At 47.3% G+C, this 258,563-nt stretch overlaps 4 protein-coding genes, 1 long non-coding RNA gene and 1 pseudogene across 6 annotated transcripts; 2 read left to right on the forward strand and 4 right to left on the reverse strand.

Annotated features, from left to right (window-relative positions):
- The first annotated feature begins 25,528 nt into the window (after positions 1-25,528).
- Positions 25,529-190,452, forward strand: SCN8A (sodium voltage-gated channel alpha subunit 8). Of its 2 annotated transcripts, XM_054696632.1 has the most exons (27): positions 25,529-25,550; positions 80,372-80,701; positions 102,415-102,532; positions 104,324-104,414; positions 105,004-105,132; positions 106,746-106,837; positions 115,788-116,009; positions 117,301-117,364; positions 119,089-119,230; positions 120,995-121,201; positions 122,297-122,590; positions 129,945-130,307; positions 139,863-139,995; positions 145,670-145,908; positions 153,127-153,300; positions 155,132-155,488; positions 159,891-160,361; positions 160,839-160,956; positions 161,628-161,782; positions 164,711-164,884; positions 170,494-170,616; positions 176,631-176,915; positions 178,508-178,561; positions 179,039-179,176; positions 180,080-180,184; positions 182,455-182,725; positions 186,140-190,452. In XM_054696632.1, the coding sequence occupies exons 2-27, from the start codon at positions 80,426-80,428 to the stop codon at positions 187,285-187,287; spliced, it is 5,943 nt and encodes a 1,980-aa protein (XP_054552607.1). In that variant the 5' UTR covers positions 25,529-25,550; positions 80,372-80,425; the 3' UTR covers positions 187,288-190,452. The 2 variants fall into 2 exon arrangements, with proteins under 2 accessions (XP_054552607.1, XP_054552606.1); XM_054696631.1 differs by lacking the exons at positions 25,529-25,550; positions 80,372-80,701; positions 102,415-102,532; ... (2 more) ...; positions 106,746-106,837; positions 170,494-170,616 and adding an exon at positions 106,844-107,759.
- Positions 37,719-37,873, reverse strand: LOC119247936 (60S ribosomal protein L39-like; annotated as a pseudogene).
- A 3,274-nt stretch (positions 190,453-193,726) lies between the features above and the next one.
- Positions 193,727-194,533, reverse strand: TMDD1 (transmembrane and death domain 1; the record flags this gene model as incomplete). Its single annotated transcript, XM_037513284.2, has 1 exon — positions 193,727-194,533. A coding segment is annotated over exon 1 (807 nt), but the record flags the coding sequence as incomplete, so codon positions are not given.
- A 5,261-nt stretch (positions 194,534-199,794) lies between these two features.
- On the reverse strand, positions 199,795-211,348 carry FIGNL2 (fidgetin like 2). The gene is given in 4 exon segments (XM_037514771.2): positions 199,795-201,082; positions 201,085-201,357; positions 201,360-201,776; positions 209,765-211,348. Coding segments are annotated over 4 exon segments (2,268 nt in total). The 5' UTR covers positions 210,066-211,348; the 3' UTR covers positions 199,795-199,805.
- A 19,492-nt stretch (positions 211,349-230,840) lies between these two features.
- Positions 230,841-237,879, reverse strand: LOC119248407 (uncharacterized). Its single transcript, XR_005125922.2, has 3 exons — positions 237,809-237,879; positions 232,288-232,423; positions 230,841-231,608 (listed from the first exon to the last, which is right to left on the reverse strand). It is a non-coding gene; the product is annotated as an uncharacterized LOC119248407 (long non-coding RNA).
- Positions 237,880-251,215: 13,336 nt separating this feature from the next.
- On the forward strand, positions 251,216-256,075 carry ANKRD33 (ankyrin repeat domain 33). Its single transcript, XM_037513285.1, is given in 11 exon segments — positions 251,216-251,262; positions 253,922-254,064; positions 254,067-254,149; positions 254,343-254,454; positions 254,603-254,656; positions 254,659-254,712; positions 255,334-255,363; positions 255,366-255,473; positions 255,476-255,748; positions 255,751-255,839; positions 255,842-256,075. Coding segments are annotated over 11 exon segments (1,227 nt in total).
- The last annotated feature ends 2,488 nt before the right edge of the window (positions 256,076-258,563 follow it).

The raw sequence follows: 258,563 nt of genomic DNA on the forward strand, positions 1-258,563 counted from the left end.
GCTGTTAACTTTGTAGAATGACTGGAAAGACATCAACTGAAAGCATCCCGAACACAGAATAATGGGGATATTTATTAAGAGTCAGTACAAGGTGGGTCTGTGTTATGTAGACAGAACACTAACTCTGAGGGCTTTTGCTGCCTTTTGGCCATTTTATGAACAATCTGTTGTGCCAGCAAGCACAGGCAGGTTCACATGGATTCGGGGAGGCAAATGGAGAGTTCTGAGCCCTCTGTGGATTTTTCAGGCTCTTATGCTCTCTCAGGGAACCGGGTACACAGGCACAACAGGCATGGAAGCTGGCATGGACCAGTAGAGGGGGGCTGGGAGAAAGGCAAGCAGGCAACCCAGCCTCCCAGCCCCCCCATAAATCTTACACTCTTTCTCTGGGCTCTCTCTGGCATTGTCTCCTGGTCTCCCCTCTTCTGTAGTCGCACTGCTCGTCCTCTCAGCGCCATCATCCATCTCTGAGTGATGCCACATTTACGTGTGCCCACAGTCATGTTCCAGGTGTCCACAGTCAGGCATACGTGCCCCCAGACCCACGCTCCCAAGCACCTTCTGCATCAACATGATCAAGGCACACGGGATGGCCCCAGAGGCTGGTGGCGTACAAAGCCTGACTAATTCATTTACCCTACAACATCCCAGTAGTATAGTATTATCTCAGGGAGAGATGCCTAAATTGCATTGAGGAGCAGGTAGTACATGAAATGTCTGCTAGTTCAGGCTAAGTAACCCATGGGAGGTGCTTAGACCGACAACGTGGCACTTAGTAAGCACGTAGTTCAGTAGTGAGAAAGCTAGGTGGTTCGGGGTTGACAATTCAGCAGCAGTCTCATCTTGGGCTATGGTCAGATTCTCTGCTGTTCTCTGGGTTTTCCCCTCAAAGTCACAAGATGGTTCCAGAAGCTTCCAGGCATCACATATGCCAACATAGCTTCCAAATGCAGACGAAGGCGAGGGGTATTTCTCTGGTTTCTCTCTTTCAAAGGTGAAAAGCTTTCACAGAACCCCTTCCCTCCACCCCATCTCCACCCAGCCCTGGTCAGAACTGGGGTACATCCCCACCCATCTCTAAGACGGGCAAGGGGAGGTGGAATTACCTTGTTTGGCTTTAGCCCAATGAGGCTTCTTCCTCTGGAGCTGGGACCATCTTCCTTGATCACATTGCTGCTCCAATACGTGTACAAAGTTAGGATTCTCTTAGCAAGGAATAAGGCGGAAACTAGAAACTATAAATGATTAAATAGCCGAAAGCGTCTGCCAGAGAACTTGAACCATGGGCCTCCCGCAGAGCAGGAGTCAGGCTGCAGCCGCCACAGGCACCGCAGGAGGCGGGTGGCCACTGAAGCTCAGTGGTTCTCCACCTGGCCTTCCCCGAGATTCACCTGAGGAGATTTTTGCCTGTTAATGCCTGGCTCCCACTTCACACCAATTAACCAATAGCCAAATACACCAATAGCCCGGACTCCCTGGAGTAAGAGCGGCACTAGTATTTGTTAAATTCTCTTCAGGTAATTCTCAGGTGCAGGCAGGCTTGAACGTCAATCGCTGTGATGCTTCGCTTCCCCTGACTCAGCACTTCTGTGTCTGCTTCGCTTCCAGACAGCGCTTCTCCCCGCCACTGTGCAAAAGTTCTTCCACATTGTAGCGCTTCTGCTACGTCAGGGTCTTTTTTTTTTATTTACTTATTTAGTTTATTTTTAAACGAAGTACCTTTTGCTTACATCATTGTTGATTTTGGGGCTGTATGTAATTTTTCCCCTCGGGTGTGGTTCCACATTCTCCCACTCACCATGCCCCCAGCGCCTCACCTAGTCCCTTGTGCTGTTCCCCCAGCCCCACTGTTTTCTCCTCTCTTCCCCTCCCGGATACCTCAGATCTAGGGTCAGTGTAGGGAAAGTGAAGTTATGTCCTCCCGTTGGCCTCTGTGGCTACCACCTGCCGTCTTGCGAGCTTCCTAGGTTGTGTGGGCGCCTGTGATTGTGGACACCAGGGAAGGACAGAAGGTGGCTTTGCTCTGAGGAAGGCTGTGAGGCGGCAGGAGACTGAGGGAGGATGCCTGAGAGAGAGCGTGGAGATTTGTGCTGCCTGCCTCCTGCACCCCTGCCCAGCACCCCTGCCCAGCCTGCCTGCTTGCCCCCTAACGTGTACAGAAGTGTAAACGGGCAACCTGAAAAATAAAAGCACCAGGGAGAGGGAAATTAGCACGCATACCAGCCGCGCCACTCGGGGACAGCAGTTGAGGAAATGAAGGAGACCAGTGTTCCGGAAAGAGTGCCTGGAACATGGCAGGGAGACAGGGACTTCTTTTTTTTTTTTTTTTTAATTTATTTATTTATGCATACACGAGCTGGGGTACAGGCCAGAGTTGGGGGGTGAGAGGATTCACCAGAGACAGAGTGGGGAGCAGAGCAGGTGGATCTACTGAAATCCACTGCTAAGAGGAGCAGCGGGCGAGACTTGCTTCCTGGCCGGCAGGGGATCGAACTCGTGCTGCAGAGCCTTCGGAGTGCTTCATAGTGCTGTGCTCAACCCCTTGCGCCACCAGGGAGGCCCTGACTTTTTTTTTTTTTTAATGAACGGTCACAGGGCGTGGCCAGCCTGCCTTCTCAGGAAAACTTTAGGACTCATTGTTAGATGTGAAGGGCTCACACACTGATCAGATATTTGGGGAACCTGAGTCAGTAATTATTGGTGAATAAATTGTTTCATCATCATCCTCTGCATCCCTCTCCCTACCTTGGCTCACTCTACCCGACAGTGGGCAGACCACAGTGCTGGGTCCCCCTCAGAGTCTGTTAGAAAACAGAAGCCCAACGCACACCCCCAGGAGGGACACTGAAGAAAGGAGGAAAGAAACTCAAAGAGTCCTGGTAACTTACTCAACAGTAAGTGGAGCTTACCATTGTCTTCAAAGTGTTTTTGTTTTTGTTTTTGAGTGGCTGTCTGTGGAATGAGGGGTGGGGTGTACACATTCTTGGAGGACCTACACTTGGACTCATATCAAAATGAGACAAGAGCATATGCAGAGAGCAGCGGTGAGGCCTGTGGGTTCTGTGGCTGTGGGAGAGGCTGCCAGCAGGTAGTCAAGGAGACCTCCAAAGATGACGCAGCTGGAGGAGGCAAAGAAAGGGTGCAGGCCTGGCCCCATTGGCGGGATGTTCTGAATTTCACTGGTTCCCTTGAGGTCACAGGTTTTGTGTCGGAATCAATCGTACATAAAATTGGAGTCAGAGGAAAGAAGACTTTCAACTCAGGTGAATTTTAGGGCCCTCCTACAGCCACCACCCAAGTGGAGATGTTTGCTTGTCAATGTACTGGAAGGATTCATCTCGGGGCAGTAAGGAAGAATCACAAGAGGGGAAAGCTGGAGTGGGGGGGCACCAGGAGAAGGTGAGGCCCTGATGGGGCCAGGCGGCGGTGGTGGAAGGGAAGGGCAGGTCAGGAGACACAGGCCAAAATCCACTGCCTGGGGAAACGCAGGTGGAGTGAAACATCACACACAGCTGGGGAAAAAATGGCATGTAAGAGAGTAAACTTGTTTGGCAGAGCCCCTGAGGGCACAGCCAGGACAAACTTACGTTCCAGGGAAACATTTTGGGGCCGCTTTAGGGACGTAGCATTACAACTGTCCCACAGGCTCAGCTGCCCCAGGACCCAGTGAGCGCCCTGCGGTGGAGACGCCGGCTGCGGGCGGCCACCTGCCGGGAAAGCTGCAGGTGTGGGAGGGTGCACCCAGGCCTGTGCTTCTGTGACAGGGAGGTGCCACCGACAGACAACATCGCCTGGGAGAGGATGAGCGATGGGCGGGTGGTGACGAAGGAGTGGGTGGGGAACAGATGTTTGAGTCAAGCAGAGGGAGCAAACGGTGCAGGGGAGAGGAGCGAGTGGGATGAGGGTGTCTGCTTCTGAGGCCGAGCAGGAGGATGCGGGCCTCAGCACTGCAAGTCCCCACTGCTCTCGGGCTGGGGCTTTGGATCCTGTGGGTCCCAGGTTACAGGGGTTGAGTTTTAAAAACTAGGGAATCATAAGGGCACCAGAGGCTAATTTGTAGACTGTCCCCCGCCCCCAACTTGGCTATTGTATGACCGCCAGGCCCCCTTAAAAGTTCCTAAAACTAACTCAGGAGCCTGGTACTGTAACAGGTTGGTCCTCAGGAAGGGGGGAGGTTCCAGGTTCCCTGCCCCACCCAAGGAAGGGTAGAGCTGAGCAGGAGGAGAAGAGGCTGCGGAAGAGACTGAGGAAGGAAGCAGGATGGAGCCAGGAGACCTGGAAGAGGCGCATGGAGCCTAGAGACACGTGAAGAAACTGCGCTTGTCTTTTGGTCATGGACTGGGTGACACAGATGTGGGTGAGACCCGTGGGGAGGTGACAATGGCAGCTTTTATCTTGATGTTGATTTTGCTCTTTTCCTTCCGGGCTTGTCCGGTTGTTTGTGACCCTTTTCTGAGGGTCCCCACTGGAAGATGCTTTAGACTTGTGGCAGGCCTTGGGGCCTTGCTCTGGGCCAATCCCATTTGGATGGACTTTTACCCACGAGGGGATGGGTAACTTTGGGTGCTTCATTTAGAAACTAGACTCTTTGCCTTTCCTGTATTGTTTCCTAGTTTTATTAAAGTTCCTTCCGATTAAAGTCTCATATGTTATGTGTTGATGCGGCGGATGGCAGAACCCATTTAGAATAGGCAGGTTTGCAGGGTTTGGGCTGCCCCTCTCCCTGCCCTATAACAGTACCTCAAAGATGACCTCTTCATCCCTGGCCCCAGTCCAGCTCTCTGTGCCACACCCACTGCTGAGCGAGACCCTGCTGCCATCTCGGCCTCCATTACCCACTTCAGACGTGTCGTGCCAACCCACTCTGCACTAGGCCAATACTCCTGTGTATTGACGCCAAGCTGCTCACCCTGCCTCTGCCAGTATTGTGACACCCTCTGCCAAAGAATTCCCAAAGCTAAGTTACCTTGGTTCCTCCAGTGGGCAAAGGAAGAGAGTTCATTTAAGATGGCATTACCTGTGGGCCTCCCTGGTGGCTCAGGGAGTTAAGCACCACACTGTGAGGCAATCCGCAGCCCTCGCAGCACGGGTTCAGTCCCTGGCCGGCTGGGGAGCAACCCACATGGCGCAGCAGACCTCTTCTGTCTCGCCCACTGCTCCCCTCAGCAGCGGATTTCTGTCGTCTGCCTGTTCTGCTCCCCCCTCTGTCTCTGGTGAATCCTCTTACCCTCCTGCACCTCTGGCCTGTACCCCAGCTCTTGTATAAAAATAAATAAATCTTAAAAAAAAAAAAAGTAAAACCAACCCTTCAAAACTGACCATGATCTGAGGCATCAAGAGGGGAAGATGAGGGGGCAGGAGAGAGGAGGGGGGAGAATGGGGGCACACGGGCCGTGGCAGAGGATCGTGGGTGCTTTGGTGATGGAGTTACGATGACCGTACCTGAGGGGAGAAACCCTATGTTGTCTAAATATTAAAGACATTCATAAAAATAAATTCTCCACTAAAAATGACCGCATGAGTTACTTCACCCAGGTGCACCAAGAACTAGAAGTACCTGTGAGACTCGATGCCCCCCACCTTCCACCACCCCTCTCCCCACACACCCTTCCACCCGGACAGTCAGAACCAGGGGTGACTAGGTGCAGGAGGCTGAAAGAACAGTCCTTTTCCCTTAGGAGGGACAGACTCGGAGACAACTTACACTCCCAAGTTCCCGGCAGGATCTCACTGAGGTCGGGTGTGAACCTGACCGTGTGGCTTTCCCTCATGTGACGCAAGCGCCCGTCTTAAGTTTTGCCTTAAGTTTTGACGCGGAGACATCCACTTCAAAGAGAACTGACTGGAATAACATTGCCAGGCACTGGACCAGATAAAGAACCAGGCTACTGCCTTCCACTGCGGCTCCTGTGTTCTACAGAATCTGAGTGACTTAGTTCACTGCTCACCCTTGATCCCAGAAAAAGAGGGATCGCGGGCCTGTGGGCTCACTTTCTCCCACCCTCCCGCCGTCCGTAACTTCGTTGTGTGCCCCAGATGCGCTATGCCATTTCCTGGTCTCATAAGCACCACATCTTTATTTTTCAAAGTTTCCCAACTGTGGTGTTGAAGGGCATCTTGTGATCATAAGGACCAGAAGGACTGTCGCAGCCGCACCCTCCCTTGATGGTAGGCTGAAGCCAGCGCAGAAGCTGAAATCAAACACTGACTTCTTCCCTATTCCGCTACTCCATCGCCCACAGGAGCGGGGATATCTCCTCAGTACACCACTTCATAGGACCAAGGACAGGACACTTTAAGCACCAAAGCAACCCATGCCCTGAAACACAGCTCTTTAGGGAGAAGGGACCAAGCGAGGGGTGGTGTGGAAAGCAAAACCTATTCCCGGGACATCCCAGAAAAGCATTCCTCTGCCCCAGGTCGGACTGCCCAAATCCATGTGGTCTGACAGGTCCAGAAAAGGCTTTGTTCGTGCCCAAGGAAGTGCCCAGGTTTGGGATTGCCCTAAACCACAGGAAACTGGTAGGAAATGCAAACTCAGCATCAATTACAGACAAAGCCACGAGTATAAATTTGGAGCCCAAACTTGGAGTAAATAACTTAAAGGGCAGGATTAGCGTGTGACCAAAGGGCACTCCAGGGCCACAAACTGTTAAGGGGTGCGTACTCGAAAAAGGGTCTAGCCAGCCACCACTCAAACGTAAAGGAAGCGGTCTTGGTGTGAAAGCTCCTTAATAGAATTATAGACATAGAAAAGAAAGGAGATTACTAAATAAAACTCTGAACATTACCTATCCCCTCACGGGCAAAGGCCTAACCAAACAGGATCAGCCTGAAGTGGGGCTGCTGAGGGCCAAAAGCTTGCCACACGTCTAAGGCACCTTCTGGACCACACCAGAAAGGGATTAGGCAGGCCTTAGAGAGCTTGGACCATAGGAGACACCACATCAAGACAACAGCCACTATTGCCAGCTTCCCCACGGGTCTCTCGCCCACGTGTTTTTCCATATGTCTCTATATGTTTCTCCTCCAAGTCCCCTGACAACAGTACCAGGGTTTAAGTCAGAGCCTCAGAAGCAAGCAAGCAAGAGTGGCCGTCTGCCTGCCCTCCATGGGCAGGACACTGAGTTCCACCCTTAGTTCCGAGTCACTCCCCAACTCAGGAAGTCTGGTTAACTGCATATTAGGAAGTAGTCCAAGGTGGCTGCATGTAAGCGGGGGGCAGGGAAATGGTACCTCCCCTTAACCGAGGACTCAGCCTTCTTAGTGGGCTGTCCAGCTGTCCAGACATTTAAGGTGCTGTCCAGACATTTAAGGTGCTGTCCAGACATTTAAGGTGTCCAGACATTTAAGGTGCTGTCCAGACATTTAAGGTGCGCTAAGACCAACATGAGATGTGGCTAAAGAGTTGGACTTCCTGTCCCATCTTTGCTCGGCCTGCCCTCTGCTGGAATGACTCATGAACAGCTGGCAGTCAAGAGTGAAAGAGCCAGAAGCAGGCCTCCAAAACCCCACTCAAAGCTTACTTGTCCTTTAGGACCCAACTTAAACCTCACCTCCTCCAGGAAGCCCCCCATTCTTACAGCTAGAAGCAAGTTCTTTACTACAAGTTCTTGAAGTCATTCATTATACTTCCTTAATACTGCTGTCTGCCTTATTTCATGGGTATGTGGTACATATATTATGTCCCCAACTAATTTGTGAGCTACCAGGGTATAAAAGCATTTTGTTTTTTAAAATTTACTCCCAAATGATTTTATACCTGCCCAGAAATGTCTCCTACAACTAAGTCCTAAATTTACATCATTAAAGAGAGTCCTTTGAATTCCAATTTATCTTCAAAAAGACCCAATTAAAATGTAACTATGAAAAGATGTAAACACGTTGCTTGGATCTTGAGTCATTAACTGCTTAGAGCTTTCGCACATCAGCAGAGCCCAGGGCTCAGAGCCTTGGAGCTTTGGTGTTATGGAAAATTTTTTTTTTTTTTTAAGATTTATTTATTTATTTATTTATTTATTTATCTATCTATTTATTTATTTATTTATTTATACAAGCACTGGGTACAGTCAGAAGTGCGGGAGGGTGAGAGAATTCACCAGAGCCAGAGCGGGGAGCAGAGCAGGCAGAAGGACCGAAGTCCACTGCTGAGGGGAGCAGCGGGTGGCAGGAGAGGTCTGCGCGCCATGTGGGACCCTCCTCCGGTGGCCGGGGAGCAGCCAGGGATCGAACCGGCGCTGCAGAGGCTGTGGGCAGCTGCAGAGGCTGTGGGCAGCTGCAGAGGCTGTGGGCAGCTTCGCAACCCAGCGCTCAACCGCTGCGCCACCAGGGAGGCCCCTGTTATGGAAATTTTTGAGGGGCAAAGAAAGATGAGGAAAGGGAGGTCGTAAAGAATAGAGGAGTGGACTGAGCCTCAGGGACTTCTGAAGAGAGTCGGTTAGATAAGGCCCCACCTGTCCTAGGATGAAGGTCCAGAAGGAGAGGTGAGGGACACATATTAAAGAGACCATTTTTTAAATTTCGTATGTTTTTTACATCATTTTTCATTTTTGTACAATGTATGCATTTTCATCTTGGTTATAATCCTCATACAATTTTGTTTTGACCCTAAAACCTCCTCTCCTCCCCCACCCCCAGTGTGTATCTGGTGTATAGTTGCTTGTTGATTTTGATTTTTACTTTATTATAATTAGTCTTTTTCCTGGTCCCTTATTTAGATTTTCTAAATTCCTGCTATGAGTGAGGCCATCCGGTATTTTTCTTTTTCTTTCTGGCTTATTTCGCTGAGCAGGATCTAAAGGGACTATTTTATCTTGTAGGACCAAAGCAAATTATTGTCTCCAACTGCAAAAATAAATTATTACTCATTAAATGTCAGGAAAACATAACATCATGTCAACATCATGAACTTCATTGAAAAATTTACTGTTTAGAAATATTCATTTGATTGATAGAGAATTTGTGGGTTAAACTCCCCCACCTCATGAGAATTTCCAAATAGAGACAGTAATTCCTAAGAAATTGTAGCCAATGGTAAATTAAATTTTACTCATCGTCAAATAATATCCAAAGCAAAATTATACAGCTCCTTTAAAATCTGCAGGATGTGCGTGCATTTTAATATATTTGATATAATAAAAGTGGAAGTTTCTGGGTTTTAAAAGGTTTTTTTTTAAATGGCCCTGTGCATCAAAGATCAGCACATTCCATTTCCTTAATTTCTCTCTCCAGTCTTCACCTTTCACAGACAAAACGCTACCAGACAAGCTAGAATTCATTCTTGTCCCCCTGCCTAAGCCAACTCCTTCCAGTTCATTAATTGATCAGGTGGTTGCAATTGGTCACTGATAAGTTTTCTTATTCCCAAAGGCCTCTCCAGCGGGAAGGGAGTTATTCGTTTCTTACCTGGTGTAAGGTGTTTTGAAGGCTGTCTCATCAGCTGTAAGTCCTTCGGAGGGGTGGGGGGTTTTCCTGCTGTTTCTCTCAGGACCAGAGCTGTTTCTAGGAGACTCCCAAGAGGTGATGTGTCCCTGCCACATCCTGTCAGGGTGTAGATCCCTAGCGATGTAACCTTCATTGTCAGTGGAGTGGTTTGCCAAGTTCTCCACCATATTTTCCCCTTTCCATTCCCCACCTGTTGGATGTGAGTCATTAACTTCAGCCCACACTCCATGGGATGGGCATGAGCAAAGAACCAAGCTGTGCCTCCTAAGGGTGGCGAATCTGCTAAGATTCTTTGGAATTCTCGGTTAGTCCCTCGTCTGTTTATTGAATCATTTGTCTACACCAAGATGGATGTGTGTGTGTTCTGTACTTTGGGCTGTCACCCAATACCATACTCTCTATTTTGATATTCAAATCGTTCCAACTTTGGCCAATGGCAATTCCTTCAAGTCAGTCTTGTGTCTCTTTGAAATCCTTTTGTTTTCTGAGAGCTTCTTTGCTTCCTGGCACTATAAGTTACTACTGGCATTTTTAAAGCGCTGCCCTGCAGCGTATTACCTGGGTGCTGTTACTTCCTAGCAAAATTTGCTTATTTATACTGTTTTATTAGACATGAGCTGGAAGGGGGGAAGTAAAGAGCTGAAGACTCTTGCTGTCCCCAATATCTATTCTTCCCCTTCTTACAAAATCATCAGGGTCACCAGATAAGCCTGCCTTTCGTAGCCTTCTCTGCAGCTAGATGTCCCTATTGACTGAAGTCTAGCTAATGACTTGTAATTGAAAGTGACATAAACCACTCCCAAGCTCTTGCCCTTAAAAAGATTGAGCATGACTGAGCCCCCTGGTCCCTGTCCTGTTGGCTGACAGATGGTGAGAACTGCCACCATCATTTCCCATCAGCTGCAGCAGTGAAAGCCCGAGGGCCGTGTCAGGGAATGGTTTTCTGGAAACTGAGCTGGGTTAGTCCCCCAGCATTTTCTCTCTCCCTAGGAATCTTCATATCACAGCACATTTGGCAGGATAACCAAGGCCAGCAGAGACTGGACATCCGCACTACACAGTGCGTAGCTGAGTGACCTGCTCCAAACGGGGCTAGGGCAAATGTGCTGGGAGAGAGGCGATGCTTCAGCATGAGCAGCCCATGAGCCCTCTGGCCACGTCACTTCTCTCAGTGGTGGCTGGTCAGCGGAGGCCAACTCGGAAGCTCGTCTGGGTGGTCACATGAAGATCCTCATAATCAGTGGGTGGCGAATTGCCTTGTTGAGTTTCAAAAGGGGCCTATGACTCTAATTTCACTTTTCCTTTTTCTCTCTCTCCCCCTGTTCCCTTTTAACTTTATTATAAAAAATGCTAAATGGTCAGAAACCATGAAATGTTTGAGCTAAGTGCTATACTGAATCCTTGGGTAAGGCCCAGGGAAGCTAACATTTGTTGAGTTCCTACTCTCTGCTGAACAGTGTGTCACATATTTTTCTATATAACAACACTCAAAGAGATTTTATCTCTAACTGCTAAAAGAGAGAAAGTGGTCAGAGAGGCTAAGTTACTTTTCCAAGGTTGTACAGCAGAAAATCAGCAGACCTGGGACTAGACTCAAGGCTGCCTGTCCCCAGAGCTTTCTCTTACCTTGTCATTTATGTCTCCCAGAAGGTGCATTTCTCATTTTGACACTCTGCCCTGTTCTTTCTGGAGAGTTTATTTACTGGAACCCAGAATAAGAGTCTTATCCATTGGCCATCCATTTATCACATGCTTTTGTGGGTCAAAATTTCAGACAGAATTTGGCAGGGTAATTCTTCTGTCCGTGTGGTATCAACTGAGGTCACTTGGAGGTATTCAGATGACAACTAGCTGGCTTGAAGGGTCTGAGATGGTTTCACACACAAACATGGTGCCCTGGCCAAATTCTCTTATTTCTATTATGAATGAAATTGAGCTGATTTTTACATACATGGTCATGGTGCAGACTCTTGCCCCCATCCTACAAAATTTTTCCTTTGCAGGGCCTAGTCTTGTCTGACCAAGCCTGGAAGTCTTATTGCAAGTCACTGAGAGTCAATCTGATCAGCCTCCTTATCTGTGATGGTGATATTTTATTTGTATCATTCCCTCTTTATTTATTAGTTGGAATACTTGTACAAAGAGAAACTTCCCATTAAATATTTGGTTATCTCTATTTATACTCCTACAGGAAAGGCAGGACAAATACTAATTTGGAAGGAAACCTGCACTCCTATGTTTATGCAACATTATTTACAATAGTCAAGACATGGAAACAACTTAAATGCCCCAGAACAGATGGGTGGATCAAGAAGATGTCTAGATATATACACATACACACACTTACATACATTTATACACACACACACAATGGAATTCTACTCAGCAATTAAAAAGATAAACTCATGACATTGATGGTATTTGAATGGAACTACCAAAATATACAAGCTATTTAATATATACTGCTTTACATATATACACATACATACACATATAGGTATATAGTGATGGATGGAAAAGGAAAATAAAATGAGCAGTCGGATTTCAGCAACTCTCAAATACCACTAAATGTGAAGTGTGTCATTATTTTAATAAAAGAGAAAAATTTATAGATAAATAAATACCGTTAAATATGAAGCCCCACCTTAACAATCATCCAGGGTGCTGTGTGAATTGGTCATAATGGCTTCTACTTACTTTGAGATTTTTTTGATTTATTCCAAGGGTTTGGCAGTTTTTTCTACCTTCAGTTGCCTTGTTTGCTTATGATATTATGATACACATTGCATTCGCATCTAAAGGCACACGGCTTCATCTAGTTGTGGGTATTTTCCTTTCTTAGGTCCTATAGCGCTTTTGGTTAGTCTTTACAAGGGAATTTAGAATTTTGGTCATTGCTCCAAACTGAAATGTTTACCAATTTTCCCCTGCTGCCTTTCTGTGACTGCAATAACTTTTCATTTTAATGAGTAATCTTTTAAAATACATTTTAAACATCAATTAAGCTCATCTACAGTGATGATGTAGGCCAGAGAACAGTCTGGCCAAGTTCATACATGTGAAGCTGGTGACACAGCTGCTGCCTGGCCTGCAGCGGCTGCACGACACTTCTCTGTTTCAGAGATGTTAAAATAAGGAAAAAATGTGCATCTTAGAATTGATGAATCAGTGTGTTGAAGGGAAAAGCGAAGTCAGAAAATTACTATTTACAGATTTAGAGGAAGTCTTACATACTTACATAATTTGGGCTGAAAATAAGCAGTGATGTATTTCAAGGACCTAGGGAAAATCAGGGAAGAGGTCAAATGAAAATAACGTCGTTTGCCTAAAATAAATATACTATGCTTGATGGAGGCTGGTGTTCATCAACTTGAAATGGGGAAGTGTGGTTGGTCTGCTCCCCTCGGGAAGCAAGGTGACATGAAAGAGCTAGAAAATTTTTAGTGAACTGCTCTCTGTGAAAAAAAAATGTGCATATATATGTTTATTATTATACATTTTACTCATGTAAAGGATATATAGCGTATAATTTACAAAAAAAAATTAACTAGCTAATATTTTTTGTTGCCAATTACCATATAAACAATTGATTCTCAAAGAATGCTTTCTCTTTTTTTTTTAAAGATTTATTTATTTATTCATACAAGAACTGAGGTACAGGACAGAGGGGTGGGGGGGGGTGAGAGGATTCACCAGAGACAAAGCAGGGAACAGAACAGGCAGACTGACTGAAATACACTGCTGAGGGGAGCAGCGGGTGAGATAGGAGAGGACTGCCGTGCCATGTGGGTTTCTCCCCGGCTGGGGATCGAACTCGTGCTTGGACAGATTCATAGGTTGCATCTTAACCCTTGTACCACCAGGGAGGCCCCAAAGAATGCTTTCATTGACTTTTCCCTAACTCTATCCATACCCAAATCTATGGTTGCATTTGACAGATGAATACAGTTCTGACACAAATGTTGGTTGATTTGTTTACAGTAATGAATAAGATCAAAGCAAAACAGCAAAGACCTATTTTGGAACTTCACTCATTTGTCAATATCTCTTGATTTCTCCGCAGAATTGGATAACAATCTTCTAATACTGAAAGAATCTTCCTTTCTTTGAGGCTTTTGTGTTATGAAAAATGTAACAGCCATAGCCACAACACACTTTTAAGTTTAGTTTTCATTATTAACATTTTCTTGCCACCTTCTTATGTCTAAACAACCAGCAAAAGGATAGCTCAATCCCTGATTTGTAGCGTGTGCCAAATGCTATGCTGCTGTATTCCCACTGTGGCCACTTTCAAGCTGGTCAAGTGCAGTGTGATTCCACTGAATGTGGAAAGGGAAAAACATGTGCTCTAGCACATTATATAATCTTTCTACCCAACAGATACAACAGATCTGAATTATTAAGGGGTAATGATAATAATTAGGGAGGGATGAACAGGAGTATTTATTACCTTTTTTTAAATATAATTTATTTCATTATAAATTCGCATTATTTAATTTTTAATAATGGTTGTGTTTAACAAATGCTCGCAAAAATTCCTGAAATTTTAACTATCGGCTCTTGCAAGCCTGTATGAGTCAGCTCTGGCACACCTCTGCTTTGGAGTCAGACAACTTCAGGTTTATATTTAACTTTACCAGTTCCTTAGTCTCCAATCACGGACAATATACTTAGCCTCCTCAAGGCTGGCTATTTCTACAACATGGCTAATAATACCTACATCATAGAGCTGAGTGAGGATGGAACAAGACCAAGTTTGTGAAGCACCAGAATCAACACAAAGCAGGAGCATGATATTAATTCTTTTCTCTTTCTCCGATCTTCCTCTTGCCTGGTCAATTCTGAACACTGCTTGTTAAAATTATCTTCCTGAAACAAATATATTGCTGTGTCATCTCGCTGAATTGCGCTGGTATTAAGCACAAAATTCAGTTTGCACAAAGACTAGATCTCACCAGTCTCATTCCTGTGAGGTTCCTCGGGAGTCGTCTGCGTCCCAGTGCAGATTTGTTGACACATCCCACATGCTCCCATCCCTACACCTCTGCTCATGGAACCCCTTCCCATGGACCTCTGCTGCCATCTGTGCCACCTTCCTCCTTTACCTGCTAACACACCATTATAAGGCTTTTTCTGTTAGCCCCATCTCATAACAATATCTAACCTTTATTAATGGGGATATGCCGGGAACAGTGAGAAATGCTTCATATTTATTATCCCATTCAGTTAGACCAACTTAGAGATGATAAAACAGAGGCACGGTGAGAGTAAATAACCTCCCCAAGGTCCTATAACTAGTGAATGGTAGAACTGGGATTGCATCGCAGGTGGTCTGACTCCAGAATTTGGCCTCTTAGATACCATGTTCCACTTAACTGCCCGAATAAGTACCTTCTTAGTAAATCACCTCTGTTTAGGTAATGTTAGCACATCGCGTATAGTGTTAAGTATTATTGTGTTCTTTGCCTTTGTCATGTCTAGATTTGCATGCTTTGTCATAGTACCATCTTCCTGAGGGCAGAGGTATTCGGTTATCAAACATTAAGTGTGCTCCCTATGTATCAGGTGCTCTCCTGAGCAATGAGGATCTAGACCAGTCCTTGGTTGAAGATAAAGCAAAGTCTACATTCCACTGGCCAGAATTTAATCATATGGTCCTACATGCAAGGGAGGTTGGAGATACAGTGGAGTACGATGCAGCTGCCACTCAGAATGAAGAGGTTCTTTATGTAGGATGGGGGAAGATTTCCAGCTATAATGAGAAAAATGTACCCAGTGCCACCTTTTATGTAAACTAGGCATTAATTTTTTGGACCCTTTTAAAGGCAAAATAGCCCACAATCCTGTGACATTTCCCATCTGACTGTGGTCTCTCAAATTCTCCCTAGTCTTAAACTTGTGTCTCCATCTTCCTGTTTGACTGTTTTCTCAAAAAAATAACCAGCCCTTGTCATTACAAAGTTCATAGTGTAGACAATATACTAAAATAATGCTATAATTTATGGATATGGGATCCTCGGCCTTCAAAAATACATATTCTAGAAACTTCACAAATCCCTAAAATAATGAATACCACTATGGTGGTGAACTGCTGCTTCATCCTCCCCTTCCTGAATGTACAGTTGTTGCTGAGAATTAAATGGCCACTGGCAAAGGACTGTATTTCCCAAGCTTCCTTGCATGTAGGACCATATGATTAAATTCTCGCCAGTGGAATGTGGGCAGAAGTGATAGGATCCCACCTAAGCCTAACCCTAAAAGCCACTTCCTGTGGGATCTGCAGGCTGGCTCTCAATACCCAGGAAGGTTCTGGATGACTGCGTGGAACAGAGCTCTTTTGCCTCTTGCCACTCATTGGGCTGCATCAGAGAAATAAAATTACATTTCATTTGACCTCTGAGATTACAGTGTTTATCTATTACTATAATCTGTATCACCGTCACTAACACACCTCTATACTATACAATTTTCCTCTCAAAGTGTAAATGAAAATTTTAAATGACTCCTTCAGTCTGTTACTAATTTATCTCACCTGATAAGCCTTTTTTGCACACTGACTGGAACACTTGCTGAATCAGCTTCAAAAACTAAATTTTCTTATTTTTACCTAATACCTATGGTAGGATCATTTATATCACAAAGCTATACCACAGGCATATGTGACATTTCACTCTTTAAGTGATTCGATATTTCCATTTTCTTGCCAGAACTATATTTTCTTTGACCTACTAACTTCTGTCTCTAGTGTTAACAGCTGCCAGCTTTCCTCTTCTTTTTCTGCTTTAACAATTTTTATTTTATTATGAAGCAAAGGGCAGAAAACAGAGTACAGTTTTCAAGATCTGTAGAACACCTCCTGAGTCAAGAAATAGAGTATTGCCCACCCCAGAGAAGCCATCCACCATCTTGACCTTTGTGATAATCATTTGCTTGCTTTTCTTTATAGTTTTAGCACCTATGTCAGATTCCTAAATAATTGTGTTTTTTGAACTATGTAGCTATATCTATATCTATATTTTCATCTATATCTATATACAAGGAGTAATCAACCCCATATACTTTGTATCTTGCTTCTGTGTCCAACATGATATTGTGTGTTGTTTCATGTAACTCTACTTAGTTCATTTTCATTGCTGTGGAATAATCCTTTCTGGGAATATATTGCATTGTCTTCACTTTGGTGTTGAAGGATGTTTGACTACTGTAAACATTATGAATACTCTTTTCCATGGGTCCTTTTTAAGTCAGTTTTAAGTGTTTTTAGTACTATTTCAGTGTTACTCTTGGTTGCAGACGTTCTTAATTCCAGATCCAGTTATATGTGTTTCAAATATAACCTATACCTTGTCTTTTTACTCTCTGTATGGGATCTTGGAAAAGAGGCTCTCTCCATTTTATCAGGTCTGAAGTTCATCTTTTCTTTTATAGATAATGCTTTTGGTTTCCTGTTTAAGAAACCCTCCTTTTCCCAGAGGTCATGAAATTATTCCCATTCTTATATTAAAAAACTTTCTAGTTCAGGCTTTCACAATTAGATCTTTACTTCACCTGGAAGTAGGGTTCTAACTTCTTTATTTCCCATGTAGTTACCCAATTATTTCAGCACCGTTTATTAAAAAGTCTATCATTTTCTCCATTGATCTGCAAAGCGACCTATGGTCACACGTCAAGGGTTCATATATGTGGAGGTTTGTTTCTGGGATTTCTCTTATGTTCCATTGATCTGTTTGTATAACCCTGTACCAATGCCATATATTTTTACCATCTTAGAAGTTTTTTGTCGTTCATTGAATGCATTTATTTTGAGTCCTAATAGATAGAATGCATTTATTTTGAGTCCCTACTGCGATCCGTAGTGAGGATAAAGGTAGTGAGGATAAAGCAGTGAATGAAGCAGGCAAAATTGCTGCCCTCTCAGAGCTTATGCTGTAGTGGGAGAGTCAGGCATAAACACAGAGGGAATAAATACACATACACACACACACACACACACACTCACACAATGTATTTAGGTAGCAACATATACTGGCAAGAAAAATAAGGGAGAAAAATAAAGCAAGGAAGCAGAATAGAAAGCATGGGGGGGGGTGGAAATTTGGGGTAGGATGGCCAAGAAAGGGGCTATTGAGAAAGAGATCTGAATTTATATCTCAGCGTAATGAGGGAACACTCAGGGTCTATCTGTAGGAAGAATGTTCCAGGCAGGAGTATCATCAAGAGCAAAAAAGCCTTGCGTTGTGAGTGTGCCTGGTGTGCCTGAGTAATAAGCAGGGCTGGTGAGCGTGTGTGGTGTAAGTGAACGAAAGGAGATGGAGTTAGAGAGTTAACAGGGTGGCATCAACAGGGGCCTGGTAGTTCACAGCACAGCTTTGGACTTTTACTGCCATTAGAGGACTTGGAATAGAGTAATTTGATCTTTTAAAGTATCCTGCTGGATGTTGAGTTGTTAAAAGACTGAAGAAAGGCCATGGATCCAGGGAGGCCAGCTAAGAGGCTGTGGAAACAAGTCAGGTGCAGGATAATGATGCCTTGGGCCAGGAGGCAGCTATTGCGAGAGAGGATAGATCCTGGATTTGCTGATAGATCAGAGGTGAGGTTTCAGAGAAAGATAATAAACCAGCACAACTCCAGACGGTCTTCTCAGGGACATTCTCCAAAAAGGAACAAAGTTTTTATTATTTAATCAGCATTACCATACGTACAATGTAAACAAACAAAAGAGTAAGAATGTCAATATGATGTAGGTGTTATCATTATAGTAGCAGCAAGAGATAACTAAGGCAATGGTCATGGAAAGAAGAGCGTAGTCAAAGGCACTAGGGAGCAAGAACTACCAGCACTTGGGGCCCATTAGAAGTGTGATGAATGAAGAGATTTCTAACTTGAGCACATGGACTATAAATTAATATTTACAGACTACTAAGTAGATGCTAGGCACCATTTTAAGTGTCTACAGACACTAACTAATACAATCCTGTCATAACACCCTTGTGAGACAGGAGCTATCATTACTTCCATTTTATTTTATTTTATTTTAAAGATTTATTTATTTATGCATATAAGAGCTGGGGTACAGGCCAGAGATATGGGGGTTGAGAGGATTCACCAGAGACAGAGTGGGGAGCAGAACAGGCAGATTGACTGAAACACTGCTGGGGGGAGCAGCAGGCGAGACAGGAGAGGTCTGCTGCACCATATGGGTTGCTCCATGGCCGCCTGGGGATCGAATTCATGCTGAAGAGGCTGTGGATTGCTTCATAGTGCTGTGTTTAACCCCTTGTGCCACCAGGGAGGCCCTGCATTACTTCCATTTTAGATCAGGAAACCAAAGCACAACCATCATATAACTTGCCTGAGATGACACAGTACGGTGAAGCTTGGATTTGAATCCCTGATGTCTGATTCCACAGTCCCCGTGGCTGACCCCTGTGAGCACTGCCCCTCAACGATGTCTGTCACACAGCGTGCTTTCCACATGGGATGCCAGGCAGTGCCACCAGTGGGTCCAAGATGCTGACCTGGAGGGAGGAGACAAGTTCTTATAGGTTCAGCTCATCAAGTTAACTGGTGAATTATTTGCGAAAGTAGGATAAACCAAAAGCAGGATAGTTCAGGAGTCTAAAGGCTACCACAAGTCACGTTGTCACCCAGGATTTCACGTGGCTACCGTGGAAAGAAGGCGAGAGCGGCTGACATCGTCCACATTACCAGCTATGTCTGCAGGGCTTGCCAGTGTGGGAGGCGATTAGGAGTAATCTCAGAGATAAAATCATCACACGGGAGTCTACTGGCATCACAGAAAGCTAAGGGATTAAAATTTATTTCCACGGAGGGGAACAGTAAATTTAGAGAAAGCAGTAATGTCTGGAGGAGGGACGGGAGAGTGAGCACAGCATTATCAGATAAAAAAGGTAGAAAGGAGGCGTGAGGCAGACCATCCAAAGGAAAGTACTTCCGCTGGATTTCCATCAAGAAACCCTAGGTGACCTCTAAAAGTAGGGTGACGGCGGGCATCGAAAGCCAGGATCACAGGCTGTCAGGGCGGGGCAGGGCGAAGTCCCACTTCACACTTGAAACATTTGTGTGCGCTTGAAATATTTGTGTGAAACCCAAACATTTTGGGTTTCAAGGATGAGTTTCACAATTGAACACAAAACTTTGTGTTAGTGTGTGTGGGGGGGGTGGGGGAGGGTGCATGGGTCTTTATCTGAGAAAGAAAAAAACAAAACAATTTTCATCAGAGTTTCAAAGTGGTCCTTGATCTGAAAAAAAGGTCCATAAAAATCGATCTTACAGTTTCTCCTGGAACTAAAACCCTTAGTTCCTTTCCTCAAGGGTGTGCTGCCGGGTGCTTCCCGGCAACATTACAACATCCTTTCTCTTATAGAGCTGGTATCTATCTTGGAGGAACTCACACCCTTGGTCCTGGTTGGCCCTCAGGGGCAACGAGGTAAGTCTAATCTCTCTTTCATCTTTCTAAATGGAAACTCAATTCTTAGTGAATTAATTTTTTTTTCTGATATGTGCTTCATTGTTAAAGGAAATCTTTGATATTTCTGAAGCTTCCAAAGATGCTCATGGAGTCAGCAAATATTCTCATATTTTGAAAATGTTGTAAGTTGAGCTACCTAGAGCTTAAAGTTAACAGATCTTATTATTTGAAACCCATGTCATCCCTGCGGCTGAATTTCCATGTTTGTAATAACAATGGCGAGAACATAAAAAACTGTCTTCTCTCACTGTTTGGCAAATAATTCATTTCCAAAAGAAGGGAAAATGAAGAAATGAATAACTCGGGGAGAAAGACAGGGAGATAAATTCGAGAATGCGTCCTACCAGTTCCGCTGACCTGGAACACTAATAGCCGGCTGAGAGCTGGCAAAAAACCAAGTCCTCCAAGGCCCACATGTCTGGTTTTATACCAAACCTGGCTGCTTAACTCCACCCCCGGGTCCTAGCCTCCTCCCTTCAGTGGTGATGACATTATGGGATTTGTAGTTCTTGGTGTCTTGGATATCTTTGGCCCGGAGTGGGGATGGAGTCCATAAAACCTCTTTGTGGAGTTTGTTCACGACTTCCTTTTCCCCTGACAATGGAATTATTATTTTATATGTACATAGATATAGATGTATATTCATTACATCATCCTTCATTTTTGTACAATGCATGATTTCCACGTGAAATTCCCACCACCAACTCACCATGCTCCTCCCCTACAGACTGTCTCTGGGCTCTGGTTGCCTGTTGATTTTGATTTTTACTTTATTAGAGTTATTTTTTTCCCTGATCCCTTATTTGGTTGAACACATAATTATAAAAAACAAAACAAAACACGATAAGAAGTTTATTTAAACAGGATGCTTGACTTGAAGGTAAAATTATCTGGAATTCAATTCTCTTAATTTATTCCCACTTAGAGAGAGCTTGCCCTACGTGCCATAGCCATGTACAAAAAAGTTATAAAATTGTCTTTGGTTTTATAATGATAAATGAAAAGCTTTTAAATTCTCCAGTCGAGTGAGGTATGCGAGAATTTTTATGTTGTTTCCATTGATTGATTGCTTGTCAAACATTGAAAGCAAAATAACTTCCTGCGATATAAAGATAAGAGCTGAATGAACGTGCCACTAATGCGGAAGGGGGGTTTTCTCACTGAACCAATATTTTTCTCTACCCCATCTCCCTTTGACATCTACCAAAACATTCCACTGGGCACTTAGTTTTTAAAAGTGCCATGTGCTTGAGCGCACACACACCCGTTACTTCATGTCCAACAGCGGAGTGGGAAAGGAGAAACAAAAGAGTAGGGAAAACTATAAAACTATAGTGTAGGAGTCAGGATGTGGGGGAACCTAATTGCATTTTGCTAGTTGAGAATGTCTGCTGGGTCTGGAGAACAGAACTCAAAGTTGCAGCGTCCCTTAGTAGTAGACACTTCACTTCAGCTGCAGCGTCCCTTCAATTGTATCTTCACCCTCCAGTTCCAACTGGTGAGGTGGGATTTGGGGACAAGGGGTGGGGAAGCTGGAGGGGCAGATCTGTTTCATTGAGTGGCTGCCCATTAAATCGGAACAAACTCTGTCATTCACAATAAGCTTTTATTGGTTTACTTAATCTGCGCCGCAGAACCATCCTGACCTGCCAACCTTCAAATTAATACGATTGTTGTGGTCAGTCTTGACTCTTTGGACTTTTCTTCTGCCACTGGAGCACCAGTTTTCACAGCTGCAGCTTCACAAAAGAGGTATCAGGGCCACACCAAATAAACATACACAAATAAGCAGCGGCTAACACACACCTCAAGTACACATGGGGCGTGCACTAAAATAGATCATATTCTGGGCCATAAAACAAGTCTCAAAAATTATAAAAGAATTCAATAAAATTCATAATTTTATTCATAATGCAATAAAATTAGAATTGATAACATAAAGAAACTTGGAAAATCTCCAGATATTTGAAAACTAAGTACTATACTTCTAAATAATTCATGAGGCAAAGAAGACATCAAAAGGGAAATTAGAAAGTTTCTTTAACTGAATTAAAATGAAAATCCAACATATCAAAATTTGGGGATGCAGATAAAGCAATATTTAGAGAGAACTTATAGCAATAAATGGCTGTTTTAGAAAAGAAGCTTTCAAATCTATGGTCTCCACTTTATAAAACTAGAGGAAAAAAGAGTAAAGGAAACTCAGAGTAAGCAGAATAAAGGAAATAATAAAGAGTTGAGTGGAAATCAATTAAATGGAACAAAGAAAATCAGCAGAGAAAAATCAGTAATGCAAAAATTACTTCTTTGAAAAGATGAATAAAATTGATAAATTTATAGTCAGACTAATCAAAGGGGAAAAAGAGAAGATATGAATGACCAATCTGAGGAGTGAGAGGAGTCACTCTATACTCCATACTCACTCTATAGATAGTAAGAGAATAATATGGGAATACTATGAAAAATCTTACCATAATACCATGAAAACCTTATTGTACATTCAGTGACTTACATGAAGTGAAAATTCCTGGACAGACATAAATATCAAAGCTCACTCAACAAAATGTAAAAAAGCTGAATGTTACTATATCTATCTATTAAAGAAATTAGATTTGTATTTAAAAACGTTCCCTCAAACAAAACTCCAGCCCCAGATGATTTCACTGGGCAATTCTATTAAATATTTATTTCTTTTTTTTTTTTTAAGATTTATTTATTTATGCATACAAGAACTGGGGTACAGGCCAGAGGTGTGGGGGGTGACAGGATTCACCAGAGACAGAGTGGGGAACAGAACAGGCAGATTGACTGAAATACACTGCTGAGGGGAGCAGCGGGTGAGACAGGAGAGGTTGGCTGTACCATGTGGGTTGCTCTCTGGCCAGGGATCAAACTCGTGCTGCAGTGGCTGCTGATAGCTTCATAGGTTGTGTCTTAACCCCTTGTGCCACCAGCGAGGCCCAGTCTACTAAATATTTAAGGAAGAAATAATATGAACTCTATACAAATTATTCTGGATAATAGAAGAGAAGGAAATACTTCCTAACCTATTGTATGAGGTCAGTGCTATTCTGACACCAGAACCAGGCAAGATATTACTAGAAAACTATAGGCCACTACATATAACAAGCATAAATATAATAATTCTTAATCAAATGTTAGTAAATCAAATTCAACTATACAAAAAAATAAGATAATATATCATGCTTGGGCCCTCCCTTATGGCGCAGGGATTAAAGTCTCAACGTTGTCAAGCTATCGCCAGCCACTGCGGGTTGGGTTCAATCCCTGGCTAGAAAGCTAACCCACAAACAGCACAGCAGACCTCTCCTGTCTCGCCCGCTGCTCTCCTCAAGAGTGTATTTCAGTAGATCTGCCTGTTCTGCTCCCAACTGTGTCTCTGGTGACTCCTCTCACCCCCCGCACCTCTGGCCTATATCCCAGCTCTTGTATGCATAAATAAATAAAAATAAATCTTTTTAAAAAAATTATGCTCAATGTGGGTTGGTTTAACATTTGAAAATCCAATCTGTCTTTCACCACATTAAGGGACTAAAAGAAAAACCATATGCAAAAAAGAGATGTATAAAATTCACCATCCATTTCTGATAAAAACTCTCAGGAATGTAGGATCAGAAGACACATTCCTCAACACGATAAAGGGTATGTAGGAAAAACCCACAGCTAACATCATACTTAGAGTGAAAGACTGAATATTTTGCCTCTTAGATGAGGAACAAAGCACAGATGTTTGCTTTTGTGACTTCGATGCCACATTATACTAGAAAGAATAAGAGGATTTACCGACGACAAATAAGCCCATGAAAAGAAGCTACAAATCATTAGTCTTTAGGAAAATGCTAATCAAAATCACAATTAGGTAACACTATTAGGATGATTAAATTGAAAAAGACCAACAAAACCTGACATTGTCAAGGATGTGGGGAACAGGAACTCTCCCACCCTGTTCGGTGGAATGTCAACTGGTAAATGACCTTGGAGAGCAGTCGGTCCTTTCCTGCTAAATATATACCTACCCTAGAACTCAATCATTCCATCCCTAGATATTTACATCCAAGAGAAATAAAAGCAAAGGTCCATACCAAGATGTGCACACAAATTCTCACAACAGCTTTATGTGTGACAGGCAAAACCTGGAAAAACTCTCAATGCTCTCAACAGGTGACTGGTATATCCCTACAGGAATACTTCACAGCCATCAAAAGGAATGCTGCTGCTAGCTGAATCATCAACACCAAATAATCTCAAAATAAGTATGCCGAATGGAAGAAGCTGCCTAAGAAGACTACATCTATATGGTTCCATTTACTTAAAATTCTGGAAAATGCAAACCAGTGCACAGTAATAGAAAGATTAGTGGTTGCCTGGAGGGGGAGTGAGTGTGGGAGAGAGATGCCTAGAGGGATGACAAGGAGGCGTGGGGGAACTTTGGGGGTGCGGGGCACGTTCATGACCTGCAGTGATGTGTACATAGGCCCCAAACTGTCCCCTGTAAACATGTGCAGTTTATCATATGTCACATGCACCTCGGTGAAGCTATTTAAAAAGGCATGTGTTTATGCAGTTATTATTTATAACACAAGTGTTGTGCATGTGCGAAGCGGATCCTCGTCCTTAGTTCTCCACAGCAGAACTGTCTGGTTGGAGGCGCGGTGGTGCCTTTGCAGAGCAGCACAATGCGCCTCGGAGGGGGTGTTCCCGCCAGGCCCCCCGGCTAGTGTCAGCCTGACCACGCGCCCTCTCCACTGAATTTCTGGTGGCAAACTTTTTATTTTTTTACCGGAGAGGCACAACTGGGCGCCGAGCGCTCTCGCGGGCATCAGACTGCGGGGCAGGCGGTGCAAATGCTGAAGCCTCCTCGACAGATGGACAAACTGAGGCTCAGCAGGACTGAGGTGACCTCTACAGCGTCAGCCCCGACGGCCGCCCCGACTTCTGCCCCCAGGACCCTGCGCACGGGACCCCAAGGCCCCCCCCGCGTGTGACGGGCGCCCCGGACCTCCCCGAACCCCAGCCCCCGCCCGGCCGCGGAGCTCCGGGGTCCCCGGCGGCGCCCGCAGCGGCCCCGGCGCGCGCTCAAGGGCGGCCGTGCGCGCTCCAGGGCCGCGGGGCGCCCGCGCGCGCAGCACCCCGGGGCGCCCGCCCGGCCGCCCGGCCGCGCCCCTCCCGCCGGCTCCGGGGGCGTCGGGGAGGCGGGCCCGGGCGCGGAGGGGTGCGCGGCGCCCCCTGCCGGCCGGCCTGCTCCTCGCGGGCGCTGCGGGCGGCGCGGGACGCGGCCTGGAGCGGAGCGGGCGGCGGCGCTGCGGCGAGCCGGCGCGGGCTGCAGGGTAGGTGGGCGCGGGGCAGGGGCGCGGGGCGGGGCGGGACGCGGGGGCGCGGGGCGCGGGGGTCGGCGCGGGGGCGGGGCGGGCGGGCGGGGGCCCCGCGGGGGCGCGCGGCGGCGGCGCGCGGCGGGCGCGCCCGGGATCGGCGGGCGGGGGCGCGCGCGGCAAGATGGCGCCCGCCGCAGTCCCGCGCGCCGCAGCCCGGCGCCTCTGCAGTCCGGCCGCGCCTCCCGCGCCCCGCGCTAGGCCGCCGCCTCGCCGCCGCCGCCGTAAGTCGCCCCGGCCCCGCCGGCGCCGCCCGCCCGGGCGCCCCTCGGCCTCGGACCCCGCGCCGCGCCCGCCCGGCCGGTCTGCCGCAGAGTGCGCGGGGCGGCTCGCGCCCCCGCCCCCGGCCCCCCCGGGCCCCCCGCCCCCGCGCCGGGCCCGCGGGGACCCGGGCCGCCGCCCCCCGCGCCCCTGCGCGGCCGCCGCTGAGGGGACCCTCGGTGTCCTCGGCGCCCCCGCCCCCGGCGCCCCTCGGGAGGCGGAGGGCAGCGTCGGGGCCCCTGCCGGGGTGCGCCGTCGGGCCGCGTTAGCAGCCCCCCCCGCCCCCCGCGTCTCGCCGCGGCCTCACCCCGTGCGGCCGGGATCGGCTGCAGAAGCCGCGGCGCCGGCTGCAGGGGCGGCGGGACCCCCGTCCCTCACCTGGACGCGGCCCTGCCCGGCCGGGCGCTGTGGGACTCGGGGGCGGGGGCCCCGGGGCCCTCCAGGGCCGGCGAGGGCCCCTGCAGTGGGGAGCCCTCACCTCGGGGCAGCCCCTTCCCCCACCCGCCCTGCGCCGCCGCCGCAGCGCTCGGCCCCCGGCCCCGGCCCCCGCCCGCCCCCCTGGCCGCGGCCGCGCGCCCCGGGCTCTGCCTGGCCTTGGCCCGGCCGGGGCGCCCGGCTCCGCAGGCCCGGACCCTCCTCGCCGCTTCTCCCGGGCTGCTCGGGGGCCGCAGAGCCTCCGCAGTTCACCCGAGAGCCCTGCTCCAGCCGCGCGGTGCCCGCGGCAGCCACCGGTGGAGACTTGGCATTTAACTTTCCCGGGGTAGCCAAGGGCTCCCAGACCCCTTCGGGGGTCCCGGCCTGGAGGTGGGGCAGAGCGAGGCGCAGAGGCAGCAGGACTGAGGGAGCCAGTTTTCAGCTTGATAAATAGGATGCTTCAAACCGTGCATTCCTTGCAACTACCCCACCCTGTGCCCTCTTCCTCACTTACTCTGCAGTTTTTGAAGCATGGGAGAATAATGCATTGCATATCCGGAGAGTCAGACATTCTGCATCAATGTTCACAATAAAAGAGTGTCATCTATGGGGGGGGGGCACTTTCCATTGCATCTGGCTAAATTCAGGGGGAGGGAGAAATAATTAGCATGGAGCAAGCTCTACCACTCAGGGGAAGCTGCTTTTAATGCACAGTGGGTAGCCGAGAAGCAGAGATGGAAGCAGGAAGTGTAGGTGAAGGCCTTGGGGACGCAGGGGGAGCGTGCTTTTTATAACTGTTTTCTCAAGTTTGAACCTGGAGAGCCTTTGGAGAGGCAGCAGTGTGTTAGGGCTGGGGGATGTTTTAGCTTTCCAGGGGAGATTTCGGGTGGGGTAGGTTTTCACTGTTTCTCAGTTTTTCTGTAGTTCTCTTTTCTCCATGTGCATTAGAAGATACTGGGGTGGGGGCCTTTTTTTTCTTGCCTCAAAAAAAAAAAAAAGTGTTTTTTTTTTTTTGATGTGTAATGCAAATGGCCGGGTAACATTACCACCCAGCACCATCCTGAGCGAAATCTCAGGGAATCAGACTTAAAAATGCTGAAAGCTTTGCAGCACATTGCTATAACCTGGTTCTTGAAATACTGCAGTGTTTTTTTCTTTGGAACTCATGACCCATAAGGCCTTCAGTTCTCCCTGAAAGAGAATTTGATTGCCTGAAAGTGGGGGGGGGGGGGCAGCGTGGTAGTGATGGTTTGGTATTCAGCAAGCATTCTCTGTCCTAGAAATTGAGGCTTTCCCTCCCTGGAGAGGGCTGCAAGCATGTTCCATGTTCTCTGAACATCTGATTCAGGGTATGTGTAAATGTGTTGTTTCTAGTAGAGCTCATGGTGGGAACTGCAAAGCAATTCCTGATAGTGCAGGCCAGTTACTGATTTCTTGGGTTCAGTTTCAGAGGCGGACTTAATATTTAATGCGTCCTTTGGTTTTCATTTGGGGCTTTATAATTTTTTATCAACATATTTGAAGGGTTTTATTTTAAATCAATAAAGACTTATGAAGTGGAATATTGCATACTTAAAAACAAACAACCGTGCAGTTGCTTGTTGCTTTCTTTATGGGGAGCTTGAACAAATTTTTCTCATGACCCAGCTTTGGTTGTCAGGGTTTAGATGTGCACTAAGGCGGCTCGCTGTGGTGCTGAAAGGACAGTTCCCTGACCAGCCCAGCGGTGAGGCGCTCTTGCTAGTTAAGGTTTTGGTTTTTCTTTGCTCTTATTATTACTATTTTTTATTAATGACATCTCATTATTTTGCATACTTATTTGTTTTTCCACAATACAGGATTTCTCCCTTCGGGGAGAAATCATAGTGGTCATCATAGTTTGCCTGCCAGCAAAGCACCCATAGTCCATTGTGCTGTCTTCCCCTACCTGTTTTCTCCCCTCCCCCTATCTCTTTTTCCCTCTCAAACCCCATGCCATAAATCTTAAGGTTAGCTTAAGGATCCATTTTAAAGTTGTCTTTGTCTGATCCTTTGTTTCGTTTCTCTAGGTTGCACATATAAGTGAAACCATCTGTCTGGTTTTTATCTTTCTCCTTCTGGTTCACTTCACTTAGTATAATCCCTTCCAGCTCCATCCATGGTGCTGCAAATCATGAGTTTATCTTTTTTGATTGCTGAATAGTATTCCATTGTGTGTGTGTGTGTGTGTGTGTGTGTGTGTGTGTGTATACCACATCTTGATCCATTCATTTGTTCTGTGGCATTTAGGTGGGTTTTCTTTGCTCTTATTATCACCAAGCTTTCTTGTAGATGTGTGCTTGCACAGCTGGATCTATAATTAAGGTTACAGGCCAAGTTAATCATATTTTATCACTCCCACGTAACTCTTGGTCTTGGCTGTTCCTCATGGAGACAATGATGTACAGGCTGCAACAGATCCATATTTAAGTCATGCAGTGACATCTTGCTGACTGCATAAATTCATCACATTTCAATAATTTCAAACAGTAAGACACTATTAATTTAGTCTCTACAAGAAGTGATTCTGTAGCTTGCTAAGTTAAGCATATCAGAAGGGCATCTTCTCTGGGTTGATTTTTACATTTAGCTGGGAAAAGAGCTCAGCAGGTCAATATGTGATACATTGTATCACTAAGGAACAGTTGTCAAAAAAATTATTTTAAAATCCTCAAATAGAAAAGAGGCTATAAGATTCACCTTGTAGAACCTCCCACCCAGCACAAGAATCACCTTAGGGAGATCTCTGCTTTGAATACTTTTTTTTCTTTTCTTTTTTTTTTTTTTTTATAGAGGCATGCTTTATTTATTTGTTTGCTGGTTTGTTTGTTTTGTTTATACATGCACTGGGTACAGTCAGAAGCGCGGGAGGGTGAGAGAATTCACCAGAACCAGAGCGGGGAGCAGAGCAGGCAGAAGGACCGAAGTACACTGCTGAGGGGAGCAGCGGGCGGCAGGAGAGGTCTGCGCGCCATGTGGGACCCTCCTCTGGTGGCCGGGGAGCAGCCGGGGATCGAACCGGCGCCGCAGAGGCCGCGGGCAGCCTCGCAACCCAGCGCTCAACCGCTGCGCCACCGGGGAGGCCCTGCTTTGAATACTTTTGTTGGTAGGGAACTTACTAAAGTAGCTCATTCTATTTGGGTTTTACTGTGATTGAACTACTTTAATGTCACTGAAAAAGCAATATACATAAAATTAAAAGACATATAGATTGAGGTTATATCAGGGACAAATGTCAATCTTGTGCTGGTTAGATTGATAATCAGTGTTCCATAAAAATTATACAAGAAACTAGTACCTATTTGAAAAGTAGAGACATATCTACTAAAATCAAAAACATTCCATGAATGGAAGGAAAAATAATTATTATTAATGTGCTGATATTATATAACAAATTGTTCTGGACGGCACATAGATGAATAAATGGATACTTGGTTCCTATAGAGTATATGTGAGAAAGAAGGTAAAATGCACACTGTATAGGAAGTGTTAAAAATACAAAATTTATCCAGAGTGAAATCAGTTGCCATAATTGTTGCAGAAGAGCTTAATATCTGAAAAAATAAGAAGTCACTTTTAGTTTTAACATCCTAATCAAAACAGTTGTTTATGTTTTATTGTACATTTTTAATCCTTTTTTTTTTCTTTTTGTAGTGAGAGCAAAACAGCAGAATTTGCTCAGAATAATAGTATTTTTAAACAGAAACTTTTAAATTCTTAAGTTCATAGCCCACTAGTCAGCCGTCTAGGGAGTTAAGCTGTAGATATTTCAGTTTACTTTTTTTTGAGTCATTTAAAAATTTTCCTCCAAATTATCTTTAAAAGAATTCATTCACAGAATTGGATTCCTGTAGTTTCTTGATTTAAATTTTGCAGGTTAACTGAAGGAACAAAGAAACCTTTCTTCAGTGAATGAATTAACACATATTCTCACTGTGTACCTACTATGTGTGAGGCATCGGACTAGGCACAAACACATTTTAAATGGCAAGAGCTAGCTTAGAAAAGTATACCATACTCAAAAACCATGTTATAGGAGGAAAACACAACTTTTACCTTTTCAGTGCAATTACTGCAACATTTTATGACAGGTATTAAGACCAGCCCAGTGATTCAACCTAAAAAATGCAGAAAGAGAAAAACAAAGAAGTCTTCTAGAAAAATTTTTTCTGTCCCATTGTGAAGTTATAGAGACATAATCAGCACACTCAGTTAAGGACTATGTCAGGAATTAAGGTGAAATGAAGATCCTAGTTGCCAAACTTAGACTATTGAGAAGAAAAAGTTAGAAGCAGTAGAGACTTTGGAGTTAGATAAAACTAAATTCAAATCTTGACGTTGCTACTTAATAGCTTTGTGACCTTGGGCAAGTTGGTTAATCTGTGTGAGTCTCAGTGTTCTCATCTATAACAATACCCACAGTGCAGGGTATTTGTGGGATTAAATGAAATCTCTGCTTCCTTAGGGTTGCTGGCATGGAGCTCAATATATATCAGTTTGTTTTCCTCCATGGATTTTACTGCTTAGTGTGTATACGTGTATTTGATAATAGTGCGTGCGTGAGTGCGTGTGTGCGTGCGTGTGTGTGTGAGTGTACTGTATTAAATTTCAGTAGTCTGGAAAGCCAACTGTTGCTTTATCTTCAGTCTGGCGTAGAGGGTTGAATCTGCTGGTACCCTGACTTAGATGGTCATTGCTAACCGAACGGAGAAAAGTTTTACTGTACAACTGTCGCGCTGATCTCCACCACCACAGTCACCAGCATAACTCATTCCTTCTCAGACTATTCTGGACTAGCGCTCTACCAAAAAGGAATGTGCTGGCACTCACCAGCCTGGAGGCAGCCTGGTGGTTTTAGGTACAGCCTGAGATCTGAAAGTAGAATGGCCTCGAAGGCTGAGGCTTCTCTCTTTGTTTTCCTTTGAGCTGGATGTTCTAATTGCATGAAGTTGTTATATGTATTTGGAGTTGCTTTTGTCTTCAGCACAATCTAGATTTTCATATTATATGATCTTTGAACTGCTGTATTTGAATGGGTCTCATATATTTTGGTTTCATCGCTAACCAGTTGCCCTTGGTAATTATTACTCTTTTGTGACTGTTTATTAAAACTCTTAAAATTCTTTTATCAATTAATTAAATAAAGCAAATATTATTCACATTTTAGAATTTTAGAACTGAGGAAAATGAATATCCCAGAGCTTAAGTTGTCCAGGGTTATAGGATTGTTAAGTGGTAGAGTGGGCATGGGTATGCAGGTCCGTTGGCTTATACATAAAGACTTTTTCCATTAAATGGTGTTATATTGTGATGTTCATATAATCAAGTAATGTGAACAATTTTGGCTGTATTTTAAGAAATGATCATTATCCTAGGTAGCTAAACATATCTTAGTGAGTGGGCATAATGAACGATTCTAGGATAGGCAGAGGGAGGGCAGAAGTATCTTTGAAAGAGAGCATTTTGGAAGCAAGAAGACAGGAAGGATGAGGGAAAATGAACAGAAGATGTATCAATAAATAGAATCTCGGTGGAAATAGAGCCATTGAAGTCACACTTGTTTTGTTTCTGCAGCCATTCTAGCTACTTTTTTTTTTTTTTTTAAAGGTCAGCATGTCTAGGTCCTGCTTATCTTTCTTGCATATAAAAACACACACTTGGCTGCTCATAAATGCTCTCCCATTGCCAGTACTTCCAGCCAGGACCTCAACTACCCCTGGACTTGATTGTTTGTTTTGAGACGGAAATTGGTGTAGGACCAGAGAACAGTACTGCGGATTGGTGCCGGGCCAGTGTGTGAGCTGGAGCAAAGTTCTGGGTGGCCCTTGAGCTAGAAAAGCAAAGGTGAAAGAGAATATGAGTTAAGCTTTCCCTTAGGTGTGAAGTAAGTTGGGAGAAAGACAAATACCAGATGGTTTCACTTACATGTGGAATATAGACGAACAAAACAGTCATAAAACCAAACCAGTAGAAATCTGCCTGTAGAATTGAGTCTCCCAGAGAGGGAGGGGGACACAGTGGACTGTGGTTTAAGACTGGGGGTGCCATGGTAGTGCCTGTGGGGTGGTGACATAAACCTGAAGGGTGTGATCCTGTATCTCTAAATTATACACGGTGTTGTAAACCAATGTTACCTCAGTTATAAAAAAAGATTTTCCTTAGGTATTTGGAAATGTATCCTACTGAAGAGAGTGGCATGGAATAAAATCTGCAAGCCTGAGAATCTTAAGAGCTACTCTTAGTTTGCTCTTGATCCTGGAAGGAGTTGATTGGGTTGGGATGACTAAAATATTAGCTTGAGAGGCTTGGAGCACTTTTACATTCGTTGGCGGTAGGGAGAGGCATCCTGTGTCCACTGGACTCCTCCGAGGAGCTGAAAATAGAAGCGCTGAAATCCCTCAAAAGACAGACAGCATCCTTTCATGTTTAGTTGTTTAGTAAAGCTTTTATGCTGTAAAATCTTTTGAATTCCTGGGGACTTAGGACATTAGATAAATGCTTATTTATCCAAGGATGGATTATGAAGGCTGTGAATTATACATGTCATTTGTTTTCCTACATTTTGCATATTTAACTGATCATTGGCATTTCTACCAGAGTGAACTTAGGGAGGAAAAGTCAAATTTAAATGGTACTTTTAGTTTTCAGATAATGATTAATAAAGGAAGCGATCATAACTACTGTATCAATGAAAAAGCAATTTGTTTTTCATCTATTCCTTTTCGCCCCTTATTTTAATAGTCCTGATAATTGAAGACTGAGCCTCTAGAAGTTTAATGTTCACTGGAAGCCATGTGAAATAGCATTCATTTTGCTGAGTGACAGCCCTATAAGTGAATAGGACTTGATTTATTACATGGTTAGTTTCTTGTTTCAGGAGAAACTTGTCTTCAATTAAGATAATGCAATAGACTTAGGCTTCACATTCATTAGTGTTTTGTTGTTGTTTTTGTCCTAGCAAGAAACTGAATAAAATGCTCTTAAATGAAAACAAATTGATGCATTATTATTAAATTGCAGAGGAAAATTGAGCAGGTTGCAAATGAGACTGGTAAAGCTTTCTTTAGAGGTCAGTATACCCAGAAATCTCATGTGCTACAGAATTCTCAGTGAATTTCCTAAAATTTGGTGACGATAAGAAACAAAATGTCTTATATCTGGGAGAGATGCCTTAAAGAAAATAGGCGTTTTTCAAGATTTGTGTTGTGATAGAGAAGAAAATATTGGGAGCGTGAGGAATCATCGGAGTGGGGAGTGAGAGAAAGTGGTAGAATGAGTGCAGTGAAGATGGGCAAGAGAGTTTGGATGTGAACTTGGGGAGCTGTGCATTTTTTAAGGCGTTCTCTCCCCTCTGCACACTCCTTTGCTTGTGTCTGTACTGCCGAGCTAGCGAGCTCCTGCTCTTTTAGATAGTGCACAGAGCCTTGGGAAGGTTTTTATTTTATTTTATCCCGAGCTCTGCTAGAACTTTGCTGCAAATTGGTTTCTTTATCTAATCCCTGCATTGGGAAACCTGGAGAATATTTCCTTGTCTTATGGCAAAAAAATCTAATAACATTCTTAGATGTTTATTTTATGGCCTCTTTTTTAAAAGGAGTTTTAGTCATTTGATATAAAAAACATTTCCTCAAAGTGCTCTGGTTGAAGGTGTCTTCCATTCTGTCTTGAAGTACCTCTTTCCATTTGTTTGTCAGTTAACAGAGGCACAGGGTTTTAAAAATCAAAAGGTTCAACATTAAGTCTTTTATAGTATGTACGGTATAAAGGAGACTACTGTAATCACTTTCTCTCTTGTATCCCTGTCTTTATTATTTACATTTCTGTCTCCCCAGTAAACCCCCCCCCCCACACACACACATATTCACACACACTTATTTACATTGTCTTTTAGGGAAAACTTAAAACAGTTTGGGGATTTGTCTTTCCTAGATTATTTTAAATCAGCAATCTCCCCTTTGTTCTATTTTTCTTAGTGAAATGTATGATTTCTTGATTTACTTAAAGTAATATGGTAGTTTGGGCCAAAGCTGTGCCCTTTCAAAAAACATTTCTTTTTAGGATTTCCATTGGAGAGTTACCTATGAAAATCAAAGTACAGAGGAAGACATGGCCTTGAGGACTGTGAGGAAGACATGGCCTTGAGGACTGTGAGGCCATTGCTTTTTTTGACCACAAAATACTTAGTGATAGCAACTAAGAGTGAGTATTATGGCAGGTGTTGAAAGATGATAGACCTAGGTTTTAGGAACTTACTTGATGATAGACCTACATTTTAAGAACTTGGTGAAATAGTCAAAATAACAAAAAGGTTTAATTGCCAAATAAATGATATAGAAGAGAAATAAATTTTTTTCCACCAAAGAGAGCTTCAAGTTGGTATGATTGGAGGTAGGTTGATGGAAGAAGTGTGATTTGAGCTGGGCTTTACAGAATGGTTGGGTAGAAGAGTGTGAGCCAAAGTAAGGTGAGAATGTACAAAGTGTTTTGGGGGAGCAGTGAACAGATTAGTTGGGCTGGGGTAGGAACATATCCGCCCCTCCTACCCCTGGCAGATAAGCCTGCGAAGAGAGGATAGAGCTAAACAGTAAAGATTTTTTTTTTTTTTCAGTTGCAGTTATCCTTACAGACAATGGAGGTAATTGCAGATCTTGAGATGACACATCGTCAAAGATGTACTGTGATGCTTTAGGATGATAGGGCTGCAGTGTGTAATGGGACAAAATCAAACACCTCGTTAAATGAGTGATTTGGCCAAACTGGCTGTGGCGAAGACGACTTGGACTAGGATAGTAGTGATAACGATGGGAAGGAAGGAGAATAAATGTAATTATATGTGTGTCCTGTAAATGTGTATTTAAGTAACATTTTTCTAATGTAAGGAAAAAGTTGTTAGGAAGACTCAGAAGAACTTGGTGAATAAGTTCACATGGTAGAGACGGAAGAAGTAGTTAAAGATGGTTCTGCTTTTTTAAAGTTTGGAAACAGAATCTTCTATTTGGAAAATCTTGGTATGTTCTGTAATAAACGTTGGTAGTCTAGCCCCGAGTGTCTCAGTTAGCATGCTCTCTTTATTTCTGATTTTTGATCCTTTCTCCACAAAATGTTTTTCCCCTTTGAGCTCCTAATATTAGTATTTCTTTAAGGAAAACCTAAATCTTCCACCATCATTATTCTCTGTGCATTCTCACTGATTAATCTTTGTGAACCTCTACCCTTCTCTTGTCGTTGGAATCTTTCCTTCTCTCCATTTATGGGCATTTAACTTATTTTTTCCCTTACTATTCTCTCCTGACATTCAGGTCAGAAAAAGCAGAAAAAGAATTATGCACCTTTTCATAGACAAAGTGGGTGACTTTTGTTCTCACTGCAACTCAGTGGCTTTTTCTTTGATCATTTGCTATTATTCCAGGTGCTGCCTGAGAATTGTAGTATCTGAGATTGCAAACTGAATTAAAGGCAGCAACTGTGAGGATTCTAATAGATGAAAGCAGACAGAAAGTTAGGCCTTACCAGCCAGAGCTGTTTTCTATTTCAGTTAATTAATCTTTTTTTTTTTTTTAAGATTTATTTATTTATTTATACAAGCACTGGGTACAGTCAGAAGCGCGGGAGGGTGAGAGAATTCACCAGAGCCAGAGCGGGGAGCAGAGCAGGCAGAAGGACCGAAGTCCACTGCTGAGGGGAGCAGCGGGCGGCAGGAGAGGTCTGCGCGCCATGTGGGACCCTCCTCTGGTGGCCGGGGAGCAGCCGGGGATTGAACCGGCGCTGCAGAGGCTGCGGGCAGCTTCGTATCCCAGCGCTCAACCGCTGCGCCACCGGGGAGGCCCTCAGTTAATTAATCTTGATCTGCGGATACATGCTGTCAGGCTTGACTTATGTGAACTTCCTCCATGTAGCTGGGGTACAGGACAGTGGCCAGTGGACCCTAAGTGTCCACCTTCAGTATACAGTGGTCATTTAGAACCAAGACTGAGCTCAGGGTGTTGCCTTTCTGTCCCAGCTTTTTGTAGTCAGTAAAGACCTTTCAGATACTGAACTACCCTTGCATTCTTGAGATAAACTCCACGTGCTTGTGATCTGTTACTCTTCTATAGGAATTTTGTATAGGAATTTGTGTTCTTAAGGATGTTGGTAGTTTTTGGTTTTTCTAATGCTGTCTTTGGTATCAGGATGATGCTGTCCTGGTAACAAAGTCAGAGTCCCCTTAATATTTTTGGGAAGAGAATGGGTAGAATTGATTTTTTGAGAATTTGGTAGAATTCTCCAGTAAAGCCATCTGAATGTGTGAGTATGAATGAAGTGTTTAACTACTTCCTTGACACAGAATAGTTCAGATTATTTATTTCATTCTGGGTTTTTGGTGAGTTTTAGTACTTTGTGACTTTCAAGGAATTGATCCATTTCATCTAAAATGTTGAAATTATATGTAGTATATGTATGTAATGGTATGTTTATTTATAGCAGTATATTGTGGTTATTCATTATCAAATATTCATATTTATAGTAGTAGCTTATTATCCTTTTAATATCTGTGTCTATAGTAACATCTTTGCTTTCATTCTTGATATTGATAATTTGTATATTCATTTTTTTCCTTTGTTTGACTAGAATCTTACAGTTTTATTTATCTTTTCAAAGAAACAGTTTTTGGTTTTGTAGGTTTTCCTCTATTTTTCTATTTTCAGTGTCATTAATTTATGTTTTTACCTTTCTTTTCTTCCTTCTGCTTGTTTTGAGTTAATTTTGAATTAATTTTCCCTTTTTTTTAAAGATGGAAACTTAAGTTGTTGATTTGAGACCTTCTTTTCTCATGTAAGCTTTTAATGCTATAAATTTCCTTTTAAGCACAGATGTGGCTGCAGTTTACAAACTTTGATTATGTTGAATTTGACTGCCCTTTAAACTTCCTCTTTGACTTATGAATTATTTAGATATGTGTTGTTTTGAGTGTTGGGAGATTTTTTCAGAATCTTAATTTTATTGATTCTAGTGTAATTCTATTGTGGTCAGAGAACATAATTCCTATGATTTCAATACTTTTAAATTTGTTCAGGTTTATTTTATGACCCAAGGTATAGTCTGTCTTGGTAGCTGTTTCATGTGCGCTTAAAAAAGAATGTATATCCTGTTGTTACTTGTAAAATGTCTATAAATGTCAGTTATATCCTTGGCCGATGATGTTTAGCTGCTCTGTGTCCTTGATTTTTCCTTTTAAAAAAATTAAAATGTAATAAAAATAAAAATTATTTAGTTATAAATTATTATTGCAAATTGTGGATTTGCATATTTATTTCCTCAGTTCTATCAATTTTTGCTTCCTGCATTTTGAGTTTCTTTGTTAGATGCATATACATTTAGGATGGTTGGTTATATCTTTGAGTAAATTGACCTTTTTGTCATTATTCTATCTCCCTCTTTATTCCTGGTAGTTTTCCTTGTTTTAAAGACTACTTTGTCTGATACTAGTATAGCCACTGTGGGTTGATTCACGTTTTTCATGGTATATTTGTATATTTCTACCTTTCCCCCTCCAAACAAAGGTCTCACATATTTATTACCAGCCAACCTAGTACAGAAGAGAGTACAAAGAGAAAAATGATTCCTAAACAAATATAACCAAATACGATGTTTTCATGTAATGTGGCAAGATGCTGGTGACCTTGATGAAGCATCACTATGTGCGCCGCCTCACGTGGGGTTTATAGCCCTAGCTTGCTTCTCCTCCAGTGTCACCTTGCAAAGTTGTACCTGATTTTATTTCCGGTTTTCATCCAAATCCATTGGGGAATGGGACAATTCTGCTTTTGTTTCTTGACCAGGAATTGCTTCATCTGAAAGTCTCATGCATGGACATGGTGAGGAACAGGTTTTGTTTTCTCCTTTCTTTTACTTTAAAACAATTTTTTTTTTTTGGAAATAATTTCAGATATATCATAGTTGCAAAATAGTATAGAGTTACTATATCTCTTCACCCAGTTTCCCCTAATGTTAACACCTTATATAATCATAGTACATTCATCCAAACTAAAGAATTAACATTGATGTAAGTACTCTATTGAAGAGGCTACGGAATTTTATTTGCATTTCATCAGATTTTCTTTTTCTTTTTTTTTTTTTAAGATTTATTTATTCATGCATACAAGAACTGGGGTACGGGCCAGAGGTGGAGGGGGTGAGAGGATTCACCAGAGACAGAGTGGGGAACAGAACAGGTGGATTGACTGAAATACACTGCTGAGGGGAGCAGCAGGCGAGACAGGAGAGGTCTGCTGCACCATGTGGGTCACCTCCCTGGCTGGGAATCGAATTTGTGCTGCAGTAGTTGCGGATAGCTTCATTGTGCTGACTCTTAACTCCTTGCGCCACTGGGGAGGCCCCTCATCAGATTTTCTAACGTACTTTTCCTGTTCCGTGATCCAATCCAGGCTGCCATATTCCATTTAATATCCTTTTATTTTTAACCTACATACATCATTGTATTTAGTAGATTTCTAGTAGACAACATATAATGTATCTTCTTTTTTAAAAAAATCCATTCTGATAATCTTTCTTCTAATTGATGTGTTTAAATCCTAGATTTAATATAAATTGGTATTTTAGTTTTTGGTCTGCCATTTTATTGTTGTTTTCTACTTGTTCCCTCTGTTTTATGTTTCTTTGTGTCCCTTTCAATATTTAAATCTTTTCAGTATTCTATTTTATCTATTGAGTTTTTTTCACTATATCCCTTTGATAGTTATTTTGGTGTTGATATGCGGTTACAATTCACTATAGTCAGTTTTCAGTCTACTTAGAACTAATATTTACTGCTTCGAGTGGGATGTAGAAATTTTACTACTGTATAAATTGGTTGATCCTCTCCTTTCTTGTTGTAATTATCATATGAATTACATCTACATACACTGAAAACTTCATTAGATGTTACAATTTTTGCTTCAACCATCATTCATATTTTAAAGGACTTAAGAGAAATAAAATAGGCTATTACATTTACTTAGATATTTACTGTTTCTATTGCTCTTCCTTCTTCCCACAAATTGTAAGTTGCCTGTAATATCATTTGCTTTTCTGCTGAAGGATTTCCAATAGCATTGCTTTGCCAGGTCTGCTGCTGCTAAATTCTTTTGACTTTCTTTATTTGACTTTATTTCACTATTGTTTTTGAAGGGTATTTTCTCTGGATATAGATTTCTGGATTAACAGTTGTTGTTTTCTAACTGCTTAAAAATAAGTTCCATTGCCTTCTGTCCTCAGTGTTTTTTAATGAGACATGTGAGTTACCGTTTCCCTGTGGGTAATGCATCATTTTTCTCTCATTGATAAGATTTTTTTCTTAGATTTAGTTTTCACTGGGTGACAATTTGAATTTTATCCTCTTTGCTGTTCATTGAGTTTTTTTAAAACTTTTTTTTTTTTTTAAAGATTTATTTATCGGGCCTCCCCAGTGGCGCAGCGGTTGAGCGCTGGGTTGCTAAACTTCCTGCAGCCTCTGCAGTGCCGATTCGATCCCCAGCTGCAACCCGGCCACCGGAGGAGGGTCCCACATGGCGCGCAGACCTCTCCTGCTGCCCGCTGCTCCCCTCAGCAGTGTACTTCGGTCCTTCTGCCTGCTCTGCTCCCTGCTCTGCTCCCCGCTCTGGCTCTGGTGAATTCTCTCACCCTCCCGCACTTCTGACTGTACCCAGTGCTTGTATAAATAAATAAATAAATCTTAAAAAAAAAAAAAAAGATTATCTATGCATGCAAGAGCTGGGGGCACAGGCCAGAGGTGTGGGGAGCGAGAGGACTCACCAGAGACAGTGGGGAACAGAACAGGCAGATTGACCGAAGTGCACTGTTGAGGGGAGCAGCGGGTAAGTCAGGAGAGGTCTGCTGTGCCATGTGGGTAGCTCCCTGGCTGGTGGGGGATTGAACTCGTGCTGCAGTGGCTGTGGATTGCTTCATAGTGCTGTGCTTAACCCCTTGCGCCATCAGGGCGGACCTCATTGAGTTTTTTAAATGTGTAAGTTAGTGGCTTTTACCTGATTTGGAAAGTTTTAACTGTTCTTCAAAAATCTTTTTTTTTGCATCACAAGCCTTCTCCTTCTTATAAGTCTTTGGCAATATAAATATTAGACATTTTTGGAATTGTCCAGCGGGTGCTTGAGGGTCTGTTCTTTTTTCCCCCTTTCATTTCTTTCAGTCTTTTTTCTCTCTGTGTTGTTCAGCTTGGATAGTTTTTGTTGATCCATCTTCAAGTGCAGTGATTCTTCCGGCATCTCAATTGTACCATTGAGTCCACCCAGCAAATTTAAAAATTTTCATTGATGTGTTTTCTGGCTAAGTTTTTTTGTTGTTTCTTTTTCTTAGTGTTTTATTTCTTTGTTGAGACTATATTTTGCACTCAATTTAAGAATATTTGCCTTTTAGTTCTTGGTGTAGTTATAGTAGCTGCTTTAAATTTTTCATCTGATAATTCTGATTCCTTGGAGTTGGTTGATATCAGTTGATTGTGAGATGTTAAGATTGTCACGTTTCTTTGTATATCCCTTTGGATGTGTGTCGTGGACATTTTGAGTATTATGGCCCTTTGGGTTTTCTTTAAATTTTATAGACGTTTATTTTCTTGTTAATTTGTTTTAGCAGGATCAAACCAATTAGGTTCGGATTACAGGTACTTACCTGCTTTCTATGGGCTGGGGTCCAATATCTGCTCAGTTTTCAAAATATTTGCTGTGTTGTTCGTGTCTATCCCACATATGTACCAGACAGTGGCTAGTCTTATACCCGGGGAGTAGTGTACCCCATAGATCAGTTGTCAGAATCTTTTGTATGCTGTTTACTCAGATGCATGGATGTGCAACTGGGGAATGATTCTGGACTTCCCATAGAACCTTATTAAACTCCCTCCTCCTCTTGTTTCACCCCCAAATTTCCAGATAAAATGTTTCCCTCTCCTTCTCTCCTGCTCCTCTTGCTAGAAAGCTGAGACTTGTGTTGCTCTGCCCTGCCTGTACCTCCTGTGACGACATTTCCCTTGGGAACCAAATGGCAAGAAGATGGGGAGAGAAAACAAAGCAATGGAGACTCTCCGTGTGCTCCTGGGCTCTCAGTTCCTTTGGTCAGAGGAAGGTTTTCCTGTTACTGCTGTGATTGCCGCCCGCCGCCCATTGTCTTGTGTGGGGCTGAGAGACTGGAGGAGACAGGCGACACGGGGGTATTTCCTCCACTCCCTTGACCTGTAGGGGCTCTTGGACTGGAAAGAGAGTTCTCTTGTCGCTCTCTCGTCTGTATCTGGTGTATAGTTTTGGGTTTAGATTATCTTTGAGTCCAGGTTAGGAGATACCAGAAGAGGAAAAAAGGGAAACTCTGCTGGTTTCATACTATTTTGAGTATTGATTTTTCTCTCCCAATCTTCCTGTTATCAGTGACTTTTCAGATTCATCAGGTAAAGCAAGGAAGCAATTCTATGTGGAGGTTTTCACTGAATTTAGTGGGAGAGGCAGGGTAGAGTGGACACTCCATCTTAACTGAAACCAAAAGCTCGGGTGTTTATTAAGCACAGGTCATGTGCTCTGACCTACTTTATCATGCCTGCGGACATAGGGGGGAGGTGAAAGCTCTTAACCTTCCCTGTCCTGATGGTGGGACAAACCCTGCAAACAGAAAGTGGGTGTTTTTTCCTTCTTTCTGGTTCTACATTAGCACATAGGGTGTGAGAAGTTTTTATGTAAGAAGCAGTCTTGACATATTTACTGTTATGGAGACCAAAGAGTTGTCATTTAGGGCTTTCTTTTTATGTGGTTTGTGTTGTTTATTTGAAATTAAGGCTTTCTGAGAAAATCCGAACTATGAATTTTCCAGCATAATAGAGTATTTTCCTAATAACAATTCTTGGGACATTACATCTGAGACCAGAAATCAAATGAGTGAAATGTTTAAAATTTTTCATATTTATTTGGCTTTGATTATGTTAGTCTTTGCTTCAGTTACTTTTAACAAACTAAAGTAGCCATAAAATTAACCTGAAAAAATACTGTTTTAAAGTGAATAGCATATTCTTTCCAAGTGGAACCCTAATTGGGTAAGTTATTAACTAATAAATAACTGTGGGTGATCCTTCAAAGAGTCTTGTTTTAATGCCTTGCATATTGAACCCTGTGTTATTTGAAAAATTGGAAAGAGTGTATATTATTTTTTATTTTTATTTATTTATTTTTTAAAGATTTATTTATTTACTTATTATTGTTATTATTATTTATACATGCACTGGGTACAGTCAGAAGCACAGGAGGGTGAGAGAATTCACCAGAGCCAGAGCGGGGAGCAGAGCAGGCAGAAGGACCGAAGTACACTGCTGAGGGGAGCAGCGGGCGGCAGGAGAGGTCTGTGCGCCATGTGGGACCCTCCTCTGGTGGCCGGGGAGCAGCCGGGGATTGAACCGGCGCTGCAGAGGCTGCGGGCAGCTTCGCAACCCAGCGCTCAACCGCTGCGCCACCGGGGAGGCCCTGTATATTATTTTTTAGTAAATACAATACAGTGGGAAATATAACAGAGTTATCTTAGTGGGCTGTGTATTTAATACAGTAAAGCAGTGATTACACAAAAGATTCTCTGAAATTCTTGTTAGAATTTACCTTTTGAACCTGTTCCACATCAGGCAAATTAAAAAAAGAAAAAGGCTCTGTAGGGTCAGACACTACTGTGGGGCAGACCTGCAAGGGAAAGTGTGGTTCTTGGTAATTATTTGAGTAGAACAAGCTTTTTGGAAGATACGGACATGGCTCACAGTAAAACAGTACTAAAAAGGGTAATATGACGGTACCAAGGGGCAGTACCAAGGTGAGGGACAGGTCCCTCTCCATGGGTCTTACCCGTGTGCTCAATTGCAAGACTACTCAGGCTCAGGGAGCAGCAATGGGGTTTATTTAACGAACAGGAGATTTGGGAAAAGGGAAGAGTTTCTAGAGGCCACAGTGGCTGACGGCTTTACCCCAGACAGTGTCCAACAGCAGGGAGCAGTGCTGGACGATCAGAAGCAGTGGCCAGCTCTCAAAGGTGACCGGACACAGAGTGCCGCCAGAGCCAGTGTCAGACACTCCACTGTTAGCAGCTCTTTGTGAGCTATTGGTGTGAACCAATAGCTCACAGTTCTTTGAGACACTGGGACCTAGGCCAACAGTGCTCTTTGCAGGCAATGTCTGAGTGTAGTGGCAGGTCTCTGCACAGGTCTACAGAGGTCTGGTGAATTCCAAAGAGGCCTGGAGCAGAATCCTCCTTTCTGGCTCTTGCTCTGCCTTCTATCCTCTTTCAGGATCCCCTACCCTATGAGCCTGATTGGACCATTTTCAATCCTAAATGTCACTTCCATTTTTTAATTTCAGATAATTAGCTCACAAACAAAACTTGAACCTAACTGGTGCATTTATGATCCAGGCGGCAAATACAAAAGGGGAGATTCCATTGCTTGCACAGACTCAGCCTGCCCTGAGCTCAGGGCAGGTTCATGGGCTGGTGGCTCTCAAGAGCTATTGCTGGAGCCACCCTGAGTGGGGACGGAGACACCATACCCAATGCCTCCTCATTGTGGTACCCAATGCCTGGTACCACAGTGCAGAGGGGGAGGGATGTGCCTGCAGCAGCTGCAGGTTGGGCTCCACTGAGAGCCCGTCATGTTGGTCCAGTTCTCCATGGGCCTCTCTTTCTATAGCTCCAGGGAGCTGCCACACCAGAGCTGCCCCAGTGGGGCCCAGTGCCCTCCTGGCAGCACTGGACAGGAGCCACAGGGCACGGGGTTGCCTCTGTGCCAAAACCCCAGGGCTGCATGCCTCGGTATGGTGGGGCAGCTGAGTGCCGCAGCCCACTGACACGGCTGCAGGCCTGGACCTGGGCCGGTGGCGCATTCTGGAGCCAGCCACTAGCGCCCCGAGTCCCCACCACTCAAACCCAGCTGGCGGAGGAGTTACCCTCAAGCCCAGTAAAGCCACCACTGCAGACGCCCTCTGTCAGGGAAAACCCCTGCTGCTACCATCCAGGTGGTTACCACAGGAGCCTCCAAACCTGCTGGCTCCAGGGAGGCCCCTGCCCCCTGGGACATACTAAGGCGGTGAGGAACCAGCAAAACCAGCCTGTGCAGTCACACCAGCACATCCTTGGCCCTCCTCAGATCACCGTGTTCTAGAATAATGCGTTGGAAGGAGGACTGTCAAGAAACTTTTTATTGCTTTAATCTGTATTTTTTATGTGTGTGTGTAATTTGGACTTTCATGCTTGTTATTTCAGTCTATACAAGTTGAAGTAAACAGACTTTTACAAAATATGCTAGGAGGGTTAAACAGATGATCGCAGAGTGGAGAGAATGTCACATGTTCTATATAACCTGCCACCTAGCCACGTGAGGCAGCAAGGAGCACTACTGCCATTGTCACCCCCAGATTGTACGTTTCATATAAAAAGAGTGAAAACAGCTCTTTGGCATTTAATTAGCTTCATTCTCTTTTAATCTATGAACCATGATAAGCCTGAACAATCTCAAAATCTTCAGCACAAGAATGTATTTATTTATTTATGCATACAAGAACTGGGGTGCAGGCCAGAGGTATGGGGGCTAAGAGGACTCACCAGAGACAGAGTGGGGAGCAGAAGAGGTGGATCCACTGAAATACACTTCCGAGGGGAGCAGCAGGTGAGACAGGAGAGGTCTGCTGCATCTTGTGGGTCAGCTCCCTGGCCAGGGATAGAATTTATGCTGAAGTGGCTGCGGATAGCTTCACAATGCTGAGACTTAAGCCCTCGACTACCAGGGAGGCCCCAAAAATGCATTTTCTTCTAATAGATGTGGCAATTTCAGTTTCTTTACAAAACAAGTAAACAAATCACAGCAAAAACTACACACAACCCTCAAAGTTGGCATATTCCAGTGGCCCTGGATTTTAATGATTTTCTATTATACTAATTTAAAAAATAAAATGTGATTTAGCTTTTGAAAACATCATTAAACTTTTTCATTGTAATTATACCTACTTTATAAGCAAACTGAAGTTGTTAACCCAGTGAAAGCCAGGGTTACACCTCAAACTGCTTTTATGCTAAGAAAACTTCTTTGAAAGTTTATTTTTTAAAAACTCAGAACCAAGCTCACAGGTATAACTTGAAGACTCAACAATATACTCTTTCAGATATGACAGTAGCAGTTTTAAGCATTTTTAGAACTGGGGAGCATATATACAATCACTGTAAATCACACATAAATATCAGTAACTTCCTGGTAAAATTATACTATTTCCTCAATGATAAAAAAATATCAAACATGTACTACATTTCAGCCTTTCACAGACTACTGAATCTATAATTACTAAGATGTATAGGCTGAGAAATACATTTGGATACTTGAAAAGACCCTGAAAAAAAAACAAGAGCTGAAATGTAGTTTTAAACTATTTACAAGATCTCAGTTACCAAACAACTAAAAATACACACTAACAGATAAATGGGAATTTATTAAAATCAAATGTCTCCAATAATACAAAAATTAAATACTAAGGCTTTTCACTCCCATGCTGCTCTATGCAGCAAAGAGAAATGTTTTCAGTAGGAACCAGCATTTCTCTTCAAGTGCCTTCTTGTGTGTTTGGCAGCTGTTTCTATATTCTCCTACTCCACTTGACTTTGAAAACTCTCGTGACCAAACATCGTGACTCAAACCAAAAGTATAAACAAATGATCACTGATTAAAAAGAGGAGCAAGTGGTTCACCCTTGGGGGAAAAAAAAGGAACTGCAAAGAATGGGGTGTGTGAAGTTCGAATGCCACTACTTCAATTTCTCTGAAGCAATTTATGCTTCAGTCATTAAGAGAAAGACTTTATTAAGATGAGAAGATTATTAGTATGGATCATGTTGTGGGGTAACTGTCCACTCAGCTCGTACTCCTTTAAGAAAATCACATCCACTTGAATACGATCCTATAAATTAAAATTTATTATTATTCCACATATTTGTCCATTTACAAAGCCCAACAGGCTTTCTTTATAAAGTAGACCAAGCAGTAGCATTTTCATTTTTATTAATGCCAGTCTGTGGAAATAATTTACTACAACCAGATCTCTCAAAACAGTTTTTATGTAAGAAACATACAAAATTTTTGTTTCAAAAAAAGTCACTGCAATACCAGAAAGAGTAGTGAAAGAGATTGAACAGTTTCCTTTCTAAAGGATGCACTTCCTCTGCCTGTCTCAAATTCCAAGTGCTGTTTGTCATTTTCAGAGCCAGTTTTGCTCAAGTGCTTCACTGCACCCACCCAGGTCCGTCTTCCGGGAAGTTCTCTCTGTGTGTCTCCTCTTTACATTTCCGGGCTTTTGAAAATTGTTCTTTTTTATTCTTTTCTTGATGGGACTGTAGGAGGAGCCGGCTCCTGGAGGAATTCAGCTGAGGTGATAGTGCTTCTGGATGCTGTTGAATCTCCACTGTCTCTTTATTGTCTTTGGTATGTTCAAACAATGTGTAGGTCACAGCCATCCCCAAGCTTCCTGTTACTTGCCTAATATATACAGCTGATGATAGGGTGTTGTTAAAAAAAATATTCATGGCCTCTCTGGTGGTACATGGGGTTAAGCACAGCACTGTGAAGCTGTCTGCAGCCTCCAATCCCCAGGTGCCCAGGGGCTACCCACATGGCGCAGCCAACCTCTCCTGCCTCACCCACTGCTCCCCTCAGCAGTGTATTTCAGTGGATCCTCCTATTCTGCTCTCCACTCTGTCTCTGGTGAACCCGTCACACACCCCCACACACACACCGCTGGCCTGCACCCCAGCTCTTGTATGCATAAATAAATAAATCTTTAAAAAAAAATAGTCATAGATTTAGTTGGAGGGTTTGGAATATGTTTCTGTCCAGGAAATCTCTATTAGGAAGACTTCGGGGTTACCATTTTCACAAAACCGAACTTAATTCCCGGAAACTTTTGTCTCCTTCATCAGTGGACCGTAGTGCTTCCAGTCCCATCTCCTGCTCCTCATATTGCCCCTCGCTGGGCGAGGCAGACAGGAGTCACGAGCACCTCTGACCGTGTCCAAGCGGCCAGCAGGTGGCCAGGCAGTAATGGCAGAGCTCTACCTGTGTCTTCTACTTTTTATCTCCATGATGTTTTGTGGCCATGTATGTTAATATGCTTAGCATATAAAGCAAGTGCGACCCTTGCTGGCTGTAAACTTACTATATCTCTTGCAGTTCCCTCTTGGATGCTATTCCCTGGATTTGGAGGTGGAGATCAGAGTTTATGGCATTGCTGTTCCTTGTTCCTCGAGGGCAGTCAATGAATTCTTAGAATTTGGAATCATTACCGTGAAAGTCGTGCTAATTTCCATTTAGGAATACAAAGTGCGGTGTATTGAGGATTCCTTTTGGATAGTGAGCGGTCAAAAAATGGTTACTGTAGGGGTGGGTGTTCGTTATTACTCATCAGTTCTGCTGCCTTGTGCAGAGCCTGTGTGATGATTTGGCTACAGGGTAGGACACTGCTGTTATAATATCAGCTCATGTACACTGTGGTGCCTCTGGGAATGAATTTATCTGAATATGAGGAGGCTGAGGTAGTTCAGATTTCAGTTTTGTGTTAGAGGAAATAGAGAAGAAGGGGGAAGGACAGAGTCTCAGCCTCAGCTGTAGATCTCTTGTAGGCAAGCCGGGCCAGACTAGGCAAGGTGAGGGCCCTGGGAGAGGCCAGAGTTCTGCTAGGTGGGCACAGTGGCCAGGGAAATCTAGTTACCTCAGCCGGAGGTATGGAACAATCTCCATCAAAGAATGTCCAGTTCTGTATTTTGAGGATTGTTTTTACCTCCGGTAACGAAGTAGATCAGGAGTGTGCCATGGAAATGCATTCTTTTCACCAATAAGAAGTATTGGTGCAGTGGGTTTATAAGATAATTGCTCACTAGAACAAGATGTTCCCAATAATGTGATCCTATGCTTTTGTACACAGGATTCTTGCAAGGAAAATTTTAATTAGTTATTTTTTTTCACGAATCGACCCTAAACCATCACCGATTTTTTTTTAAATCAAGTTTTTGTCTTGGAATAGTTTTAGATTTACAGAAAAGTTGCAAAGATATTACAGAGAGTTCCTGCTTTTGCCTGACTCAGTTTCCTGTAGTGTTAACCTCCTGCAGTACCATGGTATACTTGTCAGAATTAAGAAACCAGCACTAGTACATTCCTGTTAGGTTCCTGATTTCATTTGGATGTCCTTATTCTCCTCCAGGACCCAGTCCAGGCACCACATTGCACCACGTCTCCTTTGTCACCTCAGGCCGGTGACAGTGTCTCTGCCTTCCCTCATTTTTTATAACCTTGACGGTTTTGAGGAGTACTTTTTATAGCCTGTCCCTCAGTTGGGGTTTATCTGAAGCCTTTGCATGTTAGATTAGGGCAGATACCTTAAAGGTTTTCAGGAAGAATGCCTTAGAGGTAAAGTGCCTGCCCATCACATCATGTTGGGCGTGTCTGGTGTTCAGGTGACAGCACGGAGATGTTTTATCACTTGGGAAAGGTAGTGTTTGCCAGGGGTCTCTACAGAGTGACTTTCCCTTCTTTGATCCTTTCTCCCCCTTTCCGTGTATTCTGTGAAATGAGTCACTGAGTCCAGCCCACACTTCGCAGGAGGAGAGAAGATCAAGCTCCGCCTCCTGAAAGGAGCAGCATCTCTCTCTGTTACTGGGGTTCTTCTGTCAGGGAAGGTTTACTCCTCCTACCCATGTATTTATTGCCACTAATTCACATTAGTGTGTACTCATGCATGTATTCTATACATTGGGTATAATTTATCATGCTGTTTATTTTATTATCCAAATTGTTCCAGTTTTGGCTGCCGGGGGCTCTTGCAGATTGACTTCTGTGTCTCTGACATGTCCTCACCCTTTTGCAACCCGAGCACTTCCGTCCTTCCTGGAACTGGAAGATGTCCTTGGCTCATCTTGTGTTTTCCTTGCCCTTGTTTTAGAATCAGCCATTTTCCTAAGCAGTCCTTGCACTTTCCATGGAAGAAACCGAGATCTGCGCTATGAGCCAGCAGTTACAGTGCTTGTGACGCTGCTGTCAGATTCTGATCCAGTTCCACAAAGTCCACGCTGGCCTTTCCCCCTCGCTTATCTGGTTTCCTGCTCTGCCAGTGAGAAACCTGCCTCTCTACCCACAGAGTAGGTGGTGGATTGGCTTACTTATTCAGTCCCGTCTGCATCACAGAAAGCCGTCAGAATTGTGAGACACAAATTGCCAGTTAGAGCACAGGGTTTTTACACCATCCCTGCTGTCTTCAGCCTTCTGGTTTCAGTCTAAATAACATTTCCCAAGATTATTTAGGTCAGCTCCTTCCCCTCCCATCCCTTTTACTGAGGATATGTGATACGTTTATAATACTTTCGATTCATCGGTCACAATCTGTTTTTCTGTCTTGGGAATCCTCTGACATGGTGTTTTTTAAAAGTTTGTAATCATTATAGTTAACTTTTTGTAAGGTACAGTCCTATGGGTTTTGGCAAATACATAGTCACGTATCTACCACATTCTATCACCCTAAAAAAGTTTTTCTGCATCTCCTTATAGTCAGCCACGTCCCATTCCACCGTGTTAGTCACCCCTCAGCTGTTTTCTGTGACTGGTTTTGCCCTTCTCACAGTGTTACCTGAATGGGATCATACAATAAAGAGTCTCTCATTTAAAGTACATTTAAGATTCTTCTATATCATTGCATGAACCAATAACTTACTCCTTTTTGTCACCGAATAATATTCTTTCCATGGAGGTACCACAGTTTGTGTTTTCATTCAGTGGTTGAAAGACTTCTTGGTTGCTTCCAGTTTTGTACCTTGATAGCTGGAGACTCTGTAAACATTTGTTTACAGGATTTTGTGTGAACATAGTTTTCAGTTCACTTGGCTAGATAACTGGAAGTGTGATTGCATATTGTACTTTAGATTTAATTTCTAGGAAGCTGCCAAACTGGGCAGCATTAGAGTTTCAGCACCCATTTTCAGGGTTGATTTTTTGTTTTGTTTTGAGGGTACAGGGTATAATTAATAGTTGAATAGATTTAGGCTCAAATAAAAGGAAACTAAATTATTTTCATTTGATAAACTAGAACTCAGCTTATCAAATCACTGCTGTGTAGATAGCATTCTTTGGTGAGTGTATGATACAATACATCTTGTTTGGGTCTTCAAAGGCATTTGCTATCCAACTGGGAAGGCAAGATTTGGTAAGCAGTCGTGTAAGCCAGCATTTAGGATTAGGCTGGGTAACTGAATGATAACACAGGGAGGTAAGTGCCCTTAAATGTATTATTTACATTTCCCAAGAGTAGGGGTAATGCCACACCAAGTAGGGTCACAGGGGCGGGGGTGGAGACCAAGGGAAAGCATGGCCCCAGAGCCTTTATTGTTTTCTGTGAGAAATGCAAAGCAGGGCAGGGATAAACCGCTTAAAATTGGCTTGTTTGAATAACTCCAGTGAGCTTTGGGACAGAGGGGCTGTTCCTAGTTGTCTGGTGCCTGATTCGGCATTGATTTAAGGCAGGGGAAGTTCTGACTTGGTGTTTTAGAGTTAAATGAAGGACAGCTTCAGAGTATGTACACTGGAGGTGCCAAATGGCAGGTAGTTTCACCCTGTGATTAATGGATGCCAAATAGACAAATACATAATCTAAGAAAAAACATAATACCAGCACAGCCTTCCTTTGTAGCACTCTCTGTCTGCCGGTTGAATAATTTAGTTCAATGCATTCTTGACTGTCTGCTTCAAGACAGATACAGAGGTATATGAGATGAGGTATATGAGGTCTTTGCCTTTAAGGAGCTCAGGATATGTCAGGATAAAAACAGATTCATTCACTAAGTAAATATTTATTGAACATCTACCATGTGCCAGGCTCTTGCCAATGTCTGAGATGCAGGGGTTAATCTAACAAATGGAAAGTTCAGAACCAACTAGAGTACATTGCTCTCTTTTATAAACATTAATATTTAATACAAAAAATGCATTCTCCCATTTTGCTGTTTCTTGTTTCCCTCCAACCACGCGTTCCCCACTCCCCAGTTGTTTCCTGGATATATACTTTAAGATGTAGAGTTTAGATTATGGATTTGAGTCTTCACATTCTTGAAAAATATAAACAAAAACAAATGATTGACTTTTTATTTTTTTAAGGATCTGGAACAGATATTTTAAAAACTCAGAAAACTTTCATTTAGATAGTTGTCTTTTGTTTTACCTAGAAACCATGAGTTGGGGGACACAGCATCGTATGTGGCTGAAGGAGTTGGGGGTATTAGAGCTGTGAGAGAGAGAAGGTTTACTCAAATGTATTACTCTTTTGAAGCCCACTTTTCTCATTTGGAGAATTGGGTTAATGGTTGTAATTTGCTCAGCTTATCTTACAGTATTAAAGATGAAATGAGGTAATAAATATGAGACTTAAAGTACAGTACAGACATAAGGAATGTTACAGTGCCTTTACTTAGAAAGCCTCAGAAAAAATTGATGTTATAAGTGAATATCTTTTTTCTTTTTGTTTCTGACATTTACTCCAAGGAGTGAGAACTGGGAGACCCAGATCTTTCCTTCTGAACACCTGCCTTGTTTCTCATCTGAGTTGTGACTTGGCTGTGATGTGCTGTCTGATATTTAGTGATTGTTTTGAGTGACTTAGTCTTGGTGCTTCCAGGGCAGTGACTGGAGAGTGTAAATATCCACGTTCTGTCTCCTGCAGCACCTAGAGTACAAAGCACATAATAGGAGTTCAATACCTATTGATTGATTGATACTTGTTGAATGTTTAGCATATGTAAATTAAACCTTTGGGGACTAATCTAAAGTTGAATATTTACAAGTGAGTGAGAAATGCGTCTACCAACTGAGAAAGCATCAGGGAATGGAGTTGATAAAGGCTTGGTAGGTTTGAGGGACATCCTGATATAGATCTTAAAGGCACTGTGGGTTTAGTGTGGGAGACAAAAGAAGGGCCTGCCCCAAGGGGGATTGGGTGTGGGCGTGAGAATGGCAGGTTAGAAGGTGAACGCCTGGTGGAACAGTAGTAACGGTCAGATTGCTGAGGTTTAAGAATAATTTCAAAATTGTAGTTATTTCCTGTGGTTGCACATTTGTCAGAGTCAGGCAAGTGACCTTCAAACTTTGTTCCAAGTGAGTCCTTGTCACAGTGTAGACAAACTCTTCAAGGTTGAGGCTTAATGCTTCCTCTTGCTTCTGCAGAGTCCATCACTTAGGCTGTGATGCCATTGACAGCCCAAGTGGCATGTCAGAGGTTTCCTAGCGGTTCTGTTGCCCAGCTGTTACAGCTCTTGCAGGTAAGCGAGAGTGAGCAGCGGCCTATTTTAGGGCAAGGCTTCAGAGTTAGGGTAACTTTCCTTCTGGAGGATGAAGGGGATTCTTGGCGCATAGAGATTTTCAGATGCCAGGGGCTGGGGGGCTGGGGGTGTCGGCCTCCAGCTGGTAGAGACTGTGATGGAAGAAGAGCTGAGAGTTGGTGGTAAGGCCTGTGTCTGTGTGGGCCAGCGATGCTGCCTCACCCCTGAAGCACAGATACCTTTCTTACCCACGAGTTACAGCAGGTTGGCAAGTACCCGCCTCCTTCATGTTCACCATCAGCCTAGTTATATATTAGCAGGCGCTTGTTATATACTATTAAGTAATACTCCAAGTGATGTTTTTAGCGGTGAGCCGGACAACACAATGTTGACATGTTACCTGCTCTTGAGGATCAGCGCAGGACTCAGAGTCTACATAACCTAAAAGCATGTATATCAGTTGTATAAATGTCCATCTGCTATGTTTATAATAAAAGATTTGTTTAACTGTTTTGCCTTGGAAGAACTACCATGTAGAACAGGGATTTGACTGCTTGCCTTCAAGAACTAGCGTTCAACACTGATAGGTAAAAGCTTATAGAGGCAAATTTTGATAAATTTTTTAATTTAAATTTTGGTGAAGTTTGAGGCATGGAATACACTCATTTGTTAACAGATGAAACAGGCTGCCTCATTCACATTCAGTGCCTACCACAGGTGTGGTGGTGGATGGAGGCTCTTGTCTCGGTAGTTTGTAAAGGAAGTGCAGCATCAGGTATGTGGTGGGGTTATCAGGCCTTGGCACAGCTGACATTTTGAAAGGGGTGATTCTTTATTGTGGGAGCTGTTCTGTTAACAGTAGAAGGGCGAGCAGCATCCCTGACCTGCTGCTGTAGGTATACCATTAGAACCCCCTCCCCAGGTCTCCAGACTTTACTAATGTTCCCTACGGGGAGAAGCATCCCCCCAAAACCCCCCTGCCGCCCACCCCGCACTGGGCTGAGCTAGGTGAAATTAAGGTGTTTCAGAACTGTAGTGATTTAAACTTTTTTGTTTTGTTTTGTAAGTGAATTCTGCAGCGTAATTTTTTTTGCAAGTGAGGCCCTATATAATTGGGGTGATAGTATTCTGTTACCTTCCAATTCTGGGAGGTCGCCTGAGACTGGAAGGTTTTCAGGATCTCCTAAATGATGTTTGTGAGCTTGGAATCTACAGGACATTCGCTAAACATCACGTACTCTTGGGGAGGGTTAGGCGGTGAAAGTGAGGCTGGACAGCTTAGTGTAGAGACACTGGGAGTGACTAGTGTGAGGAGGAGAGAGGAGAAAGTGAGTTCCCCAAGGCAACCGGGTCAGTGGTGGCTAGGCAGAGGGCGACGTTTTCTTGCTGCTCTCCCAAAGCCTGCGCAGGTCGTGGTGCAGGAAGGAGTGGGTGCTGGGGCAAACTCAGTCTTGATCTCAGCTTGCGTGCTGCCCCCTCCACTCACTGGTTATGACTAGCTGAGTGCCTTAACTTCACCATGCCTTGTGTCGTTTGTTTTCATCTTTAAAAATTGTGGTAAAATATATATTAATTCAATTTACCATTTTCATACCTTTTCAAGGTATGTGGCATTAGTACGTGGTTCTGCAGCCATCACTGCCAGCGGTGCCAGAACATCTCCAGATGTTCGTTTTCCCAGACTCACACCCTCTCCCCAATCACCACCTCCCTGCTTCCCTGCCCAGTGCCTGGTAACCGCGTTTCTTTTCTCGGCTTCTGCAAATCTGACTGCTCTAGCACCTTCCATGACTCTGACTGCAGGGCCACAGTATTTGCTCACTCGTGGCTGCCTTGGTGTTCTCAAGCTTCACCAGTGCTGGAGCGCGGGATGGAATGTCCTTTTTATGGCTGAACAGTATTCCACTGCATGCACGTTTACCCGTTCTTCTGTCAGTGCGCTCTTAGATCATTTCTTCTTTTTGGCTACTTGTAAATAAAGCTAGTATGGGGTCTTCTCTCCCTTCAAAGTGGCAAAAAATGATGCTTCCTTTTTTAGGGACACAGCAGCTGTCTGTAAAGGCTTTGTGCAGAGGGTTGGATCCTGGCACATAAGTGGCTCTTTCCTCATCTTGTTTTCAATCTCAGCTTCTTCATTTTTGCTTCTTTTTTGTCTTCCCTCCTAGTGCTGGTGGTCAAACCAAAGCAGGAACTAATGGATTTTTTTTTCCCCTGCCAATAAAGTCCATTTCAGAACATTTTGCAATCCATGTTCTCCAAACTGTTTGTGCTGTATCCAGACTAGTCCATCTCTTTGGACATTTTACTGGATTGTAAACTTGTCTTAAATTTTCAGGTTCCCCTTAGTGCTTCCAAGAGTCCTTCACTTAATCTCAGTGTCACATTTCCCCCCAAGACAATTTGTTCCAAAACCTTGCTAATGGCTGCTTGCTGTGCCTAGGGTCCTGAGGTCCCTTGTCAAGGGTTTTGTTTCATTTGTCATTCAAAAGCCTATTGATATCCTGAGGGCGAGTTTTAGATACACTTGGTGAATTTCATTGCTTTGTTCCTGTGACTCCTGTCTCTAAACACACCGGCTCCTTGCCTCTGTGGGAAGTGCTGGCTGGCCCTTTTCTGTCTGTGCTGTGCCATCTGTCACAGGGGTCATTGCTTAGAGGCTCGCTGCTTCCCTGCTGGGAGCAGGTGGTCAAAACCAAGGGCTATTGACAGGGTCAGATTGGAGCAGCATACCAATATACCCCAAAGCTGACTGCGGAGTTAGTTGTTCTCTGTTAGAGGAATAAGAGACCTTGCTTTGTTGCTTTTGTTTGTTTTTTTGCATTAAAGAGGAGGAAATGCTGATAAGATCCTAAATTATGATTTCATCCCTGTGGTTCGCCCGCTTATCTGCTGTCCTGTCTGTGCTCTTGCCTCTGTCTGCCTAGCTGGTCTGGACTCTAGGACTACTGTGGAAAGCAGCCTTGAGCGTGCAAAGAAGGCAACATCCGTGGGAATCATGGACGTTGCAACTACTCAAGCTGATTCATATCATCATACATCTTGATCCTGTACAAACAAAATAAAATACCCCTGAAATCTCTCAGTGATCTCATGCAGTAAAGACCTTGGTTTTAAAGTTTGATTTAAAGAGACTGAGCTCCAACCACTCAGGAGTCTGGGCCTGACTCACAGGAGAACCAGCCCAGTGCTGAGTCACTTAGCCAGCTTCATTCATTGATCATGTGCTTGTGCACAGCTTGGTTGCAAGGTGGGAGAGAATTACTATTTTCAAATGTTCCTTCCTGAGGTAGCATGGTCCAGAAGTGAGCTGAGAGACAGGATGCTGTAGTTCTATTCTTGGCCTAGCTATGCACCTTCAGCAAGATCCTTTCCTCTCCCCACCCCCAACCCCGTCCCACTGTGTTAATATGGAAGATCAGGGAAATAAGTAAAACCAACAAGACAGATAATAACAGAAGGGTTTTTCGAAGACTAACAGCATGACCAGGGAGATTATGAGGGCATGTGGCCCCTAACCCCCTGACTCCCCAGCTGGCCAAGTTTTGTTGCCACTGCTTGGCTCGAGTAAGTCCCCGCAGCCTCCAATAATGCGAACATGAGGAGTGTCTGCTGGACAGGTAAGTCTGGCCAATCCTAGTCTTTGTTCTTCTTCAAACCTGCAGTGCCTCTTTCCCAGGGTTCCGCATTGTGCTTGGGTACATTCAGCTGTTTTTAAAACCACAAACACAATTTTTCTGCAAAGTGGCGGAATTACTTCAGAACAGTTTACAGAGGAAGTTAGGGCTAGGTGAGTGGTCTCAGGATACTGAAGTCAGCTTGACCCAGTGTGAAGTATTGCTGGCGTCTTTGGGGTCCCCTGGTTTCCCTCCAGCTCTGGTGTTTGTCTAACTGCCCTACCTTGTGGCTCTACTGTCACTGACTAACTTCAGTCCCCAACATAACATACCTGTCACCTCCTCTGATGCCTGGAGAAGTGAGGTCTTTTCTGCCGAGGCCTCAGGTATTATCTATCCCTTGGCATCATTAGCATCCGTATGTGGCATCTCTAGGCTTTGCCCACAGAATTCTTTCATTTTTAATATGGAATATTAAAAGTATTTCGAGTATTTTGTATTTTTATATGACATAATTTAAGCATCCTGGAAAGTATAGGGGATAATATAATATTTGCTCTAGGTCTTTCTTTTTTTTTTTTAATCTAAGAATTATTTAGCGCCCAGAGGCACCCTGTGCACTTCTCTCCTCAACTCTGTTGAACAAACCTTTTCGTCCAAAGCAGAGCACTTACTCTCCCTGCAGGCGGTCTGCCTCCACGGCCTATGTTCATGTCTCTGTTTCCTCAAGTGTTCTCACAGTTCTCTCCCCACCCCTTACTGTGACCTTGCGCAAATTGCTTTACCTCTGTGAGCTTTCTGTTTCTCATCTGTGAAATGAGATTGATAGCAACACCTGCCTTCTCCAGGTTATTTTGAGAATCGCATGTTGTAATCTATGTGGAAGGGGTCTATAAAGCTCCGTGTCACATGTGGGGCTGATTACCCATATAGAGGCAGCGCAGCCGTGTTTTCTGAGGCTGAGGGGGGATTGCCAAGAAAGGGGTTACCTGGGGGCTTTTCCAGACTACTGCATGTGTGTTCTACATTGGTATATGCACGTATACACGTAGCTATTAGAAATTCAGTTTAAAGGGAAAAACTGCTAGAATTTTTTTTTAAAGATTTATTTTTTCATGCATGCAAGAACCGGGGTACAGGCCAAATGCGCGGGAGGGTGAAAGGACTCACCAGAGACAGAGTGGGGAGCATAACAGGCAGACTGACCGAAATACACTGCTAAGGGGAGCAGCGGGTGAGACAGGAGAGGTCTGCTGCGCCAAGTGGGATTCTCGCTGGCCGGCGGGGATCGAACCTGTGCTGCAGAGGCTGCGGACAGCTTCACAGCGCTGTGCTCAGCCGCCTGCGCCACCAGGGGAGGCCCCAAAACTGCTAGAATTTTTAAAACCAAAAGATGCTATGTAGCATTATGTGAACTCAAATGTTAAGTAAGGTACCCCCAGACCCCATTTCTTCTAGGTAATAAAAGGGAACTTGACCACATCTTTGCTAGAGGTCAGGGAAAGGTTTAGGGAACAGTTGTCACTCTCCCTTTAGGGGCAGGACAAAAGGGATTGTTGGGGGAAGGGGAGAACTACTCAGCCTCCAGGGCCTTCATTGTTCTTAGCTCCAAGTAATCTGCTGTGCCAGAGGAGGGCATCTGGAGGAGACCAGCCCCGAGAATCCCCGATGACCTGTTTTGAGCGTCTTCCGTAGCATTCTGAGCAAAAGGGACAGCACAACCAAAGATGCAGGGATGGAAAAGTACCGTAGGAGTGAGGAGAGGTTTTATGAAGCATAAGATAAAAGCAGATACTGTCTATTAATAGGCTACAAAGGGCCCTGAGTGCTCATTTAAGTATTTGAAATTTTAATCAAAAATCAGTGGAGACTGTGAAGGGTATTGAGCAGAAAGGAGTCCTGGCTAGCAAAGCTCAATTTTGTGCCAGTTTCTCGTTGTGTCCACTAGCTAAGGATGGCCGTGCTGTCCCTGCGGTTGCATGTACTGGTCACATTCGTTTGTGATCGGGAGTTAACAGTGGTTAATAATCATTAAGGCACCATCACAGTCATGAATGATGTTCTGCTTTCACTTTCCCTGCAGGATCTTTTGGGCATGCCATCTTCTCTGACTAGATGAGAGAGAACATTGAACATTTCCTGGAAAAGTATAAGATTGTCTTAAAATATGTTACAAATGAGATTTTTTTTTTTAATCACTCATTTTTTTTTTTTTTTTTTTTTTTTTTTTTTTTACCGCTTTCCTTGTCCCAGTATAACATTCTTTTCCTGCGTTCAGAAGAGCATACTGATCGATGAGTCAAATTCCAGGTTCAAGTCCTGGCTCTGCTGCTACTACTTTTGTGACCCTGAGCCAGGCCCATAACTTTGTGAGGCTGTCCTGGAATGGTTTGTGATTGTGGCTGAAAGGCAACTGTGGAAGGCATGCATGTTGCTGTGTTTTGCACTTGGAGATACTGTTATTTTTTCCCTCTTTGCATTTTTTTTTTTATTAAACATCCTTATTTATTTTTTCACAATATAGGATGTCTCCCCTCAGGTGCAGTCACCACAGTTTTCCCAACACTAAGGTGCCCACAGTCCTCCAGCACACTCCACTGCACTCTCCTCTGCCCCTGTGCTCTACTCCCTCCCTCTCCCTACTGTCCTGCAGTGTCTCAGATGTACCATCAGCTTTCAAGGGTCAGTCTTACGGTTTGTCTTTGTCTGATTCTTTGTTTGGTTTTTCTAGATTCCACATAGAAGTGAAACCAGCTAGTATTAATCTTTCTCCTTCTGGCTCACTTCGCCTAGCATAATCCCTTCCAGTTCCATCCATGTTGCTGCAAATGGCCTGAGTTTATCTTTTTTGATCACTGAATAGTATTCCATTGTGTTTGTGTGCCACATCTTTTCGATTCACGGATCTGTTCTGGGATGTTGAAGTTGTTTCCATTTCTTGGCTATTATAAATAGTACTGCAGTAAACAGAAATTCAGGTTTCCTTTCAAATTAGTATCTTTGTGTTCTTTGGGTAGATACCTACTAGTAGAATTGCTGGGTCATATAGTAAATCCATTTTTAGTCTTCTGAGGGATTGCTGCACTTCTTTTTTTTTTTTTAAAGATTTATTTATTTATGCATACAAGAGCTGGGGTACAGGCCAGAGATGGGGGGGTGAGAGGCCCCACCAGAGACAGAGTGGGGAACAGAACAAGCAGATTGAAATCTGCTGAGGGGAGCAGCGGGCGAGACAGGAGAGGTCTGCTGCACCATGTGGGTTTCTCCCTGGTTGGCCAGGGATCGAACTTGTGCTGCAGAGGCTGTGGATTGCTTCATAGTATGGTGCTTAACCCCTTGCGCCACCAGGGAGTCCCGGATCTCTACACTTCTTTCTGTAGGGGCCGGACCAGTCTACATTCCCACCAGCTGTGATAGGATGCATTTTTCTCCACACCCTTGCCAACACTTGTTGTTTATGGTTTTTTTTTTTTTTTTTTTTTGATATGGACCATTTTCACATGTCGAGGTGGTATCACATTGTGGTTTTGATTTGCATTTTCCTGAAGATTAGTGGTGATGAGCATTTTCTCCTATGTCTGTTGGCCATCTGTATGTCTTCTTTGGAGAAGTACCAGCTTAGCTCTACAGCCCATATTTTGATTGGGTTGTTTGTTTTCTTTGTATTGAGTTGTGTAAGTGCTTTGTATATCCTCAATATCAATCCCTTATCAGATGTATGGCATGCAAATATTTACTCCCATTCAGTACGGTATCTCTTTGTTTTGGTTTCTGTTTCTTTCACTCTACAGAAGAAGCTTTTTAGTTTGATATAGTCCCCTTTTATTTTCTCCTGTATTTTCCTTGCTGCTGGAGATGAGTCTGCAAATACGTTTCTGAAGTTTATGTAATGGAGTGTTTTGCCTGTTTTCTTCTATGTATTTTATGGTATCAGGTTTTACACCTTGCAAGGCCTTTATCCATTTTGAGTTGATTCTTGTGTATGGTGTGAGAGAATGGTCTAGTTTCATTCTTTTGCATGTGGCAGCCCAATTTTCCCCCTGCACCATTTGTTGGAGAGGCTTCTTTTTTTGAGTGTATATACTTTGTTTCTTTTTCATGTACTAGTTGTCCATAGATATGTGGTGTAATCTCTGGGCTCTCAGTTCTAATCCATTGGTCTGTGTGTCTGTTTTTCCTTCTAGTACCACACTGTTTTGATTATTATGGCTTTTTAGTATAGCTTGAAGTCCAGAAGAGTAATACCTCCATTTTCCCCCTTTTTAGTCAGGAGAGCTTTGGCTATTTGTCATTTTTTTGTGGTTCCATATATGAATTTCAGTAGCTGTTCAATTTCTTTGAAGAATGCCTTTGAGATTTTTTATTAGGATAGCATTGAATCTAAATTCCTGTGGGTAGTAATGCCATTTTGACAATGTTGATTCTTCCTATTGATGAACAGAGAATATCTTTCCATTTCTTTGTGTCTTTATTTCTTTTAACAATGTTTTGTAGTTTTCTTTGTATAGGTCTATCACCTCCTTTGTCAGTTTTACTCCCAGATGTTTTGTGTGCGTGTGAGATCATAAATGGGATGGCTTTTAAAATTTCTTCTTCTTTTTGTTCATTATTTGTATATAAGGAAGGCAACTGATTTTTGTACATTGATTTTGTATCCTGTCGCTTTGCTGAACTGGTTTATTGTTATTTTAATTAGATCTTGCATGGAGTCTTTGGGGTTCTCTGTGTATATTGTGTATATGTATATATGTATTGTATATGGAAATAATGATAGATTTACTTCTTCTTTTCCAAGGAAAGAAGCTTTCTTTTATAGCTTTCTCTTGCCTAATTGCTCTAGCTAGAACTTCTAATACTATGTTGAATAGCAGTCGTGAGAGTGGACATCCTTGTCTTGTACCAAATCTTAATAGAAGGCCTTTCATTGTTTCACCATGGAGAATAATAGCTGTGGGTTTGTCCTTTATGACTTTTTTTTTTTTAGATTTATTTTTACTTATTCATGCATACAAGAACTGGGGTGTAAGCCAGAGGTGCAGGGGTATGAAAGGATTCACTAGAGACAGAGTGGGGAGCAAGACAGGTGGATCTGCTGAAATATACTGCCAAGGGGAGCAGCGGGTGAGACAGAAGATGTCTACTGGGCCAATTGGGTTAGCTCTCTGGCCAGGGATTGAACTCATGTTGCAGTGGCTGGTGATAGCTTGATAATGCTGAGACTTGAACCCCGGTGCCACCAGGGGATAAAGTGTCCTATATGACTGTCCTAGATGACTTCTATAGTATGTTAAGGAACATTTCATTTATTCACAGTTTTTCAAGTGTTTTCATCATATATAGATATGAATCTTATCAAATGCTTTCTCACTATTGATATGATCATATGGTTTTTTCCTTTCCTTTTTGTTAGTGTGATGTATTATCAATACATTGGTTTTCAGATGTTGAACCACTCTTTTGTTCCTCATATAAATCCTGTGTGGTCATGGCATATAGTGTTTTTAATGCATTGTTGGTTTGGTTTGCTGAGATTTTATTGAGTATTTTTGTGCCTGTGTTCATTAAACAGATTGATCTGTAGTTCTTTGTGTTGTCTTTGTTTGGTTTGGTATTTGTGTAATGTTGGCCTCATAAAATATGCTTAGAAAAAATTCCTTCTTTTTCAGTATTTTGAAAGCGTGAGCAGGATACGTATTTATCTTTGAAGGTGGGTGGAACTCACTTGTGAAGCCATCTGATCCTGGACCTTTGTGTTTTTTGGGGGAAGAGTTTTGATTACTGTTTCAATTTCCTTGCTTGTGATTGGTTTGTTCAGGTTTTCGATATCTTCCCTATTTAATCTTGGATGATTATATAATTTTAAGCATCTGTCCATTTCGTCTAGATTGTTGAATTTGTTTGCATATAAATGTTTATAGTAATCTCTTATTACCCTCTGAATTTCTGCAGTCTGTTGTAACTTCTCTTTCATTTTTTACTCTATTCACTTGAGTTTTCTCCCTCTTTTTCTTAGTGAATCTAGCTAAAGTTTGGTCTGTTTTGTTTATTTTTCAAAGAACCAGCTTTTGGTTTCACTGCTTTCTTGAACTGTCTTTTTGATTTCTATTTCATTTATTTCTGCTCTAACTTTTACTATTCCCTTCCTTCTACTGGCTTTTCAATGTTTTTGTTCTTCTTTTTCTAGTTCCTTGAGATGAGAGACAAGGTTGTTTGTTTGGGCTCTTCCTAGTTTCTTTTTTTTTTTTTTTTTTAATTTATTTATTTATTTATTTATACAAGCACTGGGTACAGTCAGAAGCGCGGGAGGGTGAGAGAATTCACCAGAGCCAGAGCGGGGAACAGAACAGGCAGACTGACTAAAATACACTGCTGAGGGGAGCAGCAGGTGCGGCAGGAGAGGTCTGTCGTGCCATGTGGGATCCTCACTGGTGGCGGGGGATCGAACCGGCGCTGCAGAGGCAGGGGGCAGCTTCACAGCCCAGCGCTCAACCGCTGCACCACCAGGGGAGGCCCTCTTCCTAGTTTCTTGATGTGGGCCTGTATTGCTATATACTTCCCTCTTAGAACCACTTTTCCTCTGCCCCACACATTTGGAAAGCTTGTGTGCTCATTATCATTTGCCTTGAGGTATTTTTTTTATCTCTTCTTTGATTTGCTCATTAACTCAGTGGTTGTTTAGTAGTGTATTATCCAGTCTTCATATGTTAGAGTATTTCCTTGTTTTCTTTCCATAGTTGATTTTTAGTTTAGGACCTTTATGTGTAGAGAATATAGTTGGTATAATTTCAAGCTTTGTGAATTTGTTGATGCTTGTCTTGTGACCCACTATGAGGTCAGTCCTGGAGAATGACCCATGTGCACTTGAGAAAAATGTGTATTAGGCTTTTTTGGAGTGTAGCACCTTATAAATGTCTATTAAATCCATGTGGTCTAATTTTTTTCTTTAGGGCAATTATGTCCTTATTTATTTTCTGTTTCCTTGATCTGACCATTGGTGAGAGTGGGGTATTGAAGTCTCCAACTGTAACAGGGTGGTCCCCAGGAAAGGGGGAAGTTCAAGGTTCCCTGCCCCACCCAAGGGAGGGTGGAGCTGAGCAGGAAGAGGAGAAGCTGCAGAAGAGACTGAGGAAGGAAGCAGGATGGAGCCAGGAGACACGTGAAGAAACTGCTCTTGTCTTTTGGTCGTGGACTGGGTGACACAGATGTGGGTGAGACCCGTGGGGAGGTAACAATGGCAGCTTTTATCTTGATGTTGATTTTGCTCTTTTCCTTCCGGGCTTGTCTGGTAGTTTCTGACCCTTTTCTGTGGGTCCCCACTGGAAGATGCTTTAGACTTGTGGCAGGCTTTGGGGCCTTGCTCTGGGCCAATCCCATTTGGATGGACTTTTACCCATGAGGGGACGGGTAACTTTGGGTGTTTCATTTAGAAACTAGATTCTTTGCCTTACCTGTATTGTTTCCTAATTGTCTCCTATGTTTTGTGTTGATGCGGCGGATGGCAGAACCCATGTAGAATAGGCAGGTTTGCGGGGTTTGGGCTGCCCCTCTCCCTGTCCTATAACACAACCACATGTGTATTTTCTCCAGTATCTGTTTTCAGATTTGATAGTAGTTGTCTGATGTATTTTGGTGCCACATTGTTTGATGAGTATATGTTGATGAGTGTTATGTGTTGTTCCCTTGATCATTATGTAGTGTCCAATTCCTGTCTCTTGTTACTTTTTTAAGCTGGAAGTCTATTTTGTCTGATCTAATATGGCTGTTCTGCCTTCCTTTGGGTGTCCTTTTCTTGAAGAATTGTGTCTATCCCTTTACTTTCAGCCTGTGTTTATCCTTGGTATTTAGATGCATTTCCTAGAGGCAGCAGAAATGGATGCTGTTTCCTGTCCAACTATATTGTCTTTGTCTTTTTATTGCTAAGTTCCAGCCATTAACATTTAGAGTGATTATTGACATGTAAATATCCATCGTTGCCACTTGATTCCTAGCTTTGTAGTTCCGTTTAATTCCTGATTCAGTTCTTTGTGTTCATCCCTTTTTCTGGTTTAGATCCTAAGACTTCTTTTAATGTTTCTGTGGTGGAGGAATGGGAAGGGGTTAGTGGCAGACTCCCAAGATTTTCTTTGTCTGAGATGATCCTTATCTTTCTATTATACATGAAGGAGAGCCTTGCAGGATAGATTTATTTTGGTATATTTTTCCTTGGAATATTTTGAATATGTCACTCCGTACTCTCCTTGCCCTTAGTGTTTCTTTACAGAGTTCTGATGTTGGTTTCATCAGCGTTCCCTCATAGGTTATCTGTTTCTTCCACCTCGTCAGCTTCATTATTTTTTCTTTATCTTAGACTCTGAGAGTTTCACTATTACGTGAGTTGCTGTAGCTTTCTTTTTGTCTGGGTGGCTAATTGTTCTTTTTGCTTCTTGTATTTTTATGTTCATTTACTTCTTCAAGTTTGGGAAGTTTTTCTCCACTATTTCCCTAAATAGACTCTCAGCTCCCATCCCTCTTTTCCTCTGGGAGTCCTGTGATTCTTATATTTCCTTTCCTCATGGTGTCAGATAATTCTCACAGGGTTGTTTTGTTTGTTTGTTTGTTTTTTTCCATTTTCCTTTGTTTCACTCTTTCCTTTTACTTCTTTTCATCTTCAAGATCACTAATTCATCTTCTGTTTGATATACCTCCATGCCTTTCTCCCCAATTTTTTCCTTCCTGCAATTCCATTATTTCTTGTTTAAACTTTCAATTTCAATCTTCTGTTTTGTTGATTGTGAGGGTTTTTTTTGGTGTTGTTCCCATTCTTTAACTTTCTTACTCATGGCCACCTCGAATTCTATGTCAGTGGTTTGGTTATGGCGTTTTGTTTTCTCTCTGTGGTTCATTGTTCCCCTGATGGCTGGCTTGGCTGTACTAGTTATTGTTTCCTTTCTCCTCATTGTTTACTTTGGGTTTGTCCTGCTGCAGTTGGGGCTTTCGTTGTGTATGAGTTCTTCTCTCACACTGTTCTGAACATTTACTTGATGGTGGGCACAACGACTGGGGTCTTATAGGATCTGGGATGCTGCTAGGAGCTCTCCTGAAACACTTAATGGACCTTGCTCTGGTGGCTGGGGGCAAGTGGTAGGGGTGGTTGGGGGGACACTGGGTCAAGAGGCTGAATTCCTGAGATCTCACCTCGCCCAAGAGTGGTGGCTCAGGGCCTGTTTCTGGTGGCCAGGAGGGCAGGGGGTTGCTGAAGTTCCCTGATATAGAAGACGGCCCTGTGTGGGCCAGATTGGGGCTTAAGTCTGCCCCCAAGGTTCTGGTGGCTGAGCACTGAATGGGATACACTTCCTGGGTTTGGCTGGGGGCCTGCGGTAGAAAACTAGGCCTGGGAAGGCCTGCCCTGGCACCTGCGACTGCTCTCAGGGAGCAGGTGGCTGGGCCCGGTTTCAGGGTTGCTTACCATTGGGTTGCTGAGGATCCCTGATGTAGAGCAAGGCCCTGTGAGTACCAGGTTGGGGCACAGGTCTGCCAGGAGGCGCTGGTGGTGGAGCAGCGAGTCCGTGCAGACATTGTTGATGGTGCTTACCGATGTTTCTGAAATGTCCGTGGTGCTTCAAGGCAGTGTGTTCTCCTAGAAAGGCCTGGGGTAGAAAACAGAAACACTGACCCCCTGCCCATACCTGCCACTTGCTGGTACAACTCAGAGTTAACTAGGTCTTTGTAAGCTACCCAGCTTTTGTCTTAAAACGATGTAAAAACAGCAGAAACAAAACATACTCGAATTTAACTCCAAAAGACTTTTAATGAATAATGCAGCTCTTTACTGGAGGATTCTTGAGGAAGTTAGCCAGACATGTTGGATATTATACCACTGGAGTTCCTAAATATATATTCTTCAACCACTCCACATAGGAGTTGTCCTATTTCATCTTTTACTTTCTCCTTGTCTTTCTGTCTCCAATCTTCCCACCCCTGCCGGCAGCCCTCCACCATCAGCCACATTCCTCAAGGCCTTCTTGGCCTCCTTAATGTCATTATCGTTAACATTATTATTGTTTAAAGAGTTTTCTCCTTTTCCTTAATGCCTATTGTTCTGTTTAGCCTAAGGAGGAAAGTGAGGTTCAACAGGATTTATTCTTTTCCCTGCCTAGAAAATGAATAGGGACCAGTTAATATTTTGTCCCTGTGTCACTGTTTGATACAGACAAGTCAGTTAACCTCTTCAACACCAGGTACCTTTTTTGTAAAATTGGGCTTAGCATTATTTGCTCTTTTAACCACATGAGTGAGGCCAAGATGAGGTTAAGAATAGAAAATGCTCTGTAAATGCTAAAGCACTATACAAATAAGGGATTGCATTAATTTGTAGCCTTGACAACTGTTTGCAGAGTTTATCACTCTGTCAACTCAATTTCTGCGATTCCTAAGAAGTCTAAAATCTTGTTCAGAAGGGAGCCACCCTGTTTTTAACCATGGCAGATCACTCCAGATTGTTTCCTTTGATTTCCCAGCAACTCACAGCCAGGCTAACATATATTATAGACTTATATTTGTATAACACTTTGAGACCTCTGGACAGATAATCTCATGTCTGCTTCTTGCCCTTACCCTGTGAGGAAGATGGTGTTATCATCCCGATGGCTTAGCTGTGCCTAAGACCTCCCCATGTGTGTCTCTTCTGAGTGCCACACCAGCTGCCTGGGTGACCTGGCTTCCCCTCTCCTGTACATCCTTACGGATATGTGAGTGGAAAAGGAAAGATGCTTCTGAATTCAGCCAGCGGGATAGCGTCTAGCAACCATTTAGTGTATCTCCTCTGTACTCTATTAGTCATTGATTCAGCAAGTGAAGAGGAAAATCATACAAGCCTGACAAGCCTTTTGTGTTCCTGGATCCAGACCTCTTAGCCACCCCCAGGGCTTTGGCACTCAGTGCTGGGTGAATGCCCTATGGTTTTTGAGACAGTGTAGCTGCAAGAAATTGAGAACTGGTAGGATAAGAGTTGCCCCAAGTTCCGTTTGAAAAGGTGGACTGGGGGCCTCCCTGGTGGTGCAGGCGGTTGAGCGCCGCACTGTGAAGGTGTCCACAGCCTCTGCAGTGTGGGTTCCATCCCAGCCGGCCAAGGAGATACCGACATGGTGCAGCAGACCTCTCCTGTCTCGCTCGCTGCTCCCCTCAGCAGGGTATTTCATCAGTCTGCCTGTTCTGCTCCCCGCTCTGTCTTTGGTGAATCCTCTCGCCCTCCCGTGCATCTGGCCTGTACCCCGGTTCTTGTATAAATAAATAAATCTTTAAAAAAAAAAGTAAAAAGGTGGACTGATGAACCCTGTCCAAGCAATTTGACCCACTACACTACCATTAGGACTATGCTAGAGAAAAGGGTCAGATCCTCACTAATGATTATCTCAAAATTTTCGGGAGAGAAAAGGCCCAAATGGACAGGTGGAATGTAACCCATCTCTGCATGCCTGGGGGCAGCACAACCCAGAAGCTATGACACTGCCCTCCTCCTCCCACCTGCCTGTGGACCTGCCCTTTAAAGATCTCCTCCTTATTTTCTTAGAGAAGTCGAGCTAAATTCTCTTAACCGGCACTGGTTCCCTCATGCAGAAGTCTCTAATGTAAAGTCTTGCTTGGATTACTTACACCTAGCAATCCCTGGTGAATTCCTTCCCTAGAGGGCAAAGGACTCGCTCTTTTGGGTGAGGGTCTGTAACAGTTGACACAATTGGGTGTCACATTTTTGGATCAGTGAAGCAACCTGTGTTTTGCCTGAGTAGCAAAACTCCAAGCGAGCAGTCAGTTCTTGATCATCATTAAAAATCTCCTTCCTATTTGTAGAGCTTTTTTGGAGCTCTACAATTTTTCAGAGCTCTAAATTCAAATGCTTGAATTTAGCCCTTTTCAAAGGCATCGTGGTGCAGGGAAGGGCTGATCGACTTTGGAGGGAGAAACTGTGTCTCATGTGACATATGTTCTCTTTGAGTCTCACTTTTTTCCTGACATGTAAATGAAACTCTCAATATCTGTCTAGTTAGGTTGTTGTGAGGATTAAAGGTAATGTTCATAAAGTAGACTGACAGTTTATGTTATCATTGTCCTCATAGATTTCACAACAGCTTTGCAGATTGACCCATAGCCACCTTTATATATTTTTGCATGAACTTTATAAGTAAAGAGCATTAGGGCCATTGTAAGAGTTGTCCATTGAATTCTGAAGTTGAAAGAGACTGTGGTTATTCTGGGTCAGTTTTGGTGCCATCCTGACACTCTGCTGGAATGTCTTTAAGGGTGGTGTGAGAGGAGCGAGGTGGACCTCGGGCTCACTTTCTGCTTCAATCAGAGCAGATGCTTTTGTCTGTTATATATTGACAGCTCATCTAAGGTTTCATTTGAAAAGGACTTCCATTGACTGAAAACAAAAATGGCTTAAAATTTTAATCCAATTTTCTGCCATTGAGTACAGGGATCTATTTTATAACATGACTGACAGATAATGACTTAAACGATTGTGTTCTGATAGCAGTTTTCCAAATCTTAAGCTTTCCAGTGCCTGGCACATAGTGGACATTTAAAGGAAATGCTTATTAAATGAATTCTTGGTCATGGTTGTGGTAAGGGTCAACCAAAGAGTAATGTATTTATTTTTAGCCTCTGTGTTTTAATTCTTTTATTCAGCATGTAATTATTTGATGATAATTGTTGAGTTAGGACACAGTTCTTTCTGACTAAGCCTTCATACATTTAGAACCTTGATAATTCTCTCAGAAAAGCTAACTTTGCTTAGTCTGTCCGAGTCAGAGCAGCTACTTAGTTTATTTTTATGCAGTCCTAGAGCTAGAAGGCACCTTAGAAGAGGTGCAGAGAAGGGGAAAAGTGCTTATAAGAAATAGTATAGTGCAGTGGTTAAGAACACAGACCCCAGAGCAAAACAACGTGGGTTTGAATCCCACTACATGATCTAACAACTACTTCACAGAGTTGTTGGAAGGGTTAAAAGAATTCTATAAATGCTCTTAGAACTATGGCTAGCATGTCGTAAAAGCTCCACATTATTGTTGTTGGTAATATTATGATCATCATCATTTATTGAGATCTACTTCACATGCACTATCTCATTTAACTCCCATATGAGGAAAAACAGAAGTTCCATAAGATTGTGTAATTTCTCAAGGTCAGCTAGCTGGTAAATTGCAGTGTGAACTCTACAAATCATTTCACTCACATTCCCCCTTTTACAAATAAAACCAAAACTTAGATGAATTGATTTATTAAGGACTGTAATTGGCCAGTGACAGTATCTGAACTGTAATATCAATTTCTCAATCTTGGCCTAGCATTGTTTCTCTTTCTCATTTGGGGGTATAGTAGAGGTCTTGATCTAATGTCTTAATTTAAAAAATCTCTATAGCAAAGTAATTTCAGAGATGTTCAAAATCATTACTGTGATTGGAAATTGCCCAGCTTTATAGAATCATAGTGGCTAGGGTATTGACAATCATGGAGAGCAGAAGCCTCGTCATCCTCTTTGTAGTCAAGTGTCATGTTTTAGAAGATCACAAAGATAAGGCCAGCTTTGCAGTCTTGTGACTTAACTTCTGAATTCTGTATGCTATGAAAAAAAAAGTATATGCAGACCAAAATAATATAACCCCATGATGTTACAACTTTATCATAGTCCATACCCTTTATCTTGCACTCTGAAAGCTGTTTTCAGCAAGTGTTTCTACCATCTCTTTTTCTGATAAGAGTGAAATCAGGGTCTCCCTGTTGGTGCAATGGGTTGAGCACAGCACTATGAAGCAATCCGCAACCTCTGCAGTACAAGTTCGATCCCCGGCCGGCCAGGGAGCAACCCACATGGCGCAGCAGACCTCTCCTGTCTCGCCCTCTGCTCCCCTCAGCAGTGTATTTCAGTCATTCTGCCTGTTCCGCTCCCCACTCTGTCTCTGGTGAATCCTCTCACCCCCCGCATCTCTGGCCTGTATCCCAGCTCTTGTATGCAAAAATAAATAAATCTTTTAAAAAAAAATGTGAAATCACCTTTATTCCTCAGTTAAGCTTGCCAAGCCACACCTCTGGTTTATATAGTCTGTGAAGTATCTGCAACTTGCCTGCTCTTGTCTGCTCCTGTTATTCGTTGATACCTTTTACTTTTTATGCCGCTTTTGAATTTTTTGGCATTAACTGAAAAATGAACATTTATTGGTAGTTGTTGGTGTCACTGAGTGTCCACCAAAATTTTGCTTCCATCGTGATGTCTTCTTTGTTCAGCAGGATTGATGAAGTGATTTGCAGAAATCGTTTTGGATTTCTTTTATGAACATGGAGTGGAATGGCAAAAATCAAGCTGGTGATACAGTGGCATTGAGAGCTAATAGTGACTGTGCATTTCCTGTGAATCAAACACCACATTAGCCCCTGTGCTTTCTTTGTCTTTTAGGTCTCCAGTTATTATACAGCAGAGGCAAAGCTTAAAACCATTGGATTTTTGGTTAAAAGCAGCACACATGTCCTATAAACCTAAGTGGGCTTAGATTAGTAACTGTATCTAATCATAAAGGAAGGGACAGCATGAAATATGAGGTGCACTGACTCCTTTTTCCTCAGTGATAATTAGAAATTTTGTGATTTTTTTAGCGGGTACAGCTACCCCTTTCCTTTAGCCTCAACCACGTTTCTTCATGTGGAGGGACTTCGCCTCTTCCTGCCATGTCCAGTACATGCTTATGGGAGATTCTGTCAAATGAATTTCTCCTCCAAGTTCTGCAGTAGTCCTAGAAACCTGTCTTAACTACAGCTTCCTAAATGTTTTTGCCCTGCCAGGAGTATGAGCACCTATTAACTTACACTTCTTTTGTGCATGTTAAGCATATGCCAGTGGGTAAGTCCTCTGGAAAACGTGGAAACAGTCTAGTAGAAAATAAGACATCTGCTCTCTCTAGACCATTGGATGGGAGGAGGGGACCAACCAGGTGGAGACGAGAGTCTGGGAAATTAAGGGCAAAATCTCAGCTACATGTTGGAATTGAGGCAAAAAAAAGTAGAGGATCATACATGATAAAAATAAAACCCCTTTCAGTTTTAAAGCCATGAACAAGAAAACTTGTTTGCATTATGATTTGAATCAGGAGACTAGTGAAGACAAAGGCAATTGATGTAGGGTGATCTTTGGCCTACAAAGGCTGATGCTTCCTTGTGGAAGACATGAAAACACCGTTCAATTTGAAGAAAAGAAAATTGATGATGGGGGATAGGTGATACAATAGAGGAAATTGTTGACTTATGTTTCTGCAGGACCAGGGAGTGAAAGTCTAATGCCATCTTGACTGGGCAGTATATTAAGAGGCATGTGGGAGAGGATGCTTGCTGGCTGTGTGGCCGTGTCCACAAGGTGGAATCCGACCTTCGTTTGGGGCTAATGAGACCTGCTCAGAGAAACTTTCGGATGCATTTAAAGTCATTATAGTCATTGGTTTTTACTTTATTTAAAGGCATTTTTAAATGAGAATATTCAAAACACTCAAATTAGTGTGTTTCACAGTGCCTCCTGATAGCTATTGAATTACCGTGGACTTATTTATCATGGTTATTTATCTTATGTCTATATATTAGCCTGCAAAGACACCTTTCAAAGGGTTTTTGCAAGAAGACATAGCTATAAATCAACCAAGAGCGACTATCTCAAAAGGATTAGGAAGAGACCAGTTACTGAGAATCAGGGACAAATAGCTCAGCTTTTGGAAATTTTGATGGCACGAAGCTTAGGAAGGACAAACTTCAGGAGTGGCCTCAGGAGACAGAGACAGGGAGAGAGAAGAATGTTGAGACATTCACCAGGATGAAGATGAGCCATAAGATCTTATAGGAGGGAGAGCCAGATTTTGATGTTATCAAGGGAGGCTTAGGACTACAGTTTTTTTAATGTTTCAAATGAGTAAAATTAAGGTTTGACAAAATTGTTTTTATTTCAATTTCTAGAACTGTTAATATGATTTTCCAAAATGAAATCTGCAAGTGACAAAGTAGAAAACTGGCAGCCTAGCATCTAGTTGTCACTGGAGGAAGGAGGGGCCGGGGAGTGGGGACAGTATAAACTCTCTCCATCTGGCTGCATCTCTCTCTTCTCCTGTGATAAGAGCCGCCCACCTTCCTCCCAGCGCAGAGCTGCTCCTCCAAATGAGCTATATTCCAAATGAGCCATACATCCACATGCAGAGAGCTGTCTGGCTAGCGTCTGTACCGAGCTTCGCTTGGAGTCTTGTTCATTCTTTCCCTTGAACTTCACAACCATGCGTCTACCGCCGCCGGCACAGTCCCTCCATGAGTAAAACAGCTCAGACGCAACATCATCTTTACTTTCTTTTTTTATTGAGGTAACATTGTTTTACTGCGTGTTTGTGTTTTAGAGGTATAGGATTTCAGGCGGTGGTGCCCCATCACACCTTCCCCCAGGGCACCAGAATCCCTTGGGACCCCTCCCTGCTGCGTCCTCTCCCTTCTCCGTATGCTTTCCTCTCCCCTCTGGTCAGATTTCTCAGGTTTGTTACTGGTTTGGCTTTCTCTAACCCTTCGTGTGGGTTCTCTGTATTCTACACATAAGCCGCATCATCCGGTATTTTATCTTTTTCCTTCTGACTCTTAGCATAATCTTTCCTCCTTCTCTGAGCAGAATCTCCTCCAGTTCTATCCATGTTGCAAATGGCATGAATTTGTCTACTTGAATAGCCGGGTCGTACTCCAGTGTGTATATAGACCACATCTTCTTGATGTGGGCGCTTGGGTTGTTTCCATAGCTTGGCCGTAATGAACACAGGAGGGTGTGTTTTCCTTGGAATTAATGTTTTCATGTTCCTCAGGTAGGTGCCTAGGAGTGGAATTGCTGGGCCACGGGGTAGGTCCATTTTTAATATTTTGAGAAACCGCCGTACTGTTTTCGAGAGGAGATAGCTGAGCATTATGTCTATTTCCTTGGTCGCAGTGATTTTTTACTACCTTCCATCCATTTACCCATGACAAAATCTTGATTTTTTTTTTCTCCTACATACCTCCCACCTTTAGCTAGTTAACAATGCTATCCTGCTGCCCGCTGTTCAGACCAGCGCTTTCTCACAACCAAATGGCTACAACGGTCTCTACCTGATCTTCCTGACTCTGATATTGCCCTTCCTCTTCTCTTCCACCCCTGACTTTTATACACTATAGCTGGACTAATCTTTCTAACATGTAACTTTGATCAAGTCACTTCTTCCTTAAAAGCCTTGGTATCTCCTTATTGTCTTCAGGATGAAGTCAAAATTCTTTCCCATGACAACAAGATTTTTGCCTTCCTGGTGTGGCTCCTGCTTAATTTTCTGAAGTGCACATATGAATTTTTCGCAGAACCCAGGTGACTGTGAGCTCCTGTAGGTGCTGTTCTTCCTGCAGAGCTCTGTCCACTCTCCTGCCACACCCCACTTCAACACCCGTCCTTCTGGCTTTAGCTAAGATGTCTCTCCAGAAAGCCTTCCTTGTTTTCTCTAGACTAGATTAGGTGTCTTATTTGTGTATATCTGCAAAAACCTACTTTACTTTATCGCATTTATCACGCTATATTTTGTTTACCAGTTGCCAGCAGACTGTAAAGGTCCCTGGAGGCAGGAGCTACTTTGATCATCTTGATCAACACCTACAGCCTCAGTAAATGTTTTGTTTGGGCTTTTTTCTCTCCTTTAAAAAAAAAAAAAAGGTAAAATACACATATTATAAAACTCACTACATTACCCATTTAAAATGTACAGCTGAGGGCCTCCCCGGTGGCGCAGCAGTTGAGTGCTGGGTTGCGAAGCTGCCCGCAGCCTATGCAGCGCCGGTTCGATCCCCGGCTGCTCCCCGGACACCAGAGGAGGGTCCTACATGGTGCACAGACCTCTCCTGCCGTCCGCTGCTCCCCTCAGCAGTGTACTTCGGGCCTTCTGCCTGCTCTGCTCCCTGCTCTGGCTCTGGTGAATTCTCTCACCCTCCCGCACTTCTGATTGTACCCAGTGCTTGTATAAATAAATAAAATAAATAAATAAATCTTTAAAATAAAATAAAATGTACAGCTGAGTGGTATGAAGCGCATCTACATTATGTGCAACGCTCAGCTCCACCCACCTCTCGACTTTCTCATTGTCCTAGACAAACTCTCTGCCCATGACTATCCTGGGTGCCTCATATAAGTGCAATGCACAGAATTTGCTCCTGTATGTCTGGTTTATTTCACTTTGCAGAACATCTTTGACGTTTATCCACATTGTGAGAATTTCCTTCCATGAGATATAGTTTGCACATCTTGCTTATCCATCCGTTTGGAGATATTTGGGTTGTTTCCACCTTTTGACTCTTGTGAATAATGTTATCATCATCGTGGTTATACAAATATCTGTTGGGATCCCTGCTTTTAATTCTTTGGGGTGTATCTCTAAAAGGGGATTACTGGATCATGTGGTTAATTCTGTGATTAATTTTTCGAGGAACCATTTTCCATAGCTACACAGGGTTCCAGTATCCCCACATTCTTGCCAACACTTGTTATTTATTGTTTTGTTTTCTTCTCCAATAGCTATCCTAATGAGTGTGAAATAGTATCTCATTATGGTTTTGATTTGCATTTCCTAATGATAAGTGATGCTGAGCATCTTTTCATGTGGTTATTGGCCATTTGTATGTATTTTTCATTGCAAAAATGTCTACTCCAACTCTTTGTCCATTTTCAATTATTTGAAATTTTTGTTGTGGTGGTGGTTGAATTGCAGGAGTTCTTTATGTATTTTAAGTATTAATCCCTTATGAGACATATGGTTTGTAAATACTCCCACCCATTCTGTGGGTTGCCTTTTCATTCTCTTATAATGAATGGCCTTTGCTGTGCAAATCTTCTTAATTTTGATGAAGTCCATTATATCTATTTTTTTCCTTCTGTTACGAAGTTTTTGGTGTCATATGCAAGAAATCATTGCCAAATCCAGTATCATGAATCTTTTCCTCTGTATAATTTTCTAAGACTTTTATAGTTTTAGCCCTTATATTCAAAATAGCAAATATATTTAGCCCTTATATTAAATATTTTAAATTGGCTTCTGTATGTGATGTAAGAGTCCAGCTTTATTCTTTTGCATGTGGCTGTTCTTCTCCAGCACCATGTGTAGAGACCTCCTTCCCTCTGTTGAAAACCATTTGACTGATGTGAGGGTTTGCTTCTGGACTCACAAGTCTGTCCCGTTGATTTACATGCCGGTCTTCTGGCCAGTACCACACTGCTTTGGTTACTGTATCTTTGTAGTGTTTTTTGATATTAGGAAATGTAAGTCCTCCAACTTTGCTCATCTTTTTCCAGTCTAAGACAAGTTTTTAATACTACTTGCTACTTGATCATCCTGACATTTTTTTCTCGTGTTATCCTTGCCTCGGGTTTCCTTTAAAAACACCTAGATGATTTTTCTTCCTTTTGTTCCCGTTTTAGCCTCACTCCAAGACCAGTTTTCTTTCTCTCTTCCACTCCCTTTCCCTTAATTTAGATTCATCTTTATTTGGGTGTATCAAGGCAACATCTTCCTGGATGGTCAAGAGAAGACAGCCCTAATCATCTCCTGCCCCTAATCATCTATTGAACTAACCTTTGAGTCTACTTAAGTCTCTTCCAGAACTCTCGGTGCTAAAAGTTGCTCTGATTGTTCCTTTGTCACTGGGCTGACTGTCTCCTCTTAGCACTGCGGGAAGAAGAAAGCTGAGACAGTAGTGTTAGGATGGACGCGGTGCACTGCCCAGGAGACTGTGTGGTTGGTGGGAAGGGCATTGTGTTGGCGACTGAGGAGCATCCAGCTCCACATCTGTCACTGATTAGCGGTGAGACAGCTCAGCCTCTGTTACTTCACTTATGACAAGTTAGTAAGTTAGATAAGTATCTATCAAAGTAGAATGGATAAATTGGGCTATTGACATATTCATACATGGAATACCATATAGTAATAAAGAGAAAGCACTACCTGCTATAAACAACAAAGATGAACTTCACAGAAACAATGTTGAGTGAAAGAAACCACAGGTTGAGAGTACATTTATATTCTACTTAAATGAAGTTCAAGAACAGGCGAAACTAATCATTGGTGATGGACGGCAGAATAGCTTTTAATGGAGGTAGGGAGGGTGTGGTGGTTATTAACAGGGGAGCTCACTAGAACCCTCTGGGCTATTGGAAAGAAATCTTCTGTATCTTGATCTAAGTGGTGGTAACACACGTCTGAGTGCTTAAGACTTGTGTGCTTTACTGTAACCAAAACCAAAAAGAATAACCAGAGTAAATATTCTTGCTGGGAGGCAGTGGGTGAGAGTGTCGGGGAGTGTAAGGCTGTAAAAGCCCTTGAAGGGCAGTCAAATTGCAGAAGTTTGGATTCTGCCCTATGACTTTGGTAGACTCGGGAGGGAGATAATGGAAATAGATTTTTGGGAAAACAGATCTGAGGACTGGTCCGCAAGAGGGAGGCTGTTGCAGCAGGACCTGGATTACAGTGATACGGTTGAAAATGGAAACTCTGAAGGAAGAATTCATACAGTGGGTGACTGGTTGTGCAAGGATAGCAAAGGATGACTGGCCAAAAATGACTGAGTTTTCATACTGGATGACTGGAAAAATGATGGTCCCAATAACAGAAATAAGAAAGCCAGGAGTAGGAATCCATTTTGGAAGGGAAAAAGTGAGTGTTTTTAAATGCTTTAATTTTGAAGTGGTGACAGGCAATTGTGGGATTCAGACGAGCAATCAGGGCTGGTGATAGAAATCTGAAAATCACCCACGTACAGATTATTTTGAGTAGATGAAAGCCTGAAATGAAAGAGTGTTGCAGAGATTGCAGAAGGTCAGCCGTTAGAGAACAGAAAGGTGGTAGGGGAAAAAGAGACATAGTTGTGGACAGAACCAGGACAACACAGAATAGATCCAGATTGCTTAAGCCCAATGTAGAGAGAGCAGGGGGTAAAGATGCAAATGGAGAAGAAAGGGAACAAGAGGAAACTGAAAGATTGAGCGTGTGGTGGAGAGCAGGGATCATGGAGGGAACACGATCGTGGAGAAGGTAGGAGGAGACGGGATCTGGAGGAGGACTTAGCCTCGAATGGCTTTACCTGTGAAGGAGCCAGGTGCAGGCAATTGGATCGCAAGAATTTGTCAACATCTTCAGGGACTTCCTCCTGCAGCATTCCTCGTCCTCTCAGTGGGAGCTGAGGGTAACCCAGGGCTTAGAAGCCGAGGAGTCCCAGTATTTGAACTAATTATGGCCTCTAGGCATAACCCTATGCTTTCTAAAAGGGCTACAAATGAAGTTTAAGACACTACCTACGCCCTCTGGGAATTCATATGGCACAATTCAGCAATGATTAAGTGTGAATAGGATGTTTTTTAATCCCTGATTTTGTCATTTTCTAGCTGTGTAACTTTGGGCGAGCTACATTAGTTCTCTCTCTTTTTTTTAAGATTTGTTTATTTATGCATACAAGAGCTGGGGTACAGGCCAGAGATGTGGGGGGTGAGAGGATTCACCAGAGACAGAGTGGGGAACAGAACAGGCAGATTGAAATAACACTGCTGAGGGGAGCAGCGGGCGAGACAGCAGAGGTCTGCTGCACCATGTGGGTTGCTCCCTGGCCTGCTGGGGGATCAAACTCATGCTGCAGAGGCTGCAGATTGCTTCATAGTGTGGTGCTTAACCCCCTGTGCCACCAGGGACGCCCAGCTACGTTAGTTCTCTGTGCCTCTGTCTTCTAATCTGTTAAAGGGAAGAAATAATAACGGTTCTCATGTTATTCTGGAGGTCAAATGAGCTAATAAGAGCAAGGTACTTGGAACTATGCCTGAAACATAGTGAGTATGTGATAAATGTTAGCTATGCTCAGGATAAGGCTATAGGAGTTCACAAGGGGAACAATTATTAAAGATGGGAGCTGGTGGAAAGGTGGTGGAGTGGGGATTTATTGGAGGCAATTTAGGGAGAGAGGGCCTCCCTGGTGGTGCAAGGGGTTAAGACGTAACCTATGAAGCAACCCGCAGCCTCTGCAGAACAAGTTTGATCCCTGGCCCGCCAGGGAGCAACCCACATGGCGCAGCAGACCTTTCCTGCCTCGCCCGCTGCTCCCCTCAGCAGGGTACTTCGGTCAATCTGTTTGTTCTGTTCCCCACTCTGTGTCTGGTGAATCCTCTCACCCTCCAGACCTCTGTCCTGTACCCTAGCTCTGTATGCACAAATAAATACATCTTTAAAAAAAAATTTAGGGAGAGATAGGAGGAGAGGCATGAAGGAAAGGAGTTATAGGCCGGGGAACACATTATGAATGAAGTCTTAGGTCACTAAAGCCATTGGCATTTGCCATTGATTTCATCTTGATGAACCAAATTATTCCTTTTGGGGAGTAGTGGGAATTAGAGTCTGATAGGGCAGGAGTCGGATAGGATGACTGATAATTGTTACAATAAAAGAAGTATGTGTTGTTACAATAAAAGAAGTATGTGTTGGTTGTAATTTTTTTATCCTGGCCCTATGACTTTGGACAAGTTGCCCAGTCTCTTAGGAAGCCCCGCATTTACTCATCCATAAGATGAAATGGGCTGGACCTGTAGAGTCCCTCACAGCCCTAAAATCCCGTGTTTCACGGTGAAAACGATTTCTTTGACCCCACAGTGTGGGACTGAGTTTTTTGCGCATCATGATGCAAACTGGCCTGTGGGGGGCGCTCCTGTGGCTCTGGCCTGAGTCCTCTGTGGGCTTAGCTGGCCGCCCATGGCAGACCCGGCCTGGGCCACACTTTGCATCTGCCACTGGAGAAATTCGGGGTCTCTGTGGGGGTGTTCATGACAGGATCCCTCAGGTATTTTCACTCTCAAATTATTTAGAGTTAACTCTACTACTGTTCCCTTGAGGAGCCTCAAGTTTTATGGATACTTGCCTTGAAGTGGACCCTGTGGGCTAAGTAGGAAGGAAGGAAACAATCCTTGGCCTTAAAAAAAATTCTCACATTGTCTTTGTGGAGCTCACAAGACTAAAGAAAAAAGCAGTGCCAGGAGTACCCAGTAAACTGCCAGGAAAGCCCTAAAGCCTTTAAGGTAAAACCCACCTGTGGCCTCCGACCCCAGGATTGCTCCCTCAGGGCCTGTGTTTAAATAACCCAGGACTCTGTGAACTGAAACGGGATCATTGACTCTACTGTGTATCACTTCAGTTCTTCTTTTTTTTTTTTTTCATTATTAAATTTATTTATTTTCTTACATCATTGCTAATTTTTTCGTTTCAGAAGGGAATCCTGTTTTGTGACTCCCTGCTGGTATGTGGGGTCTTCCTGCCTTGGGTGCCTGAGAGGGCAACTCACCCAGGTCCTTGCTAAGCTGCTCTCCTGGCCACGTCCCTGGTGTGAGTGGGATGTGTGCATAGCAGGCTCTGCCCCTCCACCAGGAAAAGTGCTTTGCATTTATCCCTGAAAAGAGCTTGGTCATCAAAAGATATTTCTGGATTTTATACAGGATAGATTTTACAGAACTCGGTTAATTGAATAACTTGAAACAGAAGAGCCAAAGCAGATGGAACCTGGTGTATCTATATTTTGTGCCTGCAGGGCTCCGGGGGGGGGGGGGGGGGGGGGCGTGGAGTGTCCTGGAAACTATGATTTGGATAGAGTGACAGTTACCTTTGTGTTGTCCTTGAAGGAAGACTATTTCTTTGGGGAGTAGGATTCCAGAAAGGAGGGTGATGTGAGCATACAAGGGGTCCCTAGCTCAAATGTGCCCCTGGGTGATGTCATCTGCATTTTTAGATTAGAATGAGGTTCCTTGAGTGTGGGCTATATTTCTGTGGCTGTTGCTGTAGCCCCAACAGTGAGTTGCGGTCATGTGAATAATGAATACTGGTAATTCAGGAGATTCCCATCTTATTTAAAAAAAAAAAAAATTGTTTACGCATACAAGAGCTGGGGTACAGGCCAGAGATGCAAAAGGTGAGAGGATCCACCAGAGACAAAGTGGGGAGCAGAACAGGCAGACTGACTGAAATACACTGCTGAGGGGAGCAGAGGGCGAGACAGGAGAGGTCTTCTCGCCTTGTGGGTTTCTGCCTGGCCAGGGATTGGAACTCATGCTGCAGAGGCTGTGGATTGCTTCATAGTGCAGTGCTTAACACCTTGCACCACCAGGGAGGTCCGATTCCCATCTTTTGACCTCCCTGATGGATCATTCCCCTGAGGGGTGGTTATAAACATCACCTAGCTCGTTCATCCCATAGATTAACTAACACAGAAAACAGCCATGTCATGGGAGAAGTGTGTTACAGAGGCTGTGAGTACAGGTTGAGAGAGCGCTAGGCTAGTTCCACCTCTTTAGAACAGTGGCAGTGGTTCATTCTGTGTTGCTTTTTCTTTCAGAGCTGACCTGTCCTGGACGCAGCATAACTAACGAAGCTGCTGCAGGATGAGAAGATGGCAGCGCGGCTGCTTGCACCACCAGGCCCTGATAGTTTCAAGCCTTTCACCCCTGAGTCACTGGCAAACATCGAGAGGCGCATTGCTGAGAGTAAGATCAAGAAACCACCAAAGGCAGATGGCAGTCATCGGGAAGACGATGAGGACAGCAAGCCCAAGCCGAACAGTGACCTGGAAGCAGGGAAGAGTTTGCCTTTCATCTATGGGGACATCCCACAAGGCCTGGTCGCAGTTCCCCTGGAGGACTTTGACCCATACTATTTGACGCAGAAAGTGAGTTGGAGGAGGAGCAGCAGGAGCAGCTTCCACTACCCTGTCCTGACAGGCTTAGGGGAGATGGGAAAGAACCATGTTTCTTTGCCAAAGCTCGGATAAGTAGCTAACCTGTTTCAGTTCTGGTTTCTAGGGATTATTTTTCCATTTGATCGCTGTGAAGGGTCATTTGTGGGTATTGCACTTCTCAGCTCTGTTAATAAAACCCCATCAGGGGAAAAAAGGACATAAATGAAATGCAACTATTTCATAAGAATCCAAGAAGGATGGCATAGCAAAGGATGGTGCAGCCCTGTAGAATCTCTCTCATACACACATTCGGGATTCTGTCTTTAAATATAGAGATGATAGCACTATAGCCACATCAACAACAACTACTGTAATGTAGTAGAGACAGTGCATCTGTACTCTTCTCCAGCCCCTGTGAGGTCAGAACATAGGTGCAGGAGCAGGGATGAAACAGGGCAACCAGCTGGCCCAGCCAAGAGGGACTCGGGTCTCTGGCTTTGTTACCCACTGTCTGGGTTGAACCAACACTGATTCTTGGATTAGACTCAGATCTCTAATTCCTGCTAGTCAGGAGCATGAGTGAAGGGAATATTGATCATTTGACCAAGAGTTTCAGACTTCCCTAACAAATACTTGACCAGACCTTGGGCTGCTTTCTCTTGTTTATCTTTTGAAACAAGTTGGCAAGTGGGGAGGCAAAGCCACCAGCCAAGTAATTAGCTACTAAATACTGACCGCTGACATCTGACACCATTTTAGGGATCTCTCATTTGACACATGTCTTTTATTTTTATTTATTTTTTTTTTTAAAGAGGCATGTGTTTTTATTTATTCGTTTTGTTTTGTTTATACATGCACTGGGTACAGTCAGAAGTGCAGGAGGGTGAGAGAATTCACCAGAGCCAGAGCGGGGAGCAGAGCAGGTAGAAGGACCGAAGTACACTGCTGAGGGGAGCAGCGGGCGGCAGGAGAGGTCTGCGCACCATGTGGGACCCTCCTCCGGTGGCCGGGGAGCAGCCGGGGATCAAACCCGGGCCTCAGAGGCTGCGGCCAGCTTCGCAACCCAGCGCTCAACCGCTGCGCCACCGGGGAGGCCCCTTGACACATGTCTTTTAAAGAATTAAATTGGTAGGTGTTTCCTGATGGGAGGGAAAGGCTTTGTTTAATTATATATTTACAAATATAAAGATTAAATATTTAAGTATCAGATATTTTAAAATATTTAAATATTAAATTTATATTTACAAATATAAAGCCTTTATTAACCAAACTGCCTTATAAACTACTTTTAACTAAATTGCCTTTCAGTCTATTTTAGAAAAAGAGATTTAAGTCTCTTTGGCTTAGTAACAGGATGGACAGAGATGCAATCAATAGATCACTTGACTGAGCTGTAGCTGTGGAGGCATTTTTAGTCCAGGGCTGCAAAGCAGCTAAGATGGCGTACACACGAGTTAGCTCGTCACTCGTGTGCTTCTGCTGCAGCTCCTGACAACTCCGTAATAGGAAAAAGTGGAAGTAGCGGCCTGATTCTTCCATTGGGAGTTGTAAAAGTTTAAGGGACAAAGCATGATATGGTATAAAGAATAGAAGACTGGAAATAAGAAATCCTGACTCTATAATAATTCGCCACATTTATCATTTATAGTTTTTTTATTATGTGTATTGCTCAAGGTACTACTAATTTATGGGGCAAGGAAGTAATACATAACATAAGTACATACAATAAATTAAATAAGATAAAATAAATAATAAATAAAATAACAAATAAATAAAAATAAAATAAAAACTTCTCAAACATCTCTGGGCCTAAATGTTCTCATCTAGAAACTGAGAAGTTGGAGAGGATTTCTAAAGACTTCAAATAACAAGTTTTGGGGCTAGTTTTCATAAACTCATTTCCATATTTGCTTTCTTTTTTTTGAACTCTTTTTTTATCTTGGCCTTTGCTAGTCGGGGGCGGGGTTTGAGGGGGGAAGGCAAGGTTAAACTTTCTGCATTAGTGAGTAAGGGAGCATGAAATCTTGGGCTGTTTTTAGAAAAGTATTTCGTTCATTCTAAAATTTGAAAATATACTTTGATACATATTTCCCACGCCTTTCCTATCATGCATCTGTGATCTTAGGAAAACCACAGGTTTTAGCTTGTACCTATTTAGATTATGTTTCACCAATAAGCACATAGGTAAAACTCTTTGGACTCTGGCCTTTCAGTTGGCATAAGTCTCTTGTTTTTATTTGAGCTATTTATTTTTCAACTCAAATGCAAATTCAGTTTCCTTTATTGAAACCTGATTTAATGTGTGAAAATTATACAGACTATTCATTGTCAGAGCAATTTTCCTTTGCATACCTTTTCACCAAGTTCCTGTCCTCTAGACAGCCTCTTCCATTCCTAATGCCTCAACTGGAAGTGAGGACCCAAAGAGGTAGGTCTCGTCCTGATGGGCTCCTTCTTGGGTAGACCAGATGTTGATGGTTAGGAGACTAGCTGTTCTGGTGGAAAGTCTGACGGTAACCTTTGACCTAATCACGACCTTATATAATTCCTTATATAACTCCTGAAAGGAGAACTTACATCGCACTTTCTCTTTGCAGTCCTTTTCTTAAAACTGTGAACTATACCGTCATGTTGAAAAATGCTTATTATTGATGATTACAAAACAATCAAACTTACTACTGTGACAAGAAAGAATTAATAGCATTTTAAAAGTATTAATGGTAGTTTAAGAGTTTTACAGTTGCTTAAAAATAATATGCTTATCCAGTTTACAAATCTTTATTGGCATCACTAGTACTTCTTATGAATTAGGCCTTTCACTAAGCCAAATTAGCAAGGTCTCCCCTACAAGGAAGCACACTGGGAATTAACCCACAAATCAAAGAGTTCTGAGAACAGAAATGACTTTAAGAGGACATTGCTTACCTTTCTCAAGGGCTGCCTTAATTCTTGCAAAATAGAACTTATTTTCTTTGCTAAATGGCGGTAGTGTACTAAACTGCTCCACCTACTGTTATTTTTAGAGGAAGATTATTTTCCACCTTCCCCAGTTCCCCAGCCCACCAGCAGAACGGTTATAGTAAACTGAGCACCTAACTGGTACTATAAAACCTTTCAATTTAATTTTACCGTTGCCTATTGTTTGCCCTTGACCAAATAACTGTAGCTCTCTGAGCTTCAGTTTCCTTAAATATGTGTAAAATATATGTAAACCTAAAATATATGTAAAATAGTTGGTTCTGTATGTTTCTAATTGTATTTCACATTGTAGGGGCAGGAAGACCCAGAGCAGGATCTCTGTGATCCGAGCAGACGGGTAAAGGAGAATCCTGGAGCCCTCGGTGGCTTTTTCAGGCTTTTATTGAGCTTTTACCAAGTACTTGGCAGGCAGGGGGACTGGGGGCCCTGGAGGCTGGCAGGCCTCCCAGCCCCGGGCGAATCTTCACTCTTCCTGGCCTCACCTGTGTTCTCTCATGGTCTCCTCCTCTCTTACTCTTTCATTCTCTAGTTCTTTTCTTGCTCTCATTCTGCTGGTTCCCTGTGACGCCGCTCTTATAAGCCCAGTCTCCGCCCAGGTGCGCCCACCTACGTAGGCCCACACCCCTCTCCAGGTGCCTGCTGTCAGGCACGCATTCAGGACCGCAGGGATCCGTCATTAATGCTAATGGCAGGAGGGCAGAAAAGCCTGGTAATCACTTCCCTGCACACATTCATGCCTATTGCGTGTTTTGGATGTGGCAAACCACTTTGTTCCCTTTGTGCCCCTGCTTGCCCTCTGGTGACCCCTCTGGTGCCCCTGCCCTCTGGTGACCCCGCCTCCTCAGCTTTACCTGCTGATACTCTACCTGTTCGGCCAGATACAACCTGAGTGCTCTTCCTTATAGCCTGACTTGATTGTCCTGCACTAAAACTGATTCCTTCTCCTGAATTTCTGTAACACGTTAAGATCTTTAGCCCAATCTATAAGAAGTGAGTTGGGGGCCTCTTCTGGTGGCGCAGCGGCTCGAGCGCTGGGCTGGAGGTCTGCCTGCAGCCTCTGCAGCGCGGGTTTGTTCCCTGGCCGCCGGTGAGGGTCCCACAAAAAAAAAAAGTGGGTTGGGCCTCGGTGGTGCAGTGGGCTGAGCGCAGGGCTGTGAAGCTAGCTGTAGCCTCTATTTTTTTTTTTAGATTTATTTATTTATACAAGCACTGGGTACAGTCAGAAGTGCGGGAGGGTGAGAGAATTCACCAGAGCCAGAGCGGGGAGCAGAGCAGGCAGAAGGACTGAAGTACACTGCTGAGGGGAGCAGCGGGCGGCAGGAGAGGTCTGCGCGCTATGTGGGACCCTCCTCTGGTGGCCGGGGAGCAGCCGGGAATCGAATCAGTGCTGCAGAGGCTGCAGGCAGCTTCGCAACCCAGCGCTCAACCGCTGTACCACCGGGGAGGCCCAAGCTGTAACCTCTAGAGCACCAGTCGATTCCTGGCTGGCCAGAGAGAGACCTACATTGTGCAGCAGACCTCTCCTGTCTCTCCCGCTGCTCCCCTCAGCAGTGCTTTCAGTCCATCTGCCTGTCCTGCTCCCTGCTCTATCTCTGGTGAATTCGCTCACCCTCCTGCGCCTCTGGTCTGTACCCCAGTGCTTATATAAACAAATCTTTAGGAAAAAAATCTTTAAAAAAAAAAAGTGGGTTTTAGGTTTAACTCAGATTAGGTGTGGCTGGATAACCTGTTTCCAGCACTGTTTCCAGTTTTCTCTTATCTCACTAATGTTGCCATCAGCTTCTTCAAATGAAAAAGTCTGGGTGATAACGCAGGTGCACACACACGCATGCACCATGAGCTCCTGGCAGAAAATGCTTGCCAAGTCTATTTTCACAGGCTCTCAACAGGTGGGCAGAGCAGAGACAGATTCCTAAGGGAGAGGTTATGTTCATCAGGTGTGATCTGAAGGATTGCTAATGAGGTGGTGCATTGCCTGCTTTTGCACAGTAAGCCCAGATGCTGCATTCCATCTCAAATAAAGCTACATATTTTTAAATCTCTTTGCTTTTGTTGTTTAAAAAAAATCATTTTGCAGCAGTATAAGAAAACAAAATGATGTTTATTTTATTCACCAGACAAACGGAGGCAAATTCTTGAAAGCTAATGTGAGGGAGGCTGTTCTCAGGGTAATGGATTAATGATATTGTCCCAAGTATCATTTTCTAGAGGGAAAGGAATTTAATTATACCATCCCTCTTTTATATCCTTAGCAATAGGCCTAGAGTTGAGAAATCTTGGATTCTGATCCCACCCTTATCTAATTCTGGGTGGTCTTAGGTATGTCACTTAACCTTTCAGGGTCTCAGTTTCCCCAGTCTAGAAAATTAAGGTTATGCCAATCATTAATATCCCAACTATCTTACAGGGTTGGTGTGAAGATCATTTTTTGACTACCCCGTATGAAACAAAGTTTGTCGCCCCAGCCCTGCTTCATTTTTCTCCATTGTACTTAGCAGTCCCTGGCATATAATGTATGTACTTGTTTATGTTCTTGGGTACTTATCAGCTGGAATAGTGCCTGCCTATAGAAAGTGCTAGTTAATATTTGTTGAGTGTGTTAATTGATCTTAAGAGATACTGCATATGAAAACACCATGTACTTTTTCTAAGTGCTTTGAACAGAAAAGGTGACATTATTTTTTTTTTTTCTAATGAAAAATTTTCTCGTCTACTAAAATGAATTGAACTCCAGGGGGACAAAGGCTAATTACTGATATGTCTTTTCCTTTCCCAAAGAATGTTTCCTTTAGGGACTGGGGAAGTAGATCAGGAAATAGGCTTTCTGGAATCTTAGTAATATTTTCAGAGTGCAGGATAACTATTAAATACCACCGGTCTTAGCACTCATCTTGTAGAATCTTAAAAATGACCTTATAAACAAAGAGCATTAGGTTGCAGCTTCTACCTGCTGCTCGAATCTCTTCTTGATTTATTGATGCACAGTGTAGAGTGTATAAAGGAAGTTAGTGATGCATAGTCTAAGCTGTCCTGTCATGTCTACCTTTTTTAAGTGTTTTGCTTCTTTCTTGGTTGTTTGAATTGTGTTACCCTCCCTGTATTAACCAGCTGTGAAGGAAATGAGAAAAGCTGAAATGGAATGTCATTTGGGTTGCCCATTATAAAGTATAATTACATTTATCAACAATTTCTTGACTACTACCTATATGTAAGTTGCTGAAGGCATTGAGATTAAAAATCCATTCTTTGCCCTTCAGTAACTTATAACTTGGAGTTCTATAATGTTATGTATCACAAGAGGGTTCCAGAATTCACCTTATATACTCCACAGAAAGAGTGTTATTTTAATTAGGGCTTCGCTTTTAGTAAAGAGGGATAGACTGAAACATTGCAGGCAGAAAGGCCAAGGCTCAAAGACAAGGGCACAGGACAGTGTTAGAGAAAGTCGAGTACCTGTTTTGATTGTCCTGTGGGGACACGACTGCAGAGTGGGCTGGGATGCGAGAGCTGTGGTCCTGACATAGAGGACTTACAATCTTAGACTGAAAAGTTTGGTTTTACTTGACAAATAATAGAGAACTATTGAAGGTTTTTGAATGGAGCCAGGATATATGATCAAAGCTGAGTTTTAGGAAGGTGCTATGTAGCATGGGCCAGAGAGGACAGAGCTGGGGCACAGCCCAGCCCTGACTTAATGAGGGCCTGAACTATAGAGGTGGAAGTAGAAAATGAGTGAATTAGAGATCTGTTATAAAGATAAATGGATAGGATTTTGTGATTGATTTGGAGGATTAAGAGGAGAGTTGAGGATTCAATCATTCATTTGATAATTTAATAAATTGTTATTGAGTATTTTCATATGTCCAGGCTCTGAGTTTTGCCCTGGGGAACAAAACAAACCAACTCTATACTCTCTGGGACTTAGTTTTTGTTGGGGAGGACAGATGAATAAGTAAAGAAATTAAATCATTACAGATAATGTGACTGAATGAAGATAGTATGATGCAGCTACTTCAGAGGTTGTCATGCTTTAGAGAAGTCACGAGAACGAGAGGCTGCGTCCTCACTCACACAGCGTCTCACACAGACCTTGTGAGGTCTATAAAAGGACCCATAAGGGTCTCCCTGGAGGCACAAGGGGTTAAGACGCAGCCTATGAAGCTGACGCAGCCCCTGCAGCATGAGTTAGACCCCCGGCCAGGGACCTATCCACATGGCGCGGCAGACCTCTCCTACCTCCCTGCTGCTCCCCTCAGCAGTGTATTTCAGTACATCTGCCTGTTCTGTTCCCCACTCTGTCTCTGGTGAATCCACTCACCCCCAGCCCCCATGCCTCTGGCCTATACCCCAGCTCTTGTATGCGTAAATAAATAAATCTTTTTTAAAAAAATAAAAGGACCCACAATCTTTAAGTCATAATCTTTGAAGGGCCCATAATACAGATATTCTAGTTGTTTAGAACCAGTATTGTCACTTTGAGAGAATTTGTCAGTCTTGAGTTTTATGTAGGCAGGACTCAGTGCATCTCTGCATCACACTACAGAGGTCCCTTCAGATAGACCTGTCATTTCCCCCAGAAAACAGCCCCAGGTCTTCTCCAGTCTTTGTACAAGTGCTAAGATGTGGTTCTGAAATTCTGAACTACCTAGTATATAAGAGTCAACTTAAACCCAAATGCTAGAATGTGTGTTATTAACTAATCACCTCATCCATAAAACTTCACTGATTATTTGAGGAATCAGTCTGATGGTTTCTCCAGGGCACAGGTTATGAAATCTTATTCTAATAAAAATTGATCTGTTGAGTTGGTTATTTAATAATGACCATTTAAATACTGGAGAATGTCTCAATGCTACAATGATATTGATCGTTTTCTGACAATAATTAACCATATTTCAGATCCTTTCTTAGTCAAGGTCAGTGAGTCATGAGCATACAGAGGAATGAGTCTTACTGTTTCCAGTTTCACTTGAGTTGTAAATTCATTCCATATTGTTTTTACTTATAACCTTCTTTGACACAGTTCAAGAGTTAAGATTGCCCATTCATTATTTGACAGTTTCTGCCAACTCTGATTCTAGCAGGAGAATTTTTGATACCAGCTTTGAAGAGGCCTTCCAATCCCAGATACTTTGTTGAGACTACAAAGTTTGGTGTATTGAATAAGTGATTCCTCGAATTACGGTGGATGAGATACCTTATCTACTGTTCAAGATGAACACCTTTCCCTGTCGCTTTACCTGTTCATGCTTACACCTTCTCTAGAATTTCACTCTGTTATTCCCTCTCTTTTCTGTGCTTTCAAGCTTCCCCCCCACCTTATATCATTTCCTTCCCCTCAACCTGTAAAAATACTCAAAGCCTCTCCTGTCCTGTGGACCCTCACTCAGCCTCATACCCAGCTAGTCTAATCTCTCTTCTCATGCCATTGAAACTTCTAGAAAGTATCCGTTTAGACTCCCATCAGCACTGCACACTTCACACCCACTGCTCCATCCTCACAGCCTGACTCTGCATCTTCACCCTCTTAACATTCTCAAGAGAAATCTTCTGCTCTCAATTTGCCAAATCAAACACACATTTTTTCAGTTTTTATCTCACTGAACCTCTGTGCTGTATTTGCTGCTGTTGATTACTCCTTGATTCTTGCAGCTCTTTCTTCCTTGGCCTAATTTCCCTTACATCTTGAACTATCCCTTCTCTTTTTTTCTTTCATTTTCTTCACCTTATTCTTGGCCCATATTCCTCTCATTAGGGACTGTCTTCCTGAGTGATCTCATCCATTCTTTCAGTGTTCCTGAATCTATATCTGCAGTGCTTAAATATTCAACACCTTGCTAGACCTCTCTCTCTGGATTTCCCACAGGTCTCTCAGTGTTCAAAATTAAGCTCATTTTTTCTCCCCTCAAACCTACTTCTTTTATTTGTTATTTTAGTTGCTGACACCACCCAAATTAGAGATATCGTTATTGACTCCCCAGTTTTCTGCAGTCCTTGAGGATCAACAATATTAGGGAGTTCTCAGTAGAATGTTGCACATTTTTACAAGTGAGAAAAAAATTGTGGCTTAGAAATGTTAGTTTTCTTGCTCAAATTCCCTCAACTAGTATGTGGTAGAACCAGGTTTCAGTTCCAGGGATGTGTGAATTTAACACACAGAGTTTCTACCATGCCATACTGTCTCTGTAGAATATATTATACAATGATTTTTTTGTTTTTATTTTTTGCTATCATTTTTTTAAAAGATTTATTTATTTTTATACAAGAACCGGGGTACAGGCCAGATGCGCGGGAGGGTGAGAGGATTCACTGGAGACAGAGTGGGGAACAGAACAGGCAGACTGACGAAATGTGCTGCTGAGGGGAGCAGGGGGCGAGACAGGAGAGGTCTGCTTCGCCATGTGGGATTCTCGCCAGCCGGCCAGGATGGAACCGGTGCTGCAGAGGCTGTGGACAGCTTCACAGCACAGCGCTCAACCGCCTGTGCCACCAGGGAGGCCCTTTTTTGTTACCATTTTTAGATAATTTTCTACCATTTTCACTGCCTCAATATAAAGCTAGCACTATCCCTTTTTTAGTTCATTTGTTTCATACTATATCTTCAGCATGATATCTAAGACATAAAAAAGATGAGAGGATTTTTCAAACTAAAATGGATGCCTTAGGGGACAGTGTTGTGCTGGCTCAGCATGGAAGCAGGTGGGCAGGAACCATGTCAGCGGCTCCAAATGTGGGTTGGAGGGCGTGAGGTTACAAGGTTGAACCAAATGAGAATGAGCTAAAGGGTGGATAATATGATAATATAGGTTCAATTAGACACTTATCAGAAAGATGGATATAGTTATAGGTGGTGGATTCATTTCATCATGTTTAAGAGACTTGTTCAAACATTCAACAAACATGTGTGAACCGTCCATTTTCTGCCAGACAGCCATTGTATTATGTACTCCGCTTGATAAGCTGAGAAAGTCACAGTAGTAGACAGATATCCCTGGCTTTAAGGATCTCAGAGTCCAATTGGGAGATACTACTATGTCAGCAAAAATGATAGTACTAAGTCATCTGCTCTGTTGGAAATACAAAGTGTTGTGAGGCAACAGGAAGGAAAGATAATTCTGCTTGAGAGAGTTAATGGGGCTGTCTTCAGACCTTAAAGTATGGTTTAAAAAAAAAGTCACCTGTTGGAGAATAGAAGAAAGAATATTTCAGGTATGTAGTACATGCAAAGGTGATAGGCGCGTGGAAGATTAAACGGTCTAAAACTGCATTTAGTTGTGACTACAGTGTGTATATGGTTTGATAAGACAGGAGATATAGCTGGTGAGCTGTGTTTATTATCTCCCAGTTCCAGCATCCAGAATACCCCCCCACCAGTGCCCATTCCATTTTGAGCTGGTGCAGTTACAGAGGTCCCTCCTCAAGAGCCTGGACTCTTAGCCCAGCTTACGCACGAGTGTCCCACTGGCCTTGTCAAGGGTGTGAATGTCAATGGATGAGTCTCCTCATGGCCACCCCATGTTAGGAGCCAAAGAGCAGGAGGAGTGGCAGTAATCTGTGTGATAGCATAAGCTAACACTTATTGAATGCTTATTCTATGTCAAGCACTGTATTAAAGACTTTTTGTAAATTTTCCTCTAATTTTCCTAACAACCCGATAAAGTAGATACTCTCTATCATCATTCTTATTTTATCAACAAGAAATTTAAGTGATAGCATCCCAAGCAAGTTGCCTAAGATGACGAGAGCTAGTAAGCAGCAGAGCTGGGTCTTGAATACACATCTTTGCGGCCTCAAAGCGTCCAAACCACTCTGCTCTGATGCTTCTAAGAGAAAAGATTCTAGAATATGAGTATGGTGAGTAGAGGGATTAATCTGTTTTACATAATAAACCTGCTACTCTACCTACTCGAGCAGTCTGTGCACCCTAAGAGAGTAAATCCATCGTGAAGGACGGTGAGAAGTGGCCACGAGGACATCAGAGCCTGCTGCCTTAGGGGACAGTGTTGTGCTGGCTCAGCATGGAAGCAGGTGGGCAGGAACCATGTCAGCGGCTCCAAATGTGGGTTGGAGGGCGTGAGGTTACAAGGTTGAACCAAATGAGAATGTGTATGCAGAAGCACCTGGAAACTAAAGCCATAGACAGACGTGGTGCTAGCATTATCTCCACCAAGCTCAGCTTGGGAAAAGATTGTAGGTAAACAGCGACTGTGATCTTTGAGGCACTGGCAGAGGCCTCTTTTTTTTTTTTTTTTTGCCAGAATTGAAGGATCAGACACAAGATCCTCCTCACTGACCTGGGGATTGGATCAGATAAGCTGGTGTAGTGGAAAAGACTGGAAGCCAGGACACCTGAACCAGCCTGGGAACCCTCCTGCCACTGCACAAGCTCTGTGGCCTGGCCTTGGTTTCTTGTCTGTGAAGTGAGGAGTTCGATTTGATAAATAGTATTGAAGCTTTTAAAACCTGCAGCACAGGGCCTCCCCTGGTGGCGCAGCGGTTGAGTACTGGGTTGCGAGGCTGCCTGCAGCCTCTGCAGCGGCAGTTCGATCCCTGGCCACCGACGAGGGTCCCACAAATAAATAAATAAATAAGTAAAAAAAAAAAACAAAAAACCTGCAGCACAGCGTGATAATTAAGAGCATAGGGTTGGAGTTTGGCTGCCTCCATTCAGTTCTAAATCTCACTACCTGATGGTTTGGTCTTGGGCAAGTCACTTCACCTTTCTGCCTCAATTTCATCATCTGTAAAATAGAACCGACTTCATGGAGTGGTTGCTGAGAGACAGCTAATGTATAAAGCATCTCTGCAGGGTGCCTGCCACATAATAAATGTGTGATACTTGTTAAATGTTGTTACTTCTTCAAATAGGCTCATGCATACAATTATCAATGACTAAAGGGATAAAAAATAAGTAGAGGACTTAGAGGTCTCATTTGCTCAGAGGTCTCAGTTAATTGGAACAGAGACGAGAGCTCTAAATATCCATATAGTTCAGACAAAAGTGCAAGCCTAAATGAAAAATAAAAAAAAAAAAATTTACTGTGTCCTGAGGTCCTGCCTTAGTTCTGTGTTTCTAAGGGCATCTGGGCTTCAGGTATTCTGGAAATTCAGGCCAGTTGTGCTTTCGCTGCAGCCCTTCCTGGCACACTTTGGGAGTATAACAGACTTTAAATTGAAGGACCAGCTAACACCAGCAAGGAGAAGGCATCGGGACTCTTCAGCATGGTGTGGTCATTTTGACAGTGTAGGTTGTTTATTTCTGAACAGCTTCTTAAGGTTGAGAAAATCTGTTTCAATTCAACACTCTGTTTTCCTTTAATGAGATGGGAAACTTTTGAGAAGACACTTGTTACCTGCAATGCTGCTATGTAAACAGTAACTTAGAGCAACACCAGATTACTGTTGGGAAGCGAAGCTGTTGTCACTGCTCTTCAGGTCAGATGTGTGTGTATTTTTTTTTTTTTTTGCTTTTTTTTTTTTTTTTTATAGAGGCATGGTTTTTTTTTTTATTTATTTATTTGTTTGTTTGTTTATACATGCACTGGGTACAGTCAGAAGCGCGGGAGGGTGAGAGAATTCACCAGAGCCAGAGCGGGGAGCAGAGCAGGCAGAAGGACCGAAGTACACTGCTGAGGGGAGCAGCGGGCGGCAGGAGAGGTCTGCGCACCATGTGGGACCCTCCTCTGGTGGCCGGGGAGCAGCCGGGGATCGGGGATCGAGCCGGCGCTGCAGAGGCCGCGGGCAGCCTCGAAACCCAGTGCTCAACCGCTGCGCCACAGGGGAGGCCCTGTGTGTGTATTTTTTAATGAGTGGAAGAGCACTTCTCTGCATGCACATTCTGAAGCCGGTAGGCACAGAGGACTTGCCCGTGGAAGAAGGTATCAGAATTAAGAATTAGAGTTAGCCAGGAGGGGGGCGAACAGGTATTATTGGGTAAGCTGGCTGATTGCCTGGTTCAGAAGAGGCTCATAGGTCTGGGAGGAAAAGGTCCATATTTTAGGTTTAGGAATTTTAGGTTTAGGGAGGGAAGAATTTAAGGATGGAGAAGCAATTGAAAACAAGAGGCTCAGGCAGTTGCCAAGGTTAAGATGTGTTTGCATGGGGAAGTGAGGAAAGGAGGGATTGGGTTCAAAATAAGGGGGTTGCAATTGTATGGGGAATATAAAAATAAAATTAAAAAAAAAAAAGATGTGTTTGCGCATCTCCAAACTCTGGGGGACAGTCCCGTTCAGTGTCGATAGGAGTTATAACCAGAGGATATTGGTTCCCAGCCACCCCCTTACATACTGGCCCAGTCTCTGGCCCCTAGGTGTTCAGTATAATCAGAAGGCCATCAAATTGCACCTGCAGGTTGCTTCAGCCCTAATCGAGGTGTCAGGAAAGGGACACCTGGTTGTATGGGGAGCCTCTTGGGCCCCCGTACCCCACAGCAAACCAGAGGCTGGATAATAGACGCTTCTTTACGAGACTCTTCTATAATAGACTCTTCTATAATATACTCCGCCTCTGCATTAAGTGCTCTTCCGTGTAACATAGTTTCATACCCTTTAGTGTTTTCATTTGCACTTTGTGTGGTTAAAAAATCAGAGGGTGGGCAATGCTGATAAGTCGGCTATGCTGCAGTCGTGGTGTGGCTATGTGTTTATTGTGTCGCATCTGCAGAGTGCTAGGTTGTGTGTACTAATGTGCTTGTACCTGGCCTTGCTCATTTTCCTCTCCTTTTATCTCAGTCCCCAAAGAGAAGACATCTTACCCTGAGTTCACAGTGGCAATACTCCTACACCATGTGCTCCAAGCTCCATATTGCTAATTAGAAATGAAAAGCCAGTGCTTTCCAGAAGGCTCATTTTATGCCGGCATGACACATTTATTAATACTCCATGCCATAACTCGTTACGAGCAGTTCCACCACTCTTAATGGGCCTTGTGCTCAAACACATTCAGTGGCTGATATTTCCCCTCGGGCAGTAAACCACAATCCAATTTCAATCTCCCTTTTAACTCATTCACTTCACTAAGATCTAATTTAAGACAGATTAGGTAAAATATTATTGGACTTTGCGGGCACCAGATTGTTGTTTAAGACGTTTTCTTAAAACAAGCTCCTCCCTGCTCCTGGGCTTGAAGCAGTGTTGAACAGGACATGAATCTTTTCTGGATGCTCAACCAGAGTTTAATGATAATCACCAAGATTTAATCAGCCATCTGTATGGCTTAAAACTGCTGTTAGATATGTGTTTTTCAAGTCAGCTCATCAACAGTCATCCCTATTCATTCCCTCTCCCCACATTCACGGTTCTGCCACCTCACCTATCTCGGCAGGGAAGGCAGGGCAGGAGAGCAGCCTGCTTCATAGCCCTGCGGAGTGACTGCTCCAAGCTGCCCTGCCCGCGTGAGTAGTTGTCAGGAGAGTGCCCAGCTCACACGGTTGACCTGAACTGATAGTTTCACTTGCTGGAACAAAATAACTAATTCAGGAGAGTTCTACCAGGATATAATGTGAACAAATAAATAATACTAGACCTTCACCTCAGTAATATGGGTTGCTGCTTTTTTGCACTTAATTTGGGTGCTTTTTTGTATTCTCTAAATCATGGAATTATAGATGTCAGAGCTGGAAAGGACTTGGGCATGCCCACTGGGCGCCCTCTCTCATTTTAAAGGTAAGAATAATGAGATCCAGAGAACTGCCATGGCTCACCAGGCCATACAATAAATAGAGCAGGTGAAGAAAAAGAACCTAAGTGTTTTAGTGACCTGAGAGATGACCTTGGGGTTCCCACATCCTGGTGAGCCCAGAGTCCTCTACATCTGATTTAATAGGAACCTCTGGGTGGGCCAGGAATTGTGTTAGTGTTTCCTAACTCTTGTGACTCATGGATCACATCAACTCTGCCATTTGTTTTTGTATGACTGATGAATTAAGATAGACTTTTGCATTCTTAATGGTTGGGATAAAGTCAAAAGAAGAATATTTTGTGATGTGATGTGATGTGTGTGTTATTTTTGCATTGCAGTGACAGGGTTGACTTGTTACAAGAAATTGTGTGGCCGGCAGAGCCTTAAAATATTTGCTATCGGGCCCTTTACAAAAGAAATTTGCTAACCTCCGATAATACATTCTGTTCTCTCTCCTGTCAGGTCTGTGCACACCAGTATGACAAGGGAGCTTTCTGAGCTTTGAGTGCTTGTGTTGATGCAACAACATCTTGTTTTATGCAAAGGATGCAGTTATGAACAACTGCATATAAATTAAGTGCATGTAAATCTAACAATTTTTTTTTCTTTTTTAAAGATTTATTTATTTATTTATACAACCACTGGGTACAGTCAGAAGTGCAGGAGAGTGAGAGAATTCACCAGAGCCAGAGCAGGGAGCAGAACAGGCAGACGGACGAAGTACACTCCTGAGGGGAGCAGCAGGCGCGGCAGGAGAGGTCTGCGCGCCATGTGGTCCCTCGCCCAGTGGCCGGGGATCGAACCGGCGCTGCAGAGGCTGCGGGCAGCTTCGCAGCCCAGTGCTCAACCGCTGCACCACAGGGGAGGCCCTAAATCTAACAATTTTAATGATAAAGTATGTTTACTTGTAGTAATGTAGTGTACTGCTTAAAGAATGGAGGATTCACCTTCATGTCAAGAGATTTAGTGTGAGCAAGATGTTTATTTCTTTTTGAATAGAAAAAGATCTTCTCTTTGATACTTGATGAAGGTATAGCATGTAAATATTTAGAAAGGGGTGATGATAGACTTATTCTTTGTGTACTATCTAGTACCCAAATTAATTCTCAGAGTTCTCCATTATACATAAAATGTCCTTAATAGAATCTTTATACTTATAAGGCCAGTGTTTTTAAATTCACAAAAAATGCTTAGTTTCCTTCAGTATTTCTGACCTCCTTGTGAGCTTATCCTGGGCTGATTCAGAATCCCAGCTACCTCCTACTTTCTCTCCAACTGAGGTCAAACCATTTCAGTTTCCCAGTATCCTCTCCTTTACCCTTGCCTCAGACATACAAGTATTTGTTCACTTTCTTAAGTACTGTGTGGGCACTGATTCCGTGATAGGAAACACCCTCAGGGCATCTCTAGACCTATTTTTTCATTATGGCCAAAAGAAAAATGAAAGATAGAAGGTGCATTACTTTTAAAAATCTTCTTGCCTGTCTTCTCCAAAGGCAAGTAGGTGATTTTGTAAAAGGCCTGGTGGTTTTCAGACCCTGGGACCTGAGCCAGTGCTTCTTTCATTGTTGCTTTGGCTCTTTATGGAGTGTACCCCAGGGGCTCCAGCTTATCATTCCCCAGTTTCCATCCGCCACACCAGTTTCATTCTCTGCCACATTGCCAATAAATTACCTCAATCTGGAACATAAGCTATAAGGAGGCTGTCGACTTGGCATAACATACTGGTCTTTGCTGTGACCTTTTGACAGGTAATGTCCCTCTCCTGAGCTTTTGTGAAATGCATAGAGGAAAATAACCTCTCCTTCACTCCTACTTCAAGGGAATGTTCCACTGTTGAATGTGAAGGTTATTAAAAAGGCTGGTATTTTTCAGAGAGGTTGCTGTTAAAGAAACACAGAGAGTACAAGTACTTTAGAGGGAGGGGCTTTGGGGAAGCCCTGGGATGTTGGTTTCTTGGGAAGCCAAAATACGGGAGCATCATGCCTTGGCCCTTGACCTGTTTCAGCCTGACCAGGGTCTGCTGCGTCCTCTGTTTTAGGATCAGACTTTCCCTGCAGCCCCGGCCAGGCCAGTCCACAGGGCAGCAGCAAGTAGCAGGACACCGCTGAGCAGTGCAGGACTGTTGTGGCTCAGGACCAGCGCAGCTTTCCTTCTGCAGGAGAGGCCGGCATAGGAGAGTGTAGTAAATCTTTTAAAAAGATGTTTAAAAAGACCCACAAAACTTAAAAACCTAGTGAAAGACACAAGCTCCAAGTGTAATAGAAGTTCAGAAGAGGGAGTGCCCAGAGTAATAGAGAGAGAGGGAGGAGCTTGGTAAGGGGTTACTTCTCAGTTGACTGACGGATGCACAGGTGTTTGTGGTATCTCTCTCTAGGCCTTTTTGTATGTCAGATTTCTTAATATTTTTGTTTTTGTGGGTTTTGTTTTATACTGAGTTATAATTCATAGGCCAGAAAACTCACCGTTTCGCAGTGTACAGTCCCGTCAGTGGAATTACACAAGACGTGGCCTTCTGTGTCTGAATTGCACTCAAGGGCTCATCTGCGACACAGTGTGTGTCTTTTTACATGGCTTTCTCTTTTTACCCCCGGGCCCAGATGCCTGTTTTTTCAAAAAGGCCCCAGATCATCCTAACATTCGGAATGGGTTTCATTATTTAGAATAAAGTTAGTTTCTAAAAATTTATCAACAATGCCTTACTGGGCACTCCTCAAGTAGTAACTTGTGTTTACTACTTGAAGTAAACATAAGTTTTTAGCGTGGTAAAATACACATGGCATGTGATTCACCATTTGAGCCCTATCAAGTGCACATTTTAGTGATAGTTAAGACCTCCACCATGTGGTGTAAGCATCACTATCCATTTGCAGAACTTTTTCATCATCTCAAATGGAAACTCTGCTCCCATTAAATAATAGCTCTCCATTCTCCCTACCCCAATCTCTGGTTAAACTCAATTGCATGTTCTGTCTCTCTGAATTTGCCTAGTCTACGTTCTTAATATTGTGAACTCATATAATATTTGTGCTTTTGTGTCTGGCTTAATTCCCTTAGCACGGTGTCTTCAAGATTCATCCATGTTGTAGCATATATCAGAATTTCTTTTGAGGACCGAGTAATATCCCATTTCATGGATATATGTGCCACATTTTGTTTATCTGTTCATTAGCTGATGGACATTTGGGTTGTTTCTATTTGAGGAGTATTTTGACCAATGCTTTTATGAACATTCTTGTATAAGTTTTTGTGAGAGCATGTGTTTTCAATTCTCATACCTAGGAGTAGAGTTGCTGTGTCATGTGATAATGCTGTTCAACTTTGAGGAACTGCCAAACTTTTCCAAAGTGGCTGAACCATTTTACATTCCCACCAGTAAGGTAGACAGGTCCATTTCTCCACATCCTTGCCAACATTATTTTCTGAGTTCTTTTTTTCCCTTTTAATTTTAACCATCTTAGTGGGTGTGAAGTGGTATCTCATTGTGGTTTTATTTGCACTTCCCTAATGACTAATGATGTTGAACATCTTTCTGTGTGGTTGCTGGCTGCTTGTAGATCTGCTCTAAATTGGATTATTTATCTTTTTGCTATTGAGTTTTAAGAATTCTTTCTCTAGTCTAGAGACATGATCTGCAAACACATTTTCTTAATCTCTGGATTATCTTCACTCTCTTATAGTGTCATTTGTTGTGCAAAAGTTTTGAATTTGGATAAAGTTCTATTTATTTTTTTCTTTGGTTGCTTATGCCTGAGGTGTTACATCTATGACACCATTGCCTAATCCAAAGATGTGAAGAACTGTACCTATGTTTTTCTTCTAAGAGTCTTACATTTTTAACACTTACATTTAGTCTTTCATTCTTTTGGAGTTAATTTTTGCAGCGGGCATGATATGAGGTCCTGATTCGTTCTTTTGCGTGTGATTATCCAGTGTAGCTGCACCATTTGTTGAGACTGTTCTTTCCCTTTTGAATTGTCTTTGCACCTGTGTCAAAAATCAGTTGATTGTAGATGTGTGGGTTTGTTTCTGAATTCCCAGTTCTATGCTACTGATCTCTATGGCTCTTCTTATGTTAAAACCCTATATTGATTATTATAGCTTTGTATTAAGCTTTGAAATGGGAAAGTGTGAATCCTCAACTCTGTTCTTATTTTTCAAGATTGTTTTGGCTACTCTGGTTCCCTTGCATTTCTATATGAATTTTGGGGGCAACTTTTGAATTTCTGCCACAAAAGGCAGTTAATATTTTGGCAGAGATTACATCAAATCTGTAACCCAAGTTGGGGAGTATTGTCATCTCAACAGCAGTGAGTCTCCCAGTCTGTGAGCACAGATATCTTTCCACTTATTTAAGTCTTTAATTTCTTCTAATGTTGTTTTGTAGTTTTCAAGTGTGCAAATAGACAAGGCATGTACTTTTGACAAATTTATTCCTAAATATTTTATTCTTTTGGATTCTATTGTACAGAATTGTTTTCTTAATTCCATCTTTAGGTAGTATATAGAAATGCAACTGATTTTTGTATACTGGCCTTGGATCTTGAAACTTTGCTGAACTTGTTTTCAAGCTGTGATACTTCTATGTATACATCCTTTGTGGCTGTCTATGTGTAAGATTATTTCATTTGCAAATAAAATAGTTTTACTTGCTTAATTGCCTTGTCTACACTTCTAATATAATGTTGAATAGAAATGTTGAGAAAACTTCCAGTCTTCTTCTATTAAGTGTGATGTTGGTTGTAAATTTTTCATAGATGCTCTTTGTCAGGTTAAGAAAGTTCCCTTTTTTCTAGTTTGTTGAGTGTTTATTATGAAATGTGTTGGATTTTGTCAAATGCTTTTTCTGCTTCTATTGAAATGATCATAATGATTTTTGTCCTTTAGTTTATTAATACATGGTTAATTGCATTGATTTTCATGTTAACCCATCTTTGCATTTCTGGGATAAATCTCATTGGTTTATGGTATGTGCTCCTTTTTATATGCTCCTGGCATTTGTTGAAGTTTTTTTGTATCTAAATTCATCAGAGATCATTTTCTTTTCTTGTGATGCAAGGTAGTATTGGCCTTACCAAATGAGTTGGAAATTGTGCCCTTCTCTTTTATTTTTTTGGAAGAAATTGTAAAGAACTGGTATTAATACCTCTTTAAACATTTGGTAGAATTCATGTGAAACCATCTGGTCCTGGACTTTTCTTTGCGGGGATTCATTTTTTCATGCAAGGTGCAAAAGGTATTTATAGTATGATCTTACTTGATAGAAGCTAAGAGAGACTCTATCTTTCTGCTTGTATTTATACAGAAAAGTTCTGAAAAAATACCACAAGAAAAGATATCCAAGCAGCAAAGATTATCTTTGGGTAATGAGATGGAACTTTTATTTTTGTTCCTTCCCCCCCCCCTTTTTTAAATTGTGAGCATGTCCTGCTTTAAACTTTTAAACTTTGACCATTCACTCTGTTATCCAAGTAGTGAGATAATGGGGCTAAGGACCGCCACTGGCCTTGTTTCCCGACAGCCTAATGGGTCATCTCTCCAGCTTCACAGTCTGCTGCTTCCCCTTCTGTGTTTTATCCTCCATCAACTCTGAATTCCTTGTCAGTTCCTTGAAAACAACCCTTTGTTATATGCTTCTGTGCCTTTGTACATTTCCTTTCCTTGCTGTCCCTTTCCTTTTCACCTGCTCAATATGTCTCTATTAATCTCTTATTCTTTAAATCCCCTCCAAGTATTAGTTACCTTTCTTTGGGAATACTTCCAGCCCACTTTTCCCTTTCATTGCCCATCCAAAGAGTGAGAAAAACCTCTTCCACTTGCTCCCTATATATATTACACATATTTTTATCATTGAGCCTTCTGTTTACCCTGCATTGTAATGCTAGTTCATATATGTCTTCCCTAAAAGTACAGTTTTATTCAATTTTGTGTTCTTAGAGCTAAACACAATGCTTGACACAGAATAGATCTTCAAAATTATTTTTATTTATTATTTTTTAAAGATTTATTTATGCATACAAGAACTGGGGTATAGGCCAGAGGTGTGGGGGGGTGAGAGGATTCACCAGAGACAGATTGGGGAGCAGAACAGGCAGATCAACTGAAATACACTGCTGAGGGGAGCAGCAGGTCAGTCAGGAGAGGTCTGCTGCGCCATGTGGGTTGCTTCCTGGCCGGGGATTGGACTCGTGCTGCAGTAGCTGCGGATAACTTCATAGGTTGAGTCTTAACCCCTTGCGCCACCAGGGAGGCCCCGAAATTCTTTTAATTGAACTCAATTCATGAGACAAGCAAAGGCATTCTAGGTAGGATGAGCTGTGTGAGCAGAGGCTAAGTTATGAGTTACTCTAACATGAACTCCTTTGGCAATACAGGGAGAGTCATGCTGGGAAATACGGTTGGATTATTGTTGGCAAGACTGATAATCCAGGCTCTTAAAAGCCAGCAAGGGTAGACTTTGGTCGGTGGATTTTGGTAAAATGAAGAACTCTTCTCACTTCAAATTAGATGCTCAGTAGGCTCCCTGCGTGACCCCTTCCTTACGCTGTCACCTGCCACTCACCATCACCCTGCCAAGCCCCTGGACCTTCCTTTCTCTAACCGAGTTTCTTTTTTTATAGCAGTTACATTCTATATGATTTACTTATTCATTGTCAGTTTACTGTCTCTCTTTCCCCTGATCTTCCCCAAGCACCTAAAAGACTTCCTGGCACCCACCAGGCAGTTCAGTAAACACTGTTGAATGTTAACCCTAAATTCATGGTCTTTGCTTCATTTAGAGCTGGCATAGCTTAGGTAATAGTTCAAATGACTTTCTTCTGAAAGAGGTAAGTTTATTCTGTAAAGCTGCTGAAAATAGTGCAACTGCTTATAATATAACTGGGCAGGGGAAGTAACGTTAGGGAAAGAGAAAGATACTGCCTTAAGACTCCTTGCCTTAGAAATTATAGTATATTTGAGTTTATTTCTTGCCTAGAAAACTAAGTTGTTTCACGTGCTGAATAATTTCCATGTTTTAATCATTTCTCTTTTTCTTTTTCCCACAGACCTTTGTAGTATTAAACAGAGGGAAAACTCTCTTCAGATTTAGTGCCACGCCTGCCTTGTACATTTTAAGTCCTTTTAACCTGATAAGAAGAATAGCTATTAAAATTTTGATACATTCATATCCTTTTTTTGCAAATGTGCAGTGAGTGCAGCACCTGTGTGTGCTTGTGCAGGTTTCTGAATTTTGACATTGTGTATTCATTATTTTGCCAGCAGTGTTGTTGGCTGCTCCAGCAGTCAGAGGGCTAAGAGGCAAAGTTTGCCAGATCCTGAGGTGAGCTCCAGCAAATTCTTTTCTCAAGATGATGTCATGGAAATCTGGAGTTTTGTTGGTATCTAGAAAGTGGGGAAAATTAAGATGGTTACCTTTTACTTAATTCACTTAATTTTAAAGTTCTTAGACTTTAGTAATTTCATTCTGAGGCAGATTACCCCATTTTTCAATGTACTTAATTCCTATATTGGAATGTTTTGAAAGCTGCTTCTTGAGTTACAAATACGTGATTGCTTTAGAGGTCTAACTTGAATATTTTTTTTCTTCAGATAATTTTTCAGATTCAGCGACCTCCTGGGTATAGAGATTTAGATGTAGACTGCGGGTTGATATGAGTCTTCTCTAGTACTTTTACTCCCCTTAAACAGAAAATGCAACTTATTCATATTTTACATCTTATTAAGATGGAGAGCATATGACAGATTAAAAAAAATGTGATAGGTTTAGCAACTTTGCAAATGAATTTAAGCTTTTTTTTTGCTGAGTATTGACAGTCCTTAGTCCCTGTCCTTAGTCCATGTAGAATGAGGAAACCACTAGATTGTTAAATTGGCTTGCTAAGATTTTGCCACATTTTATTGCCACTCTTAAGATTTTGGCAGTCTGCTTCTGAAATCAGTTGTTAACAAGTAACGTGGTTCTGAAACAGGAAGGTTTATACGGAAATGAGTAATTCGCAATGGGCACCTTCCCTTTCGTTGGGTCAGAAGATAGAATGTTAGTTTTTCTCATCTTACCAGACATGTTATTCCCTGAAGAAAATGTAGCTATAGCTAAGAAAAAATGAACTGCGTGAAGTACTTTTTCTTTTTAAAATAATCATTAGAATGAATATGGCAAACGTGATTAGCAAGAGTGAGTTAACAACAAATGAGATATGCCTTCCACACTTGTTAAAATGACAGCTGGAGCTTGAGTAGCTCATACTGGTCTAAAGCGGTTTAGTCTTTCTCAGTAGGAAGAATAGAAGGGACTGAGAGACCCTGGGTGGGACCATAATGGTTTGCTGTCCATAAACACTCCCGTCCTTTCAGAATGATCGGGTAGAATTGCCCGTTTTCTAATTCCTGGAGGAGCGAGGGGCTGCAGATGTCTTTGGATCCCTCACCAGACATGCCACGACCAGACGAGTGCAGCATAGCCCTTCCGAGAGGAGGGGAAAAGTCAACCATTCATTGCATGAGTATTTCCAGATCTCTCGTCACGCATGATCATTAGGAATACTGAGTACCAAATAACTCAGATTGGATTTACTTTCCCACTTCATAATCTTGGAGCCTAGCAGACTAGGTCCTTTGTGCAAAGTCATTTAGAGGCTTATTTCATACTTGATGTGGAGGTTGTAAGAGGGGCAAGTGTTTTACGACCAAGGAGTGGAATAGTCACTGCCCTTTTAAAAGTGAGTCACCCTCCTGCCCTGTGCAGCCACAGTTCTCCACTCAGCATGGGCACGGGTGGCATCCTGTGCTGATGGGCTTGAAGACAGTTTCATCATCACCTGGCCTGTTCCTCCTCTGTGTTTTGCCTCTTCCCAGGTTATTGATTTAGGATGCATGATGCCCAGTGTGAAATGTGTTTGCTTTCTGGGCCAGCAACAGGCCAGATTTTGTGTATTTGCCCTTGACTCTTCTCTACAGTATTTAGCATGATCATCATGTGCACTATCTTGACCAACTGTGTATTCATGACTTTTAGTAACCCTCCTGAGTGGTCCAAGAATGTGGAGTAAGTAGCTCGTTTTCTTATCTGCTTGTTTGTTTTTAAGATTTCTAGGCCACTGCATCTTGCTCTGCCACTGTTTACCTTACTGCCCACACTTATTTGACAGACAAGGGTGAGGATGCATGTAGAATTTAGGGGATACCCTTAGAAGTCAGCTCTAGAAAGGGTAAGTATTCTGGATATGACTGCCTTCACCCCGCCCTCCCCATACCCAGTACCTTGGACTGCCTGCCTCTGGTTCCTCAGGCCTTCAGATGCTGCCTTCTCTAATTTTTGGTTTCCCTTTCTTTTTGGACATGTCCAAAGTTAAAATAGCTCTGACTCTCCTCACCTGACTCAAAACAATCACAGGGGGTGTAGAGGTCCTTCTTTGCAGTCACTTTCAGGACCCAACACAACTTTCCAAAGCTCTTGGTTTGTGCATTTCAGTAAGTTTCATTGAAAGCGCCCCCTTTTCCTCACTTCCTTTCTGCTGCATTGTCTGTGCCCTTGCTGTTGGTCTGTTAGCTGAAGCCGTACTTAAGATGAGTGTTATCTTTAAAGATTTAAACTTTCTGTCCAGAAGTTACTGCAAGCTATCCCTTTCTTACAGGTACACGTTCACAGGGATTTATACCTTTGAGTCACTAGTGAAAATCATTGCAAGAGGCTTCTGCATAGATGGCTTTACCTTTTTACGGGATCCGTGGAACTGGTTAGACTTCAGCGTCATCATGATGGCGTAAGTTCCCCACTTGCTCTGTCAGTGTCCTGGGTCGAGCGCGTGTGGGCATGCTCCCGCGTGTGTTTGCATGACAGTGTTCGTAAGGATGAGTTTGTGGGCACAATTGAATGAGGAATGAATGGCCAACCACATGAGGGAGTGAGGGTTTGTGCCCAAGATTCTTGCTTGAGAGTTTCTTGAGCATTAGGCAGCGTTTTTACATGGGAGAAGGTAGGGAGAGACTTTACAGCTGGGAGAGAAAGTAGAAAGTGATCTCCCATACAGCCTCCCATTTTCTTCCTCCTGAAGAATTATTGACAGAACTTTGAACTTGCTAGAAACCAAAGTCACTGCACATTGGCGTGCTGGTTGCTGCTGGGAATTCCTGCCGTTTTAATAATGTGTCTCTTTGGGAAACTTAGCTGATAATAGAAGAGTTATAGCAGGCTTAATAATTTTTATTTCCAGATTGGGGAAGTGCTCTGTGGTTTGGTGGGAGTAAAAGCGTATGTGTGTGTGTGCGCGCGCGCGTGTGTGTGTGTGTGAAAGAGCAAAAAAACGAGAGAGAGAGAGAGAGAGAGAGAGATGCGCTCTCACTCGTCTGTATATGTATGGAACTGAGCATCAGCTAGAAAGATGTGTTTCAGCTGTAAAATGTGAATGAATGATAGACATTGACTACTGGAAACTGGAAGTTTGATTTTCTGTTATACTAAGCAACCTCTAGCTTTCCAGCATTATGAGCACGCCCTGATGTTCATTTAACACCGAGTGCCCTTGCTGGGCACAGAGCTGTGACAGCACAGCTCGTTACTCTCTGGCTCTGGTCACTGGTCCGTGTTGTTCTGAGCCCCCATTGTGTGTCTTGGCTAAAACCTGATCTGCAGGCGTGACTGCAAAGACACAACTCCTGGATGAGTCACAATCCAGACATTTAGGCATTTTTGCAATTGTCAACTAGGGAGTTATTTTAGTGCAATTTTGTTTTTAGGGCTACTGCTACAGAAATTTGTCTCCTTTTTCTAAGAAATTGTCCACAAAACTTGGGGACATAAACCTTTGATGCCTCCTGGCCTTCCTTTTTACTGAAACACATAAACAGGCAGAAGATAGTCGTTCTGACCGAGATTAGCAATTCACTATGCAGATGAAGCAAGTAAGCCCCAGAAACCTCCTGGTTGGATCAGCTCTTTCATACTTACTTTTGAATTCTCCTTGCCCAATTGAAAAAAAAAGAAAAATGTGCTCCTTCAATGTTTATATTTTGAAACTTTTCTTTTTCAAGGAAAATATGAAATCATAGCTTGTATATGACCCTTTCTTGCCCCCATTCTCCTAGCCCAGTGGTACCATTACAAGTTAACTTTGGTTTGATTCTGCAGGTATATAACAGAGTTTGTAAACCTAGGCAATGTTTCAGCTCTACGCACTTTCAGGGTACTGAGGGCTTTGAAAACTATTTCGGTAATCCCAGGTAAGATGGCCCGGGGTTGGTGTTAGGTGTTGGGTTAGGGCCCTGACGTGACGTATTGTACTTTTTGTTTTGTTGTGGTTTTGTTTTTTTTCCTTTGGTGTTTGTGTTTGTGTCTGTGTTTGTCATTTGTGTATGTGTGTGACCTCCCTTACTACAGATATGTGACAGAATTTGTGGACCTGGGCAATGTCTCAGCGCTGAGAACATTCAGGGTTCTCCGAGCTTTGAAAACTATCTCTGTAATTCCAGGTGAGAACATTTAAACACAAGACTGACTTTGCCTCCTCTCCTCTTCGCCCTGCATTCATTTTGCTCGCCACCTCCTGAGCCAGCTCCAGCTCAGTTGTTATGGCCTTGCACCCGCATGTTTCTCCTGGGAGATGGTCTCTGGAATGGCCCGGGGTCCTAGGCAGTTCATCTGCCAGCGCTTGCCAGGCATGCAGCCCCCATTTCATCCACGCTTTTGAAAAGGCACGCGCTTAAGAATCACCTGGATCTTAACAATATCGGAAAAAAAATTCACAGAGCTGTCTCTTTGAATACGAGTCATTTGCTTTGTGGCCTTGCGGAATTACAGTAATTTTAACATTCACCATCATTCCATTGCTTGTGATTTCCAGGCTTCCTATGGCATGGTTTGCTGATGGGATGTTATTAAAAGAATTGTTCTTTTACTATTACTATGTTAATGGAATTATTTAATCACATAAGAGACCTAATCAATTAACTAGTCTAGATTATAGACAATTTTAGAGCCTTGCAGTTAGTGAACTGAACTTTAATCATTGCTGTCTATCACATTCTGTTGCTGTCTGTTTCACTGGAATAAGAACTAATAGACATCTACTATATATGTGTTCAGAGACCATTTCCACACATAAACCAGTGAAAGTGTTTCAGGTGCTGTTAAAAAAAAAATCAAAGGTAAGAAGATACATCTAAGGGTATGGGCAAACAAAAAGTACAGAAACTTAAGACAAAAAAGAGGAACCGGTGTGTGGGTTAAGAGGTAGCTGACTGACAAGCTCTTGAAAATATCTGCCTTTTTCTTTTGGGTTTGGGTTGAGCTAACCCAGTGGTTTTTAACCTTTTGAAGGTTTTGGATACTTTTGAGAATCAGATGAAAGTTCACAGCCTTCCCCAGCCCCTGAAGCCCATCTGTGGACCCCAGGTTAAGACCCCTTAATTTAATTTAAATCCTTGCAATTGGGTAATACTTAGCTATCTTTCTAAAGAACAATCTTGAACTCTGGACGGACGATATTTTAGTTAGTCACGTGAAACTAAGGCATATTTGACCATAATGTGGTGGAAGTCAAGAGTGTGTCATTGCTGAAGGGACTTTGGTTGTGTTCAGGGGCTTTCGGGTAAGATTTCCACTGTGGTTTTGGGGAAGTAGTGCCCTATTCCTAGCACCACGTAGCTCTTCTCCTGGTGACTGACTCAGGAATATTCTTTCCAACATTATCTATATATCAGATTCAGAGAGAGGGAAACCTCTCTCCAGATAGCATTGGAGAGAGAGGGAACTTGGAAGTGTGGCTTACCAAGAACCCCAAGGAAGGGAACCCTCAGTTCCCCATTTATAAATTTGGGCCATTAAATGGTTCAGTAAATTAGGACCTTACTGAAAATGAACAGGACCTTAGTATCTTGGCAAAAGATACAACCTTGACTTATCAATGTTTAGTTCTTAGTCATTTTAAATCTGTTTGACAGAAAACCCAACTCACGCTCAGGCAGCCTCCCACAACTGGTTGGTGGTGTCCTAAACCCTCAGGCTGGCTTGGTCTTATTCTTTAAGGGATCTGGAGTACCAGATATTTTCCTTTCATTTTTCCTTTGGTCTGTTTCTTCCTCTGGCCTCTTTTAAATATGATCCCATGTTTTCTGTTCACTTCCCCCAGCGTACGCCACAAGGCATCTGTCTCTTTATGTTCTTGTGATCTCAAAACTTCTCTTCCAGAATTAAATTGGAAAGCTGCGTTCTCTTCACTAACTAGGGCAGCAGATGCTTTCTCTGGTCTGGCTCTTAGCTTCTTTCTCTATCTCTGCTCTATGATTAACTTCTGACCACAGCTTTGCTGCAAGTTAAGTCTTGATTGATGTCACATTATTTACCCTTAATACTCCAGTATTGTGTGTGTGTGTGTGCGCGCACACACACACACACACAGTGTGCCTAGCACATAGTAGTGCTCCAAAAATGATTGTATTAATAACAGTTATTATAAAGAAGAAACCTAAACCTAAAGACATCAGCTTCACATTTTGAAATAGATTTCGGGATTCCTATTTCTAGACGCATCTCCTGTTGGGCTGGCTTTGGTAGGTAAACTGGGATGCAAAATAACTTTAAGGAATAATAAAGCCAACAGTAGCTCACTATCAATGATTGGTATAATTGATACATAAATTTAAATGCTATTTTTTTCTGAATAAATTTTATGTGTGCATATGGGGGGTGGGTTTCAGTCTCTGCTGGCAGCCACCTTCCCTTTGGCAACCAGGACATTGCTCAGCTCCCCTCTTCTGGCATGGATGTGTGCCCCCACCCTTTCTTGACAAACTTGAGGGCCCACTCGTCCTTAGAGACCTTGAGTGACTCCACGGTGCACCACTCATGGGGACAGGGCCAACACCTCCTGCGTGACTTCCCGCACCAACGGGTGCTCTGGGTGAGGCATCTGAGGCCGCGGCTGTCTCCACTTGCATGTTATTTGTCACCTCGAGGCCCTTGTTGAGGCCACAGCCCTGGGGGAGCACAGACCCGTGCAGTGGCTGCTCTGCAGTGCCTGCTGCAGCGGAAGAGCCCAATTTAAATGTGATTTTTAATCCCAAATCCTTTTGCTCCCCATTCTACTTCTGGTAGGCTGGGTCCTATTCCTACCTGCTGCTAACCAGCTCTCCTGCCAGCGTGGGGCACCAGTGTCTGAGTCTGCAGACTTGGGCCAGCTCTTGGTTGGAATCTAAGTCATTTTGACTCCTTTATAGTGGAGCTGGGCCATCGTTCCCACTTAGTACGAGGCACCATTTTACATACAAAGTTTCTCAGGGATTACGTCAGTGGAATTGTTCTCTTTGCCTTCCCTGCTCCCAGTTTGACTATAGTTTTTTGCTGAAGCCGCCGGAAAAAAAAATTGAGAGCAACCCAGGAACCAACCTGGGGCCTGCAGGGTTGAGCGAGGATCCCGAAGCCTCAGCCCCTGTCTGAGAGTGAGGCCGTCTTCCCTGGAGCATTTGCCCAGCTCGCCTCGGCAGACACCATCCTCTCTCTCTTCTTGTGTGTGGGAGATATTTGGAATATATCACAGCACTGGGTCTCCCCAGAGATGAGGGAGTGCAGTGCATCGGTTAGCTCCAGCCTCTTGTACAAGAGAGAGAACCTTCTTGTAGCTTTGAAAAGACGTATTCTGACCCTCCCTCAAGACCTAGGTTTGCACCATTTGCTTCAGAGGCTCTGCTTGGAGAGGAGTCCACACAGACCCTGCTAGAAGGACCAGTGACAGGAGGAGACACTTTGTTTAAATTTCCTTTGGTCTGGAATTTGCCAGATTCAACTTGACATCAAAGTAGTCTGTGTAGAAATTCCTATTTCTTTAAACTTTGTTTTCACTTTGTATTTATCTGGGGTCTGTGAACAAAAACTACCTTCTAGTGAACTTTGTCAGAAGTTTCTTCTCATGTTTTTTTTTTTTTTTTTTGACCATGTGCCCAAAGATAGCAGGTGTCTCAAGTTTTTCTTAGCAAGTAGCACTGGCTGTGTACCATGAAGCCAGTCGGGAGGGCCTCACTGGCCAGTTCACTTTCATTTCCATCATCGTTTAAGCGGCTCCCCAAAAGCATTTCCTCTCCTCTATTTGTCAGCCTTGATTCAGTATCATTTTGCTCTCTTTGGAGTTGTAATTTCTTGATAATTTTTTTCTGTGATAATTTTATTTCTCTCCCATCTTCTGCGGACCTGTGGTATCAGGTGAAAAGTAGGTCAGATGGTCCTATTGGCCCTTCTCCTTCCCATCCCAGCATGCACAAAGAAAGCCTTTTCTTTAAATGTGTACATCATGAATATGGCAACTTCTGCCATGTACTGAAGGGAGACAGCAAGTGTTTTTAAAGTATGTTTACAAATGCAGTTGCTTTTAAAATATTCTGGTTATCAATCCAATTGCTTTTGTGTTTCTCCTTTTCCCACATTGCTTCTCAGGAGAGGTAACTGAAGTTTAATGCAGTGCAAAAATGCCAGACACAGGAGTCGACTGATCCGTCCTTGAGAGCTGGATTAGTGTTGGTCAGCCTTTGTGAAATGAATCTGACCTTGAGTAAATAAATCTCTAGTCCCCCAAATCTCAGCCAAATTACTCTTTGTCTGAAGAACCTTCGAGAACTGTCATTGTGAGGAAAGAATCTGCCCCAGGGAAGCTGACCTGGCATGACTTCACCCGGGGCTTGTCTGGAACCAAGCCAGACGTTCGGAACTGGGGAACTGTTCTTTCCCCCGGGTGTTGAGAACTGCTTGTTACTGCTGTGCAGGCCTGTTCCAGGGTTAATTTTGTAGGAGGATTAGCTCACAGAGCTTCAAACCATTCAGGTTTCTCAATCTGAGCCACAAACTCGGAAACATAAATGTATAACCTGGACATCACCATAGTGGGAGATTTTGAGCCCAGAATCAATGGCTGATTTCTCTGGACTTAATGCATAAGCAGACTTCGTTGATTTGTTCAAGAGATGGCTGGGTGTCTTGAAGGGTTCGGAGGTGCCTTTGAATACAGGGTGGAGTAGAATTGTGTGGCAGTAGCTTCACATGCTTCTCAAAAGTCCTTAAATATCTGACTTCCTTTCTGTATGTCGGCTCCAGCTGTCTTGTGTTGATATGTAGTAAATGCATTAACCGCTTCTGCTCAGATCCATCCCGACACTAGCTAATGTTAGCCTTTTCCAAGAGTTCTCCCTGTCCAATTTGCCCCCACGTGGCTTCTGTTGCACACTCTGTTGTGTAGGAGTCGTTTGAAGGAGCATTCTGCTCTGTTTTGGATAATCGGTTTTCAGTCGGGATCTTGCTGGTTCTGGGATGTGGTGTTGTGAGTCAACAGCAGAAGCAGGACAGTCTCTTGTCACAGCCCAGTAGGGGCATTCTCCGTCCCTGCACGCATCAGGTCAGGAATCCTACCAGCAGCTTCCTGGCCTTTGGACCTGTGTTGGCTGCAGCAGGGAGCACTTATGCTTGGCTGCATTTCCTAGTACAAGGCAGCAGCCACTGCTGGCGAGACTGTAGAGCTTAGCTTTAAAAAGGCATTGGTGGTGTCATCTCCATAAGTTGGCGTTGATGTCTGCAAATGGGGTAATTGGCAGTAGCAACCCTGAGGGGAGGAAGAAGAGTCTTGATTGAAGCCAGGATATAATCCAGAGACGGTTTACATGATACTGCTGTGTAATAGTGTGCCTGCCTCCAAACGTCAAGCCACCTCACTGTCCTAATTCCTGTGCCTTCCATTGATTTTCTTCTAGAGATCTGGATGAGAATCTTGGAGAGTAAACTTCTTAGATGGCTGTAATTAATGTATTAGTGTTTATTTTTGCTAATTTGTGATTTGTTTCTCTGAGCCCCTGTGAAGTATAAGCTGCTGAGTACCATTTCCAACTGAATTTTGAACTTTAAACTTCTTGAAAACTGAAAGAACTCTTAGCATGGCGTTGATTTAAGCCTCAGACTTGAAAGCAGAACGCCTAAAGAATTTTATTTTTGGCTGTCTGGACTCCTGTTTACATATTTCTGCAGCAGTTGCATCTGGTATATGAAGAGATGGTTAAACCAGCTGATTGTGAGGTTTCTGGTCCCCTCCCGGCAAAGTGATGTATGGTCAGTGTATTATATTAATTAAGCCTCTCTGGCAGCCGAGGACAGGATACAGGAGGGCTACGTAAAACCCAAGAGCGGGAATACTTCTGAGCTTCTAGAATCCAGGAAAGCTGGACTGCAGACAGCTGAAAGGCCCAGATGCCAGGAAGTACACTGTCTCCATCTTTCTTCTCTCCATGTCTCTATTTCCACATTCTATTTCTTAGCATGAGGACTGCCATTATTGTCAGATGTATCCTAATAATGACAAGATAAGACACCGTTTAACTCCCAAATTCATATTTTACCATTCCCCCCATGTGAGAAACAACTGGGCTGTCTCTTGTCTTGTTCCAGATTCCTGGAGGAAAGGATGTGGGTTAAGGTTAGATGTCTGCAGATGGTCACTGCCTACAAACAAGGCTGCGGGGAGCCCACCCTTTTGAAACAGGGGATAGTTTAAGCTCAAGGCCTGGAATTTCTATTACATGGAATTTCTATTTCTATTACATGGACTTGGAACTAGCCAGAGAGTTCCTGCCCAGAAAAATCCAGTTAGACTCATGCTAAAATTATTTGCTTCTTAACACTTTTATTTACATCACAAATACATTGGTTTGACTATTTTGTGATATATACTCATGTTGCTAATACACATGACAGCTCATAGCTCACTTTTTCATTCCTGTAGAAAAGAACAGTCATCCATTGTTCATATTCTGATTGTCTGAACCATTCAGAAGAGATGGCTGGACATGCCCTTCACAGAGAAGTCAGGGAAAGAGGCTTTATAGCCATTCTTCAGTGGAGGCCATTGCTTGTCTTAATCATTCTGACTTTGAAAACAGTAGAACTATATAGTTTGTGGAGCCTAGAATTCAATTCTTGGACCAAGACAGGTTCCCCCACCCTCCAGCCTGGTCAGATATGATGAAGGGCTTTTCTATTCCTCAGCAGCTTACAGAAATAAGTTCCTTAGCTCTGGAACAGTTTTTACTTTTTTACAGCTGCCTTCTATTTCACACCACCAGTGCCTTCTTACCTAGCTGGGTGATTTTTGGTATAATTTCCCTAGACCTTAGGGATAAAAGATTGAAATTTCAACTACGTAACTCCAAACAGTTATCTTTACCCTACTTTTAAAGACTTTCAGAGAAGGTTCTTCAGTTTCTCCTCCACTGTCCTCACCCTATACTTGTGTTCATCCACATTCTGTATTTGAGAAAATGGAACTGTGAGGTCCCCTTAAATTCATTTTGAAATGGAATAGGTCATAAAAAGTGGCCCAAGCCAGCACCTAAACTCCTTTCTAACTCCCTGCCTTGCTCCCTTTCTGCACAGCCCTATGAGGAAGAGAGGAATGAGGTTAGAAATGCCTTATGTTCTGGGACCCGGGCAAGCTCTTCCGAACCCCTTCAATGGCCATGTTCTCCATGGAAGGCCCACTCTGTGAAAGAGTGTAGGCCCTGAACACTTCTGTCTTCAGTCTAAAACTCTTGGCTTTTTTTCCCCTAATAGATGGTTTTTAGGATATCTGTGTGAAAGGAAAGACATTTTCTCCTTTCATTACTCTTTCAATAAGAAATCTATTGTCAAGGACCTGCTCTGTGCCAGGCCCTCGCTAGGCAAGGCTTCCATTATGCTGCTCTCGGACTCAGAAAATTCTCTCCGGCTCAACTCTGAAAATTCTAGATGATTTCTTGCAAGATCCAGCTAAGGAGGACTCACACCTGTATCACCCATTATACCCCCATGGTGCCAGGTCACTCAGTGTCACACCCCAGCCACCCTCCTCAGGAAGGACAACAGATATGATCACAGCTACCAGGTGTTAAGGGCCAAGTACTATACTTGGTGTTTCACCTTCATTATCTTATTTAAACCTTGCAGCAACATAGTGGGTTTGGGGTTGTAAATAACTTGTTGTAGATGAGTAAACAGAGGCTCAGACGAAAGTGGTTCACATTTGAGTCATTTAGTATGTGTGAGGAGCTGTGTTAAGTGCTTTATATGAATCTTGCTTAGTCTTCACAACAATCTTATTATAGTCAACTATGATTATGCCCACTATAAAGATGATAAAAACTGAGGTTGCAAGAGGTTAGACATATTGCTCAGGTCACAAGAGTGATTAGTACAGTTTGCTTAAGATGAGTCATTATGAACCCAGCCTTGCACTTCAAAGCCAGGATTAGGATTGCTCTTGAATTTCAGATTGATATTCATGCTGCAGATCTGGAACTGGGACGAGCTCCCCCTTAAGGCTGTTGTGTCCGTCTCTGGGACCTGTCCTGGTGCGCTGTCACCCCAGGGAGGCTCAGAGCTTCTTTGGCCTTATCCTATGGTAAGCCTGATGTCTGGGCATGCTCAGGAGAGTCACATGTGGACTCAGTTTCAACCCAAACATCATGTGCCCACCACCACATTTTTCTGCGTCTCCAGTTACTGCTCTGTCTGCAATTAAGTAGTCTACCTGCAGGTTAAAATTTGAACCAGTGGCTTGCCTTTAAACCTCAAATTCAAATGGGTTATGCTTTTTTCCCCCTTTAATCTAAAAAGGCTACTTGTACAGATTAGGGTGTATGTGTGATGCAAAGAAGTTGTATTTTTTCACTAGAAAGACAAACTGTAAATACTGGATTGATAATAATTAATTTTTTCAATACTTTGGCATTTGCAAAGTTCTTGAGAAAATATCACTGTATCTTCTCACTTATTATTGGCTTTTAAACTTCCTAGGAGTTCTCTTTCCAAATCAATCCTTGATTTTTCCATTTACTCATTCATCTGATAGTGACTTGTGTGCCTGCTATGAGCTAGGCAACATAGATTCAGCTGTGAACAAGACGCACAAATAATTCATTGTAAGCATGACGGACGTTCCAGAGGAAAGTGTGAGGCCCTTTGAGACTATTAATAATAATGGGGAGGGAGAAGAATTGTGAAGTCAGGGAAGGCTTTTTGGAGAAGTTGATACTTGAGAGTGAAAAGTGACTAAGAGTTGGGCAGCTAGGGCAGGTACGGGTCATGGGAGTAGCACATCAAAAGGCCCTGCAGCAAGTAAGAGTTTGACTCACTTAAGGAGCTGAGAAGCAGAGACAGGAAAGCATGTCCAGGAAGAAAGGTGTGTCACATGTTGGAAAAGGAACTTTCTTTTTCTTTTTAACAATGACTTAACTGGTGATCCACCTGGGAAGCCTGACACTCGTGGTACCTCACTGCTACTCTGGTACGAAGTCACAGGGCCAATGTTTGGAGGGTCATCCATGGGGAGGAGTCAAGCGGGTAGCTCGGAGGGAAGCTGGGGGAGGCGGGGAGGGCTGCAAGGTGACTCTGATTCCGGGGGTGCTATCTCTCCAGGCCTGAAGACCATCGTGGGTGCCCTCATTCAGTCCGTGAAGAAGCTTTCGGACGTGATGATCCTGACAGTGTTCTGCCTGAGTGTGTTCGCCTTGATCGGACTGCAGCTGTTCATGGGGAACCTGCGCAACAAGTGTGTGGTGTGGCCCATCAACTTCAACGAGAGCTACCTGGAGAACGGCACCAAAGGCTTTGATTGGGACGAGTACATCAACAATAAAAGTAGGTGGCCTCTTCTCTGCCAGAGGAGAAAGGAAAGCCTGTCTTTAGGTGACACACCAGATGCCACCCCCGGGCCAGTGGGGAATGCTGTGTGCGGAGGCAGCCTGGGCGGTTGCTCCCTTCCTGCGGGTGGAGTGGTGTCAGGAGCTCCCCAACATCCCTGCTCTCTCCCCATCTCTTTCTCCCTTTATCACGTTTTTGCCTGTATCCCTAAACTTTTGCTTTGAAAATCAGGCTTAGAAGCTTGATCAAAGCCCTTTTTTCCCTAGTTGGGTTACCCAAAATATTGAAATAATTGCTGCAGAATATACCTGGTAAGCTTTCTTAATCACACTAGGGCTTAGTAGCTGATCTGGTCTAGGGAGACCTGTGATCTCCAAGGCACCATTCGACCCTAATATAGTTAAGGAATTTTAATCATTTAATTTCAGGAACCAAAGCACTTGAATCTTAAGAGCATTTTACTCTATAAAATAATGTGGGAAAGTTAGCGATGTCACTGTTAGTCACTCTTAAGGAAATAAAGGCAGTTAGGGAGCTATACAAAAATGCTGCAGGGCCTCCTCCGTGGCACAGCGGGTTGAGTGCAGCGCTGTGAAGCTGTCTGCCACCTCTGCAGCGCGGGTTCGATTCCCAGCCAGGGAGATACCCACCTGGCACGGCAGACCTCTCCTGTCTCGCCCGCTGCTCCCCTCAGCAGTGTTTTTGGTCATCTGCCTGTTCTGCTCCCCACTCTGTCGCTGGTGAATTCTCTCACCCTCCCGTGCCTCTGGCCTATACCCCAGTTCTTGTATAAATAAAAATAAATCTTTAAAAAAAAAATTTAAAAAAAAATGCTGCAAAGGGGATTTTCAGGGGCACACACAGGAAACATGCCTTTTATGTTAAAATAAGATACAGTGACTATGATCAGTGAGGATTTCAAATTTATCTTGGGTAAAGAGAAGTTGCAAGGATATAAAGTTGTAGAAAAGTGTAAAGAACTGAGAAAACTCTTACCTAGACCACATCTGACTCCACTACAGAACCTGGCGCATAGATTTGAAGTACGGGCAGCGGTCAGATGTCTGCGAAAAGGACTGCATTGAGGACTTTATGGCAACAGTTCGTGTTTAAACATACATAGGAAACAATAGGAAAGAATTCTTCCCAGGTTTCCCTGCGGTCAAAAAAGATCTCTATGCACTGAAATCAATAACTATTTCCTCGGGGCTAGTTAGGAACAGTGTAGCCTTATCTCTCGTTCACTAAATATGCCTTATTCATTTCCGGCCTCTTTATACTTTCCTAGCAAATTTTTACACAGTTCCTGGCATGCTAGAACCTTTGCTTTGTGGGAACAGTTCGGATGCTGGGTAAGTAGCTCACCTGACTTCATCCACTTCCCTTAAAATAATGTATCAATTGAAACTTGGCAATATATTTACTTTTCTCTGTGCTCATGTAGTAGTCCCTGATGGGATCTGACCTATTGGCTGACTCAGATTTTCTTTCTGTGTCATGTTTGTCTAAACAAAATTGGCATTTTACTGTACTCTCAAGCCAAAATCAAAGCAGTAAAGGACTGAGGATAGAATCTTTAACATCAGCTGTGTTGCCTCTTCCTTGGAGACTTCCTTCCTATTCTCCGGACACGATTAATCAAATATAACGTAAAGACGCTGTCTTGGTTAGCACCTAATGTTGACCCAAGATATTCTAGACCTGACATCCCGGGGGAGGAAAAGAAATAGTAACATAATATTTTCCCCATTTGTTTGATTGCAGTGAAATACACATCCCATAAAATTTACTCTCGAAGCTTTTAAGTGGCCAGCTCAGTGGCGTTTAGCGCAGTCACACTATTGTGCAGCAGTTACCTCCGTCCGTCTCCAGAGCAGCATCCTCCATCCTCCCAAACTGAAACTCTGCTCATTAAACAGGAACTGCTCCCCACCCCACCCACCCAACCGCAGCCACCTTCTACTTTGTCTCTGCGATCTTGACCACTCTAAGTACTTTATAGGTATAGTCATAGTGATTGCCTTTTTGTGACTGGTTTATCTCACTTAGCATATCGTCCTGCGGATTATCCATGTTACACCGTAGGACAGAATCGCTTCGTTTTAAAGCTAATTGTCCTGTTGTATGTAGACACCTCGTTTTGTGTATCCATTCATCTGCTGATGGGCACTGGTCCTTTGGGTTGCTTCCTTATTAAGAAATGTGAATATGCTGCAATGAACATGAATATACAGCAACATAATTTGAGCCCTGCTACTTCGAATGCTAAACTTCAGCAAGCCGTTTAACTTCTCTGAGCCTCAGTTTACAAAATGCACTTGATAAGTCACTTGATAAGCTCTCACTTCCTTGAGAATTATTGTAAGGGTCCAGTTAGATAACATCATGAAAGTCCTTTGTAAATGGAAGGCTCTATAAATACAAGTTGTAGTGTTATGATTCAGGGTATAAATTGGGCCGCTGGGTATTGGTATTTTAAGATGACAGTGCCAACAGGATCGCCATTTAATTTCTGTATTGAAGAAAATGTTGAAATATCTATAAGGTAAGCCTACAAGCAGAAGAGCTATTATAACCATGGAAATCCCTGGTATGAGAGAGGTTGTCACAGAGAGCATTAAGAAAAAAGGAACGATTGAGAGGAACTTCTAGCCATTTGTCATCTGAGATAGTAGCTGAATTGAATTTGGTTGAATTGCACATTCATATGAGTCTAGGACAGTGAGTCTGAAATTTAGGCGTGTGTAAGAATCTGCTGGCAAGCCTCCTAAAAATCACGAATTCATGGATCCCATATCCAAAGCTTTTCTCCCTGGGTCATGGCTAGGACATAGATATCAGCATTTTTTAAGAAGCATCCCATGTCGTGCTGATCCTAAGCCTGTCCCCAGGACCTCACTTTTTGAAAAAATTCACCTGGTGATTTTCTTTCTTCTTTTCTTCCATTGTTTAAATTCCAATTTGTTAGCTTAGCTCTGTAGATGGCTATGTATTTGTCTCCAAAGTCATGGATAACTTACAACTGGGGAGTGAGAAGAATTTGTTGAAGAGCCCTGATTTTCCTTTCTCTCTTCAGGCAATGCCCAGAGGGATACCAGTGCATGAAAGCAGGGCGCAACCCCAACTATGGGTACACAAGCTTTGACACTTTCAGCTGGGCCTTCTTGGCATTGTTTCGCCTTATGACCCAGGACTATTGGGAGAACTTGTATCAGTTGGTAAGCAACAGCACCTCTTTTTTGAATGCTGCCCTTTTTTTCCTTTGGTGATAGAACTTGCCTGAGTTGATGTGGGATTGGGGACATTCTGTGTAAGAGACCTTTAGTGAAAAGGTTATACAAGCTCTTAAAATGGCACTTCTCAGAGTCAGCTGGTTTACAGGATTAGGTGAATTCTCTCAGCTCTTGTCTCTTTTTTTTTTTTTGATGCTCAGTAATAAATAGCTGTAGAGGCTCACAGTCAGGCCTGGGAATCTGCTATCTCTGCCTACTTCCTGTTTCCAGAAGACCATCTGCACTACTTCTTTTGAATTTTTGGTCTTTGACATCATTTGAAGAAATGTTAGTAAAACATATTGTGCGAGGCACCGTGTCAGACATTAGAAAGATAAGATTTCTATCCATAATGATTTTGGAGTCTAAATAACTCAACATTTTTTAGATTTGTGACACATTTGGACTTGTTCAAGCAGGTTAAGAGAGATAAAAATACAGTTATGTTTAGACTACATTAGTGACCCTAGGCAAATAATTCAGCTTTGCTAGCTGTGATGGAGAAGTTACTCTGGTTGGTTGTTAATAATCTTCCAACTTAGAGATTCTGTTTTCTGTTTGACTCTGGCATTTGTTGATGCCAGTGAGTTTAAGAATGAAAAACAAGTCCTCCTCTTCAAGAGAAACTTCTAATTCAGTTCCACCAGTGAATTCTCTTTTCTTTGGAGCCCAGAGTTCTCTCAGGTTCAAATGTTTCTCATGAAATATTTGGGGTTGATGCTAGTTTACCTTAAATATTTGTGATTGAAAAGAATAAAGATGAAAATTAAGCAATAGTTACATAACCTGAAACCCAATTTTTCTATGTCTGTTTGCTCACTGTTAGTGGTTAGTTTTAGGATTCTGCTTCCTTTCCCTGTTTCCCCACCCTCCTTACATCATATCCCTCTTTTAAAATACAGCCTACTCCCCGGTGGCGCAGCAGTTGAGCGCTGGGTTGCGAAGCTGCCCGTGGCCTCTGCGGCGCCGGTTCGATCCCCAGCTGCTCCCCGGCCACCGGAGGAGGGTCCCGCATGGCGCGCAGACCTCTCCTGCCACCCGCTGCTCCCCTCAGCAGTGTGCTTTGGTCCTTCTATCTACTCTGCTCCCCGCTCTGGCTCTGGTGAATTCTCTCACCCTCCCGCGCTTCTGACTGTACCCAGTGCTTGTATAAACAAACAAACAAACAAATAAATAAATAAAAACATGCCTCTATTAAAAAAAAAATACAGCCTAATACAAAAGAATAAGGAAGGTTATCACTGAAGATGGGAAATTCCTGTGACTTGGGCCCGGTCCAAAGGTGGAATATTTCCATTAGTGTTCTTTGAGAGCTAGTAGATGAATGAGCTGAATTGTCTTGTATTCTTTTCTTTATTCTTGTTTTAGAACCAACCACAAAGTCAAATATAATTCTTGATCCAGAGCATGTTTTCCATTAAAAATAAACAAAACAAGCTTCTTTATGAAAGGGGCGTATCGGGAATACTTGTAACTAGAAGAACATTGTCCTCAGCAAGTGGGAGGTCCTGCTAATGTCTCCTGTGAGTTAAGGATGGGGAGGCCCTTGGCCATAATAGGGGATGCTAAATGCTGTTCAGGATGAAGACATCACACAAGGAAGGACTGTCCTGATCAAAATGCTTTAGTCCCCCTACAAAGGAAAATCAGCCCATGACTTATTTTTAGCCTGGTTCATCTGATGCAAGAACTTGGTCTTTGTCTTTCCAGACCTTACGGGCAGCTGGGAAGACATACATGATCTTCTTCGTCTTGGTCATCTTTGTGGGTTCTTTCTACCTGGTGAACTTGATCTTGGCTGTGGTGGCCATGGCCTATGAAGAACAGAATCAGGCCACTCTGGAAGAGGCAGAGCAAAAAGAGGCTGAGTTCAAAGCAATGTTGGAGCAACTTAAGAAGCAACAGGAAGAGGCACAGGTGGGTAATCAGGTCTTTGCAATAGGCCTTCCTGCCAGATCGCCAGACCAAGGTCCCACCTGGTCAGCACTCACTCCACTTGATCTTTTCAAGGCACATTGTCAAGCAGAAGTCATCGATCTGATAAAAATAATACATATTACAAAAACAGATGGTTGAACCAATTATTCTATTTTTGTTAATGACCAGATTATTTGTTAATAAGGTCTTCGGTTGAATTTCTCACCTGTTCAACTGCTAAGATGACCAGGATGAAAACAGTGGTCAGAGCAATTTAGCTAGTGCTTCGTGTAAGCACAGCCCTTTAATTGAAGGAAACAGCATCTCCTTTAGAGTTTCTTTATGGTCATAAAAAGTATTGATTTTAGGGCCTCCCCTGGTGGCGCAGCGGTTGAGCGCTGGGCTGCGAAGCTGCCCGCAGCCTCTGCAGCGCCGGTTCCATCCCCGGCCACCGACGAGGGTCCCACATGGCGCACAGACCTCTCCTGCCGCCTGCTGCTCCCCTCAGCAGTGTATTTCGTCGGTCTGCCTGATTTGTTCCCCACTCTGGCTCTGGTGAATCCTCTCACCCTCCCACGCTTCTGACTGCACTCAATGCTTGTATAAATAAATAAATAAATCTTAAAAAAAAAAAAGTATTGATTTTAATTGAAAGGAACATACAAAGGCCAAATATTAAAGTAAAATTTAAAAAATAAACTTGTGACCACACTACTGTAATTCTTTACTTTCTAATCTTATCAAATATACATGTATTTTTTCCACTGTTGAGCCCGGGCTGTGAAATGCTGTTTCTTAGCATCCATTTTCAGAGTTGCCCAGAGAGGAGGCTTTGGTACCAAGAAGGTAGCCGAGCTCTCATCTGAGATGCTCAAGAAAATAAATCCCAAGTTCTTTGCCACTTGGCTCTCTCTAGTCACTTTGGGGTGTGTGCTACCACACAGGGGGACCTGACGTGGGGGAGCCGGGCCCTGGCCTCTGTCTCCTCAGACAGGCTGGTTTTCCTTCTCCTTTCTTCCCTCTCCCTTGTATGAGGGAAAGGAAATGACCTGTTTCTTGCTCCTGACCTGGTCTGTTGCTCTGGCTCCTTTCCAGGCTGCCGCCATGGCCACTTCAGCGGGAACTGTCTCAGAAGACGCCATAGAGGAGGAGGGTGAAGAAGGGGTAGGCTCTCCTCGGAGCTCATCTGAAATTTCTAAACTCAGCTCCAAGAGTGCCAAGGAAAGACGTAACCGGAGAAAGAAGAAGAAGCAAAAGGAACTCTCTGAAGGAGAGGAGAAAGGAGATCCTGAGAAGGTGTTTAAGTCAGAATCCGAAGACGGCATGAGAAGGAAGGGCTTTCGGCTGCCAGACAACAGGATAGGAAGGAAATTTTCCATCATGAATCAGGTAAACTCTGCTGGGTCAGGTGAACCTAAGAAATGCTGGTTTTCCTAACCCTACTTGCTTCTCACATTCCCCCTTGCTTCGCATTTTCCAGGCCCCTCTCTACATCCTCAGTCCTGTCCTGGCTCCTTATTGTCCTCCTCTAGGAGAAAGCATTGCTAGAGTATTGGGGGCTTCTTCTGGTCAAATGCTGCCCTCCCTGCTCTGCTCTGGAGCCAGTCCTAGGACAGTGGTCACCTCCAGCAGACTTGCTTCGGCAGTGACGTCTGTGTGACTCCAGCTGGCCTTGGGTTTTGAGACACCAGAAAGAACTTCTCTCTTTTAGCACCCGGACATCAGATTTAATTCAAATGTCTCTCTTAAAGAAGTGTGTATAACTGTAGGTTTATGAAGTCATGAGACTCTACAGGTCACCTTTTTTGAGTGTGGCTAGTTCTAGTATATAGCGCCATGCTGGTAAATTAACCTATGGTAGTTTGAACGTTTTACCCAACTTCAGTGAAAAGGGGAGACTAAGAGAAAGAGAGGAAAGAGGATTTAGGAATAATTGGAGGCTATTCTATTACTAGAAATATTATCACACAATATATTTTGGGGGTCTCATAGGACACCTACCCAAGTAGAGAGGTCTTTTCAACACAAATAGTTAAATGACAACACAAGAAGTTGGCCCTGAGCTGAGAGCTGGTGACTGAAGCCAGCAATGAGACGATGTGTCAGGTGAAGGAACAGTGGGCCAGGATGTGGCGGTCAGTGTTCACGGACATCAGAGATGGACTCTTGATGGAGAACAGGGGAGATGTCACTAGTGGTGCTAAAAGAATCCAGAAGAGATGCTTCGGGAAGTCAGCACTGGGTCTAGCCGGCCAAAGCACCAAGAACATTACAGACCCATCCCATCTCGGGATGCGTGTGCGGGTGGCGCCACAGTGAGCAGCAGGTAGAGGGAATGGGCAGAGACTCCACAGCCGAGCTTATTTAAATGAGTACGGATGAAAATTCACATTTTTAAAATCTGTGGGGGGAATGAAGGTAAAAAAAATGGCATAAAATAATAGAATACAGTCTTAGAACTTGTGAGATATAGTCTCTAACAGGAAGGGGGCACCTTGTTCCCCCAAATGTCAGGAAAGCACAGGAGGATGGATATGAAAAGGTGTATAGTAAAAAGTAGGGAGTTGAAGAAGGAACACTTGGCAGTCTCTAGTTTTCGGTAAATATAGTCAGTTTAGATAGTGACAAAGAATGGGGAGGGGACTCCCCTGCTTACTAGGAAGGCCCAGCTCTGCAGCGAGGACTTCACGGCACCCTACTCCCCTGGACAGCCTGCCCTTCTAACCTCTAGTCACTGTGCCCATCGAACACCCTGTCCTTAAGCCAGAATCAACTACTACATGCTTCTCATAGTGATACTTGTTTTCTATGCTGTTTTGCTCCAGAAACGCGCTCTCTAAGATGCCCTGTTGTCCATCTCTGGATAGCCACATCACATTTATTCTTCACATGCGTCTCTCAAGAAAGCTTCGCTGACCTACCCATTCCATCCTTGTTCCAATGAGAAAGAATCAATGGACATTTCTTTATGTTTTATATGTACCTCATGGCGTGCTGCATTTTACTCTGTGCTATTCTATGTGCTTATGTTTCTCTTTTAGACGAGAACTGCTCCTTGCACGTGGCTAGCTCCCAGATACCTGTTGGACAAATGAGTGGAGAGGACTTTTATACATCTGATGGTAGCCCCTTCTAGGACTTATTTACTGCCTAAATAAGCCATCTCTCTCCCACTTCACCTCACCTTTCTCATCTCAGCCTTCTTGGGGAAGGAGCAATTGCCACTCTGTTGTAATGCAAGCTGTGTCTGGAGAGCCATCGCAGAGCTAGTTAATGAGCACCTTCCTGCCGTTGACACTTTGCTGGAGAATGGCCTCTGATTAATCTGTAGCCTTTAGCACAGAGTTGTGCTGATTGCTCCCTCGCTCAAAAAATAAAATTAGGCTTCTGAGATGTCCTGCTTTGCATGAAAATGTCCACTTCCTCTGATTTCCCATCTGAATAGAGATTGTAGGTTCCTAGACACCAGGGCTCGCTGCCGAGACTTGCTTCCAAACCCCATACATGCGGCGGTAATGCTTTTTGTCCCACGACTCTCTTGCACTTTTTCTAGTTTTGTCTAAAGAATGGCTGAGGAAACTGAGGCTAGGGAGACACGCTAACTCACCCCGGGTTATATAGCTAGTGGGTGGTAGAGCCAAAACTTGAATCTGAGATCTTCTGAAGAGGCTGTGTTCCTACACACAGTCAGTACCACCCACCCCTCTCTCGGCCTGATCATCAGTGCGGCTTCAGTCTCCCACGCCATAGTCCAGTGCATGTGGTTTCCTTTATTGCCAGATCTTCTGAGGTCATCTTGAGTCATTTCCTGCTCAACCTGCATCTCCTACCCAGTTTTCTGTAGAATTATTACTGTTCTTATAGGGGTTAGGACAGTTTACAAATACTAGACTGAGTCCATTTTTGTGGAAGTATTTTAATTATTTTATTACAATAGCTATTAAAATTTTTGATCTGAGGACCTCTTCATATCTTTCAAAGTTACTGAGCATTCCAAAGAGCTGTTTTAAAATGTGCTTTTGATTTATCATTTTAGAAATTATAATTAAGTTAGGAAAAAGAAGGGGCCCAGTGGAACATGGTGGAGGATTGTTGGGGTGCTGATGGTGGGCGGGGTGTGAAAGTATACATTTGTAGAGGTTTGAACCTAAAACCCCCAGAGCAAATAACAATGTAAACCTCCTTTACCTCAGTAAGCACAGTGGGGTGTGGGGACAGGAATTTTAAAATATTTGTTTACTAATTCATTTTAAAATAGTGATAGACCTGCTTACATGTTGAACACAAATTATATAAATTTTCAAACAAAAAAAATAGTGGGTAAAGTATTATTGTTTAGATTTTCTCAGAAGACAGCTGGAATAGCATACCTGCTTTTGCTATGTGTTCTTTTGGATGAAGTAGAAAGAAAATCTCATTTCACACAGAAGTGGTTAGAAAAGGAAGGACTATTTTAATAGCCTTTTCAGATAATTGTGAGTCTTCTTTGCTGCTATTCTGAAACTTGACAGAGGTAGATTTTTGATGGTTACTTGAGATATAAATCTGAAAACTACATCAGTGATTTCATCTCTGTTATGTTCAAAACTTTTGCTCTGTTTTTCACCATGTTTCTTTAACTCATGAATGATTTGTAGCATTGTGCATTGATTATTTGGGAAATATTGGTTCACTGAGTTTAAAATACTGACACAATATTCAAAAGTCACTTTCATAATCACCTCTAGTCTTACCAGAAAAGTCTTGAGAGATTATGAAACTGACAGGCTCATGGCACCCACGGTACACTTGTGAGAAAATGTTGTTATAAAGTAGTTTTACCTCATGGATCCTCTAATAGGGTCACAGGGATGCCCAAGAGTCCCTAGACTGTGCTCAAGGAACCAGTGCTGAAGTAAAAAACAGCACAGAAATAGAATATTCAAAATCACCAATTTATCACATTATAAATGTCCCAGAATTGTTAAGCCTCATCCCAATAGAGAGCTGGCACGGATGCCCTGAAACCCCCAGTTAATTTTTCTGTGGGCTGTGCTCACCAGTCCCCGAACTCGAGAACACTCAGAGCCATTCTCCTAAGCAGACACTAAGACCTAAGGTAGTATTTTTTTGTTAGGTGTGACATAGTTGCCTGAAAAGAACCAGAAGCTCCTGTGGGTTGATAGGAGAGATTTTGAAAACAGGGCATAAAGTCTCCTCATCCCATAAACTAGCCTTGACCCCAGGAGTTAATGGAGGCAGGATTCTGAGCCTGGAAACTGGTCAGAATGTATCTCCTCAGGCAAGGGGCTAAGGATTGGATGCTGGGCACAGAGAGAAATGGGTCAGATAATCTTTTCCCCTCCCACAGAGTCAACTGTTTTGCCAAAAGTAGAACGAGGAATTAAGGAACAAAAGATAAATTGTTTCCTTTTAGTATGTATTATCTCAGGATCCTGATTTCTAAGAGTTTAATTCAGGTCACTGAATTGATCTTTATCTTCCTTACTACTTTCCTATCTTCCTTAACACTTTCCTTAAGGTTAAGAACAGTCTGGTGTAAATATTCATTAGTACTTCTATTTCCCACTAGACCACAGTTCCAAGAGGGCAGAAACCATGTAGTGTTTATTTCTATATCCTCATCACTTAGCACACAGTAGGTATTTGATGATCATTTGTCAAGTAAATCAAACCTCTTTCCTAATATGCAGACCTCAAATGCCAGGTAATGTCAGCATCCAGCCTTGGCCTGGCACGAAACCATGGCTTCAATCCAGGGAAACTTGCTATGAGAAATGAGGCAGTGACCAGTGGAGATATGGGGCAAATGAGGTGGGTGGGTGGCTCAGCTAAAAACATGATAATTAAAATAAACATTGTATCTACTATGTACAAAGAGATAATGTGATAAGAAAATCATTTTATTAAAAATAAATATTTGCAATGATATATAGCAATTAACATATTTGATTATCCAATCTTTCCTTTTTTAGTTAAGTTTAAGAGTAACACCTATAAGAATAATCCCATATAATTATTAATAAATAGTATAACTTTTCAGGTAGCCTCAGAAATTAATAAATGCATTACCTCTAACTATTAGGTAATAAATACTTTAGCAAACTGGGTAGTTTTTAAGCTCTTTGCTTTCAACAAAATTGAAACAAGACCTATTTCAGCTGATAGATCATTAAAATAAATTTTGCTGATAGCTGACCATGTGATTTTGGCAGATTATTTGGAAGGAGTTCAAAGAATTGAGTAACGTTACTATAACCAAATTATTTTGTTCCAACATGCTATTTACATGAGTAGGGTTCTCGGCATTTAAAATCTAATATTAGAAAAGGGGTGGGGGAGAGACTGATGTTGAACCATGTCTAATTCTAATACTAAATACTATCTGTAAGCATTTAAACATGAAAACACCAATTTAAAAAAACTCATTCATCTCATTAAAAGAGAAACTTAAATTTTTTTCTTTTTTTTAATAATTGTATAACCGTGTTACAGTCATTCATTCATTCACTGAGGTAACACTGGTTTACAACACTATATAAGATTTAGGGGAATATGACAGCACCTCCTCAGATGTATGTCACCACCCCACCACCAAAGTCCTTGACAACAGACCATTGCACCCCACCTCACTTTGCTCCTACCCTTTAATGGCCTCCCTTCTGCAGTTACATTTCTAGGCTTTGTTTTGTCAGTTCCTTGTTTTGTTTCTGTATATTCCACATGTAAGTAAAATCATCCAATATTTGTCTTTCTCCTTCTGACTTATTTCACTTACCATACACCCTCCAGTTCCATCTGTATTATTGCAAATGGCAAGATTTCATCTGTTTGGGCAGCTGAGTAGTATCCCATCATGTGGTTAATCCTCTGCTCTAGTGCTGGGCACTTAGGTTGTTTCTGTAGCGTGGCCATTGAGCTAGTGCTGCAGTGAACACAGGGGTGTGTGCATTCCTTGATTTAGCACTTTCATATTCTTCAGTAGATACCTAGGTATCGACTTGCTGGATCATAGGGTAGATCTATTTTTAATATTTTGAGAAGCCTCTATACTGTTTTCCATAGCTGCTTAACCAGTCTGTATTCCACAAACAGTGTACGTGGATTCCTTTTTCTTCACATCCTCACCAACATGTTGGTCCTTCTCGTCTCTCTCTCTCATTATGATTTTGATTCTCAGTTCTCTGATGATAAGTATGTTGAACATTTTTCATGTACCTGATGTCCATCTGTATCTCCTCTTGGAGAAGTGTCCATCTCTTCTGCCAATTTTTTTTTGTTTTTTTGTTTTTTGTTTTCTTTTTGTTGAATTTTATTAGTTCTTTGTAGATCTTGGATATTAACCCCTTGTCAGATGTATGCTGTACAAATATTTTCTCCCACTCAGTAGTATGTCTTTCTGTTTTATTGATCGTTTCTTTAGTACTGTGATAGTAGCTTTATAGTTTGATGTCATCCCATCCATTTATTTTTGTTTTTGTTTTTCCTTGCCATTGGAGTCAAGTCCCGGAAGGCATCACTGAAGCCACTGTCATGGAGTGTTTTGCCTGTGTTTTCTTCGATGTGTTTTATGGTTTCTGGTCTTGCATCCAAGTCTTTAATCCATTTTGAGTTAATTTTTGTGTTTGGCATGAGAGAGTAATCTAGGTTCAGTTTTCTGCTTGTGCTTCTCCAGTTTTTCCAGCACCATTTGTTTCCTTTCTGCATTGTATACTCTTGGCTTCTTTGTTATATATTAACTGTGCCTTCTATTTCTTTTAATGATGCATTAAAGTATTTTAATGATGTATTACAGTTTTTGTTGAATAGATCTTTCACCTCCTTTGTTAGGTTTATTCCTAGGCTGTTAATATTTTTTAATGCTACTGTAAGTAGGATTCTTTTCTTCATTTCCTTCTATTCCAGTTCATTATATACATGTAGGAGAGCAACAGACTTGTATATTGATTTTGTATAAAGTCTTCTTTTTAAGCTTAGTAATTAAATGTATGTTTGTATATTCAAGAAAAGTATTCAAAAGTGGTCCGTGCAATACATTAAACCATAAAAATACATATTAGCATAAAATTCTCGAGGAAACATTTAATGGAAGTATGAATTGAAGGAGAAAAATGAGAAAAAATATTAAATGGTGAAGAAGAATTTTATTTAAAAATGTCAGTGCTTGGAATTACGTAATTTATAAATATTTAAACATTTCAAAACAAAAAATCAGGTTGACTTTAAAATGGAGCAGGGGACATATATAATTTTCAACTGAGCAAAAAAGTTTGAAGACCACTGTTGGCACAGTTTGAAGACCACCTCTTGGGCACGTCCTCATTGAAAGGATGAAAGAGACGTTGCCCTTTTTAAATTCTCTGCTCTTTTGCCAAGTGTGGGCAAATTAACAGTTTAATTTAACTTAATAAAATTGAAGTACTGGCCCATGTGAGCGCATAACCCCAAGGAATGGGGACTGATGTAGTCACTAGGGGATGAGCGACCCAGGGCAGCAGATGAAGCGTCTTTCCAGTGCGTGCACGAGCAGGGAGGGGCATTTGGGAATGGCTGGTTGGCTGCCAAGGCCGCACACCTGAGGCCATGGGCAGCAAAATAATAATAATATAATAATAATAATAAAAAGTGAGCGGTGATGGGTGGTAAGCAGCAGTCGGAATCCGGCCTCCAGAAGCGCTTTCTGGGCTCGGCCGGGCATGCCGGGGGCGCGCCGGCCTGACCTGTCCCCCTCTCTCCCCTGCAGTCCCTGCTCAGCATCCCGGGCTCGCCGTTCCTCTCGCGCCACAACAGCAAGAGCAGCATCTTCAGCTTCCGCGGGCCGGGCCGGTTCCGGGACCCGGGCTCGGAGAACGAGTTCGCGGACGACGAGCACAGCACGGTGGAGGAGAGCGAGGGCCGGCGCGACTCGCTCTTCATCCCCATCCGCGCGCGCGAGCGCCGCAGCAGCTACAGCGGCTACAGCGGCTACAGCCAGGGCAGCCGCTCGTCGCGCATCTTCCCCAGCCTGCGGCGCAGCGTCAAGCGCAACAGCACGGTGGACTGCAACGGCGTGGTGTCGCTCATCGGGGGCCCCGGGCCGCACATCGGCGGGCGCCTCCTGCCAGAGGTGAACACGCCGAAGGCTGCGGGGGGCGCGCACCTGCGGGGGGGGGGGGGGGGGGGGCGCCTCCCGGCCCCTCCCCAGACCTCGCTTCTCCCCGTGCCCCGCCCCTTTCCCCCTGTATCACTCACCCCACTTGCCCACCGTCCTTCCTCGCTTCTGGCCGTCCCCTTCCCCATCGAGTCCTTCCCTTATTTTACCCCTTTTCTTTCTCTCCAGCTCCGCATGCCCCTCCCTGTCCCTCTGCGCCCCTCTTGCCCCTCTGCGCCCCTCCTGCCCCTCTGCGCCCCTCCTGCCCCTCTACGCCCCTCCCTGCCCTTCTGCATCCCTCCCTGCCCCTCTGCACCCCTCCCTGCCCTTCTGAGCCCCTCCCTGCCCCTCTGCGCCCCTCCCTGTCCCTCTGCGCCCCTCCTGCCCCTCTGCGCCCCTCCCTGCCCCTCTGCGCCCCTCCCTGCCCTTCTGCACCCCTCCTGCCCCTCTGCGCCCCTCCCTGCCCCTCTGCGCCCCTCCCTGCCCTTCTGCACCCCTCCCTTCCCTTCTGCGCCCCTCCTGCCCCTCTGCGCCCCTCCTGCCCCTCTGCACCCCTCCCTGCCCTTCTGAGCCCCTCCCTGCCCCTCTGCGCCCCTCCCTGCCCCTCTGCGCCCCTCCTGCCCCTCTGCGCCCCTCCTGCCCCTCTGCACCCCTCCTGCCCCTCTGTGCCCCTCCCGCCACCGGCCCAAAGCCCCGGCCTGCAGACCCCAGCAGCGGGCCTGGAACCGCCATTGCTTCTCTCCCTTCTAGGGAAACAGCTTGGGATTTAAAAGTCCTTATCTGCCTAGTAAATAAGAGTAATACAGCTTGCAGCGATTTCCTAAGTCTTCTCCTAAGGATGAGGTGTGAATTTCCAAAGAGGACCCCGCAAGCTTGGTGTCAGGATGGGGCGATGGCGCCCAGAGAGCGCAGGGGGAGGTCAGAGAGTATGCTGACCAAAGGACTGTCAAGGCTCTGACTGGAAAGAAATCAAAGGAGGGAAAGTAGGAGGTGGGGCAAGAACACATGGTGTGTGGGGGAGGAAGGGAAAGAGAAGCAAAAAATGAATTTTAAATGTGATCAGACGTCAGGCTCTGGAGGAGTCACATATAATAGCTGCGCAAAATCAGGCGTCTGAGGGTCTGGATCATGGCCTCCCCTCTTTGGGAAAAGCTGTCTCTTGGCATTTCGCTAAATTCTAAGCTGTGTAGACCTCTTTTCTAGTTTTAAAGTCTAATGACCTCAGTGATCCTAGTTCTTGCTGCCTCTAATTCCTTGACTTTCCTCAGCCCGGCCAGAGGTGGAGTAATGGAGATAGCGTGTCAGGCTGTTCTGACATCAGTCTCCTCTGATAGCATGAAGGTAGCGGCCCTTTAATTAACATGGTGCATGCACGGAGGAAAACGGGACACCCAAGGGTGACATGATCCAGAATGCTCTGGATTTTAGCCTTTTTGCATAGTTGTTGACTATACAGGGAGAAACTCAGAAGGCAGTCGGATGTGATGGAGATTGTCTTTTTTTCCCCCTGCTATTTTATTTAAAAGCAAAATACTTTCCCTGTTATGTTTTTATAGCTCTTTACAAGCTACAGATAAATTTTACATGTATTATTTCAATCAGGTTCAGGTTCAGTATTTCTTCAGGCTAATAACAGAGATTTTTCCTGTTTTCAAGCTGGAGGCGCGATGCTCAGGGATGCGTGACCTTGAGGTCTCTCCGTTTGTCAGTGATACAGTCAGAGCCTTAGGCCTTAGCCTTAGCCTGAGACTTAGAGCCTCCATCTTTTTTTCCTCAGTTAATTTTAATGTCTTCATTGCGTAATTACATGGCCATCGCTCTCCTGGAGAACTGCTTTTTTTTTTTAAAGATTTATTTTATTTATGCATACAAGAGCTGGGGTACAGGCCAGAGGTGTGGGGGTTGAGAGGATTCACTAGAGTCAGAGAGGGGAACAGAATAGGCGGATTGAATGAAATACACTGCTGAGGGGAGCAGCGGGCGAGACAGGAGAGGTCTGCTGCTCCATGTGGGTCACTCCCTGGCCAGCCGGGGATCGAACTTGTGCTGCAGAGGCTGTGGATTGCTTCATAGGTTGCGTCTTAACCCCTTGCGCCACCAGGGCGGCCCAAGAACTGCTTTTTTAAGGTCAACAATAAGAACAATAATAACAAACAGTGGTTCCACAGTCTCCCTAAAACCTGATAGTCAGCCAAAATAAATGTTTTATGTGATTTTCTTTAAATTCAATTTTTATATGATGTTTCACTAATTCTTTAACTAGAGGGAAATTTTGGACTCCACAGTTAGGTAGGAAGTTATTCTCTGAAAAAACAAGAGGTGGTTTCAGTGAAAAATGGGGGTCAGGTCAGCTTGGGCGGTACAGTTGGGGCAACTGAAATGTCGAAAACCAAATTAAATTTTGATGTCCTGGCAGTATTTAAAAATAGTTAAGCCAAGGGCCTCCCTGGTGGCGCTGCGGGTTGAGCACAGCGCTGTGAAGCTGTCCACAGTCCAGCTGGCCAGGGAGATTCCCACATGGCACAACAGACCTCTCCTGTCGCACCCACCGCTCAGCAGTGTATTTCGTCAGTCTGCCTGTTCTGCTCCCTGCTCTTTCTCTGGTGAATCCTCTTACCCTCCTGTGCCTCTGGCCTGTACCCCAGCTCTTGTATAAAAATAAATAAATCTTTTTTTAAAAAAATAGTTAAGCCAAGTAATACATTTTGTTTTTTCCTTGAAGAGAAGGTATTCGAAAAGGTGACCAGGAAGAAGCAGCTTCAGCTTAAGTCAGATGAGGAGGTTTGGGGCCTCTGTTTTTGTTTTTTTAGCAGCTTCTGTTGTACTGTGTGGGAGAAAATTTTAGAAGCAGTGGAGCAGATGGTTGTGGAATGTAAGCCTTTCCACACTGCCTTGCAGCATCCTGCAGAGTCTGCCTTTGGGCCTCTGAGGGGTCTTCCCTGCACTCACACCCTGTAAGCACTTAGAGTTTTTTGTAGTGGTCCTACGTGATGATGGTGACAGGCTGAGGAGTCTCAGTATCAGATCAGGTCTCAAAGGGGTAGGAAGATGAGGCAAGCGAGACTGTGTCATCCCCAAGGGCTTCCTAACTAGGAAAAAAATCATTATTAGCCTTAAAGAAGCTTCTTGTTAGTGGGGTGGGGAAATGTATAAGTTATACTAATAGGCCGAAAAGACAAAACCAGCCAAAGTGCATCTAATTTGTGCAGTAGGATACCAGAACTTTATAAAGACAAACCGTGTATAGAAAAAGGATGACTGACAAGTTCAAGGTAGTTTGCTTTGGACTGGGGAATTGGGGATGGGGGAAGGGGGGTTATTGGTGACATATTTTTCTTCCTTACATTTTTCTCTTCTTTGTAGTGTTTTTCAGTGGACATAATAGTAATAGCTACCATATATTGATTTCTTAATACACTACACTCACTGTGCTAAGCATTTTATATACATGATTTCATTTAATCCTCACAACTGTAATAGGATAAAATTAGGTAGTTTTAACAGATGAGACTCAGAGAGAAATTTAGTATCTTGTGGAAATGGAACTTGAACCATACTTGACCTGATGCCAAAAAAAATTTCTTGACTACTTAAATATTAGTCCTTGGAAAAATAGAAAGAAGTCATTTATCTTAGAAGGATACAATATATTGATAATATTATATGCATTTTGAGCCAGAAGAGCAATTAAAACCCCTTTGGACTAGATTGTAGTGATTCTCAACTTCCAAATCATCCGGATGTGTCTGCAGACAGTGATTAACTCGTCTTCACCTGAACGTTTGAAATGCTTCCAGTTATTTTCTTGTGCTCGGCTGAGTGGAATAGGAGATATGATAGGCCAGAAATTGACCTTACGTAAGATGAATGCTTGGGTTATGCCATATTTGTATTTTTGCTTCAAGCTTAGAGTTTTAAAACTTTCCATTCCCTAAGGAAAAAGACATCCAGATATCACTTCATTAAAGTCTCATCAGACGCTATTTCACATCTTCATTAATTCCTCACGTGTAATTTGATGTCTTTTTATGATAGGTTGGAAATTTTTGCTTTTGCTTTTTTTGCTAAGCAGAGGATAAGGAGACTGTTTGCCATGCCTTCTTCTCTGAGCTCTAGAAGTAGGTGAGAATCATTGGCTTCACTCGTAAAGAAATCAGGTGCCACTGACAGTCCAGATTCAAATATCACACATAAATAAGAAATCGAGCATCTGCATTTATCTCGTTTGATCCTTACAACCACGACTCTATAAAATGGTTACTATTGTTGTCTGTATTTTCCTTAGGAGGAAACCAAAGCTTAGAGAAACAAAGCAACTTTTCCAAGCTCATATAGTGAGCAGTAGAATTAGGATTTGAATCCAGACATTCTAACTCTAAGAGTATTTAACTGTTCACCAATAAGCTGTATTAACTAAAACCGATGTTCTTTACTTATGATCTTGGAAAATCAACCTCTCTAAGTCCATTTCTTTACCTATGAAAGAGATCAAAGGACCTTTATTGTGTGACTATTGTGAAGATTAATAATAGTATTATTAAATGTGAAATATATACTTAACCCATTCTTGATGTTTGGAAAAAGTTTCCATTTTTTTTCCTCTACATTTTTCTAGCTTTTTTAGTTCTGAGAAGTAGACAGTTGGCTTTCTACTGAATTTCTTGATTTGGAGAGGGTGGGATTCCTCCTAAGATTCTCTACCCCCACCCCAAACTAGTCAGAACTTAATTTTTGACATCAGGACCTACTTCTAAGATTCGAAATATCCTATGTCTGAGAAGAATGTATTTCACAACTATTAAAAGAACTCTACAAAAATTTGAGAAGATTTGAGAAGATTTGAACAGGAGATAAGTAACTAGACTTTAAGACCACTTCTAAAATGCTCTATATTTTAGTTCCAATGACAGTACCTAGCAGATAAATTTCCAGTTTTGCATTTCCATGGGGAAGTAATTTCAAGCAATAACAAGTTGAGCTTACTGGACAGATCTATAGAAATGTGAACGAATCTGCCATCTGCAGATGTAGGATATCTCTTTCATACGGATAGCTACAATTTAAGAGGTTAGAAGTCAGTAGCTAAATGTGCTAATAAACTTTGCATTCAGGTTAAGAAAAATGGAACAAAATTTGTAAAGGGTTTAACTTTCAAAGGTCATACTTAAGGTTCTTGATTGCTTCCTGTGATCATTATGCGTCATGTTTACTCTCCATCTCTCCATTAATCATTCTGATCTAATGACTGCTGAGAGACTGCCTCTACTCCCCTATCTACCATAAACAACCCAGGAAGACAGAATGTTGTGAATCAAACTTTTGCTGGAAGCCAGATTGCTATCTCTAGTGACAATGCAACAATAATTTCTATTAACAGTTTCTCCAGAATAGCCAACTTGATTAATAACTGACAGTTTCACTAATTTTTGTCCCTGCTTCCACCTTAGGACCAACTGAAAATGCCACATGTGTTCCCCTAACCAACTACACAGGCTGCCTTGACTCAGGGCTCACTCTAAAGCTTTCCTACTTGTGACATTTGCTGATTCCCTCATTCTATCAAGCTCAGAATAAATAGCCTTTGCTTTTCTTAACTGTTTGATCCTTGTTTATTTCCATGATACAGTTAACATTTTATACATGTTTACAGTCTGCATGCCACATCCCTTCTCAAGGGAATTCCACTGCACAATCAGAATTGGGTAACCCTCACCCAAGAGTTGTGGGTAAAACGTGCATGGAAAAGGAGCTCTATGACTACTTGAGGTTTTCCCACTAACCCCCTCCTTACCTCCGAACTTTTCCAGAAAGTATCCTCATATCCCTTCCAAGTCAGTCCTGTTTCTCCTCCAGGGAACCACGTGTGTCACTGTAGCTTCTTTTTCTTTCATCTGTGTAGACTCATACTATATGTATATTTTATTTGGCGTCTTTCTCTCAACATGATGTTTTGGAGATACTTTTATGTTGTTTGGGGTATCAGTGGTTCAGTCCTTATTACTGATGTTTCATTTTATACCCCAATTTGTTCATCCTTTTTCCTGTTGATAGGCATTCCAGTGCTTTCCAGTTTGCATCTGGTATGTATAAGTTTGTTGAGAGCATTCTTGTAGAACTCATTTTGTAGATAAATGTTTTCACTTACATTGGATAAATACCTGACTAAAATTCCTGGGTCATATGGCAAATACATATTTTACTTTCTAAGAAACTGCCAAACAGTTCTCCAAAATAGTTGCATCATTTTTTTATACTCCACCAACAGTGTATTTAGAGTTCCAGTTGTTCCACATCCTGGCCAGCCTTTGGTGTATTGGTCTTGGATGTTATCATTTTGGTGGATATAGAATGTTATTTTGTGCTTTAATGACTTGATGACTGTCGAACATTTTTTTCATATGCTTATATGTTCTCACATATCTTTTGTAAATGGTCTGTTTACAGCTTTTCCCATTTTTAACTGAGTCGATCATCTTAGTACTCATTTGTTGGCTTTTGTGTTATGAGTACAAGTCCTTTATCAGGTATAATTTTTTTTAATTTTGGTGAAGTCCAATTAACAGTTTTTTTCTTTTATTGTGTTTTTTGCATCTTTTCCAAAAAACCATTGCCAATTCCCAAGATGTTGAAGATATTTTCTTTTTGTAAACTTTAGAGTTTTGGGTTTTACCTTAAGTTTTCTGATTCAGCTCAAATTAATTTTTGTTTATGAATTTAAATAGACCTTAACCTGGATATATATATCTCCAATTTTTCAGCATTGTTTGTTAAAAGACTTTCACTTCTCTGTTTTTCCTGACTTGGTGCTGTGAGTGAAAATCAATTGATGCTTTTGTGAATCTATTTCTAGATTCTATTCTGTTCCTTTAATCTATTTGTCTATGTTTATTCCAGTACTTAAATCTGTTTTAATTATTTTAACTTTATAATAAGACTTGAAACAGGTAGTGTAAGTCCTCCAAACAGAATATATTTTAAAATGTTATAAGTAAACTTTTAAGAGCTTATGTTTTTATTCTAGATCACTTTGTAAAGATTTTTTCCTAGTCTAGATCCTTTCCATGTCCTTATAAATTTTAGAATTATCCTGTCAGTTTCTTCAAAAAAGTCTAGAATTAGTATAATGATTATACTTAATTTTTAGATCAATTTTGGGTGAAATGGACATCTTAATTACACTGAGTCTTCCAGTCTATGAATGTGGTATATTTCCACATTTATTTAAGTCTTCTTAAGTTTCTCTCAGCAAAATCATATAGTTTGTAGTGGGGGATCTTGCACATCTTCCTTAGATTTATTCCTTGGTATTTGATATTTTTGATACTACTATGAAAGGTATAACTTTTTAAATTTATTTTCAAATAGTTGTTTCCAGAATATGGAAATAAGAGTTGATTTCTGTGTATGACATTGCATATTATGACCTTGATAAATTAACATCTTGGTTCTACTAGGTTTTTTTCTTTTTTGTAAATTCCATATTTTACATTTTCTAAATGTAAAATATTTTCTGTGAATAACAGCAACTGCAATCTTTATGCCTTTTATTTGTTTCTCATGTCTTTGCACTAGCTGGAACTTCAGATACAAAGTAGAAGTGATAAAAGCAAACATCCTTGTTTTAGAGGAAAAGGATTTAATATATTCATAGAGTTTAAAATATTAATTCTAATAACACATGTTATAGGGCAAAATTTAATGATAGATAAATGAATACTGTAGAAGTTGTCTCCATATGCCCCTGTTCTAATTTACTGTCATTTTACATAGAAAGGTATAAGTGATAATTGTTCCAGCTTAAGTTAATATTAAAGAATTAATTTTTCTTTTGTGGATTTTTTAATCCAAACTAAAAGTTACTTAGCTTTCAATTAAGTATCACTAAGTGACAATGACTTGACTAAGTCTTATAGACAGCATTTCCATTTGTTTTGTTTTTTTTTTACAGTTGATATTACTAGTTTGAAGAATTTATATATTTTGTTATATCCAGCATGCCCAGAAAGCAGCAAGGTATTCTTAGTACCAAAACTGTATTAAATGCAATTTTATCCTTTCTAGATGAGTCAGCTGGTCCATTAGATCTTACAGAACTTTGGGATTTAGCATCATACAATTTATCTACCATTTATGGTAGACCGCAGGACAGCTCACTAAAAATTTAGAAGCAATAAGCACCAGAAATAAGAGTACTCATTGTATAGGACCTTTCCGTGTTCGTTTTTAGAAAGATTTATTTTCAGGACGCAGGCAATGGTTAACAAGTCATTCTTACATATACAAATGTTTGTATACTAATGGAGCAAAGAATTCCCAAAGAAATTGGTTCTTTTTGGTTTGCATTTCTTCTATAGCTCTTCCAAACAAACCAAACACAGCAAACAAAACTGTAAAGTGAACCAAATGTCTAAAGCAGTGAAAGTTTGATGAAACTCTGATAAGTTAAATTATAGTCTGCCAGGAACTGTCATCTGTGTGATTCTTAAGTCTGAACATGTATAGGGACAGAAAGGTTTTCTGATAAAGCTCTCCAGAGATAATTATTATCCTTTCAAAACAGCTAGGATCATTCTGGTACTGATCAAATAGAAGCAGCACTTTTCCTACCTGACCTCTGAAGGATGGTAACTGTCTCTGCCCTTTTCTTCACCATGAAAGGGGCAGCCAAGTTCACATGGATGATGTGTTACAGAAGACCACATACTTACTAGAAAACAAGGTTTTAATCTACTCCAGTAAGCCTGATCTGATGTAGAATATTTAGGTTAGTACAAAGAACATAAGCAAGGGACATTAAGAAACCTGTAAGCTACCATTGTATAATAGTCCAATGATGTTTTCTGTCTTTTTTGTTGGGTTGAGAATTTGAGCATCTCAGGTGAAGTTATAAAGTAAAACTTTAAAGGACAGGATAAACATATGATGCAGTATGTTTAATAAGATAACAAAATGTCCATACTTCCTTACACTGACTTGGAGAAGATTTGGGGTCGTTGTTCAACTTGGTAATATTCTGTAAGACCCAGGCTTGGCCTTCACAAGAGGCAGTTTGGTGGAGTGATGGTGTTCTGCACCTGGCGGAAATGGCATTGATAGCACTGAATGTGATCAAAGACTTGACCTTTAATGACCTTTCAAATAGAGGCTAATTTGACTTCTTTTCTCATGTGCTCCAATCGCAGCCAAATGTTATAGATTTGAGAGTAGGACAGGACAACTCAGTCTGCTGTTGATGGCATTGCCCCTCCCCTATGCCTGGAATTGACCAAATGAGCTCTTTGATTCCAGCCAGACTCTGGGTTTATTATAGATGTGCATAAACTTAAATGAGTTGATCTTGTCTACAGAACTAAGGAGGACCCCCTGACCAGTGTGTTCCCTTCTACTCCGATAGGTGAATAGGGTGGCAGGATCAAAGGAAAAGGGGGTGCTGAAGAGCATATGCTCTTGCTCGCTCTCTGGGCTACCCAGCAAGGCCCAGGCTTATATTTGTAAGACTTGACTCAATTTGTTTTTTTTTTTTTTCCTTAGACTACAACCGAGGTGGAAATTAAGAAAAAAGGCCCTGGATCGCTCTTAGTTTCCATGGACCAGCTGGCCTCCTATGGGCGGAAGGACAGGATCAACAGTATATTGAGTGTTGTCACAAATACACTAGTAGAAGGTATGTGCCCTCTCTTGAGTCCAGGCTGCTGAGATATGCATGTGGGGTATGCACAAGTCTGATCTCGGTCCTGTGGTCTGAGTTTTGCAAAACTATCACTGAGCTTTATGAATAGCATCTGGTTATAGAGCCAGCATCCCAAATAACTTTTTTCCCAAATCTGCATGCAGAGAATCAAATAAGAACTTCAAAGCTGCTGCAGAATTGTGCACAGATAGGTAAGAAGTAAGAAGGAACTACAGGAGAGGTAGCTGGAGGGTCCCAGGAGGTCTCTGTAGTCATCATCATGAGGAGTCAGTAGAATCAGCTTGAAGAGCTGTGAAGATAGAAAATGATGGAAACCCCCTCAAGTTCTCTCCCCCAAAACATGCCTTCCTTTTTTCCTTTTTAACTACTCACAGCCCTTTTGGTTTTCCCTTAAGGACAAATGTACTGTGCATTTTGATTACACTTAATCCTGCCTCTCTTCAAACACCCCCACAAATCCATAAATATATTTGATGTGTGAATAGGTAAGCTCCCTGCCACAGGGAAAGAGCAGCGCTCTGGAATCACAGCTTGTCTGCAGGAATGTTGCTGTCAGCGCCTCAGTAGCAGGCTCCTCCATGACAGAGCCTGGTGTGCTGGGGGCTGGCTGGGGTTAGCTGAGGGCTGGCTAGGGTTAGCTAGGGGCTAGCTGATACTGAAGCTCGCCCCCCACTCCTGGCAAGGGCTGTCTTTCTTTCCAGTTGTGGTCTCTTGCCCAGGCTCCTCTGACTTTCTGTGGGAGATTCAGCGACGAGAGTGTCTCTTTAAAAAAAAAAAGATTTTATTTTTATTTATGCATATAAGAGCTGGGGTGCAGGCCAGATGCAGGAGGTGAGAGGATTCACCAGAAACAGAGTGGGGAACAGAACAGGCAGATTGACTGAAATACACTGCTGAGAGGAGCAGCAGGCAGGCAAGACAGGAGAGGTCTGCCGCACCATGTGGGTCAGCTCCCTGGCCAAGGATAGACCTCCTGCTGCAGAGACGGTGGATAGCTTCACAGTGCTGTGCTTAATCCGTTGTGCCACCACAGAGGCCCAAGAGATTGTCTCTTATAAAATTCAGATTTATTATGCACAGACCTTCACTGGATTCATGTCAGCTTAGCTGAGTTGTTCCATTATAGACCCAAGTATTATTTAGGCATCAGCTTGCTGTTCTTCAGAGTCCGGGCACCCAGGCTAACCCAACAATATCAGTAGTCACAAAATAGGGAGACTTAAAATGAGCCTTTATCCTGGGGACACACTTTTTTTTTTTTCAGAAATTTAAGCCTAATGCCACTTGTGCTGTGTGGCCATGTATGTGCTGGGGAGGGGCAACTGTGGAGACTCCCTAGATAGGAACTCCCTTGGAGTTAGACTGTACCCCCACTCATCTTGAGAATGTATCAGGTAAAAAGAATTTTGGACTGACTACCTTGAGCCACCTGAACAGTTTCATTTATTCCTGTTTTCCTTTGGAGTCATTATCTGATATAATATCTTTAACACTTGAGATTGTAAGTAAATGACTACAGGTCCTGAGGATTCCTTACAAGAAACACTATCTTAAAGTCTCTTGACTAATTTTATTCTTCACCCAGAGATCAAGACAGAATTTCTCTAAGCATCTATGGCAGTTGAGAAAGATGAGCAGGGGGTGAGAGGATTTACCAGAGATAGAGTGGGGAACAGAACAGGCCCAGTGGGCCTATTTCATTACAGGCAAAGACATCAGAGTGTGGGACAGCCAGGGCCAAGCGACCACCACCTGCTGGTGACCGCAGTGCCCAGCCCGGGCTCTGGCGGAAGTAGATGCTCAACACGTGTTTGTTGAGCTGAGCTTTTCTGGGTTCCCTTGCTGGATCTCCGTGTTGCCTTTACCCCTTTATAGAGTTGGAGGGAAAACACTGGAACATTAGTTTTGTCTTTTTCTATTCCCTTTTCTTTCTCTTCTCCCCATTCCCCACCTTCTTCTTTCTGTCCTGCTAGCCTTGTCTTCAAACACATTTAAGAAAAGAAATAGCAAGGATAGATTGCAGGGGAGAAGGAGATATCTGTTCCTGAGTAGAAAGTCTTTCAAGCTCTTCACTCCTTATTTCTAAATCCTGCTCACCTAGTCTTTAGATGTCCCTCCTATCCCCTCTCATAGTATTTGGCTCCTTTTGTTAGAGCTGATGAGCCAGACACCACAAGCAAAGAACAATGCATGGCTGAAGCTGAATGATGTGAGAGGGAGTTAAAGGACATAAAGAAAGATCCATTTCTATTTAATCACCCGTCCCTGTGTATTTCATGATTACTCCATTGAAAGCCAGCATGGAATGAAAAACTGTTCCTGCTTCCCAGATGTTCAGTTAGGAAACCCTGACATTTTAATCTAAAGATTAAAATCTAAAGATTAAAATAATTATTTCCTAAAGCCAAAGAAGGAGGCTCCAATCTACCTAATCGTTTAGAAACCACAGTGGGATTCCAGAATCCTGTAAATAATGAGAAAGTCCTGCCTGTTCTGCCGACCCCCTATCCTGGTCCACACATGCTCACCAGGACCCAGTGGACTCAGCAAGATGCACAGAAAGCAGAGCCATAAGTTTTGGGGTATTTCAGAGGACTGGAGGCGCAGGTATAGGCAGAAAGTAGTATGGTCTCACTTCTCAAAGCAGAAAAGCTGTGGGAGCAGGGAATAGAGCTGGTAGAATAAGAATGAAGTAGTGATAGTATTTGGTGTTATTGATTCTTGGATAAAGCCGTTTCAAAACTTATGGAGGCAGCTGACCATCACCATTGCTGCCATGTTTTAGTTATTCTTTTATTTCACTGAGAAGCATCAAGCGTCAGTGCAGTTACTTAACTAGTATCTCTCTCCTGTGCGGCTATAAACTCATATTCCCAGTGCCTACTGCTCTGTAGGTACCTGAAAGTTGCTGAATTAAGAGAAGCCCCTGCCTTCAGAAACTCGTGGTCTGTGCTGCCATCTTGATGGACTTATGAGGCCTTGTCTGAAAACGATTCCACCATCCCCAAGGTTGCCACCTACAATGCCTTCTCTGAAAATGTCCAGAGGCGAAGTAAGAGAAACCCCACAAACTTCTTTCACCCCCATATACTAACCCATTCTCTCACACCAAGACTCAGCCATCCCAGGCATGTGGGGCCAGTGACAGGTTGCAGTATCTTTATGGAACTCTTTCACCTAATTAAGTAGCTCCTGAAGCTCATGGACTTATTACTTTTCATGGAACAGTAAATACTATCCTGAATGTTGTCCCTTCACAGTGATCATGCATCAGAGCTCTCTGGTATCCCTGTGGGGATCTTCTGGGTGCCCCCTAGGGTAAGGGAACCCCTCTTCACTGTCTGGCAAAGATGTGCAGCCTAGTTCACTGTAAAACATTACAATTGTGTCAGCTGTCAGGAGTGTGAGCAGTTGCTGCCTCAGCCCCCATGCGTGCCGGTGAGCAGCAGACATTTGGAGAAGGGAGGAGAGAGAAAAAAGGAACGGAACCAAATTGCCAAATATGTACTAGGAGAATTTATGGAAATAAGAGAACCTTTTCATTTTCTTTTTTTGGGAAGAAAACTAAATTTACCTTGGGGAGGGAGTTCTATAAGGAAGAAGCCAAAGCAAATTTTCTTCACAGACTTCCTTTCCCACGCAGACTCCCACGTGGTGCTCACTGTGGCCCTTAAATCTGAAAAACCAAGGCAACCATTTTCTTAGCAACCAGGGAGCCAATCAGAAGCCCACCCAAAACACCCCATCTAAAATAAAGCCATCACCATGGGCACCATCCAGCTGGTTGAAAAACGGCAAAGTAGACTAATTTAAGGCAGCCATCTTGTCCTTGGTGAAATGTTGGGAAACTTTCCTTTGTATTCCTTGAATGATTTGATTTTGTCAGCAGAATTAGGCAGGGATGGTGGAAGGTGGTGACATCTGACCCTGTAGAACCAGTACCTTCCCTCTAGCAGGTTTTCAGTTACACCTTTAAAAGAACATCCTCCTAGGGCCTCCCTGGTGGCGCAAGGGGTTAAGACACAACCTATGAAGCTGCCGCAGCCACCACAGTGCAAGTTCGATCCCTGGCCGGCCTCGCAGCAACCCACATGGCAAGCAGACCTCTTCTGTCTCGCCTGCTGCTCCCCTCACCCATATATTTCAGTCAGTCTGCCTGTTTTGTTCCCCGCTCTGTCTCTGGTGAATCGTCTCACCCCTCCACACACCTCTGGCCTGTACCCCAGCTCTTGTATGCATAAATAAATAAATCTTTAAAAAAAAATAGAAGAGCATCCTCCTAGATCAAGTCCTTGGACCTTTGTATCCTAGCTGCAATAGTCCACACTTAATTTGAGGAGAGCTTTGTTACATAGGGCCTCATGCCTAGATTTTTGCAGCTGCCACAGTGGCTCTCTACCGTTAGTATCTAAGAGTCTTTTTTAATCTTTGTTTTGTGAAGAACCTGAGAGATCATCTAGTCCAGCGACTTGAAGTCTGTGTTTATCAGTGCTAGGATTCTCAGGGAGGACCTCAGGGAAGAAAGCAGTGGATCAGGTGGGCGCTAAGCCAGATTCCTGCGTCATGTAGAGCAATTCCTCATTTATCTGTTTTACATACTGAAAGTCATGTAAGATCTTGTTAGGACAAAAAGATTCCGTTTCTTAAAAAAGAGACAGAGACAAGAGAAGACAAAAAGAAGAGAAAGACAGGAGAGAAGAGAGGTGAGAAAGGTAAAGGAGACGGTGAAGGAGAAAGGAAGTGATTTACATTCCAGCTGAATTATGAACCGCACACTCGGTGACTTGCACTTCTGAGAGAGTAAGAAACGTATTTCAGGCGATAATGGTTGCTGGTGCTGATTCTGCTGACAAAAAACAGTATAGCAAATACTTCTATAGCACGTACCGCTATATTCGAGGATGTTCTGAAGCACAAAACACCGTGTGTGTGTGTGTGTGTGTGTGTGTGTGTGTGTGTGTGCGCGCACACGCGCGTGTGTGCGCTTTATTTTATACGTATCGCATATCGTGTTATGTATTTTAGCTCATTTAATTAATTGGCGTTCTTTGCTTAAGGACCCACAGTTAGCAGGTATTTGTGTCCAAGTATGTCTGGTGTCAGTCTACACTCTGACTGCTTCTCTGATAATAATTTCATGATGTATAATATAGTGCCTGCCGTTTATTGAGGACGTGACATGTGCCAGGCTCTATGCTCTCCGCTTTACATGAATCAACCCTTGTTACCCTTATTCAGTGGGTGAGAGTTACAGACCTGATGAGTCCTGGAGCCTCTAAAGTCCCAGTGCACACATGAAGAACTGAGGCACAGAGGGTCCATCTTTACCTCAGATCTCACAACTGGTGGGTGTGGAAGCCAGTAACAGACTCCAGAGACCTAGTTCCTAACCATTATGCTCATATTCTTAAAATGGATGGATTGAGTCTGGTTTATAACTAGATCGTTAAGAACAGGAAATCGACCTGGTCCTGATAATCATGCCTCTTGTCTCCCTTCAAAAGAAGGAAAACGGAGGGGAAATCAGTCTTCCATTCCTTATTCCCAAGCTACTAGCAGTGATAGCCACCCAGTGAGGGTAGGACCTCCCCCCGGCCCATATTCTCTCTCTGATTGAGGAGCCACCTGTGTTCTTTACTCATTGCAGAACTGGAGGAGTCACAGAGGAAGTGCCCACCATGCTGGTATAAATTTGCCAACACCTTCCTCATCTGGGAGTGTCACCCCTATTGGATAAAACTGAAAGAGATTGTGAACTTGATCGTTATGGACCCTTTCGTGGACTTGGCCATCACCATCTGCATTGTCCTGAACACACTCTTTATGGCGATGGAGCACCACCCAATGACGCCGCAGTTCGAACACGTCTTGGCTGTAGGAAATCTGGTAAGATGGGGCTCCATCCCCTGGTGCTATGATCTGAACATGTGTTGCCTGTAGGACATCTTTGTCTAGTACTGAAAGCTGGGATTTAGTTGGGGAAAAAAAGTAACAGTTCATTAGAAGACAAATACTGCCACACAGGCCTTGGTGCTGACCGCACTGACCCCTATGGTGACCCCCTGGCCACCAAAACCCCTTCTCCCCTGCAGAGCTTGGAAGACATCACTTAGGAGCTGCTGGCAGAAAACCAGCCTGGTACAGAACGGGAGGCTGGTGCCGGGGCTTGGCTTCAGAGCCAGAGCCAAGAACTTCTGGATTTTTTTCTCATTCTGTTTCTCACGTTGATTCCTGCGTTGTTGTAGCAAATTGCATCCCCTTTCGCCTTCAGTAACAGCCACCACAAGAGAGGACAGGTCTTTTAGTGCCCTGAGTGTAACTGTAAATTTGCCTTCGCTGTCATATCTTAATTATTCATGTGACGACTCTCTGTGGGGAATTTTTAATTCTAGACTGAATCTCCCCCGCCCCCAGTCCAACTTCTGGTCTGTCATCTGCCATTTCTGCCATTAGTTGTTCTGTGCCAAACTTATTTTCATGTTAGCTTAAGTCATATATTTAATGTATTATTTAAGTATAAGTGATGAGTGCAGTTTTTGAAAACAGATTACTCAGTATTTTCTGAAGTCAAGTAGCCATGATTTGGAGATTATCTTTACTTTTTTTTTTTTTTTAGTTTATTTATGCATACAAGAGCTGGGGTAGAGGCCAGAGGTGTGGAGGGTGAGAGGATTCACCAGAGACAGAGCAGGGAACAGAACAGGCACACTGACAAAATACACTGCTGAGGGGAGCTGCGGGCATGTCAGGAGAGGTCTGCCTCGCCATGTGGGTCAGCTCCCTGGCTGGGGATTGAACTTGTGCTTCAGTGGCTGGCAATTGCTTGATAGAGCTCACACTTTAACTCCTGCGCCAGCAGGGAGGCCCCAATCTTTACTTCTTTGGTACAAAAATCAGGAGTTGTTCGAATTAGTAAAGAATTAGTTGGGCAGAATCCCATAGGTCAGCTGGGTCTCATTATTCCTTAGGAGTTACACCATCAGCTTGTCAAATCTAGATGTTACTTAATTTGAGTATGATCTCTGACCAGTGTTTGTCCTCACCCCCCTCCCACACACGCAGTTTCTACCTTAAATCCTAATAGACTATTGAAGTTTCATAATATAATTTTGAGTTCTGTTCTGAAAACACACATAGCAAAAGGGGATCCTCTATCTGATTAGTCCTTGTAGCCCCTTGTGTTCCCTGGTGTATATCCAAGACGATTCCGTGTTGCTTTACAGCACGATGCCGTGCTGTAAAACTGGATGCCACCAGATGAAACACTCAGAGTCTTGAAATAGGACACTCCCACGGACTGCCTAGGAAATCGGCCAACACCTCTGAAAGGCACCTGAGGGTGAGCTCAATATGACTGGCTGACCCAGGGGCTTGGCCATGGAGCCACAGTGATATAAGCCACAGTGATATAAGTGTATATCATGTAGTGTAGACATATGGATTATATAGATAACGTTTATTTAATTAGCCAAGGATTAAATAACAAGAACAGTGACTTGATCAGTTTTATTGTTGGTGATGATAGTAGTGGTTTCCCTATAACATTTTGTTTTCTTCAGTTTTTATTTTATTTTACAGAATTAGTCCTTGAATTCTGTGGAATTTTGAGAGGCCTTTTCACCTTCTCATGAATAGACTTGCCCCCAAACAAAGTCAGAAAATGACGTTATTTTTCCCTTTCTTAAATCTACACAGTTTTTTTTTTTTTTGGTGGGTCCCTCGCCGGCGGCCGGGGAACGAACCGGCACTGCAGAAGCTGCCCACAGCCTCGCAGCCCAGCGCTCAACCGCTGTGCCACCAGGGGAGGCCTAAATCTACACACATTTAGGGGCATCCCTGAATTAGCATTGTGAGCAGTCAAGACTGCCCAGAGCCATCGATGAAGAAAGAGGAGCAAAGGAAAGGTTGGCAGCTAATATTCAGGGACTCTGTGAGACTAACCAATGAAAGCAAAGTTCTAGAATAAGAAAACACTTTGGGGGGCAGGAATTTTCAAGGGAAAAGTAAATAATGATTAGTAGAGATAGAGTTCCTGGTTCAGGATACTGTGGGCAGGCCAGTGGATGAGATATGAGAGTGAAGGGCAGGAAATAAAAGCTGGCACCTAGATGCGGGGATTAGTACCTGAGGGAAAAGTGGAGCTGACTGAGGAGGAACAGGTCTGGAGTTTAAAATAAAGAATTCTGTTTTGGACACGGTAAGTGTGGGACATCTGCTTACTGAATGAAGATTCCAGACAGGCAGTTGGGTAAACGCTGGACCTCAGGGAAGCTTACACCATGAGTGTTTTCTAGACAACCAGAAACTCAGAGATACCTCTGCTGCCGTCAGCTCAGTGCCGAGCTGGCCAGAACACAGAACTCCAGGTCGGAAGATGTGGGGCTTGGTTCCTATATGATAGAACTTAACCTGAAATAAGCCAGTGATGTTCTGCATCTATAAATTGAGGCCAATACCGTGTCACAGTGGCTGGGAGGACGAGGCGAACACCTGCACAGAAGCTTTTGGCACAGTGACCAGCACTGTACAGATCTTAGGGGCGGTGTTAGTGTATTTCAGTAGGAGAATTTTTGAAAACTTGAGATTTGGATAGAGCCTTCAACTGAACCTGAGGCTAAGAGGATGGGACAAAGGGAGACTGACTGGTATGTGAATCAGGGTAAGACTTTGTCTTCCTGCTGGAATGCCATGTTCTTCTCACGGCCAGGCCAGTTCAGTTGTGTTTTCGGTAGATAAGCAGACAGATGTGCCATCCTTCCCCCTGGAGCTTCTCATCTGGCTCAATGGCCAACTCGACCAGGCCACATCCTCAGCCTGCCTGGCTCTGATACCCCTCACCTCGCTGTATGGGCACCTTCAGGCCTCTGAGGCTCTGACACTGCAGTAGACCATCCTCCCACCCGCCCGCCACCCGAGCACGCTGTCTGCATCCCCTTCAGCTCTACCTCTCTTCCTGGTCCCCCACCCCTTCATGTGGACACCCTCCCATCTCCCCCGAGCCTCAACACCCTGTGCCAGCTCTTCCCACTCTCTGACACCTGCTGCAGGACTGTCCCCCAAAGTGGGCACCCCTCCTTGTCCTGCGCAGGCTCTCACAGCCCATATGGGGCTACCCCTGCATGAGCACTCTCACCCCCTCTCAGGTGTGACTCCCCACAGCCCTCCTCCAGGGGCGCCCTCTGGGCCCCAGCTCTGGCTTCAGTCCCTCCCAGGCGGGCAGGGCTTTAGGGTTGAGTCTGGTAGGAGGAAGGCAAAGCATAACCTGACATGGAACTTTAATTTCTGAGATTGTAAGCAAAAAAAGAAAAAATAATTTTCCTCATTCACCAAATACACATGAATATTATTTCTAAGCTGCACTTTAACGAGATTTGCAACTGAAAGAAAATCTTTTTATGCTTTCACTTTTCTTTCATCTGTGCCCTCATAGCCCCCCTGTGCATACCTCTTTATAAATACTTATCACATGCTATTTTCATTTTTCTGTCTGTTTCCTTCTGGTTGGGTAACCAGCTGTTCCAATTTGCACAGATCTGAGGAGACTCCTGGGATGCGGAACTCTCAGTTTTAAAAGTGGGACAGTCTGGGCAAACAAGTACAAAATGATCACCTTAACTGGAGGCCCAGGCTTGAGGGCTGTCAACCTTAAGATCCGGAAAGACTCAAGCGAACGCGGAGTAGCGACTACTTGGTCACCTGCCCCCAGCTGACCGAGCTCCTAAGAAGCTGTTATGATACTTCTCATAGTCTCCTGTGGTCTCTTGTCTCCATTGTGGTAGACTTGGGGTTTTTATCAAAATGAGTTTCATTAACTTTGGGAAAGCACCCCCCCTGCACAACCCCATTTCTGAGGACAGACAGGAACATGCAAGCCGCAAATTGGCTCAGACATGTGTTACGCAGACGGAAATGTGGCCCTTCTCATCCTTCCCAAGCCCCAGGATGACCCCAGTGTAGACACCCCAATTTTAGGACACTGTGGGCCTTGCTTGGTGATGTGGCATTACAGGTTCTATGCCTGTGCTCAGAAACCTGTCCAAACTAGAAAGATACACTGAGGCGAGTCAGAACATCCTCTTGGGACTGCCGTTCTCGCCCCTTTTGTCTGAGACCCTGTTACACGCCTACAGAGTTAAAGAATTTTGGCTTATGTGATACGCACCACAGTGTCCTAAAATTGAGAAAAATCTTCAATATTTATTTAAAAATAACAATAACATACCCATTCTACAATTACATAAATAGCATATTGTATGTGAAAAAAATTTTAAGGGCACCTTTTGATATTTTTGCAAATCGCTTTCATGTCTAGTTTAATACGAGACAGCTAGATTCTCTTACCTGCTTCTGCACTCAATCTGTGTGATATATTGTTTGGTTTGAAGTATAGAAAAAAGGCCCAGCCTCACACAGATCTCATGTCCGTTGAAAGGCTCTTAGGGACCTGGGGATCCTCAAGTATGCCGTGAGAACAGCTGCATTAGAACATAAATTCTTTTTTTTTTAAGATTTATTTATTTATGCATACAAGAGCTGGGGTACAGGCCAGATATGCGGGGGGTGAGAGGATTCACCAGAGACAGAGAGGGGAACAGAACAGGCAGACTGACTGAAATACACTGCTAAGGGGAGCTGTGGGCGAGACAGGAGAGGTCTGCCCTGCCATGTGGGTTGCTCCCCAGCAGGCCAAGGATTAAACTCATGCTGCAGAGACTGTGCATTGCTTCATAGTGCAGTGCTTAACCCCTTGTGCCACCAGGAAGGCTCGAGAATATAAATTCTTAAGGGACGATTTGATGACAGTCACAAGGCAGTGTTTATGTTCAGCTTGTCATCCATTGCCTATACTTTTTCCTTCTCAAGAAGCATAATACAGTGCAAGTAAGAATGGCATCATAAGGATAACCTTAAATCTGTTCTTCTCCAATTTTAAAAAAGTAACTCCTTCACATTACCAATATTACAAGTTTATGTTCCCTCAAATGATAAGAGCACACTCTGTGTTGAAACAACATGGTTGCTGACCTGTCACTAGCCTTCTTGTCTAGCATCTGGGGGCCATTCACCCCACTGAAAAGTGGGGTCACACAACTCTGTGTCTTCATTGATTTCCTCTCAGGACCCAGAGTTCCTTAGATGGGAGTTCCCGGGACCAATGAGCCAGTACTTAGTACTGAGAACTCCCTGTATGGTCGCCAGTGGGACAGCAAATTCAGTCTCTACTTAGTGTGCATGACACAGGCTAATGTTCTCCATAGGGGAGATACGATGGGTTTACAATGAGGGTGAAATGTGTGTCAGGAGTGAGCTGCTCTGCATTCCCTGACCTCTCTTATAAGAATATTCCAGCTGGGTTTTTTTTTTTTTTAAGATTTATTTATTTATTCAAGCACCGGGTATAGTCAGAAGCGTGGGAGGGTGAGAGGATTCACCAGAGCCAGAGCAGGGAGCAGAACAGGCAGACTGATGAAGTACACTGCTGAGGGGAGCAGCGGGTGCAGCAGGAGAGGTCTGTGCGCCATGTGGGACCCTCCGGGAGGCCGGGGATTGAACCGGCGCTGCAGAGGCTGCGGGCAGCTCAACCGCTGCTCAACCGCTATGCCACCAGGGAGGCCCCAGATGGGTTTTTTTTTCTTGGTGGTGGTGGTGGTGTGTGTGTGTGTGTTTGGTTGGTTGCTTTCCAAACAATAGCTGAACTGATAGTTAGTGATGTCCCATTTGTATAGATGCTCAACAAGTTCAAATTGACTGTGAACTTTGAGTTAGTTTAACTGGATCCCTTCAGGGAATATTTTCTTTCAGTTTTCAAATAAAGGGGACTCATTGTGGACACCAAAACGTCTAACCCACTTACTCATTTTCATGTATTTCCATTTAATCATTCTGTGTTGGTACTGTTTTGCTTTAATTTGCTGTATTTCCAAACAGCAACAACAGCCTAAATATTTCTACTATTCTTAATTGCCCTCAAACCATATCTTCAAAATATTCCTTAAACGCCTTCATATGTAAATTTGGTAGCCAAATGGTTACAAATACTAATTTATTAAAAGTTTCAAACTTACTGCGTATGAAGTCCTGTCTAAAATCACAATATTCAGTGAGAGTATGGTGTTAACCTGGTTAATCTACAGTGAGGGTATTGGTCTCATCAAAACTGGCTTTATTCATGGTTTTCCTTTCTTACTGCATGTTGTATTAGCAAGACTGCATGCTGCAGATGGCACTGGGGAACACAAGGCCTCTGTCAAACAGAAAAGTGGTAGATAGTTAGCATGGGGAAGAAGTTATTAAACTCCACATCTAAAATAATTCTGTTATTATCATACTGAAAAAATAAAAACAATAAGTAAATTCTTTGAGGGTCTATTTACCCAATCAAATTTTATGCAAGCAGTGAAAGTGGGAATTAGAAAGACTGTATAGCAACACGGATAGAATTATGATAACTGGAAAATAAGACCCATGATATTGTGTACATTCTATGTCAGAATATATATACATTTGAAAAAACCCAGAAGGGAATACTTAAAAATGACTGTTGTCTGTAAGGTGGCGAGACCCTGGATATCTTTTCCTGTATCTGTGTAAATTCAGGAATGTTCTGTTGCCTTTATGATTTAAAGTATAAAGCCCTGCAGCATATGTCCAAGTTTGATAAGACGCATAACTCAAGACAGGAATAATGGCTCTATCTTCCAATATAATTTTACTATATTAGAAGATATACAATGAGTATTTTTTTAAGGCAAATGTCCCAAGCAGATACATTGATGTGACATAACGTAACTTTTTAAAAAGCTACCTGTGTGGTGTTTCCATTGCTTAGAATATTTTTTCAGCTGCTCCCTTAAATAATGTGAATTGTTGGGTTCTGGCAGCAAAGATAGGATCGTTGGGGCCTGAGGACTTCATCCAAGAAGAAAATAAGGTTTTCCTGCAGCCTAGGGTGTGGCGGTGGGACAGACGGGTGTCACTGGCCTCACGTGCAGAATCTAACCAAGGCTGGTTCTTGAGGCTTCTTGGGTATGTTGTATGCAAAGATGATGATAAAGGCGTTCTCTATTATTTCTCTTTCTTCCCCTCCCCCCCTTTCCCCTCTAGGTTTTCACTGGAATTTTCACAGCGGAAATGTTCCTGAAGCTCATAGCCATGGATCCCTACTATTATTTCCAAGAAGGTTGGAACATTTTTGACGGATTTATTGTCTCCCTCAGTTTAATGGAACTGGGTCTAGCAGACGTGGAGGGGCTTTCGGTGCTGCGATCTTTCCGATTGGTATTCCATGTTTCTCCAATTTCTTTTTACATTTCCTGTCTTGCAGCTACTAGGAAGAAATTTGTATAAGTTAATTTGATGATTTTTTTTTTAAATCCTTAGCTGTAGTCTACTTCCATTCTAGTTGACTATTTATTGGCTTAGCTACTAATATCTTGGAAACTTTTCTGCTAAATACCTAATATAATTTAGTTTTGCAGCGTCAGTCAACAAACAAATCAAATTTTAGGAAGTTCCTCAAAAAAGAATGGTTAATTTAAACATTGAAAAAGGACACCCAAAGGCTATATATACTAAGGTGCAATTTGGGTACACTAGCAAGCCTGTTTCTTGACTGAACATCTCCCTGAAATGGCTAGAATTTCTTCTTGTTCAAAGATGGCTTTCCCCATATCTTATATCATGGTGATTCCTTCCAAAAAAGGAGAATCAAATGATATATTTTTAATTACATTGAAATTGGTTGTTAAAACACTTGCTTTGCTTTTCATACTAAGGATTCTTTTAATGTTTTGAAGAAATTAGTGTTTAAATTGCTAAAATGTTTCTGAAAGAATAATTAATGATATCCTGAAAATAATTTCCAGTAAGCACAGGTCTAAGGGATGCCCTGGTGGAACCTCTTAAGAGGCTGTATTTAAAAAAAAAGGAAAAAAGAAGCTGTATTTCTTTGGGGAGCCAAAGGGCACCCACTCAGATAAAGTCTCAGAACTGGCCTAGGTTTCTACCCTCCCTATTGGGAAATGCTTGACCACTTGCAACTGAAAGGATTTAAGGTTTTTTTCGTTAGGTTATTCAGCATAGCTAAGGAATGAAATTGGAATAGAGTGAAACTATTTGTAAAATGGAGATTTCACTCAGCCCAATCACAAATAACCTCTGCTCAGCAGCTTTGTTAGAATCCAGCCCACAATAGGCTTTTTAAAAGAATTATTCATATTATCTAGAAGATGAGAGGAAGGAGTTAAGTGAAGGAAACTTTAGCACTAGTATTCTTTTTTTTTTTTCTATATCATATTCATTTATTTTTTTAATATATACGTATATATGTGTATGTGTATATATACATACATATTTCTCCTCTCAGGTGTAGTCCTCATAAAATTCCCATCACCAATTCACCTGTGAACCATCTCCATAGTCCCTTGTAACACTAATATTCTTAAAAAACTAAAAGTGAGTCAGAAAGGGGGAAAGCTGAATTAATCCAGATATCCACATAGAGCGATACCTGGTAAACTTTATACTCTCCAGTAAGACTCAAATTTTCAATAGAAAAACGATGTTCACAATAGAGGGCTTGCCTTACACCAGAATTCCTGATGTGTGTTAGTTGTTAACTTACGTCATCTGATGACCTCGTCACTGTCATTCCACTTACGGGCTTTGTATGTTACGATTCTTGGGCTGTTAGTCAAGACCTTATAATCATTCATGACAGAATATAGGCATTGCATGATTAACAGAACCAGATATTCTGTATTCTGAATATCGGTATGATCCCTTGAAAAGTCAAGAGAAAATCAGAAGGAGAAAGATATGTTCATGTCAGAATTTTGAAAAAGTAGATTGACTGAGGAACTCATACAGAGGCAGTTTTCTTGGTTGCTAGTTGTAAATCTTTCTCTTACCAGAAAAGTGATCACTTTTCCCTCAAACGCTCAGCTCTTGTTATTTTAGTTTGGTAAGATATTGTCAGAAAGTCCTGGGAGTGTCCCAAGGGTGCACTATCATTTTAAGCTGTTCTTGCTAGTTCTCTATGTTTTTATGTTAGCCATGGGTAAGAAATGGATTGAGTATAATATGGATTTTGTTTGGGTTTTCTCCTTAGCTGCGAGTCTTCAAATTGGCGAAATCCTGGCCCACCCTGAACATGCTGATCAAGATTATTGGAAATTCAGTGGGTGCCCTGGGCAACCTGACCCTGGTGCTGGCCATTATTGTCTTCATCTTCGCCGTGGTGGGGATGCAACTCTTCGGAAAGAACTACAAAGAGTGTGTCTGCAAGATCAACCAGGACTGCGAACTCCCTCGCTGGCACATGCATGACTTCTTTCATTCCTTCCTCATTGTCTTTCGAGTGTTGTGTGGGGAGTGGATCGAGACCATGTGGGACTGCATGGAGGTGGCAGGCCAGGCCATGTGCCTCATTGTCTTCATGATGGTCATGGTTATTGGCAACTTGGTGGTTAGTACTGACTTCTAGACTTTCATGTTCTTTGCCCTAAACATCTTACCCTTGACCCAGAAGCCCTTTCTGCTTTGTCCTTCTACTGCTACCTTCCTTGTTTATGTTGGGTTTTATTCCTTCTTGGTCCAAGAACCCTAAGGTACAAATGAAAGAAAGGAAACTGGCATTGACAGTCTGGTATTTACTGGTATTTACACCACAATCTTCCAACACTTTTTCATAGTTAAGAAAACTTTCGCAAAGTTAAATGACTTTCCCAGAGTCACACACACACATCTGGTAAATGTTAGAGCTTATTTTAGATATTAGTCTAAAATATGAGTCTGTGCTCTTTTTTTCCGAGGGGGGGTGTGTTCTTCCACCTTTCTTAATTTTTTTTCTTGCGGTATAACTGACATGTATACATTATCTTAGTTTCAGGTATACAGCATCATTATTTGATATTTGTACATATTTTGAAATGATTACAATAAGTCTAGTTCATGTTTTTCTTGTGATGAGGAATTTCAAGATCAACTCGCTTAGCAAGTTTCAAGTATGCAATACAGTATTATTAGCTATAGTCAGCATGCTGCGCATTATATTCCCATGACTTACTTTATAACTGGAAATTTGGACCTTGGACCTCCTTAACCCTTTTCACCCCACCCCCTCTCCTGCCTCTAGCAGCCACCAATCTATTCTTTATGGACTTGGGTTATTTGTTTGTTTTAGATCCCACATATATGTGAAATCATATGGTGTTTGTCTTTCTCTTTCTTACTTATTTCACTCAGCATAATTCCTTGGTCCACCAATGTAATCATATGGCTGTCATGTGCCACTCTTTTCTATGGCTGAAAAATTGTCCATTGTGTGTATGTGCAATATTTTCTTTATAGAATTATTCATTGATGGACACTTGGGTTGCTTCTGTGTTTTCATCGTTGTAAATAATGCTATAGTGAACATGGGGGTGCTTTAGAATTTTCAAGTGAGTATTTTCATTTCCTTTGGATAAGCACCCAGAAGTGAAATTGCTGAATTTTATGGTAGTTCTATTTTTAATTTTTTGAGGACTCTCCATACTATTTTCCATAGTGACCATAAAAGTTTACATTCTCCCAGTAGTACACAAGGGTTCCCTTTTCTCCACATCTCTGCTATCTCTGTTATCTCTTGTCTTTTTGATAACAACCACCCTAACAGATATGGGATGCTCTCTCATTGTGGTTTTAATTTCATTTCCCTATGATTAGTGATGTTGAACATCTTTTCATGTACCTGTTGGCTATCTGTAAGTCACTTTGGGAAAACACCTGTTCAGGTCCTTTGCTCTTTTACTACAAAAAATTTCTTTCATCTAAGCCAGACTTTCTCACCCTGGACACTGCTGACATTTTGGGCTAGATAATTCTCTGTTTTGGGCTGTCCTATGCATTGTAGGATGTGTACCAGCGTCCCTGATCTCCACTAACAAGTAGCACCCCCCACCCCCAAGTTGTGACAAGCAAAAAATGTCTCCAGATATTGCCAACTCTCCCCGAGGGGACAAAACTGCCCTCCATGGAGACTCATTGATCTAAACCCTCTCCGGGTTTTACTTCATTTGTGTAAATGACAAATCACTTTCTTGCTTAACCGTGACCTGTCTGCCTGCTATATTCTGCCTCTGTATTTATCACATTCACCAACGGAGATATTAGCACTTTGTTTCTCAATGTGTGACCTGAGGACTAACAGCAACAAGATCACTTGAGAGGGTGTTAGAAATGCAGTCTTAACCCCCATTCCAGAATTATTGAATCAGAACCTGCATTTTTAAAAAGACTTCCAAGTGAGTCACATGCATACTAAAGTTTACTAAGTCCCCATCTTTCAGATCAGGCTTAATCCCACTTATAAGTGTAAAGCAAGGAGGACTAGAAGAAGACTAACTTAAAGAGCCCTTCCATATTAGTTCTTTTCCTTTTCCTGCCATACAGAAGCAAGTTCCTACTCGCCAGCCTCTGAACCAGCCATGGCCACTGCATGACTTATAAAAATAGATACTGTAATGTTTCTTTTTTTTTTTAAGTTTTTTTTTAAGATTTATTTTTATTTATTTATTTATACAAGCACTGGGTACAGTCAGAAGCGTGGGAGGGCGAGAGAATTCACCGGAGCCAGAGCCGGGAGCAGAGCAGGCAGAAGGACCGAAGCACACTGCTGAGGGGAGCAGCGGGCGGCAGGAGAGGTCTGCGCGCCATGTGGGACCCTCCCCTGGTGGCCCGGGAGCAGCCGGGGATTGAACCGGCACTGCAGAGGCTGCGGGCAGCTTTGCAACCCAGCGCTCAACCGCTGTGCCACCCGGGAGGCCCTGTAATGTTTCTTTAATCCCTCCAATCTCCATCCCAGACACCTTCTCCTCAGTCCTAACCCCTTTAGGCTTTTCACTCCTTCAGTGAATATAGCTGTCACCTACTGGTATGTAATGCAACCAGCGTTTAGTAACCCTGACCTTGGCCTCCTTGCTGCAGTCCCCTATTGTCAGTTGTCTCAAGGACATCTCCCCATGACAAAAAGCACAGGACAAAAGCAACTCGTGCTTCTGCTCCTGATGTGACGCCTTCCTAGGCTCTCTGTACGCATTGCCTCTCCCCACTCATGTCTAGTAACCTGTATTGTCTCTTCTGACTCTTTTCTCCACCCCCAGTAAATATCTGAGACCTTACATATGTTTCTTTATAGGATTTCTCTTCCTATATCTTTCTTCATAGTGTTTCTAAAATCTGCCCCTTCTTTTCCATTTCTATAACCCATCCGGTATTTCTAAAAGTGTGGTCTAAGACATCACAATTCACCCAGGGTCCACTCATTATGAAAGACCAAGTCCCAGGGTCCCACACCAGATCCACTGAATCAGAATCTCTTTTGGGTAAAGCCAAGGAAATAGGTATTTTAACAAGTGTCCCACCCACGAGAGTCTTATACATGCTGAGGGATAAGATGACCATACCCCAGGGCCTCCCCAGTGGCACAGTGGTTGAGCGCTGGGTTGCGAAGCTGCCCGCAGCCTCTGCAGTGCCAGTTCGATCCCCGGCTGCTCCCCGGCCACCAGAGGAGGGTCCCACATGGCGCGCAGACCTCTCCTGCCGCCCGCTGCTCCCCTCAGCAGTGTACTTCGGTCCTTCTGCCTGCTCTGCTCCCCGCTCTGGCTCTGGTGAATTCTCTCACCCTCCCGCGCTTCTGACTGTACCCAGTGCTTGTACAAATAAATAAATAAATCTTAAAAATAAATAAATAAATAAATAAATCTTTAAAAAAAAAAAAAAAGATGACTATACCCCAGTCGAGACCCTAATCACCTCATGCAGGTAACAACCTCCTCCCTCCTAGTACCGTCTCTCCAGCTGCTAACAATGGCTCTCTTAATGTCTGTCTCATCTGTGACTCCGGTCAAGAAACAAGTGAATCCAATGAAGTAAAACTCAAATCCCTCAGCCTGACCCTCAGAACTCTCCCAACCACAGCCCTCCAACTCATCCCTCCACCTCATCCCCTTTCTACCAACCGTATTGCTCTTCAGTTCTGCAAATGGCCCAGGTAACCCAACTACATAAGGTTTATCTGTTGTTTCCGTTCCTCCCCCTCCGTACATGCCATCATCTCCAGCTAGGATGTGTGCCTTGCTCTTCTTCAGAAGTGTGACAGAGTAAGGGCCAGGTGTAAATCAAGAAGTGAACATCTCTCCCACTTTTCAAAAGTTAAGTCTTAAAAAAAAAATTAATCTTAATGCCCCTTTGGTAAAATAGGAAATTAGAAAAATAGATAAGCTTGCATTTGATGGCTTGACACCTAGAGGTACAACGGAACGCAAAGTCACATCACTGTCCTTTTGAAGCAGTTTTGTTTTGATAAGTGTTAGGATAACAAATAAAATTCCTCTTAAAATAAGATGACATTAAATATATTTCAGGTCTGCCTGTGGGATACAGTACATGAAAGTGTGGTTCTCCAAGCCTAACATTTCCTAATGTGGGTTCTCCAAGACACCTCTGGAGCATCAGTGCAGTCTTCAGTCCTTCCCAATTACCCATGCCTGCCTTTTTGTTTTCATTTGGGGGGAATTTTCCAGAATGGATAGTCATTGCTTTTTCTGGTTATAAGAAAAGTATGTTTTGGGCTACATATGTAAGTAGGTCAAACTACAAAAGAACCAAGAAGAGATGCCACACTCGGTATCACAACCAAAACCAAGCAAAATGCCCGCCTCGTGGCATGAGCATCTCAGACCCCTGGGGGCCAAATAAAGTACAACAGAAGCTCTTGAGTCTGTCACAGAAGCCTGTGGCTTCCTGTTCACAGCCCTAGCTCAGTGGAGAGCTTGCCGTAAAACCATTCTACATTCATTCTTCTTTCTCTGATGCTCCTGGTATAGGTGCTGAACCTGTTTCTGGCCTTGCTCCTGAGCTCCTTCAGCGCAGACAACCTGGCAGCCACAGACGACGACGGGGAAATGAACAATCTGCAGATCTCGGTGATCCGCATCAAAAAGGGGGTGGCGTGGACCAAACTGAAGGTGCGTGCCTTCATGCAGGCGCACTTCAAGCAGCGGGAGGCTGATGAGGTGAAACCTCTGGACGAGCTGTATGAAAAGAAGGCCAATTGCATTGCCAACCACACCGGTGCAGACATCCACCGGAATGGTGACTTCCAGAAAAACGGCAACGGCACGACCAGCGGCATTGGCAGCAGCGTGGAGAAGTACATCATTGATGAAGACCACATGTCCTTCATCAACAACCCCAACCTGACCGTGCGGGTCCCCATCGCCGTTGGCGAATCTGATTTTGAGAACGTCAACACAGAGGATGTCACCAGCGAGTCGGACCCCGATGGCAGCAAAGATGTAAGGTCCCAGCCTAGAACCCAGTCTTGACCCTGTGTGAAAATAAACAGGCTCTGTCAGCCCAGGCCTTGGTTGAGCTATGGGCTTGGTAGAGCGATTCTGGAATAGCCAGCTCAGCTCCACCTCCTCTCCCTTCCGTTGTCGTTGTCAGCCTCCCCTGGATGCCCTTGATCCCTGGGTCTGTCTCCACTGCTCTGGAACCCTCTAGGCCAGAAGCTGGAGTAAACCCTGGAGCCCTTGCCTGCTCCAGTCTGCTGGAGCGACATCCCTCAGACTGACCCGGAACCACATCTGTTTACTGTGGATCTGGGAGTGGGCTGTAATGTTGTACCCCATCCTGACAGGAGTTTTGAGGGCCCTGTGCCCTCCCATTGAGAGGGAGGTGATGATGAGCTGTGATGGGAACTGCAGCCGGCGCCAGGGCGGCTGGACCGCGATACCCCAGAGCCTCTTCACCCCCTTTCCTTGTGTGTCTAGAAACTGGATGACACCAGCTCCTCCGAAGGAAGTACCATCGACATCAAGCCAGAAGTAGAAGAAGTTCCCGTGGAACAGCCTGAGGAATACTTGGATCCAGACGCCTGCTTCACAGAAGGTAGAAGGGGGCGCAGAGGCGCGCATGTGGCACTTGAACTGCGTGTAGACAGAGCTCCGCTAGGGTTAGTGGGGTGAGGGGGTCATGGCTTTCTTCAAAAACAAGTTTCTATTCTCATACTTTTGTTATTTTTTTAAAAGATTTATTTATGCCTACAAGATCTGGGGCGTAGGCCAGAGGTGCGGCGGGTGAGAGGATTCACCAGAGACAGAGTGGGGAACAGAACAGGCAGACCAATGAAGTACACTGCTGAGGGGAACAGCGGGCGAGACAGGAGAGGTCTGCTGCACCCTGTGGGTAGCTCCCTGGCCGGCCGGGGATCTCTTAACCCCTTGTGCCACCAGGGAGGCCCCACTTTTGTTATTTTTTCCCCTTGGTATCAGCCCAAACACTCCCATTAGAAAGGCCTGTACCTGCCTCCTGATGACCCTGTGTTCCTCCCTCTCACTGCTTCCCTACAGGACATCTTCCCAAGCCCAGAGGGCCCTGCCCTGGTGGCCTTGTGGTGGCCTCAGCCCTGCCACGTCTCCATTTCTGAATCGGGCGTCTGATTCAGCCCCACTCCCCACGTGTGGTGGGGCAGCCACTGGCAGGGTCTGGGAGGTGGAGGAGAGGGCGGATCTGGGCAGGGCGCACTCCCTGGGCCTCACCTGCTCTCCCGCTGGTGCCAGGTTGTGTCCAGCGATTCAAGTGCTGCCAGGTCAACATTGAAGAGGGGCTGGGCAAGTCCTGGTGGATCCTGCGGAAAACCTGCTTCCTCATCGTGGAGCACAACTGGTTTGAAACCTTCATCATCTTCATGATTCTGCTGAGCAGCGGCGCCCTGGTGAGGGCCGGGGAGGGGCAGGGATGGACTGGGGGTGGGTGGGGGATGCCCGGGGACCTCGTGGGGGTACCCAGTGGCCCAAACCCAGTTTCTCCGAGGACACAGAGCAATGGTGGCTCCAAGAACAATGGCCTGTTAAGAATGAACCGTTGTTCTAACAAGTTAGGATTAGGATCCAGCTCGTCCACATCCTGATCTTTTTTAGATTCAGGATGACCCCACAGACCCAGGGCGAGAATACAGATCACCAGGGGCCTCCACTGCTTGGTTTGCCTCATTTTAAGCAACTTCCTAAAATGAGCTTTCCTTTCTTAAATAATGCCCCAACTATTTTATTTACTCCTTAGTTGCCCAAGATAGGAGGGAGGGGTGTTCTTCCACTCACTCTCCCCTCACACCCCGCTGGGTTTGGAGACTGGGGCACTAGCAGATGTTTAGAGAATCAGACCCTGGTACATAGTTTCCCGCGCTGGTGAGTGCTCACCACTGGTCAGGGAGGCATCAGGGCCTGAATGCACAGGCTCCTCCCCTGCAGAACTAGTCTCCTGGCCTTAGCTTTCATTTTTAGTAGGACTGTAGCCGTGGAGACCTGGACAGGGTCTGGAGTGAGGGGCTGTTTCCCGTTGGGTAGACGTGAGGGCACTGGGGACTACCAGTACTACACGCTCCTTCTCTTAGTTAAGGGAAAGGTGAAGAATGCAGAATTTTGAGGTTTTGTAGAGAAGGTGGACACATTTTGTGTAGGTGTGGATTCAAAGCTTAATCTGGAAACAGAAAAACAACAAGGGAAAAGCCCCAAATTCAGTGTTAATATCCCACAGTGACTTGAGAAGTTTCACTGGCTTGGGAGGTGGCAGAAGAGAAACTGGGGCAGGCAGTGATACGTGGTAAAGAGAGCCCAGAACAAAGAGAATCTGGGGGGTCTGGGGAGTCAGGACTGGGACAGCATGGCCTCTGCCGCTGGGAGGAGAGGAGCAGGCACAGGCCAGGACTGGAGAAAGGTGATTTGTTGTGATCATTGTTCTTAGACCTAGTAAGCAGAAACCTAAAATACGAGAACATGCCCGATCCTTCTGATCCTTCGCTCCCACCGCCACAGAGCAGAATAAAAGCAGTGGGGAAAAAAAGTTTTCGAATTCTTCACTGCTTCCCTTTGGCAACTTTTATTTACCACAGATGAATAAAACAGGGGTTACTTGGCTCGTAGGCCTGTGCAGGAGTAGCCACAAGACTTGGGAATAGCGACCTGAAGCCGTGGCTAAATGTCCAAGAAAAGACTAATGGGATTGTGATGAGACTTCAGAGGGAGCTGGATTAAAGGCCCCCCCCACCCCCTACCCCCAGGGACTTGAAGACCCAGCTTAGGCATCTCACCTAACATAGACTGGGTCATCGGCTGGAATCTAATGCGAGTGGGGGGAAGTTGATAAGCAAGATGCTTCTTTTTCGACTAAGCAGAGATTTATTAGTACCAAGATCCTGAGAATGACTGGCCCTGTAACCTCTGCCCTCTGCCCTGTGATGAGCAGAGCCCCTGTGTCTGGTGCCTGCGTTCTGGAGGATGGGTCTGCACACAGCCCCGTCTGTCCTTCCTATCAGAACTCTTCAGAGCAGGCCCCGCTCAGCCCTTGACAGAGGGCCCTTTTTTGCTTCCAGTTATTTCCCTGCTTCAGAATGCCCTCCCCTTAGCACCACACTCGCGAGTCCACCCTCTGCACGTGGGACACTTGCGAGTCTACCCTCTGCTCATGGGAACGCTCACACTCTCTTGTCAGGGAGTCAGCGTATCCAAAGAAAGCAGGAGTACTAAGATGTCCTCCACCTGAGAGTCCCCCAGCCCTGTTCCCCTTCACCCATGCCTGTGGCATCAGGGGCTGAAGGAGACAAGATTTTGTCGTGTAAATATACAGCACAGATGTGGGGAGCCCAGCCCCCATGTGCTGCTGGGGGGGCCATAGAGCGATGCAGCCTCTTGGGGAAAACAGTTTGGTTGTTCCTCAAAACTTAAACCTAGACCCGTGTGACCCAGCAGCCCTACTCCTCGGTATACATCCTAGAGAAACGAAAACATAAAAAACTTACAGGAAAAGATAACCTTGTAGACAATGCTCATTGCAGCATCACTCACCACAGCCGAAAAGCAGAAACAGCACAAATGTCCGTCAGCTGAAGAAGGGTCAGCGAAGTGTGGGCTAGTGTGTGCTGGAACATTCCTCACGCATAAAGAGAAGTGAAGTATTCACACATGCTGCCACGCGTGTGACCTTTGGGAATATTATGCTAAGTTAAAGGAACCAGTCACAAAGGACCATGTGTTAGGAAATGTCCAGAATAGGCAGATCTGTCGAGCTCGAAAGTGGATTCATGATTGCCTGGGATAAGGGGGTGGCAGGGAGACAGGAGGTTAATGCCCAGAGCCTACGGAGCTTCTTTTTTTTTAAGATTTATTTTATTTATACAAGAACCGGGGTACAGGCCAGATGTGCGGGAGGGTGAGAGGATTCACCAGAGACAGAGTGGGGAGCAGAACAGGCAGAATAAGCAAAATACACTGCTGAGGGGAGCAGCAGGCGAGACAGGAGAGGTCTGCTTGCTGTGTGGGTTCCAAGGCTGGCGGGGATTGAATGGGCGCTGCAGAGGCTGCGGACAGCTTCACAGCGCTGCACTCAACCGCCTGCGCCACCAGGGAGGCCCCCGGAGTTTCTTATTGAGGTTATGAAAATATTCTGACACAGATTGTGACACTAATTTTAAGGGTTTTTTTTTTTTTTTTTCTTTTAAAAAGCCCCATGAGGCCGGGGAATAGAGGGAGGAGGCAGGAAGCTGGTGACAGGAGGCTCCAGCACGAGGCACTGTGGGGAGGGCCCAACCTCCGCTCTTATTTATCCACTTGCAGACACTTGCACGCAGCCCCTGCCTCTCTTTCAGGCCTTCGAGGACATTTACATCGAGCAGAGAAAGACCATCCGTACCATCCTGGAGTACGCAGACAAAGTGTTCACCTACATCTTCATCCTGGAGATGTTGCTCAAGTGGACCGCTTACGGCTTCGTCAAGTTCTTCACCAACGCCTGGTGCTGGCTGGACTTCCTCATTGTTGCTGTACGTGTCCTGCTTTCTATTCCACCTCTTCTGGCAGGAAAACAAAAAGGGGGGTTTCTCTTCCTTTGCCTGCTGGAGTTTCAGGGGGCCCGGGGTGTGGGATAGATCAGACGCAGGTGTAGATTTGGGTGACGAGCGCTCGGGTCTTGACTGTGGGCAGGGAGCTCTGCCGGCCGCCTCGGCACCAGGGACAGGCAACCAGCTCTTCACTTGGGTTGGTTTGAGCTCGAAGATGCCAAGATCAGGAGCCGGGAGTGGAACCACTGTGTCAGGCACTCTGGGAGTCTGGGGACAGAAGGGTTTTGTCCCAAACCAGCGTGAGGTTTCTCTCTGCCCAGAGATGGGGCAGAGGGTGCCGCTGGGAAGGGTGGGGGCGGAGACTCCTGCAGGCTGATCTCATGGACACTGTCTTTCTACCCAAGTTGTCTGAATGAGTTGGTCTCTCAGGGAGAGGGGAATTCACGATAAAATCAAGCCCCCCGCTTGCACGTTGCCATTCCACGGTGACCGTCAAATTAAGAAAGTCCTTTTTTCCTCCAGGTTCCAAGTCTATCTCCAAGGCTTGGTGGCCATTACCTCCCATTTCTTTTTCAGGTTGGAAGCTCTAAACTATTTCTAAACTATTTCGTCTCTTAACTATTTCTCACCCCACCAGTGCTTGTTCCTTTTTGTCTTTTCTAACCTTGACAATTTTCTCTTATTCTGTGTAATAACTAGTGTTTTCCTCAAACCAAATCCACACCTTTTTTACGAAGGGTGAACAGAACATGCAGCATTAGAGCCTATGGAGAATTCTCCTCCTGCTGAGAAGTACCAAGAAGGTGGAGTGTCTAGAGGCTAGGCTTGCACTTTTAGAATCTTTCCCATTGGCCCTGTGGTAGGCTGCTGGTAGAGGACCTCCAGGCTCTAGAATAGGCCAGTGTGGAAATCCCTCCCATGGCCACCAGCAGCCCAGCCTCTCAGCAGCAGGGATCTCTGCTCTTTAGTGCATTCCTTTCTCAACACAGCTTCTGTAGCTCCCATCACGATGCTCCTGCTGTCCCTGCACTCCCCATTTCAGAAAGCCAGCCTTTGGGGAGATGCCTGAATGAGATGAGGAGGTCACCTGCCCTCGGAGTGAATCAAAAAGTCCTGTCCCAAGGAGCGCCAGCAGGAGCCCCCAAGGTGACAGTGCTCCCTTCAGCAGCTATTGACAGCACCTTGTGGTACACGGGCCTCTGCCGCCCGCACTTGAAAGCTTGAGCTGTAGGAATTAGAGAATGGGTTGGGATAAAGCTCAGAGAACTAAAGTGACACGGCCAGCTCTCTTTCAAGAGAGGAGAGCAAGTGCCAGAGTCTTCATGTCACTATAAACCCTTAAGTGTGACACCGATGGGAATCCTAAAAGCCCTTCATTCTCTGGACCTTCTAGTAACTGAGGCAGACCCACCTCTGCCACACTCCCAACTGCCCTAGGAAGCTGTGATTTGAAACATCCCCACTGTGACATTTCCCTCCATGGCCTGCCCTACCTGAACCACTCTCTTCCTCTCCTCTCTGTGTGGAGCAACTCCAGAATTTGACACTCGGTCAGGTGTCCCACATTCCTCTGGAAACCAAATAAGCTGCTGCGAGCCTTCACAACCCTACATATCGCCATTTATTTGGCAAGCATTTTAGCATGTGTGCTGGGTGGCAGGGAAATAAAGCACATGAGACAGGCATGTAACCAGCTGACAACACCCTTTGGCCTTTCATCCTTCAGTAGTAACCCATCTAGCGGTTGGGATCAGCGAGTCCTTAGATTGTCATGAAGCCTGACAGTGGCTCCTGAGAACACATCTGTACCAGTTATTAGTGAATAGGTGTAAATCAAACATCATTCTCCAGGTAGAATTGTCCCAGAAACCTAGGGCGACACAGAGGACAGTCCTCGGCCTAAGGCAGTCCCTGGCCCAAGGCAGTCCCCGGCCCCTGGGGACAGACACTAGCTTGCAGGACCACTCTAGCCTGGTTTCAGGCTCAGGGTAACCCAGCATTCTGGGAACCAGGCTCTCCCGGGACCTCCCTCACGGTGACTTTTTCTTGGACAGGACAGATGTTTGTTGAGCAGCCACAACATGCAGTTGTTTTGGGGCTATAGAGAGAAAAAGGCATGGACGCTTCTTGCTAAGGGGCTGGAGTGATGAGGCGTGTCCACTGATAGCCATGGCATAAAGCAGAGGGGGCCCCCTGGCCTATACCGTAGCTGCACTTTGGATGGTGGGTGGAAAATAAGACTTGACTGACACCTGGAGCTCCAGAATTTTCACTGCCCGTTTGGGTAAAAGTCTCGTGCATTTCAGAACATCCAGCTGTGTACGTTCGGCCCGTGTTCGGCGCTGTCTCTGAGACGCCTCTTCCTGTTCATCCACCAGTGACTTGGTGTCTGAATCTGCTTTTCATCACCATGTTTGAATTTCTAGGGGATGTTTATTCTTCCTGTTGCTCCTTAAAACTACTAAGGGTGATTTTAGAAGCATGGGGATAATCCAGACAACTTCCAAGGTTACTTCTCTTTATTTAAAAGGGGTAGCATTTTGTTTTGCTCAAGTCCTCAGATGCACTGGACACCTTGTTCCGTAAAAGAATTTTGTCATCTCTTCCCCAGGGTAATGCACCCACCATATCTGGAGCTTAGCCAGCATATCAGTTCCAGGGATGGGAGTTTTCCAAGACCACTCACCTCATCCTGAATGCAGTCTCCTTGAAAATATCTCCATCAGAAAATGTTCTCATTGTTTTTGAAAAAGTCACTCGTTTTCTCTCTTTCCCATGCCTGCAGCTATAAAATCTTGACATCTCAATTCCTTTTGTTTTTTCCCCAGGTTTGGTTCTTTCCTTAAAGTATGCATTAATGTTCTGATTATCTCCTATGAGTGTTTAAAACTGAGACTCAGAATTATCAAAGAGCCCTCAACTGCTAACGAATAGCCCAGATAACACCCTGATTGATCCTGTCTTGCGAGGCCTTAGCTGAATGGCAGATCGATCAGCTGAATGGCAGAGTCTCTCTCAGCAGCACTTAGAACCAACCTTTGGACTGGCAGCTGTGGCCTCCACTCTCCTCCCCCATTTATGCCTCTTTATTATCAGATAAACCACCCAACCTGAAGACCTGGGATCTTCTTATCTTGCGTGGTGCCTTGTGGCCACTGAAAGCTTTGTTTCCTACAGCCTTTACCTGGCGTAGTTTCATAGGGTAAAACTGACTAATATTTTGCATTCAGGTACTTGGCTGGCATGGGAAGGCTCACCTTCAGGTGTACCACTGAGATCTAACAAAGAACCTGGCAATTTCAGATTTCTTGGGTTCAGAATTGACTGTGCTTCGTAGTAATTGTAGGCAAAAAACACCTCCTTATACATTCTTACTGATAATGATGGAGGGAGAGAAATGATTGATAGGTGCTACTGTGTTCTAGGTAAGGTTGGGAGGTCCTTGTTTCAGACAGAAATCTGACTCTGAACCCTCTGTCCATCATTTAGTTCATCTGGCCTTTAGTTCCAGATTTGCTCTGGACACTGCCTCAGGCTCCAGAGAAGATGCCTGCGCTAACAGCTCATGAACGTGTGCATGAATAAAAGCCCCTTTTAAAAATTGAATCTTTAAGCCTGCTCAGCCCTGCCCTTCACTAGGTAATTGACCTTCTACTTCTACTCCCTGCCATTCCTGTGACTTAATTATAAACGTCTTCATTTATAAAAAAAAAAAAATTTCTGAAGTTCACAGATACAGAATAAAGAATTAGAATCCTAGGATAGAGATAAAAAGCAACAAATAAAACTAAGTTCTAGATTTTTATTCCTTCCCTTCAAATTTGCTTTAAAATATCCCTGAGTTAGGCTAAGTAGATCTTGTAACTACCACTTCCCAGCAGAGGGAATTTAAGAATTATGATGAGAACATCTTAACCTATCCCAGAATTTATGGTTCAGTATAAGAGAAAGACTAAGAAATCAACCCCCAAACCTTGGAGTTTTTCATCAATTAAAGATGTTTTCAAATCTGGCGCACCCATGATCTCTCGGATCAGGCCAGGCATACTTCCGTGAGGTTGGTGTCCAGTGTTAAGGGGTCATCGTGATAGTTCTCTGTGAGCTCTGGTGGAGCAAGGTGAGTTTCCTCTGGAAGAGCAGAAAGTATCTGCCCTGACTCTAGGCTTGGAGACTGCAGACTTCTCGCCAGTATGGCGACATACCCACCTCTGGATTGTTCTGACGCCTACAGTCCTCTGCGGGGGTGAGTCTTCTCACCTGCCAGCAGACGTCTGGTCTGCCCTGGGAGTCAGGAGTGCAGATCTCCAGTCCTGTCTCCAGGACTGCCCATGTGATGCTGGGCAGATTCTTGTATGTGTTCTCAGCTTCCTCATCCACTAGATAAAATTCTCCAAGAGTCATTCCAGCTGTTAATCTGTTGAGGAAATTAATAGAAGAGTGTCCTGGAAATGACAAACCTGAGACCAGTTCTTTTTGAACAGTCCTGGAGAGAAGGAATGGAGGTTATGAGGGAAAGTATGGATTCAGCTGTCCAGAGTGAGCCGAGCTCTCTTGCCCATGAAGGAGTGTTATAGTTAAAAGTGAGAAGTAGGACCTCCCTGGTGGCACAAGGGCTTAAGAAGCAACCTATGAAGTTATCCACAGCCTCTGCAGCAGGAGTTTGATCCCCAGCCAGGGAGCTACCCACATGGCTCAGCAGACCTCTCCTGCCTCCCCGCTGCTCCCCTCAGCAGTGTATTTTGTCAGTCTGCCTGTTCTGCTCCCCACTCTGTCTCTGGTGGATCTTCTCACCCCCCGCACCTCTGTCCTGTACCCCCATTCTTGTATGCATAAATAAATAAATATTTGAAAAAAAAAAAAAAACAAGTGAGAAGTAGGAGAATTACTTTAGTGAGTTCTCATGAAGCCAAAATTCTGTCCATAAGTTTTCTCTCCGGACCGCGAGGTCAGCTGTGGCACTCACTGAAAATAATTTCTTGACTCTTCTGGTCCGTAGTCAGACGCGTTGTCCGTCGCACCACTGGCCCATCGCTGAAAATGTTTTCTTTGTTAATGTGGTAACTCATCAGGTTCTCAAACAAATGGTTTCTTGTCATCCAGGAGTAAGAGTGCTTCTCCCTGTCGGAAACCCGCGGTGAATGAGCTGAGGTGGGGCAGCGGCTGTGGTGTGTGTATTTATCTGTATTCTTTTCCATAGGTACCGTTAAACTTGTGTGGCTTAATTTAATGGCAACGTCTGGCACCTGCAGAGACTGTAAGGGCGAGGGTAAGGTTTCGTCTGTGTAGGCGCCTCTCTTCCTAATGGATTTCCTTATTCTCTTCCTCTCGCTCAGCCTCCCTTTCCCACCGCGTGTGTATGTTCTGCTGCCTCCTCTCACTTTTTCTTCCTTTTGTGTTTTTTCTTCTGCCTTCTCAACCACCTTTCCTTCCAGGTTATTTGAGTCCAAGTCGCAGTAGGCAGCTGGTGTTACCCACCTTCTCCTTGGGGGGCCCAAATTGTATAATCAGTGCTAGGGCTTTATTCTAACACTCTGGAACCTCTGTTTTCTTTCTTTTTTTTTTTTTTTTTTTTCTCTTCTGTTTCCGTGTAGGTCTCTTTAGTCAGCCTTATAGCTAATGCCCTGGGCTACTCGGAACTAGGTGCCATAAAGTCCCTTAGGACCCTAAGAGCTTTGAGACCCTTAAGAGCCTTATCACGATTTGAAGGGATGAGGGTAAGATACTAAGAGCAGCTGATCCTTCTGCATGCCAGTGGAAACTGTTTAAGCATGCTAGAACTGATCACTTGGTGGAAAGATCACTCAGACACGACTCTGTGACGCAGCTGCTGATTTGATCCTCCACCCTCTCCCCTGCACCTGCCCCGTGCGAAGGGGAGTTGCATTAAGCTGCCTCATCACATTAATACTGGCCCTGCCCCCAACGACGCACCATCGCAAAACATGTCGACATTGGCTATTCTCATTTGGTCTGGCTTACCTGTAGCACTTGGGGTGGCTTTCTGGGCTGTTGACTTAATAGGGAGAATCACCAGGTGCAAAGAAGGGGAATTGTAACCCACAGGCCCACTGAAAAGCATAGTCTGCTGGCAGGGAGAGGGCTGTGTAGGGGCATCAGCCAGGTGGGGCTGTGGCCTTGGAGTCACGGATGAAATGGCTGAGAAGGGCTTGAAGACATGGCAGGCCTGGAATTGGGGATGGAGCAGAATTTGGCATGGCCCTGGGAGAAGAGATGCTTTTCTTTATATTCTGATTCCTCTTATTGCACCTTGTTGTTCTCAGTCCAGTCCCATAAGGACTGGCAGCCTCTGTCTGATAGCAAAGCTTTATTCCTCACCCCCCACCCCTCTGCCCATGCTATATGGTCCCCTATCTTAACACTGTCAAAGTAACAACCAGGTATGATGCTAGATGACTATCAGCTAGTGCTCCTGAAATTTCTCGACACCTGTTTTTCCTGCTTTGGTGACACTCGGCTCATACCCAAACAGTGCAAGGTGCCGTCACCTGCCAGCTTAGAAATAAGGCTCCCACTTTTGGTGCCTTTTTGCTGTCTCTCTTGGTTTAAATAATTGTGTGTGTGCATGTGCTCTATGTGCACATGCACACACACCACTGAAAAGTCAATTTCCTAAAATCAAGTGGACAACTGGCTTTTGGTGATAAGAGTTGTCCTGTGGTAAAATCAGAGAGGTCTGTTATACTTAGTGAGACCAAGAAAACTCATTTCAATTCAGATGTTGAATACATGCAGGAGAGCAAACCAGAGGATATGATTTTAAATGTGCAAATATCAGAATTTAGGAATAAAAATTAAACTTGCAGTAGTCCACCTGAAGCAAGGCTAATTGGAGAAACCAGATACCAGGACAGTGCTGCTTCATTCACTCCTCGTCTGGGGTCCCGGCCACTGTTCCTTGAAGCCACCCAAAGATGTCCAGGAGGACAAAAATTTCCCGGGGGCCTGGGGATTTTATTTTCTTATTTTATTCAGACAAATTCTTTCTGCAAAAAAAATTGTGTTTCTTCTGTAGCACAGTCACAGTTTGGTTTACTAAATGTAAGCTTCCCACAACCCGCCTGACACCATCTGCGGCAATTCCACAATCGCATACATTTATTTTAACTTAAAAAAAAAAAACACTGGGCTTCCCTCGTGGCACAGGGGTTAAGTCTCAGCACTATGAAGCTATCGGCAGCCACTGCAGCATGAGTTTGATCCCCGGGCAAGGAGCTACCCACATGGCACAGCAGACCTCTCCTGTCTCCCCCGCTGCTCCCCTCAGCAGTGTATTTCAGTAGATCTGCCTGTCCTGCCCCCCACTTTGTCTGTGGTGAATCCTCTCACCGCCCCCTCAGCCTACACCCCACTTCTTCTAAATAAATAAAAATCAATCTTAAAGAACAAAAACAAACAAACAAAAAAATAACAGCAAAACCTGGGATTCCAAGTCTCTCCCAGATAAGAGATTTCAGAATGTGAACAATAAGGTTGTTATGCTCAGGCTAAATAAAGTTAGAGAGGATGTTGCAGAGTTTTAGGTGGCCACTGTGTCTTTGAAAATAAGATTAAAATGCTCTTCCCTGCTTCCCACCTTCCCACTGCTGAGGGGAGCAGCGGGCGAGTCAGGAGAGGTCTGCTGCGTCATGTGGGTCTCCTCCCTGGCTGGGGATTGAACTCATGCTGCAGTGGCTGCTGATGAGGGGTGAAATTTCTTAACCAAACGCATTAAAGAACTGATCCGCTCTCTTGGCGACTGACAAGTGGAATTAAGTCCATGGAAGGCAGACCCGCAGTGCAGCACCTGAGCACAGGAGGCTGTGGTCTTCCATACCCCCCAAAAGGGATTCTGGTTCTCCTGAAACCAGACCTTAGCACCCGAAGGGAACAACAGAGCAACACTCAGCTGGATTCTTGTCACCAGCATCCTCCACCCACGTGTCCCACTGCCCATCCCAGCCCGTGGCAGTTTGCTCGAGCGGCAACTTCAGTAATCTGAGCCAAGAGCCTTCGGTGGCCACTCTGCTTCCCTTTAGCACCTCCTTGCCCCACCTTTCCTGGACGCTCAGTTTCCACTTCCAAAAACTTGTCAACTTGCAAGTAGTTATAGGAGCCCGGAGGTCCAGAAGGGGTGCTCAGAAGAGTAGAAAACTATATTTAAAAAGCACAAGACACTGAACCCCTATGTCAGGGTCTCTTCAGATGGAGAGACTGGGCCTGCAGGTCCTGACCATGCCATAGCAGGGGAGCCCCAGCCCAGCCCCGTTCCTCAGCCCTTCTGTGAAATGATAACTGCAAAAAAAAAAAAAAAGAGAGAGAGAGCGAGAGAGAGATTGAATGTGCCTAATATCAGAAACCCCTCAGTAATCAACAGAATTAGGTATATCAGCTTTATGTGGATGTTATTTTTCGGGGCGGGGGGGGTGGGGACATGTTCATGTTCTTCAGTTCCTGGTGCGAGTTCTTATCTATGCCAGCACTGGAGAATTTACCTTTAGAGAATGTCCCAATGAGCAGTCTTCATAAATGCAGGATGCAGGTGGGCTTGACTGTCACTGTGCTGCTCGGTTGTGGGCTCAGACCTTCCTGGGAGGGGGAGGGAAGCGGGCTCTGGCCTGTCCTGGGCCACTGGCTTCGCCTCCTTCTCTTCTTCCTCAAACCAAAGACCGGAAAATTGAAACACTCGTGCTATTGGCAAAGGAACACTTAATGGAGTTCTTTGCTTTTCTCTCCTCCATAGTAATCTTCGTATAAAATTTTCTGTGCTATTAAATTTCCAAGGGTATTTAATAGTAATGCCGTGAAACATGCATGCATTTTTGTTGTCAGTAAACAGTTGTCCATTAAAGCCATGTTCCCTCTGCCAGATATTAAAAGCTATTTGACAGATTTCATAGTACTTAATGAGGAACAGTCATGTTCTAGGTGTTATAGAAAAGATCAAAATGCTGTAAAAATTAGTATCCATTGTAATTTTCTTATCAATTAAATGAAATTTGTGTTAATTGCTAAGTATACGATTCTATTGAAAAAAGTAACTTGTCATTCTAGAACTTAGCTTTGAGTACTGCTTCTATACCTCGTCTTTAACAATAGGAAATTTCATTATAATTAAAGGCAATGTAAAATAACTTGAGCACTACTCGAGAAGATCCAGTTTGTTAAGAAACTTGAATTACCATTTATAAAATATCTAGAGCGTGAGAGTTCAAAATAAAACAGGGTTTCTTGCTGTTTGGTTGCTGAATATATCAGCCCAGTGACAATTATATAAAGAGTAGTTAAACAATTTGTGTTTAACATATTGAAGCTTGTCAGCTAATGTTTACAGCAAGGAAGAATTATTAGCAAATTCATCTCACCTCCTTTCACTGTTATTCATAGAGCTAAGGTAAGAAGTTTTTCTTAATTGTGATTAGTAACTGAAAGTACCCTTCTATCTTATATGAGTACATTGGATTTTATAGGGTTTTTATATAATGAATCAGAACAAGACCCATTAAATACTTTTAGGTATTGATTCCTTTGGTCAGGTCTATAAGCATAACAGTGTGAAGAAATCACTTAGTCAATTACCTGATTATCCTCCATGCTGTAAATATCACTCCATATTTAATTGTAACAGACACAATGAGGGACAAGTTAGACAAGGGTAGGATGAGTTCCTAGAGGAGGTAGATTCTGAATTGAGATCGAAAGCAATATTTCTAGATTTCAAGTTTGGAGGGCCTACCTCCCATTGCATATTTGTGATGATCTCCTAGAAGGTCCTGATCTGTCATTTAAGCTCTGCAAAATGTCATAGAGACTTGACTTGAGCTTTTGAATTTTTACATAATCTTCTCTCTTGTCACTTGAGAAATGATTATTCCATTTGTAGATAATCCTCCCTTTTCCTTTGCACATTTCATTGCTTTCTGGTGCTCCCATGAATGGGTGAGCAACTGTAGAATGAGGAGGTAAAATTCAAATCTGATCACTAATAAATTTGGTAACCTAAATAACTAGGATTATCATTCTCCAGAATAACAGTGGGGATTTTCCAGCGTTCAGATATGCTAGTTTTCTTTGCTCAAAGTAATAAATGATTGAAGTATACTCACTTTATATTAATGACAGGGCTGTTAGATCTAGAAGAGATTTCTTGGTCTAAGAATTAAGAAATAACTGCCTCTCAATCTAAAGGCCTTCATATATGAATTGGAAAAACACAAAACTAATGTTTTATTCTAAGGAAGAGTGAATCCTTAGCAGAATATCATTGCCTTTTTTATGTAGAACAGAAGAGACAGATCTTCTGTTCCAATATTCCGATGAGTGACATTGCAATCTAAGGCAAAAACTGAAGATTAGGAAAACATGAACCCAAGAGGGGCTCAAGTTAGAGCCCAGAGCTGCACCCTGGCGTTCCTTCCACCGCACTCTATGCCCTTGCGGTGCTGTGCTACTGGCAGCCAGTTCTGTCTCTTCCCTTCCCTGAAAAACTGATGCAGGGACAGGTGGTAACTGTCAGCACTGGAAGGCTTCGTCTACATAAGTATCTTTATTTTAAGTCCATTGATGGTCCTAGGATACTAGGAAAAGGAAGAAACAGCCTTCCCATTCTGAGGTTGCCTTTCAGCGCCTTAGCTTAGACAAGAGCGAGAGAGATTCAGGACAGAAGTGAACACCAGCCTTGTTTTCTGTCCCACCACCTGAAATGCTATTTTTGTAAGCACTTTGAACTCACCTTGTGCAGACTGCTACAACTGTGGAGACGTTGTCTAGCTACTCTCACTTACAGTGTGAAGCAAAATCGAAGTTTAAAACAACCTAGAAACTTCGTTACTTGAGGGGGTTTTTTTCTGCTTTGCTTTTTTTCATTCCTGAAATTACTCTAATCAGTGATTTTTAACAGTATGCCAATTTTTGGTTTTAAGAGCAGTGATCTAACCCAAAACTCTCCCAAAAGTCATTGCTGTTTCTGAAGCACTGTGAAGAGTGGCATGAAGCCACAGGCTGAGCAGAGAGATATCAGCATTAGCTGAGCAGGGGGTGACTCTTAGATTTAGGAGCCTACAGAGTCAGGGAAAAAGGCTGAAGAAGAATAAAATGAACCTTGACTGAAAAACACATCTGTTCAGATTTTATTTTATACTGTTTGGTAGAGGGAATATAGCTTTTTTATTTTTCTTGAGCCTGCAAAATATGCATGCTCAGCTCTTGCCTGAAATAAGATAACTGGCCTTGCATAGTCATAAAGAGACTTTATGTACTGTTGACTGATTCACTGCTAACCCCAAAGAGTAGTTTTCTGTGATTTTGAACAATCATTCCTTGTTTTGCAGAGGGGGAATGTCTGTTGAAAGGCAACTTAGTGAGCTTGAAATCTCAAATTTCCCCGGGGGGACATATTTTCTGAGTTGGCCAAGAGGTGGGGCTGGACTAAGAAATAATTTTTTCAGTCCAGGTTGGTGCCTAGGAGAGAAGGTCTAGGTCCACTTGAGCAGAAGAATTTGTGTTAGATGAAATAAACATGTAATTTATTAGAATTCTTCAAAATATGTTTCATAGATTTAGAAATTTGGGGTCCTACCTGTGGATCTGTCCAGCTACCCTAATTCCACACGGAACATAATGTTTCCATAGTCAGAACAAGCCACACAATGTCATTCCCCTCCTGGAAATCAAAAGAGTGTGTCTGCCCATACTTCCTCCCAACACTCAGCAACCTCCCCTTCCAATGCAGGTAGTGGTGAATGCCTTGGTGGGCGCCATCCCCTCCATCATGAATGTGCTGCTGGTGTGTCTCATCTTCTGGCTGATTTTCAGCATCATGGGAGTTAACCTGTTTGCGGGAAAATACCACTACTGCTTTAACGAGACGTCTGAAATCCGCTTTGAAATTGAAATCGTCAACAATAAAACTGAGTGTGAGAAGCTCATGGAGGGAAACAATACGGAAATCAGGTGGAAGAACGTGAAGATCAACTTTGACAACGTTGGGGCGGGATACCTGGCACTTCTTCAGGTGGTAAGTAGTGCTGGGCTGTAAGTCCTGGGAAATTGAGACAGCTACGAGAAATCTCGTCTGGGTTCCTCTCCACTCTGCTTCCAGCGTCAGGATTACCGTTAATAGGTCCAAGCAAAGTGTGTCATTTCCCAAGCCAGTTCCAGGAAGACCCCTGAGTCTTCCCAAGACTTGTCTCCAGGGCATCTCTCACTGTGCTCAGAGTTCTACTTAGCAACAAATAAAGATTCCTACAGCCTGGTAAAGTTACACGTTTAGCACCTTCTTGGGGACAAAGCATGTAATTAAATAAAAAGAAAAAAAGGATGATAAATGCACAACCCTGCCCCCCCCCCGACCCCTCAAGAGAAGAATAGATGGCAGTTTAGATGGGACAGAACAGTCCTACACAACCCTGAGCACCTGCTGTGCTCAATCCCAGAGAAAGGTCTCAAATTAACATATCAGTGAAAAAGGGTGTATTTTGATTGTGTAGCTCTCCATCTTGCCTAGTTTTCCTTTCTTGCTATTATTTTGGAATGTTTGACAAGACAGTATGATGTGATAAAAGCTCCTAGACTTTGGAATCAGACAGGTGTAGAGTTGAGCCACAGCCTGATGTTTATTGGCTGTGTGACCTTGGCCAGAGTCCTCAACCTCTCTGAGTATGTTTCTTCATCTATTAAACGGGGACAACAATACTTCATGTGGTTGTTAAGAGAATTCATGATAATTTATTAAAATGTCTTAGCATGATGCCGGACAGATGCACTGCTGAATTAATGGTATATGCGAGCCTGGGTTTTTGTTTTATGACAGCTGTGCCTGCATCATGTGCTTGGCAATATTAAATGCAAGAAGGTGGGTGAAACCTCAACTCCGCCTTACATTTAGGAAGCACTTTCTTCTAGGTGGTGGCAGGAGGCAGAGTTCATGGAGTGAACAGTGTTTTATCCCAGTTCAAGAAATCGAACCCACAACTTGAATCTGAATTGAGCAACTACAGAAACCCATGCACATCAGCCAGCCAGTCACACGCTATATTCAGAGCCTCCTCCCTGTGCAGGGTTTCCAGAGTCAGGCTAGATTTTGAAGAGGTAGCGCTGGGAAGGAGTTGTGAAGGAGGAGGCCGGTGTTGCCACTGCTACACGGAAACACGTATATATTAGCAGGGAAGACGTACTCACACTGTTTGGTTTTTTTTTTTAATACAAAATCTATCAATTTTCAGGCTGCCATCACTTCTTTAACATCTTTTTAAAAAAATAACTTTTCAGTGGAGACCTAAGTTCTACTCTCAGTAGAGTCCTGCTCCTCATTCCTGAGTATGAGTTTGCCCGAGCTTTAGGCAAACCTCAGGCCCGTTTTAAAGCCCTTTTATAAAAGTGTTGATCCAATCACCATGGTCTCGTGTTTCTCTGTCCAAGTCCCATGTTGTTTTCAAGGACTTGAAGCACCTTTGGGGCCTGCGTTAACACACGCAGTCTGTGTCCACATGAGACCACACCCAACTCCCTGTCTCATTCTCGCTGAGCTTCAGTCTGGCCTTTGGGGCCCCTACCTAGACTCCCTCCCTCGCTGACAGGCACAGTCTAACGACTGACTCTGTTTCCCAGGCAACCTTCAAGGGCTGGATGGACATCATGTATGCAGCCGTAGATTCCCGAAAGGTAAGGCTGTGCCTGTGCCACCGCAGCCTTCGCCGCCAGTGAGAAAGCACGCAGCACGCTGGCTGGCCTGGGGGGCGGGGGGCGGGGTGCAGGAGTATGGTTTCTCTGTAGAACATTCATTCCTTATTTTATTGACTATAGATCACTTGCTCCTCTCATAAGCCATCATCGTGTACTGGCTCCAGATGATTAGGCTGTCAGTGTTTTCACCTAGCCCCAGCAGAGCCTTCTGCTCTTGACGCTGGTGTGACATGAATGTGGCTATCCCTTGTCTCGTGGCTTGCATCTTCCCCACATGAGCCACTGCAGGCATCCTGCCTCCTCGGGAGCGAGACAGGCAGAGAGAATCTCCGACTTCCCTCCCCGGTCGGCTCAGCAGCTTGAGGGATCAGTCATGGCTGAAGGGCTTGGCACACCAGGGCCACCGCCAGGTCCCAAGTGGGCACTGACTCTTCCTTTTCTCCCGTCCTTTGTCAGCCTGACGAGCAGCCTAAGTATGAAGACAACATCTACATGTACATCTACTTTGTCATCTTCATCATCTTCGGCTCCTTCTTCACCCTGAACCTGTTCATTGGTGTCATCATTGATAACTTCAATCAACAAAAGAAAAAGATAGGTCTCCTTCCCTCACTGCCAGGGGCCAGGTCACCCCACATGAGAGGCTCCATGTCGTCACCCCACTGTGACACTGGCCCCCCTTCCATTACCCCAACACCCCCTTTTGGGGGCTAGCTCTCACAGCAGGGGGCCCTCATGCTGCCAGCAGCCTTATCTGGAGGCCTGGACTAGCTTGGGCCTCGGCAGAGGAGGTCGTGTCAGAAGGCCCCTGGGGCAGGTGAAAAGGAAAGAAGCAGAACAGCTATCGTGAGAAACAGAAACCGTCCGGTCTGGTCAGTCACCTCGAACAAGTTGGGACTTGAGAGACCACCTTGGAAACGTCACTTCCTTAATTGTCGCAGATGGGTGACAGTTTTTCCAAATCAAATCGAAAGTATTGCTGTTGTCATTTATTTCGTAAACTCAACCTGCCCCGGCAAACTCCAAGGAAATCCTTGAATTGTTTTCTTGGACCAAGATTTCTAAAATTTTAATATCACCTAAAATAAATGGGGCATCAACCAGGACTTAAAATTCCTTCTACTTTAAAAAGATTTTTGTAGCGTTTCGTCAGGAAAGCAGGCCAACAGGGAGGGCGGGGGGAGGAGCATACGAGCCCCGGAGAGGTGTAGCTCTCGAGTTTGCCTTACCCTGAGGATCTGTAATTGGAGAGCCCGTTTCCTTCCTGCCTAACCACTCACAGATCTCAGAATCACCAAGCTAAAGACAAAAAGGTATCTCTTTGAATTAGAATAGTTACCCCAAGTTTACCTCACTCTGGGACAGCTGTTGGCTAAATTGACCTCTGGAAAGGAAAGGGAATAGGTCCCCCTCCGTTCCCAATAGGTCCCCCTCCGAACCTTAGGTCCCAAAGCTCCAGCACATTGTAATTGCTCGTTCTCTTTTTCCCTCCTTTACTTTGGAGGTCAGGACATCTTCATGACTGAAGAACAAAAGAAGTACTACAATGCCATGAAAAAGCTGGGCTCAAAGAAACCACAGAAACCCATTCCCCGCCCTTTGGTGAGTGAGTTGTGCAGGCGGAGGGCAAAGTGACACCCACTTGGAAAAAGACACCACTAGGGTTTCTGCAGAGGAAGGAATGGGGTGAGTGAGGGGCTGCCTGCGCCCTCGAAACCCCTCCTAGCCACTCCCCCCAAAAGGTCCAAGGAAGAGGCAGAAGAACAGAGGTTAAGGTATGGGGTAGCGTGTGCATTTGTGGTTGACCTTGCGTTGGAGCAGTCGCTGGGCAGCAGTAGAGAATCGGCATGTGAGCACAATGACTCTGGCCCTGGTGGAGACATGTTTTAGTGAAAGTTGATCTCTTTCCTACCAGTACGAGGTAGGATTTGGTTGTTAATTGCTTATTTTATCCAATTTCTCATTTTATCCAGTTAGAACGTCTTTGCACTGAAAACTTGCCCCGGGAGCTACAATATCACATCAACCTATTTGTGGGAATAGAAGAGGGGAAAGTAGGAGCATCTGCTGTCCTGCTGTCCTCTCTGGAACAGAACCTTTTGTAAAACAGACTTGGCAGCTAGGATTCAGCTTTGTGCTTGTGGTGGTTGTCCTTGTGTTTCAAAAGAGGTGACTGCTCCTGCGGCCACACGTGTTGCGGTGTGCCCACATCGCTCTTAAGAGCAGGCTCGGAGCTCCTTCTTTTGTAACTTTCATATGAAGCACCTTTTTGTTTTAAAACAGCAGAGGTCTTAAAAGATGAGCTTACCTGGTGATCTAATTTAATAAATACCCAGGCCTACCCTGTTCCTAAGTGGACCCGTCTTCTGAAGGAAAGGAAGCCCCGGGGCTTTGCAAAAACAGTTTGAAAACCACCAATTGAAAGTAATCCCGAAAAGAAGGGCCAGGTTTTTAAAAAAAATCTAGGAATTTTAAGAAAGAGAATTTTTTCCCTAATATTCTCATATGTTAGTTTTCATTTTGATAGAAACAGGACTAAAGTGAATGGCAGAGTATGTAACAGTCCCAAAGTCTTGTTCAGTGTTTTGTGCATGGGAACCTGAGTGTATTTTCTTCCACAAGAAAATCTAAAAACTGAATGAAATGTTAATGAAGAGTAATTAATACTCACTGGGCAAATATTTCTAGATCTTCCATTTACCAAGCATTAGGCACCCAGTGGTGAACTCTGCCGCCGTGGAGCTTATCATAGTGTAAGGGGACATAGATAATATCTTAGTCAGCAAACAGCTATTAAAAATGTACACTCTTGTGAGAAAAAGTTAACCATGGCCATGATAATAATGAGGTCCTCAGTTGGGGACCCACTTCGATAGAGTAGTCTAAGAAAGCCTCACCAAGAAGGGTCCATGTGAGTGGATGAAGCCAGGAGAATATGGGAAAGTAAATGAGACCCCAAAAGCAGGAAATGTCAGTGTGGCTAAGGGATGGTAAGCTGGAGGAGGGGGTGACATGAGCAGGGACATGAGTTTCACAATAGGGATTTGTTGCAAGCGCCAGGAAAGGGTCCATTTATGTTTTTAAATAACTCCACTTTCTATTGTGTGGAGATTGCATTGGAAGAGGTAAAATAGGAAGAAAGAGACCTTTACAGAAGGCCAGAGGAAATTGATAATGACTTAGGCTGGAGTAGGGTCATCAGAAATGGAGTGAAATGGATAACTTCAAGTTTATTATTTTGGGAGGCAGAGTCAATAGGCCCTGCAGCGGAGCAGAAGGGGGGTGAGGGAGATGAAAGAGACAAGGATGGCGTTCAGACTTTGGACCTGGAGACTGGATGATGCTCGCAGTGGGAGAGGAGCAGGCTGGGTGAGGGAGGTGGACTGGGTGAGGGAGCAGGCTGGGTGAGGGAGGCGAGGACTTTGTCCTTGTTGAGTTTGAGGTGCTTATGGGTTGTCAAGGAGGGAACACAGGTGGTCAGAAGAAAGATATGGGCCAGAGAAGAAAGAGCTTGAGAAACTTAAGTACTTAGGTATTCTCTAAGCAGTAGGAATAGATGAGCTTTTCTGGGAGAGAGTGTAGGGAAGAGATTAAGTAATGGCCAGTGAGTGAAGCATCTGGAGAAGCAGGAGGACATCAGAAGCAGGTGGTGTCGTAGATGCACATGGGAAGAGCGGCAGTTTGGAAAACTCTTGGGGGTGATGCTGATTTCAGCCTCGCTCTCCCTCCCCCTATCCCGATGGAGCGGCAGTGCAGAGTCTACCAGGATTACAGGAAAGAGGGCAGAGAGCTCTTCCTTAGTGGGGTGGCAACCTCCACAGTCTGCTTGGCAAGGCTTTTATGAGCCCTCTTGTGTCTTCCCTGCCCCCTAGAACAAAATCCAAGGTATCGTCTTCGATTTTGTCACTCAACAAGCCTTTGACATTGTTATCATGATGCTCATCTGCCTTAACATGGTGACGATGATGGTGGAGACAGATACGCAGAGCAAACAGATGGAGAACATTCTCTACTGGATTAACCTGGTCTTCGTCATCTTCTTCACCTGTGAGTGTGTGCTCAAAATGTTCGCCTTGAGGCACTACTACTTCACCATTGGCTGGAACATCTTCGACTTCGTGGTGGTCATCCTCTCCATCGTGGGTGAGTGGGGCCGCGGGCGGGGGTGGGGGGGACTGACTGGCCTGGAAGAGGATTCCTAGGAGAACAACAAGTTCTCTGGTCTGAAGCGCGGGCAACCCATGCGTGCACTTAGGTCGTCTGTGGGCCTGCGCAGATGGTTGCTAAACTCCTGTCTTGCTTTGAAAATTCTGTGGTTGGGGGGCAGGGGAGGGTGGCAGGGAGCAGATTGTATTTGGTTCTTGCTTTCAAGGAGTTTAAAGTCTAAAAGGGGAAGGGAAGCAAATCAAAAAGATGTGGCTTCAGTAACAGTGTCAAATGGAAAAGGGGGTGATAAGAGATGATGCTGGGGATGGGTGAAATGGTCGAGGAAAGTTCTGGCAGCTGTGATGGCAGCAGTGCTGGGCGGTCACTGGGATGTGACCAGGTGCAGTCTGAAAATCTCTCCACTGGCCTTGTCTCACTGAGCCTTGACAGCCCAGGAAGCAGGCTGTTGTACTGTCTTCACCGTGTAGGTGGCCAGGTCACTCCCTAGGAGGGCGCAGAGGCAGGACTCATGGTGGTTTTTAACACAGTCTGTGCAGCATTTTGCCTGAACCTAAAGGCACGGAGGGAGGCGTGGAGTCCCGGCGGGCCGAGGAAACGCTGTCCTGTTGGCCGTGCTCCCAAAATCCTGCCTTGTCTTTCTCAAAGGTGGTACCTTAAATGGTGAAAGGCTGCCTGGGTGCCAGGTAGATCTGACTATGTGAGCAGAGGGGGGACGTCCGAGACTCATGGGAACCAACCCAGAGCGCCCGTGGAGACCGGGGCACAGACGGCTGCCAACTCTCCCCTCAGCCTTCACATGCTCCTGTTCTGTCCTCCAGAGCAGCGTGTCCAAAAGTGTGTTGGTGTGTGGAGCCCTTACATTTCTCCCCAAGGGAAGACTCCCATGATGAAATTACTTTAGCGACACTGTGCCTTGACCCCTTTTCAGGGTGACAGTACACATTCGCTCATCTCTAAGTCTCTGGAAAGTCAGAAGAGTTCTGTTTAACTTCCACACACCACCCCATCTTTATTTGACCACACACCACCCTTTTTGTCAAAGAATAATAATGATACCACGTCTTAATGCAACATACTATGTGCCGGTCGCTGTTCTAAGCGCTTACATGTTTTCATCCCTGTAATCTTCACAATAACCTTCCAAGCATCTGAGGAATGGAGGCACAGAACTGTTACCCAGACATGGGCTGGTGAGTGAGTGGGGAGGCTCTCAAGCCAGCCCCCCCCCACCCCACTTCAAGACCACGCCCCTAATTTCCCACCAAATAGGCTTTGGACAATGCTTCTCCTCTCCAATGATCTTGGACTTTTTCTGCCCACCCATCATGATGTGGGATGGAAAATGCACAGAGCAAACCAGACCCTATTAGCAGATGACACAAATAAAGAGGAAGAGAATTGTTACTTTTGATGATTGAGGTCTTATTAAATATCAAGTTTGTTCAGAAGCAAAATTACAGAAGCTCTCTTTTTAAAAAAATATATATATATTTATTTTTATACAAGAGCTGGGGTTCAGGTCAGAGGCGCGGGAGGGTGAAAGGATTCACCAGAGACAGAGCGGGGAGCAGAACAGGCAGACAATCAAAATAACACTGCTAGGGGAGCAGCAGGCGAGACAGGAGAGGTCTGCACCACATGGGCATCTCCCTGGCTGGCCGGGAATTGAACCCGCATTGCAGAGGCTGCGGACAGCTTCACAGCGCTGCGCTCAACCTGCTGCGCCACCAGGGAGGCCCAGACGCTCTCTTTTTAAATTAAGAGGAGTTGGGTTAAAACTAGCTCTTGAACCTCCTAAAGGCCCCTTCAATGGTGTTCCTACTGCCTGGATTGTCGTCTGTCCCATCTCTCTCCCTTTTATTTCGGGACAAACACATGTTCCTCCTGCAAAACCTTACCTGCCCACCATATACAGAATGCAAGTACTAAATGCACTACCTGCCTTCTTACGGTCGCTGATGATGACTTAATTGAGAAGCAAAGGAAGAGGACAGAGAGGTCATCTGGAGTCCTAGCTGAAGCGGAGATTTCCTTGAAAGCTCAAACACCCCATGGAATTTTAGCTCGACGAGAGGTCCCGAGAAGCTCTGTTGCCAACTCTCCAAACTCACTGCAACTTGGCCCTTCTTGAAAGTTAGGATTCTTTCCTAGCCTAGAACCTTCAAGTAAGGGGATTCCATCACCTTCCGCAGTTCACTCCCCCAATGCTTATCAATCATTATGGTTAAAGGACTTTCCTTATTTAAATTAAATTCTCCTGTCAGGTGAAGGTCATGTGGAAGGTCAGGCCCGAAACAGCAGGAGAGGGCAGTGAAGGGAGAGTGTGTGTCCCTGGAGCTGTCACCCCCCTGTGTTTCCAATTTTCATCTCTTCTTCCTCCTGTGACCCCTCCGAGGCTTCTGTTACTGCTCTGTGGCTGGTCTGGTTGCATAGGCCCCTGGATGAAACAGAGTGGGGCCCTTCTTTTCTGTGTTACTAGTGCCTTGACATTTTTATCTGCTGATACTAGTTTTTGATTTTTGCCTTTCACCACAAAATCTAGAAGCTGTGAATTAAAAGCCACTCTGGGCGGATCCCTTCCGTCTTCTAAGCTACTTCTAGGTGTAGGGTAGGAACAAGGGATAAGAAGAATCCAAAGGTGTCTTTTCATGGCCAGGAAAAATGACACTTTGAAAATGGGTGATATTCTACTAAGATATCACAGCCAAAGAGCAGTAGCATCGTGGGGTGAGGCCAGGCCCTCTCCTTTTTAGTGGAAATGGAAATTGGATAACATTATGTAGAGGAATCGAGAACACTTTGGAAAGTCATGTGTGCACAAATCTGGGGCGGGGGGCGGGGGAACAGTTGTCCTTGTGAGGTTAAACAGATAAATGATGACCTATTCATAAAGTGGATTTCCAGTCCACTGTTAAAGTGAGTAATCTAAAACCATTTTAACACCAGAAAGTGATCTCACAAACGCATCTCAAAAGCAGATTAGGGATCTAAAACAAACAGACCTAAAAGGATAGCCAGAGTATAACTCCTTAAACATAACAGCACACCAGTCAGTGAAGACTGACTGACACGTTGCAAACTTAGGGAGACACCAGGATGGTACATATGGCACCTTCAGGACTGTGGTGGCTTCTGGGGATGACAAGAGGAAGCAAGCTTGGAAAACTGCTTAATCTGGGTGTTCAGCACATATGTGTCTACCTTGTTTTCTCAGCTTTTCTATGTTTCAAACATCTGGCTTTCTTATCGTACGCGCTCAAATTGAACAGGAAGCCAGGCACGCATTCGATAAAGTCCTTAGAAGGTGAGGGTTCCCTCGTGCCGGGTGACATAATCGAGAAGAAAGGGTGTCTCCAGTCTCGGTAACACATCTTCTGTTCCTCTTCTTAGGAATGTTCCTGGCTGATATAATTGAGAAATACTTTGTTTCCCCAACCCTATTCCGAGTCATCCGGTTGGCCCGTATTGGGCGCATCTTGCGTCTGATCAAAGGCGCCAAAGGGATTCGTACCCTGCTCTTTGCCTTAATGATGTCCTTGCCTGCTCTGTTCAACATTGGCCTTCTGCTCTTCCTGGTCATGTTCATCTTCTCCATCTTCGGGATGTCCAATTTTGCATATGTGAAACACGAGGCTGGCATTGATGACATGTTCAACTTTGAAACATTTGGCAACAGCATGATCTGCCTGTTTCAGATCACAACCTCGGCGGGGTGGGACGGCCTGCTGCTGCCCATCCTGAACCGCCCCCCTGACTGCAGTCTGGATAAGGAGCACCCAGGGAGTGGCTTTAAGGGGGACTGCGGAAACCCCTCGGTGGGCATCTTCTTCTTTGTAAGCTACATCATCATCTCCTTCCTTATAGTTGTGAACATGTATATAGCTATCATCTTGGAGAACTTCAGCGTAGCCACAGAGGAAAGTGCAGACCCTCTGAGTGAGGATGACTTTGAGACCTTCTATGAGATCTGGGAGAAGTTTGACCCCGATGCCACCCAGTTCATCGAGTACTGTAAGCTGGCGGACTTTGCAGACGCCCTGGAGCACCCTCTCCGAGTGCCCAAGCCCAACACCATCGAGCTCATTGCCATGGATCTGCCCATGGTCAGTGGGGACCGCATCCACTGCTTGGACATCCTTTTTGCCTTCACCAAGAGGGTCCTGGGAGACAGTGGGGAGTTGGACATCCTCCGGCAGCAGATGGAGGAGCGGTTCGTGGCATCCAATCCTTCCAAAGTGTCTTACGAGCCGATCACGACCACGCTGCGGCGCAAGCAGGAGGAGGTGTCTGCGGTGGTCCTGCAGCGCGCCTACCGGGGACATTTAGCCAGGCGGGGCTTCATTTGCAGAAAGATGACTTCCAATAAGCTGGAGAACGGAGGCACACACCAGGAGAAAAAGGAGAACACCCCGTCCACAGCCTCCCTCCCATCCTATGACAGTGTAACTAAACCCGAGAAGGAGAAGCAGCAGCGGGCAGAGGAAGGAAGAAGAGAAAGAGCCAAAAGACACAAAGAGGTCAGAGAATCCAAGTGTTAGAGGAAAGCAAAAATTCAATATTGTACAGATTTAAAACTCGCAAGTGAAAGATTGTTTACAAACTTCCTGAATATTATCAATGCAGAACAGCTGTGGAGACACTTTACCTGAAGATCTATACCAAACGTAGTCTGCTTACCGTGTCACATGGTTGCATCTTGAGCAGTGACCTGCCAAGGGCAGAGGACCCTGCTCTCTGGACTCACAGATTTTCTAATGCTTGGGCAGGTTGATACTGCATGTTCCACATCAGTCAGTGCAACTTAGGACAAAACTAACAGGATACAAAAACAGAGGCGAGGCTGCCGGGACCAGCATATTCCCGCTGCAGCCCCATGGATTTTATTTTTTCATTTTGTTGATTCTCAGAAACAGAAAGCATCACTTTAAAAGTTTGTTTGTTCATGCAAACTATACTTGCATTCTTACATTAGTTAAGCTAAGCAGCAAAAAGAAAACACACACACGCACACGCACACAGACTCACCTTTAGCCCGTGTCATTTAAGTGTCAGTTTCTTTGACATAAACCACATCTTCTCCACATGGGCTTTACATGGTTTGGAGATGGGTGGGGGAAAACAATCAGGTTTCTTCAGGCTGAGGAGGACTTGCTCAGGCTGATTCCAAACATTGTGCTCGTTCAATGCGTAGAAATGATTTGCATGATGGCATGCCGTGATCAGAAGTCATGCATGAGAACCATACACCACAGGACACTACTAATCCTGTCCCCTGCACTGGGTCAGCCTTTGGACAGGACCCAGCCCTGCACCGTTCACTGTATTTGGAGAAAAAAAAAAAAGGGGGAAGCGTTCCATACCCGCTGCAATTATTTATGAATTCTTAGAAGTCTTTCATACACCTTCTGGGTAGGGAAACATAACCAACCAGTTGACACCACCACCAACAAAAACAAACCCAGTCCGACCAGCAGCTGGATCCGTTGCGTGTATATGTTTCACAGACGTCTCTGACATACAGCCATTGTTGCACACTTTGAAAGATGAACTATTTCTTGCTGCTCTGTGTCCCGTACACGGGGAGGCTTCGATCTCGAATGGCTTGTGTTGCTAATGTCACTGTAAATCCAAATCCTAGGGCTAAAAACAACAAAAAGTTCATTTGTATCTTGCAATATTTATGATGATCGGTTTAGCCTTTCATACTCGGAGAACTCGCACTTATTTGGGGTGGAGATAAAAGTGCTATTCAAAGTAGCATGTTATCTCTAGGGGGTTATTTGGGGGACTTAAAACAACCGTTTGTTGGGGGTACAGGGGTGCTCACTTCATTCAGTGTCATGTCCTTCTGCATCGTGGCTTTCTCCGGGCTTGGGTCCACAGGGCGGGGGTTCAGGTGTTCTGGACTGGCCCCTCTCTTCCACGGAGGGGTTGTCGCAAGCTCGCACACCGCATGCTCCCTCCTGCCTCCATCATGTCCGTCCACCAAGCAGGGCTCCCCCGACCCGCAGAGGTGGGTGCGGGCAGCAGCACTGGGGCTGTCGCCGCGGTTTCTTCTGCTTGGTATTAGAATCAGTAGTCACTGGTGGGAGAGGTAGAGACGGAGCCGCCTCTGAAACGAACCCATTGCAGATGGCTTCTCTGTTGCACTGGTTCTCATGAGAAGGTGGCTTCATGAAGTTCGTTAGGATGTTCCAGCTTCCCCCAGCGCGTTCCCTGGCAGCCGGTTCTGCGCTCTGCTCGGCGACCCGCCCATCCTCACTGGAAGGTGGCTGGAGGGTGGTGGAGGGGGGATGCATCCTCGCTTCCATCCCATCTCCTGCTTTAGGGAAGACAGTCTTTAATCCAGGGGTTTCTCACCTGATGACTAGATTTCAAAGCCAAGATGCTGCAGTCGATACGAAGAAAGAGGAGAGACTTTAGCATGTGCACCAAATACCAATAAATCCTTCCTGAAGCATACCCTAGAGGGGAATACAGAGCAACCCATAATCAGACACACCAATCTGCCTTGCAGTAGAAGCACTTTGGATGTAAATCACAGTCCAGTTGACTAGTTTTGCGTAGAACAAACCACAGCAAGTCAGTCAGCAGAGCTTTCTACCGTGTCGGATCATTAGAAACTCTGTCCAGCTCTCCTTAGCCTGCTTCTGCGGCGCCACCCGTAGAACTTTTGTACTCTACCCGGTCCCAGGTTGGGAAGGCTTTTCCTTCAGTGACCCTGCTAACTGCTAGGATGAATGTATAGTAACATGTACAGGCTACATCGTAAACAGCACAAACCAGAAGACGACGTGTGGTTATTCTTTTTAAGAGAATTATAAATACTGTAATATATCATTTTATTTTATTGGCATGCCTTTTTGTAAATACAAATTATTAACTTATTAAATAGGAAATGGCTTCTGGCTTATGCCATTGTCATGTTTATTTTTATTTTTTATACTTTTCTTTCTTCTTAGAACTTAGATGCTGTCAGCCAATGTACATCCCCCAACCAGACAGACAGACAAAAAATTTTTTATTGCTAATGGTCTTTTCCAAAACAACAAAAAAATATATATATTTTTGTTCCAATGTGCAATAAATTCTAACCACTTCTATGCAAGATTTGGCTAAACTTCATAATTGCTCTTTGGTCTTGAGGTGGACAGCAGAGCTATAAGATCCTGCTCCGTACCCCAGTTGCTCATGCCAGTGATGTCATTCAGCTACTACAGCATATTAATGAGATTTTTCTGAGATCTGACCTTTTTCCTCCCCAGACCCAGATCCCAGCCCTTCCAGGCTGTCTCAGCAGCGCACACACGGGCCTTGGTGCCTGACACCCGTCAGCCAGCTTTACAGGGAAGAAACCACCCCCAGTCTATTAGTCTAGCTGAAGTTTCGCTTTTCTTTCATAACTTTTCCCACCTTCGCTCTCATCCACTGTCCCTCCACTCATTTCTCTCTCTCCTCTCTCCCTTGCTCTCTCTTGCGCTCACTCTCTCTCGCGTGCGCGCTCTCTCTCTCACCTACCCCGCTCCACACCTCTTTGGTAGTAAATGACACCATCACCAGCAGTTTACACCCGCAGTTAACAGGCATTGAACTGAAAGAACCAGGGAGGGAGTTTCTGTACCTCTTCACTGAGTGGGTTCGTGGCAACGCTTTGCCAAATATTAACGAAGCCAATCAAAAAGCAGCAGCAGACACAGTATCACTGCACATATATATATATAGATATATAAATATAATATAAATATTTATTTTTTTGTAGCCAGGTCCTTGGTGCAGTATTTATACTCCACAATCCACCTTTAAAAAAGGACAAAAAGCAAAAAGATGTGTGATGCTGTTCATTTTAAACGCAGAGCCAAAGCCACCGAGCAGCAGCTGACGCGGTTGCTGATCTGTGTGTGAAAAACACTTTGCCCTCTTCTTTCTTGAACCTTCTCGTTGGTTCGCATGAAGAGGCGTCATCATTTAAATAAAGCAGAGGGCGAGAGCAGGAAAACCTTCCCGAGTCGACACGACCTCTCCTCTCTCAATGAGCCTCTCTGGGCATCAGCAGTTAGAGTGGGGAGCGATAAGCAAGACTCCCCGCCCCAGCCCCTGGAATGACAGTGCCCAGAGTTCTTTTATTTTTCGCCGCAACCGATGTACACTTGTGGAAGACCAGGAATGAAGATGGGTGTATTCGCGAATGCGTGGAGGCCGGCGCTGCTCTCCACGGGACGTGATGGCAGGTGCATCACTCCCGGAAGCCAAAAGGAAACAATAAAAACGAGCCTTCTTACTGTATAAGGGAGCCTGTCTTGGTGTGCGTTTGTTGGCTGCCCCAGGCCGTGAGCCCCGAGAGGGTCTGGGGATCGAGATCGTAGCACGTTTGGGAAAGGGAGGGGAATGGAAGGGGGAGGTGAGAGGACGTCTCAGGGAATCCTGGCTGAGACGAGAGGGAAAAGCAAGGTTCCCTGCCCCCACCTCCGTGCCCCCTCGCCCACCGCATGTGGCACCCCTCTCCTAGGGGCCGGTGCTTCGAGGCCCATCAGACACCTTCCTCTGAAGTCCACCTGGCAGAACCCCCAGCGCTAATGTCAGCCCCCCCCCACCCCTAGCTGAGCTGGGTTCTGCCTTTCTCACCAGTATTTCAGAAAAATACTACCCAGATGCCCACAAGCCCGGGCCAGCACGCCGCCCGACAGCCTCCACTCTGCTCGCTAATGCTGGGCCCTGCCCTCCATCACCCCAACAGAGCAACAGCCACCCGGGGCTGGTCTCCCCTTCACGGTCGTGCGGGGGCGAGGGGCGCCCCTCCCTTCCCCTCCCCCCGCCCTGCTTCGGGGACATCCCCTCTAGGCCATGTCTCCAGGTCCAGGAACATTCTCAGGAGGATTTTGAAGTGCCCACTCTAGTCCGCTCCAGTAGCTCCGCTTCGGAGAGAGATGTCTGGTAGGTCAGTCCCCAACCTCCTCCCCATGGCCTCCGGCCCCCGGGCCCGCGGTGGAGGCGCGCTCGCCATGGGCAATGACTTCGTGACTTGAGTCCTGGGCATCTTCTGTAACGATGCCTCTTTCTTTTCTCAGATGTTGCCCAAAGTTTTGCAAAAAGCTTCGTTCATTTTCAGGTACCCCCACCCCCTAAAGAGTCGGCTGTAACTAGCCAGTCAGGGGGACATCAGGAGCCTTGAGGAAGTCCGGGTGGGGAGGGCCCCGAGGTTTGCACAGTCTGGGTCGTGGCTCGGTCCGGTGCTGTCTTGGATTCCCTCCCCAAGAGGACCAGGATTTCCTCCAGGAAAACGCTCCTGAGGCACCCTCTGCCCCTGCCCCCCACTGCTGTTTGCTGTACATAGAGGCTACGTGGGGTGGGGTGGGCGGGTGTGCACGTGTGGTGTGTGTGTGTGTGGAGAATGTATATAGGTAAAGGGGAGCGTGGTCCAGTGGTTCCAGAAAAAGGGACAGAACTCCTGCGGCGTTCCATCCCCAGCTCGACCGCTGGCTCGCTGTGTGGCCTTGGGCAAGTCACTTAACCTCTCTGTGCCTCAGTTTCCCCATCTGTAAAATGGGGATAATAATACTGACCTACCTCACAGGGGTGTTGTGAGGCTTTAACTAAATGTTTTGTAAAGTGTTTTGAGATACAGAGGCAAAGGCACTAGGGACAGGCGAAGTATTATTTGGACTTAAGGAAGATGAAATGGTACCATAAATGCTGCTATTCTGAGAGCCATTTTAAACTGCACTGCTCCAACCACCCCCGCTTCTCATCACCAGGACAGCAGGTCGAGAAAATGTCTTTCCTTTCACTTGCTTCTGGGGTTTGTGATTATTCTAGACACAATTTCTGTCCCTCGCTGTGTCTCCTTCCCTCACCCCCTCGACTTGTTCCCTGTTCCGTTTATGCGGAAATGGCAGAAATGCTTGAGAAATGAGAATGTATAAGTGGATTGGAAGTTTATAGTCTGATATTTCAATTTTACTTTGTACTGTACATCTTTTTACTTTAGAATTTGCAATAAAGGGTTACGTCAATCTTGTTTTCAACTCTCCTCTTGGACTGGCCTGTCATTCTGTCACTGCTCTCACACCGAAGCCCCCGAAGCCCCGAGCCAGCACGCCCGGCTGCAGGGTTAGGACTGTGTGACTTGAGTCCTGCGCGTCTTCTGTAACGACGCCTCTTTCTTTCCTCAGATGTTGCCCGCAGCTGTCCCTCCGCCTCGCTCTGTGGCAGGGGACAGGGTCTCAGCAGACTACGCGAGGCCTCACCCAGGCTCAGCCCCGCAGATCGTCCGGCAGCACCGGGCCACGGAGGCGGGTGGGAAATGTCTCCTACTCCAGTTAGACCTTCAGGAAGGCTGGCCTGGCCTGAGGAGCCTGGAGCAGCCCCCTGAAGTAGGCACACCCCCTGGCCGTCCCGACCCCCACGCTCCGGCAGGACCTCATGTGCTGGCCCCTTCATGTTCCCCAAGTTGTCTTACTATCCCCAGATCATGCCTTCAGGATGACGGACTCTCAGGTCGGGTGGCTCCGGGTTCAAACACTTGGCTGCCGCTACGTAGTTGTGGCCAGTGGGCCTTACGTGTGACGGAGAGAATACCCTCCTTTTGGGGTTCTGAGGATTACCTCACACAATTTATGGGGCTGCGGAGCCCCGGGCCTGGAGACGGCAGGCCCTTGGTGGCAAACAGTTGCAAAATAAAGACCCGCGGCTGGCATGAACGGGGCCTGCCTTCCCCCAGGGTAGGGGGCACCTGAGCCCTCCCTCCCACGGGCGGCTGGACAGTCGCGACCGACAAACATGCACCGCGCCCTCTTTCGCGCTCTGTGACGTTTATAGCGTTTCTGAGGCCTCTCAGGCAGCGCTGCGCCGGGACGGCGCCGCCATTTTCCAGCAGGGGCCCCTGAAGCAGGGGTCCGACTTCTAGCGCGGCTCCTCCGCCAAGAGCGGCTGCACCTCCCACCAGCCCTGCGCCTCCGAGGGCCCGAGCAGGGGCGCGGCGGGGGGCCCGGGGCTGCGGGGCCGCGCCCCGTGGCCGTCGCCCCCCGCGGCCCACTGCGCGAGCAGGACGGCCAGCGCCCCGACGCCCAGCGCCCCCACGAAGCCGGAGAGGAGGCCGAGCGCCAGCGGCCCGGCCCAGCCCAAGGGGTCGCGCGTGTACGGGGCCCGGGGCAGCCGCTCCACGATCAGGTCCAGCGCGTCCCAGTCGGGCTCGGGCGCCGGGGCGCGGCGGGCGCGGGGCCGCGGGGGCGCGGCGGGCGCGGGGGGCGCGGGGGGCGCGGCGGGCGCGGGGTGGCCGGGCGGGGCCGGGGCCAGGAAGCCCCGCCCGAACTTGCGCAGCTGCAGCGTCGCCTGCTGGTGGAGGTTCTTGCTCAGCTCCCGGGCCACGTCGGGGCGGCCGCAGCGGCGCAGGGCCCGGGCCACGTGGTCCCAAGAGAGGGCCTGGGCCCGGGCCTGGGCGGCCAGCCAGACCGCCAGGCGCTCCCGGCAGCCGTCGGACTTCTCGGCCGCCTCGGCCGGCTCGTCAGCCGCGCGCCGGGCCGCCTCCTGCGGCCCCGACGAGGCCGGCCGGGGCTTGGTCGGCGTGGCCAGCTGGTCCTCGGAAAGCCTGGCCAGCTCGCTGTCGAGGTCCGGCTGCGGCGTCTTCAGGAGGGCCTGGAAGTGACCGCACTCCTCCGGGGTGAGCAGCTCCGCCACACGCACGGCCAGGTGAGGGCCCATGGCGTCCCCCGCGCCCGCCGGGGCCAGCGCCCAAGTCCACAGCCCCAGGGCCAGGGCCGCTGCTGCTGGAGCCACGGTCGTCGCCATGGCACCGAGGCCTGTGGGGCGGGGCTCGGAACGCGGCGTGGGTGGGCGGCGCCCCCGGGCGGTGGGAGCCAGGCCTCGGGCGGGGGAGCGCGCAACACCCAGGCGCAGTTGGGGCCCCCGGACACCCTGGAGCTGCAGCTGGAGAGTTTCCCAATACCGGGCCTCCCTGGTGGCCTAGCGGTGCCGTCTCAGCGGGGGGCTGACCCCCATGGCGCGGCAGACCTCTCCTGTCTCCCGCGGCCCCCTCCGCCGTGGGTTTCAGTGGATCCGCCTGTTCTGCTCCCCACTCTCTCTGGTGAATCCTCTCAGCCCCCCCCACCTCTGGACTACACCCCAGTTGTTCTACATAAAAAGAAAACAAGTTTCCTAATACCCAGGGATTGGGTGGGGCTCAGAACCCCAAGAGGCAAGGATCACCGCCTGGGCGAGGTCTCCTGCTGGCTCACTGCGGGCTGCTGACATAGCAAGTCTCAACACCCCACTAATCCAGTCACCGCCCCCACTCCCAGTCTGTCGCCCCGACGACCCCTTGCCTTCCTTATCTCCAGTATCTCTAAGGTCCAGTCAGCGCCTCGGTTCTCTTCTCAACCCTAGGTACTTAAAGACTCCCATTTCCTGTCCTCCTCCTCCTGCATCTAAACCCTCATCCTGGGCCTCCCTGGTGGCGCAAGGGGGCAGGATGCAACCTGTGAAGCTGTCGGCAGCCTCTGCAGCACGAGTTCCATCCCCAGCCAGGGAGCTACCCACATGGCGCGGCAGACCTCTCCTGACGCGCCCGCTGCTCCCCTCAGCAGTGTATTTCATCAGTCTGCCTGTTCTGCTCCCTGCTCTGTCTCTGGTGAATCCTCTCACCCCCCACACCTCTGGCCTATACCCCAGCTCTCGTATGCATAGATAAATAAATCTTTTTAAAAAATAAATAAATAAACCCTCATCCTCTCCTGACAGGGTGAAATGAGCACCTCGGTTACCCTCCCCTTCACACACTACGGCCCCACTTACTGCCTCCCCCCAGGTCTTGGCCATGTTGTGCTCTGAGTACACACTCCTGCTGTGAGAGCCCTTCTGGGGAGTCTCCCTGAGGCAGGAGCTCCCACGGCACGGCAGCTGCAGCTCTGGCCCGTACTGTCTCTGCACTAGACTAAGGTCTGCCTGGCCTCCCCAGCAACTAGTGCACCGTAAGTGTTCAGGAAAGGTTTGCTGAATTAGTATGATTTCTTAACTCACAAATCAGTCCCTGTCTACAAGCCATCAGCCCCCTCCCCCAGCATCAACCCAGGCTTCAGTGAGCCTCCGCAGAAGACATGGAAGGTTCTAGTGAGGCAGCGTGGCCCCAGGGATTTTCCACCCACTCTTGCCCTCGCTTTGTCCTCTATTCCTTTCCAGTCCTCATAGTTTTGTCAGCTTTGTGGGGCTGTCCCGGGGAGCTTTTTTTTTTTTTAAAGATTTATTTATTTATGCATACAAGAACCGGGGTACAGGCCGGAGATGCAGGGGGTGAAAGGATTCACCAGAGACAGAGCGGGGAACAGAACAGGCAGACTGACTGAAGTACACTGCTGAGGGGAGCAGCGGGCGAGTCAGGAGAGGTTTCCTGTGCCATGTGGGTTTCTCCCTGGCTGGCCGAGGATCGAACTCGTGCTGCAGAGGCTGTGGATTGCTTCATAGTGTGGTGCTTAACCCTTGTGCCCCCAGGGAGGCCCTGTACCAGGGAGTTTTTTGACACCACACATATCTCCACCACCACCACCACCACGAGTGGGAACTTCTCTGGGGATTCTTGAGAAGCTGTGCCTCCTCCAGCAGGATTACCTGGAAATTAATTTGAAGATTCACTCAACATTTATCCAGTATCTTCTGTGTACCAAATATTATGTCGTGTGAGAATATAAAATGTTTTTTATATGGTCCCTCCTCAAGCAGCTTTTAATCCACTTGCATTTTCAAATGAGCGATTTCTGAACTTCCCCTGGCCGTGTCACAGGCTCGCCCCAGCAGGGGCAGGGCCTGCCCACTTCTGCATGGTCGGTGCTGTGCACGTGTGCAGAGAGCAGTTGTGTAACAGACAAGAGTGGGGGGTGCCCTCTGGGCCTCCAAGGGCCTAGACAGCTGAGGCCACTGAACCCCGGGGCAGGCATTGCCCTGGAATCCACTGTCCAGGCAGCCACCAGTGTTTGTGTCCCGGGGGAAACTGCTTGGTGGCGTCTCCCCCGGGACTGTCTCTGCCTCTTAAAAGCCCAGGGCCTGCCCTGAGCCGCGGAAGGACCCCGAGTAACTGCTCCCTTGCGTTCTGCTGTATTTTCCATAATTTTGCTCACACTGTTCAAGGACCTCCGCACACCCCTGGGTATCTGCACACAGCCTTTCCCGCAAGGGTGTTCCTTCCTAGTTTTCTCAGCCTCTCAGTTTATGAACTGCCAGAGAGTTTGGGGTTGACAGAGGGTGGCGGACAAAGGTAACCCCGTGACCCTCAAGGCTGAAACTAGCTGTCTCCCCACCCTGCCATCCCTCCACTTCTGCAGCACAGGATGGGAAGCGCAGCCCACCTCCGTGCAACAAGGGCCACCGTCCAGGTACCAGGTGAAGCCTCCTCTTCGGCTCCTGTTCCTCCACCCACGCCTTTGCTCGTGCACGCATTTGTTCACTCACTCACTCACCAGACACGTCAGCCCTTCTTTGCTGCTGACACTTCAGGGCTCTGGAGGGACAGTGAGTCAGCCCCAACTCTCAGCCTCTGAGAACTCAGGATTGCAGAAGGGGTCTGGGGGCTGTCAGAACCCCAGTGTGGCTTTTTGCCCTGCAGCCTCAGTGCCCCGCTCCTGGTTGCCAGGAGTGCGAGTGTGGAGCCCACACGCATCATGTGCCAAAGGAAAAGGAATTCCCAGAGAGCCACCGGCAGTGGCTGGATGCCCAAGCACTCCTCAGAGGGCTCCCCACATCCCGCTGCCCCCAAGAAATCCTCTGGAAACCACATATCATCACTTTAATACTGTGTAATACTTTCTTTTAAAATACAGTCTCTTCTGAGGTAGAAAGACCACAACTGCAGAGCATCATCAGACAGGAGATAAATACGTCCATGTACAACACGCAGCAAAATGAGGTAGAAATGGTTACAGCTGGAGGAGATGACCCCAACCCCAGTCTGGGCAGAGGAAGGAGAGGGCCCGCTTGCTGAGTCTGCCCTCCCCCGGCCCCTGCCCCTGGATTCTTTGGTATGCCCCCCCCCCACCAACATTGCCAGAGCCGGACCTGCCCTCCCCTGCCCGCGCCAGGATCCATGAGGTAGGTGCTGGTAGACCGGGGCTGTCCCTTGTGCAAAGTTCCCCAAGGCCAGTAGAGAGGGCGGTGGGGCCCTGGTTCTCCGCCAGTGAGTTTCTTTCTCCCTGAAACCCTTAAACCCCCCCATATACATTACACACACCTGAGAGAACTTTCCCCGCCCCGCCCCTGCTCCCTGGCCCTTTCATAGCCCGGACCGGACCGGAGGCCCCTGGCTTCTGAGACACCGGAGTCCTGCCATCAGCCGCCGCCATGGAGAGGGAGAAGGGGTGGGGGAGAGGGACAGAGCAGCTTCCCTGCTAGAGCTCCTGGGCCGGCGTGGGCCCTCTGCACCTTGGCACCTGAAAATGTCCCCCACAGACACCCGGCTGGGAACAGGAGGTGGCGCAGAGACTGTAGGAGCCGAATGGAGGACTGGGGAACAGGACGGGAGGCTGGGGTGGGAGAGGTGAGGGGGGAGGGCCTATCTACCACCCCCTCCCCTTTAGACCAGAGTCCTGAGATGGGGGAAGGAGGCAAACCACTGAAGCCCCATCTGGGGTGTGGTGAGGAGAGAGAGGTGCTTCTCAGAGCCTCCAAGCCTGGGCTGCTTTCTGGTGGCAAGTTTGCATGAAACTCAAAATGAACTGCCAATGTCAAGGAAAAACAGCCCGCACGCCCCACCCCACCCCACCCCCGTTAGGGTGCAGCCCAGGGGCTCCAGACCCAGGACCGAAGAATGGGCATCCCGGACCCTTCCCAGACGGGTGCCCACACCTCCCCCAGCCAGGCAAGGCCAGGTCTGGGTAGAGTTTAATGCCAGCCAGATGGGTGGCCACGTGTCTTCCTTCCCGAGGGAGCCGTCAGCCAGGTACAGGAGTCCTCTCGTGCCAGGTAAAATGATGCCCTTTCTACCTAGGTAACCTCCCACGGAGGCCCCCTCAGCGGGCTTCTGGGGTCCGGAGCAGGACGTGGACAAGGGCAGACCAACTCTGGACAGTCTTTCACAGCAAACACAAACAGTGAGTGGAAGGGCGGCCGGGTGGGCACGAACACCCACTCTCTTCAGTGCCGCCTCCCTCCCTCCCCCGCCTGCAGCCTTGGGCCTGAGAGGAAGCCCTGGAATACATTCTGCTTCTGTCCCAGGGCAGGCAGGGGCTTCAGCGAGGCCTGAGGCTTCCTCTCCCCTTCCCCGCAAGGCTCACTTTCTGAGTCTTCTGAGGGAACCTGCTCCCCTGGGGGGTGACAGTTGGGGGGGGACACACAGGAGAGCAGCCAAAGTCTAACATTCTTTCTGAGGTCAGTTTCTTCCTGAGTTGTCAAAGAAAAAGAAAAATGGCAGTTCTACACATCTTACAAAAATAAGAGGCCTAAAATATTAAACAAGCTACATTTCCGGGGCTTCCCCCTCAAAAACAAAAAAGAAACCTTCTTTGGGTGCTTTTTCCTTGACCCACCCAACCCCCCACACACACACACCCTCCAGACCCAAGGTTTCAGCTGGGTGACCCGCGGGTCCCTGCCCGTCCTCGTCCTCGGTCCCGGCGGGACACAGAAGCGCAGAGGGGGGTGTAGGGGAAGGTGGGGGGTGGGGAGCAAAGATAAAGAGGGCGAGAAGGGGAGGGGGGCGGGTCAGTTTGGTTAGTGCCAAAGCCTGGGGGGGCAGAGAATTACCCGGGACGAGAAGGGGGTGGGGCTGGGAGCTGGGGGGAGGAGGGAGCCGTTCCGAGAGCGAGAGCGAGGAGACGAAGGGATTGTGGAGAGAAAGCTGGGGTTCCTCAGCCGTCGGCGGGGCCGGGGGAGCCTCCCGTCCACAATAAATAGGGAACACCTGAGTACACCGCGCATATGGCGACTCTCTGCCTAGCAGAAGCGTTTTCCTTCCACGAAAAAACATCCGTCCACAGCCCCCCCCCCCCACCAGCCCTCGCCGGCGCCCCCGGGCGGCTCGGGGAAAGCCCTCCCGCCGCGGAGGGCGCGCGAGGCCGGGCGGGCGGCTCCCGGCGCGCCGTCAGTGTCCGGAGCCGTACATTTTGTCCCACTCCACGAACGAGTCCAGGTCTTTGGGGGAGGCCCTGGGGACCGCCTTGGCGAGCGCCGCCTCCAAGTCCTTGTAGGAGAGGGGGCGCTGCAGGCCCGCGAGGCCCGCGCCGGCCGCCGCCTGCTGGCACAGCTGCCCGAGCTCGCCGCCCGAGAAGCCCTGCGTGCCCTGCACCAGGGCCGCGAGCTCCCGCTCGCCCAGCGCGCAGCCCTGCCGGGCCAGGGCGCGCTGCAGGATCTGCCCGCGCGCCGGGCCGTCGGGCAGCGCCACGTAGAAGCGGAGGGCGAAGCGCCGGCGGGTCGCCTCGTCCAGGGCGGCGGGCCGCGAGGTGGTGCCCACGACCAGCACGCCGTCGGGGCCCGCGCCGCAGCCGCCGTCCAGGCAGGCCAGCAGCGGCGCCTGCAGCGCGGCCGCGGCGCCGTCGTCCCGGGCGGGCAGCAGCGCGTCCAGCTCGCTGATGAGCAGCACGGCGGGCGGGCGGCAGCGCGCGGCGGCGAAGGCGGCCTGGAGCAGGTGCGCGCCCTCGGCGGCCCCCGGCGCGGCCAGCGCCGCCCCCCGCAGGCGCAGCAGCGAGGCGCCCAGCTGCGTGGCCAGGCAGCGGCCCAGCAGCGCCTTGCCCGCGCCGCGAGGCCCGAAGAGCAGCAGCGTGCGCGGCGGGCCCGGGCCGCCGGGGTAGGCGGGCGGCCGCAGCAGCGGCCACACCAGCCCCTCCTCCAGCGCCGCCTTGAGCGCGCCCTGGCCCGCCACGTCGGCCCACTGCACCGGGGGCCCGCAGTCCACCATCTTGCTGGCCGCCAGCTCCAGGGCCGCCGCGTCCACGCCCTTGGGGGGCTCCGCCGACGGCACCGCGAAGGCCCCGCGCGCCGCGGGCGCCAGGGCGCGCTCCGGGAACTTCTCGAAGGGCTCGAGCTGAGGGCCGTAGACGGGCGCGCCCAGGGCCTTGAGGGCGCCGCCGCCCCCGTACTTGCCCGCCGGCTCCTCCGCGGCGCCCGGCGGCTTGGCGCGGAAGCCGTTGCCCCGGCACTCGCCGCGGTCCCCCGCGGGGTAGGCGGCGCCATCGGACGCCGGGGCCTTGGGCTCGTAGGCGAACTTGCGGTAGCGGCCCTCGGCGCCCTCGTCCGCGGCCTTGCGCTTCAGCGACACCCCGGCCTCCGCCCCCGGGGCCGCGGCGGGGAAGCCGTAGGGCGCGGGCGCCGGCCGGGGCGGGGCGGGCGCGGGCAGCGGCGTGGGCGCCGCCAGGTAGGGCCCGGGGGCGGCGGCGGGGCCGGGGGCGGCGGCAGGGCCCCGTAGCCGGGCTGCGCCGCGTAGCCCCCCGCGGGGTAGTTGTACAGGGGCCCCGAGGGGCCGTAGCCCGGGGGCGGGGGCTGCAGGAGCGCGGCGGGGGGCGGCGGGGGCAGCGCGGCGCTGGTCTGCGCGCAGTAGCCGGGGGCCAGGTAGCCGCCGCCGTAGCTCGCCGGGTACTCGGGCGCCGCCGACGGGCCGCCGCACGCATTGCCGGGGTAGAGGGGTTCAGGAAGGTTCCGGCTAAAACCGGGGAGCCCCCGAGGCCCCCGGAGGCTCCCCCGCTCCCCGCCTTGGCTCCCGGCAGGCCCTCGTGGAGGGAGGCCAAGGGGTAGGGCGGCTCTGGCCCTGGCCAGGGCTCGGGGTCCGCCTTGGCGCCGTTGAGGAAGGCGGCATCGCCGTAGCCGCCCAGGGCGGGGCGCTCGTAGGGCGAGTCCAGGACCCCGGAGTACTTCTCGGCGTAGCGCTTGAGGAGGTTGGAGGCGGTGAGGGCAGAGATGTCGTCGTGGGCCCAGGCGTAGTGGCAGCGCTGGCGACCCCCTGGGGGGAACTCCAACTTGTGGGCCGGAGAAGGGGTGGTCGAGGAGACGTCCAGGTGCTGCTCCGGCCACTGGTTGAGGGGCTGGGCGTGTTCTGGTGTCCAGTGCATCTTCGACAGAACTGTGGGCAAGAGAGAGAAGCGGCTAGTGAGCTCCTGCGGGGCCTCTGAGGACCCGGCCACCGCTGGCCACAAGCCAGCCCCTCGGCCGCAGCTCAGGACGGGCCGGGGGCCCAGCCCCCACCAGCCCACCTTCCTCGGGCACCCTTCTGGCACCAGATACACAACACCTGACTTGCCCCTCAGGCCGGGATTAAAGTCACCTGCAAATACTTTCCCAAGCACCAAGAGGGATCTGGAAACATGTCTGGCCCTAACTCATCCTACAGGCAATGAACATTACTTCTTCCTGGCCAGGACAGGCCTGGCCTCTGGAACACATGTAGTGCAGGGTCAGGCAACGGGTGGGAATAGTCAAACCGGGTGGACTTACTCAGTCATAGATGTCTGCTGCACGCCCAGCACTGGCAGGGGAGGCACTGGGACTGTGTGAGGGTGAGTGAGGCCTGCAGGGCCCTGGCCTAGTGACCCAGCAGTTGAGTCCTAAATGCTCAGTTTACCTCAGCCTTGCTTAAGGTCAAAGCAACCGCTAACTGTAGGAGACCCCATGCTCCCTGGGAAACCCCAGAGGCCTGCCCCGAGGTAGTCACTTCTTTCTTCTTGGTTTCTTTTCATCTCTACCTGATGGACGCAGAGCACCCGGCTTCCAGCCCCAGCCCTGTGCACGATGGCAGTGATCCCGGAGCAGCTGCGGCCACCCGCCTCCTTTTCAGGCTGTCTCACCCCAGTACAAAAAGATTGTTTAAGACAGACACCCTATTCCCGGGGAGGCAGGGCTTAGTACGTGCAATGCCGGTCCTAGAAAGTGGGTCACAATTTTGTCTCAGAGCTTCCCAGAACCAGCAAAAGAGGGGACAGGAGCAGACACACTCTGCAAAGTAAGAAACACTATTCCTCAAAGGAAGCAAGAAGGTTCTTGGCATAGAGATGCGGAGCTTTCTTGGACCTCAGCACACAGACCTGTGGGGCAGAATAAACAGTATCCTCTTAACTGCCTGTGCCATGAGCCTGGCAGACGTGTTCCACGGCTGCTTCTGACACTGTCCCTTGGCACTTAGTGAAAAGAGACTCAGCCTGAGGAAGGCACCGTCCGGCACGTGGCTCCAGTGAGTTGGCCTGATCTGAGGACAAAATCCCAAAGACTGAATGGACCCAGAAATGGTGTTTGCTGATCATTTCTCAAACCTGCGCTTGAGAAATGTAAGTTCACCTTCGAAGTTCACTATCTTTTCTGCAACACATTTTCATTGGCCAAATACTAAGTGTTGTGCCAGGCACGGGGCAGAGCGAATGGTGAATAGGATGGTTCAGCCAGGGGGAGGAGACAGGCAGACAACACGCTTTGTGAGGAGGGAAAATACAGGTGTGTGCCTAATGCTCGGGCTCGGGGGACATGCCACGTCTGCTTGAGAAGGCCTCGCCGGGGAGGTGGTGTCCTTAGAGACCCGGAAGGGTAAGGCAGGGGACCTCAAGCGCCTTCAGAGGAGCACAGAGACAGCAGAAAGCTTGGGCTGCACCAATGCATGTGCCCTAGTCCCTTCCTCAGGACACTTTACTGCCACCTTCTGGAACACTCATAAACCCACACGTCGGCCTTGTGTATGGCACAGATCTTGCCCTCTCAGAAGTCTCGCGTCAGTGACAACCCACCTAGCCATGCACTGCAAGCCTGGAGGGGGCCCAGGAGATCCCGGCCTCGGAAGCGGGCGTGTGGTGGAGAGGGTGGCAGAAGACGCTGAAAATAACCAAGTTGCTTCTGGGTTCTCCACAGTTGCCCACACCTGCGCCGCTTGTTGACAACACCACCTCCGTTGATCTCACTGCCCCCCCTTTTTTTTGGTTTAGATTTATTTTATTTATTTATGCATACAAGAGCTGGAGTGTAGGCCAGAAGTGGGGGGTGGGGGGTGAGAGGATTCGCTGGAGACAGAATGGGGAACAGAACAGGTGGATCTACTGAAATACACCGCTGAGGGGAGCAGCAGGTGAGACAGGAGAGGTCGGCTGTGCCATGCACCATGTGGGTCAGCTTCCCAGCTGGGAAATCAAACTCATGCTGCAGTGGCTGCCGATAGCTCTATAGTGCTGCGCCACCAGGGAGGCCCTCACTGCCTCTTATGCCTGCACCTGCTGTCAGTGGGAGAGGACAGGCTTTGAAAACGAAGTAATCTCATGCCCACTGCCCTAGGGAAGGCATCGACCAAAGATGTGAAAACTTAAAAGGGAAAATTAAGTTCTTAAAGTTGCCGTGCCTCCACCTGAGAGGTAATCCTGGCCACCCACAGCAAGAGGGCAGAGAGCAGAGACAGTAGGCCCAGGGGGGGGGGTGGGCAGAGCCGCAGCTCTCAGCTCCTGCCGAGAGGGGTCTCCAAAGAACAAGCATTGCCTGGCATCAAAGGGAACAATTCTTTGTGGCCATGGGGAGCTCCCTAGTGTTCTTGTTCTGCAAGGTAAAGTCAGAGTTGTACAAATGCAGATACTGTGTTATGACATGGACCCCAGACCTCTTTTTACTTATTCCCTGTTACCAGGGCTTTGCCCCCTTAAAATGGAAGAAAAAGATTAGACCTTCGCGGTGATTCTTTACCCGAGCATATGAAACTGGGGGAAGTGTCCCTTTTCCCTGTTCTACCCCCCCCACACACACACAGGAAGGAAGGCCCTGGTGCTGGACTTAACCCCACACATTCCCATCACCCCTGCACGACCCCCTCCTTCACCATATCCCTGTCATGCAGCGACCTCCCTGCCGCTCAAGCCCCCACCCTCAGGACCACACGCCGGGCCCTGGGCATCACAGGTTGCTCTGCCTCGCAGCTGTGACCTCCAGGAGCCCTCCTCTGATCCTCCAAACCTGTCCTCCCAGCACAACCCCCCCTGTCTCTCTACTCCGGGATTGCCCCTCCCTGGGGGTGGGGGGGCTTCATCTTCACACTGTTCACCTGACCTCTACCCACAATCCCCAAATACTGGCCCTTCCATCCCAGGCATGTCTCTCCCATTTTAGCAGGCGGCGCAGCTCGCTTCCCTCTTACTCTATATCTACACCCACTGCCGCCAGGAGGCCTAAGGGTCCAGCCACCCAGACCCTTGACCCGGCCTGACTCGGGCTGTGACTACAGAGCGCCAGGGTTAAGGATTTCTCCTCCCTACCCAGACCCACCCAAAGAGCAGGCTCAGCCTAGGACTGGAGGAGGCTGCCTGGCCTGCACACAGGCCGAGAACGCGGGCCCACGTGAGCCTGGGACACACCAGTGCAGGTGCTCACACCGCTGGACCCCACACAGACGGGCACGGCTGAGGGCGCACATGCGTATGTCCATGTGTATCTCCCTCCCGCCCCACCTCCTCTCTTTCTCTCTCACGTGTGCGTGCATACACACACACACACACACACACACACATACACGAGTCTGATGGAGACTCAGTAGAAAAATTCAGGGTGGCAGGTCTCCCAAGGACAAACACCAGAGGTGGGGGTAGGGATGGTCTTAACTTACACTAAATCTCTGTGGAAGTTTCCAGGAATCTAAGGTGGGGTCAAAAAAGCTCTTCAGCCAGAGGTGGGGGCAGAGAGGATATTGATCATAGAAGACCAAGCCAACCTGACCCCAAGGGATAAATGCCATATGCAAAACAGCCAAAGAACTGTCCCTTTCCCCGCAAACCTGCGTCCGATAAGCATTCACATCCCCGTGCTGAGCACTGGTCCCTACTTGGCTCTGTGGCCTTCCCTGGGGGTGCCAGGGACTCTGCAGGTCCTGGCAGCCAAGAGCCCTCGCACACACAGAAAGCTAGAACTTCCCTTCACTCTACCCAGACTCTACCTTCAAATTCATAGATGATCAATGAAGAGTAGTGGAAAGAAAAACTGGATGCGAGGGTAAAGAATTCCTTAAGCCCCTTAATTCCTTAAGAGTTCAGAAGTTGGGCCTCCCCGGTGGCGCAGCGGTTGAGCGCTGGGTTGCGAAGCGGCCCGCAGCCTCTGCAGCGCCGGTTCAATCCCTGGCTGCTCCCCGGCCACTGGAGGAGGGTCCCACATGGCGCGCAGACCTCTCCTGCCGCCCGCTGCTCCCCTCAGCAGTGGACTTCGGTCCTTCTGCCTTCTCTGCTCCCCGCTCTGGCTCTGGTGAATTCTCTCACCCTCCAGCGCTTCTGACTGTACCCAGTGCTTGTATAAATAAATAAATTAATTAAAATAAAATAAAATAAATCTTTAAAAAAAAAAAAGAGTTCAGAAGGTCTCCAGGATCAATGAGAGAGCAATTCAGCCTTCACAAATGGCCAAAGCATTCTGTGCCAACTTCTCCCCACCTGGACGATGCCAAGGGTACTGTAATACTTTGATTTACAACATGAAAACTGTGTTTAGTCTTTGTCCACTGTCCCTGGCTCACAGCTCCCAAAATACTAAGCCTAAGAGCAATGGGAATATTTTTTGCTATAATATTTGGTCTATTGTCTTCATTTTTGGAAATAGCCTCAGAGCAGTACAGGTGAGGTGGGCATCTTATTATGCATTAGCCAACCCCTTTCAGTAACACCGGAGTACTTGTTAAGATGTGATTTTGGGGGCTTCCCTGGTGGTGCAAGGGGTGTTAAGATGCAACCTATGAAGCTAACCACAGCCACTGCAGCATGAGTTCGATCCCCGGCCAGGGAGCAACCCACATGGCACAGCAGACCTCTCCTGTCTCCCCGCTGCTCCCCTCAGCAGTGTATTTCAGTCAGTCTGCCTCTTCTGTTTCTCACTCTGTCCCTGGTGAATCCTCTCACCACCCCCCCATATCTGGCCTGTACCCCAGCTCTTGTATGCATAAAAATAAAATCTTTAAAAAAAAAGATGTAAGTTTTGGAAAGACCCTCTATAACCTAAGGATGAGGCCTGGTTCCCAGAGGAACCAGCCAAGATGAGAGGTTAGAACACACACACACACACACACACACACCCCAGAGAGGAGAGAACCTGGGGGTGGTTTTTAGTCGGCAGTGGCCCATGATTTCATCTGTCATGCCTGCCTTTTGGGTTTTTTTTTGTTTTTTAAAGATTTATTTATGCATACAAGAGCTGGGACACAGGCTAGAGATGCGGGGGGTGAGAGGATTCACCAGACACAGAGCGGGGAACAGAACAGGCAGACTGACAAAATACACTGCTGAGGGGAGCGGCGGGCAAGGCAGGAGAGGTCTGCTCGCCATGTGGGTTGCTCCCTGGCCGGCCGGGGATTGAACTTGTGCTGCAGAGGCTGCGGGTCGCTTCATAGTGCGGTGCTTAACCCCTTGCGCCAGCAGGGAGGCCCACGCCTGCCTTTTGAAGGCTCCACAAAACCAAGAGGGATGGGGCTTGGAGAGCTCCCAGGTTGAGACCCGTGGACGGGCCGGGAGAGGGGCGCGCGGGGTGTGGAGGTGCCATCCTTTCCCACATGCCTCGCCCTGTGCGTCTGGAACCTGCTTAACAAACTGGTAATCGAGTGAGTAAGTTGGCTCCGTGGGGTCTGGGAAGAACTCCGGCGGCGAAGCAGTCGAGCCAGAGGCTGCACGTCGGCAGGAATATGCCGCTGGCCGGGCGGGGAGGGGGAGGTCGGCTGGGCCTGGGGACGTGACAGCATCCCCGGGAGACAGTGTCAGGACTGAGTTAAAATATAGGACCCCCGAAATCGCTCTATGTGTGGAGACGCCCGTGGAGTCCAGCGTGACGCAGTGGGGGAGGGTAGCGAGGGCGAAGGCAAAGCAGAGCGCTCCCCCACGCAGCTCCTAGGTGCGCCCCCACCCTGGCCAGGGACCCTCCGCGCCGTCACTGTGACCAGAAGCCAGAGGCCCAGCCCCCCGGCACCTCCGCTCAGGCATCCAATGAATGAGACGGCGTCTTGCTCCCAGGAACCCCGGGAGAGTACAACTGATCAGGGTGCACGGGAAGTGCAGCCGCAGGGGCCACCCCGAAGGAGGCTCTGACACCCCTCAGCCCTTCCCCAGCTTAGCCGGCTCAGAATCCCACCCGCCGGCGCGGGCAGGCAGCGAGGGCTGGACGGAGCGGGGCTGGGGCGGGACAGGGAGCGGGCGGCCGTGTGGCGGCTGCAGGCCTGAGTGGAGAAGGAACTCCTGGGCGAGCTGCTTGCGCCTCGGGCCTCCATTATCTGGGCCCGGGACGAGGCGGGTGGAGAGCAGAATCCCATGGTTGGGCTCGGGTGCAGATGGCGCCCGGCTGCGCTCCCCGGCTCCCACAGGCCTTTCGTCTCAAGCTTTTTGCCTGTTACTCACAACTGGTGCCCCAGGAGTCTCTGCCGCCTGGCAGGACTTGAACAGGGCTGTTCCCCCATCCCTCGGGCCCTGCCCCGTCCTGCCAACTTTGTCACCCCACTCGGGAGGAGAAGGAGGGGTGACAAGAAGGCTTCAGAGGACCGCTAACCCCTCCACAGCCTTGGCACCCCTCGACTGCCTCTTCCCCCAGTGAACAGACACGATCAGACACGCAGAACCTACCCCAGAGACCCTGCCCGTGGACTCTGCGGCCCGGCACAGCCTAGAGTGTGCGGGGCGCACTAGATGTTTAAGGGGCAAACCAAAGGCTGCCAGAGAGAGGCAGGCCCAGAGCGCAGCCTGCACAGACGCCAGCCCGTTGGCTGCACGCGCTGTCCTGTAGCAACACCTGCCCCTCCAGCCAGCAGACACTGGCATCGCGCCTGCGGTGGGCTGGACCTTAGAGGCCAGTACCGACTCCAACTGAGGCCCATCCTCAGGGACGCTCGTCTGACAGGAAGACAAGGTGAACTTGGTCATGACCAAAGAAAGGCCGGGATGGAGGAGGGGAGAGGAAGGCAAAGACACACGCAGGTGGCCTAGGGGTTAAGTCTCAGCGCTATCACCACTGCAGCCTGAGTTCGATTCCCAGCCAGGGAGCTACCCACATGGTGCAGCAGACCTCCCCTGTCTCCCCGCTGCTCCCCTCAGCAGTGTGCTTCAGTCAGTCTGCCTGTTCTGCTCCCCACTCTCTCCACCTATTGCTTTCTGCTGCTGCTTACCAAAAAAACAGAAAGCAGTTTATAGGTTCCCTACGCCGACTGATCCTTCTATTCTCTCTCACCCATTTCCAGTCCCGCTCACAGCACCCCAGCCACCTCTGTGCATGACCACATTGTTCTCGGCTCAGCAGCACTAGACTCAGCTAATCACCCCACCCGTCCAGAAACTTCACTGGCTCCCCTCGCCCCTCTCCTCAGCCTCTGTCCAAGCTTCCTTTCAACCTCCCTTCTGAGCCCTGCTGAGCGCAGGCCTTGGCGCTTCTCTCCCCTATCCTCAGTCCCGCCATCCGGTCTCCTGACCTTGGCCATGGTCTGTGCGTGGAGGATAAACATGCTTCTCCAGCCCAGATTCCTCCCTGCCCTCCCCGCTGGCACATCCTTTCTGACACCTCCACTCAGATATTTAATCGGCACAACAACATGTCCAACAATCGAATCCTGACTTCCCTATCCCACCCGCACCTCCGCCTCCCCTCCTCACGCCTCAGGAAGTGGCAGCTTCATCCTTTCCAACTGCTGCCAGAGCCCTTGGGCTCATCACTGACGTCCCTTCTACATCCCAGACCATCTAACCAGACTGGCCGTGGCATCAGAATCTGTCCAAACCACCACCTCTCCTCCCACCTCCAGTGCCCGCCCCCCGTCTGCATGACACGTGGCTCCCCCTTCATCTCCCCATCCGTGTCCCCGACGCCCTCTTCTCAGCAGGGCAGTTACGATGGTCCATGAAAATAGGGCGCCTACCCAGCTCAGCTCACTCAGAATAAAAGCCAGAGTCCTCGGTGTCGTCCAGGTCCAAAAGAATCTGCTTCCCTTACCCTCAGGCCTCCCCTCCAGCCACACCGGCTTCCCTGCTGCCCCACACCGGGCCCTCACCTAGCTGCCCTTGGCCTGCCTCCCTCTGCGGGGTCGAGACACCCCTCTTCAGAGCCAGCCCCTCCACCTGATCCCGCCGCTCACCATAATCTCACCTGCTCGCTGCTTTGCTCTTTCGCTCACTAGGAAGCCCCACTGGAGCGGGGACTTTGTTTCGCTCACTGTCATGTCCCAAGCACCTAGGGCAGTGCCTGGCAGGGGACAGATTCTTAGCCTGTAGGAGGGACGGACAGATGGACGGATGGATGAGCAGAGAGCCTTGAAATCGCCTCTTGAGCCAAACAAAGATGAGAAGCAGGCCTTTGAGCCCACATGGAATGGTGGTAAGAGGCAAAGCCAAGACATGCCCTCGGGAGTGGCTAGGGGTGTCTCGTGACACCCCGAGGAAACGCCCATCCTGATCTGGCTGGAGCTGAGGGGCTTCCACGCCAGCCCCCAGGGATTCCACCTGACCTTTTTTTTAAAAATCTTACTCCTTTCTTCCCCGAGTCAGGCCTCTGGGCGAGGACAACAGGGGCGATGGATTTCCCATCAAAGGCCACCGGACACATGTTAAAGAGATCAGGGCCCTCAGGGTCCCACTTTCTCAAGGTAGTGAGGCCTCCCCGCCAGTCTGGCTCCTCTGGGGCCAGGGGTGGGGGTGTGCTCTGGCCCTGGACTCCTCTCCTCATATGTCAAATGCCAAACAGCAGGAGGCCAGCCTGAGCCAGGCTGGCCAAGTGGGCCCCCATCTGGGCCGTGTGCAGCGCTGGGGGAAGGGAGAGTGCAGAAATCCCTGCCTGTGTCCGCGGTCAGGGCCACAGACAAGCTGTGACCATCTGTTGTCGTCTTGAGAGGCCAGTCCAGGGGCCCAGCACCCTTGAGGATAAGCCTTCCTTTCTCCCAGCTTTCTAGTGTTTGCAAAGAACTTTCACAGCGACCATTCGGTGTTACCCTCACCACTTCCCTGTCAGGCCTTATTCTCCCATTTTATAGAAGAAGAAGAAAGGCTGGTGTGATTCTCTCAAGGTTATGACTAGTAAGAGGGGAAGCTGGGACTCTCAGTCCATTCCGCCAGCTCTTCCCTGCCCAGGCCTGGGCCACGTGCCTGGGTGCCATGCACAGGGTCCTCACAGGGCTATGCTTTCGGGCACAGCTCCAGTCCAATGGTGCCTCCTCCCCCTCCGCTTCCAGGAAGCCTTCTGGGACTGACACATCCAAGGAAGTGCCGAGGATACCCCAACGTCTGGAGCTCGTGCAGCCACTCCTGTCCTGCTCTGGGCTATTGGCCTGCCTCTGGGTGTTTGTTCCCCTGATGACCCAGAACCTCCTAGGGCTAGTACAGCCACCCACCAGAGCAGATGACTCCCCATCGGGGCCGTCCGACGGGCTGTGGAGGGAGCACTGTATGCTGTGGAGAGCTCTGCTCCAGGTCCCGAGGCCAGGAGGGTCAGAACTGGGATTTGCACCCAACAACTTGGCCTTGACTCTGAATACAGCCTCCAGTCCTGTGGCACCCACTAGCCACAGGTGGCTGGTTAAATTTAAATCATTAAAAGTGATTCCTTAGAAATTTAAATTACTATTATTCATTTTAAAATAAAGGTTTATTATTAAATTAAAATGTCAAGTCCTCAAAGGCACAGGCCACATTTCCAAGTGCCCAGCAGGCAAGCATGGGAGCGGCTGCGGGTTGGACAGCGCTGGGCCGGCCCAGCCAGGCCGCATCCTGGAGCCTCGCGCCGCACTGCAAGACTTTGCGGCCTTCTCTGAGCTTGAACGGAGCCTCCCTTCTTAGGTCTCCAGGTGGACTTCCTTAGACTCGGTCTCCCCTCCTCAGGATTCCCAGGCAGGACCCCAGCTGCCCCGGGAGCCCAAAGGGAGGCCAGGCGGGCGGGCTAGCTGGACCGGCCTCCCACCAGCCCCGCCCGTCCAGCCCGCCTGCCCGCCTGCCGCCAGGAGCTGAAGGGGAAGGAGGGGGCGCCGAAGGGGAGAGGATGGCAGGACAGGGCAGTTTGTCATCTGGCCCTGGGGGCTGTGTGTCCTTCCCTCCCCCCTCAGCTGTGCCACTCTCCTCCCCCTCTGGCCTGCCATCCTCATCCTCACCCAACCCCAGGACAGATGGGGGCCGGCGGGGAGGGCGAAACGTGACCACAGTGGAAGCAATCTCAAGTGGTCACAGAGTCTGGGGGGCCCAGCTGTGTCCCCTGAGGCTTCCTGTCCCTCATGTCTAGCCTCGCGTGGCCAGGCCGGGGCCAACGTGCAGCTTCGGGAGGGGAGCGGGTGATTTAGGAGTCTTGGGGTAGGCTTAGGAATCTGCTAGGTGCCGGATTGTTCCAGGAGACACAACCTCTGTCAAAAATGCAGTCACTCATGTGGCCACTCATCCGTCCCTCCATTCAGCACCCGGTGAGCAAGTTCCCACGGTGTGGTGAGGAGTGAGAGGCTCTGAAGACGCGCAGGTGGGCTCCCTGAGCAGCCTGACCAGGTAGGGGCGCAGCTTGTCCTGGGCGTGATCCTGGTTCCAGGCTAGGTAGAGAGCCTTTGTTTCTGCCCAGTGGCCTGAGCAGGATGGACACCCCCAACCCCTCCCCTCAAACAGAGGCACGCACTCCCAGCTGCTGCCAAGAACCCCCCCCTCCAAGGTCTCTCCGGCCAATCACAGTGCAGAAGGGGAAGTCCCACTGCCCAGCGGGCCCCCAGGGAGTGTATTAGCACATTTGAACTGCTCAACCCGCAATGACAAAGCCTGGGGCCTTGGGAGGAGACGCAGCAGGAGGGGTGAGGGCCTGTGCGAGTGTCCCCCCCACACACACACTCCTAGGGGAAAGCTCCAGTGTCCCCCCCCCACACACCCCTAGGGGAAAGCTTGAGACTAGATTAGGCATTCTGGGGCACAGAGGAATTTGGGGGCCCCAGCTCCAGCAGTGACTAAGCGAGCCATAAAATCCCAATTTACACACTCACTGATCAAACGGCCCCTTACTCCCCCAGGGAGTTGGGGGTGGCTCCTGGGCTTCCCCTGCTCTGGCAGAAGGTCCCCGGGAGTCAGGAGCTGGACTCTGGCCAGGCTCCCAACACTGCATCTGCAGACTCATCCCAACTGCAGCCCCCATGAGGTACAGCCATCCCCTGGGCTTGGGGACCTGCCTGGAACCCCTGCCCTTGGCTGCCTTTTGGGGGGTGCCTGCCCCAGTGGTCATCTTTGTTTGCCCTAATGAATGGCAGCTTTTCTCTCCTGTGCTGGGGTTGTCAGGCCGCCTTCAGCCTCGTCAGCACTGCTAATCACTTTCCCAGCTCTGAAGCCCTGTTTCCTCGCCACCCCTTCTCTCCAGCAGCCCCTGCAGGTTTTCTTGGACCCTCCGGGTGTTATAGCTGCCCTGAGCCCTGCCCCTCCCCCCCCCACTAGGCCATATCCAAGAATATGGACTGCAGTGTCCTCTCCCCCTTCTCCCTGGAGACACCAGGAAGGGGGAACTGCCCTAATATTTATTTATTTTTTTAAAAAGATTTATTTATTTATTTAGGCATATAAGAACTGGGGTTCAGGCCAGAATTGTGGGGGGTGAGAGGACTCACCAGAGACAGACTAGGGAGCAGAACAGGCAGATCGACTGAAATCCACTGCTGAGGGGAGCAGCGGGAGAGACAGGAGAGGTCTGCTGCACCATGTGGGTAGCTCCCTGGCCGGGGATCGAACTCGTGCTGCAGAGGCTGCAGAAAGCTTCATAGGTTGCAATTTAACCCCTTGCACCACCAGGGAGGCCCTGCCCTAATATTTATTGCCCTTGCTCCTTCCCACACAGAAAATACAATTTATCTTTACCTGCCTAGATTTTGTTTGCTTCACTTAGGCTCCTTGAAATTTCAGCAACAGAAAACCCTTCCGGTTAACAAGCAGGGTTCTCTTTCGAACCAGCAGTACCTCTGGGAGTTCCAGGCTCCCAGCCACCAGCTTCTCAGTGAAGGGTGTCCAGACTGATCTGTTGCTCCCTGCTGCCTCCGGCTGTGCTGCAGGGAGGAAAGGCAAGTGCAAGGGGTCCTGCAGGCCAGAGAGTTGCTCTAAAGGCAGCACAGCACGCCCCTCCCAGCAACCTCTTCTCACTTCTTGTGCGACCTGGACCAGGCTAGGGACAGACTTCAGTTCCAAGTCCCCAAGAAATGACAGAAAGGGATGGGAGGGTTACCCTGTCTGCTTTCCAGAAGGTCCAGAGGCCAGGCTGTTATCTTCCAGAAGCCACTGCGCACTGGGCTGAGGCTTGGTCTCCGTGATCATAAGTCCCCACGGCTGGCTGTTTGGCGGGGACTGCAGCCTGTTCCACTGCAAGACACGCCCCTCCCTTCTCCCCTTCCTAGCCTTCCCTGGCTGCTCCTGGGACTCCATTAGGGACTTGACATCAGGCTGACTGGGATTAGGGGTCTCTGAGCCCACCCTAGCAAGCCCAGGGGTCCATCTGGAAATCATGGCCCCACCTCACTCCCATGACTCCGTCCTAGCCTGACCCCTGGCCCCTCTGGCCTGTCCTGGGCCAGCTCTCACCAGCTCCTCCTCTGCCAATAGAGGGAGGAGCCCAGGGCCCGGCTGTGCCGCCCCCCACCCCCACCCCGCGTGCACACGCACAACTCTGTCACTTAGGAACTGGTCGCATGACCCTTCAGGTTCCCTTGAGATCCCACCACACCAGATCCACTTCATCCTGAGCCACATTTTTCATCCTCCTTGGGAATCTTAGAGGGGGGTTAGGAGTCTGGGTGAGAATCCTTAGGACCCCCTGGATGCCCACCAAGACCTCAGACTCAACACACCAGGGAGAACAAGTCTGCCTTCTCTCTGCAGAGTCCCTTCTCCCAGGCTGGCGACCCTGGAGGCCCTGATACCTCTTATAGCCTCCACCCATCCTGCTGGCCTGAGCCCCCGAGGCGCTCTCTCCCACAGCCACAGCTCTCACGTCTCCCACCACTGCTGCCCACATCTGACCTCACTGCCCAGCCCCCCAGATCCGCACGGCGGCAGGGCTGGGCCTTCTGTCCGACACACAGACTCAGCCCCACGGACCACTGAGTGGACGCAATCCTGAGCCTGGCACAGAGGTGGATCGCTTGTCCTTCCTTCCAGCCTCAGACCCTCAGCCATTCTGGCCCCTCCAGCCATATCAGCGGCCGGGGTGACCCCAAGTTATTACATCACTTGGCCTTAATGTCGCTGACTGCCTCCCACAAGAGGGCTCAGTTGACGTCACCTGTGAGACTGAGCTCCCCACTCCCTTCCCTGCCCCTGGGCCTTTGCACAGCTTTCTCTAGCCCAGCAGCCCCTTGCTATTCCTTTCCCCACCAAATCCCCTCCCTCAGAAAACCTGATTCAACGATGGTGGGTGGTCGGAAGAGCAGGGTCTTCAGAGCACTTTTCTACTGTAGTAATAGTAGTTCTAGGTCATTCCTCTTTTTAAAGATTATTTTCTTTGTCACTGAAGCACAGAGATTTGCAGTCGAGCCCTATGCTTTGCCCCAGCAAGTGTCAACATCTCTGAGGGGCCCAGCTTCTCTCTACAGTGTGGAGGCAGGAAGAGGGCCTCGGTGAGCAGGTACGCCCGGTGGGGGGCAGGAGGGAGGCCATGGCTACTGCTCAGCTTGGGGACCAGGCTTCCCAGGCTGGGCACCCCCTTCCCAGCGCGTGTCTCCTTGAGGGGCTGGGGCTGCTTGTCCCTCAGGACTAGGCCCTGCCTGGGTGTGGGGTGGAGGGTAGGGCTCTTCGTCCGTTTCCAGTCATCAGCCCCTTTTGCAACCTGGTAAGACAGTGTCCTGTTCTCAAAAAGTCCTTTTCTGTGCATAGGATTAAAATGCATGGGTCCATGTTATTTATCAGTGATGCCCCTGTACAGCTGAGGGGCATAAAATATGAAAAGCACATGGGGCTACAGGGGAATCCATGACCCTGGAATACAGTTCGAGCCTGAACTCCTCAGGGGCACGGAGCACAGGTCTTAGTCCCCCACCCCCCCACAATAGGATTAGGACCCAAGGTTGACTTGAGTCAGTTTGGGTGGCCTGTCACCTCCAAAAAGCCTGAACTTTAAAGCCTGAGTGATCCCGTGTTCCCGACCCCAGGTCTGTCCCCTCCCTGGGAGCAGGGGTGGGCATGAGGCTCCCTCAGGACCCAGCCTGAGCAGAGGCATGAAGCAGGTCCAAACAGCCCACCTGGGCGTCCCCAGGGCTGTCCCTGCCCCCTTGACACCCTCCCCAGCCCCAGGGGTGCTGAGGTGAGTAACTCAAGCTATGCGGCCTGGCCGGTCTACCTCGGTGTGAGTGGGCAGGGCTGTCCTCAAGGGGGTGCCCCCTCTACCCCTGCAGGACCACAGAAACAGAGAGAAAGAGAAACTGGGGTAGGGTGCCATTCCTATCTGTCAGTCCCACCGGAAGTAATTCCTTCTGTCTGTCTGTCTGCTGGGCATGGGGTTCCGACAGGCGCGTGCAGCTCTTCTCGAAATGACTTGGCTCATTGAAGCCTTACAGTGACCCTAGAAAGCAGGTGGAAGGGGTCTCCCGGAGGAGAAAGGAGGCACGGTGAACTCGCCTAAGCCCCCAGCGGGGGAGCAAGCGCCGCCACCCGGGAGCAGTCTGCCTTCTGGTGCTTTCCAGCCTGGGCTGAGCAGCTGAAGTTGCCATGCAGCAGCCAAGGAAGCCAAGGTATCCGTCTATCCCGCCATCCCCCACTGCCCCCCCCCCCCCCGAGCCCTCACTCCTCAAACTGCAACCCCATACTCAGCCACACCCCAGAACTTAGCACGTTCCAAAGTAGTTCTGTGGAAACAAATTCACCCCTGCAGGTCTAAGCCCCCTGCGCTGGTTATGGGCACTGCCACACCTGAGGTGAGCGAGGGGAGAGTCGGGACGGTGGGCAGCTGCAGGCCGCACTCGTGGACAGGAGACGCCTGAGGGCCGAGTGCCCCCAAATACCTGAAGCTCTGTTCCAGCAGCCTGTGCAGCTTGGCGCAGCGCCCCCTCCCCAAAAGAGGGGCATCCTCTCTGGCAGGTGGGTGGCTTAGGTCCCTGTCTCTAAACGTGCGGGTTGTCTCTAGAAGTGATGAGCTCCCCCTCAGCAGAGGCTGTCATCGAGGGGCCACTTGCGGGCAGGTGCAGAGCTCTTCCCACCGCTGCAGTTTTTCTGGGCATCCCCACTTGCATGTATAAAAAGCACCACAAACCCAATAAGCTCCACACTGAACTCCTGTCCCTCCATCCTCCAGCTACCTTGCGTACCCCATTGAGGTAGCTCCTTCCTCCCAACAAGGGGTTCAGACCCTAAAACTCCAGCCTCAAGAGGACTACAATATGGCAGACAGACTCCGAATGTCCCCTTCCTAGAGGAGTAGGCCTGGTCCCTAGAGAATGCTCCTCTGAAGGGCAGGGGGTTGGGGGCGGGGGGTAGAGGTGATTTCCAGGGCTCCCAGAGAGCCCTCCTGAGTCAAGAGAAATGCATTAAGATGGGGGGGGGGTCTTTTTTCAATATAACCTAAATCCTACCCATTTTTCTTTCATTGGCCTAGAACGAAGGCTGAGCACCCAAGGGCTAACCAGCCCAGTCAGCAGCCGTGGACTCTCCCACGGCCACGGCCTCCCAGGGAAACTCAGTCTCCTTGGCTCCACCAGTGATGCCAGGGCCTGCTGTCCAGTCACTGGCCTTTCCCCTCCCACCCAACCTGCGCCCTCGTGCGCAGGCCACTGCTCAGCTCACGCGCCTCCAGTGGCTCTCTCCTACGGAGGGAACACGGGGAGAGTCTGTCTCCCGACCTCATGCTTCCCAGCTGACTCACAGGCTCCTTGAAGTTGGGACCACGTCAGAAAATAAGGGTCGTTGGACAAATGACGGGTCTGGCACAGGCGGGGGCCTGCCAGGTGCACCGTGCATGTGGCCACACTTCATGCCTGTGGCAAAGCAAACCAGGGCCCAGGACGCACTCTGGCCTTCCCTGTCCATGTGGGAAGCCGAGGGCTGTTAAGGGAGACTGAGGAGTGAAAACCCACTCAGGGCCTGTATGTCGGTACCCAGTAAGGGCAGGGAGTCTGAACGACCCGGGAATTCTGGCGGGTCGCCCTCCGGAAGCCGGCTGCGGTACGCCTGTGTTATGTTGGGGCCTAGTAGATGTGCAGTAGGGTTTTGTGACAATTTCATCCCATACCTCCCTGGTGAATCCCCATGTGGTACCCAACCCGGCCAGGGCCAGGAGGCTTGATCTGTCAGGACGCGGGAGGAGGGGAGGTAGATAAGTTTCCTCTCCCAGATTCCCGAAGTGATCAAGCTGGTTCTCCCCTTGCCAGAGTCCTGAGCCCACCCACATCCCAACTCTACCTTGGAGGGAGCTTCCAGGTGGCCCAGGTAAACCCTGCCGGAGCCAGAACAGTCACACACGTGCTCCCACACCAGAGGCGGGTCTAAGAATCCCGGGATCTGAGTCGCTGAGGGTCACCAGAGGTAGGTGTGTGCTTCAGAGGCAAGAGGATACACTATTTGAAGCCAGAGCCTCTGTCAACTATGATCTCACTTTTTCAAAAGAAGAAATGGAGACCCAGATAGAGCGATGTCTGCTTGCATCATTACACCTGGTGAGTGGCAGGTGTCCTCGGAGCCCAGGGCCTGGCTTGGAGTGGGGAGGTGGGGGGGAGCATGACTTATCAGCATAAAATGGGGTGGGGGTTCACAGCCCCATGGAGATGGGCCTGTGGCTAGTGCCCAACTTTTTTTTTTAAGATTTATTTATGCATACAAGAATTGGGGTACAGGCCAGAGATGTGGGGGCGGGGTGAGAGGATTCACCAGAGACAGAGCAGGGAACAGAACAGGCAGACTGACGAAATACACTGCTGAGGGGAGCAGCGGGCGAGACGGGAGAGGTCTGCTGCACCATATGGGTTGCTCCCTGGCCGGGCGGGGATCAAACTCATACTGCAGAGGCTGTGGATTGCTTCATAGTGTTGTGCTTAACCCCTTGCGCCCCCAGGGAGGCCCCCCAACTCTTATTCACTGAGAATTCCTCACCCACCCCACCTCCAGTCCTGGGATAAACTGCAAAGCTGACAGTGTCCATATCCAATACAGTCGTAAGGCAGTTTCGCTGCGTGCCTCTCCTTGACTGGGCCGGCGGGGAAATACTGGCATCAACAGCAGTTGCAGCCCTGAGCTCTATGACCCATATTTCTGACTAAGTCCTCACAGGCCCACATCATTCAAGAAGAACTCAGGTGTCCAGCTCCCAGCTCCTGCCTCATCTATTCCTCGTGATAATGCTATGAGGTGGGCGCCATTCTTAGTCCCATTGCAGGGTTTGGTAAGTACCACGTGAGCGTTGGCTATGATTCGTTATTAAAATGCTCGGAGAACAGCTAGGCTCTCTTGCCCCTCCCCCTGATTCCCGGGGACAGACAGATCCTGGAGCAAACAAACCCCGGGTATCTTCTCTCCTGGTGACACACTCAGACCCGTGCCCTGCCCAGGCAATGCAGGCCTCACCCAGCATCCCTGACCCCTTGGCTCGTGTCACCCCCCTGTCATGGAGTCAGCGCTGAGCGTGGGTCTGAAACCTGGGCTCCCACCCAGCGCTGCCCTCCGCACATGAAGGGGGCTGGACTGGAGCGAGGGCTTCTTGATGTAGGGCTGCCAAGTGCTTCCGGGGGGCCCTAGAAGCCTCGAAAGCAGAAGGCAGTGTCTGGTGTCAACTGATGGAAGTGGAGTTTTCTGGGATGGCTTTTGTGCTTTCCTCGGAAGGGTCTGTAACTCAAACAAAAGCCCTGGACCCCCAGAACGCATAATTTTGAAGCGCCCTCCCAAGGCTACCATTCCTTATAAACTCCACTCCCATCTTCCGGAGGCTCGACCTGTCGGGACCTGGAGGAGGGGAGGTAGGCAAGTTTCATCTCCCAGATTCATCTGCCAACTCCGCTGCCACTCCAGGAAACTCAAGTTTCTTGCTTTTCTGCAACACGATGCTTCAGACCCAGCGCCCCACAGCACGGTGGGCCCCTCCGCCTGCTCTTCCTTACTAGGCCGCCAGCGCCGGGAGGCAGGCAGGACCAGCCCAGGGCTGAGATGCAGAAGACGCCCGCGTACCTGGTGGCCAGGCTCGTGCGGTTCGCCCCCTGCCCACGACCTCTGCCCGCTGGCAAGTGGGGGCTTGGCGTTGCTGACCACAGGTGCTCCCGAGCCTGGGGTTCGCCTCTCCCTACTGCAGTCCTAGAACCTCGCCGAGCCACACGCCTGCTGGGAACCTGGTTTTCATTAAATCGGGTAAGGGAGTCATTAACTGGCAGCCAAGTCAAGAAGCAAAGTTCTGCTAGAAGACACAGGGAGGGTACGGGAGTCCAGCCTGTCCCCTGCCCTCCCCGGCTAACCAAGAGGCATGGGGTGGGAGGGCAGGCGGGAGTGGGGGGCAAGGAGGCTGGACTCCTAAGGGTCCACCACTGCAGCAGTTAGGAGCTGGGGTGGAGCGTGGGGCAGTCGCGGCCCAGATAATAAGCAATTGTTAATGTGATCCATATGGATCCTGACTGGTCTCTCTGTTTAACGGGATGATAATGGCAGGGGAAGAATGCTGGTCTGTGGAGAAAGGAAAGGACAAAGTCCTCCCTGGACTTGGGGGGTGGGGGAGGGTCAGCACTGTGAAGGAGGAGGAGACCCACCCAGGGGTCTCCACCCACCCGGGAGGACGGAGCTGTTTGCTTGAAAGTGGCCAGTTCCCATGCTTGGCAGGCTGTCCTGACAAAACCCTTTTTATTCAGCCAGCAAATATTTACAAGGCACCCAGAAGGTGCCAAGCCCCGTGCCAGGCGAGGTGGGGGCGAGGTGCAGGGAAGTAGGTGCTCCACCTCTGTCCTCCGGGCGGCAAAGCCAAGTGCGGACCGGCCACAAAGGCTGGAGGGAGGCACAGGTGCAGGCCTGGGGCACAGGGCAGGGGCGAGGGGTAAGAGCCGGGGGCTCTGGAGGCTGCATGGAGGAAGTGTGGCATCCGAGTTGGGCCCTGAAGAATGAGGAGGCTGTGGACGGACGGGGACAATGGGGAAGGCATTCGGCGGAGGGAACAGCCAGGCGAAGGCAGAGAGGCGTGAAATTGCGTGGAGAGAGGCTGAGATCTCAGCAGTAAAGCTGGGGGAGGGGGCGGCGCAGGGAGGGGATTCTTCTCCATAAAAAGCCCGGTGGCCATGGATGACCAGGAGGACGGCAAGAAAGGGCTCGGGAACGCGGCGCCGCTGCGGGTCCTGCTGCCCTGCCCGCCGCCGGCCTGGCCCCTGGAAGGGGCGCTCCGGGCAGCTCAGCCCGGCCGCGCCTCACACCACACTTCGCAGGCCTGCGGGGCCGAGGCCGGGGCCGGCCCCACGCCCGCGCCGGGCCCGCTCCTCCTCCCGGGACAGCCCGGGCGGGGAGGTTGTGCGCGCCCGGCCGGGAGCGCCTCGGCTGCCCCGCGCGCTGACGTCCCTTCGGCCCAGCGACCCGGAGCTCGAGCCCCAGGAGAGGCCGGGGAGCGCGGAGCAGCCCCTCCAGGGTGGCCACCGCGCGCACCGACGGAATCGGGGGAACCGGTGGAACGGGGTCCGTTCGGGGCGGGGGATTTACGAGGCCTGTCACCCCGGCCGGCCCGGCCGCGCAGGCCCCCCCCTCCCGCCCCAGGAAGTCCCGCCCGGCCCCCGCCCCCCGGCCCCCCGGCGCCCCAGCCCCGCGCGTGGGTCTCCCGGGGCGCGGGCGCAGCGGGGACGGGCTCCCGGCGGCTGCCCGAGAGGGGCGCTGGGCACCCCAGACGGGCCGCGTCCAGGAGGATGCGCGGGCGGCGCGGGCTCGGGGCGGCCGGGGCGCCCTCCGCGGGGTCGGAGTTCCCCGGACCGTGGCACCCCCTGACCCGCCCCCGAGGCGCCCCGGGGCGGGCGCCGCGCCCCGACCCCGAGAGGTGCGCCCCCGAGCTCCCCGCGCCCGAGGACGACCGCAAACATTCTTGCGTCCTCCATTCTCCTCCAAATCAGGTCTCCATGGAGACGAGGCCCGGCCGGCTGACAGCCCACGGCCTAATCCTGATTTAGTGACCGTCCCTTTAACCGCCCGCCCACCCCCGCGCTCGGGGCGCGGCGCGCTCCCCAACGGGAGCCGGGGGCGCGGGGCCGGGCCGGCCGCGCCAGCCGAGCACCTACTGTGCGCCCCGCCCGGGGCCGCCCGCGCGGGAGCCCAGCGGGGACCCTGGGGTGCGCCGAGAGGCCTCCGGAGTGCGAAAGTTTGAGGGTGTCCCTGGCGGCCGCGGCCGTGGGCGAAGGTAAGCGCAGCGCCCCGCGACCCCGCGACGGGGCGGGGGGCTCTCCGGGCCGGCGGAGAAGAAAGGGGGGGCCGCGGGCCCGACGGCCTCGGGCTCCTGTCACCGCCCGTCACGCTGTCGGGGACTCGCGGGCCGCGATCCCAGCCCCCACCCTCCGGCTCAGGGGCCGCCGGACAAAGACCTGGCGGAGTGGGAGGGGCCTGGGCCGGTCCCGGGCTCCGGACACGGGATCCTGCGGGGACCCGAACCCGCAGATCCTGACGCCCCATCCCCCATCCCGCAGGCTCACCCCGAGCCGGGGCCGGAGCCGGCCGCAGCGGCCTGCGCGCCCAGGGGAGCGGGGAGCGGGGAGCGGGTGCCCAGCGCGGCCGCAGCGGCCCTCGCTGCCCCCGGCCCCCCGGGAGGTGACCCTCGCGCCCACGCACTCGCTCGGGGCTCCGCTGGCCTTGCCCTTCGACCCCGGCTGGCTGCACCCCGCGGCCCCCGCCCCCCGGCCCTCGCGCGGCCCCGCGCCCGCGGACAAAGCTCCGGACACCCCGGCCGGGCGGTCACCACCCCCTGACCCCGGCGCCCGCGCGCGGCCCGGCCCCCGCCGGCCCCCGCCCTACCTCGGCATCCCGGCCGGTCCTAGGTGAGCGTGCGGGGCGCGGGGGGGTCCGGCCCCGGGGTCGGGGCGCGGGCCGGGGGCGCCGGGCCGGAGCCGGGGGACCGCGGCGCTCACCATTCTGGAGCCGCTGCTGCCGCGGCTGCTGCAGCCCCCGCAGCCGGGATCGGGACTGGGCAGTGGGGGTGGCCGGACAAGGGGCCGCCCCGGCTCCCCCCGCGGACCGGACCCCCACCCCCACCCCGCCTCCCCTCGCCCGCCCCCTGCGCCCTCCCTCGCAGCCTTTGCTCCCCTCCCCGCGGGCGGCCCCTCCCTCCCCTCCCGGGCCCCGCCCCTCCTCCGGCCCGCCCCCCGACGCCCTCCCCGCGCCCCCACCTCCCCCGCCCCGCCCCGCCCCGCCCCCACCTCCCCGGGCTCGCCCGGCCCCGCCCCTCGGCCCCTCGGCGCGGCCGCCCCCGCCCGCCCCCGCCCGCCCCCGCCCGCCCCTCGCGCTGAAATAAATTAGCCGCAGAGAAGGGAAAAGAGCAAATGACCCTCGGCGCGGAGAGTGTCCTTGCGCCGCTCTCGGCCCGCCCCCGCCTCGCCCCGGCCGTCGGGGCGGGAAGTTGGGGTGGGGGGGAGGCCGGGCCAGCCGGTAAGGTTTGGGGAGCGGCCCGCGGAGCGGGAGGCCGGGCTCGAGCCGCGGGCCGGCCGAGGTGTCGTCGGGCGGGAGCGGCTTCCTCGGGCGACGGCCCAGGGGAGGGCGGCCGGCCTGGCCCGCGCACCGGCCGCCCCAGACCCGCGTCTCCTCCAGCTCCCTCGCCCCCCGAACCAAAAATCCTTGTTGCCCCAAGCTGGCACCCCTTCCTGCTCCCACCCCCGAGGAACTGGGCTCTGCTGAGTGCCAGGCTCGACTGCGTTGGGGTGGGGGCTGCCTTGGGGTGGGGCCCACCGCCCGGCAAGCCTCAGCTGGGCACTGCTGCCTTTCTGAGGGGCTGGGCGCGTGGAGGAGCCCTGGGCCTGGGCAGGAGGAGGTGGGGTGAGGCGGGCATCCTTGGTCTCCCCGCGAAGGCAGCATTTCCTCTGGGCCAAGCAGGCGGCAGAGTGGAGGGTGAAGGCGGAGGGTGGACCCCAGGCCTGTGGTCTGCTTGCAGGTGGCCAGAGGCACTCGGCGATGGGTGCGTTTCTCTCAACAGATACGTGCTGAGCTCAGAGTCTCGTCTTTTCCAAGCAGTGGACGAGGGCCTGGGGACATCCCTGAGAGTCCCAGAGGCACCTGTCTGTCCTCGGAGCGCCCCGTTCAAGGGTAGACAGAATTCAGTGAGATACTCCAGGGCCAGGCTTGAGCCGGGATCCAAGCTGCAAAGGGAGCCGGCAGGGACAGCAGCCCCTCGAGGAGCCCCTTTTGCCCCCAAAGGATGAAGGGTCCAGATGAACTTCCTGGAAGAGAAGTTCACAGCCCAGAGGGGCCCAGGACAGACTGTATTTCCACCCAAGGGTGGTGCTTGAGAGTCCTTTCTCCTTTTGGCTTTTGGGAGCTGCTCCCTCCCTGAATACCAGTGGGACAAGGTTGCCAGTGTCCCCCGCTCTTAGGCTGCAAGACAGCACTGTCCTGTGTTTTGCAGAATTCTAACCTCCCCCCCAACACACACACACATACACACACACACACACAGAGCCCCTGCTCCTGGCGGCTTTGGAGTGTCTTTTTCCCCCTGTGGAGGTTCTGTTAAGGAAGGGGAAGGCCCTCAACAGTTCCCATGTTTTCCCAAGCACACACTGCAGCACAACCAGCACCAACCTCCCTCTCCACTCCACACTGGCCCAGAACCACACGACAGCAGGGGGAAGGATTTGTCCAGGCTCAGAACGCTAGGGCAGCCTCTGGCTTCGGAACTGGAAAGGCAGCATGAAGGGGACCATGGCCTGCACTCAGGAGAGCTCCGCCTCTTGCGGAAGGGACAATACCAGGATAACAGGTAGAAGCAACTTCTCAAGTGTGTCTCCACAGCGGAGCTCCTGAGACCCAGAGACAAGTAACACAGTTGGGGGCGCACAACCAATCTGGATCTAGAACCCACTGTGCTCTTTCCCCTTCACCTGTCAGGCTCCCTAAGTGCCAGGCTGGAGGCTAAAGGAGAGGTCAATGTCCACATAAATGGAGTGACCTCAACCAGCAGAATTAGTGCCAAGAGGCCAAGACTGGCACCATGGAGCACTGTGACTAGGTGCCCCTGTGGGCCACACTCTGCCAGGCTCCATGCCGCCCTGCGTGGGTGACAGGAGTGGGGTGAAGGAAGGACTTGAGCATGCATTGCCCTGGAGCAGGGGTCCAGTTCTCTGTCATCCCCCAGAAGCGCAGAAGAAGAGGCCCTTCCAGTGCTCGCAGGGAGGACAGACAGCTGGGAGGATGGGTCAGCCTGCTGGAGATGGCCTTTGAGGGGGCTCCCCAAGGAAAGCTCCGTGTCTTCTAGGTGCTGATTTTTTCCTAATGTGCACACTGGCATGGTCACCTTAAGGGGTTCAGTTAGCAGGTGGGGATGAGGTTAGTGTCTTCACCCCTCAGTCCCTCATCCTGCCCCAGTGCCCAGGCAATGAAGTGTGGCTCCCCCTCCCTAAGCTCATTAAAGTCCTGTTAATACATCAATCAGCTTTCTGGGCTGAGGAGCACTCAGTCCTGGCAAATGGCCCTTCATCATGTTGCTACTTCTTGCCCTCCTGAGTGGGCCCCCGGGGGTCTGTTCTCTGAGGATGCTGCTGACCCCTCTCCTGGCTGTTCCCAGTCAATGGGCCTGGATCCTGAGAGGCCCCTGCTGAGGACAGGCTGGTCAGACTGGTCCTGTGATTATTCCACAGGGAGGTCAAGTGCCCAGCAATGGATTGGATAATAATGGTGCTAATGATGGCAGTAATGCGGGGCTGCCGAGCAGGCCCTCCTGTCTGAGCCATGCGCTTGTGTCCCATCTAGGGTGGAGAATCCCCCCCCCACCCCGCCCTGCTCCCAGAGAAGGCAGGTGCTTGTGCCTGGGGGGCCTGCTGCACTTGCAGGGCTGGGGGGGATCTCCCTGGTCCGAGGCCTTGCTGAGACCATCCAGAAAAATAACCAGGGCAGCCCAAAGAGAATCATCCTTTCAGGTTTTGAAGGGAGGTTGGAGAGTTGGAATGGAAGCCAGAGCGAGAGGGAGGGAGGTTGGAAGGGAAGTGGGGGGAGCAGGTGGGGTGGGGAGGAAGGAAAGAAAAGTGGCCCAGGGAAGGAGGGGAGGGGGGAAAGGAAGGGAGAAAGACAAGGGAGAGAGGAGGAAAGGGTGGGAGACCCTCTCTTTGTGGTCTGCGGATCGGCCACTCAGGAGTCATTAAGAAGCAGGAAAGGAAGGAAATGTGTCCTGATGTCCTGGTTGGGGGATTGGGGTATGTGCCCTGAGGACCACCCCACTCCCCCCACCCCCACCCCCCCGCAGCTGGCTGCTACACCTCCCCGCCCCCAGCTCTGGCTGCTCCCGGGAGCCTGCCCCAGCACCCCCACACTCCTGACTGCTAGACCAGCCTTGTCTTTCCAGTGAGCTCAGCCTGTGTCTGGGTCCTGTCCCCACCCGCAGCCAGGCTAGGGACTCTTTTTTTTTTTTTTTAAAGATTTATTCATCCATTTATACAAGCACTGGGCACAGTCAGAAGCGCAGGAGGGTGAGAGAATTCACCAGAGGCAGAGCGGGGAGCAGAGCAGGCAGACTGACTAAGAGATACACTGCTGAGGGGAGCAGCGGGAGGCAGGAGGGGTCTGAGCGCCACGTGGGACCCTCGCCAGTGGCCGGGGAGCAGCAGGGGATCAAACCGGGGCTGCAGAGGCTGCGGGCAGCTTCACAACCCAGCGCTCAACCGCTGCGCCACCAGGGGAGGCCCAGGCTAGGGACTCTTTAGAGCCCGTGAGAATTGAGAAAAAGTGTCTCTTCCTCACAGATCCAAGCCAGATCACCCAATACTTGGTAGGGGGAGCTGGGGCTGACTACCAGTACCTCCCTCTCCCATAAGGGATCCATATTTGGGGAGCCTGGTATACCCACATCTGAAATCCTCACTCTACACCTGGCTCTGCCGTTTGGTCTGGTCTGTGAGCAGAAGCACACTCACCCCACCCTCATGCAGCAGCACAACACCCCAAACAACTGTCACCCACCATGTGACATAATTACAGCCCCCCAGAGCCTCTCACTAAGCACCCACACCTTTTTAATACACATCTCTCCCCTGCTCCTGCTCCGCGGAGGGCGCTCCCATTCACCCTGCATAGCCCAGTTGTCTGTCCCTTCGTCTGTAAGTCCTGCCCTAATGCCTCACCCCCAGCAAAGGTCATAGTTCCTGCTCCAGAGATCTCAATCTTTTTTCTGGTTTCCCGGGGTTGAGCCCAGAACCCTGCTTCGTAGAGGCGTCCTTTTCCTCCCGTCGCTTGTCCAGGGACCGAAGACTCCAGCCAAGCGTGGCCGACTCACTGCCCGGGGCTTCTCCGGCCCTGAAACTTACAGACCCGGGGCGAAATGGGAATCTGAAAGTCCAAGTGGCCCCCAGGCCTCCCCACCCCCACTCTCCCCGTGGGGGCTGGGCCTGGCAGGAGATTCCCAGCACATCTGGTTGTACTTAAATCATCCCTCGGCCAGCTGCCGGGGGCAGGCATGTTCACTGCTTTCCTCCCCTCTGCCCTGCCCTCCGCCCCTCCTGAAACCTTCCCAAGTCTCTCCTCCAGGCTGCCTTCCCTGATTGGTCCAGCCTCTGTATCCACAGCTCACCCTTGAGCCTCTGCCTCGCAGGTTCTAGGTTCGGGAGGGTGTGCTCTGCACGCGGGTCAGTGCATGGAACCCCATCCTTCCCAGAACTGGTCCTGGATACAGACCCACCCCCATCCAGGCGGGCAAGAGCGCTGACCAAGGCTTCCCTCTGCCCCTCAGGCCTGCATCACTGGTGTGCGCAGCAGGGAGGGCGAGTGCTCCTGCCCCATCGAAGCTTTGGTTCAGATCCAGAGAGCTGTTCCCATGACAAGTCTTGATGGCAGCCATTTTCTAAAAGGCTTTGCTAGTATAAAAGAACAAAAGGGAAATAAATACAGAGAATATAGCACAGGCGGCACAGGCGGCAAAGATGTTACATGCACTAAGTTCTGGGAATAGAGACTTGAATGAGACCCCAGTGCTCCCTAGAGAAGCTCATGGTCAGTGGAGGAAAAACACAGGTGGAGGAACAGATGTGAAGCCACATCTCAAGTGGCCCAAGCCAATATGGAAGGGAGGCCCGAATAGAAACCTTTCGCATCTTAATGAATGGAACTTAAGTATAAACATTTTGTAGTTTGTCCTTTTCATTCCAAATAATAATTTCCTGTTTAAATAAAAAAAATAACATGTTTTCATGGGCACGAATAGGGGGCAGTTGGGCGATGGAGGATTTAAGATCAGAGGCCCTGGGTTGAACCCCTGACTTTCCTGCAGCTGTGGGGTTGGGGCGGAGGTGGGGAGTGGGGGGCACTTAACCTGCTGAAGCCGGTCTCTCAGCTGGGGACGATGTGGCCCGAGAAGGCGGTGGTGGGATGACATAAGATAATGTGTGGAAGCGCTGTGTGAATTGCTAAGTTGTTGCTGTTATTACATTGCTTGTCTGAGCCTCATTTTTCTGACATCTGAGCAGCTGTCTTACCTCCTCTCTGAGGGCAGGGGCCACATTGGAGAAACTTCTCCAGTGAGGTGGACACCCAGCCTGGAACACACACACACACACACACACACACACACACACACACACACACACACACACACACACACACCCTTAATTCTACCATGCAGAGATAAACACTGGTAAGACCTTAGAGTAGGGCTGGCCATTATTCTAGATATCTATAGAAAGAGAGAGAGCGACTCCATACGACTGCACACTATTTTGTAATCTGTTTTCTCTCACTAAATATTTTGAATATCTTTTTCTGTCTACAAACATATTTATTTATCCACATAATTTTTTAAAATAGCTTCACAGTTCATCACAAGGACTTGCAAGAATTAATTTAACAAGTGTGCTTTGTTGTAAATAATTTTCCCAGAAATGAAAGCTTTGATGAATAGACTTGTAAGATCCACCTTTGTGAATGAGGATCATTTCCTGGAAGTGGGGCCTGGGGATGCCTATCTGTAGCTCTGAAAGGCCAGGAGCCCAGGCCTGCGGGAGGGTCTCTCTTCTCCTCCAGGCAGCCCTCCCAGACTGGCCTTCCAGGACACCGTGCATTTCCCTAGGCCCACGCCTTTCCCAGTAACCATCCCTCAGCCGCCAGGCCTGGAAGCCCTGAGAGGCACTAGGAAGGCCTGGCTGGTGAGGCTCGGAGGGGCCCTGGGCCCAGCGCACAAAGCCGGCTTGTCTGGGGCCGGGGAGAGGCCCCGCCTCCCAGCGCTGCGGGCCCAACATTCCTCCCTCAACAATGGCTGCTCGGAATCCTGAGAATGAAGGAGCCGGTAGTTTCCTGAGTGCCCCCTCCGATCCCCCACCAAGCTGCACCCTTTCCCCAAACCGGAAAGAAGGGCACAGGGTGGGGAGGGCGGCGGATCCCTGCCTCCAGCTGCAGCCCCAGCCCTCCCTTCGCCAGCCCCGGTGCACACTGTCCCTGCCGGGTCCCAGCAACCCTCCCCTCTGGGTGCTGGAGGAGCCCCGCTCTCTCTGCAGCGCCCTGCTGTCTAAAGCGTCAATCAGGGGCTTGCTTAATTCCCCCAGATCTAAAATGCTGTAACTTAGTGATGAGGACCTGCACCGGCTTTGTAGCCAGATTGCCTGAGATCAAGTCCTGGTCTTCCCATTACCCTCTGCACTTGACAGCTTGCCCTCCACTTCCCCAACTGCAAAGCAGGTCGATGATGGATGCTCACCCTGTAACAGGGTGGTCCCCAGGAAAGGGGGAGGTTCCCTGCCCCACCCAAGGGAGGGTGGAGCTGAGCAGGAAGAGGAGAAGCTGCACAAGAGACTGAGGAAGGAAGAAACAGGATGGAGCCAGGAGACCTGGAGGAGGCGCATGGAGCCTAAAGACATGTGAAGAAACTGCGCTTGTCTTTTGGTCGTGGACTGGGTGACACAGATGTGGGTGAGACCCGTGGGGAGGTGACAATGGCAGCTTTTATCTTGATGTTGATTTTGCTCTTTTCCTTCTGGTCTTGTCTGATTGTTTCTGATCCTTTGCTGTGGGTCCCCACTGGAAGGTGCTTTAGACTCATGGCAGGCTTTGGGGCCTTGCTCTGGGCCAATCCCATGTGGATGGACTTTTACCCACGAGGGGACGGGTAACTTTGGGTGCTTCACTTAGAAACTAGACTCTTTGCCTTACCTGTATTGTTTCCTAGTTTTATTAAAGTTCCTTCCCATTAAAGTCTCCTATGTTTTGTGTTGAAGCGGCGAATGGCAGAACCCATTTAGAATAGACAGGTTTGCGGGGTTTGGGCTGCCCCTCTCCCTGTCCTATAACAACCCCTCATTGGGGAGGGTGAGAAGATCCCCAGGAGACAGGTGGCTGCTTCCTCGAGGTCTAAGACCAGGATCCCCGCTCAACTCAAACGCTGGTGGGCCTCCCGCTCTGGCGCACGCTCACGCCCTGTCCAGATTTTAGTCCCTGGACATTTGTCCAGCAACTGACCACACCTCCGGGAAATAACAGGGGCACCGCAGGCCCAATGAAGCATCCCTCCTGCATGTTTCCACGTCCCTGTGTATTAGCTGTAAACCATAAAGGCTTCGGAGAGTAAATAAAATTTAAAATAAAGGAAAATTTCTATGTCAGTTCACGACATGTCTTGCGTTGGGGAAGCACATGCATTTCTAACTCTGCCAGCAGCTGCTAGACAGGGGTGGCGGGGTGGGAGAAGGAAGGGGGGCTGGGGGTGCACAGCATCCCCGCTCTTTACTATTGGAGGATTAGAAGTAACATTGAACAGTGAATGGCTGGGGCCCTGGGTTTCCTGTAATGTTTTTTGGGTTGTTGGCCACAGACATCTGCCACCCTCTTCCCAGCAGCCCTCACACTCTTGTCTCCTTGTGCACCTCCACCTCAGCCTACTCCTATAACCCCCAAATTAACATCTTCTGCTGCAAGTGCCGGAAAACTCCCCATATGACTTGTACAAGAAGGAAATGCGTGATCATACTTCATCCGACCAAGATGACACAGAGCTAAGAAGGGCCGCTCCTCTACATATAATTACTAAGAAAATGTTGCCAATTGAGCGGACTGATTTCTAATAACCTAGAAAGTTTTTATTTTATATTTATTGAAAAAGCCCTTTGGACTTCTATGAAATCTTTCAGCGTCAATGACGGGCACACATGCCACAGGGAAAACAGGTGAAATAGACGGAATGAGATTGTCCTTAAACTCTGTCAGAGTCTGGCTCTTGGGATGGCTCTTCGGCTCTGAGCTATCAGTGTCTGGGTTTTTCCAGAGAATCATCTGGCCGTCATGAGTAACAGTGATACAGCATTTCTCCAAAGACTGCTCTGCTGAATTAATTACCTATTGTTCTGTAAAAACTTACCCCAAATTTAGCAACTTAAAGCAATAGACATTTATTATCTTATAACTTCCATGGGCAGGAATCTGGGAGCGGTTTGTTTAGCTGAGAGGTTCTGACTCAGGGTCTATTATGAGCTAACACTCGAGCTGTCGGCCATGGCCATGGGCTAGTCAGGGGGGCCTGGAGAATCCACTTCCAAGCCCCTTCTAGGTGGGTGTTAGCTGGACACCTCACTTCTTCACCATGTAGGCCTCTCCACAGGCCACTGATTAACTTCATAACACGGAAGCTGGACTTTCTGATAACAAGTGACTCAAGAGAGGGCCTCCCTGGTGACGCAGAAGGTTGAGCGCAGCGCTGTGAAGCTATCTGCAGCCTTTGCAGCATGGGTTCGATTCCCGGCCGGCCAGGGAGCTACCCATACGGCGCGGCATATGACCCATATGACCTCTCTTGGCTCGCCCGCTGCTCCCCTCAGCAGTGCTTTTGTTCTGTCTGCCGGCTCTGTCTCTGGTGAATCCTCTCACCCTCCAGCGACTCTGTCTCGCCCTCCCGCGACTATGGCCTGTATAAAAAAAAAAAAGTATACTGATTTCAGAAATGTTAAAATGTGACCGAATGTGCATTTTAGAATTATTCACTATGACCTTTTTCATAAGAATGGTGGCTCCAGAGTTAGTTAATTCAACACCTTCTTCAAGGACCATCTTTGCAAACTAACGCCCTAGCATACCTGCAGTGTTCCAGACCTGATGCCCTCCCCCTCAGTCCACATGAGCTCAACAGGTCCTCTCAGGTGTCTCCTTTTTTGAGCAAGAAACTTTCCCAGGGCCTCTCTGGTGGCACAAGGGGCTAAGAGGCAACCTATGAAGCTGTCCACAACCTCTGCAGCATGAGTTCGATCCCCGGCCGGCCAGGGAACAACCCACATGGCGCAGCAGACCTCTCCTGACTTGCCCTCTGCTCCCCTCGGCAGTGTACTTTGGTCAATCTGCCTGTTCTGTTCCCCACTCTGACTCTGGTGAATCTTCTCACCCCCACACCTCTGGCCTGTACCCCAGCTCTTATATGCATAAATAAATAAATCTTTTTTTTTTTTAAAGAAACTTTCCCAGATATATCCAGATTTCACCTCAACTCTTTGATAAAAAATTTGTTATTGCCTGTGATAGCTAAGATTAGGTTCAGTTGCATAGTAGAAAAATTCAGTGATTTAAACAAGATTGAAGTTTATTTTTTCTCACCTAAAAGAAGTCTGAAGGTAGAGGCTCCTGCTGAGCTGCGGCCATAGTTTGGTGTCATCAGGGACATTTCAAATAGTATCATTCTCAAATTCTCCTCATGGTTCAAAATGGCTGCTGGCGTTCCAGCCATCAGGTCCTTATTACAGACAGAAGGAACACAAATGGAAGGGCAAAGGTTGCTCCTCAACAGAGTCAGCTCCCTTAAGCAACCTCCTCACATGTCTCAGGAACATTCCTGTTTTCATCTTATTAGTCAGAACTTGGCCACATGGCTACCTCTACCTCCAAGAAAAGTTAGAGACCTTTTTTTAAAGGGCACTATTTACCCTAAGTAAAATTTATCTCTTTGTTACTAAGGAATTTATCTCTTTATTACTTAAGAAGAATTGACTACAATCAGTGTCTTCTACTGTCCTTGCGCTAAACCACCCCCAGTCAGGGGAACAAGCTTACTAGGATAAATATAGATGCACCAGGATTTACTCCTGGGTTGGACATAGGGTTGCATTCCCTGGGACATGGATCTCCAAAAGAAATCTGAATTCTGTCAATGAGGAAGAAGCAGGTGCAACAGTCACTATTGGTTATCTACTAACAATCGCTACTCCTTTCTTGCTCATAAAACCTTGATTTTGCTCAGATCAGGATGACTTGTTCTTCAGGGGAGACTGAACCCCTCCCAGCCCAGGGCAAATCTTGATTTGTTCGATACACCTGTGGGAATTCTATTCCCTCTGCCAGCGTTTGGTTTAAAATTGGACATGTAATATGATTCTGCCCTGGGAGGCAGGAGGGGATTTGGGGGAGGGTGGGAGCTTCTGAAAAGATTCTTCAGAAGTGAAAGATAAAGAGCTTTCAGTCACCTCTGCCATCATCTCATGTGAAGCTGGCAACTGCAGCAGCCACGTGTGACTTAAGAGAAATCAGGGTACAGGCACGGAAATCAAGGTGGTAAGGAGGGCAGAGAAAGGAGAAAGACATACAGTGTAATATTCATAGACGGGAACCCTATTCGGCAATAAAAATGAACTACGGATACACACAATACAGATGAATTTCAAAACCTCCGTCTGAAGCGGCAGAGCCTGACACAAGAGTCTCTACAGCATGAGTCAACCCATAAGCAGGTCTACACCATCAAAACTGATCGATGGAAGCCAAAATCAGATCAGGGATCACCTGTGGCAGGGACTGACTGACTGCCATGGACATGAGGGAACTTTCTGGAGGTAGAGTATCTGTATCTGGCCTGGAATGGTGACTACCAGGTATGCGTTTGTCAAACCTCATCACTATTTTTTAAATCGATGCATTCTACTGTGTATAAATTATACTTCAACAAAGTGGATAAAAGAAGGAAAGAAAGAAAAAAAGAAGAAGGAAGGAAGGAAGAAATCTATGTTCCAGATAACATTGTTGAGTCACTGAATTAACCAGCAGCCCCACCTTGGGACTTGTTTTGTCACATAATAAATAAACATCCTTGTTGCTTAAGCCATTTTTAAACTGGGTCTTCTGTAACTTGAAACCCAAAGCATTCTGACAATACAATCCCTCTTCTCAAAAGGAGGAGAGGCATCCAGAGGTTTTGGGACAGATCCAATCTCGAAACTGGGGGCTTCAAGGAACAGCTGACAAAGGCAAGAGACTTGGAAGCCCTGCTTGACCTGGAGGGGTCTGCTCTGAGCCCCCATCAGAGTGAGCCCAGCGCACCTGATCTCCCCCACCCCCACATGTAAACTAGCAATCTGGGGACCAACTCCCAGGCTTCTTTCTGGTGAGGATAATCAAGCAAAACCGCGGGTGGCTCTTGGGACAGGCTCCCATCTACCTTACCTGGACCTGGTGAGGATGGCCTGGGCCTGAACCAAGCAGAGGGGCAGGGCGAGGAAGACGGGAACAGAAATCAGAAACCCTTGGGAACAGATTGGGGGACTATAGGACACCAAGGACTCAGGCTGGGGTGACAATGTGAACAGGACTGCTCAGATTTTTTGCAAGATTATGTACAATATAGGGCCTCCCTGGTGGCTCAGGGGTAAAAGACAGCGCTATCAAACTGTCACCAGCCACTGCAGCATGAGTTTGATCCCCAGGCAGCCAGGGAGCAACACACATAGTGCGGCAGACCCCTCCTGTCTCGCCCGCTGCTCCCCCCAGCAGTGTGTTTCAGTAGATCTGCCTGTTCTGTTCCCCACTCTCTCTGGTGAATCCTCTCACCCACCACCTCTGGCTTACACCCCAGTTCTTGTATGCATAAATGAATAAATCTTAAAAAAAATTATGTACAATATCTGTATTTATCATCACTAGATACTGGTAATGGGGAGTAGCCCCTGGGAGGAGCCCATTTTGAGAATAACAAGAAGAGGATGAATTGAATTTGAGGTGCAGTGGTGGACACCAACAAGGGCTTTGCCACTGACTAGCTATGTGGTTTGGGCCAGTTCCAATTCTCTTGAAGCCCTGCTGTTCTGTAAAATGGGGATTCTGAGCTTATTTTCCTCATTAGATAGCAAGGATTAGATGATACAGCACACGAAAGCCCCGCGCATAGTGCTTGGCACATAGTGGGTGTTCATTAAATAGCAGTGATTTTTTTTCATCACCCCTCTACACCCTGCCTCTGCAGGCAGCCTGGTCCTGAGCCACCCCTGCTGTAGCACCCGCCACAGTGGGCTTAGTGTTCGCCGCCTGCCTGGGACAGGATGTTCCCCTGCAGAGGATTTCCTCTGCTTTCCTCTTTCTCTGACCCTGTCCCTCCCTTCCTTCCAGTCTGGACTCTGCCCTCCCTCTTCTAGGAAGCCTTCCTTGACTGCCCCTGCCTTCCCCCCCAGCCACCCTCTCCGCCGGCTCCGGGTGGAGGCTGGTCAGAAGCCCAGGCTTCCCACCACCCCTCTGAGGACGCCCGCCAAGAGCCCGCCAGCGTCCACAAGGCTTGATGGCGCGGCTTGCACAGCGAGGAAGGGCGCCTGCTCTCCACTGTCCCTCCACCACATCCGGGGGGGCTGGCAGCGCCCAGAGAGGTGGAGCTGAGGGGGAGGCCACCTGCCCGAGCTGCAGCGGACGGGCCAGCTAAATCCTTGACCTACGATGGAAGGGGTCGGGCATAGTTCAACAGGGCACGCCGGCCGGGTTCCAGCTCGCGCGCGCAGGTCAGGACGGAGCTGGGCGTCTCCTCAGGCCCCGAGGCACACTCCAGCACCCCGAAAACGCACACCCGCCATCCTATCAGTGCAGAACCCCCTCTGAGGGGGGAACGTGGAGCAGGGAGGGGGGAGCCACGGATCTCTTGGGGCGGCAGCCCCTGGCCCAGCGAGGGTTCCATGCAGGTCCTGCAGGCACCGGGCGCGGGCCCTTTGTTAGGTCCCGGGACCCAGCAGCTTGGCTGAGTCCCCAGATCCCAGCCTCTGTCCCCCAACTCCTCTGGAATTTCCTTCCCGAGCTGAGCTCTCCGAAGGGTGGGGAAGGCCCTTCAAATAGCGGGAGTGTCCGACGGAATCCCAGGCGCACAGGGAGCGCGAGAGCGCAGCGCCTTCCCGGCTCAGCCACCACCCGCCGGGGCAGGATTGGGGGGGCAGGGGGCGGGGAGGCCCGGGGGGGGGGGGGGGGGGAGAGGCCGGGGAGGAGGCCTGGGGAGGAGGCCTAGGGGGGAGGCCGGGATGGGGGAGGCCCAGGGGGGAGCCCGGGGGGGGGCCGCCCCCCTCCGGGTGCAGCTCCCGCGGCCTGAGGCCTCCACCGACCCCGGGTCTGGGGTTCGCCCCCGGGGAGCGCCACGCAAATGAGATGCAAAGCGAGCCGAGCCCGCGCGGGGTGGGCCGGCCCGAGACTTTGTCCCGGGCTCCGGGCAGCCGCCTCCCCCGCCCGGGCCCGGGCCCGCCCATAAATCACCTCCGTCAGCGTTAATGGCTCCTGACTAATTGCCTGGACTCCGGCTCCCAGCTCGGGTCGCCCGCATTAAAATTCAATCAGGCCCAGCGCTGAGCTATTAAATATTCATTGGGAGAGCTTCCCGAAACTCGGCGGGGGGATGGGCCGGACGGGGTGCGGGGGCTACCCGAATCCCGGCCCCGCCTCGAGGAGACCCCGCTCCTCCCCAGCGCTTCTGGGGCCTGCGGGCTGCTTCCTGGTTTCCATCCTGCTGGGCCCCAGTTCTCGGTGGAAATCCCTAGGCCTTCGGGAGAGGGGCACACCCCGCCGAGGAGCTGGGGTAAATGATGCCCAGGGGCTGCTCTGGTCCTCTGCCCTGCGTCTGCTCTTTGCTGGTCGCCTCAACCCACCAAGTGCTGCCCAGTGCCCACTGTGGGTCTCTGTCAGCGCTGGAGCCTCAGGCCTCACTAGAAGTGGAACAGCTCAAAGACCCTGATGGCTTTGACCCCAACAGACGCGGGAGAGACCCCCAGGTCCCTGCCCTGTTGCCTTCGCGGGGCTGTGTAGTTGGCACCAAACCGGCCATCTTTAGCTTGGCTAGTGGGAGTTTCAGACTGGGCAGCAGGGGGTCTGTGCTGCAAGGGAGAAGGGGTGTCTCTGCAGGTCTCCTGTCCTCTGGCCTTCAGGAATGCAGCTTCTGCAAGCTCCTGGGCCCCTGGCCTGGCGCTGAGCAGACTGCCTGGAGTTCTCATGATGGGTACCAAGGGGGAGGAGGCTGGCTCTGAGGCCTGCAGGGGCAATGGGCGTGTGCAGGACTTTAGCAGGAAGTACCCACCCCCCCATACATGCACACTGTAGCTGGAGGGGTCAGCTGCCTGAAGACAGTCAGGGCCCAAAGGCTGCAGTGAGCCGCTCCAATAAGGACTGCGAGTCTGTCTGGGCTCTCTGTGGTGTGCCCAGAGGGATGCCTTGTGACACAGCTCCAGCCAGGAGGTGTCTGAGTTAGAGCGAAAGCTTCAGGAAACAGGCTAGGTGAGGCGCTGCTCCTCCCTTTTCTACTGTGACTCCTCAGAAGCAAACCACCTGCTCAAAGGCTCTTCCCCTGCCCTTTGGCCTGCTCCTTGCTCCTGGTGCCTGAGGTCTGGCAAGAAATTAACCCTGTGGAGCATGGGGGAGGCAAAGACAGTAGAACCACAGCTACAGATGCTGCAGGGAAAAGGTGGCGGCTGAGAGAAGCATTTTTTACAAGCCCAGCAGCTGCTCAGGACAGGTGTGAAGTTCAGGGAACACTGTTTGGGGAGACACTGGAAGGGGCTTCCAGTCCTGCTGCCTCTGAGAGCATCAACCATCCCCCTACTCCCCTGCCCCGCCAGGATCCAGGAAGGCCCCAGAGCTGGGTGCAGGGCAGAATGTATCTGGCAGCGATTAGGAAGGTTGCTGGGGCTGGGAGGCCTCAGACTTCAGTGGGTCAGGAGTGCCTGAGCCAAGTGTCCGATTCCAAAGCCAAACGTCACAGGCAATCCGGGATTCCAGCTCACCCCATGTGTGGTTCCCATTAGGGCTGGCTGGGGTCTTCCTGAAGGCCAGGCAGATTCCTGAGCCCTTCCCCCAATATGGCCCCTCCCTCTTTGGGCTGTTTGGAATGTCTTACCCTGTTCTTCCGGGTGGCCTGCCAGAGTCCAACCTTGGGGATTTTCAGGGACATCCCACTCCAAATAGGCCTCCCACCCACTCGATGATGTTTTTGCAATCCCTTAAAGGAGACAAAGGGACAGGAGATTTAAACCTTTAACCCCTACCCCCAGCCCCAGGGAAGGCTAATCCCTGAAGACCCCTACCCTGTGCCTGGGAGCCTTCCCCTCTCCTGGTCAGCTGCCTTTGTTCAGGCTTCAGCCGGGCCTGAATGCATGCAACTACCCCCACTGACCAGGTCCTACTGGCCCTACTGCCCCAGTATGGGTGCCCTAAAACCCAGATCATTTCCCTCCTCACAGAACTTCCAATAGCTTTCCAGCAACTGCAGTAGTCACCCTAGATATATTTGGGGTGTGTATGCTAGCAACAACAACAAAAAAATTAGTTGTCAATATTTAAAAAGCAGGATGTAACACATAAAATCTACATTTCTGATTTTTCTTGAAAATATCTGCTACCACGAAGCTCACAAATTGGTGTGACAATTGGCTGGAACTCAGCAATAGTCATAAACTTCAGAAGGAAACTCTGGAGTTTACATTGCACCTTACTCCCCACCAGTCCCTATTATATCCCAGGTCTGAGGCCCAGATAAGTGAGTGGCCTTTATATCACTGGGCTGGCACGGACCTTTTTAATCCTACATCCTGTCACCTTTACTCCTTCCAGGCTCTTATGCTCCTGTCTCGGCCCCAGCTCAGCTCCCCCCTCCCCCAACCTTGGTCTGGTGTGTGTGTCACGTCAGCCTCCACATACCTGCCTCCTCCTTATCCCAGTCAGCTCCCCTCCACCACCCTTGCTCCAGGCACCTACCCAGACACATCACATGGTGTCACACTCTTGTCTTTGCATACGCTGTTCCTTCTGCCTGGGACACATCTCTTGTTCTGCCTCTGGTGAACTTGTTTTTCACCAACAAACTCCAAACCAGAAATCACGGACTCTGTGATGTTTCCTGATATCTCCAGAAGGCAACATCCTCAGGCTCTCCCAGGGTCCCTATGATTCCAGAACTTCTCCCACTGCAGCTCCTCTCCATAGTGAGAGCCCCTGTAGGGCTGAGAGAAGGCCTGCTTGGCACCCCTGGTATTGAGGAATCAGACCACCAGATTAATGGTGGGATGGCTACAGTGAGGGGGGCTGTTGGAGTTGGCTTTTGTGGCCCCACTGGCTTGTTGGAGTTGGCAGGCTTGCAGGAGGGGGAGGCCGTAGGCCTTCTGTGCTGCAAGGTGAGGTCCTGGGCCCTGGGCAAGAAGGACACTTGTCACCAGAGATGTTGATGTAGGAGGCGAGGGTGGGGATTGGTGTATCTGGGAGCCTAATCTTGTCTCATTCAGGATCACCTGTGCTTCTGCACCTGAGGGGTTGTTTTGACCCCTGGGGGTTGGAAGTGAAGACTTGTGTTTGGGCAAGTGGCTTCCCACACCAGGCCAGTGGTACCCTGTGTACACCCATTGTGGCCCCAGTGCAGTCATCAGTGCCATGATGAAAGGTCAGGCAAACATCCTCGTCTCCTGAAGTTGTCGAGGGTCCCTGGACAAAGGGCTTGAAACCATTAAGGCTGCTCCCACTTATGGAGAGAAATCTCCATAAGGGGAGGTTCCATATTCCTTGCCCACCTAACAAAGGGTGGAGCTGAGCAGCCAGGGGACGCTGGAAAAGGCTTGGAAAGAACACCGTGGAGGAAACACAGCGAGACAAGGAGGAGACACTTGGGCAAGACATGGGTTGAGAGACACAGGGGGAGGCTGACAATGGAAGCTGTCATCTTGGTTTGCACTTTAATTTTGCTCCTTTCGTCCCAGACTGGCCTGGACCCTTCTGCACCGTTCCTACAGTTGCCCACCAGAAGGTGCCTTAGACTTGTGGCAAATTTTCAGGCCTCAGAGGCCCCACTTTAAGCCACCTCTCTCTCTATGCACACTAATTTCATTATTTTTCACACCTAAGTATGCTTTGTCTTTTGTGGCAGATGGCAGAACCCCTTTAGAGCATGCAAGTTTGGGGGCCCAAGGGAACCCCTTGATCTGCACACTAGCACCATGATGTTTCGGGGCCTGTGATCCCAAGCGCACCCTGCACAAGGGCCTTCCCCAGCCGACTCCATGCCTCTTGCAGGTTCCCAGCTGTTACAGCCCCTTCCCCGCAGCATAGTCAACCCCAGCCATCACCCCCCAGTCCAGGGGTTTCCCCTAAGCCAAGGACACTTCTGTTGCTCCTCAGGATTAGCAACTCACCCTAGGAAGTATTGGGGTATCCCTATTTTTATAGATGAAGAAACAGGCTCCCGTGGTGAACAGCCCTGGGGTGGGAATTGCGGCCCACCCGCCTGACAGCCAAGTCGTCTCCAGTTGCCCAGCCTCTGCCCACGGGTTCCAAGCTCCGGCCTCGGGCGCCCCCCCTCCCCTGCCACACACACCGGCCACACCGGTCCCGTCCAGAGATCAGGGCACCAACATCCCAAGGCGAGCGCCAGCCACCGACGCGAGTCAGCGCATTCGGATTGCGAAGGGTCGGCCCTAAGGTCCTTCCAGAAGCCCTGACTCCAGAACAGGACCTGAACTTCGGGATTCTGTGTCTTGTAAGGCGGTGTGACTCCGGGCCCGGGGCACACCCGCCCCACCTCCCGCCGGGGGCGCGGCGGAGGGTGGGGGGCTGCCTCGCACCCCAGCCCGGGCCCAGGGCTGCCTGGGGTGGAGTAAGCGGTGGGGGGAGGTGGGGGGCAGCGTGTCGTGCAGCCCGCGCCCCAGCCCCTCCCCCCGCTGGCGTGCAGGGGAGACAGGAGGGAGCAGATGGCAGCAATTACCGCCCGACCCTCCCCCGCCGGTGGCCCGAGGCCGGAAGGGCCGGCGCGCGCCCTCCGAGGCTGCGGCCGGGCGGGGCGGGTGGGGCGCAGGCCGGGAGGGGCTGCTCGGGGGCCGGTGCGCGGGCGCCCCAGCTTCTGGGGGAGGACACGTTCTTCTCTCCCCGGAATAGCGCTGGGAGATTTCCCTGGGAAGGGACGAGGCCTCCGCCCGCCGCCTGGCGCACACCCCCTGCCCCCAGGGCTGTCCAGGCCGGGCCCCAGCAGGCTCCGCCGCGGGTCTCCAGATCCCGGGATTTTCAGGCTGCCCCGTGGTCCACGCTGGGGCGAGAGGAGCTGCAGGGTCTGCAAGTTGTGATGTGAACGCGGGCCAGGTGAGGGGGCGCTTGGGGTCTGAACTCCAAGCCCTGGGCCTTGGCAGGTGCTGACTCGTCGCAGAGGAAGGCCTGGGGCAGCTTTCCTCACAAAGGGCCTGATGAGAAAGCTTGTCCTGCCCCTGATTTAGCGCTGCTGAGGGGGAGCCCGGCTGGAGCTGGCCTCAGGGAGTCCAGGCAGGAGGACGCGGGGGCCCAGGGCAGACGGCCGCAGCCGCTGGACTTGTCTGCCCTTTCTCTTGTCCTGAATTTCCCTTCCATCCCCACTTAGATTGTCCCGTCCATTAGCAAAGTTTATTTCTCTGACTTAGAGTTTGGATCAGCCTCTGCCCCTCATCCCCCCGCTGTCCAAGGCCGCACAGCGTCCTTGCACAACCACAAAGGCCCCTGTCTGCTCTGCTCCCAGCCCAGCAGTCAGTCCTCACAGCCGAGAGGGACCTGCAAAAATACAAGTCAGGAAAAGAAAAAAAATCAGGGCGCGCCACTCCTGTTTAACAACCTCCCACACCTTCCCTCTGAAGTGAGCCCCAACTTCTTCCCCTGGCCCTGCCGGTGCTGACCTCTCCGCTAGGCCTTCTCGCCTCTTCCCAGAGCTGCTCACACGGGCTGCCCTTGTGTCTCTTGAACTTGACGAACTTCCCCACCTCCGGCCTTGGCCTTCTAGTCCCTGTGCTTGGACGGCTCCCTGTAGCTCCTTCACGGGACAGTCATCTTCCCTCAGCCCTGACCACAGTAATAGAGCAGCCCCACTTTTATCTGCCCTGACGCATGATTTCACTTAACCTCATCCACTTCTTCCACCGGACCTACCTCCTATAGTTATCTTCTGTGTTCGCTTGGTTTGTGGTCTCTTTCTCTTACTAGGAAGCCAGCTCCAGGAGCACGGAGACCTTGTCGTTTTTGTGCTCTGCTGTCACGATGCCTGGCACAAACCTAGGTGTTCGTACACATGGCATGCATTAAAGAATGCAGGAGGCCCTGGGGAGCCACCTGCCACGCATCCATCTGGTCACCTCTAAATGGGCTGCTTCCCTGGAGGGGCCGCTGCAAAACCCTGTATTCCCCCAGACGCCTCATCTACCTGTGCAGACCTGCGCTTTACAGTAGCAGTCGCCTTAGCAGCCGGCACTTAACTGCGCAATACTGTGTGCCAGGCATTGTTCTCAGTGCTTTATTTACATGGCCTAACTCATTTAATTTTTTTTTTTAAAAAAAAAAACAAGATTATTTATTTATCTATACAAGAACTGGGGTACAAGTTAGAGGCATGGGAGGGTGATAGGATTCACCAGAGACAGAGTGGGGAACAGAACAGGCAGACTGACTGAAAGACACTGCTGAGGGGAGCAGCGGGCGAGACAGGAGAGATCTGCCATGCCATGTGGGTTTCTCCCTGGCCAGCCGGGAATCGAACCCGCGCTGCAGAGGCTGCGGCACTCAGCCCACTGCACCACTGGGGAGGCTCTTAACTCATTTAATTTGTCCAGCAAAGTAGAAACTAAAATCTTCAGTTTCCAATCAGGACACAGGACACACAAGAATGTGTGCTCATTCAGCAAAACACACACATGCATCAGAAGCACTGAATTCATTAATTATTGTTGTACCACAGATAGCTGGGTGGGGTGAGTGAACACTTGGGTGAGCCTGGGGCATTAATAACTCTTGCAGGAAAGTGGAACAGGAGAGAATAGAACACCAGGGAAAGGTCAGTGTAGGTGTGGGGTCGGGCTGGGGGCATAGGGCTAGTCTGGTCAAGCAGGCAGGAGTTTAGACCACAGCCCATGCCCACATTTTTTTTAAAGATTTATTAATTTATGCATACAAGAGCTGGGGTACAGGCCAGAGATGCGGGGTGAGGGTGGGGGGGTTTGAGAGGATTCACCAGAGACAGAGTGGGGAACACAACAAGCAGATTGACACTGCTGAGGGGAGCAGCGGGTGAGTCAGGAGAGGTCTGCTGCGCCATGTGGGCTGCTCCCTGGCCGGCTGGGAATCGAACTCATGCTGCAGACGCTGCAGATTGCTTCATAGTGTGGTGCTTAACCTCTTGTGCCACCAGGGAGGCCCTATGCCCATATTCTTGGTCCCCACTGCGTTAGGGACACAGAAAGGGCCTGGTTCCTGGGCAACCTCTTCCTCTCTCTGGGCTTCATTAGCAGAGTGCTAGAGAAGGCTCACACTAACTCCCAAAGCCATGGGCGGATTAAATTTAAACATGCTCCTGAGAGCTGAAGGGGTTTCCCCATGACAGGGACCAGGGGGAGGATACAGGTTGTGAGCCTGAAAAGCTGGGTCCCTCTTGAGTCATAGCCCACAGTTGGGTGCCCCTCCTTATTGGGTCAAGGTCTCTTCTGTCTTTGGTCTGACACAGAGTTAGTACTCAGTTGGTGTTTGTTGAATGAATACATGTGTTTGCTGAGTGAATGCCAAGTAAGGGGATGCCCAAGGGGTAAGTAACGGTATTTTCAGGCCTGAAAATAGAGCGACTAAAACAGGGACTAGAGACAACCTTGGCATCTGTGCCTCAGTGCCTCAGTTTCTTCATCTATAAATGACAGTGGTGAGGCTTGATCCACCTTTCTCTCTGGGTTCCAGTGAGGGTCAGATGAGATCGGGCAGGTCCGTGAAGGCCACCCCTTCTATGTACGCAAGACTGAAGTGACTGGTGCACCCTCCCCCACATCCCTGTCCCCCGGAATTTATAGATTTCTCATTGTCCTGCACAAAGGCCTTCTCAAGGAGGAGGCGGAGAGGGTGAGGAGACTGGGGAATTAAAAAGTCAGAGGCTGAGTAACAGCCCGCCACACCCCAGGCGCCATAAATCTGCTCAGGGCTCTGCGTAGGATGGGGGACTTTGCCCTCTTCGCCAGCGGCTTGCGGGGCTCTTGCTGCTGGGATCTGCTCATCTTCCTGATGGCTCTGGAGCCTCACCAAGGTGGAGATGTGGGGGGCATGAAGACAAGGCCCTGCATGTGGGGGAGGGGCGGCTCCTATTGTTTTACCCCTGTGCCCGCAGAAAGTCCTTCCGCCCTCTTTCTCCACTCCCTGGCCAATGGGCCTGCCATGCAGCCTGCTGCTGGGGGTTTCAGCTGGAGAATGAGCCTCCGTGGGTATTCTGAGTCCTTAGGTGTGGGGGGGCCTGGAGGTCCAAACTCCAGGAAAACAGCCTCCTCCCCCACTCTGGCCTCTCTAGGGGAGAGGGTGGGGGCCAGGAATAGATAGGCAGATGGCGCGGTGTTAACAGATGACAAGGAAGCAGAATTACTCAGCTGCTCTGTCCTCCCCCCAACTTCCCCAGGAGAGGGGGTGGCCTTCAAACTGGAAAGAGACAATGATATCAATCGGGAGGGTTGGGAGGAGAGACAGAAAGACTACAGAGCGCAGGGACCGCAGGCCTGCACAAAAGACCTGGCTTGGAATATGCCTCTGCCCCTCTCCAGCTGGGACACCTCCAAAGGACGGGCCTCTCAGAGCCTCTGCCTCCTCATCTACGAAATGGGCCGATGAAAACTCTGCTTGAACCTTTTCGCTGTGATTTGTTTGTGAAGATGGTGGATTTTTGTGTTTGCTAATAGACCTTACAACTTGTGAAGGTACAAAATGTAAGAGGTCACTTAGGAGCTGGAAGCATTCGCTCTTGGTAAAATCATTTAAAAACTTTTTTTTTCTGGGCCTCGCCGGTGGCGCAGTGGTTGAGCGCTGGGTTGCGAATCTGCCCGCAGCCTCTGCAGCGCTGGTTTGCTCCCCGGCCACCGGAGGAGGGTCCCACATGGCGCGCAGACCTCTCCTGCCGCCCGCTGCTCCCCTCAGCAGTGTACTTCGGTCCCTCTGCCTGCTCTGCTCCCCGCTCTGGCTCTGGCTCTCTCACCCTCCCGCGCCTCTGACTGTACCCAGTGCTTGTGTAAATAAATAAATAAATCTTGTATAAATAAATAAATAAATCTTTAAAAAAAAAACCAAAACCCTTTTTTTTCTTCCAACAAAATAGAATAGAGTAGAAGACATCGAAGCCCATCACCCTTTTCTGTAAACCTTTGCTTTTAGCTCCATGTGTGTAAATGTTCATTCGCATTCAGTGTCCTGGGGCTGGAGGCAGATGTATTTACTGGGTGTGGTTAAAACAGTCCAAGTGGAGAAAATTCTTTAGTGATCTCTGCAGAGGGGAGCAGCGGATGGATGGAAACGAATGTGAAATGCATCAGATGAAATTGATATAAGGGAGGGGGGCAGAGCCCAGAGCAGCTCCTGGCTCCTGGGGTGGGTGGCAGCAGGGACATCATGAGAGGAGACCCTCGTGGTGGGTGACACGCCTCTCTGTTTTGCATGATGTCGGGGCCTGGATCCCTAGGACACTGTCCTCGAGTGCCTGCCGGGCCCTGGACTCTGCCCCCTCAGCGGGCCCTGCGCTGACTCAGAGAGAACGGGCTGGCCAGCGAGAACCTTGACCTCCTGTGCCTGGCCCCTTCCCCCACAAATCCACGCAGAGCGCAGAAGGCTCGTCGGCAACAGGTATGATGTAGTGGTGGTCAGGACCCCCTGCCTGAACTTCACCCATGACCCCCATCCCCGCCCCCACCCCAGGGGTCACAGTCCAGGGAGAGTGAGCCGGTCAGAGGGAGCCCTAAATCAATCCCAGACTTCCTGGCTGGCAGTGAGTTATGAGCCGTGGGTTTTGTGATGTAGATCACGCTTGGGGAGGCGGGGGCATGACCTATGGCAGGTCACGCGGGACCCCCAGAAGGGGCCAGGGCTGAGGTCAGAGGCCACCTCCTCTGTTCGCTGCCCGAGCCCACTGGGTTCTGTCCATGGCTTGTCCTTAAATCCCCACTGACTCCTGGTCCCGGCTGTACCTGCCACCTGGCCTGTGAAGTGGAGGGGGGACAGGGCTGTGCTCGGGGTCTGTGGTCCAAGCCAGACTCCAGAGTTTGCTGAGTCCTCTCTGGCGATGGCCTGTGCTCTCCTCGAAACCTCCCCATTGCCTTCTGATTGAGTCCCACAAGTCGAGACTCCTGGAAAAACCCCTGCCCGAAGGATCAGGTGGCTGCAATGTGGCAGGATAGTCTGAGAGCAAGAGAGAGTGAGAGAATCACGCCAGTGCTGCAGACAGTTTGGGTTGCCAGTGCTTCAGAGAGAACGAGGAAAGATGGAAAACACTAGCCAGTGAGAGCAGAAGGATCCAAAGCTGAGAAGGGGAACGCAGTGAAGAGAGCAAGGTTGGAAGGGCAAGAAAGTCTTGCCCTCGAGGCCCCAGCAGCTGTGAGGGCAAAGGCAGGGGAACCTGTTCAATTATTTCCTTTAACCCTGAAAGTCGCCACGTGGGATGGCAGAGGCTCTGACGGAAAAGTGCCTGTGTCCCCAGGACGCCTCTGTTCCTTTACACATTGATCAGTAACCTCCATTCCCTTGCTGCCAGTTGTATGTATGTATGTATGTACGTATGTGTGCGTGCCTATGTGCATGTACGACTGTCTACAAGGGAGGGTCAAGACCCAGCCCAGGGCCTCCCTGGTGGCGCAAGGAGTTAAGCCCCGCACTATGAAGCAATCCACAGCACGAGTTCGATCCCTGGCCGGCCAGGGAGCTACCCACGTGGTGCAGCAGACCTGTCCTGGCCCGCCCGCTGCTCCCCTCAGCAGTGTATTTCGTCAATCTGCCTGTTCTGCTCCCCACTCTGTCTCTGGTGAATCCTCTCACCCCCTTGCCCCCCACCTCTGGCCTGTACCCCAGCTCTTGTATGCATGAATAAATAAATCTTAAAAAAAAAAAAAAGACCCAGCCCAAGCACCTGGGGGTGGGGGAGCGTGGAGGGACCCGTGTGGAGAGCTGCTGCGGATGAAGACGGGACGGGGCACTTTGCAAGGGCACTGCTGAGGCAGAAGTTAAAAACCTCATGAGCCTCTGGTTAACCAGCCAGCTTGGCTAGAGCTGAGCGACAACAAGCACTTCCCTGTCCTTTGTGCTTTGGGTCAGAAGCGAGACCCCACACCCTCCCAGCACCCGCCCTGCCCAAGCTGCGCCGCCTCCGCTCAGGGTGGGGATCGGGTCTCGATTCCTGCCCGGGGCTGCCACCTGCTGGCTGCGGCTGGCACTGCAGAAACAGGGCGCTGGCGGGGCTGGGGCGGCTCCAGGCTTGGGGGACCAGAACTTGAAGATGACCATGTGAAACCCCTCTCTCAGCACAGGTTAAAGTCTTCCGTCCTGCAGTCATCCTGGAAGGATGCTGGGGGCTTCTCCAGCCAGAGGGGATTGTCAGGGAATTCGCATTTACTGAGCGTGCTAGAGATGACCTAGCTGAGCGGAAAGGCCAAGAATGAGATTAATAACTCGTGTGAGATTAATAACTAGTGTGAAGAGCACAAAAACCAAAATATGTGCCCGACACAAAGTAGGTTTCAATTAATTAAGTTATAGAATGAAAGAATGAGTGCAGAGAGCACCCACAGGGGAAAAAATCTTCAAACTCTTTCTGATTCTTTTCTTTTTTCCTTTTGTTACCAAGTAGTAATTCGTTTAGTAGAAAATTCAAACATGACACAAGTTAAAAAAGTAAACTATGAAGGCCCCGTTCACCTCCCTCCTATTCTCCTTAAAAAAAATTATTTATTTTTTTCAAAGAAGAACTGGGGTGTAGGCCAGAGTGTCTGGGGTGGGGTGGGGGTGGTGGTGAGAGGGTTCACCAGAGACAGAGTGGGGAGCAGAACAGGCAGACTGACGAAATACACTGCTGAGGGGAGCAGCGGGCGAGGCAGGAGAGGTCTGCTGCGCTATGTGGGTTGTTCCCTGGCCGGGCGGGGATCGAACTCGTGCTGCAGAAGCTGCGGCATAGTGCTTCATAGTGCAGTGCTTAACCATAGTGCTTAACTGTGCCACCGTGGAGGCCCAGTAATCACTACTTTTTAAAAGTCCCTGAGAGAGGGCCTCCCCTGTGGCTCAGCGGTTGAGCGCTGGGTTGCGAAGCTGCCCGCGGCCTCTGCAGCACCGGTTCGATCCCTGGCTGCTCCCCGGCCACTGGAGGAGGGTCCCACATGGCGCGCAGACCTCTCCTACCCCACCCGCTGCTCCCCTCAGCAGTGTACTTCGGTCCTTCTGCCTGCTCTGCTCCCCGCTCTGGCTCTGGTGAATTCTCTCACCCTCCCGCGCTTCTGACTGTACCCAGTGCTTGCATAAATAAATAAATAAAACAAATCTTTAAAAAAAAAAATAAATAAAAGTCCCTGAGATACACTGTGCAGCCAATGTCGAGAACTACTGATAAAAAAAAAAAAAATTGACTCCCCCTACCTCAATGAACATGACCAATTTTCAGAGCAATTCATATAGATCTATTTTACTATTTTTAGCAAAGGCATACACTGCATGTGCATGCTTTTCCAACTCTTTCCTTACTGATGAACATTAAGTTGTTACTATTTTTTTTCCTATTGCCAACAATGCTGCAAAGGATGTACAGTATATCTTTGTTCACGTAAGCAAGTACTGTTTTGGGAAAGCCTTCTAAAGGCAGAATTTCTGGGTTAATGTGTATGTACATTTGTTATTTTGCTAGATACTGTCAAATTTCTTTCCAAAAATACTTCCCTGATTTACATTCCCCCAACACAGTCAGCACTTAATATTATTAATGTTTCATTTTTGCTAAGCTGATGGGCCAAAAGTAATATTTCATTGTTTTAATTAGCCTTTTCCTGCTCACTTGTGAGATGAAGAATCTTTTCATGTATTTATTGGCCATTTGTATTTCTTCTCTGAATTAATTTCCATGTCTTTTGCCCATTTTCCTATTTGGTTGTTTTTTAATTAATTTGGATTACAGGAAATTCTATTTCTAATAATATGACTGGCTGGTTTCTGGACTGATCCTTCTCGATAAACATGCTAGCTGACATTGCAAATACAAATGCAACTTATTTTAAAAGCAAGGAAGAGCTGGATAGATAGTGAGAATTAATGAAGTCAAATCTAAGAGAAGCGAGTATCTCTCTCAGAGGGGCTAGCCAGCATAATCCTGCATGCCTTGTAACTGGGCCTCGAAAAATTGAGGAAACCAAGGATTTTCTGCTTACAGCCAGGGGAAAGGATGTCACATCCATAGAGGTCAAGAAAAACAAGGATAATGTGAAGTTTAAAGTTGGAAGCAACAGATACCTTTATACCTTGATCATCACTCAGACATAGAGAAGGCAGAGAAACTGCAGCAGTCCCTGCTTCCACGTTTGCCAGTAAAGGAGCTGAAATGATCTAGGCATGCTGACTTGAAGAGTATTTTTTTTTCAATTTTAAAGACTTTTATTTATTTATGCATACAAGAGCTGGGTACAGGCCAGAGGTGTAGGGGGTGAGAGGATTCACCAGAGACAGAGTGGGGAGCAGAACAGGCAGATTGACTGAAATACACTGCTGAGGGGAGCAGCGGGTGAGACAGGAGAGGTCTGCTTTGCCATGTGGGTTGCTCCCTGGCCGGCCGGGGATCGAACGTGTGATCCAGTGGCTGCGGACTGCTTCATAGTGCAGTGCTTAACCCCTTGCACCACCAGGGAGGCCCTGACTTGAACAGTTTTAAAAATTGTTTTTTAAAAATAAAAGGGAAACAGAACTAGGAATATGCTTTAGTATGAGGACATGTGTTGAACTAGGCAAACTTGAGCTTCAATTTCCACATCGTTTATTTTTGACCTACCCAAAGTGAGGAATTTCACAGGAAACTAGGACTCCAAAGGGTACACCCTTTTTTTTTTTTTTTAAATAGAGGCATGTTATTTATTTATTCATTTGTTTGTTTGTTTGTTTGTTTGTTTTTGTTTATACATGCACTGGGTACAGTCAGAAGCACGGGAGGGTGAGAGAATTCACCAGAGCCAGAGCGGGGAGCAGAGCAGGCAGAAGGACCGAAGTACACTGCTGAGGGGAGCAGCGGGCGGCAGGAGAGGTCTGCGCGCCATGTGGGACCCTCCTCTGGTGGCCGGGGAGCAGCCGGGGATCGAACCGGTGCGGCAGAGGCCGCGGGCAGCTTCGCAACCCAGCGCTCAACCGCTGCACCACCGGAGAGGCCCCAAAGGGTACACCCTTAATGTAAGATTGATTCTGAAATAAACCCACTTATTGTCACTGCCAGGAGTCTTTACAGTCAGCTGTCTCGTGCTAAACTGCTGGAAAGGCTCTATCCCTGAGCTGGACCACTAGCTGGTCCTTGAGCTGATCTGCACTGCAAGATTACAGTATCTTGAGGAATCCAAAATGCTCTAGGTCAGGAATTTGGACTAAAAGTCTCAAGACTGGGAGTACTCTGGGCCCAGCTAAAGCAAACTCACATTCTCTGAAAGAAGACACCTTCATCCTCAGTTTCAAGGCATTTCCAAAACACTTTTCTAGAGAAAATAAATGGTTCACAGATAAAAAACAAAAGAAAACAAAACACTACATGCAAAAGGAAAAAAGATCACCAGTAAGATCCAGGCCACTGAGATAATCTACAATAATCTCTAATCTACAAATCCTGAAACTTATCTGTAAAGTTCCTTACGCTGTGCAGAGTACAGTATTCATATTAGGTTCTGGGGATTAAGATGTGGACATCCTTGTGGGGGACAAAGAACTGCAAAAAAATTATTTAGCCTACCACAACAATGTCAGTTCATTTCACAACGTTTGAATCACAGAACTTTAAATATAATTATGTGGACAGATTAGCAACAGATTAGACAGAATTAGCAAGAGAGAATTACCAAACTGAATTTGATTCAGTTATTTTTGAATAAATTATCCAAAATGCCCTGCAGAGAGAAATAAGAGATGAAAAGTTTAAGGATATACTAAAAGACATCCTTTATTTATTTATTTTTCTGTAGAACTGGGGTGTATGACAGAGGAGTTAGGGGGAGTGAGAGGATTCGCCAGAGACTGTGGAGAGCAGAACCAGGTGGATTAACTGAAATACACTGCTGAGGGGAGCAGCGGGCGAGACAGGAGAGGTCTGCTGCACCATGTGGGTAGCTCCCTGGCTGGGATCGAACTCGTGCTGCAGTGGTTGCTGATATCTTCATAGTGCTGAGACTTAGCCCCTTGCGCCACCAGGGAGGCCTCTATTTTTCATCTTATTTATTTATTTTTGGAGACACTTCTATGCCCGACACAGCAAAACAGAGAGTAACCTGACAGCACCTGGTCACTTCTAGCGCACGTGTCTATGATTGTGCCATCAGAGACCTCTCTAGAAGGTCCACATCAGGACAGGTACAGGATTGTCTTGTAGCCTTGCCCGTAGTGATTGGAAGTTGTTGGCACCCTAGTTGTCCATCACCGCAAGAGGAGATGAGGAATTTTATGTAGCAGGAAAAAGGGGAAAGAAAAAGGCAAGAAGATGCTCCTCACAGCTTATCAGAGCAAAGACTTTCCCAGGAGCCACCCCCATCAGCTGCTTGCATTTCGCTGTGTCACACGGTTACCTCTGATGTGAAGAGGACGAGAACCGGCTATGAATAAGGACTGTGTCCTCTACAGTGATGTCTGACACAGAATCGAGTAGATTTCTTCTCACTGCTGCGCTTAAGTCCATGTTCACCGTGAGGCCTGGACAACTTGTGACCATGCAGAAAAGTCAAGACTCGCAGAGAAGATCCTGACACCATCAAGTTGCTAAATCAACCCCAACTGCTTTCTATCCCTGCCCTTTTTATCTTTCTTGAAGAATAAACCTCTCTTTGTTTAAGCCATGTGGGTCAGTTAGGGTGTAATTGCAGACAACAGAAACAAATCTGGCTAGTTTAAGCGAAAGGGATGGAGAAGCAGGCTGGAGATCCAGGAACGACTCCCAGCTTGGGGAGGCACATGACTTCTGCCTGTGACCGCGAAAACAAGAGTCACTACTCCAGGAAGCTGATGAATCAGGAAGCTGTTTGACAGAGCCCCACGGCATCTGTCACGATCTGACAGCAAAGCGGATGTCCCGTCCTGCTTAGCTCTGTTCTACGTGTGTGTGCAGAAGAGCAGATCCTAAATTATAGATTCCCAGCTCACGTGAATCTGGAGGAGTGTGGTTCTAGTTTTCCAGCTTCTGCAGTCCATGAGAAACACTAAAAGGAGCGTTAGACTAATGCTGAGCAGCCAGCCTGTGGTATCCACCTGATCACCAGCGTCAGCTTTTGGTTTCTTACAAAGACGCTCCTAACTGGTGCGTTGCACAGGAAGCCACAAGGATGGGTCTTCAAACATAAGATTGAGTGAAAAATACAAGTAGCACAACTCATAAGGTGTTAGTCAAAACACATAAATCAACACTACTGTTTTCTTTTTTTAGATAATTTAGATTTTTCTTTTATTTATTTATGCAAACAAGAACTGGGGTACAGGCCAGAGGTGCGGGGGCTGAGAGGATTCACCAGAGACAGAGTGGGGAGCAAAACAGGTGTATCTACTAAAACACACTGCTGAAGGGAGCAGCAGGGAGACAGGAGAGGTCTGCTGCGCCATGTGGGTAGCTCCCTGGCAGGGGCTGGAACTTGTGCTGCAGTGGCTGCGGACAGCTTCATAGTGCTGAGACTTAGACCCCTTGAGCCACCAGGGAGGCCCAACACTACCTTTTTCAATGACATGCACACTTTCAATTACATTTCAGTGCCGACTGGTAAAGGAAAGCAGGAGAATGGACTGTGGGGATCAGGGATGAAAGAGATATAAAGTATATCAAATATTACCAAATAAAGTAATATAAAACAAGAGCAAGATCTTATACAGGCAGGTGGTGGGAGCAATAAAAACAGGAACACGGTGGGCCTCCCCGGTGGCGCAGCGGTTGAGCCCTGGGTTGCGAAGCTGCCTGCAACCTCTGCAGCCGGTTCAATCCCCGGCTGCTCCCCGGCCACCGGAGGAGGGTCCCGCATGGCGCGCAGACCTCTCCTGCCGCCCGCTGCTCCCCTCGGCAGTGTCCTTCAGTCCTTCTGCCTGCTCTGCTCCCCGCTCTGGCTCTGGTGAATTCTCTCACCCTCCCGCGCTTCTGACTGTACCCAGTGCATGTATAAACCAAACAAACAAACAAATAATAAATAAATAAATAAGACATGCCTCTAGAAAATTAAAAAAAAAAAAAAAAAAAAAACAGGAACACGGCTGGTTCATTTTGTGATATCTGAGGTCCAAACCAACCCATTAATTAAATAATATTAACTTATTTTACAGAATAATTGAATGAACATCTAGTTGATTTTATATTATTTATAACATTATTTTTATGACATATATTTTTATATTACTAATTTATAATAAATCAGAGACTAATTTAATTTACCGTGAAATTAAATACATAGAAATAATTTGACTTTAAATGTGCAATTTAAATATGTCATAGTTAATTCACCACACCAAAACTAATCCATTAAACTTAATGTCTCGTAATTTCTGTACTTCCAGTGAGACAAGTCTCACAGCGGTTCTTGAGAAAGGAGAGCTCAGCCCCTCCCAGCCCCCCATCCTGCACTAACCCCACTGGGCTGTTTGCAGCCGCCCTTTCCTTAAGTCTGGCATTTGTTACCTGCCTTGCTTCTGGGGAGACAGCGTTTTCCCTCAGGCCTCCAAGACCTGCTGCTGGTGCTCCCAGGAGTCTGAGGATGCTGTGGGGTCGCACAAAGACTGCTTCTGAGGGGGCCTCCAACCCCCAGGTAAGGTTCCCTGGGAAAGAAAAAAAATGGCCCCTTTCCTTGACTCACTGGCATCTTCACCTGCAGTGAACCACTTCTGCCAGTTAGGGCTCTGCCCCAGCCGGGGGCCTGCTCTACAGGTGGATGGAGAGGGACCCCCACGTCAGGAGCGGGCAGGGTCAAGGGCTGGTGACTGGCAGCTGCTGGGACCCTCCCCTGGGATCCAGAGAGACACTGCTCTCCCCCATTCCCTGTTACAGATGCCAAGTGCCTGAGGAGGGGCCACTCCCCTCCCCACCCAGGCGGACAAGGAAGAGGCGCTGCTTTTGCAGAGGGAGGGTGGACATGTCTGAGACATTGCCCTGCCTGGGGGGTGAGACCCCTGCCCCAGGCTGCAGGCTGGGGGCAATGATGCTGCCCAGCCCCAAGTGCTGCTGGATGGTGGGGTCTCCCCAAAAGAGGCCACCCAGGTGGACGGCAATGGGAGGGTGAGCTACGCCTCTACTTCCCAAAGCAGCTGAGAGTTTCAGGGTCAATACCCACGGCTGGGGTCCTCAGGAGGAAGGGAGACGGTGAGGGTGGGTCTTTACAGAACCCGGGACATCTCTGGGGCAGCTGAGACTGTAGAAACTGGGAGGAGATTCCAGAGAAAGCACAGGGGTTGAGCTGCCTCTCCCCCAGACAGGCCTCAGGGTCGCCGGCTACCTGGGCTTCAGGAGCATCTTAACCCTGCTCAGCCGCTGCCAGCAGGACGAAGAAGGGCACACAGCTCTCCTGCTGGCTGCCCAAGCAGGTGCGAGGCAGCACCTGATCCCACCCTCCACCAGTGCCCCCAGCCCCACGGAAGGCCATCCCAGAGGCTCCAAGTTTGGTGCAGGTAGGTTTGGGGCTGCATCACTCCCTTCCCTGGGGATCCAAGCTTTGTCTGGGTCCCCCTGCAGGCCACAAGCCTCTGGCAAGTCTCCTGCTCAACTGCTACCTGGGCCTGGACCTGGAGACCGGGACCAGAGGGGGCTCACAGCGCTGAGGAGGCCTGCCCTGTGCAACCGCTCAGACTCCACGCCTGCGCTGCTCATGGCAGGCGAATGGGCCAGAAGCCTGGGCCAGCTGCGTGGCCTCAGTCCTTCCCGCAAACCTCCCACCAGGCCTGTCCGCTTCATAGCTGCAGAGACGCAGTGGTGAGGCAGGGGCTGGCCAGGCCGCTCGTGATGGTCACATCACCCCATCAGATCACAGCAAGAAGGAAGGGAGCGTGTCCGTTGAGCGGCTGCTGCCTCCCCACCCCAGGGTTAGAGGGGGTGTGATGATGAAGAGCAGGATCCGGAGAGGGAGCCAGCAGGACTCCAGTCATGCCTGCCCCAAAGGGGCTGTTTCTGAGCCCCACACCCCCCAGAGCCATCTACACCAGTTCTGTGCTCCGGGCTCGGAGACCATACCAGGTCTCCCTGCACTTTCCCCCTCTGTGACCTCAGTTTCTTGTCTCTTAAGCAGGAGGCTGGGATCTGCCTGGGAGGTGCCTGAGCTATAGCCACTGAGGGCTGCCAGGGTCCGGCCGACACAGGATGGGACTTTGGTTTTGAATTAAACCTAAATCATTCCTGCTGTTACAGAATGGGCTCTTTCTAAATCATCCATCTGTACCCTGCCCGGCACCACTCCACTGCCTCCCCCGGTGCCGACCTGACAGCTGTGGGTTCTGTTCGTGCGAGACGGCCCCGGGTTGGGCAGCACTGACTAACAGCTCTGACGTGGTGCACAGGATCCAGCAGTTGTTGCGGCGCCCGAAGAAAGCACTCAGCCGGCATTACCAGCCCAATGGGCTGCCTCTGCCTGGCTCGTGGCCCCGGCCCAGGCCGCCCCATCTCTCTTGGAGTGTCCACTGGCCACCTTGAGGCTCTCCCTTGCCCATTCTCCTCTGGAGGGGGGTGTCCTAAACCACCTTGTAACCATCCCAACCAGCCTGGCCACTCCCTTTCTCACCACGGCCTGCCACAGCCTATGTCCTGACTGCCCGCCTGCCCTGGGCACCCGAAGCAAGTCTGTGCCAGAGCTGCTGGGCACTTCCCCACCCCCTCCCCCAGGCCCTCAGTCCCCCCAGGTAGCCCCTGGCCCCGAATCCTCAGCCGCCACCAGAGCCCTCAGGGAGCGTGGAGCAAGCACCCTCAGTGCCTGCGGCCCAGTATATACGGCATGCTACTATTTGTCAAAATAAAATTTGTACCCCTCAGGCCCAAGCCCCCAAGATCCTCCTCTCCAAGACACCCTCATTGCCCACGCAGTGCTGGCAAGAGCCCTGGTCGACAGGGCACCGCAGACTGGCCCTTCCTGTCTGGCAGTACCAGGAGCTCAAGACAGAGAGGAGGAGGCAGGAGGAGGGGGCCTGGAAGGCACAGAACAAGGGGGCGGAGGACTAGGCCTGCACTGGGAGCAGGTTCCTTTGCCCTCCCTCCCCCCTCTCTGTCCAAGTGAATCTGCTCTCAACTGTGCGCCAGGTTGTTCACACAGCGTAGCTTGCAACAGTCAAAGAGCAGAAGAATCTAAATATTCATCACTAGGGAACTGGCTATACTGTCGATGGGTGTGATTACTATTCTCCCATACCCTGGATTCTCTAAGGTGGAAAAACAGGAGTAAAAAGGCTTTTCTTTCTGATATGAAACTATCTTCAAGACATACTAAGGGCCTCCCCGGTGGCGCAGCGGTTGAGCGCTGGGTTGCGAAGCTGCCCGCAGCCTCTGCAGCGCCGGTTCAATCCCCGGCTGCTCCCCAGCCACCGGAGGAGGGTCCCACATGGCGCGCAGACCTCCCTGCCACCCGCTGCTCCCCTCAGCAGTGTACTTCGGTCCTTCTGCCTGCTCTGCTCCCCGCTCTGGCTCTGGTGAATTCTCTCACCCTCCCGCGCTTCTGACTGTACCCAGTGCTTGTATAAATAAATAAATAAATCTTTAAAAAAAAATTAAAAAAAAAAAAGACATACTAAGTGAAAATAACCCTGGTAGAGCAGTATGTATGGATGCTGCTATTTGTCAAAATAAAATTTGTACAAAGATAAATTTGACTAATACAGAGTAAGTATTAGCCTCATAGTAAGTGAACCAGCAGGATGGGTCAAAGAAAGAACTGGAAAATGATTGAGAGTCAGTGGGGTAAATGAATGTTGGGATGAGATTGCAAAACTTCGATAGAAAAAAATGTTGATTCCTACCTGGCAATAAAAACGTAGCTTTTTGTTTTCTACCAGACAAAGATAATTTGCTATTAATTAATCTTCCAGAGGTTATCCTTTATAGATCTGGGCCTTACTCAGCAGACAGCCGTGTATCAAAGTTCCTTCTTCTCAATGACCCATAGGTGGGGTTATTAGCCAGGGATCTGGAAAGGACATTGGTATTGTTTTACTTATTTACAAGTTTGGGGCAGTATTTTCTTAATACATTAGTTGTGTAAATCTATTTGCTTGTTTACTCATAATAATAAATGCAACCTCTTATAAGGCGTTTACTATATAGATTAATATTTTTAACACTCCCAACTATCCTATGAGGATTTCATCTTTGAGGACACGGGACACATGGAGAAGTTAAGGAATCACTCAGGGTCACACAGTTAGAAACTGGCAGAGATCGAGACTGAGAGCCAGCCAGCCAGTTCTCATCTCTAACCCAGGCTGTGTTGCTCACTGCTCCGGGAAGAGGACGGATCAGCTGGTCAGCAGCGAAAGGGAGATTCACAGAACATCCCTTTGAATTTTTGGACTTTATTTAAAAATGAACTTTATTTTTCAGGTAGCTTAGCTGTACCAAAAGCTGTGAAGATAGTGCAGAGAGTTCCCACATACCCCACACCCAGTTCCTCTATTATTAACAGGAATATAATATGATGCATTTGTTACAATTGCAGAGCCAATATTAGTATGCTGTTATTAACAAAGGCCATGTTTTATTTAGAGTTTCTTCGTTTTTACCCAAATTCCTTTTTCTTTCTAGAATTCCATCCAGGATACCACATTCTATTTAGTCATTATGTCTCCAGAGATTTCTTTTGGCTGTGACTGTTTCTCAGATTTTCCTTGTTTACGCTGACAGCGTCACGGAATACAGGTCACGTATTTTAGGTCCTGTTCCTCAACTGGGATCTGCTGTCTTTCTCAAGCTTGGGCTGGGGTTGTGGGTTTTCAGGAGCAAAACCATAAAGGGAAAGTGTCTTCTTTTTTATTTTTTTAAGATTTATTTATTTATGCATATAAGAACTGGGGTACAGGCCAGAGGCACGGGAGGGGAGAGGTGAGAGGATTCACCAGAGACAGAGCGGGGAGCAGAACAGGCAGACTGACTGAAACACACTGCTGAGGGGAGCAGCGGGCGAGACAGGGGAGGTCTGCTGCGCCATGTGGGTAGCTCCCTGGCTGGGGATTGAACTCATCCTGCAGTGGCTACGGATAGCTTCATAGGTTGCATCTAACCCTTGTGCCACCAGGGAGGCCCTGGAAAGTGTCTTCTTACCACATCATATCAAGGGCACATTTACGAACATGACCTGTCCCTCAGGGTTGACCTCACCCACTGTAGGGTAGATGAAGATGCTCAGGCTTTTGCACTGTTGGCCTCTGTGGCTATCACCTGCGGCCTTGAATGCCGAGGTGCTTGGGAGTGTGGGGCCGGGGCATGTGTGCCTGATGGTGGACACCTGGAGCATGGTGTGGGCGTGCGTAAGTGGGCACACCTGAGCCTGGAGGCGGAGCATATAAGGGCAGCGTCACAGAGGACGGTGGGTGGAGGAGAGTGGTGGAGAGATCGGGAGAGAACGTCAGAGAGAGCCCAAAGAGTAACAATTCACCGGAGGGGGGCGAGGAGGCCTGCCAGCGTCCTTGCCAACCATCCCCCAGCCCCCCTGCCTGCCCTG

This window comes from Talpa occidentalis, unplaced genomic scaffold (assembly GCF_014898055.3).
Source record: "Talpa occidentalis isolate TD23 unplaced genomic scaffold, MPIMG_talOcc4v2.1 talOcc4.16, whole genome shotgun sequence".
Lineage (NCBI taxonomy): Eukaryota > Metazoa > Chordata > Mammalia > Eulipotyphla > Talpidae > Talpa > Talpa occidentalis.

Coding starts and splice junctions, on each gene's coding strand:
- SCN8A (XM_054696632.1), top strand. CDS start 80,426: ATGGCAGCGCGGCTGCTTGCACCACCAGGCCCTGATAGTTTCAAGCCT. Junction 160,362..160,838: donor ACCCCGATGGCAGCAAAGAT/GTAAGGTCCCAG, acceptor TTGTGTGTCTAG/AAACTGGATGACACCAGCTC. Junction 164,885..170,493: donor TGGACTTCCTCATTGTTGCT/GTACGTGTCCTG, acceptor GTTTCCGTGTAG/GTCTCTTTAGTCAGCCTTAT.